This window comes from Hesperophylax consimilis, chromosome 6 (genome assembly GCF_061612785.1).
Source record: "Hesperophylax consimilis isolate HC1 chromosome 6, BYU_Hcon_1.0, whole genome shotgun sequence".
Lineage (NCBI taxonomy): Eukaryota > Metazoa > Arthropoda > Insecta > Trichoptera > Limnephilidae > Hesperophylax > Hesperophylax consimilis.
In genome coordinates, this window is record NC_142841.1 from 9,069,171 (window position 1) to 9,357,528 (window position 288,358).

General features: G+C 33.9%; 2 protein-coding genes across 3 annotated transcripts; both read right to left on the bottom strand.

Moving 5' to 3' along the window:
* Positions 1-6,326: 6,326 nt before the first annotated feature.
* Amph (amphiphysin) lies at positions 6,327-122,067 on the bottom strand. Of its 2 annotated transcripts, XM_089632380.1 has the most exons (9): positions 121,909-122,067; positions 17,505-17,640; positions 16,595-16,785; positions 14,829-14,933; positions 13,877-14,047; positions 12,118-12,316; positions 10,267-10,515; positions 8,275-8,417; positions 6,327-8,014 (listed from the first exon to the last, which is right to left on the bottom strand). In XM_089632380.1, exons 1-9 carry the CDS (start codon positions 121,975-121,977, stop codon positions 7,934-7,936), a joined length of 1,344 nt encoding a protein of 447 aa, XP_089488506.1. In that variant the 5' UTR covers positions 121,978-122,067; the 3' UTR covers positions 6,327-7,933. The 2 variants fall into 2 exon arrangements, with proteins under 2 accessions (XP_089488506.1, XP_089488507.1); XM_089632381.1 differs by lacking the exon at positions 10,267-10,515.
* A 21,845-nt stretch (positions 122,068-143,912) lies between these two features.
* LOC149422930 (uncharacterized) lies at positions 143,913-168,195 on the bottom strand. The gene is made up of 8 exons (XM_089632778.1): positions 168,121-168,195; positions 167,574-167,780; positions 156,062-156,294; positions 154,692-154,856; positions 149,345-149,423; positions 148,194-148,397; positions 145,669-145,853; positions 143,913-144,113 (listed from the first exon to the last, which is right to left on the bottom strand). The coding sequence occupies exons 2-8, from the start codon at positions 167,751-167,753 to the stop codon at positions 144,032-144,034; spliced, it is 1,128 nt and encodes a 375-aa protein (XP_089488904.1). The 5' UTR covers positions 167,754-167,780; positions 168,121-168,195; the 3' UTR covers positions 143,913-144,031.
* Between the last annotated feature and the right edge of the window lie 120,163 nt (positions 168,196-288,358).

The following is a 288,358-nucleotide window of genomic DNA, read 5'->3' on the forward strand; positions in this document are numbered from 1 at the left end:
AAGGCAGCAGTTGGGGTCTGGTTGGTGCTTTGCTTTTGGAAGTAGAAGGAAGTAGAGGGTCGTGCCAAAGGACGAGGCGCAACTAAGAGAGTGTACTAGCCAAGGGCGAGCTGCAGACGAACTGGCTGAATTGAGGTCCGCAGCTCTTTATATAGGCCATTCCTTGTGGCGGGGCGTGGTTTATGTGGCGACTCGAGAGTGGGAAATGCGCAGAGGGCGTCTGCGCAGCCTGGTTCGCCTAGGTATTGGTGAGCAGGATGGCGCTGTACGGGGAAAAGAGATGGTGTAGTGGCAAGCGTAAAAACGGTGCGCTACAATCTATTATAACTTTAAAACCATTATTGCTTATGAATACAAAAATAATTTAAAAAAAATTGTTTTTATCACATTTGATTTTAAAATTTAACATTGATAAATCTTAAAGACATAATAAAAAAATGTAGTAAAAATTTGCATACAAACAACTAAGAATTTATTTAAGTACTAGCCATACCTTTAGTGGCTCAGTCTGTCTGTGCAAACAGAGAAACAATAGCGCGTGTTGCTTTTACGTCCAACAAATGGCACTTTTTTTGTGAAAAAACATGCTTTTACATGCTAACATGTTATGTCAAAATTTCAAAGCAATTGGTGAAGAACTTATGGAAATTTAAGATTTTGAACAAACGAACATTTACATTTTTATTTATGTAGATAAAGCACTAAGGGAGGTGAAGGACCACTTCGCATTCCCAGCACCGCACCATTTTGAAGAAATTCTGGCCACTTGCAAAACTTTGAATGTAAATATGAGGGAAAAAAACATTACAAACATTATTATTGCTAATACTACGAAATGAAAGAGCAGAGCAGAGGTTGACATTTAATGTTTAAAATATATATTTGCGCAAAATACCCTTTTTACAAAAAATGAAAACCGATTTAGTAATAGGTACAATGTTTTTAAAGTTCCATTGTGTAAAACCAGACTTGCGCAAAGATATGCGTATTTTATAACACCAAAAATGTATAATGCATAAATGTAAAAATGTATAATTTATCTACAGAAATTGAATGTAAAAATAAATCCTCCTACAAAAAATATAAAAATGTAATAAAGTCTTGGATAAATACAATTGATACAAACATTTACTTGCTGTAACATCTGACCTGCTGTAACATTATGAACTGATGTATCTAAACATTTTTCTTTTCTTTTTTTATATTCTTCTAATCTTCTTAATGTGTGTATGTGAGAAAATTTTTATTTAACTTTAACAGATGGTTGGTTTTTTTTTTTGATTTTTTGTTAAATGAGTTTTACTTTACTTTTTAACTATTTGAGTCTTGAATAAATACCATTGGTACAAACATTTACTTGCCATAACATCTGACCTGCTGTAACATCTGACCTGCTGTAACATCTGACCTGATTTTTATATTTTAAATCATGTCTTTTGAATTGTAATTCAGTAAACACTGATTTTTTATTTTTTTCAATTTTATTTTCTAATCTCCTACAAAGATAATGTATGTATGTGAGTAAAATTTTAACTGTTAATAAACACAAGTACATATACCCACGAATTGGCGATGCCTATGTGGGATTTTTTTGGTTAATCTGCTAAATGTAATATTCTTTACTAAAAATTCTGTAATAAAAAAAAGTGTTTCCTTTATTGTAAAATTATACCAATGTATGTACCAGAAAGGTTATTAATTAAAAAAAAAAAAAAAAAAAAAAATTATTCTCAGATCCCTGGTGTGTCTGTTTTTAGGCCGACCTACTTCTAGGCCGCTACAGAGTTTGGGTTAGGGGTTACATACTTGAGACGGACACTGCCTCGTGGGTGTGTTTTGGGGTCAATTGGATGAGTATCCTTGTACATATTGGTTCTTGTGAAAGGTCTAATGGTAGAATAAATTGGAAGTTTAGTAATAAATTTGCATATTTTGTACAAGGAAACCATAAAAATATTTCAGATGACTTATTTAAGGTTCAGGAAGGTATTTTTAAATCAATTGGTCCATGATTATCAGGAAGACACATCCAACACTCAAGAACAGCTGATGACTAATGATTAGGAACAGATTCTAAATGGTCGACAATACATTCTAAAAAATAAACACTCCCAAAGAATGTTACTGCAAAAAGTGTACAGGGTGACCGGAGGCAGGCCAAATATGTATGTGAAATTCATGATCACATTCCAGAAATATAATATTATTATCATGAAAACATTTACTCATTTAGAAACCCAGATATATAGTATTTTTTGACCCATAATGTTGAACAATTTACAAACGAAAAAAGTTATTTGTTTAAATCCACTTTATTCAGCGTGTATAAATCAAATAAAGTGGATTTAACGGCCCTCGCTACTAAATGTTTCTAGCGCGAATTCGAATATCTAACTCGCTGCACCTGGCAGCTGGCCGGTGCGTTCCATTCAATACAAGACACGCACAGAGCAAAACAAATTATTATTAATTAAAGATATTGTGATTATGAAAATTATGTTAAAATATATTTTAGAATGTAATGCAATATTACAATAGCTTGATTCATGGAGGATGTTCTCAGTAACAACATTTAATATAACTTTTTATTTGGATTTTTTTTGTTGATAAATACAATTATAAAGAGTTACAAAAGGCTTCCCTTTGTTCCAGCCTGGTTTCTCAGTGCGGCGGGGCACTGTTAATACTAAATTGTAAAGTTTAATTTGAGGTCACGGGTTCAAAAGCCGGCGAGGACAAAACAAATTTAATTTAATTTATATAAGTATGTCATATTATAGAATTAAAATAAATTTTATATAGTTACATATAATGAATCTGTACCTCGTTCAAAAGTGGAAGATACGTTCAGTATCACCCTGGTGAGAGACCATAATTCAGGATTGAAAGTTGCTTGAGAACGGCGTAGATATGTTTAGTGACTAGATCTGAATAGCCTGGAACTTTCCAACCCCCCATCTTCCCTATCTCTAAAAATGTAGACCACATACATAAGGAATATAAATGAAATTTCTTTTGAGGACACTTCAATGAAAATGTTATTGATCTTCTTAAAAATTCTTACATGTTTTGGTTTTAGCTGAAACCAATTTTACTTTACTTCTTTTCGGTATTATGCACTTTGAATTACTCAGGATTTATAATAGGCATGCAGCGATTATGTCCAGGACCAATTAATTCGGGTAGCATGCAAAAATTGTAAAAGCGATTCAGCTGTTCAACCATATTAGTCTGCCGAAATTCGTCATCCCGTAAAATTTTTTCGATTTTTATCCGAGTTCAGTCCATACAACAAATATACAAATAGCTTTTTTTGTTACATGTAATTGGCCCTGAACCTGGTAAAACCAATCGTGAGATGTATTTACCAGAATTTCTCCATTTTTGCTAACATAATTTTTTTGGATTTTACTGCTTCTTATATGAGCATGCTGCGTGCTGCGAAAGGACATTTAATTTCAATCACGGTGTATTCAGAAGAAATTCCATCTGGTGTCGCACCCATATACGGATACTCTTCATGTATGAAAAGACCACACTTTTCTATGGTAATGCTTTCTAGTTCTGCAAGCTCCTTCAGGACATTGTATTCATGTTTGACTTTGACTTTGGACGATACCCTCAACACTACATCACTTGTTCCTGTATTCTCTCTGAAACCAAACTGATTGCTAGAGAGTATATTATATGTTTCTAAGAATGATACCAATCTCGACATAGCTAATCTCTCTATTACTTTTGAAAGAGTATTGAGTAAGAATATAGGTCTGTAATTATTAACATCTAGACGATCTCCATATTTAAAAAGGGGAATTACTTTAGCTTTCTTACAATGAGAAGGGAACATCCCACTCTCGAAGCTAATACAGTGTTTTCCAATAAGAGGTGTTATTTTGAATAGCCCGCTATTTCGGTAGATGTTACTTTTGAAGCTGTCATTTTTTTACATTTGACAAGTAGAAACAACGCCATTAATAAAATGGAACGATACACGCTTCAACAACGCATTGAACTTATTAAAATTCACTTGAGTGAATCAAATGCAAATCATTTTGAGTGATGAGGCCCATTTCCACCTCGGTGGCTTCGTCAACACGCAAAATCGTCGCATCTGAGGCTCGAAAAACCCAAGAGTTATTGTTAAAAAGCCTCTTTACACTCAACGTGTGACTGTTTGGTGCGGTTTATGGTCCGGCGGAGTCATTGGACCTTACTTTTTTGAAAATGAGGCTGGAGCAACAGAATGGACAACAGTGAATGGACTGCGCTACCGAAAAAAAATGAATGATGTTTTATGGCCGGAATCGGATGATATTAATCTGGACAACGTTTACTTTCAACAAGACGGCGCTACGTGCCACACAAGCAACGAAACCATTGATATTTTACGATTAAATATCAAAATTACACCTCTTATTGGAAAACTCCTGTATTTACAAGGTGAGATATGAGACAAGCTAATTCGGATACATGCATTTTATACACCATAACACTTAAAGAATCAATACCGCACGAGAAAGACATTTTTAAATCATTTATCACATTTGTGACTTCAGAAATGCTACTTGGTTTAAAATAAAAATTGTCCCCTGTAACGTGAAGTTCAGATTTAAAATCATTCACCAGACACATCTCAATAGTTTTATTAGCACTGCACAAATTACTAGCGAAGCTTGGACCAATGTCACTGAAGAAGTAATTTATATGATTAGTAATTATATTTGGACTCTCTTCTATTGAAGTAATAATACTATTAATTTTCAATTTTTTAAGGTAGTTTGTTTCTTTAGTTGTTTAGTGACTAGATCTGAATAGCCAGGAACTTTCTAACCCTCCTTTTCCCTATTTCTAAAAATGTGGACTACATACATTAGGAATATAAATGAAATTTCTTCTGAAGACACTTCAATGAAATAAAATGTTATTGATTTCTTCGAAACAATTCCTTTTTACATGTTTTGGTTTTAGCTGAAACCAATTTTACTTTGTTTCTTTTCGCTATTATGCACTTTTCTAAATACTCAGGATATCTAATAGGCATGCAGCGATTGTGTCGAGGATCAATTAATTCGGGTAGCATGCAAAAATTGTAAAAGCGTTTCTTGACATTATCAAGCTCGAAGTCATATTGGGTACGTAATTAGTGTCGCCAGTATCCCGTTTGCAAAAGTATGCCCGTTCCTTGCATAGTGAGTGGTCTCCAAATACATGTTTTGGACCATTCAATATATCCAAATAAAACTGTTTTATTTTTCCTAATTCAAAGTCTTCCGGTACGTTATTGCACAACGTACAGCCGTTCTCAGGCGTAAAATACGGCTTGACACAATCTTCCTCAATGCTAAGGGATACTTCTAACAGTGATTTAAGTTTTTTGCAATAATTTCGAAGTAAGTGATTTCGGCATTCGATCTTTTCGACTGAAACATTTTTATACGATGTGCTTCTTTTATTTTATTGTAAGTGCTGGAATATTTTATATACTTTTATATTTTAAAAACATCAAATTGTTTATTACTATATTTATTAGAAACCCGAAAAAAAGTTAACAATAAATTAATTCTTAATAATATGAAATTGTTTATTACCTAGAAACCCGAAAAAATGTTAACAATATATTAATTCTTAATAATATTAAATTGTTTATTACCTAGAAACCCAAAAAAATGTTAACAATAAATTGATTCTTAATAATACTATTTGACACTACACAGCTTCGACGGAAACGCACAGATGAAACATAAAAAAAGGCGACACACTATTATAGTCCCTACGCGCAACGCATAGAGTGGAATATTGTTGAAACGTCTCATGGAAGTGTAATAATTACGCGGAATTTCGAACTTTGAAAAAATATTGACACGACGGACCGTAGGAAGCGTGCATTCACGGCCACCTCATAGAGCCGAATGAGTAGGAGAATTCTTTGATGTTCATTATATAGTATTTAACGAAAATAAATTGTTAGTAAAAACATATATCTCGACAGAAAAATGTATTTATGATAGCCTAGCGTGGCTACATTATCGATATTTTGACGATTAATAACTTAGATTGTCGTTTGAATCTGACAATTCATGATTCTTCATACAACGATTGAGATCGCTAGTAAGGAAGGCCCTTAAACAAAGAACTTTTTTCATTTGCATAATGTCAAGCCACAAAGTATTTGCTGTCTATGACAATTTAAACAAATTAGCCCCAAAAAACTTTTTTTCTTTCAATAGTGTTCAATTTCAGTGGGTAATATTTTTCTTTTGGTTTATTTTCTTCCATTTCTTTATCAGCCGGGGATGAGAAACATGGGATAATGAAAAGCCAATAAATTGAATAACAATTTTTATTCATAGTAAAAACTGTACATTGCATGACAGACTTATGTAATATGGACCACTCGCAAATGGCACAATAGTTATCTAATTTTTGACATTTATCAACAAGAAATAATGTAAAATACAAGATTTTGTGACTTAAAAAATTGAAATACGATAATATTATTTGTTTCGGTCAACATTTTAAATATGGTGATCAATATTGTACTGTACATTTTCCTTATAATGTAAATAATGCAAAAAAAGAAAGGTTTATCCAATTTGTCGAATGAATATTCGTCTACAAGATGATCCTCGATCTCCCAATCATTATTAACAAACGATTTGGTTAATTCATATATGACCTTATTGTCGCCCACATACATGCACAATTTAATATCATTATGTAAATAAATTAATAATTTGACCATTTTCATTTGTTCGGAAGTGGTCCCTAACCTACAATACTCATTCATTAAAAAACTTCCATCATTCTGTTCAGTAATAAGGGGGGAGATTCATTAAACGTTGTGGAAACTAAACCTGATTCTGTTTGTTAGGTAAAACTAAACGTAAACATATAACTATTGACGATTTGTAAAAACAAATCAAATTAATAATTAGTGTCCGCCTACGACACTGTCTGGATATTAATATTTCTTGTCAAGGAGGATTAAAACAAACAATTTAACATGATAATGATAATAATTTAAATCAAATTAGTCATTATATAAACTAAAATAAAAGGTAAAAGCAAAGTATAAATATACAACTAACATAAAGATGCGGAAAATGTCTAAAATAAATGAAATAAAATGCAATGCTGTGAAGCACCATGTATGAGAAAATATTTAACAAATACAAATCAACACTCACAATTATTATCAATTGGAAGATATGTATGTAATTGCAAGACGTAAGGCCACTTTCATGATTCTAATACAAAGTAAATATGATCCTTAATTATGTAGAAATTAACTTCTAACTAAGAGTGCTTCTCTGAGAGAATGATTACTGTTGGCCATTTTTACCAAAAATTATTACTTTTTATTTAAAAGGATCTTTCAAGATGGAAGACAATTTTCAGTTAATTTTCCAAATACAAATGGAAAATTTACGATACATATTATAATATTGTACCCCTAAATAAAACAAAATAGCAGTTTGAATTGAAAAGAGAACCAGAAAAGAAAAACAAGAATTTGATAAAACGTTCTGTAGATTTATTTGCTTTACAAAGTTTGTAATCGTATTAGTAGATTACCCATAGAAAATTAATAAGATCTTTGTTACCCATAGCCATTAAATATCATTAATATATGTACAGAGATAGTTAAATAGATTTTAGTTTATACAAATACAGTTTGACACATTTCTCAGACATATATTTCCATAGATAGATTAAGTTCGAGTTAGACATTTTAGTAAAAAATACATTGGAAAATTTTCCTTATACAATATTTAAAATTGCCAACATTTTGGTGATAATTTCTGGGTCATTTATAAAATGTTTTAATGTATGGGAATCGAATAGTTCAATAGATGCGGATCTGCTCCGATGATTTAAATGACACAATGGTATGAGAATAACAAGTGCAATTGTGTGAACAATCAGTAGCCAATCACATGGGGCGGGTGAAGTTGGCGGGGAACATTCCCTTCTCGTTGGTGCCCTCCTTGGTTCCCATCAGCCACCCCTCCTCCTGGAAATACACAAATTACAATACACATTACATACACATTAGATAATACAGAAAACAAGGTTTCTATTTAATAAACCTACAGGATAGAAGAGCGATGTGAAGCCTAAGCCAAGTATAAGCGGCTGAATGGTGTGGAGGCAAACACCGTGCTCTCGCACGAGACCAGCAGGAGTGGATGCTTTTTCTGCAGGTGGCAAAACTCTTTTATCCATTCTTAACCGTCTAGTGTGGACAATATCAAAACATTGAGACTATCTGACCTGCTCCTCGGGATCCTCATACTCTATGACCCGGATGGTGTCTCCGACCTCAAAGGACAGTTCGTCAGCGTCTTCTCGTGTGTAGCGATACGTGGCTCTCACTCTGTACAGCACTCCAGGCGGCAGGTTCGTCAGGGTGGCTCCTAAACAAGAGAGTAACATGTTACACAATGAGGGAAAAAACTAATACACAATTGGCAGCCTCCATGGTCGAGGGGTGAGGCTCTCGCAACTAGCAATCTGAAGATCGCGAGTTCAAATCCCGGCATGAGCAAGCAAATTTTATTCAAATGGTTTGTGTTATTCCACAATTTAACCATATAAAATAATATAAGGCATATTTGTAGCACGTTCCAGAGTGGAAGATAGTTTCAGTATTGTGCTGGTGTAAGACCACCTTCCAGAATTAAAACATTACTTGAAATAGATTTGGCCATGGTTGGTGACGAGATTTGAATAGTCAGGTATTCCTCACCTTCCTCTTCCCCATCTCCTTCCCCTCCTCATACCTTCAGCCTCACAACATACCCCAAATGGGGAGGTGTCAAATACTAATACTATGGATGTGAGAAATACTAATACACAATGAGTTTTGCAAATAAAAATACATATGTAAAAATGGATGAAATATAACATAACATAATCGGTTGATTGCATTCATTTTCAAGTGTCTTTTTGGTGACATTAATATCTGTCAACAGTACATAAGTAATTATCCAGGAAGATAGCAAAGCTCATACGATGTAAATAGTACAAGAACAGTATCAAATAAAAGGAAGTAGTCAACAAAGGATAAATATTATTGATTACTTTTTATCACACATGCTTTATTAAATCAAGATGAGTAAAATTATTGTAGAATTAATTTAAAAAGATTTAAACATTATTTTACAATGTTGGTGAGTCATTATTAATAAAGGATGTTTGAACCAGTTAAATTGAAAAATCACCCGTTATTAAAGTTAGCCTGTAAAGTTTATACAAAATGGAAATATTTGATTTTATTGACCTTTTCACCGGATTCCCAGTATGTTTAGAATAACGGGAGTGGGCGGAATTTTATTTGACAGTCATACATTTTCATTTAAAACAAACGCATCCGTGTATGCACACAGCGGTGACTCAAGCACTTCTTCAATGGGGACCTACATTTTTTTACATGCACTGTACTAAAACCCAGAGAACATATAAAACTTATCAAACAAAAATGTTTGTGGACAAGAAATTCATTCCCACAGGAAGAATTGCCAGTAAAATAAGCACATAAACCATCAGAATAAAGATATGAAGTGAAGGAAACGAATTTTGGAAAAATTTGGATATTATTTTCATAATTATTCATATTATTTTCATTTCCAGTGAAGTCAATTATCGTAAACAATTATTTTTTGCATTTTTCTCATTTATTTACATATGTATTTGTTTCATGTTAACTGTATTGTAAAATAATTTCGTTTTTTAAATCACCCTCTAAGTAAATTACCACCCGCTAAAAATAAAATATTAATCATCATCATTGTGTACTGCGAAATTTATTTTTGGACCAAAAGAAGTTTGTTCACTTCTTGATTGATATTATGCACACTGTGTGTGTCAAACATATCAATTAAGTGACTTAACGAAACCCATTCATACTGTGCAAATTCAGTCTGTCGATGAAATCTGAGAAAACTTGTGTAAACAGACTTCCTCAGTAAGATCTTCATCACATCAAAAATGTTAATGAGTCATAAAATCGCAGATGAAAAATATCAGAATTGAAACATTTTTGTAGTAGAAACACACGGAGCGTTCATTTTTCATAATTTTTTTCTTGCAGGATGCCTTTACTTCTGAAAATAAGCCATCAATCAAGCAAATAATGAAACCCAACCTAGAACATTCAAGAACCTGATAGATGATAGAGAACACAGTGCAGGTATTTACATGATTGAAAGTATGTACATACTTTTTTATAAAAGTATGTCAGAACGGACATCAGGGAGTACTTACCAACAGGGATATCATAAAGTTCCTCTACATTTTTGTTATTATTTTCCTGCGGTGGAGGTTTGTGAGTTCCGTTTCCGTTGACAATAGGTGTAGTGGAAGTGACGGGCGTGGGGACGGGGCTGGGCGGGGCCACCTCCTCTGGCTCCAGTGTCTTGGGCTCCAGAGACAGAGGGGAGTCAGGCGGAGAGTGTTTCTCGGCCACGGGGGAAGATTTTTCCGGAGTGGAGGGTGAGTTGTCACCCCATGCGGCTGCGGAAAGGGAACAATAAAGCCATTCCACAAACAAAAGAACACGACACTCATGGCACACGAGTACAGATGGTATTATGAGGTTAGACGACTGCCGAAACTTGCTGAGCACAAGGACAAATCATTTGTATGAAATCTGAAGGATTTCACAATCTTTAGAGCACTGATATACAATTAAGTCCCAGTGCTACACAAAAACCTATTTAAATTATTTAAAAAATCCACAGTATACAATATCATCACCTTACTAACAAGACCACGAAAATACTGTTTGAATAAAGATTTTAAGGGGAAAAAACATGTTCAAAAACTTATGTTAAACTAAGTATTACATTTTTAAATAAAATTTACAGGGCCTTTTAATGGTAAGGAGGCATTTTTGATATTTTAATGTAATGTTTTCGGAGATGACGGAGAGCACGGGAGATCCAAGTAAGGATATCATTATCTCTATTTGATACAAAAGAAAGGACGATAATAAAGCATTTATTATTATTATTTTGTCATTCTCCCATCTCTTACCACATGCAGCACTCTAATAATAAAAAAATCAGTAGTCATTTTTGCTATTCTAATTGATATAGCTGTAGTGCAATTAATATGAAATTGAAACTTTAAAAAAAAATGCACCGCTTTCTAAAAATAATTATTATATTGGGGCGACCACTATTTGCTTGAACCTTCATTAGTTTCAACTATTAATTTAAACTTTTGTATAAGTCTTATTTTACATAATCCTTTTTTATATGTGAAAAATTCACAGTATAATCTGTACATGAGTAGAAATAATTTATCCAATTGTATAAGAATTCTCTACTAAAACTCAGACTTAGAAGTGTTTTTTCACAGAATAAATAAAGGAAAATATGCTGGCAATCTAGAACCAAGAGAACTCGAATTGTAATCCGATACATATTAAGATATGCCAAATAATCAAAATTATACTTGGAAAGAGGCACGATTCCTTTTTTATGATCAGAAAGTTTTGGCAGTCCATGGGAAAGTTCTCTTTGTTAAATTTTTAATTTAAGATACAAAAGCAAGTTTTTAATTGAAGTCGGTGTTGTGTGTCGTTTGTTTATCCCAATGAACCCAACAAAATGATATATGAAAAAGCTAATAAATATAAGACTGTATATTTTTACCATAATCTGCAACACGAAAACAGTAAATGAAAGAGAAAACGGAATGTAGAGAAAAATCACTCTGCAACCATCCCAATATGAATTTAATAAAAGTAAAATAAGGAATGAATGAAGTGTTTAGGAATGATGAATTTTTAAAAGGAGCTTATTTGTGCTAAATAGGAATGTAGGGAGTGTAATTGAATAATTCTACACTAATAAGCAATTCATTACTTAGAGTACTTTGGAAACATAAACTAGCAGCAGATAACACCAGTTCAAAATTTTAATTAGATTAGGAAGAATTTAAAATGACAGATTCACAACATTATTTGAAGGATGTCTCGAAATCCTTTTTACAAATTTGGTTATTTAATGTTTTGTTATGGACTAGTAAGAGGAGAAGGATAATATTATAAATACATAAATAGAAATGAAATAATTAGCGACATATTTGTTGGTTGAATTTGAGACTTACGTTGTATGGTGTTTGTGGGCGTGGCGTTTCCGTTTCCGTTTAGCGAGTTGAGGGTGTTGGACTTGTTGGGGGAGGAGGGGGGAGATATGTTGTTGATCTGCTTGGGGAGTGTGCCGAGGATGGGCTTCTTGATGGAGTAGGATCCTCGCTGGCTGTCAGTGGCCAGCTTGTCCACAATGGCTTCCAGTTCCGAATATACCTGCAAACAGACATGATGAACGGTAGGAATACACTTTGGTATTTTATTACAGGAAAGACGGGAAAAAGAATTAAAATAATTTAATCTGAACAAAACTCTAGAAATTCTAGAAAGATCTCTTTTTTAAATCTATTTATATAAAGAAGAGTGTCTGTGGCGGGAGGGTAGAGTGGATTTGATTTTTATTCAAAACTACAGTTTTATTCGGAGATTGATGAAATTTCGCAAACTTGACCTTCAAAACAAGAGGAAGGTCAGTGTCTACATGAGATTTCCAAAAAACCATCCCCATCACCTTTTCTACCCCTTAAATCTTTGTGTGCCGGCACTAAATTATATTCTATTTTCGTAATAACTTGTTATTTTGCAAAATGATGTTTTTGTAAATTGTGTCGTCTTACCAGATGATGTATTTATATATTTATAAAAATAATATATAATCTATCTTAAGTAGTTTCCCCAGAATAGCTAGATATATTCAGAGAAATGATTTATTGAAAATTTCCTTAAGGATATGTTGTAACACAAAGGGAGAAGTTAAAGCAGAATTTTTATACTTTTGATGAAATTTTGCACACCGATGATGCTCGAAGTATGAGGAAAATTTCTGTGTGCATCTGATTTGGAAAAACTCAGTGTAAAGCCTGGGAAATGGCGGGGACTCCAGCTAGTGATTTTACTTAGAAATGTGTTAATATATACGGCATTATGATAATTTCTTTTGTTTGTAAACAGAACATTTAAAAATGTCGTAAGTTTATATTATTATAAGTATCTACTTAAGTAGATTCTAAAAAAACCCATACATCAGCTCTAGGGCATTGTAAGGATTAAAACAGATTGTCTCCATATTGTTATCATTTAAGATACAAGTCAATAAGTAACAAGCAAGATAGTTTATAATGAGTGTTGAGTAATTTCAAATACATCTATTTGACTTTCACTTTTGTTTTCGGTAATGAATGAATGCAAATCTTGAAAGCGGAAATTAACCCACTTCCCAACATTCAATCGACCTGACACTCGGCAGATTTACTTGTTGTCGATGACAATGTCTTCTATCAACTTTTGGTGGGAATTACGTACACGGGTAGATGGACATATAGGCATAAATCAAATGACATTACAGCAGTTAATATACCCGATCGGCATTTGGCGAGGGTGGTAGATTTGTCGACTATAGTTCCTGCGTAGGAAGGTTCAATCCTTAGTCAAACTAATTTTATTTTTTTTGTTTTTGGGTCCTTTTAATAAGATGTATTGTAGTAAAAAAGTTTGTTTTACATGGATTGATTTTTTTTATTCTATAAGAACAATAAGTGATTTGTGTCCAAGTTCTTAGCATATTAGCTTAGTTCTTAGTCAGTGCACTTGACTTTCGACCCAGAAGAGTGTATTTGAATAGTCAATAAGTTAATTTATTTTGCATGGACAAATGATAAGTATTGTATCTTAGGACTAGACTCAAGGTTCATACACAAGTCTTTTCAGCCAGAATTTGAGGATCTCCAAGTGATAGTTATGTTCTATAGGTATATAGGACTAATGATCTAATTCTACCTTTCCAGTCTCGGAATGGAAGAGCTGTTCAGCGGCGAAGAGTGTCTGCAGATTTGTGACAAGGAACAGAACACGGGAGTCATACAGCGCCGGCAGTTCATCGTGCAGTTCCGAGTTGAGGATCTCGTAGGTTCGTTTGGCTTCCTCCAGTTGCTCTCGGCCACGGGTTATCTGGAAAAGTGGTTGCGATATTAAAAGAAGTTCACAATGACATCGAAATATACAAATATTGTGGTATTTATAACCTTTGAGGTAAAATGATTAAATAAATATTATTTCATAATGCTGAGGTTATGAGTCAAATTCCCAAGGAAATGCATAAAATGTATTAAATTATACATGTTTATTTGTGTCATGTATTATGAATATAATGTAATTGTAAAAATCTAATTCTGATATTTCTACCGAATTACATACAAGTTGAAATGAAATAATTTAACATTGTGAATCAAAACACCACTCTAATTCAGATAACTGATAACTTTTTTATTTTATTTGTTTTATTATCAATATATATATCAATATATTTTTACAGGTGTGTTTTTCTTCGATGTCTGTCTCACTAGGATATACCTGTGTCGAGACAGACGTATTGGATGACTAAGTTATTGAACTCAAAATATACAAAATTTTGCACAAAAGTGACGAAAATTATTTTTGATCATTGCAATAAAACGGTGAATTATATAATTCTGTAACAGTATGGTTGCAATATGGACATTTTTGGTTAGACCTATGAAAAATGCCTCACAACTCACAACTATAAATTATTTATTAAAACCTGCACTTTCTAATAGGTAGACAGGTTGTGTACCTATTAGAGATGGGTACAATACGTGTTATATATTTTTTCTCAAAATTGTTTTTATTTTTTTCCTGAATTCTTTCCCAAGAAGTAAGAAAATATTCTACACTCTAATTGATTGACTTTGAAAGTATAAATGAAGTTTACCTTAACATCATCCCTTCTTTTGGCTGCATTTGCCTGGAGTCCTTGGAAGCTGTGTCTCTGTCCATCATAGTCCACTAATTTGCGTCCTCGTTTGTCAATCTTTTTCTGTAATCATAAAAATGATAATTCAACACACATAGGTTCGTTTAAAACACTGAAACAAAAAATTGAACAAAGTTCTTTGGTAGATAGAGAAAGTACACCCACATCGTTGACATTCATGTCAAGGATAATGAACTGATGACACCGTAATAAAATAAACTGTGGGCATGCAATTGATTGTGGTTGAATGGGAAAATTGCAACAATCGAAAGGTAGCAGGCCTTAAAAATTATGATTTACAAATTAGTTGCAAAAAATTATCTCTACGATCTTTGGCACGTCCATGTAGATGGGATCGTTGTGGTTACATCTTTAGGAAAGAAGTCATTTATAGCCTGAAAGTAAGTTAATATTTATTTATTTAGACAAACACATGGTTCTTAATCTTAACTAATAAATGTAGGCATGAGTAATATGTAATAATAATAAAAAGGAAGGAAATGTGTGGAGATGAAGAGAAATTTTGAAACAGGGCTCAAATTACTTATAATGAAAAATTAAGTGTAAGTTTTTTTAAATTAATTTACACCATGCCATTTTTTTTTATAAAATAAATTTGTATGTTAGCAAAGAATCATGAAAAATTTGTGGTAATTTCTAAATATGGGTATATGTTATGATCGCGCGAGAGTATGTAATTGGTGAGTTATTTGCTGCATTAGTGTTGTTGCCTTCTACGTGAAGAATCGTGGTGTGCCTTCTGTTCTAATGTCTAACCGATTACCACCCGTAATTAATTCCATCCATTTCAACACCCTTGTAGTGGACCGATAAAGGTATTGAGTGTCACCTAGCACGATCGAGAGTCTCAGATGCTGTATGAGATCTATTTACCACTCTTATATACCTCCATGTACATTTACATAAAATTCTTAATGTAACGGACGTTGTTGGCCACATTTTTTCATTTTGTCAAAATATGTTTACATTTATAAAATGTGCCAACTCCACGCCACTGTTAAATTCCTCACTCCCCGCCACTGCTCATTTGCATCCCGTTTCGGCCAAAATTGCCCAAAAATTCTGACCCCGAAAGGTATCGGTACAGTATCGCGCACGTACCTCTGCCGAGCGGTACGATGTTCAGATTTTTCTGTAGGTATACAAATTTTACTAACAAATTATAATTTACTAAATGTTACTAATACCTATTTTTAACTTGTACATCTCCTCGGCGGTAGTTAAATAAAAACTATTTGCGATATGCTACCACTGAGGAGATATTTAAAATGCCGTTTTTTAACGAATTTATGTAATCATTTTTGTATAGTTATTTTTACATACAAAAATCCAGGAACCTCATAGCATAGTGAATCTTTCCTCTTTCGGAGCGCTATGTCACGGGGGACATGCGAAAAATACTGCCTTAACCATTTTACAAATTTGATCGCTTCAAGATCAGTTTTACACTTTTATTTTACAAACATTTCTTATTTTTTGTCGTATCTTGACAAACTAAAAATCTAGTCGTCAAGATACACATTGTTATAACTGCTATGTAATAATCCAACAATAATAATAATAATTATTGAAAATGGAGCTGATCCTGGATTCGGTGATCATCAAACATGTTGGAGTTTCTTCAATTATCACAAGGAAGTATTTTTGTTGACACTACACGAATTAATTGATGTAAGTTGGTTGGGAGGCAAGAATGAACTAACCCTAGTCTCAGGGAACTGTCCCTGGTAGGTGTTGAGGGGGATGAGGACCTGGTCCCCGAGCTTGTGTGAGAAGTCCTGCCACAGCATCTCCATGTTCTGGGCCTGCGCGTACAGCATCTCGTGGCCGGTCCAGCTGCTCTCGTACACCTCTGTGATGGCCTCCATCAAGGACTTGGATGCTGTCTGGACGGCTGGAACATTTTAAATTATGTGTTTCGTTAATTATTTCACATTGGTAAAACAAATTAAATTTTCTTAACCTCCCCCAAACGAGAGTTTTGTCCTATATTTACTTTTTTTTTTACATCACATACTCTATAAATAAGGTAATGCTATAAAAAGTATTGGGTAAATGATCTGCATTTAAAAAAAATCAATTTCATTAACTAATTTTACGGTATTGCAATTCTTAATGATTAGGCTGCCAGGCGATAATAATATTATTATTAATAATAATAATAATCTGGATGATTTGTATAGCACCGTTTTTGTGCAAAATCACCTCAAGGGCGCTGTGAAGATGAGCGATGTCCTGTTAAAACGGTAGGTAGTACCTATCTAGCTAATATTCGAGTGTTACTGGAAAGGGCAAAAATAATTTTAAGTGACACAATATGTCATTTTTACCATAAGGTACGTAAAGGTTAATTTAATTGTGACAAAGGCAACTAAAGATATAGGTGACAAAAAGAAACTGATTTTAACTCTCTTAAACGTAATTGTAGAAATGTATCATATATTTGTGTTGCGCTCTTGTTATAGAACTACTTCACAAACTAAACATTTAGGCTTTTGTTAATTTTAGTCCTCGAGCACAATAAAATCCCAAGACACTGCTATTCGGGAAGTTGACTACCTTCAATGGAATAAAGCTCTCTAAGTAGAACAGGAAGAAGTGATAGTAGGTTACCTCTGATGCATCTTATGTAGTTATTGAACTCCTTCTGCAGTCTGGTGGCGGTATTTTGCTGCCGGGTGAAGTTCTGCAGGTGCTCGTCGAATATGTCGTCAGCTGTTCGGTCTACCTTCCCCAGGTTTTGTAGGATCTGGAAAATAAAGAAAACACTCCATTAGAACCAGTGAAATAATATTGTATTATCGAAGGTTGAACATCATCATGGCTGGTCTAACTTCAGAGGCAGAATAGCTAGACTTCAAAAGGTGTGCAGCAAGAGAAAGGACGTGATTTATTTGTAGTTCGCTAGCGTTCGTTGGTGGCTTGTCACGCCTCATTTCATTCCAGACAACGTTAGGGAACAGTCTTTTGTTTTTGGTGAAACTATTACTTATTTATTTTTATTTCAGTACATAAAACAGGCATGGTGCCCAAGAATTTACATACATGGATGTTTAAATACATAATAATAACAAAATGATAATAACAAAAATAGTAACAACATGAATAAGATAAATATGTAGAAGTAAATAACAAATAAGAATGAGTAAAAGGTAAATACAAATACATCTGTTCATAAACGATTTGTTATTGTCACACCTGTACTGGTGAGACACTGATTAGGTAGGTACAATGTAGCTTCTCTTTAAATAAATGGCTTCATCACAATATCAGCTTGATGAATAGTTGTAATTCTTTGTAGTTACAGATTTGTCAGCAATCGGGGGCATTGCTACCCTAGATATTATTGTTAGATGTGGAAAATAAATAATCTAGTTCAGTCATTCGCTAGTAGGTACCATTTTGGCCGTTATCACAGATAATTTTGATTAATTACAAAAATATAACCATTAAAAAAATATATATTAAAACTTTAAGAAGGTGACATCTGACATAACAATACTAGTTTTAATTGACAGTCTTTGCTAAAAAAGTAACAAACACGCCCTTTACATATATTACGTAAACATTATACAGATTTTGATTTGAGAAAAAAAAAACTTTTTAAAAATCTACTTACTAAGTACAAAACCGTAAAGCAGAATGTAAAAATAAAAACTATGTTTAAATATCGTGCCTGGAAAGGTAATGCCATTACTGTCATGTGGTAAACAATAGAGTAATTAAAAACAAGTAGGTAGCGTTGCAAAAATGTTGCATTCATGCTAATTAATGCCACATTAAACTAATGGCCCAGGTACCTACTTATCTAATTATTATTGTCACTGAGGACCGATACTTTTCGAGAGCAAAAATAAAAATATCGGTAAGAATTTTGTGTGGGATAAGGATGAGTCAGAAAGCAAAAGCAGATTAAATTCTTAGCAAATGTAGCAAACATAATCGAAAAAGGAAGTGAAAACCTCGAGATTTTAAAAAGGGAAACGAAAATTACGATTAAATTCTGCAACATCGTATGCACGAAAATAATAAACATAGAAGCAATAAAAAAAATATTTTATATTATATTTTTATATTTAATAAATGATATGAAAATAGCTATATATTGATCAAACTAACATAAACTGGTAAAACCTTTCAAGCCACATTTATGGTAATGTTACCTTTCAGTGGTTTCATATTATAGAATAGTCTTATAATATGGAAATGTATTTTTGCTGATTTAGGCATTTTTAAAACATAAAGTAAATTTATGCGTATATTTTTTTTGGTTATTTCGAAAAAAACCTAGATAAAATTACTTAACCTTCAATTCTTTCAAAATTATGAATGGAATTGCAATACGTTACATCGAAATTTTGAAACATAAGTAATCAATTTCGTATTAATTTGTAAATAATTCGTCTTTATCGTCTCCTGTAAAGTTTTCATTTTGTGGCTTGAAGGGTTTTACCAAACCAGAGTCGATACATTTATAGAATATAGACAGAATATATCATAAGTAATATAGTTATTTTATGGCATACCTAAAAATTAAAATGTAGAGAATTAAAAATAAATTATTATTAAATTTTTTAACCATTCATTGAAGGTTGATTTCTATAATCGAAGTGTCTGTAAGGAGTTAGTAATGTATATTTGTCTGATCAATAAATTATTTACTCTAAACCAGAATGATAAGCATTCGATTATGACCATACAAGTAAGTAATCAGTAGGCGCCAGCCCAGTTGAATGATATTAGTCGTCTGACCCAATGAGCTACCTCTACCGGTCTTCAACTCAAATAATCTCCATAGAAATAATATGTAATATATTCCGTCGACATCTCAAAATGAGCGCTGGAACGAGGTCGCCGAGCCGTCGAACCTGGAAGGTTTAAATGTGAAAACTTAACGGTGGGCGGCAGGTTTAGTGGCATCCTTATAAGGATGGTCTCGACAGCCGCCCAAGTTGGGCGGTGACGCCATCTTTGTTCGCTTCGAGATTCGCAGCGCGGCGGGAAATACTTTGTTTTGAATGCAGCCGAATAATAAATTTAATTTAAAAAATCGAACGTCCCATGGAATCATTTCGTTTTTTAACGTCATCACGAATAAATAATTCTAATACGGGTAGGTACTTTAAAAAATAATTAAAACTAATGGAAGAATTAGGAGACGTTCGATTATCAAATTTTAATGAATTGATGGGAGACATTAGATTTTCAAATTTTAATACACGGGTAGGAGCATTTGATTTTGAAATTCGAATGTACGGGTGGGAGAAGTTCGGTTTTAAACTTTAGCTCCTACGAATAGTTCTGATTTTGAAATAAGAACGCGCGGGTGGATGTTGCCTGTGTGTGAAGTGTAGTGTAGGTCGTGTAGGTTGGGTCGGTCGGATGGCACGAAGAATTTAAGCGCGGAAGCCTTTGACTGCCTACGTCATATACGAACAGCACTGTAAATCAGCAATTAAATTCATGCTAGTTAATATAATAGATATCTACTGTGATCAACGAAAGCGGAAAACATACGTAGGTAGTACAGAGAAAATACATGGCAGGTTATCAAAATTTAAAAAAATAAAAACAATCATGTATTTTTGATACGCGTCCAAATGTTGAGTTATCAATAAAGTAGCGATGTTTAGAAGATTCATCAAAACAAACATTAATAATCATAAAATTTATATACATGTTCACACGAAGCAGAAATAGGTAGACAGGTACTGAGAACAGATAAAAATATTCCAACAGTTCTAAGCATTTACTAAGCGCGAGTCAATAATCCAAAGTTGGACACACACGGCAGAGCCATGTGGCCCCGAACCATTTGGACATGGTGCAAATAAGGGGCTCACACACGCTGAGGGACCGAGCCGAGGAGCCGAGCAAGTTTGATCTATGTCCAGTGATGCCATGCCGCAAAAATGAAAATTGGTAGGTTGTCAAATTACTATTGCTAACAAAAATATTCAAAAAAGAATGTTTATTTAAAGTTAAACATTAATATGCACATAAATTTGGGGAGAAAAGTGATCTTTCTTCCGAAATTGGGCAATCACATCCACCCATTCTTAAGCGACCAATACTCTTTGCCGAGAAAGATAATTTTAAAATCAACGAAAACATTAAAGCATTATATAAAACATCATTTTAGCACTGTCCCGGAAAGACAAGGGTCCTGGGTTCGAGTCCCAGATGTGACCGTTTCCTTTTCTGATTTTTCTGTTTCAGATTTTTGTTTAGAAATCATTAATATTGTCTTCAATATTTAAATTAAAAAATAACTAAATATGTGGGATTGTTGCAACCAGGGGTAGGCGAACATCGATCTGGGTGTAGTTATTGTAATCATCTTCATTGTGACAGCGTTTCTATTTCGAGGTTCCCAATATAACTAGGTAGGTACCTATGACTTAGTACTAGGTTTTCGTCATTAACACAATCAACCGTCGAAAGTCTGCGATTGATCACGTCTATAACCATCTATAACCTAGAACCTTTTTGGGAAAAGGAATTAAAATAATTAGACATAATATCGTGAAACCATATATTTATCAATCAATGAAGAATAAGATAATACTAATAAATCTAAACAAAACATGAAACAGAACAAGACACAGAAAAAAAGGTAACGGTTACAACTGAGAACCGAATCCAGGATTTATGTATTACCGAGGCGACACCTCAACCAACTCGGCCATTGGGACCTAATTATCTTTTCGTCACTTTTGTCGATCAGAATTCATAAAATCATCTTCAAATATATTCTTATCTTTATTTCGGCAATTTTAAAAGCAGAATGGAATACTATCTTCGGTTTAGAATGGCAGGAATTACACTGTAGTATGTGTAATAATTTATTGTAGGCCAATTATCTGCACAACAATTCAACCTGACTACATCTGGTACTGTCAAAGGGTAAATTCCTTGGGTGATCACTGATACAGAGTGTCGGTACCTACAACACATACTGCATAGTTATGTGTGTCACAACTTGTTGGGCTTCTGATCGTCGGGAAATAGGCCTACTTGCTGTGGAATAAGGTCGCGCTAGATAAACGTGATGTTTTTTTAACGATAACCCCGATTAAAATGACAAAGTAACGTTGGGAAAAAAAGTTTTGTTATGCAGATCTTCAGATTTGTAATAAGACTGGTCTACATACACCCTTCAAGAAAAGAGGACCAGAGAGCGAGAATAGCTTCGTCCAGACTCCGAGATGCGTGCGATGCATGAGCTACTAGGCACAAGTATCAAGCAACAGATGAACATTAACCGAAATGTTAAGTGTCAGCTACACTACTCGCTTCGACGCTTCGACGAAGTCCTCGACGAAGTTAGCCGAAGTTCGAAGTGCGTGCCCACACACTCGTGCAACTTCGCGAGTAACGCTTCGAGTCCTTTGACTCGGGCGCATTTACCGACAACAATCGGAAGTCGGGCGAAGCGAAGCGAAGTTGCCCGAAGCGAAGTGAAGTTCGTGCCCACACTATCGTATTCGGTCAACTTCGATCAACTTCGCGAGTAGTGTAGCTGGGCTTTTAGAGTATATTATTATACAGGGTTTTATAATAACCCGCTATTTCGGTAGATGTTACTTTTGAAGCTGTCATTTTTTGACATTTGACAAGTAGAAACTACGCCATTAATAAAAATGGAACGATACACACTTCAACAACGCATTGAAATTATTAAAATTCACTTGAGTGAATCAAATGCAAATCATCTTGAGTGATGAGGCCCATTTCCACCTCGGTGGCTTCGTCAACAAGCAAAATTGTCGCATCTGGGGCTCGGAAAACCCAAGAGTTATTGTTGAAAAGCCTCTCTATCCTCAACGTGTGAATGTTTGGTGCGGTTTATGGTCCAGCGGAGTCATTGGACCTTACTTTTTCGAAAATGAGGCTGGAGCAACAGTTACGGTGAAGGATTGCGCTATCGATAGATGATTAATGATTTTTTTATGGCCGGAATTGGATGGTATTGATCTGGACAACGTTTACTGCTACGTGCCACACAAGCAACGAAACCATTGATCTTTTACGATTGAATGTCAAAATAACACCTATTATTGGAAAACCCTGTAGTTACAAATGTTTTCATACACTTTACATGGCATTACATTACTTTATATATTATTTATTTGCTAGTTGAGAGTGGCTCACGTGCGTTGTATACTGGACGAAGCTAATCTAGTAGACGCGCTCGCCTGAGTCGACAGCAAGTACAACAATAAATAATAAGCCAAGCAACAACCGCGCGATACTTCAATGAAGAGGTAGCACTCAGGGTCCCTCAGGCTACAGTATACAGATATTACACAATTTTCATTTATGTAAAAATTACTGTTTGATTAGGTAGGAATATTTTTAAATCATTAAAGCACGGAGAAAAATTAGAAATGCTGATTTATTATAAAACTCTTCAAATCAAAGTTATCATGTTAAAAACAGGACTGCAAGTCGAGTGTTAGCAAATTCATAATAATATCGGAACACGTGTTAACCCATTTGCGTTTGTCGTAATAATATATCATGACGAAATGCAAAAATGTTAGGATTTTTACAGACGTTTTTCGGACATCGTGACAAAACATTGGTATTTTACTAAAAGTTTATCAGGATACCTATCAATTCATTCGTTAATGGCTTACAATCCCATTTTTAACAGGAATACGAATAATTTGGAGAGATTCTTAACAAATTAGCAATATTTTTATCGGTAAGTTTTCTCAATGAAATAATCAATAATAAGCCAATCAACAACTGCGCGATACTTGAGTGAAGAGGTAGCACTCGAGGTTCCTCGGGAGTTCCTTATACAAAGCAGACATTACACAATTTTTATTTTTGTAAAAATGAATGTTAGATTAGGTAGGAATATATTCAAATTATGTGTGTACTTACTTACATTCGTTACGTTAATTGAGAATTAATAGGTTCGCTCGCCATAAAATTAATCTTCCAATTAAATCCCGTTTAAGATTACTCAACACAAGAAGCTATTTTAAATTTTAAATGGCTTAAAGGTTGCCGGTAAAAAGATGAGATGTAAAATATCATCATTGAAGAACCATGACCAAAACCATGAAATAATAACGGATTAAAATTTCTCCAAGAAAACTACGTTATTCACACGAGAAAACAACGATTATATCTTCAATTTAAAATAGAGGCCACAGAGTACCAGCAATAGATTTCGAATTGCGTACTTTCAAAAAGCCCTCTCGTCAGTAACACATTAAAACTAAATAATTAAATATATCCTAATGGGTAGCCGGATAACTCATCAAAAAGACAAGTCATGAGAAGTGATGAAACAAAACTAGGTTAAATAGGAAACGTAGGTAAGGTTTAGATGTTAGCTTTTTCATCTCTTTTAATAACTTAGGAGGGGTTGTTCCGGAGAATTTGACCAATTCATCAAACTTTAAAGTTCATATTCGGGTTCTGTGAAAGACCTATTCAAGTTCTGTTATTTATATCATTATAGGCTAGTTTCTTGAAAGAATTGAAATAATAACAGAACTTGATAATTAACTTTGAATTTTGAAGAATTGTTCAAATTCTCCGAAACAAGCCGTCCTTAATATCTCTTTTCAGAGGTGAGTTGAATTTTCATTTTGATGAGTTATCATGGAACAATTTTTATGCATCAATGTTCTTTGTAAATATATAACCATTTGTAAATGATCCATAAAATAGAATAGTAAAAATGTTCAGGGTTTTCACGGCATATGCGTGAAACCAAAACCTCCTATTTCACAAGGCCGGGATCAAATCAAATCAGTCTCTTAACTTGTATGGGAACCTCCAAAAAATGTATTTTCATATATTTTTTTAAATTAAGATGTTTTAATAAATGGGATAAATGAAAAAAAAAAATTAAAACGAAGTTAGGAGGCTGATTTGAATGAGTGTCCCGGGGCCTTGTAATCTAGTAGGTTTTGGTAAAACACGGTGAATTTTGAGCTGGACGAATACCAAAACAAATAATATCGCTTTTATCCAAAAGGTATTGCAAATATCTAGTATGGATGTGAGCTATTTTACTAATTTGTCTTTTAAATCATAAAATATAGGCCATTAAAGAATCAGATTATACATGATTTCAGAGACAATTATTTGTGAGTTAATGATAATTATTAAAACAAAAATACTTTGCTCTACCAACTATGTAAACACGATGAAAAATATATGATTAAAAAAAGCATTTCGATGAGCTTAAATTTAAATTACAAACGACGGATTTACTCTGGCACACAAATTTGTGGTATTTAAATTAAAATTTCAACCCCAAAAACGCTTCTTTTACGATGCTTTATTTTCAAATTTATATTTACATAGTAGGCTGGGTTTGATTTTTTTTTTATAATTACCACTCACAAAAAATTGCCCAAAGTTGCACATAAAACAATAAATAGCATTTTTTTTGTTCCCCATAAGTTACAATAAAAAAGCTTATATCCGTAATAGATATTTGCCGTACCTTTTGATTAAAAAAAATAATTAAAATTGGCTGGTTATTTTGGCCTCAAATGCAAATTTAAGGTTTGTAAGAAAAAGGCCGCGCAGACGTTTCTCGCAAGTATGACACACTGTACACGAATATGTACACCATTACTCTATGGATGCCGCATCATGCAATCTTTCCTAGTCAATCATACGCTCATCAAATCACTGTAGAATGCTGCGTCTCATATTGAGAGACTCACACTGAACTTCACTGGAAATGGTATTTGTCAAAGGCACGACTTCGTGAGCCAAGTGCCTCAGTTAAGATCCATTGTGACTCAATTGGGACCTATTATAAGGCTATTCAGGCACACCGTGACCCCTTCGCTGGCACCAAGTAACTTCGTGTGCACCTATATCACATTCATTTGATTGAAGGTCTAGATTTGATGAAAAGAGATACATATTATGCATACGGTCAAACAGATATGCATGAGGTCAAACAGAAGAATTTGATGAGATATGTAAACAAGTCTATGTTTGCGGAATCATAAAATGCCGCTATTATGAGTGAGCATAAAAATAAACGGATCAATTCTGTCAGCAACATTGACATTAATTTTGTTTTATAAATGCAATGACTAAGAAACGTTTTCGTTCCCAAAACGACAGCAAAGATTTATAAAGAATAATGCTCCACACAGGAGGCCATGAGGGAAAAAAAATGCCTACGGGCCTATGTCTTCTGTGTGTGGACGGTCTTTTTAGGGAAACGAAGGAGAGAGAGAGAGAGAGAGAGAGAGAGAGAGAGAGAGAGAGAGAGAGAGAGAGAGAGAGAGAGAGAGAGAGAGAGAGAGAGAGAGAGAGAGAGAGAGAGAGAGAGAGAGAGAGAGAGAGAGAGAGAGAGAGAGAGAGAGAGAGAGAGAGAGAGAGAGAGAGAGAGAGAGAGAGAGAGAGAGAGAGAGAGAGAGAGAGAGAGAGAGAGAGAGAGAGAGAGAGAGAGAGAGAGAGAGAGAGAGAGAGAGAGAGTTCTGGGAAGGAAAAAGGTATGAGTGGTGTCAATGTTTCCAGGAGTGACGGACGTATCAATCCATCCCTCCCACTGTGGTTCAAGGCGATTGGTCGAGAGAGAGTCCGGTTGGAGAATTCAAAAGATCTCACTCAACCAGTCTTTCCCGATCCGACTCGCCACGCAGTAGGTGGGCAAACACATTCGCCACCAAGACCTAAACAAATCTTACCCCATGAACACGGGCACCCCAGCTAAGTCACCAAATGCAGCGAACCACTTGGGTTTACCTATGGCAAGGGTAAGTATGCTCTTTATGACGCTTTACAAACAAAATAGCAAAATAGAATACAAAACAGCTTTATAATTTTTCCAGTTTTACTACCCCTGGCTTCGAGTTTGAAAACTCATTTTTCCGCCTTCCGATTATAGTTAAACAATATACAAAAGTTCTTAAAGAACGTTATTTTCAATTTATTATGCTTTTCTTAAGCTGCACAGAAGTCTTAACTGCTCCCAACCATCAGAGAGACCATGACATTCCCAATTGGTGTATGTTGTGAGTGTGAGGAAGTGGAGGGGAGGAGATAGGGAAAGGGAAGGTGTGGAAGTTCCTGACTATTCAGATCTGGTCACCAAACACGGCCAAAGCCATTTCAAGCAACGTTTCAATTCTGAATGGTGTTCTTACACCAGGGTGATACTGAGAGTATCTTCCACTCTGGGAATGCGTCAAAATCTTATGAATCATGACTTAGTGGGATATCTATAGTGTATATATTGTCCGATTGATAAAGCATAAAATAATGTTCTTATTCGTTCGAAAAACGTGCTAAAACCACTTCTACCTAGGTTCGCCATTACGGTTATGAGGTTTATCATTCGTTATTCATCGGCGAATCGATGACTATAATAATCTTTCACCGACAGAGGTGCAGTACTGCAGTAGCTTTGTATGTACATATTATATATTATTATGTCTCCAGGCAGCGAGAAGTCACACTGCCGCAGTGCTTATGGAAAGTATAAGTACATCAAGAGTAAGTAATCCATTCACGGAAAAACGCAAATTAAATGCAAGAAAATCAAACAGACTGCAGGTGATAAAACGAATAACAAATAAGTGATTTAAAGGTTTCGCTTGGGTGGATGTATAAACAGCATAATAAAAGGAATCATAAATTGGTACCTACATAATTTATTCGAAAGCGATAGAAAGCTTTTGATTAGAGATGCATGTGATGGACCACGCTATATTTTAGTGGCTTGGCCTATTTCAGAAAATCGCTCGCCATACATTCTCATTGGCAGTGTATGGCGAGTGATATGCTGAAATAGGTCAAGCCATGATGCGTACAGCGTAATGTGTCGCCTACCTAAACATGTAAATTACATCTTAAAGTAACGGCGATAACTTATTTGACAAACCGTTATGTTGCGATGTAGGCATCATGGCCAAAGTTCAAAATCATAATGCGGAATATTACTTATGAATATAAATTATTATCACTTCTAAGAATTTATCACAGGTTGGCCCAAAGGTCACGAGGTACATCTTGATTAATAAATTTACATCATCACCTGTATATTCAGGAATTATAAACCATATAAGAACTCACGAAGATTTTAGTTGGTAAGCGACTATTGAATAGAATGGATCCATGATAACTCAACACAGTGACAATTCAACACACTTTTAAATAGTTGTATAAAGTCTTTAGAAACGATGAAATTTTTTTTTTTTAACCTAACCTAACCTACTTAACCCAGTTAATAAATTTTTTGTTTCATCACTTTCCATGACTTTATATAACTTTTTAAAGATGTGATGAATTATCACTGTGATGATTTATCCAGTCACCGAATAGAATACATTTCGAAAAATACTATATATTTTTACGGAATTAACCTATAAGCTCATCCAAGTTCCCGATTTAAAAAAATATATTTTTTACATCGCCTATGCCGTCTTTCGGGATGTGTGTGGAGGGTCTTATAAAGGAAAGGAAGGAGAGGAAGTTCTGGGAAGGAAAAAGGTATGAAGGGTGGATAGGAATCTAGGGATCAGTGTGTTCATGAGTGACGGACGAATGCTTTAACCCTCCCGCTGCGGCGCAAAGCGATGGGTCAAGAGAGACCAGTTTGAGAGGTCTAAGGGTCTCCCCAAACCAGCCTTTCCCGATCTGGCACGCCACACAGCCGTTGGGCAGGCGCATCCTGAACACACGTCACTCGATGAACCCGGGCACCCCTGCTAAATCACCAAATGTAACGAACCACTTTGGGTGACCTATGGCAGAGGTTTTGGTTATCCAATGGTTAATGGGTATGTAATGACTAATGACTGAAAACGTTATTTTGTTGATTGGACGAATAAAAAGCCGCAATTTTATTTGGTAAAAAAAGCCGCCTGCGCAACAACGTGAAGTACTTCTGGGGAACACTTCTGGCCGAGGCCACACAGAGGGCTATAAAGACTTAATGAAATTTGGCGCTGTGGCCAAAAGTTCTCTGCAGTGGGAAAAGGAGACTCGCAAATAGAGTCGCATAAACAACGAAACATGAAAATGTAGACACGGTGCACCGACGAAATAACTATGTACGAGGAGTTTGTTACAACAACTGTTGTATTTTTAATTGGCAATAACGCAAAATACTAGTGGAAAATCATGGAGAGTGGTATATAAAAAAAACAACAAATGGGATATAAAAAAGTACTTTTAAAAATAAATATAAAAAATTGTCACGGTCGAGAATCGAACCCCAATCAACTGCATTGACCATTTACACCACCAACTATTGTAAGAACGGCATATTACGTATACACAACCGAAATTACACATATTGTTTAGTAATGTTTGCAAAAATGGACGCATAAAAGATAAATTAAGGAGCAATTTGATTTCATTATGTAGTAGGTTTAGATACAACGGTAGCTTTAGTTATGAGATGTTTCAAATGCAGACGTTTTGGGGCACTAGTTTAGGTCGTCCGTTTCTTCAATTCTATAATCTCAAGACCAGAGCAACCGACCATTGCATTCAATGAGATTTCCAAACAGAATGAAAGCCAATAAATTATCTTCTCTAACATCTATCTTTCCTACGAAAAACCTATGTAAAATATTCATTGATTCATTCATGGAAATAAAGGAGGTTGGAAACTGGAAACATTAATGGAAATATAAACGATATTAAAAAATATATACTACGCTTTGTATCAATCACAAATAAAATAGTACGGGTTAACTGTATGGGGTCTGCTTTGAGCACTAACACAGAGCCGCTCAACTCAGCCCAAAAAGGAGTACTAAAAACAATTTTTAAAGTTCCTATTAAAACACCGACATAATTTTTTTTAAACAGTTTACAATGCACAAAAACTTTATTAAAAAAGTGTTTTACTTAAACTAAAAAAAACATATATGAATACTCCACTGTCAAACATAAATGCTACTTACTGGCGATAAGCCAAAATATACTGGTAACTCTCAGTTTGAGTACATCTTTTGGACAGAGAAATATTAACATTATATTTACATACACCACGTTCAAAATTTACCATAGAAACAAATTTACTAAAATAAAAAATAAAACTGTTCTCTGTAAGTAGTAAGAAATGCTTATTCGTAAGCGCAGTAAGTAATCCGGTGACAAGATTGATAATCTTTATCGTTCAACGACATACAATCTAATAGAAGATATATTTACACGTGTGTCAAGGACTTTATCAGGAAATTATTGCTATCAGTATTTGAGCACTCTGACACTTGAGTAGACGTTAAAAGACCAAAACAGATCTTATCAAAATAAATATATCGTAAACAAACTTGATGTTTATTTACTTTTTTATTTACTATAGATACAAATTTCAACATTATTTTGCACTAATTTTTGTGGTTTTAAAAATATTCACTCAAAGTGAAAACTGACAAGAATGTAGTATTTTGTGTTGGAGAAATATTATTTTTGGTGACCTCCAAAGGAGAGCGATTAGAATTTATAATAACTTTCGAGCAAGGGCGACCTTGTAAAGTATTATGTGTTCTTGGTGAGATTTAGTCTAGCCATTGCTATTACAATTACTGTAAGACCTTCTTCCTGTCCTTCCAATAATCTTTATTTTGGCATAGGCCACCCATGTCAAACCTACAGTGGCGTGCGAATTAATTATCTAATAAATTACCGAAGGCCTAAAAGTATTATTAGAGTTAATAAAAAAAGCAAGGAAAGTAGATGTATTCAAAAATTTTCAAGTACTACAAATTTGTTCGACAAATTTATACAAAAACAATTTTAACTCACTTAAGGCGATGCCATACGTAGTAATGCAAAATTATGTGTTTTTGGTTTGAAAATTTGGTCGCCTAGAAATCTTTCAGATGCTTTAATTAAATACTGCAAGTAGAATACATCTTGGCCTTTGAAATAATGGAGTATTTTTTAGATAAGTCTTTTTATAAGCCCAGAAAAAAATAATGTAAAGGCATACGAAAACTGCTTTAAAGTTCAAAATCTCCTACTTACGAACTCATTTTCGGTTATGATTTTATTGTATAATGTGGCAAATTAAGTTATTTATAAAATTATCGAAAAAAAATTAAATATTTGTGCCTGAACATCCACAAATAAAATAAAAGGCACTTTTTGGCCATGTTTTTTTCTTGCATAAATCAAAACAGGCGGATGGTGTTAAGCGGGAATTTAAACCTTATCGCCATCTCTACGTAAGGGTTGTTATTGATAGCGGCTCAATTTAAAATACTAAAAGCACGCGGCACAAAAACAAAAATTCTTACAAATACCTTAAACAATAAACTACATTTGGACAAAAAAAATTATACATTGCGACTAAAATATTTAATTACCTCCCTGACAAAACAAGACAATTACGAAAACCTAAACAAATTAAAAAATATTGAGTACATACTGGATTATCAACAAAGATCGTGCATTAACTAGTCAACTAAATAAGCCTTTTAAAGCATACTCGTACCTTCCACTTATTTCCTCTGCACTTTGATTCTAATTATCTCAATTTAACACATTTATTGTGTCAGATAATTCGGATCTGTTTGAGTGCATTTATCAAATGTTGTACAGGCAAACATTTTCAAAATCTCTTCAATTTATTCGTAATCCGGTTATAAACGGGATTATAGGCAGTTTTCTGATAAACTTTTGATAAAATCCTAATATATCGGAACACTTGCTCATGCACCTGCATTTGCCTTGATATATGAATATATAATGACGAAATGCGAAAATATTTTGATTTGTGTTCCAACATCGTGATAATACATTCCTGTTTTATTAAAAGTTTAATAGGAAACCCATCAATTCGTTAAGGGCCTACAATCCAGTTTTCAATCGGATTACAAATAATTTGAAGAGATTCATAATAAATTAGCAATACTCAATTTTCTCAGTGTTTAAGAAAGAATGTGCAGAGGTTGTCAACGTACTATTACTACAAAATAACGTACTAGGTTTAACTCAAAATTGTGAAAATTAGTAAGGTATCTAGCTACTCGTATTTTATCAATAAAAGATGCAAAAAAAAATTAATTCTAGTGTATATTTATGTAGACTATTTAAAGACAAATTAACAAATTACTACTATTTAAATAAATTAAACGATTAAAATACCATTCAATCTCGTGCTCTTCTTGGTGGCCTTTTATTAACTGGTTTAAACATTCTTTTTTGTTTTCCCTGGCTATCCGCACGTGTACATGTTAGTAATTAATTTGTTGTTGTGACAAGTTATTAGTATAAAAAAACGTTGTTAGAAATAATACATCTCTCTATGAGCTGTCAAGAACTTTCCGATATGAATTTATAATATGATTCACAATAATTTTTTCACGTTACAATGTTCATTCTCGATTACATGTTGCAGAAAAAAAAAGTTTTTAGCTGTCGCGTGACGGTCATATATGTAAGAAGTAGAAACAACAAAAAGTACGTATGAAAAGCAACACAAAAAGATAACAATACAAGATTCGCTGAGCTGAATAAATATAAAGAAATCTCGACTTTTGGCAACGTCTTGGGAAGTATTACAAAATATTTACCAACAGCTACTCCTCTTTAAAATTGTCATAAATCTGACTGCAAATTAGATACATAGAATACAATTAAAGTTGGACTGGGGCTCTTAATATTACGGACTGTTCACATTGGTGGAAATCAGTCAAATCAGGTTGATCGCATCCGCATTCATTGACACCCACGTAGCAGTAAACAAAAATATAGTGGGTAAATATTAATAATTGTGGATGTCATTGTCATTACGTATTATAAAACACACCATAAAATAACTTGGCTCACAAGGAAGTACTCAAGAACATGTCAAGAATGTTGTCTAATTTCTGAGACATTATAAACAAGTAGTTTGAGATTGAAGTGACAGACTTAATGATATTGTTAAAGACAGATGACACAGATATCAAGCGTAATTTTTTGTTAGTGGCAATGCATAGGTAATATCTATTATAGTCAGCGCCAGATTCACCTTCAATTTGGTCTGCAAGCTACACATAGTAGGGGCGCTATTGTTCGTTGGCAGACTAACGAGTGTAAGTTGGGTCTCAGTGGTTGAGCCTAAAGGCTTATCGGTAAATCCGGCACTGTTTGTGTTTGGAGTGAGATATTGGCTGCGCAAACCCTAAAATATCTGACATCATTGACCTCTCTAGGAAACTGAAGGTAAAGCATGTTACGATTTGTGATAAGGGTCGTATGGAGAACGGCGCATTTTTCTATCCATTTATTCTAGCTTCTAATAGCCTCTCCTTGATTCTTCCTAGACTTTCTTGCCTTTTATAGTCTCTTATTGCTAATTTGTGTACACCACTTTACTATATTTTACAAAATTTAAATAAAATCTATACATATAATATTTATAACTAGTTTCGATATATTACACATCTACCAGGACATGTTTTCTGGTTCCACAATGTGACTCCCAGATATCAGAGCCATGTTCCTATCAATGCAATATAATACAATAAATTTATAGATGCTTCTTAAGAGGAAGCTAAAAGCCAAAAATGTGTATATTCTTGGTATACCTTATATTGTAGGTACTATGCATTAAAATCGCTTGACAAATGGAGTCTAGAAACTTTCGATTTCAAGCAAAAAAATTGTTTTTTATTTATTTTGTAAATAATTTTATAAGAAAGCAAAAAGTTAATCAAGTGAAACTGTCACAAATAATCTAAGTCTTAATCTTAGAAACTTTCGATTTCAAGCAAAAAAATTGTTTTTTATTTATTTTGTAAATAATTTTATAAGAAAGCAAAAAGTTAATCAAGTGAAACTGTCACAAATAATCTTAGCTATAATACTGTATTTTTTTTAAAGTTGTTTGCTTTACGCGTTCATACATTTCTATTGAAGAACTGTTTTTTGTTAAAATCACATTTATATTTTTTATTGAGTAATTTATTTTTTTATTTGTATTCTATTCAAGCGAAACGATAGGAAAACCTTCAATTTATCTAAAGCATATTTTTTGGTATTCATAATGTACACCAATTCGTTGTAAAGATTAATCAAAATAGTGATTTAGCATTAAGCTTCGCCTTCATCTTCATCACCTTTGTACTGCTTTCAGTATTTTTGACTTCCAATAGCTGCTTGTGCCTCCTAAAGTGTTTAGTATCCAATTGATAGTTTCACTATCTCTCTGAATAAGTTTCCATACATATTATTTAGAAATTGTCTGGCACGTTGGTATTTTGTACTGTCTATTCATACTTTCGATTGTCTAATTTCGTCAAACATTAAATCTAGATGGGTATATAATTAACAGTAGGTAGACACTCCTGTTTGGCCAAAAGACGTCTTTTCATTTTCGCTATAACCATATTATTTAATTGCATCATTATTCCCTTGTGCTTGGTTAAGTGGAAAATCAAATTATTAAGCAAACACGAGACACCACAACAGAATTAATTATGAATGGGAAAAATGAAAACGATTAGTTCCGCTAGAAAATATACGACTGTGGTTAAGTTATTAGTATTAGCTTTGACACTGACGACTCGCAGTATTCTAAGATCATAGCCAACAAGTTTTCCAGAAGGTTGATAATAATAATTTTTTCAGATGATAGTCATTTTTTCAAATAATATCAAGGTTGTGTTTAGTTCAAAATAAGAACTAAAATCAGAGGGCATGGTAGAGTGGCTAGAGTTATAAATAAACATATCAGAAAATGTTAACTTTTCTCGAAGTGTTCTTTCAAAATACGTTAGGTACCTTTCGTATTAATCATTTTACTAATTTGATTTAACAGTGGGCGATTAGGTATCCTCTACTGGCTGTACTGGATACGGGCATATTCGAATACAATTTTCGCGTTGCCGCCAGTAAATACGCTTGTACTATAATATTTGTATAAGTTTTCTGCGGGTTCATTAAGAGGAAGCTACAAGCCAAAATGTGTATATTCTTGGTATACCTACCTTATATCGTAGGTAATAGGCATTAAAATCGCTTGACAAACGGAGTCTAGAAACGTTCGATTTCAAGCAAAAAATTTTCTTCTAGCTTTCATACATTTCTATTGAAAACATATTTTTTGTAGTAGTTTGCATTTATATTTATGATTTTATTTGTATTCTACTCAAGCGAAGCGATAGGAAAATCTTCAATTTAACTGAAGCATATTTTTTGGTTTTCATAATGTCCACCAATTCGTTATAAAGATTAATCAAAATAGTGATTTGGCATTAAGCTTCGCCTTAAGCCAAGTTTTAATGCTTTTCTTGTACTAAATCGTCCTTTTAAAAATTCTTTTGAAATTCTTTACAAAAATTTTGTGCAGTTTCTTTGTATTTGAAAAATACATATCCAATATCTTGTATTGTGATTAATTTAAGTGAAATGTCGAAGATGTATTAGTGTTCTTTCTGCAGCAAAACCAGTCGATCGCGGACATTTATGGTCGCAATTTACGCGAATATTAAAAACAAGTTTCCCTAGCAGCAAACCAATAACCAACGCCAACGGCAGGACCATCTCACCTTAGCGTCTATTATTATAAAAGACCACTGATAAATCGTTTCCTTATCTGATGTTCGAGATCCATATTAGATTATACCGCAGACAATCAGTACAGAATAAATAATATTTTTAAAACATTATCATGATTAGTTTCATCGAAAAAGAAAATTGGAGGGTTATTATTTTAGCTAAGTTCCACATTTTCCATGAAACGTTTAAAAACCGAGGTTTCAGCAATTAAAATATTATTAAGGGTAATTGCTAGTTTACAGATGAAGCTAATTTAATTTAATAAAAAACATGTTTGCAAGTTGTGTGCCTTACGTTAAAGAATTGAGTTTTTATACGGACAAAATGATGTATTCACATTTATATATTGTATGTACAGGCGCAAACAAACAAGTCCTCTTAATATTTTGGAGCACAACTATCAAAAAGTATGATTTTCCTAGAGTAATTAAACTAGCGCCATCTACAAACGGGCAGTTTATGGATAATTTTAAGTTTGCCCTTAATGCTAAAGGAAATTGGGAAGCAGTTAATTATTGGCTTATAATACTCATCGTCCAAGATGATAACAATGTAAATAGAGGCCTCTTAATTTCCATCTAAGAATGCCTACACTATACGTCATACATATTAAAAGCGAAATCCAATAGCACCTTATCAAAAGATAAATAACTGATTGTCCGAAATTTTCACTGTAAATTAGGTGCCATGCGACCTGAAAACGAAGTGTGCCAACGTTAAACGTGTGTACAATTGAACAGCGTACGTAGGTATAACGTTATGTTAACATCATTTGAAGGTCGGCAAAGATACACTACATATTGCCGATTGCTACTGAATCGATGATGAAGAACCCTTAGAAGATGTGTTTTGGGATTTTGGAAATAATTGTTTTAATTCATCAATGAAATTAATTTGGCTATGGTTTTATCAGTTCATTAATCGGAATAGTTTTTTAAGTAACACCCCAGCCAGAAACATTGCTGTCCCGTTGTGGCAGGTACCTACACCAAGTACCACTGAATCTTTAGGACTTGGAAAATATGCTCTCATGATGGGAAGGAGGTTGGGGTTTCTTCACACGGTATATTATACAGTAACCTAAATCCAATAAAGGAATATAATATTATTACGATTGAAAGGAGACAGAGGATAAATAAGAAGGACGATAAACCTTCTTCCTTCCTATTCATTCTAATAATTCATTTCATCATCCTCGTATTTATCATGACTAGTCACTGATTTCAAAGAGAATGAGAACAAAATACATTAAAAAATGTGTTTATTCAGTGTGAGGTATATACTCGTACACCTTTACATTTCAGCAGAAAGTGAAAATCAGAACACTTTTGAAAAGTGACAAATTCATTAAAAGTTGAGAAAAAAAACTATCACAAACACCTAACCTAACCTAGTTAACGTTTGATGCAACGGGCTACGTTACTTAAAACATTTGTTACGTTTGGTTGAATAGCCTCTACTCTTCTGTAATCTATGTAAGTACCGGGCACCAGGCACCGGGTTGACAATGGCATTGGTCACTGAGAAGAAGTAGGGATGCTAATTATTCATTAGCATGGGGCCATGATTACCTATGTACATTTATCTATCTGTGTGTACATTTCTACTACACGTACTGGGACTGGGTGTTTACGTTTATACTGATTGCCGGTGCAAACGTCACCACACTCTGATTACATCACAGAACACACATCACAACGTGAATGTGAAAATGAAATGTTATGTACAAGTGCGCAGTGCGGAACTGCAAAGTGCACGGCGCACACCGAAGATGCAGTGTGAATGCGGTCGTTGAAGTGAAATATGATATTATTATGCACGTGCTAAAGATCATCAAGAAAATTCAGAAGCTAAAATGATAATATTCTGTTTTCATGGAGGTAATGAATCACAGACATTTTGTCCTTTTCTCCTGCAGTAAAACACAGATAGCAAATAATTCAAAATAGAGGCATGCGAGCAGTATTGAATTGTAGTTGGTATTTTAAGATATTTAATATGCAGAAAAAAACTAGGCATGTTAAGTTCGAGACAACGTATAATTTACAATACCTTAATATTTATATTTAAGCTCAAAAATAAGATGGTCCCGAAATTTACAGAATGTAAATTTGAATTTTGAAATACACGGCTACCCCACGAGATACTGTGGAGATTTTAGACTTTCGAAAACAAATTTGTCGGGAACTAAATATAATTTCTATTTCAAAAGATTTAAGATTTTCAATGAACTACCGAGAGATGTTAAAGAAGCTTAAAGCCATGCTGCTTTTCGTGGGTTATGCCTATGGGTATGCCTGTGGGTTTTTTTCTTATTAGTGCCAGGATATCATTAATTTTCAGCGACATCGGTCGATTACTTTCCAGTTTTGCGAGCCCAAACATACGCAGGCTAAATTTGTTATGAATAAACATTATTATTATGATGATACCTACATGAACAGGCAAGGTTTAAACATAACGCTTCCTTACACTTTACAATTACACCTTCATAGTAATTAATATTAATAGCTAACTAAACGTAAATAGATAACAGGAAATCTAACACCTGAAAACGATTAAAATGATGGCGGAAAAACAAGTGAGAGTAACAAGAACGCATGTTGAACAACCAACATTAAATAACCATAATAAATTTGAATAATAATCCAATAGAAGAATTACTTTCTGGCACATAAGTGATATATAGTACATTTATATTCATTCACCATATCTAAGTACCATTCCTTTTTCATTTATAAGTATTTTCTCCATCATTTTAGAAATAAGATATTGCTGCTGAAATCTTCGTCGTAATAGAGGAAGAGATTACAATGGAGTACTGGTAATGCTTTCCAGTAGGTTAGCTATAAAATTTATGTAAAAGGGTCCGGATTTTCACTATAAATAGCAACCCTTCAAAATACAGGGTGTCCGGGAGTAAAGTGCGCTAACTTCGGGGTGTCAGTTTGTACATGATTTTAGAAGTAAAAAAGATTACTAATATTTTCGAAATTCCAATGTTTTAAGGTATTGGTTAAAAAGTTGAATTGTTTGTATGTGAAAACTCTGTATATGTTGAAGTAGGCAGCATATTTCTCAATGCTAAATTATAAAATGTTATTAAACATGATTTATGTTCACATCTGTTATACATAAAATAGTATTGCTGTTTACAAATTCAACAGAGGGAGCCCTCGGATGTATCGGACGGGAAATATTCAAATCCTATTCATGCGATGCAAACTAAATTTGCAGGAGAAGCTATGCACACGAACGCACGGTGACTTAAGATGGAAATCGTGTACCAGTGGTCGACGTAAAATAAGTACCACACATTTTTTAATTAGGCTTTTTGTAGATTATCACGATTTCAGGAGGGAGAGCTGTTTCTAGTAGTATTTCAATGATAAGTGCCCCGGAGAACCAGCGGAATTTGAAAAAAATACAACAGCTCCACACAGGAGGCCCCGAGGAAAATAATTTCCCTCGGGGCCGATGTCATTTTTGGGGATGCTGTGTGGAGGGTCTTTTCAAGGAAAGGAAGGAGATGAAGTTCAGGGAACGTAAAATATATGGGGGGTGCGCAGGAATTTAGGGGTCAGTGCGGTGCAACGCGAGTCTTGCTGGAGAGGTAAAATGGCCTCCTTCAACCAGCCTCTCCCGATCTAGCCCGCCACGCAATATGTGGGCAGACGCATCCGCTGCCAGGATCTAAAAAACCTCACCCCATTAACCCTGGTACCCCTGCTAAGTCACCAAACGTAGCGAATTACTAAGGGCGAACTATGGCAGAGGTGTCGGTTATCCAATATTTTTTTCCGGGGCGGCGGTACCCATACCCGCCTCCCAAATTACTCCGCATCGACCCCTCAGGTACCGCTGTTCTGTACAGATGAGAAACATGCCAAACACGTACCTAAAATTTGTACACGATTAAAAATCATAAGAACGGAACGTTTCACAACTCGCGCTCGGATCAACAGCTCAGCTGTGGAAACCTGCGTTTCATCCCTCCCACAACATGGGTCTCTTCAAAATCCAGGACAAATCTTTCCTCTTTTGTCACCCAATATCCCATAAGATGACTTAGGCCCTGAGAGAAATATCACAAAACCCTGAATGGAATTTTATAATAATGGAACCATTTAAGTAATGGAACCATAAACACTCGAAGTATCGAGTAAATCACACTGCATATTTGCCATAACATTTTCCAAAGGTGGTAAAATATTATTTGTCTTATAATAAAACCTACACCTCAATCTCGACAGCGCATGGCTCGAGGTCAACTACCATAGAATTTATTGCGCCATCATTCAAACAGTCTATTTCTATTAGCACTGACAGTCCAGCGCTTTAAATCATCTTAAGCATCTCTGAATGCGAACGAACCTCCGGCAACCAAACGAGAAAAGCTAGAAGCTAAGATGTTGCATGTTACTTTTTGACAAACTTGAACAAATTACAGTTTGATTAATGATGGAACATTACTTTTTTATCAGTTTAACATTTATCCACACTAGGAAATAGAACCTTAATTATTATAAGCAATAATTAGTCACCTGAAATATCAATACAAATTGAAAATATCTCCCGAGTAAAAATAAATGTCGCTGACGGGAATTGAACCCACACTTTCTGATGTCCGGTCAGATTCTCTGCCAAATAATTCAATATGTACTAGTACTTCAATCAACAATTACTTCTTATTACATTTATTCCTGTAAACCTCATAAGGATAATCCGCAGCAACACCGGGTATACGTTCAGGTAGTATACGTATAACGTATTCAACATCATTGAAGTTTGATAATTTAATGAAAACACAGGTTTGGGCATTAAGGTTCTGTTATTTTTTAATGATAAACTAATGTTTATAAGACAAGGTTTTATTCATAGCACAAAGGATAAAAAAGTATAATAAGCAATTTTGCGCCCTTGAGGTGATTTTGCACAAAAACGGCGCTATGCAAATCAACTTTTCTGTAGACCTTTTTAAGATATACAATTCCGTAGTAGATTGTTTTGATGTATCTCTTAAGGTTTAGCCAGCGTTAGCAATGTGAGCGCCAGAAAATATATTTTTTACGACTTGATTACAAAAAATCGACTTTTCTCTATTTTATACAAATAATATCCATCTTTTATATACAACAACCTTCCGGGAGAAATTCTCTAAATGATAGTGAAAACCCTATCAAAATCCGTTGCGTAGTTTAGAAGAAATAAGCGCACAAACAGACAAACGCGGATAGCAACTTTGTTTTATAATATTTAGAAATTACTGGATTGTCCACATTTTTATAACAGAAAAAGCAGGGATTAAGTTGCCGTTAAAAGAGAGAGTTTTGGCGGCTGGGCAGAAAGAGCCGAGTCACGTTCCATGCAAGAGTGTCGGTTTTACCCCCCTAGATGCGCCAAAAGATGTTTAGTATCAACAATTGTCCAAGTTAGCCCGTCGTCTTACTGGTATCGGTACCGAATCGACAAAAACCGAGGACAATGCGCTGAAAAGCTCTGCGCGGGGAAAGCCCATCGAAAAGTAAACTTTGTGGGATGTTTTGTTGTTCTGGAGCTAACCTCAAATATTTTTCTTCAATCCTAAGTAAAATTTGATGTGCAGTACAACTTTCTTAAATATCAATATTTTAACTAAAATCATCAATATTTTCTTTATGATTCGTTTTTTAAATAATAATAATTGTTAAATACTTGCTTACTTTTATTTTCACTTCCTTCAATAAAAATCAATTTTCACATCCGCTGTCTGCTTTTTTTTATTGGTAGGTAGGTAAAACTGAGATTTCATGTTCATAACATTTAACATGTTTAATGAATTTTATCTGCAAATTTAAGTTCTAATTATACTTGATATGCCAATTCTTACTTATATAGGTACTTAACGAAAATAAGTAGCCGTCGCATGAGTGTTGTATAATAATACATTTTAATTAGGTATTGGTGGTTACCTTTGGAATAATCACGTATTCACATGGCATTCATTCAGCCGCATCCGACGGCGCGTAAGCGATGTCGAAACTTGGTTTATGACGTCTGAATTCATAAAATACGCTAGACTCATAATTCATAACATTATGATGATGGACAATCATTATAAGGGATATGCAATACGATGGCATAAACTAGGGATCGATTCCCATATCTCATTATGATGATGGACGATCATTATAAGGGATATGCAATACGATGGCATAAACTAGGGATCGATTCCCATATCTCATTATGATGATGGACGATCATTATAAGGGATATGCAATACGATGGCATAAACTAGGGATCGATTCCCATATCTCATTATGATGATGGACGATCATTATAAGGGATATGCAATACGATGGCATAAACTAGGGATCGATTCCCATATCTCGTTATGATGATGGACGATCATTATAAGGGATATGCAATACGATGGCATAAACTAGGGATCGATTCCCATATCTCATTATGATGATGGACGATCATTATAAGGGATATGCAATACGATGGCATAAACTAGGGATCGATTCCCATATCTCATTATGATGATGGACGATCATCATAAGGGATATGCAATACGATGGCATAAACTAGGGATCGATTCCCATATCTCATTATGATGATGGACGATCATTATAAGGGATATGCAATACGATGGCATAAACTAGGGATCGATTCCCATATCTCATTATGATGATGGACGATAATTATAAAGGATATGCAATACGATGGCAAAAACTAGGGATCGATTCCCATATCTCATTTTAGAAGTATTATTATAAGTCATTAGTGAAAAAAAAAAACTTTTATATGAAAACTTACTAGTCACAGATGAGGGATGTAAACTTTTTACGGCCTCCGTGGTCGAGTGGTAAGGCCCTCGATAGTATACTTGCTGCAAGTTTCAGAGTGGAAGATACTCTCAGTATTGCCCTGGTGTAAGACGACCATTCAAAATTGAAACGCTGCTTGAGATGGCTTTAGCCGTGTTTTTGACGAGATCTGAATAGCCAGGTACTACCTTCAGCCTCACAACATACGCCAATTGGGGATGTCATAGTCGGTTAAGAGCAGTTAAGAGTCTTGTGCGGCATTCACATAAAACACAAAATAATAATAATATATTCCGTTTGGATATGTATCGCGAGCGAAATGGTGATATATATGGCCCACACATATTATGAGGTTATATCTCTCGTATGTGACTAGCTTCAAAAGACAGAGTGTTAAAAAAAGTCAGTTTTTTCTTTTTTTCTTTCAGTGCTATAATAATCATTGTCACAAGCGTACTTAAAAGGACGCATTAAAAAAAGTTCCGATTAAATGGTTACGCAACTCTGCAAATAGAGGGGAGACAATGCATTCGTAAATTCAATCATCGTTGTTGCAATTCGTTTCAAGCGGTCGGAAAATCAATCTTGTATGTGGAGGTACTGTCTGTCGCTCAACACATCTAAACTCGTAATAATATACAGATATATAATACACCATACTATAAACAAAAAAGTTCACGATACTCTCAGTATCGCCCTGGTGAAAGACCACCATTCAGAATGGAAACGTTGTTTGAAATGGCTTTATTCATATTAAAAAAAAATTGATTGTTTTTTAGAGGTGAATCGAATAAAGTAGGCACTATCAGCTTAATTCTCAACTCAGCCAGATTAAGTTTTTGTAAGACAATTTATCTCGGTTTACAACTATAAAAATATATATAGTTAGAGTCAGTGGAATCAGGTCGTCCCCATTGGGGAATGTTGTAAAGCTGAAATAAGGTGGGAAGACAAAACAGTAGGGTTGTTAACAATTCAGGCTTTTAAATATCTTTACCCACAGCCTCAACGATGGTGAAATTTCTCATGGAATTTCAAAATGCTTCCGAGGTATTTTAAACGAGCTAAGTACATATTTCTTATTTTTTAAGTTGTCGTAAAAACAAAAACCATTTTAGAAACAAGATAAAATTGTCTTTCATATATGTATTTTTGAAATACACAGCGTTGTTTCTAAATGATAATTTTTTTTATATCAAACAAGAAAATGTTAACAAAAAAAATTGATATTTATAAAACACATTCCATTTCATTTATGTAGGGAATTAGTAAGAAGACTGTCTCTTCAGTTTACGCCGTTCATATAATTTTAATTGTTTAACAAATATATTATTTAATTTGAAACAAACTGAGAAGAATAATCATTTCTCTTTCCAACGACGAACAAATCACACATCTCCGCATTATAGATTTTTTTTTATAATGTGTAGATGCCCCGGTCAGATCTTAATACTAAGAGGCTCCAATCTTTTTTTTTTTCTTTTTTAATGTGAAACTGCACCAATGTCCCAACTGCTCCCAACCGTCTGGAGCCAGTGAGACTATGGCACCCACAATACGTTAGTATGAAGGATAATAAATGAAGGAGATGGGAAAGATGGAGGTGGGGAAGTATCTGGCTATTCAGATCTGGTCATGAAACACGGCCTAGGCCATTTCAAGCAACGTTTAAATTCTGAATGATGGTCTTACACCAGGGCGATATCGGGCGGTATCTATCGCAAATATACGGGATATTATTTTAAATGAGTAAATTGTGAAATAACACAAATTGATCAAACAAAATTTACTTGCGCACGCCGGAATTTGAACCCGCCACTCAAGTTTGCTAATCGAGAGCCTTATCCTTAACCACGAAGGCCGGAGATGTAAATGGAATATTACGTTTGTGGCTAGTAATGTCCTTCCGAGACTGGAAAGGTTTGTTAACTGACTGTTCAGTTGATATTAACATAGCTAAATATTTCGAAACGGTCTTCTATTCCACTATGGAGGTCGTATAACGATAGATATGTAAGTGCATGTTGGGTGGTTTGATGCACGCTAGATGCATTCTACAATGGTTACCAGGTAAACACACAACGCAAGCCAATAATAATAATATCAATGCTATCAATAAGTACGCTACACACGTGCGCTGAGTGCTCATCGACCCCGCTAATTTAATAAGCCAACCTGCACGAGCATGAAGCGTTAGATAAAGCGTAATTGGAGCAAATTGATTTGCCAGTGCGTTGAGTGCTTAACACTGTGACAATAGTTCGTATTAATCTGGCGATAGTTTGATTAAATAAGCTATAATCAAATTAGAGTCAAAAATAAATTTCAGCCACTATCATCACACTGCGAGGTTTGAGGAAACCCAAAGTAATTATCCTTTATCCTCTGTATCGTGGAACATTATATCGTGAACTTCATCAAACTACATTAAATCCAACGGTAACACTTTTAGGAATGCTTTCACCGATCATAACTGAGCAAGCGTAAGATAAATAAAAGATGAACATTTACGCAAAATATTACTTTGATATATAAATCCTTGCTAGAGATTTATTTATTTTATATATATATATACATATATTACAAACAATACAAAACAAAATGAACCTTTGTCTGTCCAACTGGGAAGGATTCCCGTTTCAGGACAGCCAAATTGTGTATTTAGTACATAATATTCTTACAATGGAATGGCGATGCTGTTAAAACAATTTTTGAGAACGTTGTTGGTTGCATTCGAAGTGACAGGATGGTTTCTTTATCCTTGAAAGAATCGCAAAGATGTAATTTATTACCAGGGTCAGTTTGGATAACATTAGTAATTGCATTCAGAACAGATGAATGGTTTCTTTCGGGACATCACAAGTCTGAGATTCTTTCCAGGGCATTTTGGAGAACATTTACAATTGTATAGTTAGAATTTCCACATTAATTAATCCAATCAATCAATTTCCATAGATAAATCTGGTTATATGGGTTGCTTCGGAAAACTATTATTAACACTTTTTATTTTTTGAATACCTTAATGAGTAAAACATTAAACTATAATATTTAATCATTGAAGGCAACATTAACTACTCTCAAACGGAAAAGAAATGAAAATAATGTTGGTACCTCTTAATCGAAAATGATACAGTTAAATATGACTGAAAGGGATATGGTCGAATTAGCTCAGTGGTAGAGCAAAGCCCCGGCAAGGCTGAGGTTCTAAAATCAATTTATAGATGCGACTGAATCTTTTTCCAATTTTTCTGTTTCACATCTTTCGTTTGAGAGTAGTTAATATTGTCTCCAGTGATTAAATTTTCTAAATTCGATAGTGAGTACAAATAAGCTTACGAATTGGAATTATTTAAAAATCTTCGTAAGACTAATGCAAATGACTTAACGGATCCTATCAAAAACGTATCTTTCGCCCTTGAATTCGTGATGTCCAGTCATTACGCAATCACGATATTCTAGGAGTTAATTAAGGCAAAACAACCGAAAGTTAAATTTATAAATTTCGACTGGTCAGTGGCTGAGTCGGCATCGCGTTTGGGTCCCACCCAGGCGTAGTGTGTTCAATTCCTCGGCTGGCTAAGTCCTCCAACTCAAAACAAGCAGCGTTTTCCGCTTACTGTGGTGGTAGTATGAGATTTTCAAATATTGTCAGGTTATTCGTAAAACGGAAATGTTTGTATTTCTTTAAAAAAATTAAAAAAAAGATCTTCGATCCTACATAGGACACTAAATAAATACATACTAACATAGATATAAGATTATTCATTACGGTATGGGAATATAAACTACTTATAGAGCGTTATAACTAATAATTAATAATAAGTTAAAGATGTGTAACTCCATTTTCCTACGCTGCTTTATAATTACAATCACTGTACGATTGGTGGGAGGAAATGCACTTCAATAATTGGGACCGTATTTACAATACTAATTAATTATTATTGCGAGGATTGGGTTTCGACAGTATTTGTGTTGGTTTGAAAATTGCTCAAACATCACTAACGACAAACGACGTAGGCGAGAGCGTAAGGTAAAATAATGTTTTGTAACTAATTTCCCAACGAAACTGAAGGTGGAATAATCGACGACTTACGGCAGCAAATCAATGCGTCGTGATCGGGTGATCCGCTTCTCTCAGTGGTTTCCAATCAAAACAGAAACCATAACATTTTTGTTAAATATGCGAGATGCACAAGCCTTTATGTTATCTTTTAGACTCAGGAAGAGATCTCTTCAGCTATCGGTAGGTTGAAAAATCCAAAATACAGATCAGAAAATAATTTCAGAGATTCGTAGGGTTTCGAAGCTTGGAGAAAGATCCCATTCACTACGGCAAGGTCTGGTTTTTTCATACATTAGCTATGGTTCATCCAAATTTACGAGTATAAAAAAAGCTTATTATTTTTAACACCGTTCTAAATTTACAATATACTATGCACTTATATAGTAGGGCAACGAACTTCTCGTGGCAAATAATACCTATCTTCAGTCTCTGTTAAGGCGATGACTTATGAGAAATCGAACAAACATGTGCGCCATAAATACTAAGGTCGAAGCAGGCTCACCCACGGCCGATGTCAAACGCCTCAGTGCATAAGTTGAAAGTTTAGTAACATATTGTTGCGGAGGTGTGATGTCGTTGGCTGATGACGAATCACAGCAGTGCGCAGTCGTTTGAACTTGGAGAATTCGGTGCTAAGTGGCAAGGATGTTGAAATACGAACAAAAAGATGATGTTCATGGTGAAAGGAAAAGAAAAATTAAAATGGGAGAGTTGAATAGTGTAGGGTTGTGAGGGAGGAAAATGACCTTTTATACTTACAAGGACCTCAAACCTGAGAAATTCTCCGTATTATGGTTGTTTAATATTGAAACAGTTTTGTGATTATTCTAAATCCCAAATTGTTTACAAATTGTCATTTTCCTTGTTCATTAATTACCCTTTCTAAAAGTCTTACATTGGAAGAAACAAGAACCGAAGAAAGAAGACCTGACGCCAGTGTTATTCATTTGTTATTAACGCACATATTATGTCATAATAATAATAATAATAATAATAATAATTGGATAATTTGTAGAGCGCCGTTTTTGTGAAAAATCACCTCAAGGGCGCTGTACAATTTATTTCCTATGATCTACATTTGTTATTTAGAAAAGATACCAAAACATACTTACCTGGCAAGTCATTTCCAACAAACACACTTATATTAAAAAGTTTATGCTTATAAAAGATAGAACTGCACGCAGAGGACACTATATCAAAAAAACACTGGTCGTCGCATGATCTTAAGTCTGCTATAGTTTTAATTTTAATTTATTTTAACTGTCTTAAAAGCCTACAAATTGTTAGTTGTTATCATTTTTATTTATTTATTTTTAATTATTATTTTTATTTATTTTATTTTATTTTTAGTATTTTTTACATTTTGTTAATTTAAATTTAAATTTAAATTGCCGTCAACTGTGAAAATGGAGGTCATGTGTTTTATGATTCGAATTCTCGTCGTAGTGAAAAGTTCATTAAATAGTGCAATTTTCATCACCAAGTTTAATATTGTCGTATGGGGAGTGTAAACAGAGACGTGTTGTGAAAATATAACATTTATGGTGAATGTGTAAGGTGTACCACCTGTTAACTGTAAGTGACCCATGGAATCTTCAAGAAACCAGCAGGACTCAAAAGAAATAAACATCATCACCATGTAAAGGCTTCATTTCCTCTCCCCTCAATTTTCCTTGTGATAATAACACGATCGATTGAGCTTACCTTTTCATTTAAATACAGTCCATTTTAAATGCCAGTCAAGCATCAAACAATGGTGCATAATATTTGTATCAAGAAAATGAGTAAATAAATGAAAGAAAGGTGGTCAATATTACCGTAATAATGTCCACATTGCCTTAATGCCCAGGACCTAGCGCGACTAACAGAGAACTGATGGAATTCGGATGGCGTCCTTTTTAGGGAAAATGATGAGAGGGGTTGATGACATATGACATAAGCCTTAGCACTTTTCGTAGGACATGTGCTTTATATGTAAAAAATAATTTTTGATTGTTGAACTCACCCATATTATTTTAGTCACCTAGATATCTTATATACTATAATTTTGTGTATTTATCTTTTTCTTTTAAAATGTAATTGTTATTTCTTGTATTTTTTTATATTTTCCTACTAGATGTATGAAAAAATTTGCATACATCTAAATAAAGATTCAAAAACAAACAAAACAAACAAACAAATAGGGGTGAGAGCCAATACGAACTGGCAAAAGGAGGCATTTGAGGGAGGTTACATAGGTACAGAGCCGAATGTCGATATTGCTAAAAAGTACAATATAAATGTTTTTAATAAAGTATGTGCACTCGATAAAACGGTAACTTCAAGGCTGAGTGTAGTAATGAAAACTGATAAAATGATAGACATGTCGTATAAGAGAATTAATAATATATAATAAGGTTTTTAACATAATTATATGATATGGGAAACTTGGCGATTTTATGCATAGAAGAGCATGCCAACAGTCCATTTTATTTGCGTTTTTACAGTAAGACGGTCACGGCCATGCATGAACAACGTAGGCTTAAACGGACACGTAACTGGCTTTGGAAACGGAAATAAAGGCACTGATGAGGCATTAGTTGGTGAACACGAATAAAACAAATACCGAGACAACAACGGAGATTTGATACGCCTCGTAGAATGCGGCCTTCAATTTGGAGATCGAAATTGCATAACAAAATGTCGAACGATTGAAAGCGAAAATATCCCAGATGGATGGATCACTGTTTACCGTTTATTTTCTGGAATAAATCACGCCTCGGATGCCACAGTTCATTGCTTCTGTTGGGCTGCAGACCGACAAAAATATAAAAAAATAATTTTAATTATTTTACGAGTACTATAAAATGAGCACATTGCAAATTAAACCGGCAATATTAACACGCTTTTACGAGGTTTTTATTCTTGAGACTGATGAATATGTAACACTTAATTTTATTTTTCACGAACTGTACCCCGCCACGCATTGCTGTGGTGCGGTCTGTTCGTGCAGATACAGAAACAATAGAGCGTGTTGACTTTACGTCAACAGATGGCGCCGTTTTTTAAAAAAAGCATACTTGTTCAACAGATAGCGATGCTTTTTTAAGTTTATTTTTACCTGTCACAGGTGACATCTATATAATATAGGTATTTAAAAACACAGGAGTATTTGAATGCAACGTTGTGTCAAAATTTCGAACAAAGTTAAAATTATGAACAAAGGAACATAAACATTTAAATTTATATAGAAGATAGACAGACCTTCTTGGAAATCTTGGGTGTGGTTTTGCCATTGTAACTTGTTCTGTGCTGTTGTAACTTGTAACCCGTTATATATTAATTTACTAAAAAAATTAACAATTTGTTGATATTATCTTAGAATGATAAAATTTTTGAACAATTCTAAAATTTTTTGGGTGTTCAGCAAAAAGTAAGATAAAATCATGAAATATTTTTGCAATATCATTTATAAACAATATTGGACCGAGGTGTGAACCCTGTGGTACTCCACATGTGGCATTAATTTTTTCTGACTAGGAGGATTTTATTTTAACAATTTGTTATCTACCAGTAAGATAGCTCTTAAACCAAACTTGACCGGTCGGTGGCCGAGTTGACATCGCGTTTGGGTCCCACCCAGGCATAGTGTGTTCAATTCCTCGGCTGGCTAAGTCCTCCATCACAACACAAGCAACATTTTCAGCTTACTGTGGTGGTAGTAGGAGATTTTCAAATATTGTCAGGTTATTCGTAACCTGGGAATGTTTGACTTTCTTGAAAAAAAAAAAAAAACTAATATGTTCCCCCGTGTACTAAGCTTTTTAAATTTCCAAATAAGAATTTTATGGGAAACTGTATCAAAAGCTTTTTTAAAATCAGTATAAACTAAGTCCACTTATTTTTTTTTCTTTAAAGACATTAGTTATAAATTTTTCAAAGATAATAAGATTGGAAAGAGTACTTCAAACTTCAACCTGACATAAATCCAAACTGGTGAGGTGATATTACAGGTTTTATTTGTGTAATTAGTTTGTCCAGTATAAGGCTTTCACAGAGTTTAGGTATGGTGGATTGAATACATATCGGTCTGTAATTACAAACATCACCTTTGTCACCCTTTTTGAAAATCGAAGTCAAGTAACTGATTTTCCACTTGTCAGGAAAAAATCCACAGTTGAGAAACTGTCTGTAGGTGACGTTGAAAATTACGATGGTCAATGCAGAATCGTTAAGCAGTTGAGACGCTCTGTTGATTGGCACGTTCTCGTCCTCGTTTTAGAAGTATGAAAAAGTGCACAGGATCTCCCACGAGTATACTTGCTAGGTTCATATTAACCTCTTTCAATGTGAGTGGATTAAGTATAGTTCTTATTTAGGAGGGAGAAGTTAGAGCTTCCAACGGAGATTTCAACGGTCTTAGTATAACAAAGTAAACCTTGAAATTAATATTGTTCAAACATCACGGCTGTTAGTCTCGATCTCAAAGGGAATTGAATGAATGAAAGAGCGTATAAACGGTGCATTTCTGCCCACGCCACTGATTTAACAGGCCAGAGGTTATAGCCGGCACAGATTGGATTAATAGCTTCGTAAATTAAAGCCACATTTATGGCTTGTAAGACAATCCATTAGAGGAAATAGCAATACTATTTCATTACGTAGTAATAAAAGAAAGAAATACAAATAATAAAGGTATTTTGAAATTGATAGGTACTGTTGGTGGCGATGGGATTTTCCAACGGTATTTACCCAGGGCAGACTCCAATGCCGAAATATCGAAAAACTGATGACCTTCATAGCGGAGTGGTCCACGAATGTGACTTACGTGCCTGGTACTGCACCAGAATCCCACTGGCAGTTCGGCCCCTTAGGGTCAAAAAAACGTATCTCATTTTTTCTCTACTTTACAGGAGAGCAAGAAAACATAGTTCTCAATTAATCAGTGTTGTATACTTTTAAACAAACGAAACATATTAATAATTTCTTCTCATTTAGTTAAAGGATGGTATTTTGTGCTTCTGAACCATCTTTTAAATATAAAATAGTAATTCATTTTACCATCCGTAACTCAAAATCGATAAAAATTGAGTTACATTTTTTTGACTCTAAGGGGCCGAGTTGGGACTAGTAATGGGTAAATTCCTGGAATTTTAATTTTTTTAAACGTGGAATATTGCGGGAATTTTCATCTGAATTAATAAATCTAAAATTTAAATGGTGAAATCCCCAGACTAACCCAACGAGGTTGTCTCCTACAATGAATTTTCATGCTATTTACAAAAGTTTCATAATAATTAGAGCACGCTGCATTCAACTTTTCGAATTTTTGGAAAATACCGAAGATATAAGCCGTTAAAATGTCGATATTTGCGGCCGGCCGATAAGCGCGTGATGTCAGAGTACATACAATGACTGAACGTTGCAGTACTGCAGCATTCTGATTGTACTGAGTTGTGTCTGGTGTGACGTCACGAGACACGGTTGCATACGTTTTACCCAAGTTCGATTTGAAAGCTCATAAGTTATTCATTTTTGGAGATATAGAAAGACCAATATTTTACTGTAGTTATTAACTCTTAAAATATAATATATTTTCATAAAAATAAAATAGGAGGCAACCTCATTTAGAATATCTTGCTAGCTGAAAAAAAATCCAGACTTTGGGGAATTTATTAGATCGGGGAATATTTTCGGGTTGGGACGACACATGGCATTACTCAATTTGAGGAATGTTGTGAGGTAGTTTGGAGAGAAGTATTTGCCTATCAGGATCAGGTCTCTAAACACAGCTAAAGCCATTTAAAATAACGTTTCTATTCTGAATTCACTCACGGCGCAAATGAGAGTATCTTCCACCATGTGTAAACTTAACAAATAGGTGCGGTCAGTGGGTATGCACGCTGTGATATGGAATGTTCATTTCCATAGCGGTTAGAAAGATATCATTTCAGTATAAGGAATATTCATCAAAAAAAATATTAAATAAAGTGTTGGAGTAGACGTGGTGCCAGAATAAAGATGCTTTAACAAGTCTAAAAAAATAGAAGGCTTGAAATATAAATTTGATTATTGAAACACATTTATACTAAGAATACTTATATTATGTAACAAAAGAGAAGTAGGACCCGAGGCATCTGGAGTTCAGCATTTCGTAACAGATCTGCCTCCGTGGGAAATGTCAAACCATAATGGCAAAGGTCCAGCGGCAGGTAACGAACGGACGAGAATTGAAACTGACTTAGTACATGAAGGCTGCATTGAGATAAAATTATATAAAATACACAAGATTGGTAACTGCACTACTAAAAAAGCTTTACATCGAAAGTCTAGTTTGGTAAAGGTAAAAAAACGTCATTTACTGAAAACAAGTGAACAAAGGTGTTCATTTTTCTATATGTGGATCTTCGAAATTTACTGCGAGCACAAAAATGGTTGACGCGAATAACCGTACAGCAGTTACATTTTTTAGTATTATTTCACCCGCCATGCTAGGGATATATGTCCCTGTTTTATAAGCGGGTGAAGTTTACAGAGTGAAATTTTCATAGTATGCATATAATGATTGTTAATATATTACACAATTTAGATTTTGTTATGACAATATTTTATATGATAAGGAATGTGAGAGATGTATGAAGGGAGGTTAGGTGGTTAGAGGATAGAATGTATGGATGTTATGATTGAAATGTATTGCAGATGTAACGATCCATAGGGTTATTTGTGTTTTGAAAGTATGGAGTTGGGTTTCAGTTTCAGCTGACAGAGAAGGTTGAAGATTTTAGGAGCTAGGTAGGTAAATTATCTTTGTGCTAATTAGTATGTAGTTTAATTACATTGCAGTGTCGGTTGGTTATAATTCTGATGGTGTAATTGTGTCATAACAGTGTTTTTTGTTGTATTTGTACAAGAAATGTTTTTTAGATGGTATAAATTTTAGATGGATTTGACGTATATTTAAGACATTATACTCGATGAAGAGTCGAATGGAGGAATATCTTGTCAGTCGCTTGTTGATAATACCGATTACCATTTTTGGTGCTTTTTGTTTAGGATCGTTTGAGCACGGCCACCCCAAATGATGATGCCGTATGATAATTGGCATAAAGCATAGTATACTGTTTAAAGTGTTGTAGGAATAAGGATATTTCTAAGTGTTCGAAAAACAGAAGCTTAACAGCTATCTGTTTTTAACGATGAGTTTTTATACTGAGATGAGTATAGGGCTCACCTAGTATATTACATAACATTGGTTGCATTGTAAAATATTTAAATTAAATTAAATGTGTGCTGTTCAATTCTTCAGAAGTTTCAAATATCTTGTTGAAAGCAAACAGTTGTAACCCATAAAAAATTAGTTGGAAACTTTTGGAATGCCACCAGAAGACTTCACACGGCTGTTCTGTTGACTTGATCCGTTTCAACCACATTGCTGACACAGTTTTTTAAACTATTGGCACCTGAGCACATGGAGACATTGGCATTTTTATTTGGGTCAAGTTTGATGAGCTAAAAAGTAATTATTCCATATGTTATTAATACCACTTCTTAGTCAGCTTTATGTACTTACTATATAACCCGATTATATGGTGAAATACATGTTGTATTTGAATTTAGATTTTGTTTACGAGAATGAATTAATGTAAATCTTGGAAGTGGAAACTAGCCCACTCCCCGGCATTAGATCGAGCCGAAACTCGGCAGATAGACTCGTTGTCGATGACAATACATTCTATAAACTTTTGGTGGCATTCATGCACACACGCATTTTTCTGAAAAAGGATAACCTTATATTTAAAAATTTACAGCAGTTAATATGCGACATAAACTTTGGCATTATCCAATTAGGATTTGGCTTAGGTGTTGAGTCCAGTTCCTGGAGAGGAAGGTTCAAAACTCAGTCAAACAAATCTGTGAAATTGGATACTAGCCGGCCCAAGAGATAGCGCAACTAGGTCGAAAATTAAAAATAGATGTATGAGTAAAAAAAATAGATTATTTTATTGCAAACATTTGCCAGTTATAACGTTTAAAAAAACATACTGGAAACCTACCGCGCTGCACTTGAGGAAAAATTACTGGGATATTTTAGCAGTGTCCTTCCAATTATATGTATGCAGTCGTTGTGAGAGCCTTACCTGGAACAAGGAAAAAACAAAAGTCAGTAATTTTAAGATATTTTGATTAACTTATAAAAATTGTTAACATTAATGCAGGCTTAGTCAAAGGTTAAAAATTAAACAACCATCCAAGTAGCTCAGCTCTCAAACTTAACGAGCGATGGATGCAAATAATAAGGATACCTCCCCGATGGACGCTCATTTAATTTAAATTTGACTTATTTATATTATGTTATCATTTTTACTTTTCTCTGTAAATGTAATAGATGTCTATATATTCATGAAATATGATAGACTGGGGTTATCCTCTCAATGCCGCTGGATTAAATAAAAAAAATTAAACTATAAAAAGGAATACCTATATCACACTGATTAAAAATACAGGAATTTGAAATGCGGGTAATATATCAATTACTGCAAACAATAATAGGACTGTATAGAAACGTATGCTGCAGTCTACATATGAAGAATTCAAGCGGAATACGATGCAATTTAAACCTCTTAACCTTAAAGAATAGATAGTGAAATTGAAGAGTATTCATCAATTTATGTTCATTTATCTCCGTGACGTGCCCAATGTTTAGTTATAGGATGTAGGACAGTCTCACGCTACCACACGTGCTTGTATTGCGGCGAGCAATTAAGGTTTGGGAAAGGTGGCCAAGATACCCAAGCCAAGTTCAATTTAGCGAATTGAATAAAAAAAAATCCACAGGTGAATGTTCGCCCGCAATTACAATATGTTACGCACACTCATACGGTACTTTGAATACAAGTTTCACGAAAAAACAAGGAAGATTCACACATTACAACACAATTATTTAACAATAAAGATATTAAAAGTGATTGATGCCTAGATTTACATACATTTTAACACATGTAATACGGTAATTAAACTCATTTATCACAGAATCAATGATTTCATCGTATTGTTTTCATGTTTTTACTGGACTTGTCTCGTGAAATATATTATTTAGGAATGGCACATAAATCGACGAATAATTGGTAAAAATTGCATATTCGTTGAATAGCAATAGGAACATCGCTTCGGATTCCAACACAAAATTAAATAAAATTATGTGCAATGGAAGTTTACCACAAATTAATGGTTTCATAAATAGAAATATTGGGTGGCAGTTCTGATTCACAGATTATTAGCAATTCGTTACAGGGAGGAAGAGCAACATGAGCATTCAAGAATAGATTGGCGTAGGAAGAACGGATGAAAACGGTGACAGAATGAAAAAGAATTTATTTACGGTGAACGAGACGAAGAGTCGACATTTTGGATTATTTGAAGGTTTCATCGACGAGATATATAATGACTATGCATTAACTGCAGTTGCCTGCGACCTTTGTATGCAGGTGAGGCAAGTGTTTTTGCGATGTACGGAAGTGCACGTACCACAGTGCACATGTTTTCTCCTCACTTTCTCTCGCGTCCTATAATTTAAGCCCTTTTAAAGCCAATTTGAAAAAACTTTACGGGCTGCATACAGAGAGAGAGAGAGGGATTTCCGCTGAAACATTACTGCATTTGAAATTAATATAATAGTGTAAGTTTTAATCAAGAAGATAATTAATACTCCATAAATGTAGAGGAATTTATTATATTTAATTACAAGAGGTAGAGCATTTAGTCAACGAATAAAACTCAAAACTAAATAAATTGAAATTTTATTTACTTTAAATTTTATTTAAAGAGATCTACGAATTAAACACAATAACATCGAATAAATCAGATTCAATCCTTGAAATACGAGTCTGACGACAAAATCTGTGATAAAGGTTTGCACGTAAGGGATTATCTACTAAGATAATACAGGCAATGATGTTTTTAGTATGGTCACTGTCAACATTATTGAATATGGTCATTCAGAGAGTTGTTGTACATCATAGCTAATATTATAATAATGATTTTATGAACTGGCACGGACCTTGTTGGAACTATCAATTACCTACAATTGTAGTTTGCGCACAAGGGAGTATGAACATCCCTCCTTGAGCTAATTGTTCGCGGCAAACTGCTATTTTTCATACAAAATAGAAGCAAATAAAGTTGTTGAAATTTTACTTATTCCGTAATACGAGTACAAAAGTTCATTGAAGTTAAAGCCGTGCGAAAATTTCAATTAGATTTTTCTTGAGAAAACAAAAGCACAATTAATTGGAGGGAGATTTTTTTTGTAATAATTTGTCCTATCCTAGAGAATATTAATTTATGCTATCTTAAGATGAAAATATCTTCGGGTAAGTTCACTTTCATGGTAAATATTTGAGATGTCGATGTAGGAAACTGCGAATCGGTTCTCCCGGAATCGTTTGGCCCGAAAATAACAGGTTCTGGAGTCACGATACAAAACGATTATATAAATAAATCAAACGAAGTGCCAAGATACTATTTTTATACGCTTTCTCTTATCACCGTATAGTACGTAGTAGGTATATGAGTTGAGAGGAGTGTCACATGAACACACGGGCATATCACACGATGTACACATTCCATATTGTTTTCTCTGCCAATGGACATCGTTGAGGTGGTTGTTTATTGATATTCTAAAACTTGTCTGACCTCTTTATAATTTTCGATAGAAATTCCGACAATTTGGACACATGGAATTCATTAAGTGGCATTTTCGACGCAGTAGGTCGCTGCCGAGTTGTCAGCTGCATTTTAACCATACTGAGAAGCATGAGTAGATACGTAGGTGCTAAAGGAATTGTGGAAATTCGTATGCTGATGTTACTCGAACATATATATGTGATTTGGAATCATTTTAGAATGTTTTATCCAATCAATATCGAATTCTAAGTAAGCTGCTGTATTTTCTGGATGTTTACATGCATGTAGTTCCTTCGCTTTCAATTCAATTAGCTGAAATCGAATTGCCGATTCTATTGATCCAAGAAAGGCGCGTTTACTTAACAAGTAGACAGACATACATACACTATAAGGCACCGTTTGCGATGTCTGAAGATCGCAGATAAGACTAAGAGGGGAAGAGGGGATGAAAAAGCGGAGAGAAACCATCGAGAAGGGTTCAGAATTTCTGGTCGAAGAAAACGAGACAAGCGTGAGAATATACAAAATTGTTTCATTCACTAACAACCGAGCAATCATAATTTCTGCGAGGAATGAGCCAATTTGTCTGGCATAGATTTGATAATAAGTGTAGCTAATATCGGTTAAATATCGCCGAAACGCGCGTGACCCGATGAGGTCGTGTTTCCCCCTCTCGTGAAACCGGCCCTACTAGTTCCCGGCGGAACTTTCATTCACTGACCAACTTAATAACTTCTCAGTCCACTCGCGATCTGATCGACCAGACAAGTCGAGAGAACAAACATCGTGCGCGCCCATTCCGCCACAGGTGGAGTGAAATCCGCAGAGACAGGGTAAAGGTACCGAGGAGACCGGGAAGAATAGGGCACGGGGGTGTTTTACTTCGTATGCAAACATAGATTCAAAAGTTCAATGACTAAACATATAACGGTGAAGAGGTCGTACAGGTACATAACGCTAATCTACCTAATGTAAAACCAGTTCTGGCTAGTGAGGTCTTGGTGCCAAATTCAAGTGCCGGATGCTTAATGTTGCTAAACAGATGTGTTGGCATAACTAAGAGGTCCTCCTAACATACTTAGAGCGATGGAAAACACAACCAAACAAATTTAAGATTAGAATACAACAAAAAAGAAAAAAGACATGGATCGAATTGTAATAACCGTATTCATATTTGTACGAGCAAAATTCTTTCAAAACTCTTTTGCAAGAAAACAAAAACAAAGAGAAGAGTTAGTGGGCCAAGCGTTTTGAAAAAAAAACGATAGAAGATTCGTTTCAATTTATGTAAATTAGAATGAGTATCACTGGTTGAAAAACTCTTTTTGTATTTTTTTTCAGATAAATCGATACCTACAGCATTATTTCATTTATCAACGACATTAACCTAGAAACGCTAAGAGCAAGCTTGCAACACACATTCATACAAATAACACCTCTTGAATGGTGAATGTGAATGTCGTGTCCATTAAACGATAAATCAACATTTAAACCTACGAGTTTTTTGGCTCTGTCGGAACATCAAAAGACAAACAAAGTAGAGGTTGCTAAGTCCAGTGTTAATCGATGGAGATACGTTTCTTCCGAGAACAATAAGTGATGACACTGATGAAGAAGAACACGATACTGGTTACCAAGATATAATAAATCGCTATGGGCAAACACACTAGTGAAATATTATATGAAAAACAAACAAAACCTTATAAACATTGCTATGCTCTTCATTTGAAGAGCGATTCTTGACCTAATATGGTATAAATCTATATCATTTTTACACTAGTGTTCCCATTTGAATGTTTACAATAATATTGTTAGTTGATTTACTTCACCAATATCAATAAATAGACAAGTCTTGTTTAGGTTCTTTTTGGATTCTGTAGGATTATCAATTTTCACGTTCGTTTCTCATAAAATGAAAGAGATTTAGCAGTCTTCTTCTTTACATGGCTAATACAAGTTTTTTGGTCATTACACGAACAACTTCTCGATTCAACAGCTTCTATATTCTATCTAACTTCCAATACATTTTTGATTTTATCTGAAGATACCAATAGTATTTTAGTATATTATTTTAGTTAGTAGTGAAGATACCTATAGTATTTCAGTTTTTAAATGAACCATTCCTAAAGGCTGGAATTATTTAAATATTAGGACTGAATAGAAAAAAATGCGTTCGTAAATATTGAGTTTATTATCACGGTGTTTAAGTAGGTAAAGAGCTATGAATCACACAAACAAGTTGCATTAATAATGAACTCCATCGATCCGTTCCACTTCTGCCGAATACCTGTATGGGTCTTTCACCTCGGCGGGTTACGATTTGGCACCAGTCGAGGTTTGACCATTGATATTGAATAATAAGAGAAATGTACGCTCAATTGAGCCGAGCGAGGGACCTCACATAGCCACCAGCCATCAGCGGCAACCACTTTCCGATTGACTCCGTGTTATTGGTACGGGGCTTGAATGCGGTGTAAAGTGGGTCGCTGGAGATAAGTACCGAGGTGAAGAATGCGGCCCGCAACTTCTACAAAGCTTCCTCTCTGTGTATTTAGTATGGTCCCGAGGAACTGAACACCTGACGCTGGACTTGGATAAATCGAGTGAAAAACTAAAAATCAGTTTTTTAAATGTTCTCTTTTACTGTCTGAGTTTCAGCACTACTTTTAATTCTTTAATAATTGAAAAATATGCCCCAAAACGATATATTTATTTATTTATTTATTTATTTTATTTATTTGCAAAAACAGTACAAAAACCAATACATTGCAAAAGCGGTAAACAAATTATTGAAGAAAATTTTATACATAAGTATACAGTTAAAACATATGCAAAAGCGGTAAACAAAATATGGAAAAAAAATTATACATAAGTATACAGTTAAAACAAATACAATATTTCGCGCTTAAAGTCGTTGTAGGACATATGGAAAATATCCAAGTTAGCTGGAAGGAATTATCTTAGGATATAGCGAATTGTCTTAGGATATTTCACATCTTCAAAGCTCATGATGGAAATGGCGTTGCAAGCTGAAAAAAGTTTCGTTGACCTATAAATTTTAGTCTGAAGAAGATGTTTCAAACCTGACGGTACGAGATTTTTTAACGGAATATACAGTTTTGTTCTATAAACGTAAGATATTTTAAATAAATTTGCATAAACCACTATTTAATCAAAAGCATCGACGTATTTCAAAGGAAGTGGTTTCTTCGTAAGGATAAACGTTTGTCATGACGAATAAATCATTTGTTTTGAAATATGTCTATAAATATGTATGATTCTTTTTGAAATAGTGGTTTATACAAAGTTATTCATTTTGTCTCGACACAGGTGTAGGTACCCTAGTGAGACAGATGTCGAAAAATTTATGTAATAAAACTTTATATTGATAAATAAATAAAAAGGACGCCACAAAGTGAATTTACAATTATTGAAGAAGTAAGATATTTTAGTTTGAATCTCCAGAGTTCCAGTTCCAGTTATGGAAATGACGCTGCAAATTGAAAAATTGCCTTACCTAGAAAATCAACAAAAAAAAGTCACGCAAATTTTGCGACACTAGAACAACAGATTAAAACGGCCGTTGTTCCCAACTTTTAGATGGATCAATCTGAGGCTCCAATAAGCTAAGCCATTTATTCAGTTCGATTAGCCTGTTTCCCACATTCATAGATATTAAAATTATCAAAGTAAAAACTTTCAATGTTAAATTAATATTGATGAGTTAATATTTTACTTATTATTTTTTATTTTTTATTTTTTTTTAAATTTATTAACGAGGCTTCTGACTCACATAATGCTGTCATTTTTTGCCTCATCTGTTTTTAAAATTACAATATTAAAATATGTTAATTATAATTTATAAGTTCTTTAAAAGGTGCCTTTTGTCCAAGATTACACTTTCAAATATTTTCCAATTTACATGATCGAATAAATTTCATGATTCTTGATATGGCATAGAACTCTGTTGAGGCTATTAAATTCTGAACTTCCGATGGGTCCGAGGTCATCAATATTGTCACTCTCTGTTGTTCATACTTAATGCACTTTGTTAATGTATGTTGGACATCTTCAATTTCTTCACATATTGAGCACATTGGAGAATCAGAGAGGCCTATCAAACACAATACTCTTCCCATTAGTGCATGTCCGGATCTTAATCTAAAAATTATTCTCATTTCTGATCTTTTCAGATTAACCTCAGTGAACCAGGGTTCTTTAAACGGTTCCTTTTGGAGTTTTCTATACCATATACCCTTATTGGTAGATAAAGTCTCAAAATGTTGATTCCACATCATATTACATGTTAAATTAATTTTTTGGCAGTAATCTTCGGCATCTGGTTTCCAGTCATACATGTGTCCATTCACACATGCTTTTTTACTTATTATTAATACAGATAATTTGTTTTAAGTGGCGTAACCAAATGACGTTCGGCATTACGCTGTCATTTTTCGCTCTGTTGACACTTTTTATAACTAACCCTTTTACTGAGCAAGAGGTTAATCCAGCTGGTTCCTCTGGCTCGATAGGAGAGTTGCATTGGGAAGAGTGTAATTGTGCAATAAACGGCAATACTTTTAAATTGTTTATTAGGTATTATATTGCATGCAATATCTAAGAAATATTGGCGTAATAATGTGTGGTTTAATGCATGAAAAGTCAATCAATTGACTTAATCTGACTACGATTAAAATATTGTAAGTTGCAGTAATAATTGGTAGTTACCAGAAAAATTTACCACTTGAGTGACATCGACGTTGTATTGTCTTCCAGTTAACAAACAGCATCATAAAGTTTCAACAGATTATGAGATTATGTCACATAATTTCTATTTTAATATATGTCTTTGTCGCAAGACAAAACGACTAAAAGGAAAAAAAATGCATTTTTTAGTAAAAGTAAAATCACCCCGCAGTTCACAGCATCATCAACTAACATCAAAATACAATGTGTTTATTTATACCTTTCCAGAAAATGTTCGTATTGAATTTCGTTGTAGTTGTATTACAACAATAAAAAGATAGTGGTGCTATCAAACAATAAAAATGCATGTGATTTTTTTTACCGCAATTTATATTTGTTTGCGGTTTCCAACGCAAAGGCAATATAAGAACTTTGCACGATTTGAGAAACAAACGGGATTCTGCGTGACCCAGCCATAAGGAAATGTCAACACCCTCAAAATAACATTGAATTCCGTGGAAATTTTGTCACGTTCACACAAAAAAAAACAATTGGATAAATACGCTGAAGTAAAGTGATAAACCTCAAGACGAACTAAGCTAAGGGAAGATTCTTAAACTCTGCAAATTATTTAACACTTCAGGAATTAAAATATGTTTACCTACCAGAGTAAATTGAATCATGTCATTCCCATTTGGGGAATTTCGTGATGCCGAAAGAAGATGGGAGAAAAAATCCCCATTTGAAAGATTGTTTGACGGAGTAATGTTTGGGTCACACATTTAAATGAGACTTACAGATATATATCAGAAAAAGAGATCCTCGAATGTCTAGTGGTTTAAAGTGCCGTAGGAATATTGCGGGATAAGCGAGGTGTTCCAAACTAGATTGAACCATTTTGAACCAATTAGAACACGTTCAAAAATTAATAATGCTAATTTATTAAGAATCTCTTAAAATTATTAGAAATCCGGTTAAAGCGGGATGGCAGGCGTATAACGAATGAATTGATAGGTTTTCTGTTAAAATGTATTATCATGATGTCGGAACAAATGTTCATAAAAATCATAATATTTTCGCATTTCATTATATTATATTAGCACGGCAAATGCAAGTGCAAGAACACGTGTTCCGATATATTGGCAATTTACTAAAAGTTTATCATGAAACAGCCTGCAATCCCGTTTTTAGCCGGATTACGAATAAATTGAAGATATTTTGAAAATGATTTGCCTATACAAAATTTGATAAATGCACTCAAACAGAGTCGAATTATCTGACAAAATAGATGTGTTAAACTGAGATAATTAGAATCAAATTGCAGAGGAAATCAATGGAGAGTACGAGTATGCTTTAAAACGCATATTTTATTTACATAGTTAAAATAAATTTTGAAGAGCAACGGCTGCGAATCTTTTTCTTTCACGCAAAACTTTAATTTGATTTGGGGCCAAAATACTTGACCAAACTGAATAATTGCGAAACTTGCCTCTTAAAGACCTATATTTTATAAATTGAAACACAAATACATAAAGGAGCATATACCCGTGCAATAATTTCGCTAAATCTTTCGATGAAAAAATTATTATTTAGTTTGGTAAAGTATTTTGGCCTAAAATCCAAATTTAAGTTTTGTATGAAAAAGGCCATGTACACAGAGAAAACTTACTGATATAAAATACAGCTAATTTATTAAAAATCTCTTCAAATTATTCGTATTCCTGTTGAAAACGGGATTTCAGGCCTTATAGAATGAATTGACGGATTTTCAAACGTCAATCAGTAAAACGAGAATGTGTTATGAGGACGGCGCAACACAAATTCTAATATTTTTAAATTTTATTTATTAATTTAAACGCCCTGATGGGCTTCTACATGCTACATATTTTACATGATTTACTGCATAATACAGTGCCAACAGAAGGTTTTTATTTTTAAAACAAACAAAAAATAACAGCACATATATAAATCAAGTATGTTCATACATGTATACAGTAATTAACATGTGGGTTAAAAAATAAAAAAAAACTAAAAAGGAGTATGCGATGGAAAAGATTTAAAAAAAAACAAGAAGAAATGATAAAAGTTATAATTATATTTATCAGGAAAAGTACCTCTGCATGAACACGTGTTTCGATATATTCTGAAAGGACTGGATTCAGGAAGTGAATAGCAATCACGTTTTTAACAGGATTTCAATAAACAGCCATATTCATTTTTCTCAGTGTAGCCGCTCCTCTTAACATGTTGGAATGTAATATGTATTTAGAATTGTGGATCTGAATCATAGAATTAAATTTAAACACATTTCATATTTTGATGATCAAAGTTCAGAGATAATGTCGAACACATGTTTTATTTAAATTACATATTTAAAATACATTATTCTTGTGATAAGCGCAACGTGAAGGCTAGTACTGATATAGAACTTAATAAAAAACAATGAGGTTGAAATAATATCGAATAGCGGTAAAAGAATCCCATATAATAACGTGATTTATAAGATATTAAAGATCGGTTGGATGTTGCAAATCTCAGCTAGAACGAGTACTTGGGTTTTCAGTATGAATTAATATTCAGGCCGCAATTGCAGTGCGGAAAGCGCTTCACTCGGCATAATTACGCGATGTTTTTAAGACACCGGGAAGCTGGCCGTCCGGAAATAGCCCGAACGCTGGGCGGTTTGTGGGTTCGTGCATGCATCGCAGTGATGCTTTTACTGCCCTGTGACCACCGACTGAAAATACAGGATCGGTTACATCGGTCAGAAGGTAACTATAGGTGTACCGCTGATATTTGTTTTTGGGGTGTTATGCCGTGTTGCGCTAACTCCTTCTTTAGCCAACGTTTCGGACAGCATTGCAGTGTCCATCATCCCGGCAGATGTGTTATTTGAGGTTGTGGTGAAATGTGAGCTTATGTATGAGGATGTGATACCGTGTTGCCAGCTCCAACCCTCTGAGCTAACATTAACGTATAATTTTAAAGGGGTTTTCTTCGTTTAGCTCTGGTGTAGCCGTCAATTACCGGATAGCAAGAACTACTGAGCTTAGCTCCATCGTCTCTATTAATATTTACGGGATTTTTGTGAATTTCAATGGCCTCCGCAATCAGCCGTGCTCTATAAGTTTTGGGTCTCCCCAGGACTTCAGGAACAAATCCAAAGTAATGCCCGGTGTCAATCAAATGTTCGGCATTTGCCGATTTGTCAGGTTGGCCGAGTTTACAAGCTCTGAAGTGTTCTGAAATCCTTTTGGAAATAGTCCTAGCATTAGTCATACCATTCCAACTACTCTCTGATCACCCCTGGCACCAATACGAACAAACTTAGAAATTTTCATCGATATCGGTCGAATGGTTTTCGAGTTTTGCGAGCACTAACCTGGGCAGGCTGAATTTTTGTATATTAAGGTTGGTGTTCGTTGTTCTACAAAAAAAAATCGCTTCATGACGTAGAGTGCTTTCTCGGTCCGTCCTACCTACTACACCTTCGCATAAATTAATATACTCCATTCATAATAGATAAGTGTGTACATGTACAGTGCACAAGAACTTCGATAAGTGTGTACATGTACTGCACAAGAAAGAAGTCTAGGGTGGAGGTACCTGCTCAAAAACGAAACACACAACATTTTATGCAAAAATGTGCAGTGTGACGGAAATACTCGTACGAAATTTGGTTATAATTTTGTCGTATTTTTATAGGTACCTAGTTCTAGCCGAAGTTGCCCCATCTCGGCTGTCAGGCTTAGTGTGTGGCATAGACATATGAATATTAGTAGACCTGCCCTAAGTGATTAAAAGCGTATTATCCCCACTCCCCATACCGGTTCCATTGGAGCCGGCTGGGCTCGCGTATGGCCTCAAGTGAAATTTGAAAACGTGACGTCATCATTCTTGTGCGAACTATGGTCGAGGCATCATCGGTTCATTTTACGAAATAACACGGCAAAATGTTGACTTGTACTATGAAAACTTGTAAAAATAGATGTGAAAAAGAGAATAAACCCAATTGTCGTATTACATTCCATATATAAGCATTATTTTACTTTATTTTAAGCATATTCACATCGTATAATATAGATCAGTTTTAGAAACATATACTATCACATCGAGAAACGTGCGGACGCGAAACACAAAGCTGGTTGGTTGCTGGGAAGTAAATTATGAACATTTATAAAAGTGTCTTAACTAAATACTTAAACGAAATATTCGACTCTGAAAATAGAACCGAATTTTTTTGCCGAATTTGGACTTCGCAAATTTGTTCATAACGTGGCGAGTAATTTGCGCTCCCAAGTAAAAATGTCTATTCATTCAAAAGCAGATTTTACTTTTAAGAAGTAAATGGTGATATTATAATGCGAGATGCCTATTTACTGTCAGATTGATTTATTGACGAATCACAGTCAGCCTTACGCCCTTCGTTCTTCAACAGTTGATTTTACCCTTCGCCATTATCTTCTCGTCTATTAATTCATATGTCTGTGGTGTGTGGGTTGACCGCACCTGATAGGTAGAATTGCCATGACTTGCCAACCTAAAATTCTCTCACGCAACTGTGGAAATGGTGCGGCCGCCCGCTCACTCAGTGATCGGGCGCCGAGGCAGATCTCTAGCCACTCGTCAGGTGAACCTACAAAGGTTGTAAACCTACTTAGTCTATTATTAAATATTCACAGGTATAGGAGTCAATGCACTTGGATATTATACTTTCATATGTGTGAAATATACATTTGGATATTTAATTATATGTACGAATCGATACGAAAAGTTATATAACGGTCAATATCAGATGTACTTAGAGGAAAAAAATCTCGGTTCCATGATAACCCAACACAGTGACAATTGAACACATATTTAAAAAGTGATATAAAGTCATTAAGAGCGATGAAAAGTAATCTACGTAACCTATTTTTTGTTTCATGACTTTATATCACTTTTTAAATGTGTTGAATTGTTATTGAGTGAAATGTGAAAAAAACCTGTGAAATAACCAAGACAACGCGTCATACTGATATATCTTCATATGTGGTTTGTTGCTATACTTTTAAACGTTTAATTAAAAAAAAAATTGAAAAACTGGGGCCAATTTGGTAATAATTATTATAATATGTACATAATTACGAAACTCAATTATAATATAACAGAAAATAGTTTTGTTAGTCGATAAATATGACCGCAAGATAGATGAAAAATAAGAAAGAAATAACAAAAACAAAAAACCGCAATGTTAATACGTATTAGTATTAATACGTATAGTAGGTCCATAAATAAGGTCGGTGGCCGAGTTGACATTGCGCTTGGGTCCCACTCATGCGTAGTGTGTTCAATTCCTCGGCTGGCTAAGCTAAGTCCTCCATCACAACACAAGCAACATTTTCAGCTTACTGTGGTGGTAGTAGGAGATTTTCAAATATTGTCAGGTTATTCGTAACCCGGGAATGTTTGTCTTTCTTTTAAAAAAAAATTATCACTTTATGTCGTATTACAATGATAAATAAGCAAAACTGTCGAATTGATTTCGTAACTCTGATACATCCAATTCAAGGTAGCTAAATCCAATGACATCTCGAGCCCGTAAACAATCCACCTCCTTTTAAGGAGTTTATCATTGATGATGTCCTTTTCAAGATATCAATAATGAACTTGTATAATGGAGGACTTGAGACAAACAGTATCTTTTATACAACTCCCACGTTCAGGTATTGAGTGTCACTTCCTCCGTAAAAGAGCCTAACATTTCAAGGGATATAATATAATATATGAACAACAAGAACATTACAATAATAAGATGTTGTCGATAATAATTACAACCCATACAATAAAGAAAAACAATAAATATTGGGTTCGACTCATAATCTTTACCAAAGATTGCATGTTCGTGAATATGGCGTTGCAGACGTCACCCGGCCAGAGTCGGTGACAGCAGTCTTACCAGCCACACGGAGAAACATGAGTATTGCTGATTTATTAAAATCCGGTTAAAAACGTGGACAGGCCATTTCCTAATAAAATATTAGTACATTCACAATACATCGGAACACGTGTTCATGCCACTGCGCTTATACTGATAAATATAACGACGAAATGCGAAAATATTGGAATTTTTATGAACACGCGTTCCGACATCCTCATAAAACATTCGTGTTTTACTGATAGTTGGTTAAGAAAATGATCAGTCACCCGTTAAAGGCTTGTAGTCCCATTTTTAACAGAAATACGTATAATTTGACAATATTTTTATTTAATTAGCAATATTTTATGTGAATAAGTTTTCTGCGACCAGTAGCGTTTACTGCGTAAGTTCGAACCGCTTAGGAATGTACGACGTCAGATCGTTTTTGTAATCTACAACTATGAATGAAAATATTAAAATTACAAATTTTTAGAACGATGATCAAAATTAAACAATTGACAATTGAACAATTTACGGTATCTGTAGTTTGTGAAACTACCACTTTTAACTGAACCGAGGCCTAAGATTATGTAGAATTACGTTTAGAGAAAAGCTGCAAAATCTACCAATATCAATCATACCGTTCATTAACATTAACAACACAACAAGTAAATAGGGGGTGCCTTATCTAAAACATTATTGCAGCGCTTCGAAGAACTTCTTTGAAAGCTACATCCACAACTTTGCCACCCTTCTGATTGAAACGGGAGACAATCACAAGTGAAACCACTCCAGCATCAGTTAGCCCAAAATGATTATTACCAAGAAATGGCAGCGAATGCATAAAATATAGAAAGCACTCTACCATTATTTTAGACGGTTTTTAGGGGAATTTTCCACGACATAAAATCAACATTACTTTGTAAAATTGCTGTTCGATCTTATATCATCCAATTCTGAGGTTAGACTGTGGCTCATTGTATTGAAGGTAGGTACCCGCAGTGAATTCTGTAAGGCAGAATACTAATATTTGTATGTAAGTAACAATAATGTCCACGACGGAAATATTACTTACCTTTATTCTATAGTGTTTTGTGTTTTTTTAAGCATGGTAATGGATGGCGTGCCTAGATATTGGGTAATATAACCATGACGATTGGAAAGCGTTTAACATTACGTATTAGTATATAACTAAACAAATTAATATGAAGATATCAAGCTAATAATAAAAGGCCGTTCCTTCCCAACAAGTGTCGCACTTAGCTTTCTGAATAATAAGGTAATTTTCCGGTTGTTTGTGGTACAGAAGAAAGTGAGCGCACGGATCGAATTGAAGACAAATTAATTTACTACAATGGTTATAATCACACAAAGCGGAGAAATTTCATATTTTATTTGCCACTATCTGTTAGAGATACTTACACACTCAACACAAAAGAGTAAGGATAATGCTAAGGAAAGAGTCTGATTGAAAATGTTACCAATTGTCTGAGATTAGCCAATTATTAACGACCTCTGACCAAGAGCTAATCAAAAATATAGGTGGAAATCTACCATGTATCTATTCCTGGCGCGTAATTGTTTTGCCCATGACTCGCGACTTTTATAAATCGGTAGGAACTATTACATGCAAAGTAAAATTAAAATCTGTATAAATACATCTATTCAACAGGTATAAATATGATATCAACAATATTGGATGTATGCATCGCACAATAATGATCGACGTCATCGATAATAACATCGACGCGAATTAAACATGCAAATCCAGACAAAGTAAACAAATCATACGTCACGATATTGCGCATACTGTCAAAAATTACACAGCAAAAATATTGTTTTAACAATTTCTTTGCCGCATTCTCTTTACAGGCACCTGACTTCTAAATTTGGTTTCAGGTCTTCAAAGTATTAAATTTAAATGTTGACATTGAAAAAACAAAAGTGTAGATTAAATGTGTACCCAACTAATATATATAATATAATATATTATATTAGATGAGAAAAATAGGAGTGTGCGAAAGAAGGTAGAAACGATTGACAGGCGAATAAAAAAGAGAAAGACTTTTAAAAGAAAAAAAACTAAATAAATGAATAAAATTACATTTTCCATAGCTTATGGACCATAAAGAGAATATGAAATATTTTTTTCTTGAGACGATCAAATAAATTTTAATTGATCATGTCAAAAACACATTTATGTCAGCTAATGTAAAACAATCTCCAAAATATTTCAGAAACAAAAATTTTCAACCGGTTTATTAAAATAAACAGAAAACTGGTTTTAATTAAAAACAACACTATAAGGGACAGCCTTCCATAAAAAAAGATGATTTCACTGTAAACACGTAAAATGAATCAACAGATAATTAAGATATATAGAAAAAAAATAGAAAGCCATTGAGTATACGTGACGATATACTAAACAGAATATCATCGTTTCTGCCGAATTTATTGATTCGGTATTACCTTCATAAAGTGGTCCAGAATTCAACCCACAAACAACCTGCTTACGCGATTCAAAAGGCGAAGCTTAGTGCAAAATCACTATTTTGATAAATAACGAATTGGTGGACATTATGAATACCAAAAAACATGATTTAGATAAATTGATGGTTTTCCTATCGCTTCGCTTGAGTAGAATACAAATAAAATAATAAATTACTTAATGAAAAATACAAATGTAAACTACTAAAAAAAATATTTTTCCAATAGAAATGTATGAACGCGTAAAGGAAACAACTTTTTAAAAATACAGTATTATAGCTAAGATTATCTGTGACAGTTTCGCTTGATTAACTTTTTTGCTTTCTTATAAAATTATTTACAAAATAAATAAAAACCAGTTTTGTGCTTGAAATTGAACGATTCTAGACTCCCTTTGTCAAGCAATTTTAATGCCTATTACCTAAAATATAAGGTATACCAAGAATATACACATTTTTGGCTTGTAGCTTCCTCTTAAGTAATTCTGAAAGTAATTGACGGAATACGACAAAAAAATTGTAAGCATAATATTTTGCTAAGCAAACTGGGTAGAAAAATTCTGCACAGATTTGAAGACTGTTAAGAAACAGTTTTCTGGGTCAAATCAACGTTGATGCCGAGCGATGAAGAGCAAACAAAACAAGAAAAATCGGTGCGGAAGAGAATAAAAAAACAACGGCGCAATGCAGTTGCATGAGAAAGTAGTGGTAATCAATGTGGCACCAAGGCCCTGCTGTCTGCATTGACACCCAATTCCCACGGCCGGTACTCTATTCATAAAATTATTGTGTTACGTGATATGTAGTTCGCAGGTTCAACGGCACACGTCAAGGTGGATTATAAAGAAAATGTCTATACATAAATACAATCAAGTGAGACTAAAGGATAAAAATGTCAACCATCAAAACCATCCAACTACTGTAAAAATAATGGAAACTTTATATGGAGGACACGATAAAAGACCTAACCTAGAAAAATAGCGTCTAAACTAGGACATTAGTGGTTAAATAAAAACCCTCCAACATAAAAGCTTACATACCGACATAATTTCTGAAGTAGAGGAGGTATATTTATTTAATAAAAATAAATAACTTTGTATACACCACCATTTAATCAAAATAATCTACATGTTTCCTCCTGTTTAATCAATGGTTTCTTCGTCTGGATAAACGCATATTATTCCTGAAAGTTGCGATCGTTGAAGAAGTTAATATTTATTTCTTCATTATAAGCTTAATTTCAACAAGTGCCTAAAACAGCATCCGTGTGGCATTCATATAAAAAGGTTTTGGTTGAGTCAATGCTTAAAAGTAGCTTAACACATTTTAAAATCTAATACCTAATATTTACAAGATCAATCAAAATTATGAAGAGATCTAAATGACTTGCCTTACAGTTTCCAGTATTAAAGAAGTCCGTGCCATAAATAACTGAAGTGATTAATAACTCGTGTTGGAAATTGATAAAGTTGTGTTATGTGTATTTACATAGCAATGGTTTCCAACAGCCTCGCGATGTAGAAGGCACCATTTTCATCAATCTATGTACGAAGGCAATTTGCAGATGTGTGTTAATTGGAGGCTGCAGAGATTAAAGCGAGAGCACTCGATTAAAGGTCAAAGTTAAAGATTATAAAATTTACGTGCAAAATACTGCGATGGGAAAACATTCATATTGTATCATAAATCCAATTCACACGAATCTAAACCAAAATCACGGCTAACACACTGAATATAATATGGGCCATATTTCAGTATTTTTTGCGTTGTTGTTTAAATTTTGAATCATTAGTAAATCGTTAGTCGAAATTGGCACCAATTTTAACCCGACAAAAAACTTAAACGGTAGGTTACAGCTGTATTAAAAAGCAGATGTAGCTAGTTTATTCAACCATTTTTGTTTTCTTTTCAGTTGAACACATTTAGTCAATTAATGTATGCTTGATGCGGCACGTGCATTATGCGAAAACGTGATTCGGTAATAACTGACAAATTTGATTGAATCTACCGTGAGTTATTGGATATAAAATTGTTTTTCTTAGAAATCAAAGTGATGCGCATTGAATTAAAACGAGGAAGGACGATTTGTGTTGGTATCTTAAATATCTGCCACGGATAGCTCCGTTGTAACCTTTCCCCATTTCTCATAAACGACAACTTTAGCAATGGAGCTCTCAACGCCAGGGGTATAACATAACCCATGCGTATCAAAACGTAAATGATTTCCAGGTAACTAAAATACATAATTCGTCATTAAGTTTGAGAATATCTAAAATTCCACGAGAAAGTGCAAGCAATAAAATTTCACGAATCAATGAATGGTGGGACAATTGTTATTAGGGCCACAAGCAAAACAATCATTCATTGCTTTACAACCATAAATTATCACGAAAAACTGTTTAAACGTTATAAACAACGCCAAAAGAAAGAGAGAAAAGAAAAATAAACAACTTTAAAATGTAGATAACTTTGAAACCAAAATTTTATGAACTAAATGGACATAATTAAATGAGTTTGATAACGTGACCGCATGCGTGCTTAGAAAAAATAATTACACAAAATCCGTGAAAAATAATACTCGTAGTATCCGGAGAAAATCTTTGTATACAATGAAAATTTGAATATTTATACAATTAGGTAACTGTTCATAGACATTTGTGATAAAATTAATTAAGCTCAGTAAATATATATATGTCAAGCGCAATCATCACCGCACCACAACTATTCTATAAAGATTCATTATTCTTTGAAACAATTAGTAATAATTAACGTGAACGTTTTTTGGTGGGTAATTTACGATCAGCGTTTTCTGACCATTATCTCCCGTATGCAATTAATGAATAAAAAGGTGAGAATGACAACCTAGAAAAACAATTTACTGCACCCGGAAAGTCACCGTTGGACACAAACCTCGACTTCAATAATTATTATTCGATTCTAGGAAAAATTGGGTTTCTCGGATGGACGCCATTGCATCACCGGCAGCGAATCGATATAGAAACACTTAGGGCGGAATTACAAAATCTCGCTTGGTTTTCACTTCAAATTAATAAAAATAAAAACTAAGCCATACACACCCAAAACAAAACAATCATTGTTACGAATTCTGTTTCATATGCACATTTCTTATTAAAAAAGTTGGATTAAAAATCGTCGTGTCTTATTTTTAGATAGTTAGATGACGATTTCAAAGCACCATAGATCATGTTAGAAATGAAGATGCGTTAACCTAGAATATCTTGACATAAAACAGTTTTTAGTGACGCATAAATCAGACAAACTGATATTCTACTTTAATCAATCAATGGTTTCTTTATGTTTTAGAAAACAAGAACATTTTGGGCTACTATAACCAAAATAGGTTTTTCTTGGTAACTGGTATTTTGTAGCGAGTTTATAACACATATTCATCTCGCAACTAGCCCAGGAGATGCCTAACAATAATAACTCTCAATAGATCAGACATATCGAGAGATTAGACTATTAGACAATAGGTTTCCTTCTATTTTCAGCCGCAGTTTGGATCAGTCCGCCAACGAGCTGTCGCTGCGGTCAAATTCCTATGTATTATCATCAACATATTATTACACTTCACTACACTGGGACTGGGACTGGCTCTGGCATCACTTAACTACTCGGTGACCATCGGAGGCGTTGGAATAGATCACGTAAAGGTTATTTAGGAACTTAATACTGCAGCGTAATATCAGCATTGTCCTGCAGTTATAGTATAAACAATCCCACAAATCCCGCAAATGAAAATGGGATCCCGGGATGAAATATTGCTGAAATCCCGCGGGATTACGGGATTGAAAACCCTAATGGCGTAAGATAATGTAGTGTAGAGGCAAGAATGAAATTATTCTAGCAAACTGCATTGAACGTAGTTCAAAAATGCATATGGATAAAAAAATGCACAAATAATGTCTCTGAAGACATAAACAATCGGCGCTACATCTCTTTGAGTAGGTAAAGCCTCAACTCCTGCCAATCTACTGTTGTTCCAAGTTCTTTTACATATCTACTAGTGTTTGCCTCCACATCACCTTGTTACACCAACCAAAGTTTTCAGGTCTCGCGACACCCTTCTGCGCATGGTTCCGATGACAGTGTATCAAATTCAGTCATTGGCCACTTACTGTATTCCGAGAATATACTAGTCATATCACAAACATAACGCGGTACACAATCATTAAACTGATTAGTTTCCCTACTGAGAAAAAATGATTGAGGTAGACTTGATTGTGCTGCAAGAAGTTTGATTGTAGATGTAAATGAAAATTAGGTAAACAATCTATGCTGGATTTCAGTCTTATTCATAAACAGACATTTACATTATTCCGTAGGCGTGTGCAACTACAGAGATCAAAGGCGAAGAGCTTTTAAGCACTATTGGATGGACCGATAAGTCATAAAAGTACGAGAAAACCAAATTAATTTACCACTCCAATAATAATAATAAATCAGCGGCTCGTGTGGGGTTAAAACAACGCAACACACACAGTATAACAGGAAATACTTGATGGAAAATTTGTTGAATTGGTACACAACACACTGAGTAAAATAACAATTAATATGATCCTCGGTATTTAGGCTAGGTAAACAGTTTTGCAAAATGTCCGTGTGAAACCCGTGTAAATTATACACGGAGAAAAATATCGAATATTGCTAATATATTAAGAATCTCTTCAAATTATTCGGAATCCGGTTAAAAACGGAATTGTAGGTCCTTAATGAATGAATTGATAGGTTTCCTAATAAACTTTCAGTAAAATACGAAAGTGTTATCACAATGTCGGAACACGTGTTCATAAAATTTCTAATATTTTTGCGTTTCGTTATTGTTTCCCAATTGTGGCGGTTATGGGTACCGCCGCTCCGGAAACCATTTATTGGATAACCAACACATCTTCCATAGTTCACCCCAATTGGTTCGCTACGTTTGGGGTGACCCCTGCCCGGTTCATGGGGTGAGATTTGTCTAGAAGAGACTGGTTGAGAGAGACCCTTTGACTTATCCAGCCGGACTCTCTCGACCCAGCGAATTGCACAGCAGTGGGAGGGATGGATTCATACGTCCGTCACTCCTAGACACTTTGACCCCCAGATTCCTAACCACCATTCCTTTGTCCTTACTTTCTTTTCCTAAAAAGACCCTCCACAAAGCATTCTCAAAGATGACAGGCCCTGAGGGAATTTTTTTCCTCAGGTTCTCCTGTGTTTAGCTAAATATATTATCAAGGCAAATGCGGATGCATGAACATGTGTTCCGATATAGTACGAATTTATTAAAAGTTTATCAGGAAACGGCCCGAAATCCCGTTTTTAACCGGATTACCAATAATTTGAAGAGACTTATAATAAATAAGCTACATTTATTTTTCTCCGTGTACTAGTCTGCAAACGAGGTGTTATAAGATTTAGCCAGAAATGTATTAAACTAAGCCTTGAGTCTGCGTCGAGATTGCTGTGAGAACATATTATCGCCAATGACTACAATGATTGCAGAAACGCTCTTTAAAGGTAAGTTTGAAGAGAGAATGATTACAAAGTTGCACCACAATGCGTACAAAATCTACAAATCTCTTCACGAAAAGCTTGGAAATTACGATTGAAAGACGTGGTAAATCCACATTATTGTCGTCGATTACATGTAAATTACGACGAAGTGTCGGTGAAGACTGAGTACAACCAGGCATTGTGATTTCGCTGAGAGCAGTGGGTGTAACAGAGGTTAGCAAATCTCGAAGGTTATCCGATGGAAGCGGAGAGACAATAATCGACTACAGCGTGGGTGACAGTTTTTTCATTGGAATAGACAAGGCCGGACAGATTTCTCTCCGAGGAGTTCAGAGCTGATTATAATTTTCTAGTTTTTACACCTGTCACAAGCGGTAGGCGTATTTAAATACTGTTTGATTTATTTTAAATTCTAGAGCAAACGAATACTTAAGGAAAACTAGCGACTACTGGATGAGGCGTGGAAGGAAATATAAATTAATTCTATGTAGGGAAATCAAGCATACCAATTACCTAAAACATTTATCAAGGACTATGCAATGCGGTTTTTTGTTGAGGTTAATAATTCAGAATAAATTCGTGTGTGCGTTCTAGAGTTGAATAATTCAGAATAAATTCTATCTCAAATTGCAGAGAAACTGTGAATTGCTGGGAGCACAAGCACAGGGACACAGGACGACTTATTTCATATTATTTCTGGATGTGATTCCGTTCAACATGTGTGTGTCTCCCGAGCCGAAATGACCCTGGCTAACGTCCAACTGTTTTAATAATACTGAGATTACGATCTGAGAGGAAAAAGCGAAATACACATATTATACGTTTCTGGTCAACGCGTCAAATATTCACGTATGTCTGTGATATGAAGTCTGGTCGACGCAATGATTTAACATTCCTTTCGTCGTAAAATGAGTCAGCACTTAAAAAATACAATGCTCCGTAGGATAATCTTGCATAAAGAATTCAAAGACTGCAATATGCATCAAAGTGAGGTAGTAAAGAAGCCAAATTTCGAATGTTTATTTCCCACTTGACTTCAAATGGATACATGCAAATATAAAAAGGTTAATGCTTATGTCAGTCGACGCGATACGCTCAAAGCGTTTTCAGATATATGTTGTGGTGTCATAAGAAACTTATAATTCATCTGACCGAATCTCAGCAACATTTTCTAATTACGCTCGGCTAGCAGATCGCATTCGACAGCCGTATACACCAGGCTAGGCTTGCATTCAATAAAAGGTCGAAAATAATAGAATCGAATAATATAGACCTAAAACTGAGAATACTCCTCATCAAGACCTATGTATGGAGTATCTTGATGTACGGCTGCGAAACATGGTGCCTATCCGAAAGAGATAAACGGAGACTAGAGGCTTTTGAGATGTGGTCCTATAGAAGACTGTTTCGGACGGAAGACGGAATTTCCTGGAGAGACCATATTACAAATGAAGAGGTCCTCCAAAGAATCGAAGGAGGAAGGCACCTGCTCAGGACCTTGTCCGAAAGGCATGCAAGATGGATCGGCCATGTTATACGACAAGAAGGCCTCTTGCATGTCATAATGGAGGGTATGACCGAGGGGACCAACTCTAGGGGACGACCACGCCGAGAGTACCTGGAGGACCTGCTGGTGGACGTGCGCTGCTCATCATATGCAGAAGTCAAAAGAGCCGCACAAAACAGGGAAGAGTGGAAGAGGAGATTAAATGAAATTGCTGCAAACCAATCCCAGGATTGAAACCAGAGAGAGAGCAGATCGCGGACATCATCTACACCACGCCCACATGTATAATATTATATGTCTCGTGGGACATCTGATTGTATGGGGAGCGATATGGTGAAATAGACCCGCCCAAAAAACGCTTTGAGAGTATAGCGTTGTCTGACACAACCATAATTGACAACACAAGACGACGCCGTGAAAATCTATGTAAATGTTCGTTTGTTCAAAATCTTAAATATCTGCTTTACACAGCGCCATCTGTTGGATGCAAAAGCAAAACACGATATTGTTCCTCTATCTGCACACACAGACTGAGCCACATCAACGCGTGGCGGGGTATAGCTAGTATTTTCAATAATAATGTACATCATAGGTACTCTAGTTTCATCTTATTGCGATATATATTATCTTTTCATTTTATTATGATTTTCATATTATCATTGTATCATTATGTGTATATATGTACCTACATAGTACTTTTATATTAGAATGCTACCCAAGCAGCAGTTAATCTTATGTTTAATTGGATATTTTATTTTATTCTAGTTCTTCTCTTTGTTATTCATATTTATACAAAAGATGTCAGCAGGCTAAGGCACCAGTTAAAAGTACATAAATAACTATTATTTCATTGTTATTTTAATACTATACTTATCAAAATGTTAATACTCATCCTAATTTGACTGTCCTAAAACGGGAATCCTCCTAGTTGGGCAGTCAAAACATTTCTTAAATAATGTATATAAATGTATAATCTTTTACTAAAAAAAAATAGTAAAATCTTATTTAGTTATAGGTCGCGGGTCAAACCCCGGCGTGCGCACGTAAAATTTATCTGATTAATTTGTGTTATTTCACAACTTACTAATATATAGTATATTTGCGGCGCGTTTCAGAGTGAACGATACTCTCAGTATCGCCCTGGTGTACGACCACCATTCAGGATGTGTTTGGTGGCCAGATCTGAATAGCCAGGTACTTCCCCATCTCCTTCCCCTTCCCACTACCTTCGGCTTCACAACATACTCCAATTATTGGTGATGCCATAATCTCACTGGCTCCAGACGATTGGGAGAAGTTGGGACTCTTGTTCGGTTTCACATTTTAAAAAAAATCGAAGGGTTAAAGTCAAACAATATTATCTACATAATTCTAGTAGTTAAAGTTAAATAAGTCTTAAAATAAAAACATACCAATACTAATTACTGGTATGTATTTTTGTAGATAACGTTGGTTAACTTTAACCCCTTAATAAATAATTGGTAAGTTTTTTGTAGATATCGTTATTTGACTTTAAGCCCTCGATATGAACTTGTATTTAGTGTTGTACTTTATTTGTGACTCATTGGAAACGATCGATTGCGGAAAAAACTAATTCAAAGATGTTTAACAACTATACAAAGATTAAAATTGCATTACCAAGGTAATAGCATGCAATCAAAAATGGAAATTCCATGCTATTATCCGAGCGATACGGTAACAGATTTTTCAATATCAAATCATAGATCTGCTTCAGTTGAACCATGCCACATAGCTATTATTTTATATCAGATATTCATACAAATAAAAGTATTTTTTTATCGAATAACATATCGAAATTATTAAGTATATTAATAAGAGTTCTGTATAGTTCTTTGAGTTATGCAAAAAACAGCTTTTGGATATCGATAAAAAATATACACTATATACTATAGAAAATAAATTATTAAATTAGAAGACGAAATATCTGGCACACAAAAAAATAAGAAAATAATACTGAGAAACAATAATACTGACACATAACAATTGCTCAGTGTGATTATATATGTAAATAAACAATTATATTGACACATAACAATTGCTCAGTGTGATTATATACGTAAATAAACAATAATACTGACACATAACATTTGCTCAGTGTGATTATATACGTAAATAAACAATAATACTGACACCTATCAATTGATCAGTGTGATTATATACGTAAATAAACAATAATACTGACACATAACAATTGATCAGTGTGATTATACACGTAAATACACAATAATACTGACATAACAATTGCTCAGTGTGATTATATACGTAAATAAACAATAATACTGACACATAATAATTGCTCTGTGTGATTATATACGTAAATAAACAACAATACTGACACATAACAATTGCTCAGTGTGATTATATACGTAAATAAACAATAATACTGACACATAATAATTGCTCTGTGTGATTATATACGTAAATAAACAATATTACTGACACATAACAGTTTAATTTCTTTTCAGAAACAGAGAGAGCTCTTTTAATAAATATAGTATGAAAAATATGAAATGGGCAAGACAGAAAATTTATAATGCTTAAACGTTTGTTAAACATTATAAACTTAAAGCTTAATGTTTTTCATTCTTTAATAAATCCCTTCCCACAGCCCCTACCTTAACTCGCCTCACAACGCTGCCCAATCGGGTGGCGATATAAATAGTTCCCGTCTTTACATCGTACATAGAGGGGCGCTCTTGTGAAGTTTAACACAAAAACAAATTCAAGTAAGTGAAAATAAGAGTAAAAAGTCTTTGAATTTTTGATTAGGTACAAAATAATTATTTTATTAAATTTTTATTGGAACAACTTTTCGTTTAATAACTTTTGAAGGTTATACCCATTAATGTTATATAGCATTGAATAATAAGAAGATAATACTAATAAATCTAAAAGAAATATGAAACAGAACAAGACACGGAAAAAATTAAAAAAGGGTAACGGTTTCAAAAAATCTCGGTAAGCCAGAGAGATCCTGGGTTCAATTCCCAGTTGAGACCGTTACCTTTTTATTTTTCTTTGTCTTGTTCTATTTCTTGTTTCGTTTAGATTATTATATTATTTTATTATTATTAAAATATACACAAGGAAGTATATTACAAATTAAAAATCCATACATGTATATAATGCTGTTGCTGTAATAAAGAGACAATTGACTGATGATAACTGAAATATGTGACGAAAGACTTAAACGTAATGTTATAAAGGTAATTCGAGAATATTGCATCAATTTTAGTTCCATATCTAGTAGTAGATTCCCTTGGATCGTTATTGGTGTGCAACTGAACTTCTTTGAATTTTAACATTTGTCATTCCTTGAACTTCTACAATGAATGTAATTAATGGTATTGATCAAATGAAAAAATCAACACTGAAGTCCTACTAAAATTAATGGAAGATCGGATTGAATTTTCTTGTAGAATATCTGAATCCCCGCGACTGTGTAGCAGTAATCGCCGGTGTAAAAATGAAATGAACAGAGTTATTAGTTATTACAGAGGCCAGTCACGAGGCTGGCCGAATGACGCGTCGTTCCGTGCAAGAGCGTCGTCCCGTCTTGCCACGCAAGAGTCGGTTTTACCCCCGCGGCGCGCCAAAAGATGTCTCACATAAAGTATATAATGGTGGACACACTGAACAGGAGGAGGGTAGAAGTCCAATAAACAATGAATAATAACGTATTTTAAGTATCTTCGTATGATTTGTGAATATTTATTTCTATATCAAGTTACAGAGCATAACGTTACAGCAAATCATGACAACGTGGGAAATGAAATCATTGGAAAATGTCGCCGCGGCAAACAAGAGCTTCTGCTTGGTTTTGCGTTGCACATTTTCTGTCGAATCGACACAACTCTTTGTTTACCGAACTGAATACGCTAGAAGATAATAATTAATGTGTATCGTTTTCGCTGATGGCGTCAGATTTTATGTGACAAAACACATATATAAAAACAACGCATTATTCATGTTTATTCAATTATCATACTTTGCTAAGGACTGATCAAATATTTTAACAATTGCGTATGAATATTCATAAAATTTAAACAAGGGCCAAATGATATTGTTAGTTTAGCTAGCACGGACAATCGATGTAGCCCTATGTCGAGATGATATTGACTAAATTCGTGATCTATGGTCAGTTATCAATATTCCCTAGCACGATTGATAAAATATTCCGACATAAAAGCACGCCAAATCTTCTGCTGTTCGTTAAATTTCAGTTTATTGTTGATATACGCAATTTAAAAAATAATGTCATTCTTTATGCAAAATTACTGGTTTATTAATGGACGGAGGCATATTAGCGAAGCTCGTAGTATTGAAAGACGTTATTTGCGCGATCAATTAAATCCGTTCGAACTTGGAGAGACGGAATTCAGACACTTGTTTCGTGTATCTCGTATTATGGCTAAAGATTTCATTGATCAATTAGCTCCTTTTTTAGTTTCGAAAAATACATGCGGACTTCCAATATATATTATAGTAAGTGTATTTAATTATTTATTATATCTTAGTAAAAAAAACACGATTAAAATACGATTTCTTTCAACTTAAAGACTTAGTTCAACTCCATTCATGAATCAGCCAGTAATTTTGCATAACGAACGACATTATCCAAAAAGTCGTGCATATTGACAGCTTATCTGACACCTTAGAGGCCTCGCTAAAAGCAGCGGCTTTTGTCTACCGACTGTCGGAATCATCGGACGGTGTTCGCTAACTGACTGATCATAGATGAAGGATTTCATCAATATCGTATTTAATATAGGGCTTTATGGATCGGTAAAAAAAAATCATCGGTAGTTATGTATATCCATCCGACATTGTAAAGCTATCGATTTCACTGTGACGTTCAAAAATGTGTGGTAAAACCACGTAGGTTTGTATTTAAACTAGGCACGTCAGAATTTACTCAAAAATGGTAACTAAAACTATTTATTTATATAATTAGGGATAATATTATCCACTATCAAAAATAGCATACTTCTATCTACTGGGTTCAAAGAATTGAACTTGTATAGAAATACGACCGAATCTTTGTCTGATTTTTCTGTTCGAGATTTTTCAAATAATACATTTTGACGTTTTACTCAATAAGTAATTCCACAATAAAAATATTGTATATTCATCCTTTCATCCTGTATAGATGTCGCATATTAAAAAATAAAAATGGATATATTCATCCAAGACACTATCTAAATTGCAATTAAATTCGGGTAGAATCTTGCAATCGTGTACAGCGAAAAAAAAACACGTGTTAAGAAAATGTTGGTAGTTCTTAATTGAAGTATGATGCAGTTAAACATGACCGAATGGGATAGGGCCGAATTAGCTCAGTGGTAGAGCAAAGCCCCGGCAAGGCTGAGGTCCTAGATGCGACCAAATCTTTTTTGATTTTTCTGTTTTGCGTTTGATAGTTTTTAATATTATCTTCAATGATTAAATACTACAATTTGAGGTTTTACTCAACACTATAAAAATATATTGAATACTTTATTTAAACCATTGGGTATAAGGTCATAGCGGGCGTAGGTACATTATAAAATAAAAGTTTCTTCTCATTCTTGTTTTCAACAACGTTCATCATTACATGTTTGCAGCCTTACAAATGTCGTTCTGAAGATTTAAAAAATGTCACTGTTCAAGTAATTTTTAAGAAAGTGACTCCAAGATAGCCATTAGAACAAATCCCGTATAATGTAAAACCATACATGGTAAAAATACTTTTGCATTATGTATTACAGTAACGGCGTACTTTCTCTTTTTACAAGTTTAGTCAAGATGCAAGACATGGACGGCAGTTGTGCAAATGAAATCAGCTGCGAGCGCAGAGTACTACGAGGTGTACACGTAGAAACACGGGCGAAGTCGGAAGAATGAAAGTGCATTCATGACATTGAACAAGCAACAGGCGAACATTGATCTGCATTAATTCAAGTATCAGTTATTAGAGTAATACGAGAGGAGATCTACGGAACAGGCGCACGCCTGCTGTTAATATTGAGATAACACAGAATTCGAACGAACAAATATTTATTTTTATTTTATATTATTGGACGTCAGTGGGAAGTAAACACTGTATTACCGTGAGCTAAGTGGAAGAATAAAAATTAGTCATAATATAAATGTATCAACATTTGATAAAACTAATGAATTATACCTTTTCGGCATTAATTATTAAGCAGAGAAAAAATTTTCGGCTTCCAATATAGGTATTCAAATCTCGCGAAGCTTATGTAGTTTTTTTTTTCTTTTTAGTGAGCTTTCATTTCAAGAAAAGTGATTTTCTAGTGTAACATTGGCCCACTGAAAATCTAAAAAACTTTTCTCGAGATCGAAAGGTTCTTTTAAAATTCCGAAGATAATCCAATTTTGAAGCGAAATCGCAAAACGCATAAGTCGAAAAACTGACAGTGGCCCTTTTAGAAGCAAGTCGTAGAACTAAATTCTCGTTAGTTGGTTTCATATTAATTCAATCTGTATTTCAAAGGAAATAGAAACTTAACCTCAATGCCGCTTCATGTCATTTTCAAATTCTCTTCAACAGAAGTTCTCATTACAAACATTCTTCCACAGAAATTCTTATTATATTCTCATTACAATTAATTATTTTACAAATTCTCTTCCACGGGAAATATCATTACAATTATTATTACAAATTCCATTTCACAAGAATTCTCATTACATTCCCATTATAACTAGTTTTACAAATTCTCTTCTACAGAAAGGTGTGATTTCAAAAAAAATATATATATACATCAGTTCCATGATAACTCAACACAGTGACTATTCAACACATCACGTGACTATTCAAGTGATATAAAGTCATTAAAAACGATGAATTTTTTTTTAAAACCTAACCTACTTAATAAAAGTTTTTGTTTCATCACTTTACATGACTTTTTATAAATCTTTTTAAAGATGTGATGAATTATCATTTTGATGATTTATCCGGTCACCATATACATCATTAATAGCTTCATTCAAATAATTAACTTCCACAGTTAATAATTATCGATCGTTATTAATAATAAATTGCCAGTGGTTAGGAATACATAAACAATACAAATTCAATTCTGATTTGTGCTGGTTGCAAATGGCTTCTCATTCAAAGAAAATAAGAAAAGGGAAAAGAAATCCTCCTTGAAAAAGTGGCAAATTAGTATTTTATTAGCTCCAGATCACTTTTAACTATAGGAAGCCTTTAAAGCGATGATTACCCTGATGATTGTTGAACTTCGAAAGGAGAACACACTAAAGGAACATGAAGATTGGAACGAATTAAATGAATTGCTTCATTGTAGGTAACACATTTTATTCGGTTGCCTAATAAACACGTGTTGAATCAAATAACAATAAAATAGCGTGAGCTTGTTATATTCACCGTACACTGAATGTAATTGAAAACAATACAAATAGGGCTTACCATGTAAGCCTTACATGAAGAATATCACACAGATAATGGTTTAGTGACCCAAACAAATTGAAATAGTCGTTATAGATAAAAGGATTTTGAAGGGCCTGCGTGTATTGCTACACAAAGTCATTCCAAACAATTAAATTACGAACCATGATACAGACTGTAGCCAATCAGCGAACAAACTATATAGTTGATTACAGTGGCGACTGGTAACTTTTAATTGCATGGGTGCTAACATTAAAAAAATATATTTATTTTAAAATTATATAAGCTGTAGTCGAAAGCATAATTTTCATTTTTGTTATGAAGATTTTCAGATAATTGGAGCGGCGTTCAGAAACGACAAATGTACAACAAAGCAATGTTTAATCTTAGCACAAAAAGTCACTGGCCGCCACTGAGCTGAAATACAGGGTTTTCCGATAAGAGGTTTTTTTTTTAATAGCCCGCTATTTCGGTAGATGTTACTTTTGAAGCTGTCATTTTGACATTTGACAAGTAGAAACTACGCCATTAATAAAAATGGAACGATACACGATTCAACAACGCATTGAAATTATTAAAATTCACTTGAGTGAATCAAATGTAAATCATCTTGAGTGATGAGGCCCATTTCCACCTCGGTGGCTTCGTCAACAAGCAAAATTGTCGCATCTGGGGCTCGGAAAACCCAAGAGTTATTGTTGAAAAGCCTCTATCCTCAACGTGTGACTGTTTGGTGCGGTTTATGGTCCGGCGGAGTCATTGGACCTTACTTTTTAGAAAATGAGGCTGGAGCAACAGTTACGGTGAATGGATTGCGCTATCGAGAGATGATTAATGATTTTTATGGCCGGAATTGGATGGTATTGATCTGGACAATGTTTACTTTCAACAAGACGGCGGTACGTGCCACACAAGCAACGAAACCATTGCTCTCTTACGATTGAATATCAAAATAACACACCTTATTGGAAAACGCTGTACATATCGCAGACAGTTGAAAGGCTTCTACTGACGACTAATAATACGGTATGCTTTGTCAACGTCCCATAATGAATATTGAACAAGTGGAAAGAAAATGCCAGAAAAGAATGCAAACTTTTGAATTTAATTTTCAGGAGTAAATTACAAGAAAACGCTAAAACGAGAGGAAAAAGATTAGGTTTTAAAAGATAAGCAGGTCTAGATATCCAATTAACTTACACCGATCTCCCTCAAATAAAGGTGTCACAACAAATATTCCTAATATAATATTTACTACCAAATTATACGAACACAGAACACGAATCAGACGATGATAGGATGTAAATGTGATGTGGATGTGATGTGGACGTGGATGTCGTGGCATTCACACCGAATAGGATAATATTTATAATGAATTTGAAAATATGAAAATATAAGATTGAAGGGTAAGCTAGGTGTAACATTTCGCTAAATAAAAAACTAATCTCAGCAGTAGCAATCAGAATTTTGTTGTATTATGAGGACGGATTGTGTAAAACAGGCAGTGACGTAAATAATGACGGAATATTTGATGATTGTACTTAATTTATTTATATTTATTTACTATTCATTAGCGCCCTGTCGGGCTTTTACAAGGAAAATTGACAATTTATGTATGTAAGTGTAACAGGATACATGAATAATTACAAAACTATATACAAAAAAAAATCAAATGCTGATACTAAGATTAACATCAAATCCAAATAATAACACCTGATATTGTAGATAAAGCAAACCTTCAAATGTAAAGTAAGTATGTACATTGTACATTCGTATATGCATACAATTATTCATGTTTGTTGCAAACCAGTAAAACTGAAAACAGAAAAATAATTTATTCATAAGGTACCTATTTAAAAAAAAACACAAACATATATATGTATATAATATAATAATATGTATTATAAAAGGGAAGAAATAAAAATAGAAGAAAATAAATTGTCAACAAACAGTTGTATCTATAGAAAATACTAATTAATAAGTAATGGCAACAGAGTGTCAGTATTGTATAAAGTCTCTATAACAGAATAGAGGTTTATTGTTTTGACAATGAAAGACAACAACCTACATGCATTGAAATCTGATGTAACCAGGATTTTATATGCTAAATATGAATTTAAAAGATCTAATGATATTGGATAAAGTGTTAAATATCTTTAATATTATTGTGGGAAAATAAACGAAGAATAACATTTGAGGTTGAATAACAAAAGGGGCTGTAGAAGAAAAAAGTTAGAGTTTTAAATAAATGCAAGTGACAAAGAAAAAACATATTTGCCCCATTGCTATTTTAAAGGGGATATAGTAATCCACTAACGTATACATAATTAATCAAATAGAACTAGAACAAAATGTGAACAGATCGTTCACAGTTCTGTAAATAAAAATATATAAATTCTTGAATACCACAAGCTTCAAAAATGCATGTTATTTCTGTGGAGACAATAAAAAACTAACATTTAAAGTAATTCTTAAATACGAGTGACACAATGACAAAAACCTATGTGACATAATTGTTTATAAATCCCACAATAAAGAAGTTCGGGCGGGAGCAAGTAGTAGGGAATTAGATCGTTCTGCGCATGCGCCGAGCCGCTACCGAAATACGGAAATGATTCACAGCGCCTCGACGCCGCGCCGACTTCGCCTTCACGGCGTCGCAGTGTTATTTCGCGTTCAACGCACGTCGGATACCAAATCCACCGTGCAACTGACCTATATATACAATTGATGGATTTAGTGTGGACCCAAGGATGCGAGAGGTATTGGGTGCAGCGGATTTTCAGACATGCCGATTTCTTGGCTAGCGTCCTATCGGAACCGAACAACAGTTATGAATAAATATAAATGATTTACAGATTTAGTTTTCACAAGTTTATTTGAAACTATGTCAACGTTTTCAATCAAATAATGAAGCAGGACGAAGCTAAATAACATTATTAGCATAGTTTATACACTTTAAAAGTTAACTCGATGATTAACTCGGTCGGTGGCCGAGTTGACATCGCGCTTGGGTCCCACTCAGGCGTAGTGTGTTCAATTCCTCGGCTGGCTAAGTCCTCCATCACAACACAAGCAACATTTTCAGCTTACTGTATTGGTAGTAGTAGATTTTAAAATATTGTCAGGTTATTCGTAACCCGGGAATGTTTGTCTTTCTTGTTTAAAAAATTTAAAAAAAAATAAGTTACTTTTCAAGTTCTGTTGTTATTTCAGTTTTGTCAACAACTAGCCTATAATGATATAATAACAGAACTTGAATAGGACTTTCACAGAAACCGAAAATAATCGTTCAAATTTGATGAATTGTTCAAATTCTCCGAAACAAACCGTCCTAACTGTAAACGGCCATGAACAATGTCACAGCGCGTAAAAAAGAAGAAAATAGATCTCGAATAAGACATTTCATACTTCAAAAATGAATGAACAAGGTGATTAATGGGAGCAATACAATGAACATGTTATTATCTATATAAAAATAAATATTGGGATTTAAAATTAGGTTAACTAGAAATTTCAAAAATATTAAGTGCATTATGAAATTAAATGTTATATTTTTATTTTGTCTGGAGTTAACTTGAGTGCAATTCTTCAGTTTGGAACCTACAGTATAATATTCAGGTCTAACCTATTTGAAAGAATACAAAACAATATTCTTACGTTTTCTAAGTTTTAAAATGTGTATTTCAGCAAATTTACTGAACTACAGCGCTCTTTTCACAGAAGGTTTTCACTGACTTGGTATTTCTAGATAAAATTCTAAATAATGCATTTGATAGCCCAGAATGACTTGCATCGATGAGCTTTCGGATTCCACTATGTAATACTAGAAGTCGGGATTTATTTGAGAGTAGAAATTCTGGGACTAACTACCATATGTATTCCTCTCTGCACAGAATGATCACGGAGGGAAATAATTAAACTGAGTCGGTGAAGATTTTCAATTATCACTAAACAAATACAAAATGTTATTACTGAGGCAGTCAGTTATGTATAGTACCTATGTAAAATTATTAACCATGTAAAAGTATCTATTATTCAAAAATATATTTCAAAAACCCCTAAAAAGGAAGGTAGTAATTAAAAAAAATGTATTTAGATTAGAAGATAAGCAATAGTATGGAGTAACCTACCTGGTATTATGTACTGACCACTTTTAGCAATTACACAGTTTGATTTTCTAACCTTACTTTTTCTCGTCGCGTGAAAAATGCTTGAAAAACAGGAAAAGTAAATTAAAATTCAGGGCACGCCATTTCCCAACCGAGTCCTCCGCTCGACGGTTAAAAATATTCACTGGTCTCAAAACAAATATCTGTTATACGAAAGTAAATAATAGTTTAATAATAATAATACATTTTCGAGAAATATCACCTTATGCTACGTATACATACGCGAGCCGAACTGAAATGGGGAACGAACAAAGCAACCGCAAATGGTGCGAAACGCCGCTTGCAGTTGCTTCGTTCCTTTCCCGTAATTCGTGGCTCGGTTCGCAAATTTATACGCACCATTAATAAGAACGACTGCGCGGCTTTTATTTTAAGTATAAATTTATTTTTTATTTGAGGACCCAACCGAATTATTATTTATTCAAAAGGTACCTTACCTGTAGCAAATATCTAGTTATTTCCTAGGTGAGGCTATCTTGTTAATTAGTTTTTAAATTTAAAAAAAAATATTTCAGGAATTCCATTTGTATAATTTTAAGAGGCACCTTTGCTATTTTTTTTCGCAATTCAATGGTAATTATTAAAAAAAAACATCGTAAAAAAGCTTTTTTTGTGTCGAAATTAAATTTTTAAACGACCATCTTGAGTTACAACGTAAATATGTCGTTCGTACTTTAAATTTAATTTATATAATATTAGGTAGGTATTCTGTTTTTAAATATTATTATTAACCATGAAAAATAAAGTTATTTTAAGGGCTATATTTTATAATTTAAAACACAAATAATATTTTAAAAAAATAGCTCACAACCGTATTAGATATTTGCTATACTTTTTGATTAAAAGAAGAATTATTCAGTTCGGTTAGGTATTTTGGCTTCCATTCCAATTTTTTTTATAATGTGAATACTGCACAATAGTCTGAACTGCTCCCAACCATCTGGAGCCAGTAAGACACGAGTGTCCCACTCTTTTGGGAGTCCCAATTGGGGTATGTTGTGAGGATGAAGGTCGTGGGGAAGAGAAGGAGATGGAGAAGAGAAAGGTGGGGGAGTACCTGGCTATTCAGATACAGTCATTTCAAGCAACGTTTCAATTCCGAATGGCAAGACCACCAGGGCGATACTGAGAATATCTTTCACTCTCAGAATTACAAAATTGATTGTTGCATGAAAAATATTATATTATAGCCGCTCCGCAGCGGTTCCTGTGTAATAAGTAATAACTTTATTGATCTGAATAATCTGAAGTATCACATACTTACTACATCGTCATAAATATACAGTTAATTGCCCGTGGTACCAAATACTATAGTTTCATTCAGTCATACCTTTGGTACTAAACTATAATAATATGTTACATTTTGCCTGTGGAAATAAATGAGTAATTTGCAACTATGAAACTGAAGATATAGTACCCATTTTTATTTGATTTAAAAGTCAGCTCGTACAGACACTAACAAGGTATTTTATTACCTACGTATGATATAAGGCTAATCTCAACCATTTATTATAATTTATAGTATTACATCAATTTATACGCATCGCCTGCAAGCGACATCTCAAACAATGTATGAGCAGGGGAATGTAAACAATAACTACCGAGTATTGTGTGCGACATATGAATGAGACTTTCAAAATTCTAAAGGAAGCAGTTACCTACTATTAATTTCTCATTTTAAATGGCTTTGAATGGAATGCTCTGGTATGAGAAATCCTAATTACAATGGAGAAATAACGGGTCATGTCGGGAACCGGAAAAAAATGAGGCACTGTGCGATTAAACAGATAATAAAGCGACATTAATTTCTATTGTAATAACCGCTGTTACCTACTGTGTTTATGGAATGGTTTAAATGATATTACGGCAAACAAAAAATATGGTAGTCATATGTGTATTTTGTGTAACAATGAATGGGGAAGATATAGATACATTCATGTTGGCCACAGTAAACAGATTTTAAAAAATCCTGAAAATTTCAGGTTCTCCGGAGGTTTTTATCCTTAGGTATATGATCCAATGTCTGAAATAATCTTGAAATTGTTTCATCGCGTCATAAAAGTTTTTTTTGTCGAAAAGGTGATTTTTTGGCCATGTTATTGTTTGTTTATACTATCGATTCTTCAACAAGAAACGAGTTTGAATATTTAATATTATTTTATTTTGACAAAAGATGTTAATAGGAGCGAGGCAGATAGCAACTACTATAGACACGTGAATAAAATAAATATATGGCTCTTTTATTTTGTATTTTCCATCCTGTTAAAGTTTTATCACTTCCATTTATCTTGCCTTTAGTCTACTTCTGCGTAACAACTGTTGTTTATATAACTCGTTATGCAAATGGCTAGGTTAGTGTCGCTAATAAGTTCACATAGCTAAAATCAGTTAAAACTGTACCTCTCATCCAAAATTCAAAATTAAAAAAAATATTTATTGCACAAAAAGAGTACAAAGGGTATGGCTTACAGGTTACATCCTATTTCTTCCAGCTAACCCAACAAATACACATTATATTACATAACCCAACAATTACATGTTAACAAATGGATGTAAAATAAAAAATAAAAAAATGTTTTCAATGTCACCGGAAAATAAGTCACACGCAGTGACGTGGATTGCTCTATGACCAAAGGAAGGCTGTGTGCAGTCCGGACAAGGATGTGCATTGATTATAGCCATTTTAATATCGTATTTCGCTGATTGTTAGGGCTAACTGAATAAATGAACGTTCTTAATTTTGTATAGAAATTTGATTCATATAATTTTTTTAAACTTTTTATTATATTTCATTTTTTAGGGTGGCACAGCCTTTAAGCCTTTATGGCCCGCACGCCACTTATCGCACATTAGTTAGTACATATTCAGTTATGAATACAGGATAATAGTAATACACACCTATTCCATGTAACTATTAAAGAACCTGACGGCTTACATAAATACATTTCATAGCTCATAGAGCCCGTCGAAGCCTCTTTGCCTGATTCTAATACAAAATTGACAACATTATTATCCATAAAATGAAGTCATCGTCGTGAATACAACACATAATTTTTTTTATTATTTAAACGTGCGGTTTGTACACTATAAGGAAAATCGTCGTATATACGAACAGAAAATTCGTAAAGGTGTGGTCTATGCCAATTTTAGAGAAAACTGTCGCGATAATTTTATACAAGATCTTTCTACTCCTAGGCACCAGACAGGTAAATTAATTGTTATTTAAATGTGGTTATTTAAATGTGGATATTTAAAAATGTTTGAAAAATGGGCTATTTTCACAAACTGTGAATACCGTTAAAAAGTGTGTGGAAGTTTTCAAGTTTATTTTTCTGATTATGATTATCGTACTAAATATACATAATTTTAATATTTTCATGAATAATTATTGATTTAAAAAACGATCTTAAAAACAATTCCAACTGGCTACAACGTCATTATGACATAGCCAATGTCTGGTAGGACGGCTACCACCAACGTCGCCCGGCGTGACGTCAGCGCCGCCGAATTCACGAATAAAAAAGCACATATCGTTTTGACGGCAAATCGATAACGGCACATATATTAAATAGTTAGAGAAAATTTTTCGTTAACATAAAAATATCTTCAACATCGAAACTTTTTTATTAATTTAAAAATTTTCTATTTCAACCGTAGTGACGTAAAATTGCCATACTTCTTTCGGTTTATCCCGTCAGTCTTCAGTGGTTGTGGTAAATGGTTTAACAGGTGTTTTCTGGCATGGTACACCCTCCAAACACGTCATCTGCGAGTTTAGGTTATAATATTATGATTGTTCCTTCTGGAACGCAAAGTACCGAATCAGAGTAGATAGCAACAATAACAATACAAATAAGAGGAAGTCAGGTAGATTTACAAGGTTGGTAAAAAGTAACAAGGTTTGTCCAGATGGATAATTAGACCCGAATTTCGAATATTTTTTAATAAGCCACATTTTAATCGAGTTTATACTAAAAGTTTTCGCATAAAACATCCATGTGTTAAGAGGAACGGCTACGCGACCTTTTTCATACAAAACTTTAATTTTAATTCAAGGCCAAAATACCCAACCAAATTGAAAAATATTTTTATTTTTGGAATAACTTAAGGAGTAAAACCTTAAATTGTAATATGTGTATTATAAAATTTGAGGTTTTACTCCTTAAGTTAGACAAAAATAAAAAAAATATTCATCTTAGACTTACAGAAAAGGTCAATAGATGTCGCACATTAAAATTAAAATAAGATATATATTTATCCAAAACGCTGTCTAGATTTCATTTAGTTTGAGTTGAATCTTGGGATCATGCATAAAGATAGAAGCCGATAAAAAATGTGCGGTAAGAAAAAGATTATGTTAGCAGTTCTTATTCGAAGTATGATATTTCTAAAAGCTCAGATAGGGTCCCATTAGCTCAGTTGGTAGAGCGGTGCCCCGGCAAGACAAGGGTTGTAGGTTCAAGTCCTAGATGTGACCGTATCCTTTTCTGATTTTTCTGTTTCAAAATCGTTGATATTGTATTCAATAATGAAAAATATTTATTTTATTTAAAAGGTGTAGCAAATTCAATTCAAAAGCAATTCACCCGCAATAACACAGGGTCATCCCTCGCATGGAGGGTGAAATATCACAAAAAACGTACTCTCTAAATCATGTGTATCAATAAAAAAAAAAATAACATATCTAGGACCTCGTTTTCTAATATCTTTGTATAGGAGGAATATGTGCTACTTTATTTATCTACGTTCTAAATTATAAAATAATTCAATTTAATTAAAGAATTCCAATTTTCAATATTTTAGAGGCAGCTTTGGCAATTATTTATGAGTTGTAGATAATTATTTAAAAATATATATATATTGTTCTATTTACTATATGAATATGAACAAATATTTTTAAAAAAGTGTTTGATGGGCGTAAATTTAAATTATAAATTTAACTTGAACACTGGAACACAACTTTGTCACACATAAATTATAATTTCTACCCAAAAATACTTTTTTTGCGATGTTTTATGTATTTCTTTCTTCATTATAATAACACAGTAGGTAGAATAATTTTTTTTTTTACATTTCCACCAAAATTTAATTTATACTTTTCACGCCAAATAATGCCACGAATCACTGGTTAAAGTAAGTCAAGTGCTTTCCCTTAAACCCTGTGCATAACAATTTAAAACGAAAAAAATAGCACATACCCGTACTAGATATTTGCTATACTTTGATTAAAGTTTAGTTCGGTAGAGATATTGAGTAAAATAAACAGAAGTTAGCGATTGCAGAATGGGCCATGTAACCAACGTTAAAATTATTAGCAATAGAACTGTTGGGTCGAAATTGACGATAAAAAACGTTGTGTTAAGTTTCAGGACACTTGAGCCCATCTTTCGAGAATTTTACTGCTACTATATCTTATGATCTCTGTAAAAAAATATCAGTTCTCTTGTATTGTTCTTACCGTTCTGTTGTTACAATCAAAATGTGAAACAAAGTTCATCACTGAAGATTCGGGAATCACTGAATTTTCACATTATTATACCTCATTATGTTAATTTTTACCATGGCTGAGTCATTAACGAGCTCCCAAAAAAGCCCGGCGAACTAATACAGCTAGTTGTCAATAATGCATGCATGCGAAAAAGCTAGTTTATACCTAGTCCGGTTCACCAGAGCGAAAAGTCACCGTTATATTTGTCTGAAGTATAATAATACACTGTGAGGCACGTCGGGTAATTGAATTAATAAGGCATAGGAATTTTGTGGTACCCACAGAATAAAATTTTAGGAGCCACTCTAAGCCAAGCTCTAGTATGGAATGAAATTAATTTCCATGAAATTTGAACAGGGTTTTCTGTACAGAGTTTATAGTTCAATAGAGGTATTAAGTAATTTCTATCATTATATACGGATCTTTTAAATTTACGTTTAAACGTAGAAACTTAGGACGGGTTGTTACACAGAAATTCAAATGTGACATTGTTATCAAAGGTCCATTGGGCGTCATTTTTTATAGGTGAAAGGTCCCCGTTAAATTCCGATTCTAAGGGCCAGTTATACCACAGAATTTGAACAATTCATCAACTTTCAAAGTTAATTTTCAAGTTCTGTGAAACGACTGGAAAATAATGATCCAATAACAGAAGTTGAATATTTTGAAATTTGATGAATTGTTAAAATTCTGTGAAACAACAAAGAATTTGCCACCAGCAGAAGGGATCACATTGTTAATCTTAACAGCTTATTACAATTTGATAGAAAGCTGAAACGCATCCAGAATTGGTGTTTAACGGGGACCTTTCAATTATTGTCAAAAAAAACGGAGTTGAGTGGCTATTTGATGACTTAGTCACACGGAATTTCTGCGTAACAACTGGGCCTTAGAGTTTATATTGATAATTCAATAAATATGAAAACAATCAAGCCTAAAAGATAAAACTAGTAGTTCCACAAGCTGCGTCATAAAATAAATAAAAATGAAATCGCTGTTAGCTCACACATTATACAATTTTTTTCAGTAACTCTTGGTCACGTTGGAAAAAAACAGGATTTAACCAATAGAAACCAACCAATCTCACAACTAACTCCAATTGTAGATGCCATAGTCGCACTGGCTCCGTGCAGTTGTAACTTTCGCGCGGTATTCACATTTAAACATAATACATATATTTAAATAAAAATCATTATTGATTTGAATGTGATACAAGATAAAACGTTCTCATAAAATGCACGCGAGCAACAAAAAAAAACAAATTGTAGAAAATGAAGAATTAAAAAGACAGAAAAGAAAAACAAATAATGCACTAGGTACAAGAGTATCTAATACTATTAGTGAAGAATAAGTATTACATTACAAAGTATATTGAAAAATATTATTGTCATTTTTTTAATAGATACTACTTTTGAATTTTCAATCATTTATTTCTAATTCGTGTCAATTGGTTAAACGATTTAATTTGAGATTTCACAGCCAAGTATTAGCATGATTAATTTTTGTGTTATTATGCCGTGTTGCGTTTCCTGTTGTATTAGCCAAAATTTCGAACAGCGTTACAGTGTCCATCATCTGGGCAGATAAAACAACGTTGCTTACTAAACAATATGAACAGGTACCTACGTAAAATGTTACGGTACATGTTGTGACTTATTAGTGACCAATCTAAGGCATTTTATATCAAACGCGATAGCTGGCTGTTCACTGTTCAGCTAGTTCGTGATTATTTTCCATTGTTGGGCCGCGATTGGCAAGGTCAATGTCGCTGGTATCAGGTGCTACGGTCCCCGTTATCCGGCACCTACCTGCTATCGGCTACTCGCTACTACCCAGTTACCTGCTACTTAGTTACCTGTTACAAGTTCACCACCACTCAAGGATCGGACGTGTGTCGCTTTCTCTTTCGGACAAATAGGCCGTAAATGGCTGAAAACAGGACGGAGATAATGTTGTGAACACACTAAACTTGGTGTATTTCTAGTGAAACGGGGCTGTCGAGTTTTTTTATAGTTAGTTTTAAAAGAGTTAGTGAAATATAATATGTACACATAAAATAAAAGTACGTATAGTCATTTGATTGAGTAACTTTCTGAATTTGTATTTTTGTTCTGCTGTGCAAATACTTTACCAAAATAAAATAAAGCGTGTAGTTTTCAGGTAGTCAACATTAAAGATTTTTAAAAACACACCCATTAAATCTTTTTTTTTTTTTTTTTTTTTTTAAAGAAAGACAAACATTCCCAGGTTACGAATAACCCAACAATGTTTGAAAATCTCCTACTACCACCACAGAAAGCCGAAAATGTTGCTTGTGTTGTGATGGAGGACTTAGCCAGCCGAGGAATCAAACACGCGACGCTCGGGTGAGACCCAAGCGCTATGCCCACTCAACCACTGACCGGTCAATGTTTTATATATTTTCTTTTCTATTGTCATTTGATTGAGTAACTTTCTGAATTTGTATTTTTGTTCTGCTGTGCAAATACTTTACCAAAATAAAATAAAGCGTGTAGTTTTCAGGTAGTCAACATTAAAGATTTTTAAAAACACACGCATTTAAATCAATGTTTTATATATTTTCTTTTAATGCTTAATATTCGAAGATTTCAAATGACTGTATAATTAGGATAATAGTAATATTAATTGGATAACTTGTACGGCGCCCTTTTTGTGAAAAATCACCTGAAGGGAGCTAGTCGCAAGAAGACATCGAACAAATAATATCTAGACAGGGCGTGTGAACCTTAAAATGAACACCGAAACTAAACATATTGATTTTAGAAAACAATTATCAAAAATAAAATATATGTCTCGCAGTCGAAAGGAGTTGCCTTTTGTTGGTCTGCACGGAGCAACCGAAAAGTTGACCAAGAACAAGACACCAAACACGGATCAATACCCTGAAATTCAAATGAAATAAAATAATAATAAAATCTTCCATTAAGTTCGTTCCAATAGCTCAATAGACTAGCATCCGTTTCAAACACAAATTTAAGGCAATAAGAAATTATTTTAGGTAGGTGCTCTCGAGGACTTAATCATTAACAATTTAATGAGCTATATGAATTTTAAAAAATTATATACATACCTTATTGAAAGCTTTTATGCGGCGCATCGATTAAAGTAACATTTATTTCTAGTAAAACAACTACGCCAGGCAACAAATTACGACAACATTTTTGCCAAAAATATGAATGAACTTCGCAGTTTTGTCTAAGATTTTAGAAGCTTTAGAAGCTACAACAAGTTTAGATCACGATGGGGAGTTGTATAATGAAATTACTCTTAGGTAGTATTATTTGATTGAAATTAGATATGAGAGGACTATTCTATTGTTATTATATAAGGAATACAAAGTCCTAGTTGTGTTGGTACGTATTTAATTTTTGCATGATATTTTTGTATTAATTTACGAAACATTGTTATGCTTTAATATTGCAATAATTATAAAGAGCGGGTAAAACTGGCGTCATAATTACTAAGAATATTTAGGCACTTCATTCCCAAGAACATAGCGTTAACTACTGGATAAAAACAATGTAAGCAATACAGTGTTAACTGAACAGACAAATTAGATTTTTAATTTTCAGTTACGGGCACGTCTAAAAAAGTTACATATTTTTGTAAAATGTACAATAAATTAAGAATATTAAATTATTGCACTATCGGAAGGGATTCGTAATGACGTAGGTATAGAAACGATGAACAATGTAATTACATAGAATTTGAAAAAAAAAACAAAAGGTTCCAAACCACGTGCAACAACAGTGGGATTACAATTATTTTTGGTTTATTTATAGTACAAAACTTTACCGTTAGAAAATGTACGTTAGTACGATAAGTCAACATTTATCATGAAAAACACTAATATTGTTGGTGTCTGTTCTGCGTAACCCTGGTTCAATGAAAACTTGATTTGAATTTAAGTGTCATTATCACAATTGGAACTGTTTGTTTGAAGAATTCAGACAAGCGATAAATTACTATCATATTATATTTTTGACAGACATGTATGATCATATTAATGAACCTTTTTAAAATTAGAATTATAATCCTTGATTTTTCACGGGTCTGCGCTAGTAACAATATTAGTATAACTGTGACAGTTAGGTTCAAAGTGCATAATTGATTGTGTTAACGTACGTACTTAAAGTAATTCAACCATTAAATTATACTTGTTATCCGTACAGACCACTGTCCGTAGGCAGTGGAACTACGGCAACTCAACCTCATTTTATTTAAATTCTGTATGCCAAATAATCCAAATACTTGTGCAGTACGATCAATTTGACAAACCTGCGACCCCTGCGTCCACAGTTCCAGAGCCAAGAAACTTATTGCTCCGCCCAGAATATCAACTAAAACTAATAACAAAGCTACGAAGTTGAAATCCCACTTTCATTATGTCTGCCTATCATTATTGGAACTGATCGCGATGTTGACGAAACAGTATGGCGTATTTACCTACGTGCAAACATTCAGATAGGTGTTTCTAAGCTCATATTTTGTTTAATAAAACGGGTTTACAAGAAGGTCTCAGCTGACAAACGACATTCCTGCGCTGTCATTAAAATACAAATTTTTGTTTATACAAAACATTGGAAATTCTTTTAAATATTGACAAATTCATGTAAAAAAGAAAATGCGCGTGTTAGTTTCTGCTATTTTTATAGAAAATACATTCGAAAAGCTTACCATAAATCAATGATTTTGGCCTGTTAGCTACATGATATTTTGCAAGTGTGGTAGACAACTAAACAGTGGATAAGAATTAACTTTTCCACGGGTGATAAAAATACTTATTATCGTTTATCTTTTGTTTAATGAACTGGCACTGCTCTAGCAGAAAAGAAGAAATACATTTAGTTTAAATTAGGTTGACGGCCTCCGTAGTAAAGGGGTAAGGCAATCAAGTAGCAAACTAAAGGTCGCGGATTCAAATACCGGCGTGCGCAAGTAGATTTTATTTGATTAATTTGTGTTATTTGACAAATTACTATATTTGCGGCACGTTCCAGAGTGGAAGATAGTCTCAGTTTTCAGTACTCTCCCCTGTTGCAAAACCACCATTCAGAATTGAAACGTTGCATGAAATGGCTGTGGCCATGTTTGGCGACCAGATCTGAAAAGCCAGGTACTTCCCCACTTTCCCCACCTTCCTCACCCCCATCTCCTTCTCCACCCCACTAGCTTCAGTTTCACAACCTACCCCAATTGGGGATGCCATACTCTCACTGGTTCCAGACGGTTAGGAGCAGTTAGAACATAAAGCATATTTGGAGCATAGTTGGGTTTCACTCCAAAAAAGTTTTTCTCAGAGTACAGTGAACAACTCTGGTTACGTTAAATAAACACTTAGCGTAACCACGTGCGTAATAATGGATATTTTGATCAGATAACACTTTCAATTAGTATTTATTAGCTATTAATTAAATAAAGTGTGCAAGAGATGAACACGAGACAGTCGTAGATGAAAAAACCAACAGTGTCAACACGACATATTTCCCGGAAACATTTAAAACAGTTACTAAACGCTACGCACAAAATCGTTAATACTGCCAGAATCTACATTCTACATTTCTTGCTTTAACCGTAAGCATTCAGAATGGTAAGTTGAAAGCCGGCCATTTGGAAGAGATTCAACTCTGGGTTTTGAAAACAACCAGATGGTAATATGGACGTCAGGAAAATACCATTAGCACCAGACGATGATAATGAAAAGATTCGACATTAAATGGCACCAGAAGTACCCAAACCAAAATTATCACCCGATATATATTACTCACAGTAACAGTGTGTTTATCAATCATTAAAACAGCGGTGTCGGTATCGATTCTGGATCGTGTGATTTTATACATACGCTAATGTTAAATGTAACAAGTTGGCACAGAAACATAGCACATGTTGTTCTTGCATAACACTGTAATAGTCAAAATTAGTTCTTTAGGCGGTTACACCAAAATTACGGCCGCTTTCCTATCATCAGTATTATTACAGTGGATTACAAATTACGAATAACGTTACAATGCACGTTAAATTCAGGCGTGGCCTTTCTGTGATCGATTTAGATTGAACAAAATCAATTTAAATTTGTAATTCGATTATAACACCAGTGTTATATCAAACTGTTGAATGTGAAGATATTGCATGTATAAAAATTAATACAGCCTTTTGAATTTCTTTCATCAAAGCCGAGAAAAAAAAAACACTTAAATCTGAAATGAATTTAGTAAAGCGAAATAAACATTCTACGAAATAGAAGAAGGTCAAATAATATATGATGCTTTTATAGAAAGTTTTATCTCAGCAAGATACTTGACATTCATTTGGAAGAATGTTTAGACGTCATTGACACTGGCGGCTTAGAAAAGAAAAACTATACTTAGAAAATGTATGTTATTCGTGCATGGGGTTCCTACGTAGGTACCTACTACGTTTAACATAGTGGGTTTGGATTACAATGTTGCATTAAATTATATAATAAATAAATTTAAAGAAAAACAATGATTTGAGGTCATATTTTAGGTACCTACTCATAGAATTGATGATTTTAATAATTTTAAAACTATTCTTCAATGTTTATTTTCGAACTAACCGGTTTCAACCTGCCAAACGCACGTCCAGACGGAAGTGAAGATTAACATCAGGTAAATAAATACAAAAAAACCCTAGATGTCTTAAAGGTGAAATAGTACAATTTTTAGAATAGCAGTTAGCCGGATTCTCAAAAGGTCCGGGTTCAAACTCATTGCACGGATCCGCCAAATTATTCTTTCAGGAAATCGAATTACTGAATTTGATTGAAAAAATATATAATAGATGGTGGAAAATGGTAACATGAGAAAAAACGGTATTGAAGGCGCGTGTACGTAAAAGGGCAATGGACAAGAGAACATGTTAACGGAAATATAACATGTCCGAAGAATTAGCGAAGTGTGCCAATGGAATGTATTTATTTAGCCGTACGCGCGCACCGAACAGTGAGCTTTATATACAGTTAGGACAAGGTGATCAAAATTGTAATTTTATTATGACCAAATAGAAAAATAATCTTTGATAAAGTGACCAAGGGCCGGTATTTCATTAGCTTGTTGCAGTTGGTATTAAAGTTTGTCAAGTTGCTCTCGTAGGAACCCTGACAAGATAAGCCGATTGATAACATTCCTGAGTATACTGAAATATCGGCCCTAGATGATTATTTAAATATGGGATAATTTGTAAGTAATAGAATAGAACACTATAGAATAAAGTTTGCTAGGCTTACTTACTTACAACTGATCTCGAAAGAATATTGAAGTTCTTACCTGAAACAAAACAAAATAGGTTAATATATAAGTTTACAAGAGAATGTACACAACGTATAATCATATCTACCGTCGAGGTTACAATCCTCGACTTGTTACATTAACCATGGAATTATCTCCGAAGGTTGAAAAAAACATAATGCAAAGAGATTTTGAAATCCATACAAATGACAATGCATATAGTTTCAAACTATACAAATAGAAAATAATTATATTAAACATCAACGTCAGCAGGTAGACGACGAATAAAAGTCATGCAATAACAATAATTAAAAATAAATAAATACTCATACACGACCTTGAGATATACTTAAAATAATATTATAGTAAATCATAATAATAGTGTGTTCTTATCAATCTGGATTTCCCAATTACCCACCTACTTTAAAAATCAACATGCTGTTATTACTTTATTGTAATTATAATATATATATACAGATAGACAAGCAAGCGAGCGTCTCGTTATCTACTATAAAGTAGACATGAATTATTAATACATCTACAAACGAATTATTAATGCACGTTGAACAGTGGTGTGAAGTGATTTTTAAAACAATTAAAATACTAACTTAAATGGCGCATGACTTGAAGACAAGTCAAGTCGCACTTTTAAGGTCGATAAACTGCATTGCCTACTGCATAAAAAATGTATTACGTTCTTGATACCCGTTGACGCACTGTTTTGGCTGAGTCACGGTCATTGGCTATGGACCGCTGACCAAGTAAAGGGACTAAAATAGGTTTTATTTGGATTATTTTTCTAATTGTTCATATGTATGCATAGATTATTTTTAAAATGTTTTGATTTATACATTAAACTAAGGTGTACATTTCATATTTGTTATAAGTGATTTGTACGCTGTTACCACTTTTATGTTAAGGTTCTGGGATTATTCATACAACGAAACTCCGAGATTGAATACTTAGTTTATTGGTAACCGAGTACAGATAATACGGATGGGTGTTTACTAATTGCGAGCTGGGATTTAAGAGAGATCAAACTAATACAGGGTCTTTTATATAACTATAAAATATATCTGTCTCGCTCTACACAATATTATTCAGAGTGTTCACTTTAGTTCCTTTAGTTTCCTTTCTCTACTCTACACTAGATATTATTCAGATTATTCAGAGTAACATTGCACGGGGTTCCAAGGAATTTCTTTTAGGAAAAAGGGTTATTTTCGATCGCATTACATAGTATTGTGGTAGTACTCAGAATCTAAGGAAATTCTTTAGGAGATTTTGCTTTTCTGATATTGACAATTTGACAAAAGGGTATGTGATAAACAACAACAAAAAACACGGTTTCTTTTCTTTGATTTTAAATATCTTACAAAAGTTGTTATTTTTATTATTTGGTCGATCACAATATTTTTATAATAAACTCTATACGATGTAAATGTCTGTGCTTCGTTGTGTATTTGAATCTCGTTAAATATTTCCCAAATATGTTGGTTTCTAGCTAAACGCCCAGAAGAATATTATCATTAAGATTATCTTAATTTGCTACATTATAATTATGGCAAAGTCACTCAAAATGGAAACTTGTTAAGTTGTATGGTTAATCTCTTTTCATACGGAGAAATCCAGTAGATTCGAGTTAAATCTGAAAAGTATTCAGATGATGAGGTGATGTTTTCAAAAGTCGCATGATTGACAGCAACAGCTGAGCTTTTACTTTAAAAGGATTTATTTTTATATAACGTTTAAATATGCTTTGCGGTTTCAATATTACAAAATGAAGAATAACAAAAACAAAAATTTATATAAATTATATATTGAAATGTAAATTTGATTTGTTTATTGAAAATGAAAGTTATTCGAAACATTGACTAAAGATCTGTGTTTCATGTTGAAAAGTTGAAGGTTATTCTGTGCCCACGCTGGTTTTAGCATAAATAAATGAACAACTGTTGTGGGCTGGTGTATGTACTATCGTCTGTACTAATGAACTTTTTAATTACGATTGTATTTCGGTGACCGCCGTTCGCCATCAAAACGAAATGGAAAGGGAAAACTGAACTAAATCTTGAAGATTAAAAAAAAATGTGTGTAGTTGACGGCTTTGAGTTTGGCTGCTCTACTACACCCAAACAATTTCAAACCTTAAAACCTGTACCTCAGAAGTCAGAGGTCGGTTGTCACATTTTTGAAATCGTTCAGGAGAGAGGAAATAGTAAAACTTTTCCTTTGAACATTGTGGGGATACCAGTCCTTTTATATTGACCTAACTTAGTTTCACATTGTCGTAGGACAACCGTCTTTATACCTCTGTGTAGATACTGAAAAAAACTAAAAAGGTCTCATACATAACTCATGTTCACAAAAAACTGGACAACCGACCTTTTGACTTCTGAGGTACAGAAACATAATCGTAGAACTAGTTTGCGCGCTTAATTCTTCTAAACTCCGCAACGGATTTTTACCATCATTTAGAGAATTTCTTCCGGAAGGTTTACATATATGATACATGCATATTATATTTATAGAAAGAAGGGAAAAGTCAATATTTTATAATCAAGTCGTTAAAATATATTTTCTGGCACTACATTGCTAAAGCTGGCTAAACCTTACGAGATACATCAAAATAATGTACTACGGAATTGTATATCTTAAAAAGACCTAGAGAAAAGTCAGCGATGGTATATGTCTATCTCCCAAGGATAACCCCTAGCAACGCCGGGTACACGTCAGCTAATAATTTATAATGTTCAGAAGAAAACTCGATGAACTCGACAGCATAGCATCATCGAAAGACAAAATAACTGCCATTTAGAAATTGATGAATTCTTTTAAAACAGGAATGATGAAGATTGCAGCTTCAAAAAAATGGTAAAATAATATTATTAATTCTATCAACGGAGGAAGACATAAATCAATTATCTAATTCTGTTATCCTTTTCCATCTAAGAAGTCTCCGCAGAGTTGCGAAGCTTTCTTCGAAGCAAAGAAAATTAAATTAAATTACAAAGTTCAGTTTATCTAGAGCGAACATCGTTCGGAGGATACGGCTACTCGTAAAAAATCTTTAACCGTAGATCATACAGCTGCAGAGAACTACAGAAGGGATGATAGTATAATTTTAAGCAGATCTCTGCCATAGCTCTTTGATTAAAAACAGTCAAACGGGTTAGTAAGAATTTGTAATCTCAACAACTAGTTAACTTAATTTTTATATCTAAATAATCTTAATATACACTAACTAGTATATCGATGGCTAAAAGTCAAGATATTGAATCTCCATTAATCATCATTTCGAGATAAACGAAGTCAAAACATTGAATTGCTTGGAAAATCTGATTTTGATGGGTTGAAATATGTTTCTAGTTAAATTTGGTTCTCCTTAGTTAGAGTCTAGTTCATATCTCATTTTCATTAAAAAGTGGAGATTTAAAATTTCTTGGTTTTAAGCAATTTATATTGTTTCATTCTTGTACGCAAGATTTTCTCCAGCATTATGTATTTTTTTAATGTGTATAACGAGCCAAGTAACACATTTTCTGTAGATATTTCAATCAATATCACTGTACGGAAGCTGGTGTTCATTCGCTCGGCTGCGTTTTGATGCGGACACAAATAAACTACCAGGACAGTTGGATAAAGGTCAGTATGAAATCTCCGATAGTCGTATCAGCCAGTCTAGTAGTCGCTACTGTTTGAGAACTAGATCTGGTGGAGTTACAGAACGATACCAAATCTAGAATATGGCTGTAAAGGAAATTGCTGAAGCCTTTGTATTATAGTGCTGCTATTTTTAGCCCCGTGCTAAAAGCACACTGCTTACAGATCCGTTGTAACCTCTCCTGGTTTATCACACCAGGACCTAACAGAAACAGTCATTTCAACGGAGCCCTAGAGGCAGGACCATAACCATGAAGACATATGGACAGCATGGCATGTGGCAAAAACGAGGCGGAAAGTAATAAGGGAGCACCACAAGCAAAAGAAACCATAATAAAATTAGAATATTTAAAAAAAATTGTACGAATATTTTTTTATCACCAACGGACCCGGCAATGCTCTTGCTTAGTTTTTCCTCGGGCGTCCGCGATTTCTTCTACCATTCAAACTACTCTCTAAATACTCCTGGAACTAACAAGAACAAACTTTGACATTTTCAGTGAAATCAGTCAACGTGTTTTTGAGACTTCATGGCACACATGCAAACATTACATAACATGGGGTAAAAAAATAATACAAATAATTAATACCAATCGACAAATAATAGTGTACAACAATATGTAAGAAAATAACAATAAACAAGTGAAACAACAAGAACAACAACAAACGACAATAGAATTTGGATCAAGTGAAAAAAGAAAAATTTTGGAGAAAAGATCTGGGGGCTATCAACAAATATGTCCGGAATCTTGCCAGTACTATATGTTACTACTGTTTTTCGAATTATTATTAAAAAATTCGAATATTATTGATTTCCACTATATAAATGAGTTCAACAATCGCTTTGAGTTAGTACACACAAATGTTAGATTATTAAGTAGTTTTACCACTAGATTAGATTAAAAAAAAGTGAACAGCTAAATATGTCTGCAATATAAAACATATAAATTGATGGGAAACCAAACATAACTTTAAAAATATTGAGAGAGAGATCATTGGTTAATAATTTATTATGGCTATTAATACTAGAAGAATGTGGTCACGATAAATTACTACGTGTCCTATGAAATTGGATGGGATCCAACACGAGACAGCAATGGAGCATTTAATGACGATTACAAGCCCTCCAGGAGCTAAATAAAACATAATTAGACGACCTAGATTAAAATCATTTGAATAAATATTTTGGTTTCAGGGGATATCTGTACAATAATATAGATAGGTTAGTGCACAGATATCATATGTCCATTAATAAAATTGACATACGACACCTATGCATTAATTCATCGTATGTAATAGTTTCGTATACTTTGTAAAGGTGCTTTTACAATTCCACCCTAGGAATTTTCCGAAGGCCTTGAAATTCCGTCAAAGACTCTGAGACAGGTTTATTAAATGCGTGAAAGTAAATGCGGTATAGAGAAATCATAAACATTTGGACACTAAAGGCATCTGTTATAAATAGAAGTGGAAACTGTTGATAATGAATGGTGTTCGAGTCAACGACGTAGTTCAAATTAGATAAGAAATCTAGAAATGTAGATACAATGTCACCTGTACCTGTCAATCGAGGTATTTATTACAAAGTATTTAACTAAAAAAATCACCGCAAAAATTATAGAGATCAGGTGTTTTGATATAACATGGGATGTGCCTACATTGAAATGCACGCAGAAAAGAAAACTGACAAATTGTCCATCTAAATAATTACGTATTCAAGGTGCGCTAGCTATGGGGATCACTGACCTTGGCAAAAACAAGTAGTCGAAAAAAGTAGAGGTTCAATAGTAACAAATACCGTAACAGGGAAGTGAGATTCTAGGTATTTCACCAATCAAAAATAAGTAAGAATTTACCCTTAGCGGAAGGCTTGGCGAAGGGTCAAACTCTTATTTATTTATTTCTGTGCTTATAAAAAACCACTCGATTATTTTTACTCATATATGTTCCTACTCGCAGTATTTAATGAAATCATCTAAAATATGGAACAAAATTTCAAACAAAAAACATGATTTTGCATTACTTTGTTGTGCTTCACCTTAATCTCACAGAAAACTTGGAAATGGAAATTGGAAATGGAGCATGGAAAACAGCTCTGTACCCTTTTACCTGTGATACTTCACACTCCCAACACATTTTCCTTGTGAAGGAAGGGTTCTTATAAAACGGGTCTGCAGTGAAAATCAATTAAAACAAATAACGTGTTAAATAAATTAATTGAATAAATCTCCGAATGTTGGGATGGTCATGGTTCCAAACAAGCCACAAAAAACCCGGAGCACGTGCTATCGATATCGTTCGTTTCGCTCCAACTGCACTTACCGATGCAAATTCACCATGTCTGGCAATGATTCTTATATCACATTAATAATATCGGCTGGTGAAGAAGCCGCTATGAAATGTCACGGGTAATAAACTCACTAATGATACAATTCAGTTTTCGCAATCGGCTACGAAAGCGAAAAGCAAAACAAACGAGAAATTCCAAACCGTAACACCGAGAGCCGAGCCGTACGACTTGTAGGTAACAATCACCGTTATCAGCGGATCTGCTACACTCAGAATTACAAATATTACAAAGGGATTATTATGGAATGCGTGGAAAAAATTGATTCATTATCATTTTCACTGTGATATTCTTGAACCGGATTCGATAGTTCCATTTATTTAGCGTTATGAACGATTTCGATTTTGAAACTTCGGGGATCGGAAATTGAACGCAAAAAATGTCGCTGAAGGCAAAATTGTAATACGATCCTGCTATTGAGAGCTTCACTGTAACCCCTCTTCCTGTTACATGCGTCATTTATGAGAAAGAGGGAGAGGTCATAATGGAGGTATCTGCGGTGTTCCGATAAAAATGACAGTGGTATAATGTTGAAGGTAGGTAGCAAGTTAAACCTTAGTCTAATTTGTTTGGTTTCGGGAACAAACGGCTGTTACAAGTAGAGTCTAGTATCTAAGTATCTCCCTTACTGTAAGGGTGAGAAATATGACCTAAAGCTATAAGAAAGAGAAAAAACCACGCTTTATAATCAAATCAATAAGTTAACCACACAATAATTAAAATGTACACTTTCAAGAAACCGAAGGTTACGACCGTAATTTGAAAAAAAAAAATTGTAAAATTTTGTGAATTTTTTATGAATTAATTTTATAGGAAACGCTAAAAAGTGAGTTGAAAGTAATGTTTCTAATACATTTGTCTAATAAAAGTGTAGGTACTTCTTTTTCGTTATCAGTAATTTTAGTTCAGAGTTTAGACGAAAAACCGTAAACGTTTATGTTTACATTCAATAATAATATTAACATTCAATAATAATATTAACATTCAATAATATAACATTTCTATTATTTACATTTATTTTTTGTTTTTAATGAGTTTTTATTATTCACAATGTACATTTGTTACGTATAAATTTTTTTATAAAATTAACGACCGGTTTCGACACGTCCGTGTCATTAACTAGCTATTTTAAAACTTTACTGTAAGGGTGAGTTTTAAAATAGCTAGTTAATGACACGGACGTGTCGAAACCGGTCGCTAATTTTATAAAAAAATTTATACGTAACAAATGTACATTGTGAATAATAAAAACTCATTAAAAACAAAAAATGTCTAGAAATTGTTACATAGTGAATGCCAAAGAAATACAAAAAATACATTTATTTTACCTATTGTTTATATATTACTTTCCGTTGACAAAATTATATACTCATCTAATTTATAAACCAATGTACACAAAACAGTCTTTCATGTATTTCTATAGTTATAGTTTGAAAAATTGTCACAATAAAGATATTATATTATTATTATTATATATAATAAATAATTATTTATAATAATATTTCAAAAACAGTGTTTTGTTTTCGGATACATTCAGATATATTCCGTTTATTTAGTTTTTATTGAAACGTGGAAATACGCATAAATTCTTTAAAACCTTCTGATAGCGTCTTTACGAAATATAACGGTCAATATAAGAGAACTGAGAGGTTAAAAAAGAAAATGGAATTTTCAATGCAGAAAATGACAGTTTTAACATTCTTGGGCATTATGAATCTCACCATTGGTGTTGTCGTCTCGTATTTCATTTGAATCCTATTATGCTTGGTTCTTAAGAATGAATGTTCGTACTTTTTACAACTTTAGTAATAGGTAGTCTTAACTCAATCCAGGAAATAACCACTTTACTACTTTTAGCACTTCTAGGCACATATTATATAGCTACCTACAAAGTAGGATAAAGTAAAGGATATTGCGCTTCTTGTCTGTTATTTCGCTAAAATTCAAACAAAGCATAGGCTCGTATTATAGTAATTTCAAATCTTGTTACGCTATCAAAAGGTATTAAATAGGTATAATTTTGAGTACACCTGTTCGTGTTGTGCTCGAAGGTCTTCGGAAGCGTGATAGGACAATAAAACTAACAATACTCTCATGGAGCAAGTAGAAGACGTAAGGCCATGCCATATTGCGTAAGGTGTTGAACATATTATTTCCTCAGAGGGAAGGCACCACAACACATTTCACTTTCCAAACATTAGCGGAGCCACACCGTATCGTGAGATATGGGAAATGGAAGGCAACAAACTACCAAGTTTCTTTCCAAAAGTACGGAACTTTCATACGTACATACCGCGAGGTAAGGCATATTATCCCACACATGTGAGAGTGCTCGTACGAGATTTGTATCTCGCTTGTCGACATGCTCCGAGGGGTATTTGAAGTGTGCCATTTTCAACTCGACCGAATATACAATCGATTCCGATATGTTGAGTACCGTTCTCCGATACATCTGGATCTGACAATAGATAGTTGGGTACTACATTCTAAATCTCCTCTCAACGAAGCAGAAATAAAAGGGAATCTGATAAAACCACACAAACATGAGGAAAATATTAGACATGTAATATGTAAGAAGTTAGTACTTGATAAATCTTTTTCGAACAAGAAGAAGCAAAAGAGGATCTCATGCAACGCAACGCTTATTATTATATTATAAACAAATATAGTGTCGGACTAATTAACTCAAACTGATCATAAAATACGACGTCTTCGCGCAAATAACGTGTTACAAAAACCAAAAGTTATTTTTTTACACTTGATACTCATAAAATTTCAATGTTCTGTGAAGGTTCTATTCAAGTTCTGTTATTATATCATTATGGCCAGATGTTTCACTAAACTGAAATAATGACAGAACTTGAATATAACCTTCACAGAACTTGAAATACAACTTTGAAATTTGATGAATTGTTCAAATTCTGTGAAACAACCTGTCATTAATCTCTTACCGGCCAAGTCGAAGTAAAAGCGAATCTGATGCAACTGCCAAGACTTGCACAAGTAAAATATCGGTTAAAAGTAAAACTTAACATAAAATAAGACTTCTCATTTAAGCAAATAACGTGCTCGGAAAATAAAACGAAAAATTATTCAGTAAAATAAGAGGTTACTATTTTCCGCAACTAATTTGTTGATGAGCTGGTAGAGTTTTTCTCAATTCGAAATTCCACACGTACTGGCTGTTATTTCTGCAAACGTTATTATTGAGGTTGCATATGAATGACTCCTTTGGCAAGTGTTCTCCTTTCACAAACTAACATATACATTCAATGTGGTAACTTTTGGAAAACCTCTAGGCTTTACGAGCGTGTTGACAGTGCTGTGAGTAGCTATTAGCTACCTAGTTTGGTATGGAATAAAAAAGGCAATTACAGAAAATGGGTTTTATTGAATTTATCTAACTTGACGACAAATACCAGGCGCCAAGGCAAGTCGCCATCGGGTCTACGAATTTGTTCAGTTTCCAAAACCTTGAAGCGGTTGCTACTGGAATATATTTGTCGCAATCCAGGAAAATTAGAGCTCAACGACATTTTAATGATTATTTTATAACAATTCAGCACTTTTTGATAGGTAGATACGTTTCTTTAGATGTAAATGAAATATTTAATAGTGAAGTTAGTCGTTGCTCATAATGTTAACCCTAGATAGCTAACGTTCGTCAAAATAACAAGCATCAAATACAAATCTACCAGTCTCTTTTGAATGCTTCTACCGAGACTATAATTATTATAATAGGTACACACATATATATATTTTTTTAAATATTTATTAAATAATTAATCAATTTACAGAGTATAATCAATAATCTTAACTAAAATAATTCATTCAATTAGTTTTGACTGTTTTTGATTTTTTAATGTTCCTCTTCTATAGAAGCTAGCGCTTGTGTCTAGAAGAGTGGTGAGCATCAAGATGAAGAATATTTAGGACGGGTTGTTTCGGAGAATTTGAACAATCCATCAAATTTCAACGTTCTTTTTCGGGTTCTGTGAAAGTCCTATTCAAGTTCTGTTATTTTATTTTTGTTTATTGCAGAAACAAACAGTACATAATTACATAGATGACAATAGTTACAAAATTATAAAAGTAAGTACAATAATTGGTACCAATGACATGTTGCTGACATATATGCATATGATGTATATTATACATTTTACGGTTAAGTTACATTTTTAAGTTAAGTTAAATTAGTGTGCTGGGGAAGGTGAGAGGTGTGTGTGAGTGTTTGTGTGTGTGTGTTTGTTATTATATCATTGTAGGCTAGTTGCTTGACAAAACTGAAATAAAAACAGAAATTGAAAAATCTTTAACAGAACTTGAAAATGAACGTTGAAATTTATGAATTGTTCAAATTCTCCGAAACAACCCATCCTTAGTGTTTGTAATTAAGAATATTAAAATTTATAATTAATTAAAAAGATAGTTTCATCATTTTGGTATTTTTACATTGAACTTCTTTTTAATTGCTTTTAGTAGGTGTTTATCGTTTTCTATTGTTCTGATTTTCGGGTAGGCTGATTTATATAATGATGTTGAGCAAAAGTGGTGTTACATTTTTGTGTTGGAAATATATGTTTTTGACGAGTGCGACTTTCAGTTAAAAAGCTGTGATTTTGTTTTTCTTTTATTATTTGAGTTATTATATTTTTTAGGACAAATATAATAGTCGTCACGTGTCAACTTAGTGGCTGTTAGACTCGTGCGCATGGCAGTTGTGTTAAGTCGGTAAGTTATGTTGTTTTGGAGATACCTATTGATGGTTCCATTGGCAATTCAAACACACACTTGAAAAGTGATATCAAACAATTAAAAGTGAAAATAATACCCCGATATCTAAACTAACCTATGTCAAAGAAAGGGTTAAAAATTACAGTTCTGTGTTTAGAATTGAAAGGTGAAATTTATCTCAAAAAGAGTAGAGCCATTTGGAATATGTGATTTAATGCTTGAAAATTAAATAAATATATGTTTTTGTTATTATGCTGTTTACAACCTCACAATTCCATAGTTTACTCGTAGACAATATTTTAATGCATCAAATAAAAATACGACTTCAAAAGTATTCGTCAAAAAGTCGAACGGTTTAAAGCTTATTAAGGTACAATAACAACGTTAGTTTTCCATCTTTAAGGTTAAACGCGACGTTAGTTATAATCTATGTGTCATAGATGGCGTTCGTGTAATTATTTTATTAAAATACGTTTTTTGCAAGTTATGCTTAACAATATTAAGACGAATTATTTGTTTGCGCCCGTACATATGCAATTTGAATATGAATGAGCTTAGCGTCATGGAAATTGCACAGCTTTTCTGTACGGGATTAGTAATCAAACTACGTAATTATTTTCTACGAAAATAGCTAACGAAAATGTTCGCTTATTTGTTAATCTTTTGTGTGTTTTGTACGTTTCAATTATTTTTTTAATTGGTTGAACTGAGTAATAGCTACTACTAACACAAAGTACTATGACAAATATTTGTCTACAGAATAAATTTTAAAATCATCCTAATCCTATTTTCTATAAATTTTGCTAAGTTGACAGATCAGCAAAATTTAAAGAGATTGCGAAATTTGAGATGAGATTACATTTAAATAATGCGAAAATTATACACCCTAAATTTATACGCCTGTTAAAGATTTACCGGAGTATGTGCTCACGATTTAGCGGCTTACAACTATTTCTTGAGAGTAAATAAGCATATCGATGACGCCGAATGCCTTTTCAGAAGGTCAAGGTTAGAAAGCTGTGCCGAAGTTTTGGAACCAGAAGATAACGTAATCTCACAATCACCGTTTTTAGAGTATTTATCCAAAATACTATGCGGATATAAATACTATTATTATCTCCCTCGAGCTCGGGCCAAACCAATGAGGAAGCGGTATCTACGTAATTATTTAACATCTTCAAGAATACGCCAAAACTCACGACCTTGAAGTTTTAAGAATTGCAGTAACCAGTTAGTTCCGTGGGGAATTTCACAACGCTTTGTAGACAAACTATACTGAAATCTGAATATAACTAGGCGGCATTTCGGTTAGCGATACTGCTGTATTTTTTTTTATCAATGAAATGCAAATGATAAGCTGGTATATCCGGGAACTTTGCTATCTATTTTCCGGTAGTAGAAATCATGTGTTGTGAAAAATTGTAAGAAATTTCCAAAAAAAATATTAAAACTTTTTTTTTTTAAATAATTTAATAATCAACACGTGACTTAATTCTTTGGCCATCAATGCATTATCACCGACGAGTCTATCTGCCGACTTTCAGCTCGATCTAATGTCAGGAAAGGGGTTGATTTCCGCTTCCAAGATTTGCATTCAAATATCAAACTTTTTTAAAAAAGGTTAAAAAAAATAGACTGGCAGTCCTATACATACAATTGCACAGATTTTTTTTTCTAACGCATATAAAAAATTAATCGGTACCTACTTAAAAACGTATTGATAAGAACCAATAAAAATCTGATTGGTGATAACCCATTAAACCTTATCAGTCATATCATGATTTGATTAACAACGAAACGCGTACATATAAGATAATATTATATATAAAATATGACGCCTATGGAAGAATTCACTTGGATGGACGTGTTTATAAACAAATTTGTATAATAATTAGAAAATGAAGGTTGAGAAAACGACAAGCATTAAAAACAAGATTACTTCATTCAATAAAATTGAGCAAACGCATAGAGAAAGTATCAAGAAGAAAGTAGTGAACATTAATAATATCACAACATATTCTTTTCACACAAAGTATGAATGAAGTCATACCGCTTCTTAACATGTATTTATGTGAAGTTAGTCCATTCTTTGATTACCGTTTCTAAAATACATATTCTTGTGTTTTTTAATGTATTACTCTAGGTAAGTACACTGCGTTGAAACAAATGGCTTTAATTGTAAACACGCTGAAAGTTGGGAAAACTATCACAACGAAGGAACAAAGTAATTTCTTTTGAGCTAATATACAACTTATTTTCCTCAAAGAAAGCAAATTATTCGATTAAGGGTAATTACATTATTACAAAAAACTTATGTTTTGGGGTTACTTGTCACACCTTATATACCATATTCTAATATTAATTATGTACCTATTGAATATTAAATTATGGGTGTTGAAATTTTCATTAAACATTAGATACAAATTGTGTTGTTTAATTTCGTTTTAATAATATGATGATATTGATTATGCAGATAATAATAATATATTATTAAAAACATATAAAAAAACAACATCAATTATCTACAACATAGCATATTTTATTTTATTTTGTAGGTTGTTAAGTCTTTTTAAATGTATACACGATTAGCAGAGATAGTATGTTATAAGATTCTCACGGCTAATAGTGTTAGGTTGGCTAAAGACGGATGGGGAATCATTAAATGATTGAATACCCCAGAATCAAACAAAATAATCGATTAGCAAAGTTTAATCGGCTGGTACGTTTTCGATTTCGTTACTATTTGATCTTGAAGTGACAGCGAAGCGCCAACCGGATTGATAGATGTCCTCACCAAATCGATTAAGATGTCAATACCTCGGCGGGAAATTGGACGAGGCGCATCGGACATTTCACGGATGAACGCAAGAAAAAAAGATGACGGCGGCCTTGACAAAATACTAAATAAAACAAACCGAGGCAAAGGCAACAACCACCGTTAGTAACGGCAATCCGAGAATAGTCATATCTCAACTATTTCTGGAGAAATCCGGAGTAAGACGTTATCGATCAAAGTATCTGGAGTAAAGAAGGAACCAATACAGATTTATTTATCCTGGAGCCGACCCCTGGAGATATGCGGTGTATCTGCCGATTTATGAGCCTTCCTGTAACTCTGTATAAATATTTGAAACGAATGCGTGCTATTTGACATTGTGTATAAACAAATATCATCTCTGGGGTGAAGCAATCGTCTAAAGTAGAATCGACGCGGAACTATTGAAGTCATACAAAATATAATCGAAATATTTTATCAAATTTGGATGTTTCGTTTGTACCAAAATAGCATATCGATTGTACTGTTATAAACGAAACCGTTTTTTTATTGGGTGTATTGACGTATAAGTTTTCATTTACAAAAAAGCATTCTTACAATTTGAAGTCCCAATGAATTGAACGTTCGGTAGAATCTGATTTGAATGTTCGGTTCTGATTGAGAACCATTTAGTAAAATCGGAAAACGAATTAAGAGGAAGCTACAAGTCAAAAATGTGTATATTCTTGGTATACCTTATATTGTAGGTAATAGGCATTAAAATCGCTTGACAAACGGAGTCTAGAAACGTTCGATTTCAAGCACAAAACTGGTTTTTATTTATTTTGTAAATAATTTTATAAGAAAGAAAAAAAGTTAATCAAGTGAAACTGTCACAGATAATCTTAGCTACAATACAGTATTTTTTTAGTAGTTTACAATTATATTTTTTATTGGGTTATTTTTTTTTTTTTAATTTGTATTTTACTCAAGCGAAACGATAGGAAAACCTTCAATGTATCTAAATCATATTTTTGGTATCATAATGTACACCAATTAGTTATAAAGATTAATCAAAATAGTGATTTGGCACTAAGCTTCGCCTTAAGAATATAGACACATCATCAGTTCTGTTATGGACAAAGTTGCAGACATTAGTTGTAGAAGATGAGTTTCTCTAGGTTGGATGTGTTGTGTGTTGGTTGCTGTAGGTTCTGTTGGTCGCGTCTGTTTGCTGCGGAGATACAGAACATAAACAACAACAGCGGCAGCACAGATATCATTGAGCCTTGTACCGCACCTACTCCTATTAAAAACCGCTTTCAAAATGGTAAGACGGCATTAATAAATTACCGAGTATGGCTAAGGAGCAAACCACTCTTAAGTACGAATCAAGTCATTGATGCTATAAGCCTGCCAACGAGAAATAAGTAGACTTATTAGATAAATAATATTCAGTGAAGTAAAATAATTGAGAATTACTAACCTGACCCCCATAGATTGTTCAAAAAGTCATAATAAAAATAATACTAAAAAAACCTCCAGACTTCCCCACTGAACACGTATTCGAAGAATTCAAAGTTCCTACATTTAAACACTTATTTATGAAAAATTCAATTATTCAAATTATAAAAGAAAAAGATAAATATTCATTCATAGCTGAAAATCGAACCAGACTTAAATATATATGTGCATGCCCTAAACTACACACTTCTTTTGCCCAGCACCATTATAATCACCAAGGAAAACATTTCTTTAATAAATTACCAGAATAAATCAGAAGCATAAAAAACAAATATTGAACTATATAAAAAAATATTTTAGGGAAATCGTTAACAAAAAAACTGATTCCCCTAGTTTCACATGAAAATCTCACAAATTATCCTACTATACTCTAGTTATCCTCCATAATATATATTTTTTCTTCCTTCCAAATACAATAATTTGTACGGATTTTAATTTTGTAATTTTTTTTACTTTGTAACCTAGTTATATTATTTTTTCGCAAATGTACACTCCTCTTCCATCCACAAGCAAATGCTTTTAATGGAAGTGTAGTATAAATTAAAACAGTATGACTTGTAAACATTTTATATTTATTGTAAAACACAAATAATAAACAAATATAAAAAAAGAAATATGTTCTTTAACATCATCAAATTAGTTAATTGAGACGTCATTGTCAATAATATATATATATATATATTTTCTTACCTTTTTTACTATTATTTACACTTTATACTACAAAACTTTATATTTATATTAATGGCACATGTTGCGCGGTTTATATTTAAAACTCCATCTACTTGATAACAAATTAGTATACTTGGCTATGTTTTATAGTGCTAAGTTCCCGAAATATCACCTCAAAGGAGCCTTACAAACGAGAAAAAATATTTAAAAAAATATATTTGAGCCAAAATAATACGAACCCATGATCCTTAAATAGGTTCGTAGTTTGGGTTTAATTAAAAAATAATAAGTCGCAAATTATCCGTTTTTAAACGAAATGGCTATTAAAATACATTATTTTTATTTACGGAAACTGAAATATTTCTCAATGTTATATATCTGATACAGAGTGTTTTTTGTTCTATTAACCGTGTCCCTATTTTTAGTATATTTACCGAATATTTACCCTCGGTTATCACAAGTGATGAAATACTGCAGGGAAAGGTATATTACGCTACCTTTACAACTTTACATAATATGTGCAAGAAATTCGAAAGATTATCGAAGGGCTATTTGTAAAAAAAAAGCAAAACGCATTGGGTAATAATATACAGTATATACGGTGCGATTAAAACAGGAAACCAATAATAATACGAATAATTATGCAGAGTAAAATAATATATAATATAAATAAAAATCAACAACTAACGTTCAAGGCTGACGGAAAGTGTCGCAGAAAAAACATATTGAATTGTGGTTTATTTATCAAAATAGATAAGATAATTTAAAATTAAAGAATGCTTCAAGAAGAAATTGAGAATAATCTAGGTTTATAACAAAATGATAAACAATTAAGCCAGATTAAAGAAAACCACTTTTAAATTGGGATTTACTTTAATTCGTAAACCATAAGAATTTCTTGACTTTGGAATAATAATAATATAGAAGTACATACTTCAAATAAAACTAAAAAACAATCTGGCATTATCGGTTTCGAGGTTAACATCTTAAAAATGCTTTGTATCGTGACATTGAACACAGGAACAAATAATAAAGCAAGGTGGCACATCTTAGAGTGAGGACTAACGAATAAATTACCTACGACAACAAATTAATACACACGGGAAATATTTCTCTCGGGCAACAGAATACTTAGTGTATTTATTAGATGTTCTTTCTTGTTTAAACTGTTACCGTCTTACTCATAATAGATAATACAAATGGATAAGAACAGGTTAGTAGAAAACGTTACTCATAATTACGCAAATGCGTACTGCGTATACCGGTCGTAATACCGCAGAACTAGTTGCTGACAGATTTTTGCGACGCGCGGCTCTGGTGTATTGGAGAGACCTGCGGTTGAATTTGCCCTTTCAAAACTCTAAAATAAAAGTAAGAATCTTAACGTCATAAGTGATGAAGTCGTGTAGAAACAATATTCGGCGCGCGGCCCGGCGTAATGGACGGACCTACGGTCGACTTTGCCCCAGCAGGCTTAGAAAATCGATCTTTCCGTGGGGTTTATTTTAATTTAACTACAATCTCAAATTTTAGAGGGATCCCTGGGTAAATTACTAATTCACCGTCTAGAAAATTAAAATCTGCTGCTTACCGATAACTCAGCATTGGAGACTTTTTTGGAGTAAAACAAACAGAATTTTTGCTTCATTATACAAGAAAAAATGTTTTTACAGCTTTTACTTTTTGTAAAAAAAACATTTTTTTTGCTTTCTTGGGGTCGAATGGGCAGTTAAATTACATCGGTCTAGATTCCCGTACGTAAAAAAGACTTGTTTCTGTACAAAATTATTTAGTGCTGGTTTAAAAAATTTTATCGAGCAAGTATGCAGAAGTGTTTACAAAAGACAACTTAACGAAATCCGTGCGCAGAAAGTGATGTAAGAACCAAAAGTGTATTTTTTAACGTAGTCAAATTATCACGTTATATTATTACAAAGACAAGCAACCGAATCGCCGGGAAAAAACTTACTAAAGCACCCTAAATAGCTTTATATAGGCAATATATCGCAGTAATCACGCACTACTTTTGATGATAGATATATGGTTTAAATTGTCTGGTAATAAATATGCAAAAAAGACAAAAAGGTGTTTTATTTTATTTTTGAAGCATAAGCTTAAATAATGATAAAACATTTAAATTTTCTACAACAGTAAAAAAAAACGTAAATTGGAAATCCGACACTGCAATGAGAATTCTAGATTTATGAAAAAATATGATGACCAAAATTTTGACCTACTCTTTGCTTTTTTTAAAGATCTATACTAAATACTAGGTATTACTTGAGACAGTTAAAAAAATGTTTTAAGATGAAAATTGGGGTAGTGTTGGAAGAGCCATAAATTATTATAGCTTCCATCTTTCAGTTAAGTCCTGGTATTGGGATTCGATCAAATAATGATCAAGAAACAAAACAAACGTCTGTAGAAATCTGTGCCAGTGGGTGGGGGCGTTTATTCTACTACTTGTTTGGGACCGGTCCGGTGGAAACTGGAAACCAGTATTTGTAATAGAAAGGCGAAGGCATTATGCTATAAAGGCGAATTCCATCCTTGGAAATTAAAATCAATAACACAGGAATGTTCCGTCTTTTTACAATCGGAGTTTAAATTCTTGCACAATGTGCTGCATTAGTGAATCGGTGAAAAGATGAACAGATACTTAAAAAATAATATGATACCGCTTATGACTTCCAACTGCTTGGAGCAAGTGAACCTATGACAAACCCATTTAAGGAAAATTGCTAGGAATCTCCACACAGCTTCCCAAAGGATGATATAGGCACTGAGGGAAAACCCAAGGCCTCCTGTGCGGCGTTAAACAAGGCGAAGAAGGGTAAGGTTGAGGAAGTATCTGAATTTTCAGACCTGCACTAAACACAGATAAAGTCAATTCGAGCAACATTATAAATTGAATAATTTCCGGACCAACTTTTAAAGATTTGGAGGGAAGGGTTTTTACACCCGAAAAATTTCTTTCGAAAGATGTTTTCCATACATTATATTTTGTAAAAATATCAACATCGAAAGAGCGTAATTTAATCAATCGAAGCAGTAGATAATCTGATTTGTAATAAAGCCAATAAGGTAGGGTTGTGGGATGAGAATCGGTATACTGCGTTAAATGAGCTCTTACCCTCCATAACCGGTTTTTAGGGTAAATGTGTGGGAACTCTATGGTCAAGGTTCAAAGACGTAGATATTAGCCATAGATTGTATTTGAAAATATTCTTTTCTACAAAAATTGTAACTAATATAGGTACAATTTGATAAACTATTACAATTGTTGGAGGTTTCTCTGGAGTACATTCTCAATAAATTATTGAGTATTTGTGGAAGTTGAATTAGATAAATAAATGAGACTAAATGAACCAAAAATACTTAAACAATATTAATTAATTAATTTTATTTTTCCCATACATAATAATATACGATACTAATATTAAGTAAATAACTTTCTAGCAGAAGTTTAGTTTGAAAACGATTTATTATTGCAAATATGTATAAACATAATTAATTCATGAAAGACATCAGGTTTTTAGTATAATTTTATACAAAAACAGTTAAAATAATAAACAAAAAAAATAATTAGGAATTCTGAAAAGTTTACGTAGTAAATCGAATACATAATTGAGTTGGAAAATTATACAAATTCACTTATTCGACATATTGTAAACTTTCCGTTTTCAACATACAGATTTCTATAAAAATGTTTTTGATTTCTGACAGCAGATGTTTGCGTAAACTCTTTTATCTTTAATATTGGTTTTGGTCTTGATAGTATCGTACCGATTTATCATCAAACATTGTTTCTTTTGAATATTGAGGTACAACAGATGAAGAGTAAGTAGGTACTTGAATGTTTGACTCTGACCGTGGCCCGTCTACTCAGCTGAGAACCCAAACACAAGAACAGCCCAATTTGTGTTATCCATAGAGGAACAAATATTATGCGTGTTTTTTTTTCCAAGGAAAGGTTTTTTTGAAGGATCGCTGTTTTCTATTTAAAAATTATGCACCATCAGCCAATAATAATGACGTAAGTTAAATCTCGTAAAATAGTATCTGACTAATGTCGAATATTGTAATAATAACAATAATGCAGGAGACTAGTAATTTAGAGACGGGTGAATAATTAATTAGTTACAATATCATTAGCAGGCAGTTTTAACACACAATTATGTAATTATTATCGGGTGCAGCAACACGTAACTAATATTTGTTAATTGGAAATAATACAATAGTGATTTTTGAAAGTAAGCCGAACGTTAGATGATCGGATTTAGAGCAAAGGAGTCGACTAATTTGTCATTCCGAAAATTGAGTTTATTCCGGGAGCAGATTACAGCATGGCTCTGGCGACACTAATTTTAGAATGGAGTATTGCCCTGGAAAAGCCGAATATATATGCCACTGCTCAATCAGGCGCCGGGATTTAGCGAACTCTCGCAGATTCTCTTCTCTTCCTTCTTTCGGGGGGGTGGACCTTCTCCTTTCTCCTCTCTACTTCAACTCTCGAACTTATATCAGCTGTCTCGCTTTGTAAACAAGAACCCGTCAACTTTTGTACAATATCGCTCCGACCACAAAACTAAACTTCTCGAGTAACGCAACAGGTGGAATAAACACTTCGCTCCAGGGTTCATTTTAAGAACAAACCCTATAACATAGCCACGAAACATAATAAACAAATCGGATAAACATTCTAACCCACTTTTTAGCGCACAAGTAAAATGTAAATAAAGACACTTAAAACAACACGAACAACTTTGGTTAAAATGCCAACGAATACCGTAGTTCATTTACACACTAATTACATTGAAAAGATTGAGTTTACCTTTTCTTTCGCCCTTCCTGCGTGTTTTTGCATTGTTTTCGCGATTAAGGCACCTTTACTTTCTGCCATTTTTGCCACTTTTCATTGCCGACTGTCCGACTTTTACGAGCCCCGTGCGATCCGCGAGTTGACTGACATACAGCGCCTCTACCGGCACGTCACCAGGCTTCCATTTGTCAACTCTCTCAGGCCTCCTGGCGGGAGACTTGCGCGGCTCCGAGCTTACCGAGGGGCACAGAAGGGGCAGCACCTGACGGGCTCTCCGGCTCCTCGAATACCGCGGGAATTTCAAACTGCATTATTGAAAGGGCAGACATGGCCCTTACACACCTCCCTGCAATCGGTGGAGATACAGGGAGTAAAATGATGGGGGGTGAAATTGGCGTCTTCTCTACACACGCCCCTGCCGCAATAGGAAGCTGATTAAGATGGCTTTCAAAATAAAAAAAAAGTTTCCAAACATCAAAAAATAGGAATGGCTCTGGCAATTTGTTGTGTGCAATTATGTAAACAAGGGAAACGTTGGATTTGGGTGAAGAATTGGTTGATAACGCTGTAATTTGAGCCGAATCTGGAACCATTAAACCCGAAGAGCTTTTTAAGAATGGAAATGGAGTGTTTTGAAGAGTTACTCAAAATGATGGTAATCCAAAAACAGGACACCATACTGCGAGAATCAAAAAAAGCAAAATGACGCCAAAATCAACACTATTTCACTACACAATGGGTGGCTCATGTTCTCCGACCTCATATATTTTTTTCGTCTGTCCCGATTTCAGAGTTAGAGGGGGTATAGTTTTATAAATATTTATTTTTTTGTGTTTCTTTATTCATAAAAATTTAAATGATTACAGTTATTTTTGTTGTCTACAGCCACCATACTAGGCACTTGCCCGTACTATGGTAGCCATAATTCTTTAGATTACAATGTTACGATATACAGAAATAAGAGAGAAAAAAAAAGAAAAGAGAGATAAAAATAAAAAGAAAACATATGAATAGAATGGAATAAAAGAGCAGTTAAATTAATTTAATGACACGAGACATTCTTTGAAATAGTTCCATCCCTTTACCAATAGCCAATTCTGAATATTTTTTTATATAAAGATGTTCAGTTTCCGATTTTCTGGTATTGAGTGAATTGAATATCTTAGAAGCAATATAATAGAATTGTCGCTGGGCGTAACTGCACCGATTTGTCTACTCCAGTCATGGAGGAAAGATTGCTCTATGACTCATGCGGTGATCAAGGAAGTGATATAGGCCGCTCCCCACCACCCCATCATACATGTGCCATGATATTTCCACCGATTACAGGGAGGTGTGTAGGGATTTTTACGTCGCGTTCTGACTTGTCAGATTTAATTGAAGAAGATTTCAAACTAAAAACTTGATCAACTTTGGTGAAAGAGGGTTCACACTTGTTAATATGCTTACAAATATCGAATTGATCAACTAAAACAGAAATGTCTGAATGAGGCATTAATAAACATACTCATTTCGGTTGCCGGTGCATGGGTGAAAACGTGAAGTGATTTGAAATTGTATTCCTGCGTAGTGTGTAAAATTATTCAATTTCAATGAACTTCTTATTTTTTAAATTGGAACTGATAAGTATAAATCAGAAAACCGATAAAGTAGGTTTCTAAATATGATTATTATTTTATTTTAATAATTAAAAAAAAATACATTTGAAATGTGAATTTGATTTGTTCAAATATTTGATAGATTTACCTTGCAGCAGGGGTTCGATCGAAAATTGGAACCAAAGTATTGTGACGTCTTGAAAAACTCTGAAAGTATATGGAATAAACTTTCACAGATTTTCATTGGTGTGAAAGTCCATTCTGAGCTTCTCAGAATGAGAATTGTACAAATATTGGCAAATCTATGGTTTTTTAGGACAAAGCCAGAAGATATATATTTATTTATGCTTGCAGGTCAATGCAGATAAACCAAATAGCCTAGGCCCTAGAGCAACTATTCTACAGTATTTGGATAAACAAACTTTTATTAGAAATAAGCTTGGAAAAGATGTGACTTTTTTTTTTATTTTTTATGTGACACCTCACAAGAGTGTCCCTGCCTGTGCAGTGCACAGACAGGGGAACTATGTCACCACCCGGTTGGGCGGCGTTGTGAGGCGGAGTAAGGTAGGGGCTGTAGGAAGGGATTTGTTAATGCGGGCCTTGAAGAGGCTCGGATTATAGGAGGGAGGAAAAACAGATGCCGGTAGCTCGTTCCACATACGAGCCGACTTACACAAAAACGAGTCGTAAAAACGGCCCGTTCTCATGAAGCCAACATCAACCGTGAACGGGTGTTCAGTTCGTGTCCGTCGAGTTTCGCGCACGTGCACCGGTGCATCAGGAATCAATGCTGCTAGCTCCTTGAATGCAGTAGACACTATACTAAAAACACTGCATATTTCATGATTTACCATTGCTATTTTGGTAAAGTTATCGAATTCTGCTTAATGCAAAGGCTATTTAAAAACCTGACACATGATTTCAACTTAAATATCCAATGGAGACAACATTTTAAATCGGGGATTTATGTAAACATGCCAAAAATAGGTTCAGTTGTTAGTTAGGGTTATTTTAATAATTTATGTGTATTTCCTAATATTCTAACTTAACTTTGATTGAGAAAAGAATGAGCTTTATTGCATCTTTTACCATCCCTCTTGACATCAAAAGTTGTTTTTTGTGGAAATTAAGTTTGAAACCAATTGCTATTTATACATTATCTGTGTAATAAGTGTGAAGCGGAATTCAAGTTTATCGTTATTATACTATTACTATCATTGAGGTATATAGATAGAGGTAACATTGGAATTCAGAGTATGGGCCACAACATCGGTTAATTGTCCGTTGTGCAATACCACAGTTTTCAATCGGTTACAAGCGCTCGCCAGGCCTAGGTATCACAATCAGTAGTAATGTGAATTGACTTTTTAAAGTTAAAAACTCAAGGAGTACTTGAATTGGCGTGCCGGTAACCCAAATGTTCCGGGCCATGATGCGGTAGTGAGCGGTCGCCGATCACAGGTTACTCCGTTTGTTCGCCGTCGGAAGGATTCGGATGACATCGACAGCCGCCACACCCCCCTTCCTACTTCACGCATGAGAACAACTGATTTTTCAAGGAATGTAGACTCTATTTATATGTGATATCTATATATATATATATATATATATTTATGTATCAACAAAAAAATATAATTATGTTATGAAGAAAATTGACAATATGTATTTGTTTTTGAAAGGCAATGGTATTCACAAATCCTACAAAAATATAATATTCGGTGATTTTTCACAAGTTTTTGGTAATATTTTTTAACAATGACAATTACATTTCATTACTGTATTTCCAAAATCATAAATAATACATTAATGTAGGTTGAGGCGTAAGATGAAGTTACCATTATATTTTTACACTGTTTCTCTGTAATAGTCGACAAATTTACTTATACAGGGTGTATCGGCACGTACCCGACAAACTTTAACCAGCTATTCCTTAGCACATTTGGAGTAAAAAATGTTATGGGCACTTTGCTGTCCGGTAACATTTTTTTTTAATAAAAAATTTACTATTCATATTTTCACCACATGTCACCACTGTTTTATCCTTTGTCAAAGTTTGAAAACCCACCTGGCAATATTTTATTCGAGTTTCGTTGAATAATATACGTACGTACCTACATTAGCGCGCTTTTACGATCACAAAGAAATAGCATGGCACCATTCGTCTCATTTTTAGCTATTATTATTTAGTGTGTATGAAAGAGTGAACACGCTTTTTGACACACTTGCTAATAACAGCTGTTGAACATGAGAAACAATGCCAATGACAGTGACGGAGTGTGGATTTTTTTATCATTTTTTGTTTTTAATTGAAAAAAAATGTTACCGGACAGCGAAGTGCCCATAACATTTTTTTACTCCAAATGTGCTAAAGAAAAGCTGGTTAAAGTTTGTCGGGTACGTGCCGATACACCCTGTATTTAAACAGATGGTTAGGTGTGCCGGGTGGATTTGTCAGGGTAAAAGTTTTGCAGAGATGTGCTTTATTTCAAATAAATCCATTTCAAATGGAAATGCAAAATGCAAAATGGGTATTTTCCATTTTGCATTTTAAATGCTTTTCTAAAAACCATTTTGCATTTTAAATGCTTTTTTCAGTGCATTTTCCATTTTAAACATTCTTTTTTGCAACATTCTTCCTACTTTCTCCACTCATCTTTTTTTCATAAGCCCCAAATATCAGTCGGTCCTCAACCTCGCTATGAGAGATACTTTAGATTTGTCAAGTTGCTCCCCGGTAGGAGCCCTGGCAATTGAGTGATACCATTACAAAAAATACTGATTCAAATACTGAACATGGCCATGACGCTGTAATATTAAATGTTAGATGGCAGTTTCTATGTTTTTACGGGTGACCGGATTAATCATCACAATGATAATTCATCACATCTTTAAAAAGTTATATAAAGTGATGAAACAAAAACTTTATTAACTGGGTTAAGTAGGATAGGTTAGATTAGGTTAGGTAAGGTTGAAAAATTTTTTTTTCATCGTTTCTAATGACTTTACATCACTTTTTAAAAGTGTGTTGAATTGTCACTGTGTTGAGTTATCATGGAACCGTTTTTACGTTGGCAACATTAGTCCCGCGCAAATTTTTTGTGGTTTCATAATCTGTAGTTGTGGTGTTTTTGGATTTACCATCATGTAATATGTTTGTTCTACATTGATGTCCATTATTAAATGACAAAATTGTTTAAAAATTCTATAATTATTTTAATTGTTTGACCTGAGAAACCATTTTGCATTTTCAATGCATTTTGAAAATAGGTATTTTGCATTTTGCATTTGAAATGCTTTTCTAAAAACCATTTTGCATTTTGCATTTTCAAATGGAAAAGTTTTGACCCATTTCCATTTTGCATTTCAAATGGTTTTGGGTACCCATTTTGCACATCTCTGAAGTTTTGTCACTGTTTCAAAAACTGTAAAGTCACATCGCAACATGAGACCAGCTTCATTTGCTGCAATGGATTTTTTTTTTTTTTTTTTCGTTATTTTTTCAAATCAATTTATTTATTTATTTATTTACTAACGCCGATTATAGCGGCTTTTACAAAATAATAACAATTGTTTTACATATGAATACAGAATATACATACATAAAAAAATATAAATGTAAAATATATAAAAGAGAACAATAGAAATAGTTATTATACAACAATATATATATACCGATCCATATAGAGAAAGGCAAAATTGTAGATGGGGACGAGAGATGATGGCAATTAAACTTTGTTAGCGTAGTTCTAATTAATCTTTCTAAGTTATCTAAATCTGTATTAGACCATTTAATTATGCCAAATGAGTACGTTAATAGAGGTATTGCCCAAGTATTTATTGCTTTTACTAAATTTTTAGCAGATAGATTGCATTTTAAAATTTTCCTGATCCTAGTTTGAAATTTAATCCTAATATCATTTTTAATACTACTATGGTCTAATCTATTTGATTGTGGGTATCCTAAATACTTATAAACCTCATCCCTTTTCATACTAGTAATTTGGAAATTTCTAAATATACTCTCGTCCCCATCTACAATTTTGCCTTTCTCTATATGGATCGGTATATATATATATATATATATATACCGATATTATGAGTATATTTAGAAATTTCCAAATTACTAGTATGAAAAGGGATGAGGTTTATAAGTATTTAGGATACCCACAATCAAATAGATTAGACCATAGTAGTATTAAAAATGATATTAGGATTAAATTTCAAACTAGGATCAGGAAAATTTTAAAATGCAATCTATCTGCTAAAAATTTAGTAAAAGCAATAAATACTTGGGCAATACCTCTATTAACGTACTCATTTGGCATAATTAAATGGTCTAATACAGATTTAGATAACTTAGAAAGATTAATTAGAACTATGCTAACAAAGTTTAATTGCCATCATCCAAATTCAGCTATAGAACGAGTTAATTTACCTAGAAATTTAGGAGGTAGAGGTATAGTCAAAATAACTTCTTTGAAACATAATCAGGTAGAAATGCTAAGAACTTTTTTCCATAGGAAAGCTCATAGCTCAGAAATGCACAAAATAATTTGCAAGGCAGATAGAAATATTACACCTTTAAATTTATACGATGAGAATGCCAACATTTTTATAAATCCCAACCAGGAATTATTAGATTCCTGGTCAAATAAAATTTTACACGCAAAACACTTCAATTATCTCAACCAAACGTATGTTGACAAAATTTCGTCAAACAAATGGTTGAGTATTGGAGAGTTGAGCGCAGAAATAGAAGGATTTATGCTTGCCATTCAGGATAGAGTCATTAATACTAAAAATTATAGAAAGCATATAATCAAAGATACAAATCAAATTGATGATTTGTGTAGAAAATGTTTGGCTTTTCCGGAAACTATAGAACATATTATATCGGGATGTTCTATATTAGCACCGTCCGAGTATACATTTAGGCACAATGAAGTTTTAAAAATAATTCACCAAAATTTGGTAATTAAACATAACTTGATTGACTGCCGTAATGTAGTACCATATTATGAATACGAACCAAATTCATTTTTAGAAAACGAATTTTATAAAATATATTATGATAAAACTATACTAACAGACCGAGCGATTAGTCATAATTAGAGACCGGATTATATGCATTTGCATATTTGCATATGCAAATGCATATTTAGACCCTTTTCAGCGGTAGTTGCATATTTTCATATATCGAAGCGGGATTAAAAGCAACCATTGCCCCAAATCGCCTCCCTCGCATCGCCATCCACAACCTCCCTCAAGACATTTCGGCAGAGGAAATTATAAGTGCCGTTCATCTTCAATCTTCCATCGACACTGGTCTATCTTTGGAGAACTTAAAATTGATCATGTCTTTTTCCCATAAATCTGGCCCTCGCACTGGAAACTGCATCCACATTTTTAGAGTCCCTCCATCTGTGCGTCACTCTTTAATATCGCGAACTAAACTTGCCATAGACTGGCAACTACACCGAGTAAGAGACTGGGTAGATAGTTTAAAGTGTGGCCACTGTCAATTATATGGTCACACAGCTTCAAAGTGCCAAACTGACTTACCTACCTGTCCCCACTGTGCCAAAGTTGGCCACAACCGTGATGCCTGCCCCAATAAGGTGAAATCACCAGTATGCGCCACCTGCACCTTCTTCAGGAAACCGGCTTCTCACAATACTGGAGCTCAGGACTGCCCCGCCCGCCAGGCTGCTGAAAGACGTGAACTCTCTCGGATTAATTTTTTAGGTTGAACCTGATCAATCGTTCTGTGAATAATTCCTACTCAATGTACTACCAAAATGTTCGTGGCCTAAACACAAAACTGAACACCATTCGCTGTAACGTCAGTGTGTGTCAATATGACTTTATATTTTTTACTGAAACATGGCTCTCCGATAATATCTCATCTGCTGAGTTGGGATTTTTTGACTATAACATTTTTCGTAGTGACCGTTCTACTTCTTCTGCGAAATGTAAAGGTGGTGGAGTGATGATATGTGTAAACAAGAAATACCATTGCTATATTCTAGAGTCATCTAACACTGTGTCTGATCAATTGTTTCTATGTGTTCTATTAGGTAACAAAAAACTTGTACTCGGTTGTATTTACATTCCTCCATCCTCTTCGATAGAAGTCTATAAGTCACATACTGCTTTAACTGAACATGTTTCTAGAAACGCTGATTCCTTATTTATTTGTGGCGATTATAATTTACCTAAAATATTGTGGCTGAACGACAACCAAGGTGTCAAAACTCCTACTAGTAATCTTTCCCCACAAGCTACTGAAATTGTAAATTTTTTTGCCTACTTGAATCTGTTTCAAATAAATCCAGTCACTAACTATCTAGGTTCTTGCCTAGATTTAATTTTTTCTAGCATACCAAATATCATAGTAAGTGAAGCTGATGTCTCTTTGTTACCTATAGATAAATATCATCCACCTCTCTCTATTAACATCACTAATTTCTTCCAATTAGATTCTTTGAAACCAAGTGCCTCTTATCACTACAAATATCTTAATGGTGACTACTCTAATATGAACAAATTTCTTTCCCAGATTAATTGGTCAGTACTATTTTTAAAATCTGATATTAATGACGCTGTATTTAAATTTAATGAATGCGTCTCACGCGCTATAGATTTGTTTGTTCCTAAGGGATGTTACTATCAACCCAAGTTTCCAAATTGGTTTAGCTCAAAACTCAAACAGTTAATAATTGAAAAAAAGAAAACTCATAAGCTATTTAAAGACACTGGCAACTTAAACTTGTATCGAAAATTTTCTCATTTAAGGGAACTGTCCAAAATCGAATCAGCCAAATGCTATAAATCTTATGTAGAAGTTACTGAGTCAAAATTACTGCAAAACCCTAAACAATTTTGGCAATTTGTTGCGCAAAAGCGTACTGATAATGATCTTCCTTCTAGTATGCACTATAATGAAACTCATGCTACTAACGGTCTTGACATCGCAAACCTTTTTGCTAAACACTTCTCCTCTGTATATTCTGGTGCCTCATGCAACATCCCTCCACTCAACTATGACTACAACATTGACTTGAATGATTGCCAAATCTCACTTGTAGAGGTTTACCAATCTTTAAGTAAACTTTCTAACAAAAAAAGTACGGGACCTGATGGCATTCCAGAAATCTTGCTAAAAGAATGTAAATATTCATTATCTAACCCAATTTGTATGTTGTACAACTTATCACTCTCATCTGGAACATTTGCTGATTCATGGAAAATTTCATATATTCGACCCATTTTTAAGTCCGGCAACAAGTCAAACATTGAAAATTACAGACCAATATCAATTATATCTTGTATTCCAAAAATATTTGAGTCGATAATTACAAAGAAAATCACTCCTATATTCAAAAATGTTCTGATTGATGAACAGCATGGATTTAGATCGGCGAAATCTACAACAACTAATTTATTGTCCTTTACAAATACCATTGTTAAAGCCTTGGAAGACAACACTCAGGTTGACGTACTCTATACTGATTTCTCCAAAGCCTTTGATAAAGTAAATCACTCGATTCTCATGGCCAAACTTTATGCTATAGGCATTAGAAACCCGTTGTTATCATTCTTTCGCTCTTACTTGAGCGATAGAAAACAAAGGGTTAAAATAAACAACTTTGAATCCTTTAACATTGACGTAACGTCCGGCGTTCCCCAAGGAGCTCATTTGGCCCCGCTTCTCTTCAACCTTTTTATTAACGATATCACCAAAGTTTTTTCTCATACACGCTTCTGGCTTTTTGCGGATGATAATAAGATTCTTCAGACAATTAAATCCTACCTTGACTGCTTACATTTTCAACGTGATATTGACTCGTTTAATAATTGGTGCAAAATAAACTGCATGGAACTTAATGTTGATAAATGTAAAATTTTGTCCTTTTATAGAACCAAAAAACCTATTCAGTTTGATTATAAATTAAACAATGTTTGTTTATCTACTGTAACATCTATCAAGGATCTTGGGGTCACTCTAGACTGCAAACTTTCTTTCCGTGAGCACATTAACAACATTGTTAACAAATCACTTAAACTACTTGGCTTCGTTCATAGAATAACCTCTGACTTTAAACATATAAGTACCCTTAAAACTCTTTACTGCTCGTTAGTTCGCCCTCACCTTGAATACGCTAGTGTTATTTGGTCTCCTTTCTATGCTGTCCACATCTGTCACATAGAATCCGTACAACATCGCTTCCTACGAGGAATCGCTTGGAGGTTGGGTCTTGAAAGAGGAGAGTACTCATATGATGAAGTTGAACAAACTTTAAACATTTCTTCTTTGGAGAAACGTAGAAGGGACACTGATCTGATTTGCATATTAAAGATTATCAATGGTATTACAGACTCACCTGCTTTGTTGCAACTTATCCAATTCAACATCCCTTACCGTAGACTCCGAAATAATGAATTGCTGTTCGTCAATCAACATTCTACCAATTATGGATACCATTCTCCTTTGTCCAGAATGTCGAGACTTGTCAACTCACTGTCAAGTCAAAGCATTGAATTTTGTGGTATATGCCTAAATGACTTTCGACAGTCAATACGCAATGTCTAATTTCTAATGCCCTTTGAACCATCTTCATGCTTTGACTTATTATTATCTCCCATTCTTACTTTTATATTATTATTGTCATTGTTATTGTCTTCGCTCCTCATTTATATATGCTCTCCTTTCACTGTCATCTCTGTTTATAAAACTTATTCGTGTAATTAATATGTTGTTAATGGACTATTTGTCCGTAAATAAATAAATAAATAAATTTTAGCAAATAATTTGAGATCTTGCATATTTACGCTTGCTGACGGCCTGCAGAGAACTTGAAAAGGCAAATCATTCTACGATCGCCAGATTTGTGAATGAGGGTATAAAAAAAATATTTCCTGAATCTTCTGTGGATGAAAATGTGTATGTGTTGCTCTCAGATGCTGCCCCCTATATGATCAAAGCAGAAAAAGCCCTCCAAGTATTTTATCCCAATTTGATTCATGTGACGTGTTTTGCTCACGGAATTCACAGACTCACCGAAGAAGTGAGATCCACGTTTGCGAATGTAAATAAGCTGATTTCATCAGCAAAGAAAGTGTTTCTTAAGGCGCCTGCTCGTATAAAGGCCTACAAAGAAAAACTGCCAAATATCCCTTTACCTCCTGAGCCAGTAATAACACGTTGGGGTACATGGATCGAAGCTGCAATGTTTTACCATGAACATTTTCAAGCCATCAAGGGTGTTATCAATGACTTCGATAGTGCAGAGGCTTTGGCAGTTTTCCAGTGCCAAGAATCGTTTGACGACGCCAGTATTAAAAAAACCTAGCTATGATTACCACTCATTTCGCCTACATACCTGCAAGTATAAAAACGCTTGAAACTCATGGATTGGCATTGAATGCATCTATTCAGGTTATGAAGGAAATTCGCCTTATGAATTCCTCGTTGCCACAGCTATTCCCGAGTAAACTCAAAGAAAAAATTGAAAACATACTGAATAATAACCTAGGGTTTGAACCTTTGTGCCAAATTGATAACTTCATCAACGGGGCAGGTGAAATTTCGCACGGAACAATAAGTTCAAAAATCGCACCCAAATTTAAATTCTGTCCAGCCACATCAGTAGACGTAGAACGTTCCTTTTCCGCTTACAAAAATATATTTAGCGATCGTAGACACAATTTGTCTACAGAACATTTAGAACAGTACTTAGTCATATACGTTTTTAAAGGTAAATTCTAAATTTTATTGTTAAATACATTTTATAATTGATATTTTCGAAAATATAATTGTTATCCTTGAGAACTAATAGCTTACTAAAATAAAAAAAAATATGTAAAAATACGACTTCCTGTATTATTTCATGTTGCATATTTTGACCCTTTTTATGGATTTTCGTGCATATTTTAGCTATTTTTATTGCATATTTGCATGCATATTTTGGGCTATTTTTGTTGCATATAATCCGGTCTCTAGTCATAATAGACCCGATATAGTTTTACATGACAAAATTAAAAAAATAACTTATATCATTGATGTCGCTATTCCAAATTCCTGTAATATTCAAAAATCTGTTAGTGAAAAAATAAGAAAATACACAGATTTAGGAAATGAAATAAAAAGAATTTGGCATTCTCCGACTATAAAAATATTACCATTCGTTATTTCGGCTACTGGCATTATACCTAGTTCTCTAATTAAAAATTTAGGCGTATTAGATCTATCAAAAAAATTATATATAAAGATGCAAAAGTCGGTCATTTTGAATACATGTAGGATAACAAAAGATTTTTTAAAATATTTATGTTGAGGGATCAGTAGGATTTATAGGCCCTGTTAGAAGTTCTACCGAGCCGAACCCTCTGATATGAAAATATGTGGAGTCGGTGAATTATTTTCCCATTTGATCTCTGGTGAGTTGACGTGTTGTTCTTGTATTGTTTTGTATTTATTTTGCTTATATAATGCACTTACATAATGTTGATTGACTAGATCAGAGATGGGGAAACTTTTTAAGGAAAGGGCCAGAAAAAAAATTTAATAAACTAATTTTTTATAAGTGATATAAGTACTTTATTTTTCAATTTTTACATCATGCATAATATTGAGTACATTATATGCTAAAATGGTAAAAAAGTAACAAAAATTGATTATTCTTTAGAAGAGTATGAAGGCGTATGTGACAGATGAAACTGTGGCTGAGCTTCTAAAAGTTTATCATAATCTGGTAAAAACTGGGATGAGCTGATTCGCAGTAGTGAAGCTAAATGGTGGCCAGTCAATCGGTTTCTAACACTGTTTTTGCGAAGCTTCATAGTAGAAAACACCTGTTCACAGATTTAGGAAGATGCAAACATCGCAATTATCTTCTGAGCGTGAGATTTCAGGTTTGGGAAACTTAATATTAACAGGGCCTTGTAGAACTCAATTTTGGAAATGTTGAGAAAAGTGTTACATTGCAACTCAATCAATTCGAGCTGCAATTCTGGTTTGACTGATTCACAATCCATATTAAATGGCATGCTAAAAATGTTCAGGTCCTGTTCTATAACTTTGAAGTCTTGGAATCTTCGTTCAAATTATTCATAAAGATATGTCACGCTTTTTTCATAGTTCTTAAGTTGGTCCTCCCTAACAGCAATAGTTTTTAGTCTTGGAAAATGGGTAAAGTCTTTCTTGACTAGTTGTTTAGAAAATAGATTCAATTGCATTTTGAAACTCCTGATATGACCCCAAATATTATTGATTAATTGATTTCTTCCCTGGAGTTTAAGGTTCAATTTATTGATGTGACTGAGAAGATCTGTAAAAAATGCAAAGTCTGAAAGCCATACAATATCTTTCATATGTTCACATTTGTCCATTCCTTTTTCTTCCATGAAAGAGATTATTTCGTCTTTTAAATCCCAAACTCGTTCGAAAACTCGTCCTGCACTGAGCCACCTTACTTTAGTGTAGTAAAGTACATCAGAATACTCAGACTGCAATGAGTCAAGAAACTCTCGAAATTGTCTATGATTGAGTGCTCGTGAACGAATGCTATTAACAAGCTTAATAACAACATCAAGCACATGTTTCATGTCTAGAGCAGATTTACACAGAGCTTCTTGATGTATGATACAATGAAGAAACACAGCTTCATTCCCAGGAAATGATTCCTTAAACATGCCTACGAAACCAGATTTCGTCCCTGTCATATTCGGTGCTCCATCAGTAGTGATGTTACAAATTTTGGTCAAAGGTACTTTCAAAGACGTGATAGTTTCTTGAAATTCTTGAAAAATGTTTGACCCTTTGGTCGTTCCCTTTAATGAACGCATGCAAGCTAATTCTTCAGTAACACAAAAGTTGTCATCAACACCTCTTATAAATATCAGTAACTGAGCTGTGTCAATTATGTCCGTACTTTCATCCAACGCAAAAGAACAGAATTTAAACTCACTTATCTTTGACTCTAGTTTTGAGACAAACTGCTTATCAATTACTTCAATTCTAGAAGAAATTGTTTTTCGAGACAAACTTACTGTCTCAAAATCCTTTGTTTTGTCAGGACACAAAATGTCACATACTTGGATCATACAAGTTTTTAGAAATTCACCATCAGAAAATGCTTTGTTATTTTTTGCAATATTGTATGCTACAACGTAACTGGCATGTGTAGCTAGCTTTTGAGAACAGCTTTGTTTTTTAAAAATATTTTGCTGACCTGACAGTTTCTTACGTAGAGCTTCTGCTTTTTGCTGACCTGACAGTTTCTTACGTAGAGCTTCTGCTTTTTGCTTCCGTTCCTCTTCGGTCATAGTTTCATAAGTGGCGTTGTTATGTTTTGTCATGAAGTGTCGTGAGAGGTTGAATTCTTTAAATACCGCTACAGCTTCATTGCATATGAGGCACACAGGTTTATCCTTAATATATGTAAAAAAGTATTTCCAAGTCCACTCATCTTTAAAAATACGACATTCTGAATCAAATTTACGTTTTTTACTTGCCATTGTAACGATCAAAAATGTCAAAAACACTACCAAAAAAGCACAACCATAGAAACACAAGCCAGGCATACAGCCGCAGAGGTGACTTGACACTGACTTCGCACGCGACGTCGCGTCGTGACTGTCCGAACTACACTAATGAACATTGAACGATTGAACACTGACCTTGACAACAGAGGAAACGAAAATGGTAGCGTCCGATTCGTCCCGAACTTAGCCGAGCAACACACGCATTGCACTTCACATCGCCATGCATTCGCCATGCTACCGATCTGCAAAGCGCGAGGTTGTGTGCAAACTAATATTAGATGCAATAATACCGTATTTAAAACACAATGAGAAGGAAACCGGTAAGTATTCTATTCTATCTACGTAGAAAATACATTTTGTTCAATTGGTAAATTGTGGTAGGGTTATTCAAAACAATGTCGCGGGCCGGATTGACTAGCCTGGCGGGCCGGACTTGGCCCGCGGGCCGTACTTTGCCCATCACTGGACTAGATGATCATTTGTGGAAAAGTGAGTGGAAGGGTTAAGTTTTTCCTTTGGGGAAGATTTAACCCGGACAACTAAATCGGAAGTTAAAAAAAAGAAATAAACAATTCATATACAATAAATCCCGGATAAATTAATACTTTAAAACTGTATTAGATTATAGTCAATCTGAGAAGCGCTGACAGACAGTTTTAATTAAGTAGTGTTTGTATGAGGTTAAACTAGCAATGTTTATAGATTCATCCAAAACATATTTATTACCAAGTACATGTAGGCGATTCATTATGGAATTGAGTTCAGCGTTAGATCCTGTATTGTTGGAATGATAGGGTAATTTGAAACGAACTGATCGACTAGGTACATGGAAACATATTAACGAAAGAAGTTCAGGGGAGTTCAACAGGTTGGTAACGATTTTAAATAAATAAAATAGGTCAAAACAAATTCTTCTTTCTTTTAATGTATCGAGTCCCAATAATTGTAACAGAGAAGGGTAATTAATGTTTTCGATGAATATTCCCAATTTAAAATTAATATAACGTATAAATTTATGTTGGACTCGCTCAAGGGAATTCTCATGTACACTGTAGTAAGGACTCCAAATAGTGGTGTTAAATTCTAGTTGTCTTCTAACAAGTGAAGTGTAAAGTAATTTGAGAGTTTTTAAATTTTTTAAATCCTTTGAAATCCGTAAGACAAATCCTAACATTTGCATTGCTTTACTGGTTATATTATTAATATGTTTAATGAATGTTAATTTAGTGTCAAAGGTTATACCAAGGTCTCTTATTTCATCAACAGATAATAAGGTGTGATTATTGAGAAAGTAGGTGAACAACAATGGGTTTTTTTTTCTGTGGAATCTCATAAGTTGACATTTTTTTACATTAAGAGTTAATTTGTTTTTAAGACACCAATCGTAAAAGCTATTAATATTAGATTGAAGTGTTAGACAGTTCTCGATGTTGTCAATAATTCTATATATCTTCATATCATCAGCGAACATTAGAATGAGAACACGGGTGAATATGTTTGTTACGTCGTTAATGAATAAATTAAAAAGTAAAGGACCAAGATGCGAACCCTGGGGTACACCACTGGTAGCTTCGAACATGTAGGATAAGTGATCATTAATACAGACAGTTACCTGACGCCTAAGTAAGTAACTCTTAAACCAAGATAAAAGGTTTCCATGCCGAGTTTCAAAAGTTTATTAATGAGGATTTTATGACAGACCTTATCAAACGCCTTACTGAAGTCGGTATATATAGAATCAACTTGTTGTTTGTTGGCAAGTGCATTGGAAATAAAATTTTCATATAATGTTAGGTTAGTCAAAGTTGATCTGCCGGAGATAAAGCCGTGTTGACAAGTTGCGATACAAGAGTTTACAAAGAAGCTGATTTTCTTAAGAATCAATTTCTCAAAAAGTTTAGGTATAGACGATTGAATACAGATAGGCCGATAATTTTCAACAAAGGATTTATCACCACTTTTAAATACAGGTGTTAGGTAGCTAAGTTTCCATATTTGTGGAAAGTGTCCTGTGGAGAGTGACTTATTAAACAGTATATTAAGCGGAACAGATAAACTTTGGACACAATTCTTAAGTAAGATGGAAGGAATCTTATCAGGTCCCGAGCTTGTTTTGGGTTCAAGTGATTTAATACAGACTATAATGTCTTCAATATCAATGTGTATTTGCGATAAGTGTAAATTTATATCAGAATCGAAGTAAGGAATTAAGTCATCTGGAATATCAGGTTCATACATGTCCTTAAAGTAATCAGCAAACATGTTTACAAATTTTATAAATTTTACTGGAGCTATTTTGTCTGTAACGTATATTACCAGAAATACCAGCATCATTGTTTTTCATTGATTTTGTGTATTTCCAAAAGTATTTTACATCATGAAGTATCGTGTTCTCAACCGAATTAATGTAATTTTTATAACATCTTTTTGTCATTTTTTTACAATCTCTTCTAATATTGTTGAATGCCATATAGTTGGGAATTGTTCTGTGTTCTTTATATTTTTTGTGTTTCTTTTTTAATAACAATTAACTGAATTAATTCTTTGCTGAACCATATCGGATACTTTCGTACTTGAATTATGAATTAGAGGAATTTTGTCGGAAATGATACTATTCAGTTGAGAGTAAAATAGTTCTACGCTATAGTTGAGATCACCTTCCTTGAGAACAGACCAATTTACTTTGTTAAGTGCATGATTAATGTCCTGGTAATTAGCATTAATGAAATTACGACTACAATTTTTAATTAGGGGGTCACACTCTATTGTAATAGGTACTAGTATTGTAAGTGGAGGGTGGTGATTATCAATTGGGTCAAAGGATTCGGCTGACTCATAGACTTTTATATCCTCATCAGTAGAAAAAATTAAATCAAGTGTCCGATTACTACAATTCGGCACATTGTTACATTGAAATAGACCTAAATAGTTCGACATGTCTAAGATTTCTCTCTCGCACGCCGTTAATGGTAAGTAATCCAAATCATTAAATTTACAATTAGGTAGGTTATAATCACCGCAAATTATAATATTGTGATAAGGGTGGTTAGATTTGAGTAGCTCGACATCTTCACAGTGATTTTTATACATTATTATATTAGAATTTGGTGGAATATATACACATCCGATGATAGTTTTTTTGGATTTATCGTTTAACATTACAAAAATTTGCTCAACATCATTGTTATTGTTTTTTAATAATTTCGAAGAAAATTTTTTATTTACTGCTATCAGGACGCCTCCTCCTCTTGATTTGGAGCTGGTGTTCCGATTTCGGTCAACTCGGTAGATACTGTGGTTAGGTAGACCGAGCTCCGCTGAGTATATCGATGGTTCCAGCCAGGTCTCAGAGAGTATGATGATGTCCTGTGTGATGGTGGGTGCATTAGTTCTAAAGTCACTGAGTTTAGTCCGAAGTCCCCTGACGTTCTGGTAGAAGATGTAACGTGGCGCGGTTATAAGTTTTTTGGTATATTTGTTATAATTTTGGGTCTGTTGTTGATATATTTGATAGTTAAATTATTTTCTCCCTTGTTTTTTCGATCCTCCAGCTCCTTCCACAAGTTTTGTACTTCTTGCCGTTGAAGCATTGTTAAGTCGTTCTTGGTCTTGATAATTACATTTCCATACGGTATTCCTTTTTTCTGTAGAACAGTTCTGGCTTGATATTTATCGGTCAGTTCGACCTTGATGGGGCGTGTTTTATTAGTGTCCTTCTTACCCAATCGATACACTTTAATTAGCGAGGTATCTACATTATCAACATTGTTAAGAATATTCTTGACATTATTCAGATCTTCACTCATTGTTGCAGTTTGAGAATTACCCGAGCTTTCAGGAACATCGAACATTATTACATTTTTAGATCGCGATTTTCTCTCGTCCATTTCATTCAAAGTTTCGCAAATTCCTGTTAGTTGTTCCGTTTCGATGTTGCAGGTTGACAAAGTTTTGGAATGATTAGGTGAAATGTTCCTGTAGGCATTCAATTCACCTTCAAGAAAACCAACTTTTGTGGAAACCAAACTAATATTGCCTAGTAGCACTGAGAGTTGAGGCGTTAATTTACTCATTTGTTCTTTAGTAAATTTATTAGTGGGATGCATGATGGTCGTATTTAAATCACGTATAATATTGTTTGCTAATGTGATGAATGCATATGTATCGCAGGAGTCCATGATAAATTAGCTGACGAGATGGGTTTAGCTGCCCTGACTTGTGTCGGCGGGAAGGAGTGAGTACTTGCGCTGAGCGGCTAGTACGGACACGCACAGAGTCACACTAGAGTAGTAAGTCGCGCTCGGTGGAATTAGGTACCTAATAGCGGTAATGGCGGATTATTTTTAATAAACTTAGGTTTTGAGTTAACACAACACGTATGTGGAGTAATGCACTACTTTCACTGCACTGTTACTAAATTAGCACTAGAGTAACGTATTACTTATGATCAGGATCTATTTAAATTAGTTATTTTTTTAATATTTTAGCAGGAGCTGATTCAAACACGTTAGTAATGTGTATATTCGTATTGTTGTATTTTGAAACTATTGTTGTGACAAGTCATCCAAATGCACATGACCCTACGTTTGCCAACTATAAAACCATGATGTATGTATGTTTGGGGATCAATGGTGGAGGCACGAAATAAAAAGCGTGTGGTGAAGGTCACAGTGTTTATTGATGAGTCAGTTGCCGTGACGAGGAGATGATGTAGGACAGATGTAGAATATTCCGGTTGCTGCGATGATGTGCTGGTCAGGCGCGGGTCAGTGAGTCGACGCCGGGCGCTGGTGACCGGGACTCGATGAAGGTCAGGCACTGGCGAAGAACGTAGGTCTTCAGGAACTCCAGTGCTGACGAGACGGCCGAAGGTGCGGCGGACCTTGTAGGCGGTTGAACGGGAACGGCGTGACCAGTGAGGATGCTGCGTGTCCTCGTGATAGTCATGATGGCGTGGAAGAAGCGCTGGTCAGAGACACTGGAACCAGGGCGCTTGTAATCCGGGTAGCGCTTGCCAGGAACGGCGATCTGGACAAGGCACTATGATGATGTCCCGATAGAGTCCATGATGGTACGGGCGAAGCCGGGTATGTGTCCTTCGCGGAGGGGCGCGGGGCGCACCAGTTGTCACTCGTGAGATAAGTAAATCGTTGGCGGCAGAATGATGACTGACTGACTGTCTCGCTGCGTCGGGCTTATTTATACTACACGGCCGACGGTAACAGTAGGTAGATAAACGGCAACTAAATCGAGACCACTCGCTCGGACTGGCCCTTTCCCGAAGTTTCGACGGCGTGGCAATTATGCCTAGGCCGTAGACTCGAACCTTCTGGCGAGTTCTCGTGATGTGTAAGACCGACTTGCGATATTATTGTTGTCGTTAGACAAGTAGGTCTTGTAGTACGTAGATTACTTTGTTTACGATGCGACTTGGACTGCAGGTACATAATTCGGGAGTAGATACTAAGTAGGTCGAGCAGTTTATTATTAATTAGTTAATCTAGATTTTTCTCGACGCTACATATGTAAAACTATTTACATGTATACTTTTAAAGTAATAAATATTCATATCCACTATTGCCCTCTTGATAATGGTTGTGACTCTCTATTATCCCCTTGCCAACATTTACCAGCTTCATGTGATGAATGCAGATAAGTACCATCTATCTATTGTTATTATGTTTAATTCCTAAATGTCCATTTAATTTTCCTCCCTACAGGAGAATCAGTGTCGATTCACTAACTAGTTTGCAAATATGGAACAACAGTTCCATGATATTTTATCAAAAACACACCTTTAAAAAGTAATATAGTCATTAAAAATGATGAAACAAAAACTATGTTAAATAGTTACCTTTGTAATCTAGTTTTTGTTTCATTACTTTTCATTTATTTTACAAGCAATAATTATTCGCCTGAAACACTCATCCACATTGAAAAATCTCCTGATAAAAGATACATGACGCCAACGGGACATTGTCATGTATCTTTTATCAGGAGATTTTTCAATGTGGATGAGTGTTTCAGGCGAATAATTATTACTTGTAAAACAATTGTTACCCTTTGTGCTATGCATAAAAAATCTTGTCTTAAACATTAGTTTACCAAAAAAAAAATAATAATTACTTTTCATGACTTTTTGTAGGTGTGGAACTGTCTTTTTGATGGGATACCCGGTCACCATGAAAAAACATACTCGGAGAAATTAGTTCAATTTTTACTAATTGAATTTGCTTCATTACCTATATTTCACAATTTAATAAAAATTGGTTATGCATGACGTAGAACCTATCATACATTCTAGTAGTTTTGTGAACAGTAGATCTCGTTTTCAAAAAAGTATGTTTCCAATTTTCTCATTTAATAAATCAAAACCAAAATTTCCTCTGAAATCATAGCATTACAATGTATTGCATTTATGCAAAGCTCAAAGGATAAAAAATTATTATAGGCAATAATTAAACACAATAAAAATTTTAAAAAAGTCTTCCGAGAAAAAATAAATGCCGCCGAGGGGAATTGAACACGCACCTTCTGATTGCCGGTCAGGTGCACGGAATCACTGTGCTAAGTCAGTTACAGCTTATTTTTAACTGCCAAATAATTCAATAAGTATTAGTATTTTATTCAACAATTATTGCACTTAGATTTTTTCACTTGAAAACTACCAACTTTATGTTTGTGGGAAAGATATTGTTAAATGCTAAATTTCTTAATAGGTGTTTTCTTACTAAATATTGTTTATAATAATTATGTTATTATTAAGTGATATCTAAGTCCCACTGTCCAGGTTAGGGTATAACAATTTTCAGTCAATATATTGCTTTCCACAATGATATAAAATTTCACCCCATAAATAGCTAGTTGTTGGTTTTGTCTTTAGAGATATCCAATTTTCTCTATAGTTTACAAAGAACCTCTCGGCTACTTTTGGTAGTCAATGGCTTCTAAAGACATGTGTTGTAGGAAGTTTATTTTTAATAGAATAATAATACTGCAGTGCAGAGGCATTCTGGGGAGCTAAATATCTTTAAATAATATATGTAAAGAAATGAAAATAAACACAGTAAAAAAAAAAAAAAAAAGTAGCTTCGCTCTAGTATTTCAATCTTGGAGGAAATATATATGTACAAGGAGAGGGTCCTATTGCAAAAACGGAAGACATTTTAAATGTAATATTTCACCATTGGCGGGCTTGGGCGTGGATTCTGTTTCAACATAGATTATATTTAGTAGGTAGCTCTATCTGAAGAGTCAGATACTTCCCAAGCCCCCTCTCTTTCGTTTTGGAGGGCCAAAAGCTACTAAATGCCAGAGCCGATTTAAAGTCCAAGTCTGCACCTGAGCCATAGCCACATACTATATTCCCTGTATGTAACAAGCCACAGGTTGAAGTTTCATGTCACTGTGTAAGTTCAATACAGGGTATGAGCCAATAATTTCAAAATACGTTTTTTTGTCGCTTTCAGTTGAACAGCACAAGCTGTATTGATTATTGCTTTTAAATTGACCTACAGACTGCTTGTACTCAGTTAAAGTAAATACTGCAAATGAAGCATCCTCAGTACATAAGCCAGGAAGAGCATATATTCCTAGATAAGGTTTTGCTCCTTCTGAACATTTTTACAAATGGCTTTTCGGCGGTGTTGGACTGATACTGATGATATTTAAATACACCTGAGAGAAATAAAAACCTCATTATTACAAAGGTAATATATCTGATACCACTGAACCCATTGAGTTTCTAAATCAGTAATAAAACATATTTTTATCTCAATTTTTCATTTACATATTATTATAAAAAAATAAAAGATTTGAGTAGAATTGAGGTGTTTAATTAAAAATTACATATGTAAATAAATTTTCCACTATAAAAAAAAAAATATTTTTTTAAATACAAATTTTAAAAAGTAATTGTTAAAAGAAGTACACATATCAATTTGGACAGAAATAAACAGGCAGTCATAGGAATAAATTTATGAAATTATTCAAGTATAGTGCAACGATTTTGTAACTTTGAGATTGTGTTCTTTGATCATGAGTTCCTTTTCTTCGTCAATCTGTCTTCTCCTGAAAGATACAACAATCATATTAAATAAATTATAAAACATAATTTGTATAGCAAAAACTATGTGGGAACTAACTTTCTTGTTCAATTGAGTGTAATTTCCACCTTCAAAGAATGTATATAAATGTAACCACATTACACTAGAGAACAAAAAGACAATCAATTTCTACAATGGCGCCAACGGAAGTTCATTTCTATTCTGTTAAGAAATAGAGAGCAGAAAAATAAGATGTTTTAACCCTCTTAGTGTCAGAGTGCTAAATTACCGATGCACCTAGACTGTGCTTAGGGCCGGCTCTGTATAGGCGCAATTGGAGCAAGTCTGACATGCTAAGGCGCCGAGAAGCTAAGGCATTGATAATACCTGATGCCTAATACAGCGCCCTTGAGGTTTATACTAGTGTCAGGCGCGGTTTAGCTCAGGGCTGGTCCTGACTGCTAAATAATGCTTCACATTAGCTATCTGTCACTTTGTGTATCATATAACATACATGTACATAAAAGACAATGTTAAAGAAAAGTGTGTATGCCTCCAATGCGCCGGTGGTGCCTTGGTGGGACCGCAACATTCATACCCGTCATGTGCCGGCGTTCCCATGGTGGTACCAGCATATAGTACTATCGATTCACGGGTTTTAAAACTTTAAAACATATTCATATTAATCACTTTCGCTTGTCATCAAAATAACCTTTTCAAACTTTTCATTTTGAATTTGTTGAAGTGGGGCGCAAGCCATATAAAAAATCCTCAGTACGGATCGCGCCTTTGAGTGGTCAGGTTATTTCGTTCTTTACATTATTGTGTGCATTATTTATAGGAGAATCTCATACGATTTTATTTTTATTTTGAAGGACATTTTTCAGCCGTTCGAAAATACAATAAAACGATAAAAAATCGTCACATTTCTTTGTTAAACTTCTTCTACTAACATGAGAAAAACATTAATTCTACAAATTTTCATAAATACGTAAATACTCATTCGTGCGGAATTTTTTTTCAGCGAAGTTCTGATTTTTGTGGGGAATAATGTTTTTCAGAAATTCTGTAACAACCCCCCCCCCCCACGGATTTCGAATAATAAAACGGGGAATCAAGCTCCCGTAGAATATTTGTGGGGAATATGTGGGCAGAATTTGATGCGAGTTCATTAGAATTACTTATTCAGAATCAATACTTTTGAGTATTTTGTCACCGGTATTTTTTTGTACCTGCACTCATTGTACCCAGTAACGAAAAGTACTCATGGGACCCACCTCTAATAATAACCCAATAATTAATCATGCTAAAAAAATAATGTTTTGAAAAACACATGTGAGTACTTAATTATTGCGAAATTACAGTCAGCAAGCGCATGCACGGCATACAGAATGCTTTTTATGCCCGGTAGATAACATAAATTCAAATTCACAGGAATCTGGCATTCCATAGGTTAAAAAAGGAAAGTCCGTTAGAGGAACCATTTATCATAGAAATTAATTCATTTGGGAAACATTAGTCTTGGGCCATAGACTAAAAGAGAAAAGATTTAAATATGTAGGTACTATTAAATAACTTACTTTTCTTCATTGTACGTTTTGATATATTCATTTGTCATCATAATCGTTTCATGTTGAAGCCTTTGCTTTTCTAAATTGTCAGCAATTTGTTTCTTTATTCCCATCGTGTATTCCTGTTTTCGAAGAGTGGCGACTTTTCGTTCACTTTCTTCAATTTCATTTTGGTTCTGTATTTGACGGTTAAGCTGAAAAATAAATTAAAATTAGCTAAATGTATTGCATTTGTTTGCGATTTGTAAGATCTTCCAACAACTTAATTTTTATTGAGATTAAAAAAATATATCACAACAATCGTCACACATTTAACGGTCTAATACAACTGGCAATCATCCAAGGCCATTTGCACCAGCCAAATGGATAATTGATTTAACTGAAGAAGAAATAACATCTCGGTCACTTTAATTTCTTATCCAAACAAACAAATAGATTTAGGACGGGTTGTTTCGGAGAATTTGAACAATTCATCAAATTTCAAAGTCCTTTTTCGGGTTCTGTGAAAGTCCTATTCAAGTTCTGTTATTATATAATTATAGGCTAGTTGCTTGACAAAACTGAAATAAAAACAGAACTTGAAAAAATCTTTCACAGGACTTGAAAATGAACGTTGAAATTTGATGAATTGTTCAAATTCTCCGAAACAACCCGTCCTTAGAGATGTTGTTTCTAAAGAAATGATTCAGGGATTTTTATAGATAAATAAAATTCAGCCCTGAAACATTTGCATAAAAATGGAATACAAGAAATGGAAAGGACTTAAAACTACAAATTTCTGAAGCCAGCTAAGGCGATAGAGGCCCGTAGTCATATAGTCAATCCCAGCAAAGAAATGTCTGGATTCATCGACAAAGAATGTTTATCATGCTAAATTCTCCGATACTTATCTTCCTTCTCACACGTCTTGCATGAAAACGAGAATGATAGATAATAACAGAATGCTGATAGTTTCCAATAAACACTAATTGAGGAATGCATGTTCATTATTGCCCAAGTTCGATTTTTGAATGTTCACTCTTAAAAGCATAACTTTGTTAAACGAATCACGCTGCACACATTGTCTTATGACAATCCTTTCAACGGTTCTACAATAATGAATTTAATTGTTTTCCACAGCCAAGGGATGAAGATGAAGCAGGGTAATTCTAGCAGTGAAAATCAGAGAATTTGCTAGTGTCAAAAATACAAATTATGAACACATTTCTTTTTTAAATTTTTTTATTTCATGCGGGCAAAAACAAGGGTCCCCAAGGAATTTCTTTGAAACAGTTATATCTTTGAAAATAATACATATATTTTAATGATTTTTTTTTACATAGTACTCACCACACACCAACTATAAAATTATTGTTTAAAATTAAAAAAAAGCCTACTTTTGTAATACTACTCCGTAAACTGAAGTTAAAGTCAGTGGTGGGCCATTTAGTGATGTTTTATTTGGAAAAAATGTACGTATTTTATCACATTACAAAAAAAAAATCATTTTTGCACAAATCATTACAAAAAAACAAAAAACTTCTGCATCTCTGGTGCGATAACTGTAAGGATGTATTTACCTGTTCTACAGGTTTAAATATAGTTTCTTTTTAATAAAATATTCTTCCACACAAAATACAAGAATTAGAAGATGGGGAAAACTTGGTTCACATTTTTAAATACGTATACATATAGTTGGGACCCTTACAAAGAGATTGATATAAAATTATTGGACAGCGATGCCTTTTCCGCCATTCAAGTAGGACGGGCGTAAAGGTAGAACTACCCTTCCCACCCGAAGTGCGTTAAGTGCAAATGACTAAGGAACAGAGATGTGCAAAATGGGTACCCAAAAGCATTTGAAATGCAAAATGGAAATGGGTCAAAACTTTTCCATTTGAAAATGCAAAATGCAAAATGGTTTTTAGAAAAGCATTTCAAATGCAAAATGCAAAATACCTATTTTCAAAATGCATTGAAAATGCAAAATGGTTTCTCAGGTCAAACAATAAAAATAATTATAGAATTTTTAAACAATTTTGTCATTTAATAAAATGGACATCAATGTAGAACAAACATTATACATGATGGTAAATCCAAAAACACCACGACTACAGATTATGAAACCACAAATAATTTGCGCGGGACTAATGTTGCCAACGTAAAAACATAGAAACTATACCTAACATTCAATATAACAGCGTCATGGCCCCATGTTCAGTATTTGAATCAGTATTTTTTGTAATGGTTTCACTCAATTGCCAGGGCTCCTACCAGGGAGCAACTTGACAAATGGAAATTATCTCTCATAGCGAGGTTGAGGACCGACTGATATTTGGGGCTTATGAAAAAAAAATGAGTAGAGATAGTAGGAAGAATGTTGCAAAAAGCATTTAAAATGGAAAATGCATTGAGAAAAGCATTTAAAATGCAAAATGCAAAATGGTTTTTAGAAAAGCATTTAAATTTGGAAAATACCCATTTTGCATTTCCATTTGAAATGGATTTATTTGAAATAAAGCACATCTCTGCTAATGAAGCATTTTTACAGATACCTGCTGAGTGAATTCTGCTTCTTGGTTTTTCAACATATATGCACGGTCAATATTTGCTTGTATCTGGGCTTTGAGCATAGCATGTACAGTTTTTCTTTGGTTATAAGTATAGCTAGATTGGCTGTCGTCAGTGCGTTTGCTATTTTCAAGATATTCGTGCTCTTCCAGTTCTCGAAAAAGCTGTGCTCTTTCTTCTTTTGCAACCTGAAAATGTTTATAGAACAAAATTAATAAATGCTATACAAATCAAGCAATATTAGTCGCCTGAAATATCAATACAAATTGAAAATATCTCCTGAGTAAAAATAAATGACGCCAACGGGAATTGAACCCGTACCTTCTTCACCAACAAATGTTATACATTGAAAAATATTTGTAATATGTTAAGTCAGACTCAGGCAATAGATTCATTGTCCTATCTGCCGTGTCGCAACTTATTGTTTACAAGTAGTCCAGTCCTTTTAATGTTGTGCAAAATACAAAAAAAAATTATTAAGAATCTTCTTTTTCTTTAGTCGTTATCTCATTGCTGCGTATCGTGCCCCCTACTCTAATTTCCCTGGCGAACAAAGCTCGTTCACGCTTCACTCATCATAAATTATTATTGCTATGTAGCAATTTTTAAAAGAATGTCTAAGACAATAATTACTATAGGAACTGAACTACATTGACATTAATTTAATTGGTCGAGGGAGAAAATTAGTACCGTGAAACCTGCATAAGAAGTTTCCATACTCAAGAAGTTTTGTTTCTCGGTCTCTTGAAAACTGAATGAACAAAATGGCATACTTTCGAACACACATAATAGTATAAAATATGTATGTATAAGATTTTCTAGCACAAAGTTTTTATTTAACGGTTCCTTGAATGACCTTACAAGAGAGTTTAACAATAAATCTAAATATCAACACTTTAGTGGTACGCAAACAAATATAAAAAATTAATAATATACATGTTTAGTACAATCTTCTATATGTCATACAGCAGAAGGAGTTGAGTAACTACCTAACTAACCGCCGTTACCTTACGTTTCACGGCTGTTGAGTAATGTTTCAGCGAGGAATATTCTATAATAATAATAATGCTATACCATATTTGAGTGTAGTAAACATTGGTAAAATTGAAATGACCAGAGTGAGTCGAATTTGTACCTGTTGAGCAAGTAGGTTTGCTGCAATTTGACCTTTCAATGCTTCTCTCAACTCGAATTTTCTATTCTTTTCCTCTGTTCTGTAATGTAAAAAAAGTTCACGCTTCAATGATAAAGGGATACAAATTTGTGTTTAGCTTCAGATAACATTCTGTGCACAGGGAACATATTGTAAAGGGCGCAATTTCCCTGTGAGAGGTCCATTGCAAAAAGGGTGCCTTAGTACATATCGGCGTTAGCTCAGGTGGTAGAGGTTGAGATCATGATCATCAGGCGTCAGGTCAGCTACGGCTTTTACACGGGGAACGGATTGCCAAACAAACCACTTCGAATTCGTCAAAGGAAACGCATTAATGGGGTATGATAGTATATTCACAAAGCACAATTACAAACAGATACACAAATGAGATGGGTCATTTACATCCTAAATATTCCTAGCGTTTCGTTAGGAACAATCTCTCTTGATAATTTAGGTTCTGGCTGGCAAGCGTGTGTGTAGGCATAATTCAAGTCACAAAAGGCACATAAAAGGTAAAGATAGTTAATCCGCTTACATGAATTTGTAGTAGGTTTCGCGTACATGTTGAACCACAAAAGGAGGGTTATCTTCCGTACTGTACGCGCTATTACGCGTACATTTCTCCATGGTGAGTAGGCACAGCAATTAGGTACAGGCTTCGAAAATACTTGTACAAAGCGGCCGTTAATTTAGGCGCGCAATCATGGCGTCCTGGTTGATAGCAAAACAGACATGTTGACAGGGCCAAGGCTAGATTGTGAGTGTGGGCGGCCGTTGGTGATTTGAGTGCCGGCGTGTCGAGCGTAGAGCAGTTTTACCAACTTGGCCGTGCACAAGGCAGGCGCGCGCGCACAGCGACAATGGTAACAACTCACCGCTGACTAATTTGAATTCGCGGGAGTTTTGAACGTGTCCGATTCGTTACGTGACAATATATAAGTCACAAAATAGTGTTTTTTTTTAAATAAGTCAATATTTTAGTACAAATTGAACACCACAAGTGTTCGTCATCAAATAATCCTTAAACAGTTAATTCTGAGACTATTCAATAATAGGTTTTGCATTTGATAAAGGGGAAATAAATACATAAGTCAGACTTGTATTTATGTTTTCAGGGACTATGTATGACTAATGTGTATGTTTCCCCTGTGAACAAAACATAATATGTGGTTCCTAAGAGATAGGATGGGAGCAATATAACGTTCATATTATACTAAGAACTGCTCTGAAATCAAGTTCAGAAAGTCTCGAAACATGTTGTTGTTAATATTGAACCTCAAATATTTGTTTTTGGGTTTCATGCAACACAGAGGAATGAAGCATAACGTAAACTATTCCGTTCCATTGAAGACTAACCAAAAACCTCTTTCAAACTAAATTTGTATGCATCTTATGAAAGCAACAAAAAGTAAAATACAAAATAACTAATCTAAAGGAATAAAAAAGTAAATGTTCAAAATTATATAGATGTCACCGGTGACAGGTAAAAACATGCTTTATTTGAAAAAACAGCGCCATCTGTTGTACAAACACGCTTCTTTTGAAAAACAGAGCCATCTGTTGTACAAACACGCTTCTTTTGAAAAACAGAGCCATCTGGCCAGTAAAAGCAACACACGCCATTTCTCTATCTGCACAGACAGACTGAGCCACAGCAACACGTACCGGGCCGCGGCTAGTATGACATAAAAAAAACGAAATATTTTATAACATGTGGCTAAAAAGAATTCAACTCCTTAACCACTCGAGCGATGAAGATTTCCAAGCACTCTGTTTTGGATTCGACCGCGCTCATTAAAAAAATCATATATTCCAAAATTAATATGGAAACATACCAACTGCTTAGTGTAGTATAAATCCAATGAATCCACTTATATTTCATCGTTTGATTGAGCGAGAATTTCGAAATTAATTGAAATAATTAAAAAAAAAAATCGTCTACCTAAATTTAGGCAGCCATAGATCCAGACCTAGACCGATGAGACCTAAATATGGTTAGGGTTATTACAAAATCATATGACAGATTAGAAATATTACAGATGCTTTAAAATACTAACAGCCTTACTAATAAATTTGGCAAATTTTTATTCAATTGATAAGCGACCGTGTATGTGAAAATCTTACTAATAGAAACTTAAAATAAAAACTGACATTTTGCTGGGAAATTCACGCGTATGGCGGATGCGTCAAGTGTGCCAAAATGCATTTTTGCCAGTTCCTTCGCAGCACAGTTAAAGACATTTTTTATTAGTAAAAATTCGAAATAGAAATTATACAGCATTATTCAATGTGTAACGAAAACACTGTTTAACGGTTGGGAAGTGTTTTTTTTATTAGTAAGGTTATGAGTGTAAAACTTAGCCTTCGAAAAAATCAAGCGGTTTTTATTTTTCTATTTAGTCTTTTAAGAAGCCAAGAAAAAATAAGTAAAAAGTATCAGGGCTACAAAAAGTGCAAAATCACCTACTTACAAACCGCTTTTCGAATATGTTTTTATAATTTGTGGCAAAATTATGTTTTTTAGACAATTATTGAAAAATATTTCAATATTATTTGTTCCTGAATTTCACAAAATAATATAAAAAATGACACTGCTTTTCATTTGCATTAATCAACACAGGAGGTTGGTGTTAAATAATGATAATATTTGGATGATTTGTATAGCGCCGTTTTTGTGAAACATCACCTCAAAGGGTTAAGCAGGAATTTCAATATTATCCCATCTATGTAAGGAATGAGAAGTTTTTGATGTGAAATTATTATTGCATTATCTTCCATTTATGAAAAACTTACATAATGATATTATAAATATTCCCCCTTACTAAAAATGACTATTTTATTTTTGATTTATATTTTAATTTTATGTTTAGGTACCTGCCTAATATTTTTTTTCTCTTTGTTTTATCTTATTTCCATTTTTATAATTTTTTACTTTATTTTATTGTTTCCCTGTTTTACTGCATTTCATGTAATATGGCAGACTGGGATTGCACTATCCTCCCAGTCCTGCTGGATTAAAACTTAAATAAAAAATAAATAAAAATAATAATAATAATAAACGTGTTTTAAATTTTACACAACTGATAAACAACCATTCATGCAGGCAACCATGGAAGTGAAGATGGTATCCTTCGATTGACATAGTCTGCGCTATAAGCATCCATTGAGGTGGTTGGGAAGTGCCCTGAAAGAGTGCAACTCGTTTCTCCAGAAACATTTCCGCGGTGATGCAGTATCTCGGTAGGCAGAATAGTTGGTTATAAACATTATTGTAAGCGACTTTTAGCTTATTAATAATCATAATCAGTCTTACTAAAAAACATGATGAAAAATGTATATAATTGATAAACGCCCGTGTTTGTGACAACTTTACTAATCGAAACTCACATAAAATAGTTCATGGAAAGATACATAAGATGTTTACATTGCTTATTCAGCCACAGGAAGTTGTTTACCTGTTTATAAACTTGAAATGATAATAATTTCACATCGGATTTCTGAATTTTTCCAAGTTATTTTATATGTTCTATATGTTCACTCAAAAATTATTTTTCCATAATGTAACTTTATATACGCAATATGGACATGTTGAAATGAAATGATGATATTTCTCATTGTTCTTTTTTTGTTATTTTTGGTTGTGATACACAAAATAATTGTATGTTATTTTAAAGTTTAAAACCACTATTATGTAATGATATTATTTTTATTACTTTTGTACTCTATAATATGTTTATTTATAAAAGGCAGTATAGCCGTTTATGTATTTAAAATAAAAATAAAAATAAAAATAAATAAAATAAAATATTTCTTAATTTTGAAGATGTCGTAAAACGAATACTATTTAGAAACTGGATAAAAATTACCAATTAGATTTTTGTATTCGAAATATACTTTGATACTTAAAGGTGCAATATTTTAATTTTAAAAAAGTTGAAAAAAAAAACTTAAGGCGATGCACTAGGTCGTGTAATATTTTGAATTGAGCCGCTATCAATAACACACCTTACGTAGATGGCGATATGGCTTAAATTCCCGCTTAAAACCATCCACCTGTTGTTATTTATGCGAGAAAAAAACATGGCCAAAAAGTGCCTTTTATTTTATTTTGTGGATGTTCAGGCACAAATTTTTAAATGTTTTTCGATCATTTTATGAATAACTTAATTTGCCACATTATACAATAAAACCATAACCGAAAATGGGTTCGTAAGTAGGAGATTTTGAAATTTAAAGCAGTTTTCATAGGCCTTATACATTATTTTTTCTGGGCTTATAAAAAGACTTATGTAAAAAATACTCGATTATTTCAGAGGCCAGGATGTATTCTACTAGCAGTATTTAATTAAAGTATCTGAAACATTTCTAGGTGACCAAATTTTCAAACCAATAACACATGATTTAGCATTACTACGTAGTGCATCGCCATAACTCAAACATTTTTTATCAAAATCTTCACAGAAATTGAAATTCAAAAAACACAGTCGTTTTATTTAGGGAGTTTGCAAGAAAACTGTCACCTTACCTTTCATCTCGTTCGTACAAAAAAATATATTTATAAAAAAATTTTAAACTTGCTTTTAATTTCCTGGAAACAACATAAAAAAGCTGAAATGTTTAACACACATTTTAAAACGTTAATTTCTTCGATACATGGTTAACAAGACGTCCATTAGGCATTTACGTTATAAAAAAACACTTTAAAGAAGTTCTTGTAAAATATAGATCATAAAATACAATTTGAATACTGGAAACTAACTAAACATCACACCGTTTTCCGCAGGGGTAGGCAGAGAGGACTGAGGCATAACTGTTACTGACTTTACCGAATACTGGCATAACTGTTTTAACCTATCTTTATGACATAACATGAAAGTAGATTTTAAATGCTATCATTGTATAATTACTTATCTAAAACTGACGAAAAATAACACAAATAAGTTGTAAATATGTTGAATTACACGAAAATAACAGTAAATTGATAACTTTATGAACAAAACGCGATCTGTGAAGATATTTCAAGAAGACATAAAAACAGATGTCAACCGCGGCTTCCGCGCATGAAGAATATTATAATGCGCATGCGTGAAGTCGCAAAAAGCATTGTTGCCGAATTTAAAAAACAGAGTTGAAGATATTTTTTTATTGGTACCAATTTGAATCTTAACTTTCACATTCTTTATATAATTTGTAACAAGAACACCGTTTAACGAATGTGAAGTGGTTTTTCTTTAGTAAGGCTGTATGTCTTGAATCCTAATTAAACTAAGTTTAGAGGTGATTAAATTAATATTGTTTGTTCTTAAATTGCATTAAAATCTTCACTTACATCATTTTTAATCTCTCGTCAAGTTCTCTATTTGTTTTTTCAATCATTTGACTCTCTTCGGCAGACATCAGACGTTTTTTTATGTCTCCAATTTCTTTGGACTTTTGGAATAGTTTCATTTCATGCTGGGTTGCTTCAACTGCAAATATCTTTTCTCCAAGTTTCCTGAAATATACAAAACAAAAGGAAATTAAAAATGAAGTAAGCATAAATGGGGAACCTTGTTTGTAGTCGTAGTGAGAAATATTTTTAAAAAGACCCATGAATTTATAATTGTTCCAGGCATTAGAATGAACGCAGGATAGAAATCAGATAGGTAGGTATGTACAAAGAGTAAATAGAAGAAGTTGAAATCTGCCGAGGCTATATTAAATGAATTTTGAAAGAAGACAACACCAGAAAGCTGAACAGCAGCTGACAATTTTTTAAAACTCTCTTGAAAAAACTTTGATGTACGTGATATTGACAATTATAAAAAAAAAACATTATAAAATATTTTGAGACTTTTCGTTATTGAAATACACATGATATGAATTTTATTTTTAAATATTTAGGTTGAGTGACAAATAACTAAAATATGAAATAAAGTGTAAATGTGTTGAGTGAATATGGAAGAAACAAAAAATAAAAATATGAAAAAATGAGTCGAAGAGTAATAATGCTTTCTATATACATAATACTTAGAGTGATGATATAATTTTCTTTTATTAATTGTATTTTATTAACTCCATTTAATTTAAAAAAAAAATATATATATATATAAATCGAATTTGATAATATTATTATCAGGTTCTGCAAGAATTTTGGTTTTATTATTGTTACAGCCGTTTCGGCATTCAAGGCCATTTTCAAACTGTGAACAGTTTTTTTATTGGTACCAACTCGAATCTTAACTTTCACATTCTTTATACAATGTGTAACTAAAAACACCATTTAACTTTTGGAACACTAGACCCTTTTTGAAGGAAATAAAACTGCGCACAGTTTGAAAACATGTTTGGCCTCGACAGCCGAAACAGCTGTAAAAATAATAAAAACCAAAATACGTGCAGAACTTAATAATTATGTGGAAGAGTGGAAGATACTACCAGTATCGCCCTGGTGTAAGACCACCATTCAGAATTGAAACGTTGCTCCAAATGGCTTTAGCCGTGTTTAGTGACTAGATCTGAATAGCCAGGTACTTCCCCACCTTCCTCTTTCCCTTCCCCACTTACCTTCAGCCTCACAACATCCCCCAATTGGGGATGCCATAGTCTCACTGGCTCCAGACGGGAGCAGTTGGGACTCTTGTGAGGTATTCACTATAAAAAAAAAAAAAATTATATTATTAAATTTGATTTATATTACATTTAAAAGAAAAAAATTACTTTGCAATATCTTCTTTAATTTGATCTGCTAATTTATTCAATTCCTCTCTTCTTTCTTGAACATCAAGTTCTTTTTCAAGGATGAGAACCTTTTCATGGGCATTAGCTTGGGCCAGTAAATCTTTACCATATAGATTCTTCTGATTGTATTTTTTCTTCTTCTCCTGTTCTTGAATCTCTAAATACTTCATTTCTTTTTCAAGTGAGAATTGCTCTCGTCGCCTTTTTTCAACCTGAAAAGAGTTAAACATTGGAGTTTTGAAAATGAATTTGTGGTATTAGGAAACGAATTTAAATGAAATAATAACATAACATTTATTTGTGATACGTGATAAGTCAACATAAAGCTCAAAAAAGTACTATTCAAGGAGAAAGTATGACCTAGATTATTCTTTAAAATGAGGAAAGGATTAACCCGTCCATCCTCTGGCATATTGGCCATTACATTTCTTAAAGACGCCATCAGTTGGTCGTAGAATTTGTTAGTATTTCCGCTTTGCATAAAATCCAAATACATGGAATATTTCTGAATGTATCCGAAAACTAAACACTTATTTTGAAAGGTGATGAAATACCCTATCAAATTTTATTGTTAGAAATAAACATATAATTTTTGATACTTAAATTTTTTTTAATACAAACATAAAAAGTTTTTAAAATGGCCTAATATATTTTCAGGTATGATTTGAGATTTTCACGGCCAAAAGTATTATAGTAATTTTTTTGGGGTATTATGCCGTGTTGCACTAGCTCCTTCTTTAGCCAACGTTTCGGACAGCATTGCAGTGCCAATCATCAGGGCAGATGTGTAAATGATAGATGGCTAAAGAAGGAGGTAGCGCAACACGGCATAATACCCCAAAAACAAATCACTATAATATGTTTTCATCTGAACAATGAACTAAATTTACTAACAAAAAACAAACACAATAGACAAATGTATCATAAACGTTAATGTAACCTCAGTTCTTTTTCATTTCATATAGAAATAATTAATAAAAAAATCACAATTTAGACGTGTAGCAGTAGGTATTTCCTAATCTCCTGACTTCTATCACATAATATAATGTTTATACATCTATTTATATAATATTTCATAATATTCATGGAAGTAAGTTTATTCTTTATTCTTCCATAGGTATAAATCAACATAAAAACAGTCATACACACACAAACACCTTACAATGCAGGACATCATATAATGATGATACTGAAGGCCGTCCTGTTTCATGTTGACAAACGGCCGCTTCTCCTGATTAAGGTTTTCTATGGTTTCCCTTAATACAACAAGCAGATGCGGAGGAATTCCTAAGAATAGGCCATAGCCGACTCCTTCCTACTCCCAATACAACACAAACAGACATACATGTAATACACGGCCACGGTTGGCTACTGTTGCTGATGATGATGCAAGAACATGCAATTTTAGTAGGGTTTTTTAGGAAACAATTTTTTCCCTACTGAGAAAATACTGAGAAATTACAAGGCCTCTAAGTCTATAATAGCCAGGTAACATTTTAAACACCCATATGAGGTAAAAATTATGAAGCGCATACGACGCCGTTCTATTTGTATGAAGAACATTAACTTTAAATTCAGTAAATTTAAATGATTCACCAGAAAATAAGAATGTAGAAAATGATTTTTTTTTTATCTCAAACTGCGGTTGGAATCTTTGGTTTATTAATATGCGTATATGCGTCTTGTGCTTATTTTTTAGTTATTCACAATTATTTATTTAAACGCCCATTGCCTTTTACATTCATAAAATAGATATAATTTTTTTTATAAAGAACACAAGCATAAAGTTACAATAATCTTGTAATCATAATAATAAAGTGACAAAGTTAAGGATTATTGCATATCTGCATGTATATTTGCTTTTTGAAGTAAGCAATGTTCTTAAAGGTTAAATATGTCAACAGAACAAGTTTCATTCCCCACACGATGTGACCACCTCTGAGAACACTAACTATACATAGAATTAGTGCGAGAAGCAACTACATTAAATGGTGGAGTCTAGTGCTGTATTTAAGTGGTATGTGATAGTTAATCATACTCACCAGGCCAGGGATGTCTAAATGTAAATTGATTTTAAATGATAATAAAACATCTCAAATTTTTCTTCCCTGTGACAATTCGGGTAGTAATTACATTAAATCACTATAATTTATAGTAAGAATTGTAGTATATAATTTATGTGCCTTAAAAATGTATGCTGTTATTTCAATTTTGTGTGAATGTATGTTGTATAAGGTGACCAGAGAGAGGAATTATATTCAAGAATGCTTCTGACTAGTGTTATGTACACCGTTTTGTGTATATTAACCCCTATAGTGCGGCTGTCTACATTTGCAGTCCAGTGAAATTACTACTACCTTCACTGTACATCTATGTTTTAGATGATTTGATTGTATTTCGTTACTGTCAATGAATTTTCAAAAACTAAAAAAGTTTATACTGTAGAAGTGTGCCTATAATTTTGAATATAATTTTCAATATCATATTTATTATATTTATACTAAATTTCACACGTGTTAAGGTGAACAAGAACTATTGAACACATTTGTGATCGTTCACGCTATATCAAATATTCACATGCCAATTGATAAATGAATGGTAGCACGTCGCAACATGCTGGGCGATTCACACAACTTACAGGTCAACAATGGAAATCTAATATCATCGGATAGTGTTCATGCTTGAGAAAGACATATTACAGATGAGATAGGCTGACAATCTAAAGAGAACCGTCGGCTTCAGATGGGATGTTAACATTGATGTATGGACTACCCTGGTTAATGGGTAAAAATGGAGAAATTTGAGGGAGGGCTGTGTCCAAAGCTGGACGCCAAAAGGCTTGAAGAAGAATAAGGGACAGAAGTTGATAATATCTAAGGTCAGTATACAAAATATATGTATATTATATATACATCCCGCTACATTTGTTACGTCCGACCCCTAAAAACTCCATAGCATTCAGCGTCCACCGACTTACAGCGTCCGATATACGGACGCCATAATGTTTTGTAGTCAAAATTGGCCAGAACGATGCTTACCCATGTAGAATCGTATGGCAAAAATTTTTGTGGAAGCAAAAAATCTCTCAGAACGTCTGGAAACGAATATTGAACGTTTGACATTTTGCCGACAGGTTCGCTACACGATGTATATATCGAGCAGTGTATGTTTTTATTCATTTCTACGATCTTGCAGCGTCCACGAAGTAATATAATTTTCGATACATAACGACGATCGTGCTGCGTCTACGCATTACGTCGATAGTATTGCGTCCTCGAGACCGATTACGAGTAGATATTATTTTATGTACATAATGAGGGTTGTGCTGCATCTACACATTACGTCGATAGTACTGCGTCCCCATGGCCGTTCGCGAGTAGATATTATTTTGAATACATTACGACAGTCGTGCTGCGTCCACGCATTACGTCGATAGTATTGCGTCCCCGTGGCCGTTCACGAGTATATTTTTATATATTATTTGAGCGTTTGGTTGAGTAAATCATCAGATTTGGCAACATTGGGTTAATTTACAACGATGCCGCTTGACACTCAGATCTAAGAAGCCTCCTGCGTGGTTTTTAATGCATAGCGACGATCGTGCTACGTTAACGCATTACATTGGTAGTATTGCGTCTGTTCACGAATAGATATTTTTTTTAATACATATGGATGGTAGTCCTGTATCCACTCATTACATAAATAGTATTGTGAAACAGAAAAATCTGAAGAAGGCACTGTCACATCTGGGACTCGAACCCAGGACCTTCGGTTTTCCGGGCCGTGATGATATGCTGGTGAGTGGGGTTGTACCTACTTTGTGAGGCTTGGGGTAGTAGCCGGTCAACACCTCTTGTTAAATGGGTGCATATAAGGATTGGTCATCATCACAGTGGTCGGCTTTGGTTCCGATGTGGAACCTTTGGACGCCAAATCTTGCCGGGGGCAAGATATGCCGAGCTCTGCGGTGAGACATAAGAACCCTTCTCAGGGTGGTGGGCATATGGGCTTATTCACAAGTAAATCAGAGTAAAAGACAAGTTTCTGTACATATAAGTTGAACTCTATTTCATGATAACAGGGTAAACATTAAGCAAGGGATTTTAAAGGACTTACCCCCTATCAGACCGATTCTATCCTATCTAACTATCTAAACGCGGATGAGTGGAGATGCCTTCCTCCCAGGGGAACGTCTGCTTCGGCGCGGGCGACCGGCCCACCAGCTCCGCCTCTCGTCCAGTCTCCAGCCAGGAAACCAGTCTCCGGTGTCCATCCACCCGATTATTACGGATCCTTTCAAGGCGCGCGTGTGAATGGCGGTAGGCGGCGTTCACGCACCCAAATACAATACTCATCCGAACGATCTAGTATTCCTCAGCGTACTCAAGGTTTGCATGTACGAAGCGAGAGAGGATTGTCTCTTTAAACGTGGATTACATCCCAAACGGAACACGCGGCCCGGTGCACTTTGGCACTCGTTTAATTCACGCGGGTTTTAAAATTGTCGACCGACATTGCGCGTATTTCGGCGCGGGTTTTTTTTACATTTAACCATTACTCCGCGTATCTCAGGATCGGATGCCTGATTTTACTTTTAAGATTCGTCGCGTACTTGCTCCGAACGGTTTTTTTAAATTGCTCCATATAAACTTGGCACCTGTCGTTTCAACTGAGTCCTCGCCCAACTGGGCTCCGTTGGAAAGTGTGGAACCTTGCAAGAATAATCCTTTCCCGTTATTTTGCGCCGATTTTATGGCTGTCAAAATAACCATAGACAAAAATCAAAATAATAATTAGTACCTAATTATAATTGTTATGTTTCTAAATATTTTCATAACAGTGACTACCAACTGAGATAATGTGTCACTATCCGATTCGGTCATATTTACTGTAATATACTGTGATTGAGAATTGCCAACAGAGTGCAAGATACTCCCAGTATCGCCCTGGTGTAAGACCACCATTCAGAATTGAAAGGTTGCTCCAAATGGCTTTAGCCGTGTTTAGTGACAAGATCTGAATAGCCAGGTACTTCCCCACCTTTCTCTTCCCCATCTCTTTCCTTTCCCCACTTACCTACAGCCTCACAATATACCCCAATTGGGGATGACATAGTCTCACTGGCTCCAGAAGGGAGTAGTTGGGACTCTTGTGAGGTATTCACTATAAAAAAAAACTAAATCTTAATTTTCTTAACGCATATTTTGATGGGCTGCTATCTTTATGTATGATTGCAGGATTCAACTCGAACTAAATGCTATCTAGATAGTGTCTTAGATAAATTTATCCATTTTTATTTAATATGCAACACCTATTGACTTTTCTTCAAGTCTAAGATGATTATTATTTTGTATTATATCTCCACACTATGTTTTCAAAACTTGTATTAGCGGAGTTTACACAAGCACACTATTCTACACGATTCCTTTCGATTTCACCTTCTTTTGTGCCATTCTTTGACTGGACTATTATTTATAGAAGAAATTTAAAAAAATCTCCGTAACAAGAACAATTTAAATTGCATCATTATAGGTGATTCAAATAGAATATAAGAAAGAGGTCGAAGTGTCGGCTAATAATGCAATAAATACCGTAAAACTATGGTTCGACGAAAACTTATTGTCAGTAAATGCTGAAAAGACGCATTTCCTACCTAATAGCCAAACAGGGAATATCTCAAATATAAATGTAAACATAAAAATTCACGAAAGAAATTGCGTGCTTATAATCATACCCTGTAACTCAAACTGCTTACACATTAGTAAGAAAAAAAAAATAAAACATCTTGGAATAATTATAGAAAATAACATCAAATGGAAAAGTCAAATAAACTCCACAGTAGACAGAATGAGAAAACTCATCTATATATTTTTTAGACTTAGAAATACTGTATCATTAAAAATACTAAAAGATATTTATTTTGCACTTGCTCATTCTGTACTACAATATGGAATCGTGGCTTGAGGGGGGGAGGGCATATATATAAATCGTGCCTACTTCCACTTGTGACAATTCAAAAAATATTAATAAAAATCATCTTAAAAAAGCCATATTACTATCCAACAATAAATGTTTTCCAAGATTTCCCGGTTCCCCCTCTCACAAAAATACATTAAGTTCTTCAATTACATGAAGATTTCTTTGTTAAAAATAATACCAAAAATTAAATTTAAGCAAAATAATTATTTATGAGGGTGTACCAACCGTACCACCAGTTCGAACTACAACAGGACAACATCGGAATTTATTTAACGGTATAAAATTATTTAATAAATTACCCCTCGATATATCTGAGGAAAATTATGACAATTACAAAATAAAAATCAAATTAAAATTCTCTAATACCTACCACCTCATAACTTTTCTTATTGTTTGATCTTATTTATTTTATTTTAGGGAAATAAACAGTTTACGTGGTTCATTTATATATGTGAAATTTACCTAACTGAGAAACCAATTACAGATTTCCTCAATATACTATTTTATTATGTACATATCTACAAATTACACTATACTTACAACAACTAAAAAACATTAAATTTATCGAAGAAAGCAAACACTTTGTGGCTTGACATTATACAAAATGAAACAAATACATACTTTGTTTTAAACCACTTTAATTTAATTTATATTTCGTCGACCGGTTTCGACTGAACCCAAAGATTGTGTTAAATAAATATAAAGTAGTTTAAAACAAAGTATTGTTTCATTTTGTAAAAAGTATAACGTTAATGTCAAGAGGGAGATTATTATAACTGGAGATTATTATAACAGGAGATTATTATAGCAGGAGATTATTACAACAGAATATTATTATAACATAATACTACATAATATATGTCTTCATATACATAATATATAATTGCATTTTATGCAGTTCGGTACACGTTTAATACAGTTTAAATACATTTTTAATTGAGTTTTTATATTTATTTTGGTTACAATGAGATATAAAGATATCTACATCAGAGAGCATGTTATTATACATATGTTGAACATATTCTTCTAAGACAAGCATTTTTATTTCAATTGATTTTACAGTGTTTTTCTTTAAATATATTACAAGAGCGTGTGTGCCATGTAGGTACTTTTAAATCAATTCTGTTTTAAACTCCACATATTATGTTTCTGCTTATCATTCCTTTGAATTATTTATAAATAACCTATATTTTTACTACTTTTATTGTATTTTCTTGTAAGGTTACTAATAGTTTTTGTAATAATATTTGAAATATAAATATATGTAAAATATGTATTGTCCTCTCCTAAGCACAAGCATCTGATTTATTAGAAAAGTGATTGAAATATTGTATAATATTATGTTGTAAATATTGTAACACTAAAGATTTTTCAACTAAAAATAAAAATAAATATTTTTATTATTGTAGAAAGCAATCACTTAGTGGGTTGACATATTTAATAAAATAAAATAAAATATTTTTTGTTTTAAAACCACGAGTTTTTAATAATTTTTAGAACCGACCGGTTTCGCTTTACTCAAGCATCTTCAGGGTACAAATTATTACTAGACAAGAAGTACAAAGTGTTAGCTTATTTATATAAAAAAAAAATTTGAGGGAGACAACATGATATAAATATAACAAACACAGAGAAATCCTACAATCAATCAACATGTATTGTATGATTTCTATTGATTGATTGATTACAATTTGAGGTTTAACTTCTTCTTTATGTGCCGTAGCAGGTCCCCCCGACGTTGGCGATCACTCTAGAAAATGTCTCTTTGTCTTGCGCTGCTCGGAATAGCTCCTCCACACTTCTAATGCCGGTCCACTCTCGTATATTTCCCAGCCAAGACATTTGTCTCCTACCAGGCCCTCTGCAACCCTCTATCTTGCCTTTCAATATTAACTGGAGCAAGTGATACTTCTCCCCTCGAAGTACATGACCCAGATATGAAATTTTCCTGATTCTTATTAATCTAAGCAGTTCTCTCTCTGCTCTAGCCCACCTGAGAATTTCTGTGTTGGTGATCATGTCGGTCCATGGGACTTTGAGTATTCTCCGGTGAAGCCACATTTCAAAAGCCTCTAACCTGTTCATGGTATTTACTTTCAAGGTCCATGTTTCACATCCATACAACAAGACCGACCACACATAACATTTTAGCATTCTCTGCCTTAGTTTTAAGCTGATATTATCATTGCAGAAGAAGGATTTCATTTTAATGAACGCAGTTCTTGCTGCTTCAATTCTGCACCTAACCTCTACATCTGGGTCAAGAGTCTCCGTGAGAATACTGCCGAGGTATCTAAATCTTTCGACCTTTTCGACATTGCAACCATTTAACTGTATCACTGATTCAGAGTGATCTAGTTGTCCAAATGTCATCCATTTTGTTTTATTGACGTTGATTGTTAGGCCCAGTTGCTCACCAGCATTATTAACAAGATTTAATTGGTCTTGGAGGTCATCGATACAGTCAGCTAGTAATACAGTATCATCTGCGTATCTTATGTTATTAATGACAACTCCGTTGATCTTAAGACCCTTCTCAGTATTACTTAGGGCTCTTTTAAAGACATAGTTGGAATAGAGATTAAACAATAGTGGCGACAGGATACAGCCTTGTCGTACTCCACGCTGAATGGTAATTGCATTAGATCTCTCATTCCCATGTCTTATTTCTGCTGTTTGGAATCAATACAGGTTTTTTATGAAATTCTGGTGTTTGGTGTCAACATTACAATCCGCAAGCATTTTCATTAGGTCAGCATGTTTTACCCTGTCAAATGCCTTTTCGTAGTCAATAAAACAGGTAAAAACTTCCTTTCTTTGGTCACGACACTTTTGCAATAGTACATCGATAGACAATAATGCCTCACGCGTCCCAAACGCATTTCTGAAGCCAAACTGAGTGTCATCCAAGTCCTGCTCGCACTTATTGCATATCCTGGCATGTATTATTTTAAGGAATAATTTAAGGACATGACTCATCAGGCTTATTAATCGATAGTCACTGTACTTCTTAGGGTATTGTTTTTTAGGCAATGTCACGAAGGTGGATTTTAGCCAATCTTGGGGTATATTCCCTGTGTCGTATATAGAATTAAATAACCTCAACAGGTAGTCAACATTTTCATCATTAAAGAGCTTCAACACCTCAACTGGAATATCGTCTGGTCCGCACGCTTTTCTATTGTCTGAAGTCTTTATCGCATGAAGAATTTCTGATTTTAAAATCGATGGTCCATGCAATTGATCATTGGGAATATTAATGTCAGGTCTAATATCTTTGAATGTATCATGAATATACTTTTCCCATGTTTGTAAAATATCTTTTTCATGCAATATTAATTTATTGGAATCGTCAACTAAACATGATAGAGTAATTCTTCTTCTTGGACGTTTAACTAATTTAGTTAAAAATAAAAACAGATATTATTATATTGAATACGTAACGACGGTCATGCTGCGTCGATGGTATTGCGTCCCCGTGACCGATCACAATTAGATATTATTTTGAATACATAACGACGGTCGTGCTGCGTCCACGCATTACGTCAATAGTATTGCGTCCCTGTGGCCATTCGCGAATATATACATTGTTATGTATTGTTTGAGCCCTTGGTGAAGCAAATCGCCAGATTTGGCAACATTCAGTTCATTTACAACGATGCCACGTGGGACTCAGAACTAAAAAGCGCCCTGCGCGGGTGGACATTTTTGTAAGATGGTTTACAGCAGACGGTAAATTGATGTTCCGACCTAAAAATGTCCGACGGCCCTCTGCAATGGAGCGAACTGGCGCGTTATGAAACGATACATTTTCATTAAGGACATCGTTGTAAAAAAATTAGGTACGTTTGTATACATTCAAATAATATACACTCTGACGCCAAAATAAATTATTCAGTATGGACGTGAAACATAGACTAAATAAGACTAGACACGGCATAATCATTTAAAAATAACCCCAACACAATTTTGGTTTGGTTCACATGAACATTTATGAAAAGGCCCACGCAGTGTGTCGCAATGCAAAATGGGCACTGTGCATTGCGTTTTACCTTTTATTGGTCTAGAGCAAGGCTGCCCAACCTTTTTAACAGTTGGGCGAAATTGACGATTTTGAATCACTGGCAGGCCACTGAATACCTGACGGTTCCCATTTCCATGGGGGGGGGGGATTGTTAGAGAATTTCTATAAAATATAATTCCCCACAAAAAAAATTCAAAATGAGTGCTCCCCACCATATTTGAAACCATGGGGGGGGGGGGGGGTTGTTACGGAACTTCGCTGAGAAAAACTTCCGCTCACCCAAAAACATCATATGTGATTCCCCCCACAACAATTTTTCGAATTCCATGGGGGGGGGGGGTGGGGGTGGCTACAAGATTCCCATTTCGGACGCAAAAAATATTATATCAAAAACCGGAGTATTTTTGTTTAAAAAGTAAGTTAAACAGGTTAGATGTTTAGGTCGCTGATTCACGTTCTGAATAGCGATAAATCGATATAATAGTATAATAATCGATATAAATAGCGATAAATCGTCTTCGTTGGCAACACTGGTGACCGCGCGCAAGCTGCATTGTTTGTTTTACCGCGGGCCCGCGACACTTTTTCAAATTGGCGGATTGGCGGGTTTTTTGAAAATGGTTCACGCGAGCCACTTATAATTCGTTCACATTGTGGCCCGCGGGCCTGGGGTTGGGCAGCCTTGGTCTAGAGTAAGCTATTTTGCTTCTCAGCTATGCTGGGCAAGTTCATTTTTTCAATCACAAAAATCACCCAGTTCCAAATATTTAAATTTGAATTATGTCCATATTAAAACACCTCTGACAACAAATTCTTGGTTTCGCTGACGAGTTTGAACGCTTGTACAAGGAGTTTAAACAGAGTTGGGTTGTTAAGTTCATATCCATATTTTTGACGTACGCTACGTGGTGTTATTTTTAAAATGAATTTTACTAGACAGGGCTAATCTAGTATAATACATCAATGACGTGAAACCTTTATTAGAAGAGTTAGCAATATACAGAAGACGTAAAAATTAAATTAGAGTGATAGGACGTGAAACCTATATTAAAAGGAACCTTCAATATACAAAAAATATACACCCGGACGTGAGTATGTACGTGACGCAAGAAATGTATGAAAGTATAATAAATATCAAAACCTGCATTATTATGAATATTAAAAAAATATAATATTAGCGATTATTGTGAGCAATGGTGCAATATTCACAAAAAAATCTAAAAAAAAAAACTAGAAGTGCTGGACGCCCAAAGACGGATTTACGCATGGACGCAATAAATCTAGCGGGACCTATATGTATATACATTAACCCCACACATTAGCACCTGAGGAAAGGTCAAAGGGTCTTCCTAAGCCGGCCCGCCAAGACCTGAATACACCTCACTCGATAAACTCGGGCACTTCTGCTAAGCCACCAAACGTAGCAAACCATTTGGGGTGATCTATGGCAGCGGTGTTGGTTATCCATTATATGTTATACAAACAAACCTGTTCTTGTAGGGCTCTGTATTCTTTTTCTTTAATTTGACAGGCTTGATTCTTTCTAATGTAATCATTTTCCAGTTTCTGCTTCAATTCCCTTAACTCTGGTTCATTTGTCCTCAAAGCTATTCGACACATTTCTTTGACAAGACATTTCCGTTCTTCTTCATTGTATTCACGATCCATTGTTGGTGTAGACGTTCAATAGATTGTCTGCAATCAATAAATAAGTATAACTTTTAGTCAAGATATAGACCTGCAATGCGGAAGAAATTATTCGATATTTTTGTGCACATCCCGTTTTTCATCAAATTACAGGATTGCTTAGTGCTTAATTCTCCTTTATTTGATGCCCTTGAATGTAAAATAGTTAAAATAAATTATCAATACAATGTAGCTGTTAAAACAACACGAGGCAAATAGACAGGGAGAGAAAATCTTGCCTAAAATTAGGCGCCGGCCAACAAAAAAATACACAAGAATCAAAATATTTTTTCGTCGGTTTATAGAATATTATTGTGGTTTCCAACGAACGAGAGCTGATTATACCTACTTTGTTTCGTTCCAATATCGATTGTAAACAGAAATACAAACATGTAAACAAAATAGAACTGTCAACGGTGTCAACCATAAATAAACCAATCAACGGTTAGCACCATAGATATACCACTCAGATTGCTAGTGATGGACAAGATCGAAACATTTACATGATAGAAATATTTTAATCGAAACATTAAACGAATCGAATGATTAATCGATTTAATCGCTTGTTGGCGGCACATAGACAAAATATGATACTTAGGTATGGCAACATTTTGGTATGCAAGTACTTATTTTGTAATAAATGGGCAAAGCCAATGTTTTCATACCGGCAATGATTCACAATAAACAGACAAATACATCAACCTTAGATTAATACAGCGCCCTTGAGGTGCTTTTTCGCAAAAGCAACGCAACGATATTAAATAATTTATTATTATTAATAACTTTCCCAATTAATTATAAGTAAGAACGCCTTTTTTACATACACTAAATGGACTGGCGTCGTAAATCGTAACCTAAAAAAATAATGAATTGTTCACATACTAGTAGCTTCTTCGATTGGTGGATAATATCGTAATTTATTTTTATTTTTTTTATTTTTTATTCTAGATAAAAGAAAATTACATTTTCACTTATTTAACTAGAAATAACATATATATTACACACCGATATTATTCAATGGTTTTGTTGATTGAGCATAAAACTGAACAATTTTTTTTTAAATGTACCTATACTTTTTTCATTTTTAATTTCGTCTGGGAGGCAATTATATATGTTGCTTTCCTCGTAACCAATGGATTGCTTGCCATAATGAGTATAGTATATGGTGTTTAAATGTATTTTATCGTGTTGCCGTGTAAAGTGTGTGTGTACTTGGGACGTTTTAATGAGTTCTGTATTTGTATGTATGAGTTTATTATTTATTTTGTAAATAAGGAGACATGTATTATATTCATATATTTTTTTTAATTTTAGTAGTTTTGTTTCAATATATATTTTTTTTGTTGATGTTCTAGGTTTGAAGTGAAATAGCTTTTTGATTACTTTGTTTTGTGTTACCTGTAGTTCGTTTATATATGTTTCACGTGTATTTCCCCAGATTTCAACCAAGTAGTTTAAATGTGAGTGTACGAGGCCTTAATATAGACCTTTTTAAATTTTATTTGGTAACAGATATGATATCCGGCTGAATACGCTAATTAAGGGGGTGATTTTATCTTTAATATCTTGAATATGCTGTTTAAAAGTTAGGTGTTTATCAATGTACAGCCCAAGATATTTCTCCTGTATCAGGATTTGCAGGTTGTTATTTTCAATTTTTAAGGGTATATGAGGAGGAATTATTTTACGAGTTGAGCTTAAAATCATGTATCCTGTTTTTTTAACATTCATTGTTAATATATTTGATTGGAGCCAACTGTTAATTTTGTCTAAGTCACTCTGTGCATTTTCTAATTAAACAGCTAATATCTAATACCTAACATTCCCATCAGCGCCATCTGTTGAACGTAAAAGCAACACGCGTTATTGTTTTTCTAACTGCACAGACATACTGAGCCAGAAAAAAGCGTGGCGGGTTACACCTAGTATATTAATAAAATGGGCGACTATCGCACTGCACGTAGACCGGATTTTGTAGTTTCCTGTCGGTCGGCGAGCAGTCGGTCAGTGAAGCGTTGGATATACCGGAACTGTCACCGTTATCGAGCCCTCTGTCCCGACGTCCGTGTGGATCCGGAACAAGGAGGTTCGTTTTTAACGAGTTGAAAATTGATAAAGCCAGCGGGCCAGACGGAATACCTGCCCTGAGGTGTTGTGCAGAATAAACCCCGGTGCTATCAAAATTATTTAAGCTCTCATTCAAAAGTGGAAAGGTGCCGGATCTTTGGAAAAGGGCGATCCTCTACCTACACAATCCCTGAGAAGGGGTCCGCTCCGATCCTTCCAATAACAGCCCCATAGCCTTCACCTCCATACTTCAAAGGTATTGGAAAATGTGGTTAATAACAAGTTGCTCACATAACTCGAGAGTAACAACATCCTAAGCGATCGGCAATATGGATCTCGTCCGAACCGGTCGTGTGGCGATCTGCTCGGGTATGTAACGCATATTTGGGGGCGGTACTTGGAATGTTTTGGAGCATCGGGTTGGATATCTCCAAAGCCTTTGATAGGGTCTGGCACCGGGCGCTTGTGGGAAAGTTGTCGAAAACCATCGTATGGGATCCATTCAAACCTGCATAGTTGGATTTACGACTTTCTCAAAGGAAGAACAATTACTTGACGGCTCTTTTTCCTCTCCGCACCAAATCAATTCTGGGGTGCCACAAGGATCTGTGCTTTCGCCGACTCTGTTTTTGTTGCACATCAACGATCTCGTTGAATGTGCACCAATTCATTGTTACGCTGACGACAGCATCGTTCGCGAGGGTTATCTTTTTGACAAGCCCCCGTCCACTCTTGATGTCTGTACAGCTCGGGATGTTTTGAGACAGATAGATGACTTCGGGAAGGTTCGTGCCTGGGGTATGGCCAAACTGGTCAGTTTCAACGTCTCAAAAACCCAAGCGTGTCTGATTTCGGCAAAAAGGGAGATCGATGACTGTATGGCCAAATTTGATGGAAGCACCCTCTCAAATAAAGACTCAATTGAAATGCTTGGAGTAAGTACCCATTGACAGTTGATGTTGGCTTTATGAGAGCGGGCCGCTTCTTTGATTCGTTTTCATGTAAGACGGCTCGAATGTGGAACGAGTAACTGGCATCTGTTTTTCCTCCTTAGTATAATCGAAGCCTCTTCAAGACCCGCATTAATATATCCCTCCCTAGAGCCTCTATCTTAACCCGCCTCACAACGCTGCCCAACCGGGTGGCGACATAGCTCCCATGCATTTACATTGTAGAGTCAGGAACGCTCTTGTGAGGTGTCACATACAAAAAATAGTAAAAAACGCTGTTTACTGACGAAAATTTTCGTCAGTAAATCGGTCGTATTATTTCATACTACAGCTTTATTAATTAAAACAATAACCTATTATCATTTTCTGAACTTCTTCGTCATGGACCATCCGTTGTTCCAAAAAGAACCATATATTACGGAATAAACTTAAAACGAATGTCGTTATTAACACTACGGTGGACCATCGATGAATGGAGTTTTTATTTAAATATCTTTCTCTCTGTGGTCTCAAAATATTGTTAAACACTTTATACTATAACCTCAATAAAAGTTTTCAGATTGAAAAGGGGTTTCAGGTTTTTAGTTTCATGGATAGTGGTAGTTTATTTGCAAATAATTATTCATTTTGTAGAATTCTTTTTAAGAATTTCATTGTAAGATGTACTGAACCTCATGGTTTGGCCTATCTCAGCCTATCGCTCGCCATATATTCCCATTGGGAATTGGCTGAAATAGGCCAAGCCAAGAGAATATATTGCGCTCATAGTGTGGTTTGTCACAGACATAATGGCAAACAATTGAATGAGGGTATTAGACATTTTTTTAGAGTTACTGTTTTTGCATGTGTCAACCTGTCAACTAGCTACCGGATCACCCGAAAACAAATTTGAAAAACTTGAGCGGAGAGAAGGTACTTTCAATATCGCCCTGAGAGACTACCATTCAGAATCGAAAAGTTAGATAGTTTAGAAAATAGCTTTAGCTCAGTTTAGTTTCTAGATCATGGTAACCAGATACTTTCTGAACTTCCTTTTCTCCGTATCTTTTTTTGCCTCAATTAGCCTCACTACATACCTTCAATAGGATGCCATAGACATAGACCTACTGATTCCGAGCAGGATGGACCCAATGCTTCGATAAACAATTGTAGATATGCAGTGCCCGACACTGCCTCAGCTATTTTCGTAAAAACGTCAATCGTGTGTAGCGTGTGTAGTGTATAGTAGGCATAGTATATTGAAATACATTATAGCATGTTAGACATGTAACGAATCCGTAAAGTCGAAAACCGTGGGTTTACTTTGCACGTGCGCAGTTTGAAACGTCATGACTTGAATGACGCAGTCGTACTGACACAACTTTTCATCCCTCCTCTTGAAAATGAGACTAATATGGCGGGGCTATGTCTACTTTTAGCTGAGTTATTGAAGTTTGAAATTTAAAACTCCAACAGGAATTGTCGCTCATTAGGGCGCGATTGCCTCCCCATACCCTGCATTGATGTTAAAGAAGTGTTCACATCATAAAGTACAATTTACTAATCTTATAACATCGATATTCTAATATAACCATTTTATCATGTCCTCCGTTGCTTGTAAAAAGGAGTAAAACCAGGAAACTGCATAACGCCGTAGGGCTGAAAACACAAGGAGATGAAAATGTCAAGTGACAGATGAAAAGGCGCGAAGGGGCGCCGCCTGTCGGCCGTCTCGCGAGGCGCTGGTCTCGCGGAGTCTGTTACTTTATCGCACGCATTAGCATATTTAGAGCGCGATTCGCGAACGTTTATTGCTGTCGTTGGGGGTGGAGGTTACACCCTGCCCCTGCCTCTTCCACTCCCATCCCTGCTTCTCTCTGTCCCCGGCACCGCCGAAACACAATGAATTACATTAATGGGCGGCAATAACGCCCCGCTAGCTGCGCCCTCGCCCCGCGTCCTCGTTGGGGGGCGATAGAGTGGCGGATTCGAGAATTAAATAATACTTACATATTTTCATTGCATTCTGCGTTTTATGAATTATTGGAGTCGAATTTATTGCAAAAGAAGCACATTTAATTCCTCGACCCTGTTACTAACTAGCAGTTCTATGAACAGTAGACCTGAGTAGACCTCACGTCCATAAAAATGTTTCTAATTTTCTTATTTGTTAAATCAAAACCATTTTTTGTTGTTGAAATTTGTAAGTAGGTACCTAATTACATACCTACTTATTTAATTATTAACCGTGTGTTTTATGCAAGTTGTTTTTATTTCAAAAAAATAATTTTGAAACTTGAACAACGAAACGTCACTAATAATTTTCTTCATATACCCTTCTTCATAATTACATATTTAAATCATATACCCAAAGTTAGGCATCATTGGTGTTTGTAATTTTATGTTCCTATTTGTACATTAACTAAGTTTTTATAACTGGATGGATCTCACATAGGAACCAAGTATAAATAAACAAATAAATAGTCAGTATTTGCTCGAATGCATCAAATTTTCGTGAAAGCTTTGCTTGAATTCATCGGTAGATGCGTCAGATTTTCGTAAACGGAAACAAACTAATTTACAGACAGATTAAAACGAGTCGAGTAAAACAAGACGCTCAGTCAATAATAATATTTGTCAAAATTATCAAAACCAATAGGGAGGAATGAATCCACCCCTGGCCATATATATCTCCTCTCCTGAAAGAGGCATTAAGAACAAGAAATGAGACAAGATACCTAATATATGAGCCAGTTAAGAGAATTTAAAGAAAAGCCCCGGCAAAATATATTTATGACTCACTTTATTTTATGCTGTGTAAAACTTTGTACTCGACTTAATTTTGAATGCCCCTCCTTTATGTGTAAAATGAGTTACGGCTCCTACTTTCTGCGGCGGAGGCGAATAATTCACTCGGCACTTTTGGCGCGAATAAAACTTGAAAAATGGCCGCCCGCGTGATATATCGATGTTATTTTGCATATTTGCGTAGTTGGCCTAACCCAAATTCCGCGTAAGATCGGGGATATTTCATTACGCCCGATGCCCGCGATGCCTGGGCGGGAAACATGGGTATGGGAGATGGGAGCACACTATTTCACCAAGTAAAGTCAAGCCCAAAGATAATCGTCATTCGTCATCCGTTTCTTATGTTCGTCAATATCTATTTATTTATTACCATCATTAACGCCTTTCGGCTTTTTCATAATATAACTTATAGTATAAGACATAAACTATAACTTAAGAAATTAGAATAAATTAGGTCGTTCCTTATCTATTTCTTATCTATGTTCGTCATTTATTTCTTCATATATTGGGGATATATCATTACGTCCGATCCTCGCAATGCCTGGGCGCGAGATATGGGTATGATGACAGCACACTAATTAGCCAAGTAAAGTCAAGCTCAAAGGTAATATTGTCTTTCGTTATTGAGGGTTTTAATAACATGTAATGACTGACTAAACAATAACCCCGACAAAAAATATTTACTGGGTAGTGTGGGGTATAAAATATATATTGAATTCGTCGGGAATGCTCGATCCAATTATTATTATTATTTTATTTAAATTTTAAAGTACCACACAAGAGTCCCAACTGCTCCCAACCGTCTGGAGCCAGTGAGACCACGTCATAGAGGTACATGTGAAGACTGGGGAGGGGAAGGAGATGGGGAAGAGGAAGGTGGGAATTAAATACCCAATGACGGTAAAACAATACATATACATATAAATAATATTTAGTAAAATAATGTTTGAAGACTATATTTCACAAAACGCTTCACGATGACACTAGGTATATCGCATTGAAAAGTTACATTACCTATTAAAAACAGTAGTAATAATTAAATGTTCAAATACGTGACGTACTCGTATATTATATAATGGAGGACCTCAGCTGGTATGCAGGGTGCTGCAATAGCTCAGTGGTTAGAGCACTCACAATAGCTCGGTTACCTGAGTTCAAATCATGTTTGCGACAGTCACCCTTTTCACGTGTTTTTTTAGGTACACGTGATTTAATAACTAGATATCAAATATTCTTTTGTTAATATTTAATTGAATAACGCGAATCGCGTTCGAATCAATTCAGATTATGAGATAACTGCAGTGAAATATTTCCATAAATTGTGATGATTTTTTAAAAGTTGCAAAGTGAAAGCGCAGTAGCAGTTGCAAGGAGTAACTAAAATACATTAAGTTGTCGTAATAGAGCTCGGGTATTATGCTCAGCTAGCCATTTTGCAAATTAAAAACATCCCAGAAGAGTTAGGGGCCATGAATTAAAAAGAAAATCCGCGAAGCCATAACGACCGGCGTTAATTACTTAAATTAAAATTCATCCAAAACATTTTACTGTGCCGTGCGACTACCACTGCAAAATATTGTGTACGAGCAAGCTTCGGTTATGAAGTTGCTTGATATTCAATTGTTATCTTGACATTGAAGAAGGCAGCTATCCTTTCGATCGCACATAATAAAAAGAGCAGACAATAAAATTGTAAGAAGAATAACTAATTATGTCTACATTTATTCCCCTTAGTGAGTGCGATGTACGTAATAGAGACGGGTGACAGACCGGCGCACGCGCGAAAAGAAATTGAACAGTGATTGTTTTAATAAACACACTAAAAGGCGCTGTACTGGTAGTTCTGTGAACAGTAGACCTCGCGTCCAAAATAGTTGTATGTTTCTAATTTTCCCTTATTTAATAAAGCAAAACCAAATTTCCTCTGAAATTATTAGATCTGTGAGTAGGTACTTAAATACCTTTCTACTTAATTATAAATTGCTACATTAAAACAAAATCGAATAAGGAATTATAAGATTTATTAAAAAAATGGAACGTTCTCAATGGCAATTCTTTTTTTCAAACTTTCGTCAGGCATGTATAGATTTCATAATATTTATTAAATGGGAATAAGAGCGTCCAACAGTTTTCACACATGAAAAAATATTCTTCAATGTACCGTCAAAACGGCCACCATCTTGAAACGAAAACGAAACGTACAGACAAATTTAAAGTCAGACGAAATGACAAACGGTTTATTAAACTGCCCAGTGATAACAAAACGATGAACGATAGTAATTTCGAAGGTACTGTCTCCTTAAACAGTAAACTCCGTAAGGAAATTTAAAACTAATAAGAATATGTTTTCACCCAGAGCGCATTTTGTAATGATCTGTCATTTTGTTATGATGATTATGTCATTGATGGATAAGTCAAATATTTATCTCTTTAATTCACTTGACATATTTAGTAACTATATGTTGATATAAATATATTTACAATAACGTCCAGGCATCTTTAGCACTTGCCGGTTAATTGGCGCGCTGCGACATATACAGGGTGTATCGGCACGTACCCGACAAACTTTAACCAGCTATTCCTTAGCATATTTGGAGTAAAAAATCTTATGTGCACTTTGCTATCCGGTAACGTTTTTTTTAATAAAAAAATTATTATTCATATTTTCACCACATGTCACCACTGTTTTATCCTTTGTCAAAGTTTGAAAACCCATCTGGCAATATTTTATTCGAATTCCGTTGAATAATGCACGTGTGTACCTATATTGGCGAACTTTTACAATCACAACGAAATGGCACGGCACCATTCGTCTCATTTTTAACTATTATTATTTAGTGTGTGCGAAAGAGCGAAGACGCTTTTCGACATACTTGCTTATAACAGCTGTTGAACCCGAAAAGCAATGCCAATGACAGTGATGTAGTGTGGAAATTTTTAATTTTTTTGTTTTTAATTGAAAAAAAATGCTACCGGACAGCAAAGTGCCAATAACATTTTTTACTCCAAATGTGCTAAGGAATAGCTGGTTAAAGTTTGTCGGGTTAGTGCCGATACACTCTGTATAACGGACAAACATCTCGCATTCCGCATCAAAGCGTCTACCTTATTGACTTATTTTTTTGAGAGATTGGGATCAAGTTTTTTCCCTCAGTTTAAATTAAACGAGGTAAGCATACTTTTAGCCTTCTTAGGAATGCAAATAACATAAAATTAATGCCACTTTTGTACGAAATGCCAATAAAATGCGTTCTCTAAAGTTCTTACTTCATTTTTGTAGAAGGTTAGTTTTCCTTTAAATGATTAATTGAATAAGGTACGGAACAAGATTATAAGTGGGACTGAAAACCGCACTAATGCAGAAGGCGTTGGTAATCAAAGGTGAACCTTTTGTTAATAAACATGTAAACGTATTTTAAAAACTTGCAAACACACAAACAATTGTTTTGTGTTTATTTTTCGGAATGACTTTATTGAGTAAAACCTCAAATTGTAATATTTAAATATTGAAGACAATATTAGTGATTTCTAAACGAAAATCTGAAACAGAAAAATCAGAAAAGGAAACGGTCACATCTGGGACTCGAACCCAGGACCCTTGTCTTTCCGTGACAGTGCTCTACCAACTGAGCTAATGGGACCCTATTCCCCTCGGTCATTTTTAACTGTATCATACTTCGAATAAGAACTACTAACATTGTCTTCATTTTTTCACCGCACATTTTTATTGGCAACTATCTTTATGTATGATCGCAAGATTCAACCCGAAGTAAATGCAATCCAGACATTGTTTTGTGTTTGCAAGTTGTTGTGTGTTGTCAAATAAGTGTCAATAAACCATTTTCAATGATTGTACCTAATAAAAAAGCTAATAAATAATATACGTTTTTACATTTTTTTAAAGTTTTAATATGACAAAATGTAAGCCTTCTGATTTTAACCCATTTAATAGTAACATAAACGTATTTTTAGCAACCACCAATAAATTCTAACAATAATCATTTACGTGGAATGCAATCACACGGGTCAGTTGTTTGACAGAATTTAAACAATTCATAAAATTTGAAAGTTAATTTTCAAATTCTGAATTAGTTCTATTATTATATCATTATAGGCCTAAAAAAACTGAATTAATAACAGAACCTTATTAGAACTTTCACAGAACTTGAAAATCAACCTTTAAATTTTATAAATTGTTCAAATATTTTGAAACAACCCGTCGAAAACGACAAATATTTGAAAATGAAAATCTATTTGCAGCTTTTGTTTCTCACAATTGTTTTTATTTGTTTATTTCAAATTAAAATAATAAATTAAAAATGAACAGTGAGGGATATTTGTTTATCCTTGAATTTACAATAATTTTACATACAGTTTTAGAAAGATTTCATTGAAGGCCACCAAAACTGTCAAACTGCAAAAAATACAAAAACATATAACTATCTATCTGTTCATTAAAATTAAAAAGCAACATACCGATTTCAAATCCTAATAATGAAAATGCACATAACTGCATTACTGCAGCGTAAGTAATGTCTCTAAACAATCCTACAGGCACTTGAAATATCCCATTTTTAGATAAAAATCGAAGCGTTTTACATTTAATGTAAGTAGAAGAGGCCAACATCACCATTGTCTAACTGGATATGAGGCAAGGGAGAGCAGGTCGCAGAATTAGCCCAGTGTTGCAAATTTTTCCACTTTCGTTGTTTGCACGACACTTCCCGATATGAAACTTTACCTTGCGCTAGGGGGAAATGGAAGAGCTGCGAATTTTTTGAAAAATGACCAACTTTTTGTGGACCAGTTTTACGGAATGGTAAAAAGGTTGGAGTGATAACAATGTAGGTAATGTGCGGGAGAAATAACAAAGTAAGATTATCTATTATTATATAGACGGAATAAGGAGAAAAAATAGTCCTCGGCTTCGCCAGAATTTCAATTTTATTTTATCATTGAACATTTGAAACACATGGAACAAAGATTATTGCGCTTACCCATAGACATATGAATATTAGTAGACCTGCCCTAAGTGATTAAAAGCGTATTGTTCCCCACTCCCCATACCGGTTCCATTGGAGCCGGCTGGGCTCGCGTATGGCTTCCCGTGAATCTTGAGAATGTGACGTCATCATTCTTGTTCGAACTAGCGTCGAGCTATGGTCGAGGCATTTTATGAAATAACACGACAAAATAGTGGCTTGTGATATGAAAACTTGTAAAAATAGATGTGAAAAAGAGAATAAACCCAATTGTCGTATTACATTCCATATGTAAGCATCATTTTAAGCTTATTCACATCGTATAATATGAATCAGTTGTAGAAACATATACTATTACATCGAGATACATCTGGTCGAATGTAGCGATTCTCAAGTGTGCGCATCGTTGTTACTGGGAAGTAAATTATGAAAACTTATAAAAGTGTCTTAACTAAATACGTAAACAAAATATTCGACTCTGAAAATAGAAGAAATTTTTTTGCCGTATTTGGACTTAACAAATTTGTTCATAACGTGGCGAGTAATTTGCGCTCCCATGTAAAAATGTCTATTCATTCAAAAGCAGATTTTACTTTTAAGAACTAAATGGTGATATTAAAATGCGAGATGCCTATATACTGTCAGATTGATTTATTGACGAATCACAGTCAGCTTTACCCCCTTCGTTCTTCAACAGTTGATTTTACCCCTCACCTTTAATTTCTAGTCTATAAATTCTTATGTCTGTGCGCTTACCTTATTTTTAAATAAATTTATTTGTATTTAGATTATTGTTTTCGTGAGTGAATTAATGCAAACCTTGGAAGTGGAAAATAACCCACTTCCCGATATACGATCAAGCTGAAACTCGACAGTTAGGCTCACACAATCCATTCTTTCAAGTTTTTGTAGTAATAACGCATACACACGCGAACATATACGCATTTATCTGAAATTAAATGATATTACAGAAGTTAATAACAAAATAAATGTCGATCCTACCCAATCGGGATTTGGATCAGTTGTTAGCGCTTTTGACTCCAGTCCCTGGGTCACCTCAGTCAAACCAATTTTTTAAAGTGTTGAATTTTTACAGCAGTTAAAAGTCGGTCCCTGGGTAGGAAGGTTCAATCCTGAGTCAAATATAAATAACACTCAGTAAATACATGTATTAACAAAAATAAATGTATTATATGTAGTAAAAAAACTATCATAGTATAGTATAGTAAGTATCATTATCCCAATAAAATGCGATTTCGAGGTAAAATTAGTTCAGTTACCCAGAAATTTTACACGGTAACATAAAACCTATTTTAGAGCTCAATGTTCTTTTGTTTTTTGGAGATTTTCTTTAGCCTTGGATTATGTTACATTATTCCACTACCTACTGCAACCGGGGTTATTGTTTTCAGTAGTTTGCACTATGAAAATTTTAATTATATTTAAACATAGTCAGTTAGGGTTAGGTATCTTTTAGAATATTTAGGTTGCAGCTAGGATCTATCCTTATTAAAGGTCGTTTAGCGCTTTCGCGGACCTGTGTTTGTCTATGCAAAACAGTTTACACCGGCCGCAGGAGAGAGAGCATTAGGAACCTCTGCGGTGGCAAGTTTTATTTCTTTATTGCGAAAAAATGTAAAGTCCTCCCATACTCCGGAGCGGAGAGGCACGGATGCCTCCACTTAATATTCAAAACCGTATTTGGAATCCATTTGGCGGCTTAAATACTTTTTATATTAACTCATGCACACCCTTGGAGTAGCAGCGGTGGGTAAACATTGGCGGGAAGGAGGAGCGGCAGCCATGTTGGAAGAGGACCACAGACAATCAAACTGACCGAGAATAGAGGAGAGCGGGGAACACGTCATCGCTTTTGAAAATGGCCGCGCTAACCACCGTTTAAATGTAAAAGCGGTTAAAGTGTAATGAAATAAAATCTGCATAATCAAATGGGGAGCATCCTATTTTTATCAGAACTCTTGTTTGCTTAATTTCAAATATAATTATTTTTTTCAACCGATCCCTGTTATGACAAATCACTCAAAGAATAACTGTAAATTTAAATGAACATGTTTACATTGATTATTGCTGTAATCTACTTTATGGTTTCAGAATAATTAGACAATTATTTGATTTATCATTAATCATAAGTCGGATGTAAATATGTTTTAAAGTGCCAAAATATTTTCATTCTTTCTCCTAAAGATTTCTTCTCATAACCATTAAATTAAAAATCTTGTCAAACCAGCAATAATAAGTTTGGATTGTTTGAACTTCCTTTACGATTGATTGACGATAAGTACCATTGGCATTTGAACAAAGGATTACATATTTTTTCAGTACAAAATCAACAAATTAAAAGTTTGAATGAATACAATTTAGCATTATTAATATCCTCGTCATTTCTAAAAGCATGACAGTAACGAAGATTTACTGCCTCGCAAATCAGGATTGAAATTAAATCAAATTTCGGATTTTTTAGCTTCAGAGTGTTCGGGCATAATAAAGGCGGTACAACAGGGGTGGCCGTGCGAATTTGTTCGGGCCTAAGTATGTTTTTTAAAGTCGTTTCGTATTAAAATCTACTTGTCGCCAGGCGCTAATAACCGTAAATAACGGGCGCCCTCCTGCGGCCGGGCGGATAAGCCAAAAAATACTATTACATTAAAGCTTATCAGTTGCTTCTGGAACGGGGTGTATTAGCCAGCACTGGCTCACGGAGTGGCCGAAGAAATAATGTGATTTATTTAAATCATTTATTTCCCACAGGTTGTGTTTTTTTTTACGAATTGTCAGTTTGACCACGACGTGTATGGCAACCACCACATTTAAGTTATTGGTACGTTGATTTAAGCGATTTCATGTTAGTTTATGTATTTGATTTTTATTACTAAGCAGAATCCAGACGTACATAAAGTCCACGACTTTTGGGTGTTACCATCACCTTTAAATTTATAAATTAACAATCCTCACCTACGCGAATTAAATGAAAAACATTACCGTTTTCCAGTTACAGGGATTTTTGTAATGGATAGGAGCAGCTTAGCTGCCCAATCTAAAATGAACAATACATCATTGGAATTTATTAAATTTTATTTAAATTTGTAATTCTGAAAATTGATGAAACTTTATTAAAATTTATTATATGCGGAAAAACTCAGTATAAAACATTAAAACTTTTAATAATGTGTAGATATAAATAAAATTAACATCTAATTAACTTAAATAACCTTTATCTACCTGATAAAAATCAGGCACTACCCGAAGCGGGTAACTAGGGCCTCCCGTGTATGTTAAGAAACATAATATTTCCTTTGCACTGTCCGTAACAATCACATTTTAGTAACTACCTCCTGTTTTGTTTGGACATGACCTGACATGTAGACTTCTCATTTTTTTAGGAATATATTATATATATGAACAACGGGATATTTTTTTAATGCAGTTCAAACACCGACTAGTTTTTTTAGGATAACCTAAATTATAGAGTATGTGATGTAAAAAAATTATATATCGTACAAAACTCTTGTTTGGGGGAAGTATATTACCCCCTCCCAGAGCGGGAGTGTTAAATAGATTAAAATATAAATTATCTTATAATGTTTTGACAATTTTATTAGATTGTATTCTAGGTTTGGTAAATTGTAAATATTATTTGGATACGTATCTACATAAAATCTCCAACTCCCAATAATATTATTAAAAATGCGAAAATCAGTCATTTTAAATACATGTAGGATAACGATTTTTTTTAAATATTTATGTTGAGGGATCAGTAGGATTTATAGGCCCTGTTAGGAGTTCTACCGAGCCGAACCCTCTGATATATCTGGAGTATATCTGGAGTCGGTGTATTATTTTCCCATTTGATCTCTGGTGAGTTTACGTGTTGTTCTTGTATTGTTTTGTATTTATTTTAATTTTATAATGCACTTGCATAATGTTGATTGACTAGATGATCATTTGTGGAAAAGTGTGTGGAAGGGTTTAGTTTTTCCTATGGGGAAGATTTAACCCGGACATAAAATCGGAAAAGATTATGTAGCCAAATTTTTAATTTAAAAATGTTAAATTTTTGATTGTAAAAAAATTCAATTTTAATTTAATTCTCCTCCTTTGGTACCCCGCGAGCAGTTGCAAAGGCCCGCAGCATCCGCAAAATTAGCAATAAAGGAAAACGGTTGTTTAAAATACCCCACATGCAGTCTCAGCTAACTTACGATACTTTTTATTTTATCTCGGGCAGTTAGACGCTACTCGGTAAACTCATAATGTGCCGTCTACCTTTTTTCAAAACTCGATTACAGATACGCCGAGAATTACAGCAGTTACCTCCTCTCACATTGGTCCTATTTTATCTTAATGCTCCCAAATATACACAACAGATAAAATGGAGTTATGCTTTTTTAAATATTTATTTTGTATATTATAATTTTAAGCAATTTTTGAAGATATTCATACGTAATGCCCTTTTAAATTCTTGTATATACGAAATTTGAATTGATTCGTAGATTTTTTTTCATTAACCCTACAAAGGTGGCCCTGAGTAAAATAATTTCTCTCAGGCCCTATGTCATCTTTGGGGATGCTGTGTGGACCCTGTAATTTTTATGAAAATGAAGGAGAGGTATTTCTGGTAAGTAAGAGAGGGGTGGGTAGGAATCTTGGGATCTGTATGTCCAGGAGTGACGGACATTTTAACCTATCCCTCCCGCTGCGGCGCAAGACGACGGGTCAAGAGAGATCCGTCGGAGAGGTCAAAGGGTTTTCCCAGCCGGCTTCTCTCGACGTAGCTGGTGGGCAGGCGAATCCTCACCTCACCCGATAAACCCGGGCACCCCTGCCAAATCATCAAACGTGGTATAACCATATTCTATGGCAGAGGTGTTGGCTATCCAATAAATGGTTTCCGGGCGGCGGTACCCCAACCCTCCTCCCAAATTGTAGATTAAGCTAAGAATATTTTTTCCCGTTATTTTATGACAAAAAAGCTCTACAAAACATTTATTTAAAATTCAACATTGCTTTTTGTATTTCTATTTTTAAATGATAGAAATATTATATACACACAGGATTTTAACCAGTGATTCCTGTGTATATATTTGGAGTTAATAAACGAAAATGTAATTTTGCGGTCCGATGATATATTTTGGCGAATCGAGAGTCCAAATTTAAACGGAATTGATAAACCTCGCTATGCACTCAGTATCATTTGTGCATTTTCGGTGTAAGAGGGGACTGTTGGCGTGACTATTTCCAAACTTTTGGAAAGTTCAAACAACCTTTTTGAAACTTTCTTTGCCATAGGTGTGCACAAATATATTCCAACGTGTCCTCTTTAAAGTATTGAAAAACTCGATAAATAAATATATTTGCACATAATTTTCACCGCCTCGGGAAATAGTATATCGCAAGGGGTGGCACCTGACTGGTTTGGTCGGCAAGGTGGGGTTGTGGGAGGGGGGTGCAGGAAGGGTAGGCTCTTTTTTGATCAACAAATTAAAGGCTTTGATCACGGCGGCTGTCATCTACACGTCCCGACCAGAGAACTCTACAACTGGTGAAAAACCGTTTTAGGGGATTTAAAAAAGCATGGTTAACGAACAATATACTTTATGGTGAATAAGAAATTATGATTTCAGATCAAAATAATGTCTAAGAATAAATCTCTCTATTATGTTAATTTAAAAAATTAACTACCCGTTTATAAATTATTTATAGTATAGAATGTGAAGAGTTATTTTATCAACGAAAGTGAAGAATTGCAAATTTCTTGGATTTTATTAAGAATGTTTATTACATAACCCTTTCTCAACTAGTGATCAGTGCCGATTTAAATCAAAAAGAAATATATACGTTTCCATTATTTTATTAACTTGCCTACACAAGATACGAGATTGTTTGTTATAATAATAATATATTTATTTAGGAAAGTTTACACATTACAACTATACATACATATTATGGTGTACATTGATTTGTAACTTTTATATTTAAGGTTATAAAATTAACAGAAAAATACAATAATAATATTGTGAAGGTAAAAAGAAAATAAAAGTACAGTTGACGTTTCTCAAATATCGCCTCACTACCCTGTTATATCGACATTCTCTCTTGAAAAGTGATTGATTTAGTTATGCTTTCTCTACCGCGTATATGTTCCAGACGCCAAATCAACGAAAATCGGCGACCGGATAAATAATCAAAATGATAATTCATCACATCTTTAAAAAGTTATATAAAGTCATGGAAAGTGATGAAAAAAAACTTTATTAACTGGGTTAAGTAGGTTAGGTAAGGTTAAGTTAAATTTTTTTTCATCGTTTCTAATGACTTTATATCACTTTTTAAAGGTGTGTTGAATTGTCACTGTGTTGAGTTAGCATAACGGTGATTTATACGTATATGGAACCCTCTTAATATTAATATTTAATATTGTATTAGATCTGGCAAAGAATTTATACATAAAATTGCAAAAATCAGTCATTTTATATACATGTGATCAGTAGGATTTATAGGTCCAATTAGAAGTACTACCGAGCCGAACCCTCTGATATGAAAATAATTGAGGTCGGTGAATTATTTTCCCATTTGATCTCTGGTGTTTTGACGTGTTGTTTTTGTATTTATTATACTTATATAATGCACTTGCATAGTGTGGATTGACTAGATGATCATTTGTGGAAAAGTGTATGGAAGGGTTTAGTTTTTCCTGTGGGGAAAATTTAACCCGGACATAAAGTTGGAATTTTTTTTTCGATTAAATTGTATCTACTGAAGCCAATTAAAATATGTTTATTGATTACCTAATGTTGTTAAAAAATAGTGGTAATTTCAATATTCTTCTAGAAGAATTATTTTTTGTGAAAATGGGAATAATATTACTATGTTACGCGACTGCCTACTGCAGTCACTGTGCCCATTCGTTTCTTAATTAAGCTTTAATTCTGTTACCTACGTGTAATTAAATCCTAAACCAGTCACGAAAAATTTCCCATCTGAAATCGTGCCTTTAATATTTCCCCGATACATTTGTTTCGACATTATTTAACAAAAGCCTTTGAACTCTGCATTTCGGATCAAACTGTCAATTTTTCACAAGGCGTACGATGGAATTCTCTTTTATTTTGCGCATAGCGTGTGGTACGGCGAGGCATCAAAGGGGGCGGTTTAATATTTAACATTTTCCATCAAAGAATTTTCCCCTGTTGTGAAAATCAAAGGCTTTACCACCTACCTGACGGAGCCGTAATAAAAATAGTAGCCGGGATGTCATTTCAAATGAGATTGCCAATTTGAATATCAAAAGGTGTTTAGGTTGTTGGCTCATAGATGGGATTTGTTTGGCAAGATTCCTTTTCTTACGTTACATTCTTCCAGCAGTTGAGATCAACTCGGAAATAGAAAGAAAAGACAGCGGACGAATGAAGTTTCGAAAAACGAAAACAAAAATAAACAAGGGAAATCATTATTGACTCAGTACTCGAAGTACGTGCGTACTTACGCAAACGAACACAAAACTGGTGTCAAAAGTGAGTGGGTGAAAGGAATATTTCTCTAAATCCACCATCCACCGTCAAAGAGCTTATTATTTACCTTGAGAGGTACACAGTAAGCTACGTACCTAATATGTTCATTTTTTTTAATAAACCCATTCATCATCCGTGTACAAGTTGATACTTCAGTTTATGTCATTCAATATCCGGGACAAAGTCTTACGTGGGATCAAAACGCCAATCCTGAAAACTTATTTGTCCACATAATAAGTCACATTTTTCAGGAATGTTTTTGCTTTAAAAGCCACATTTTATTTATTTATAATATTATTTTTTCGATGGAAGCACATACTTTGGGGTGTGACATTTTATATTATCAGGCACAAGAGTTCCCGTTTTCTGATATGGTATAAATGACCAACAATACTTGCAATACCTTATAATATTTTATAAAACTTATATATTCACAGAGCAAATCATATTTTTTATTTTACAATGAAAAAAAACACTTTGTAATACAATCACTTTTTTATTCTTTGTAATAAATTACTTTTATTGAATTAATAAATAACAGCCGACTAGGTTTAACCATATCAAGCTTCATCAAGGATTGATATAGCGAAATTATAATTATTCAAATAATGAGCCCCGATAAAACTTCAGATATCGAAACCTGATTGGCAGTTATTTATTAATTTAAAAAAGTGGTGTATCACAGGGTGTATTTTTTCACATATTTTATAACATAATCTCCTTCCTTACCTCTTTACCTTGACTGGATAACTAACTCTACATAATATTTTACATAAATATTTTTATACACCTACTTCTTATCACGTATTCGAAAATAATATGCTACTACAGTTTAGCGTCTATACTTTTAACATTAGTATTTCGTATTCAGTACATATTTTATCGTTATTTTCCAGAAATAAGTAACACCTTCTTATGATTATGATATACTCGTATATAGACTTATGATTATGTTATACTCGTACGTAGAATTATGATTATGACATACTCGTACATAGACTTATGATTGTGATATACTCGAATATAGACTTATGATTATAATATACTCGTATGTAGACTTATCATTATGACATACTCTTACATAGACTTATGAATATGATATACTCGTACGTAGACTTATGATTATGACATACTCGTATATAGACTTATGAAAATGATATGCTCGTATATAGACTAGTGATTATGATATACTCGTACATAGACTTATGATTATGATATACTCGTACATAGACATATGATTATTATGTACTCGTACTTAGACTTATGATTGTGATTTACTCGTACATAGACTTATTATTATGATAAAAACGAAAACTTTCACTGAAACAGACTTTTTTAACAATAGGTATAATTGGCGTAGTTCCCCTTTCAGAAGGGAAATAATAATGCCATTGAAAATGCCACCTCACGCCACAGAGTCTTTACTTCGAGAAATCACATCCACTTGTTATTCTCGAACATATGCGGGCGATGTCAATTTAAAATACATTGAAAGTGCATAGGAGAACGTTCTCTCCTTTGAAGTGTTGCAAAATGAATAAAAACACGTAGAAAACTGGAATCATCTCACGGCATCCTATATCGGGCGGGAAATGAGAGGATAAGGGAAGGAAGAAGGGTGATGGGGGATTGGAGAAAAATTGAAAATCTTCAGAGAGTTTCTGGGATGCTTATTGGAGATTTGTTCGGCTTGTCTCGGCGCCATGAAACTGGAAAGTTCCCACCTACAGGAGAATCAGTGTCGATTCACTCGCCAGTTCGCAAATATCGAATAACTACTGGCTTTTTTATGCGCTCATTTCCCCCCAGGATAGGACTTAGTTAGCAGGTGTTTAAATCATCCTTTTCAGTTTTTAAGAATTCTGATACGAAAACAAAGCATATATCCAGAGAAACTAGTTCAATTTATATTGATTGAATTCACTTCATTCACACTTTGACTAAAAAAAAATGGAAAGTGGCGATGCGTGACGTAGAATCTTTCATACAAATAGTTCTGTGAACAAGTACACTTCGCATCCAAAAAACATGTTTCCAATTTTCACTTGTTTAATAAAGTGAAAATAATATTTCATTTCAAATTCTTAAGATTTTGTGAGTAGGTACTAAAATAAGTACCTACTTAATTATGAACCATAAATTATTATTCAAAACATGTTTTTTTAAATCTATTTAAATGTTGGATGGTTCAAAATCTTCAATCTCAGAAAGTTCGTAACCGATTGCTTTGAAATTTTGACAGAACGTTGCATTTGAATACGCGTGTATTTTTATGTATCTATATTATATAGATATACTTGAAAAAGGGGCAATTTGTTGGACGTAAAAGCAACACGCGCTATTGTTTCTCTATCTGCACCGACAGAATGAGCACACATACTCGTAGCGGGGTACAGCTAGTTTCAAATAAAATTTGATTCAAACAAATTGCAAATTACAAACTCCTTATATAATTTGTCTAAAGAAATGTGACAATTATTACTTTTTTCAGGAAGGTAGGTACTGATATTATTCCGACTTGACAGCTCGTAGTAGGGATCACGATCATTTATTTATTATTTTTAGTGTGAAAAACAATGAAACCAATTAAATTTCACAAAATTTACAATTAATAATATAGATAAATTAATTAATTACATCACCATTTTGAACTGGAAATGCAACGTACCTCCAAATATACAGTCCGATGAAATCCAAAACAGTCGAGTGAAAACGGAACTCCACTATTCTCAGGCAAGGTAAATCATTATTCATCTGTTTACATGTAGAGAAGGGTAGTATTAGTCAGTAAAAATAGTCATAGTTTTAAAAAAAAACCACCTTAAAATTTTAGCCCAGTTCTGCAATTCAAGCTCCCAAACTAAGTGTTCCAAAGTTTGGTGTCAGCAGCAGACAAGCGACAGCCGATTGGTTTGGGTCCGACACTAACAAACACACGTGATCCGTCAAACTAAATAAACGGATTAGGGTCCGGACCGGCAGTCGGGTGACGCGTGACACGGAACGATACCAATATCTCCGCCGCGGAGAGGAACCGCTGATACATGGACGGCAAGACCGAAAGACGGATTCATATTTGTCAACATTGTTATCCGAATATGTGAAACAATCAATAGCACAGCGGTAATACATTTGAAGGTCCGTTTCGTCTTATTTTTATTTGCAAAAAATGTTGAAGAAACTATTTGGTTTTTGCGAACGTTTGAAAACAAATTTCAGACAACAAGAGGCTATTTGAGAAACTGTGATAATGAGCACTATGAGCAGGCTCTCCAAATTATTTTCAAACCAAATCGTTAATTGTGCCACAGTGTACATAATATTTGTTCTTGGAATGCTATGGCTTATATACGTGCCTGAAATCTTCAGCCGTAGTGCATAACAAATGTTCTAGCACAGCAAAGCATGGCAAGAGGAATGATACTATTGAAAGAACATTCTAAAACTGTAGATGAATAATATTTTTTAAATACCGAATGTTAAAATAAGACATTTTGAATTGTAAATGGATAATTAATCTGTCGTTCAATATTTAAAATGCCTTTGGTTTTCCGACTTTAACTCGTAAATTTTTGTAAACCCAACATAATACTTGGTACGAATAATACCACCAACTTTCCAATCCTCTACGCCGACGGAAAAATTCTTATTACTTCATTCTTATTTAGGTAAAAAACTAAACAAAATTATTACCCTAAATATACTGTCAAAATAATAAAAAACTAGAATAAATTAAAAACTTGGGCATTATAATAGATGATAAAAAACTTAGCGCTATCTTTGAAAATTTAATTAAAAAAATGCATTTTTCTTTAGTAGGATAAAGGGAAAATTAGACATCAAAACAAGGAAATTGATCTACAACACCACTGTAGTATCCCACCTGAATACTGAAAAAGTGTAATTTTTTGAGCAGTAAAACACAACTTTAAAGATTGATAATATTTCAGAACAGAGGCATGAGGTTTACGAGTATATTGCCAATTCAATCTTCTAGGTGTGTGGTAACGTTTAGTCCATAATACTCTAGTATTTATATATAAGTTAAAAATAAAATGTTACCAGATTACATGTTTAAAAGGGTTAGTATAAATAGTTATAGTCCATCGCTATCATACGAGAAGCTGCAACGAATTAAGGCTTCCTAAGATAAATTTATCGGCAGCACAAAACAATTTATTATAAAGGTTTTAAAATGTTTAATGAACTCCCCGTAAGTGTTAAGGAAGCTAAAAGTTTTGCAGCTTTTCGTGGGTTATGTATTAATGTTGTGAAGTCTAAATATTAGGATGTAGGTAATAGTATATTATTATAATAATTTTAGAATAGGTTTGTAGTAGATATAAAATGAAAAATTTTGTAGCTGAATATTCTTCGATAAATCGTAATTAAATTAATTCAATTAATCTTCATTCAATTCTTATTACCTTATTTGGAATTTAAAGAATCAATCGAGCTATGAATCGCAAGAAAATTGTAATTCTAATTCTGCTGTCCTAAAAGATATGACATATTCCAATGTTTTCAATTTTAATTTCAATGATGGGTTTTGAATTAACATGATTACAGGTATTCTTCACGATTGCAGAATATTGGCATAAGATTTGGTAATGCACACAAGAATAACTGCCTCTAAAAATTCTAGTAGATATACCTACCACTAAAAGTAGATATGGGAGTATCTCATCGCAAAGTTTCTGAAATCGGAGAACTATTTAATTATGTTAAAAACACCCTGCAAATTGATTCAAATCCCCGATCTTCCGCGGTACTTATCGAGACTTGACTTTAATTCAGTTTCCTCGGGGTGTTTTGGCGGGGGTAGTTTTTCAGTGTCGAATTACACCCCCTGACTTGTAATGGATGATTCGAAAAGTTTACGCGTGACACGTACTATACAGAGGAAATCAGACGGTTTAATATATTGGGCAATTTGTACTGGGAACCCATCGCCTCCGACAATAAATTGATTGGACATTATGTCCGGAGAGATTGATTTTTCTAATTCCGATGGTACTCTTTAGTTAAGAAACGGTACCTAAACAGAAGTTTTATTGCTTTGATGTAGGTACAACGACGAGTTTACCGTTTGTATGTTGTGATGTGGAAGAAACAATAACGTTTTCGTGTTGTGATTTTGAAAACTTTATCTATTGGATTCGATATTTCCCTCACTAACCAAACTAAAACATCCATTGTAGTCCAATAAATTGAATAAGCCTGTATTGTGTCTTGATCGCAAAATTATTTTTTTGATTTTGACAACACTAATATTTTTAAATTTAGTAATACAATATTCCATCATCAGATAATATATAAGTACTCAGGTTCAGGACTCACTTCAGTTGCGAAGGGACGATAATAGAAATAATCTAATATTATTTGTTTAAAACTGATAGGCGTAGGCAGGATCTTCCCTCTAGGGAGATTTTTCAAATTAATTTAAATACGTCAATAGAAAATGGAAATGGTGAAGACCATTTGTGGTTGGGAATTGACATTACGTAATTTAAAAAAAATATAAGATACAGGAATCAAAATGGAGTAATGAAAATCAACCAGTAAAAATAATAAGTTTTTTTTTGCTATAATATACAGGGTGTATCGGCACTAACCCGACAAACTTTAACCAGCTATTCCTTGGCACATTTGGAGTAAAAAATGTTATGGGCACTTTGCTGTCTGGTAGCATTTTTTTTTCAATTAAAAACAAAAATTTAAAATTTCCACACTACATCACTGTCATTGGCATTGCTTTTCGTGTTCAACAGCTGTTAATAATAATAATAATTGGATGACTTGTATAGCGCCGTTTTTGTGCAAAATCACCTCAAGGGCGCTGTTATAAGCAAGTATGTCGAAAAGCGTCTTCGCTCTTTCGCACACACTAAATAATAATAGTTAAAAATGAGACGAATGGTGCCGTGGCATTTCGTTGTGATTGTAAAAGTGCGCCAATATAGGTGCACACGTACATTATTCAACGGAATTTGAATAAAATATTGCCAGATGGGTTTTCAAACTTTGACAAAGGATAAAACAGTGGTGACATGTGGTGAAAATATGAATAGTAAATTTTTTATTAAAAAAAAACGTTACCGGACAGCAAAGTGCACATAAGATTTTTCACTCCAAATATGCTAAGGAATAGCTGGTTAAAGTTTGTCGGGTACGTGCCGATACACCCTGTAAATAAAACATAAAATATATTTTAAAACCTTTTTTTTGGTTTGCCTGACGATTGAACCTTCCTACCCAACAACTGGAGTAGATTTTGTACATTAAGCATACATGTCGGCGTGTGTGTATATGGTTTCCACTTAAAGTTGATAGAATGCATTGTCATCGACAAAAGTCTATCTGCCGATTTTCAGCTCGACCGGATGTCGAAAAGTGGGTTAATTTCCGTTTCAAAGATTTGCATTCATTAATTGCCGAAAATAAAAGTGAACCGAAATAAAAAGTTATAATATCAAATATTGTTAAGTTTACATCACATAATTTTTCTTAGAAAAAATGAAGTGTATGTGCCCTAATACTTTAAACAACTATAAAATGTATTGCAAAATAAAGCTCCCGCGAGCTTCCGCGCTGCGAAAGCTTTTTGATATTTGATTTGAAATATCGAACTTTATTAAGCCCGAGGGACTTGTATACAAGACACCAGAGTGGAGATAGGTTCCGCATTATAGCCGGGGGTACCAATGCTCTAGCCGGGTGTAGCAGGTAGCAAGTATAAGATCAGCGTTGTAGCCGGGGAGGCATGTATTGGTATGTTTTACCTTATACCAGAGTGTAGTATTTCACGGTAAAAAGTTGAAAATGCCATCAGAAGTTGTGTAAGTTTGCCATCACTTACGGAAGGCACGACTCCCTTATCACGAACAGTTTCCGCGGCGGTGTGTGAGATGGGAGCATGGTGTCATTGAAAGGTTTTCGATAAACTTGCATTACGCATTACCAGCGAAATGGCACACCGTTGAGTGTACTCGAACGCTTTATAGACTAGAACAGGGTAGGAGAACATTTTTGACTATTTGGAATTTATTAAATACACCAGTTTCGATACAACTACAATAAACTTGTCTCATACTTACTTTTTACTTTAAGAAGGCACGTGAAATGTCGATATATTACTTTTTTAAAACACTGCTTTTATCGAACAGACAGTTGACATTTAATTTAATTGCATTGTTATATTATAATAAAAAAACACGTATGTTGCACATATCTTAAGGCGAGGCACTACGAAGTATTTATTCATTTATTGATTGGACAATTTGTATAGCGCCGCTTTTGTGAGATGTCACCTCAGGGGCGCTTTATAGTTGATGCAGGTATTACAAAAAATATAAATATTACAAAAATAAAGTGAAATTAAGTTAAATAAAATGAAGTACAGGAACAGGTGACACGAAGATAGAAGATGGAGATTCTGCAGCGAGAATCCTAGGTGGTGAGGAAACTGGACCAGCTGCTGCAGCGAAAGAGTGCACCGCGTCCACCAACAGTGCCAGCACTAGGTTTGTCATCCGTCCGGGTAAGCTTCTGCTGCTAATTAAGCGCTGATACAGTATCCTCACATAGATAACAGAACTTGGCAGCACCGCTGTGACTTTCGGCAAGTCCATCATTCATCTCCATGTAATCCTGTTCCTGGTGATTGTGTTAGTGGTGCATTGTGCCTGCAATAAAAGGCGACGGTCGGGATAATAAATTACCCTGGGCTTAGCGAAACACTTGTTAGGGCCTTCAGAGTGTCTAAGAATTCCGTTGAAAACATCTGGCGTACCTAAAATAGTTACTGGTCCCAAGTTCAACTTCAGCGAATTTCGAAATTTTTTTAGCAGAATTTTCGATTATTCATTTACATACTGCACTCTAATCACATTACTATAAAGTTCTAATTACTAATTGTTAAGTGAATTTAAAATGTTGACTAACTGATTTTAAAAATAATTCCAAAGGGATGTTGCCTCATTTCCCTTGAAAATACTAAAAAAAAACACAAAGCGCTTGAAAATTTGATCGCTTAGAAATATAGTGATTTGAAATAATGGAGCGTTTTTGGTAAGTCTTTTATAAGCCCAGAAAAATATGTATTAACGGCCAATAAAAGCTGCTTCAAAGTTCAAAATTTCCTACTTACGAACCCCTTTTTGGTTGTGGTTTTATTGCATAATGTGGAAAATTAAGTTATTTCGAAAATTATCGTACAAATTTTAATATTTTTGCCTGAACTTCACCAAATAAAATAAAAATATTTTTCAGCTAAGTTTTTTTAATTTTTTTAAATTTTAAATTAAATAAATATACAAACTTCACTTTCAGAAAACTTTTACAGAAAAAAATGTAAATATTATTGTTGACTTACATAAGCACATTTTAATGTTGGTCCCTAATCTTAAGAGCATACTTCTTAAATATATTCATTCTTTTTACTGTTTTCAAGCTATCGGGAAGGAGATTGTATGTGTGCACACCCTCATGGCCTATTTTTCTTTTGCCACTACTGAATGTATGTACAGTTTAATATGTTGTCTCGTATAGTGTTCAAGTACGTGTGATGTTTTCATAAATATTGTATTCGCGTGTATAAATCCATTTTGGATATTTTTTTATTGTGAAAAACAATGAATCCAATTACATTTCACAAAAATTCCATTTTTCTAATTCATTTCCATTCGTATATTTTTCTGATCTTAAGTAAGTTTGTTTCATGGTATACTTTTTGGTGGGGGTATCTGGGTTATAGTGAAAAAGTTTTTATGACTTTATTCTGTATTATTTGATCTGAAGTTTGAAGGTTTTTTCATTCTATTTGCAATGGTTAGTGAGACTGCGTTTTTATTTTTGGTGAGCTTAAGATCCTTGAACTTGTTTTTAAAAATATTCATTGTTAGTATATATTTTTAACCAACCAGTTTTTTAATGTGTTAAGATCCAGTTGTGATTTTTCTAGAAAGTATAATAAAACAGTATCATCTCCGTATAAGAAAATTTCACCTTTTAGATTTAATTGACATGTATAATTTATATATATATTTAAAAAAGGAGTGGTCCTAATATGAATCCTTGAGGAACTCCGTAGTTTATGTTATTGTTTTACTGTTTTTGCTATCTAAGCTTTAACGATTTAATAAGTAAGACAGCAGGACCAGTTACACCTATTTTTTCTATTTTTTTAGACTCATGACTCACGGTATGGCACGCGTTTTCAGGAGGTCTACGAGTATTGCTATAGTATAATTTCCATTGTCTATGCTGTTTCTATGTATATTTATGAGGTTTTTTTTTTTGCGAAAAGAGTATTTGATTTTTTTAAATAGATTTAAGTTGACTTTAATAGCCTTTCAAAAATAATATGTTCAAAATTTTAGATAAAATTTGTAAAGTGGAAATGGGCTAGTAATTTGAGGTATTCGTTTTAGATCCAGATTTGTAGGTTGGCAATGGAATTGCCTTCGCAATTTTAAAGCAACCAGGAAAAGATCCCTTTGTAAGACAGTAGATTAATTAATTTTAGAGAAGTCAATAGTTCGGACAGACTAAGTATTGTCTTACATTTTATTGTGTCGTAGCCTCGCATTTGGTTTAAGAGATTTAATAATTCTTTTTATTTCGAGATCCGTGGTTGGGTTGAAGATAAAATGATTCAATGATATTGTGCTCTAATGTTGTTTCGTTAGCTGGATTGTGTGTGAGTTTATTTTTTATTTTGTCAGCTAAAGAGGACCCAATTTTGCAAAAGTAGTTGTTGAAATGTTTACACATATCGTTTTTATTTGAGATTATTTCATAATTAATTATAAGTTCATCGGTTGTTTTTTAATTTATGGTGTAATTTTTAATTTTTTTTATTAGTTTTAAAAAGCCTTTGGTTATCCAACCTGGGTGAGGTTTTTGTGTACTATTGGAGTTTGTTTTATTTATAAGGTAGTTTACAAAGATGTAGAAATCTGATACCGAATCGCCATTTAAGTAAATATAAAAGAGATTCTGGAGGATATCAATTTTTTAAATGATTATGTTGGTATTCGTACGAAGATGTAATGTATGAAGTATTAATATATGTGTGAAAGACATCTAGGAGTAGTATGATGTGATCGGATATTGCATCATCGCAGTTCGTTAGTGAGCACGATAGTGTGATATCGGAGAGTATGTGATCTATGATTGTGTTAGTATTTTCTGTGATGCATGTCGCTTTGTTTGTTCGCGTCGGTTTTTATTTTGTTCAAAATGCTACAATTATTTCGGTGTATTTACGTGTTTGTGTATTGTTTGTTGAGTCACTTAGATTTATGTTAGAATCTCTAAAAATTATAGACCTTTTGTGTGCTTCTAATTGAGGGTGTTTATCCAAGAAGTCTCGATAGTTAGCACTAGATTTTTTATAAACTACGCCTGCGTTTAAGTAAAGTTTATTTACTCGTATTCACAGGAAGTTGTTGTCGGAGTCGTGCATGTTGTTGATCACATTATAGTCCATGGTATCTCTGATGAGTACGGAGGCACCACCATCGGCTCCTTGTGGGCGGCAGGATGCTTCATGTCGGTAGCCTTCTAGATTAGCGTACTTTACTTCCCCTTTTTTAAGCCAGGCCTCACTCATCAGAATGATATTGAAATTGGAATTTGTACATTTGAGTAGGCATTCGATGTCTTTAAGTTTACCCTTTAGACTTCTCTTACATTCAGGTACATAAACGAGAGCAAAGTTTGTCATCTTGATGTACTGGTAATAACGGTATCCACTTTGGTTAGATTTTTGCTTTCTTGTAGTACGTTTGACATATAATTATCAAGCGTAGCATTCGGGTAAATGTGACTACAGCATTTTGCACGAATCGGCAGAATTTTTTTTTCTTCATTTTTTGTCCTCAATCGTTTCCACTGTGCGTCACCAAACATGATAATATTTAATTTTTCTACCTCCATAGGCGGACCTTTCAATATTATTTTCATTCCCTTGGAAACCATCCCTTGATTTAGTGTTTGTTGTAGTGAAGTTATATTTTCCAGTAAAATGGTGGCTATCAGAAAACGCAGCTATGGCCTTTAGGGATTGCTGGTTGATTTTCACGGTTTCGAGTATAGTTTGTGGAAGAATTCTCCAATAATTTAATTTCATTAATGTTTTTTTCTATGTTTGTAATTCGAGTTATGATTTCACGTTGAAAATTTTCAAGTCGATTGTATATATTGAGCGACATCTCTTGGAAAGTTCTGAAGTTTTAATTAAGTTGTTTCATTACTGATTTCAATATATCATCTCTTGACGATTCATACTGTTGTTGAGTTTCGTTCAAAAATGTCTTTGTGGCTTCTTTTGTTTGTGCTGAATATATTTTTTGTTTGCAGGTAATGCCTGTGAAGGCCTGTTTACATTGTTTATTCATGTTGTTCAAGTCGTTCTCTTCAAAGTTTCGTAGAATTATTTGTTTCTCAATTAGTATGTGTGCTCCAATGTTTTGGGTGGGATTTTTTCATCTTAATTTCCGCTTTTGTTCACGATAGACTGCACTCAAAAATGTTTTTAATTTATACACTTTTCGTTAAATGGCAAAGGATTATGTTGTTTAATTCCTTTTCACAGCACAACAGTTAGTTCAAAGTAAGATTACGAAAAAAACAAAAACAAGTTTGTCGTTTTACGTACGTATTTCACATTCACGATATTTTTCAATTTAATGGGTGATGTGTAAAATGTTTGTTAAAAGTGCCAATGGGCAATGTTGTTTAATTTCTTTTCACTATAGTTCACTGGATAAAAAGGTTACGTAATCTAAAGTTTAAAAAAAATTTAGGCGGAGCAAAATAAACACACCTAGCGGTTGTGCAAAAAAATGCGTAAATCAAAGCCGGTGGCTGGTGTTGTGGGAAATTTAAGCCTTATCGCCATCTACGTAAGGAGTGTAATTGTTAGCGGCCCGTTTCCCAATGTTACTCGACGTGGTGCATCGCCTTAAAAATACTCGTTTGAAGATGCTTGACGCAGGGTGAATTATAAAACATCACTTTCCAATCATAACAATGACAATGTTTAGACTTTTCGGTGCATAAAATAATAATTAACATTTAAAATTTTGTAAAGGAAATAATAGAAAAAAAAACGTTATTATATAACATACTAATATCTAATATCATCTAAAAGCCCACAAGCGCGTAAAAAATAAATATATCATAAATTATGACCTCATCTATTGTCTTTCCTTTCTTCTCCGGATCGCTTGCAATCGCCGTCGAAAGTAAATAAAATTGGTCGACGTTCTTATTCTTGAGTCTACTCGAAGGTAAATACGCCAGACGTCAAAAGTCATTCGAATCGAATAACGAGTGGATCGAACCACTCGTACGAGTGGAATGAATTCGTCGAGAATCGAGTCCCTGGTCTGTTAGTTTTAGTTCTCATAATTATTGGTTCTGTGGGATAACAAAGTTGTCAGTTTGACTTCTGCAGTGTTAGAGTGAGACGGTAACGCTCAAATGTTTATATATACAGTAATGAGTGCTCGCTATACCTCTATCGAACCCAGAGCTCCGTTAGTATAAACGTTAGTCCCTGCAATATCCATTGTTACTTGTATCGTGTCTATAAACAAATCACTGTCGTTTTTAAAAACTGCGACTTAATTCCATCCCTTAAATAACAGGTTCGAAAACCACGATTTTAGTACCTACCTAATGTACCTACCTTAGAATCGAAATTTATACATAATATATATTTGCTTTCCCTGGCTTAGCATAAAGCAGAAATGGATGTTGTTAATGTAAAGATAGGAAAAACTTTTAGGTGGCAACATCCGACTATTAGGTTCACGGAGGATACCTTTATAACTTATTTATTTACGCCATTAAAGTTTATAGGCCGTATTTCAAACATGCGACAAAGACGTTTTATGTTGTTTTTTGGAAAAAGGAGAACTCTCATACTCTCCCATGTGCTACGAATTATATACCTTCCTTAAATGTGATAACAATATTATTCCACTACGAAAAGAAAAATATTCCTACCACATAATGCAAGATTCTTGTAATTATTATTTTTCAATGAGTGTTGGGACTGCTAGGAGATGTTACATTGAAAGAGCAGTAAACAAAGTAATACATAATTTCTAGGTAATGAAAATTTTAAATACATGAATTCTCCCGGCTACTATTATTAAGCTCAACACAAGTGATTTGGCGTAGCGAAGTTCTGTTTTAACTCGACCATTTGACTATGTTTGGTAAAGATTTTTTTGCAAATGTCCAAATGTTTATTTGGACTTTCTTGAAGATAGTTTGAGATAAGAATTGTCATTGGGATAATGATGTTTCTTTGGACAAATTATATAACTCTGTATTTGAAATAATAAAAAACTTTACAAAAAATATTATCACATAAGAAAAAATTACAAACCTAATTTTTTGGAAGCGAGTTCTACTGTGCACAGAACCGGTAGTACTAAAGTGAAGAGGGACTTAACTTGCAGACGATTGAACCCGTGACACCTGGGTGCGAGCTCTAGGTTTTGAACCACTCGGCCACAAACACCTTATGCTGAAGTCCTGTATAATTTATGCATCAGGTATGTATGATTTGAGAGCATGGTTTGTCAAAATTACCTGATTACGGTAACAGTAGATTGAATGGTAGATTCTCTCAGTATCGTCCCGGTGAAAGACCAAGAATCAGAATCGAAACGTTGCTTAACATGACTTTAGCCGTGTTTGGTGAACAGAACTAAATAGTGAAGTACCTTTCTTCCCCACCTCCATCACTTCACCACTCCCTTCAGCATAACAAAATACCCCAATTGGAGATTTGTATATAGATACCAGAGGGCACGGGGAGACGTTGTCCTGCCACAGACCGCCTTCTATGTGGGGAAGTTAAAATTTGTAGTTGTTTGTATTTTTGGATGAGAAATCTAAAAACACATAAACAATTAAAAAAATATACTTATGAAAAGTACCGACATAGATTAAGAATAATGTTATCTTTCAAGTGAATTTGTGTATTTATTCCATTTAATCCTTTCGGACCGTATGTATTTTGCAAATACTTGAATTTGAGAATTACTTCTCCCTATCTAGAGAGAACAAAAATTTTCCGATTGCTAGTATAACTGGCTTTGCGCACTATTTTTTGTTATTGGATTTTAGCTACTTGTTAAGGCGGTAACAATTTTTATAAATGAAATGTTATTTTTGTATTCAATCTCAAACATTTTATTTCCGATTTAAAAAAAATAGTGAAGGTGTTTTTAGTATGTATTCTTTAAAATTTTTATAAAATTGATTATTTTTGTAAACACTGTACAATTTGTCATTGTACGGGAAACACGACCTAATGTTCTTTCAAATGAAATTATCAATAACTTCTAACTAACTAATCATTACGCTGTTTCCCCGCAGAGGACGGACCGCCAAACAACTCGGTCTTGGCACGCACTCCTTACCTCATTCACATTCATACATCGTCTCATACATATTTTTATTTTATTCTACTCTTGACATGGCCTGACTCAAGTATCTGGTTCACTTGATCGTGCCATGTCCTCCTCAGGCGTCCACGACTTCTTCTACTATAAGTATTGAAAAAACTAACACCAACATTTTTTCAAATAACTCAATTATACCAATTGTTATCCAGCGTCAAAGTCGTTCTACTACTGCCAATTTTATGCTTTCAAATAATATTCTTCATTATTTGAGAGCACCTGCGTACCTATCGATACGTTTTACTTTTTTTCTTTTCGATAAACACATCACTGAAAATATACGACGTAAAGAAGTGTATTTCTGAGAAGAGATTACGCGAGTTAACAGCATTCCGATTCTCTAGTGGGAGCATAAAACACAATATCGTTGCACCATTTTGATCCGGAAACTTCCGCGGAAAACGTACCTAGAGGATGACAAAGAAAACTACTCGTGTCTAATACCTAACACAAAGGCATTGTTGGTGGCGCATAAAGTTTTAAAGAGTCCTAAGGGTGAACAAGAGCCAAGCCACCCCCGGTAGCAATAATGGAATAGTACCTACTGGAATAAGTAGCAGTACCCGATCGTATAATACGATACTGTCTGTAACGGTAACGGTTACGGGGATATCTCGATGGAAATTGAGTGTCAAGTTACCCCCGGTCGCTATAAAAAACGCACTTTGAAGTGTCCAATTTTATTAGGGATATTCCTCCAGCGGGCCCTACAGTCTAAAGTGTAAAGAACAAAATTGTTCGGATGGACTGTGTTCTCCGGCAAAAAGCAGTGCTCTACTTCAAAACCACGTAAATTTTAAGAATATGAAATCATCACAGACATAGGAATTAACAGACGAGAAGATAATGGCGAGGGGTAAAATCAACTGTTGAAGAACGAAGGGGGTGAAGCTGACTGTGATTCGTCAATAAATCAATCTGACAGTAAATAGGCATCTCGCATTATAATATCACCATTTAGTTCTTAAAAGTAAAATCTGCTTTTGAATGAATAGACATTTTACATGGGAGCGCAAATTACTCGCCACGTTATGAACAAATTTGCGAAGTCCAAATTCGGCAAAAAAATTTGGTTCTATTTTCAGACTCGAATATTTCGTTTAAGTATTTAGTTAAGACACTTTTATAAATGTTCATAATTTACTTCCCAGCAACCAACCAGCTTTGTGTTTCGCGTCCAGACATGTTTCTACAACTGATTCATATTATACGATGTGAATATGCTTAAAATAAAGTAAAATAATGCTTATATATGGAATGTAATACGACAATTGGGTTTATTCTCTTTTTCACATCTATTTTTACAAGTTTTCATAGCATTAGGTCAACATTTTGCCGTGTTATTTCGTAAAATGAACCGATGATGCCTCGACCATAGTTCGCACAAGAATGATGACGTCACGTTTTCAAATTTCACTTGAGGCCATACGCGAGCACAGCCGGCTCCAATGGAACCGGTATGGGGAGTGGGGATAATACGCTTTTAATCACTTAGGGCAGGTCTACTAATATTCATATGTCTATGGAAATCATCGAAGAATAGATGAGTTTATCAAATTAAAGAAACAAATTTGAACAATGTGCAGTCACGAAAACAAAGATACCTTTTATTTTTTTTTTGCTTTCAGCTATATACAGATTAAATCACATATATCCTTTTTGTTCAAGTTAAAAATGAATAACAAAATGGATAAAGTATTAATATTTTGCCACTTAACCCCTTCGGACCGTGTGTACATTTGAAAATACAAAGATTTAAGAATTTTTTCATCCTTATATAGAGTGAATAAAAATTGGCAGTTCTCGTTTTTCAATAGCTAGCTTAACGTGCATTTTTAAAAATTGAATTTAAGCTACTACTTTATGCGATAGCCATTTTTATGTTTTAAGATGTGATTTTTATGTTCAATCTCGACCGAATTTTTTTAAATGTATGATTGAAAGTATTTTTCCAATATTTAATTTTTATGATTTTTTTTAAAATTAATAAAATGTAATAATTTTTGTACATGTAAGATTTGAAATTTTATATAAAATACGCCCTCCAAGCCCAAATGTTCTTGTAAATGAAATCAGAAATAACTTCTAAACTATCATTATTTCAATTGTTATCAAGCATTAAATATGTTCTGTCACTGCAAATTTTAATTCAGGTGTGAAATGGTTAGTTACGACGGTAATGAAAATGACGCATTTTCTTTGTTACATTTTGTATATAATCAATTAATAAAACAGATCCAAATCATTGATGTATTATATTTAGACATGAAGTGACAAAATAGGTTCGGCTTTTTTACCTCCAACTGACCTCCAACTCTCGCAACGCTCTAACTAAAACTATCAAATCTAGCACCTGTCTAATCACCGCTTATCTCGTTCTTAGTGGAACAAGTTTAGACGAGATATTAGAACACAATAGCGCCTCTAATTGTAACTCTATGATCTTAAATACAATTGTTAAGGTGTATAAAAAAATGCTTACTATTATTTGCGTTTTAAAGTGAAAATAAATAGGATTTATCGATGTAAAACAAAAGCAAATTTTGCAAGCACTTGGACTGTAATCGCACCATCGGATAGGCCATGAGATAAAAGTCCTTTTATATTGGAATATGATACCCAAATTTCTTTTACAGTTTCATACAATAACATTTTCGTGTATTAGGTTTTCATTATAAATAAAATATATTTTGTCAGTGCTTACTCCAATATCCAGGCCCGTCTTGTCCACTTTAAATAAATTATGGAGGTTATGAATTGGAGCTTTTTATATCCGGGAGCTATTGACAAAGCTTTTTGCCTCGTGTTCCTGTGATCACATAAGAACCTTAAGAGGAACGGCTCTCTAGCAAATATGTTTTACGGATATAAAATATATTATTTGTTTGTGTTTCAAATTATGAAATACACTATTAGAGTTATCGATTTTCCCGATTTCAGAGATTTTTTAACTTTGGTAATTATTATAAAGGTAATAACAAACATAACACGGCCTCCGCGGTAGTGGGATAAAGCTCGACTAGCAAGCTAGAGCTCGCGGGTTCAAATCCCGGCGTGTTCCAGAGTGGAAAATACTCTCAGTATCGCCCTGGTGTAAGACCACTATTCCGAAGTGAAACCTTGCTTGAAATGGCTTTGGCCGTGATTGGTGACCATATTTGAATACCCAGATATTTCCCCATCTTCTCTTACTCATCTTCTTCCCCTCTCCTTGACATTCAGCTTCACAACATGCCACAATTAGTGATGCCATACTCTCAATGTCTCCAGACGGTTGGGGGCAGGTGGGACTTTTGTGTGGTTTCTCATAAAAAATTCACTGCGCCGCTACAGGATACGGACCTACTTAACTACACCAAGCTCTACATGAATGTATGGAAGAGGCTACGGATTACCATGGACTCCTCGGGATTACATCAGCGCCCAGGCCTCGGATATCATCACTGGCCTGCGCTCCTCACCCGCCCAGACCCTGCGACACCTTCGCCGGTCTGCGCCTCGGCCCCGCGGCATCGTCGCCATCCTGCATCTCCCGCACATCTGCTGACCAGGTCCATCACATCTTCGGCTACCCTGTTTCACACTGCAGTATCCGGAAGATGCCACGTCATCCCCAGTGCTGAATACATCCTCGAGTCCGGTCTCCACCAACGCGATGTCTACGCACTGACTTGACCACCGCCTCGACCTCTCCACCCCGTCATCGCAGGTTACACCTGCTATCATCGTCATCGGTCCGGAGTCATTTCACAACTGAGAAACTGATTCAAATAAACGGTGTGACGTCACAACCACATATTTCATCGTCTCACTAACAAATCCCCAAATGTTCAATAATATTATTATTCAATTTATGAATTTTTAAATTTTTTATTTATTGAAACGTTCTGCTGTGTTAAAAGTTGTATAAAAGTCTAGATAGGTATAGACAGTTCGGTGAAGACGCTGAGTTAGGTATGTGAATAGTTATTGCTATTATTGTCGCAGTGGAATGATAGTGTTAAGTAAATTTTGACATGGACACAGATATTTATGGACATTGAAGTTATTCGGTCAGTTAAAAGTTTCAATCTTTAAAAGGTAAATTAATCGTTCTCCGGCAATGTGAAAAAATGTATCTTCTTGGCGAGTTTCTGAACCTACATGACGGATAATGTTTATCTCTGGGAAATCTGGGAAATTTATTACTTTTTTAAAAATTTTTTTTATAGTGAATACCTCACAAGAGTCCCAACTGCTCCCGTCTGGAGCCAGTGAGACTATGGCATCCCCAATTGGGGGATGTTGTGAGGCTGAAGGTAAGTGGGGAAGGGAAAGAGGAAGGTGGGGAAGTACCTGGCTATTCAGATCTAGTCACTAAACACGGCTAAAGCCATTTGGAGCAACGTTTCAATTTTGAATGGTGGTCTTACACCAGGGCGATACTGGTAGTATCTTCCACTCTGGAACGTGCCGCAAATATACTATATATTATTTTAATAATTAATTAATTGTGAAATAATAATTAATTAATTGTGAAATAACACAAATTAATCAAATAAAATTTATTTGCGCACGCCGGGTTCGAACCCGCGACCTTCGGAATGGCAGTCCAATGCGTTACCACTGGACTATGCCGGCCGTCGACTTATGCAAGAATCAAAAGATAATTAACTAAGCATAAATTATTGTTGACATTATCGTTACTTTGATAATTAATAATCATTTATGTTTGGCATAGTCGAAAAATAATTCTTCTAAGTCATTACAAACAATTTTTTTTTCTTCTTATCTTTTATACTCGTTTTTTTATAATTTATTCTTTATAATTAACTTTTTATATTTAAACTTACACTTAACACCGTAAATTACACCGTTAATTTAACTTTATACTTTACATTTTATACTTAACTTTATATTTAACCTTTACACTTTATAGCGTATATTATACTTTAAATTTTATGCTGTATACTTTATACCTAGTACTTTTAACTATATTTTTTATATTTATATTAATGGCACACGTCGTGCCGTTTGTATTGAAATATATTCACTATTACTTATTTAAAACCATGTTTGATCTCTTAAAACAATTTGTCGACACATATAATTACAGATTCCAAACAAATTTATTAGTAAATATAAATTCAAGCTTAGTATTAATAATTCTAAAATAAATTTGTCAACGATGGCTGACCATAATATAAATCTTATTATTTTTAAGCTTTATGTCTTGTGCGATAGTAAATTATGAGATGTGATAAACCATAAAATAATGTAAACGCTATATTTTTCATTTTTTCATTGTCTGGTCAATTCTTTCCGCCACATTAATTGTGAAAAATGAAAACGCGGGCTCTTAATTTATGAGTCAATTAATCTTAAAATATCATGAATATCTCTCTTTGCGGAAAGCACTTCGTTATGAAATTTATTTACATCATTTTAAAAATAAGTTGTAAATAAGCCGCGTCTTCGAAAATAAAATATGAATACGAATCTTAATAAAATGATTTCGAGTAATTCTACGAAAGTCGTTATTAAATTATAAAAATATACACACATGAAATAGGTTGTTTTCAATAATGTAGGGTCTCTTCCTAACAAAACGTTTTTTTTTTTCATATAGTTAAAAATACTGATTTTAGTGGTGTCTCTATGTAACTGTTGTTCAATGACCTACAGAAATGGGATTTGCTTTGATTTTAAAAATTCGAACTGATTGTTGGAACGATTCAGAGAATCGATAAAGTAAGTACCTGCCAAAATTATTTTCTTAATTTATAATTTCATACATGGAATACGTATTTCTTTCGTTAAATTTTTTAGCAGATGTAGTTTTTTTACCAACGGTGTTCATTCGGAAGGTAAATTTCTGATCGGCTTTTGAAATTAAATGATCCTGAGTCATTCTTTTAAAAATAAATACTTTCAGCTTAACAAATTATAATTTCCCGTATTTTTTGACGGGTTCACGCTGATAGAACACATTAATTAAGAAGGTGCCTCTTTAAAATTTATAAAGAGTGTTACTGGTAAGTGGCAATATGGAAAATATTGCCAGTGAATAAAATATGTGTAAAATAACTGTACGGGACGTGTTTGCCAGTAAAAGAAAAGACTGTAAATAATAAGCACCAGCATATATCAGCCCTCAACCAGGGTAATAATTTAAGTAAAACACCGTGAGGTGTTCTATCCAAACCATCGTAAAAGAAAGACGATTCAAATCAGAATTCACATTTTAATTAGATACTGGTATACAGAACGTACAAAGGGGTGTAGCTTATAGGTACTTCCTATTTCTTACAGCCACCCCAATTCACAAGAAATAGTTATATGTATTCTTTCAGAGATAATTTCAGATTGGAGCACATTGTGCATCATCGCGTCATACGATATAGCAAATGGCCCAGGCAACTGCTGCAGCAGTGGACAGTTCAATTGGTAGCCAGCAGGAATTGGCCAGCCTTTAGGTGATCAACAGCGGTGGCAAGCAGCAGGAATTGGCCAGCCTTTTGGTTGTCAGCATCGGTGGCTAATTCAGTCGGTAGCCAGGAGGAATTGGACATCGTTTAGGTTGTCAGCATCAGTGGCTAATTCAGTCGGTGGCCAGGAGGAATTGGCCAGTCTCTAAGTTATCAGCATCAGTGGCTAATTCAGTCGGTAGCCAGGAGGAATTGGCCAGCCTCTAGGCGATCAACAGCGGTGGCCCGTTCAGTCGGTAGCCTGCAGGAATTCAGCGGCTGCATGGTCATTTGATTATAAGGGCCGGCACACGGAGACGCCCCATTATTGTATTGATGACAGATGCGTCTGTCTCAGCTGATAGAGAGCCGGCAGTAAACAGCTCGTTGCACATAGTTGTAATCTTTAAAATGATTGTGCCGTGATGGAGGATGGTTTCAGTTAACAGATCGCGTTGTTCTCCAATCTCCAATATTTTGTTTTAATGGGCTATTTATAATATCTCATATAAGCGTTTGTGTGACGTCAGCTTGCAAAAACATGTTTTCGTTTTCAAAATGCAGGTATTGTGGTGCGAATAATATTTAGCCCAGTAACAGCTTTTTGGCTTTGTCAATATTTTAATTTCGTTTTAGAAAATAGGGTTATTGAACTGATTCATTTTATATCCAGTAGTTTTGCCAGCTGGTAACAGATTGATACATTTTTAAACTGGTAAATATTACGATTTGGAAAAAGGGGTCATCAAACTTGCAGGTGTGCAACTTTAGCCGCAATTGATATTAAATGCCAAAAAATCATTTTTCATGTTCTATACAATAACATTATTGATAACTACCGTTTCCTTCCCAGCGACTTCACAATTTCACAAGATTCTCAAATTCCCAAGAGCCAGTTGTGACTCTTGCGCAGTATTCGGTATTCCATAAAAAAGAAAGTTTTTTCACTATAACACATTTATTTTTATTAATTTAGGTTTGACTCAGGATTGAATTGTCCTCCCCAGCGATTGGCTCATAACTACTGTGAACTTTTAAAACATACAAAAATTGGTTGGACCAAGGGTTGAACCTTCCTCCCAGGGGGAGTCAACCGCGCTAACGACTGATCTAAATCCTGTTTTGGTAGGACCGACATTTTTTTCGTCTGCTGTAATGAAAAACAATTTCAGAGATATGCGTGTATGTCCGCATGTGTATGTGGACATACACACATTTCTCCCATTCGTGATTGCCATAAATCATTGATATCAATCAATGCTGATTGGTCTATCTTGTAAGTAGCAAAGACCATCAGGGAATATTTTAATTCCCTATGAAAAAAATGGATTGATCATTGAATTCACTCTGCAGGAGAAGCAAAACTTATAAACCAGCCATCAAAATACATATAAACAGAAAAACTCACCAGAAAATAGCACTCGCAATTGAGTTCCACTCCTTGATCTTCAAATTCGGCAGCAGACGGCAGATCAACACAATAATATATTTTTGCATTCGCACTATGATATTATAATATGTCAACCAGCTCTCAAGAGAGTAGAATTATTAATAAAGATGAATTAGCACATTTTTAATTCCAACATACTGCCACATTATTGTGACAAAAATATTTTAATCATTTTAGTCTTAAATAGACAAATGACACAATCCGGATGAATCCAACTGATCAATGCAAAGGTGACTGGAATTCGTCATCACTCACCTGCAGAGCAAAATCTATCCAAAACTGACCAGAGATGTCTCTTTCGTCCATTATTTTTAATTTATATTTTAAAAATTAATTCACACTAATTTTAAATCGTTTGCTTCTGAATGCATTGTCATCGATAACGAGTATATCTGCCGTGTTTCAGCTCGATCGGATGTCGGGAAGTGGGTTAATTTCCGCTTCCTAGATTTGCATTCATTCATTCCCGAAAAAAAATCCAAATTCAAATACCTAGATGTGTTTAAAAAAGAGTTCCTAAAGTGGTTCCTATTAAATCCAAAAAACTCATGTAGCTAGATAGATTTAGAATGTAAGAAAGTCAAACAACCTCGAGACTCTTTGAGAGAGCTTACAGAATAAAGTACGAGGTGTTTCAATTAAACAACGGACATTGCCAACATTTTTTACTAGCTTGGTATAATCCTCATAGCATGGAAAATATCTGAGTTTGACAAGTGGAAAACAAATTAATTGATGAGTGACATCACTACAACACCAGAACTAAACCCCTGAATAATGGATGCGACCTTTTCGCGGGAACTTGTGTACATATCTTCACAATGAAACTGTAGAGCATGTTTCACAGCGATGAAATAATGGATGTCCAAGATGGCCGCCAGTTACATGAATTTAAAAAAATTGTTATTACCTTTGTTTTCTTGTTACTTTTACAATGCGCTCTGATTATTTTTGGAAATGTTAACATATTGGTGATTTCAAAATTAATTTGGAATTTTTGTTGTTAATGTTAATACCTATCCCTCAGTTCCTTGGAGCAACTTTCATTGAAATATCGATAGAATAGAGTATTCCCATCTGATGGCTGTGCTCTTAATAATGCAATCCGTTTATTCAAAAAGGAGAATCCATAAAACAGACTGCCTGTTTCTGAGTCAAGGGTTTTTCATTTATTTTGGGGCTCCAGACTAGAGGCGGTTGTCGAATTCAACAGTGGTTAAAAGTAAGTGATCGTTATGTATTCAAAGTATGCAGTGGTATGTACAAACTTACATAAGTGCATATAAAAATATACCAATAATTATATTTAATAGCTGATGTGTACCCGGGGTTTTTCGGGGATATGAATGGTTTAGAGTAATGTTATGGTATTGTAAATTCTAGTGTACCTTAAAACTGAATGTAGTATGTAGTTAAATGCGCTAACTTCGGGAGGTGATTCTCCATGATGGTGGAAGTAAAAAAATCGAAATTCAAATTTTTATTTTTACATACAAAACATATTTTTAATGGATTAATTTATTTCCCCAGTAACAATTAAAATTTTATATATAAAAACTACCTTCAAACGATGGAATTTCGAAAAAAGTTACGTATCTTTTTTACTTGTACTATTGTGTAGAATCACCCCGAAGTATATTATTAAGAATTGAAAAAGTTTTTATTTAGTATTTGTTTCAGATGATTCATTTCTAAAAATCGCCTTACACCCCTTTCTTCGGTCATTACATACGCCTAATTTTACCATACGCAAGTATTTGCTTCGCTTGATCGTGCCATGTTTTCATCAGGCGTTCCCGAATTCTACCATTCACTACTCTAGATTATATTTTTAATGTTAGAGAAATCTTCCTCGGGCGTCCTCGAATATTTCTAACATTCATTCCTAATTACCATATATTCACTGTTAAAAACGACATTTAATTTACATTAATTCGAATGTATAGTGCGAGGAATTAACTTAGATTTACCAAAAAATAATATTATATAGGTACCTAGTGTGAAGTGAAAGAGATTCTCGTTCTCTTCGGACTCCAACCGGACTTCTAGCTACGTCACGAGCTTGCGAACGGCCCGAAGCGTCTTTTCGGAAAAGTGCTTGTATGATTCAACCTTATTAAATACATTTTCTAAAAGGTAAAGAACAAAGTAAATTTTTTTTAATTATTTTTATTTCTTGCTAGAGAAATCCCAATGAGTTACAAAACTCATTGTAGGACGAGAGAAACTTAAAATATGTACATAGATTGGAGTTAATGGGTATAATTTTACTTTGGTATTTTGATATCAAAATTATAAGTTTAACATACGAAACAGTACAAAAATAGAAAAAATATCATAACTGTAAGTTTTATATACAAAACAGTACACAAATAGTAAAAGGGAGGTTAAGTAAAACAAACAAGAAACATAAAAAAAACAGGGATTTAGGAGCCAAGGAAGGAATTTAGAAGAAGGTGATAAATTGGTAAAAATAGAATATGCTTGATTACAAACGCATCAGATAGAAAAGGAAAGAGAAATAAACAAAAAAAGTACAACTCGGTAAGAATTACGTATTTTCGTTTTTATATGTTTAAAAATATATTCTTTTAATGCCTTCCTTACTTTGAATTTTTGGATTATGCTGGCTGTTTTTATGTAAGTTTTTTTTATTTATTTAGATTTTGTGCAGGCAATATAGTTAGGAGATTTTATTCCATATTTCATATAGTGTGTTAGAGAAATGCGGATTTTATTGTTATTCCGAGTATTGTGATTGTGGATGTCTTGATTGTAAAGTAGTCTGATATGTGGGTTGATTGTTGGGTAATTTGTAGGATGGTGGCCGTGATTTCATGATTGGGAAGGACTGTGATTGAATTTTTTACATAAAGTATTTTCAAAATTGCATAATTCGTTATTTAAAATAATATTTTTTTTAGGTAAAATATTTATCGTGTATTATAAAATTAATAGGTATTTTAGAACCTACTTACGAATTTTACTATTTTAAATGAAATTTTGGTTTATTACATAAGAGAAAATTATAAGCATACTTATTTGGATGCGAGGTCTATTGTTCACAGAACTACTAGTAGTAATATCGCAAGTGAAGTGGGGTAATAAAACGAATAATTTACAAAGTGAAAGAGATGACAATATCCTCTATTATATTTAACCATTGTTTACACTAACCCGTTAATTCCCACATTTTTTTTCCAAAGCGAAACAAGCATTCGTGTTTCAGCTGAACGCCACAAGCAAGCCACGTCACATCCGGTTACGAACATGGCTGGACTTTGTTCGTTAAATAATGCCGTCAGTTTATCCCTTTTCCGCCTAAACTCTTTTCCCGCCCAAACTATTTCCCGCCCAATGTCTGGACTCGGAAAACAACCTTCCCGGAAAAGGAAGCGGTGATTTGGTAGCTGGGAATGTCATGTGACATTCTTGGAATTTAGAGAGCTTATGTCAACGGATTTGAATCAGGTTTTTCAAAATTAATATGAACTAAGCGAACTAATACATTGAATTTCAGACCCATACCGGGAAACTTTAAGTGATTGTTTGTGATTATCTATGAAGAATTAAATTATTAAAAACTAATGTTGACCATATTGTTTAACTATATTATATTACATACCTATAAGATTTGATATTTTCGCAGCCTTAAGTATAATAATGATTAATTTAATCATCTGCCGTGATGATGGACCATGGACACTGTAAAGCTCTACCAAACGAAGGCTAAAGAAGGAGGAAGGCAACACGTTATAATACCCCAAAAATTAATCACGATTATAAGAACCTACTTATAAATATCAGGGTATAAACTTTATTTAAAAATATTTCCTGCGACAAAAAGAATTTCTACCAATATCTTTACAAGACGAAGTTTTAATCCGTTGAGATAAAAATAATTTGATGGTTAAGTATTAAATTCAAGCCTATAAGTCAAATAAACTGCACAGTGCCCCTCCTCAAAAAGTAGTAATTGCTATCACCATCCACAAATATCACGAAGTAAAAGCTGATGGACTTTTGGGTCTGTTTTTATTTTAGTGCGTTGAATTCTAGCGGCTCAGACGTCCATACTGGGTCTAAGTAAGACGTTAGCAGTTAACAGCTTGCGGAAGCCATTTACGACTTCCGTCTGAAGATGGCCGGCCCCTCGGTACACGGGAAGCGGAAACCCTAAAGCCCCAACATGGCGGCGATAGCGGCAACAGCGCCCCTATCGGATCGAGCGCGAAACAGAAAACGGCGGACCGCCACTGCCTTTAGGCCACAGCGCAGGCCTGTCAAATGCCAGACTTGGCAGGGTATAGAAATTAAGCACTGAGGATACTAGGGTTAGTTTGACTTATTAAAAACGAGTTTAAATGTGAAAACATAATATTTCTTTAATCTCAATGTAAACTGTTTTTCGGTATAAGCTTTGAACAATTGCTTTTCATTTGACATATTGTTTTCAATTTTTTAAAATGATACATCCGAATTACGAATTATGATAATAATACATAGAAATCTTCTTCTATCATCTCACTAACCGGAAAACGTTGCTTGCGTCGTGATGGATGACTCAGCCGAGGAACAGGGTGTTATCACTGTTTTTTGTCAATTCTCAAAAAAAAATTACGATAGTGATAGTATTTATATTTTATTTAAACGAATAAATTTTTCATATCAATTTTAAATGTGCCATTTTGAATTTGCCGCCAAAATGACATTTTAGGTTTTATCCGTGTATTTCGCGGCGTTGACGTCACGCCGGTCAACTTTGGTGATCAGATATTAGCGGTTTCTATTGTCATAATGACATTGTAGCCAGTTGGAACCGCTTCAGAGTGTGCTATAAAATAAACACTAAAATTTCGTACTTTTAGTACGCTGATCGTGATCAGAAAAATAAACTTTAAATCTTCCACATATTTTAAACAGTTTTCATAGTGTGTGAAATACTCCATTAAACTTACGACGCGCGGGGAACCATATGCAATGCCAACACAACCGGTCAATGTTTAGTTTTAATATTATGCAAAGTGCTGGACTTCTGATTTCTGAAAGCAGCAAATTATTCGACGCATTTTCCGATGTAAAAACACAGTTTTACAAAACAAGAATATTAATGGAACAACTATTCATGTTACAGTTTGACTAAAAAAATCGTTATTCTAATCGGTAAACTGTCTAAAAAAAAACAATCGTTATTTTAACCTGTAAGCTGTCTCGAATGAAAAACAATTTTTATCTCAACCTCTAAACTGTTTCGAATTAAAACAATCGTTATCCTAACCTGTAAACTGTCTCGAACAAGAAAATCGTAATCTTAACCTGTAAACTCTCTCGAATAAAAAACAATCGTTATCTTAACCTGTAAACTGTCTCGATTAAAAAACAATCATTTTCTTAACCTGTATACTGTTTCGAATAAAAAAGATTTTTATGCCATTCAAATATCGTATAGGAAGATAAGCTCAAAATTAAACATCATATATTATCATTTTGTTCAGGTATTAGAATAAATAGTTTTGTCCGTATAAAAACTCATTTCCTTAAAATAGTCATACATATACAATATTGTGTCTGTGATTCACTCCAATTTGTATTTGTATGCCTCTCTTGAAAGACTTGAGTTTTTTGTACGGACAAAACTATTTATTTAATATACCTAAATTGCGTGTGTACGGACGCAAACAAATAATTCGTCTTAATATTGTAAAGCATAGCATGCGAAAAGCGTATTTTAATAAAACAATTAAAGTAATGCCACCAATGAACAAGTAGAATATTAAAAGAAACGTTGCGTTTAACCTTTAAAAGTTGGTTAGTTTCTCTTTTAACCGCCTGCATAGATCAGTTTGTAGATCTGCAAGTACCATGAGCTCATTCATCGTTGTGGGGTTGGATTGGGGTTGGGGAGGATGGCAGCTCAGGAAATGTTGCCATTTTGGGGCGCGTCCGCTGACAGCTTGTGATCGAGTGCTACTATCATCAGAACGAGATGTGAATGGATAAAGGTGTCGGAGGCGACTGTTAATTCCACCAATATAGAGTACTAAAAATAAATCCAATGTCCCAATGTAATACCACAAAAAATGGAATATAATATATTTTTTTGGTGCCCTTTAACATTGGCTTTTATCAATTTTGGTTATTATAAAAACTAATTAGTTTTATCGCTATATTTTTAATACCGTATGGTTCTACGCACCATGTACATTAATAACAATAAACACATCAAAATTTACGACGAAATGGTATTTCACAATTCTTTGTTTTAAATTTATGATGACATTAGTAATACCCGTGTACACTGTACAGTACATACACGCAATTAGAATATTTCAGTATTAAATAAACCTGAAAAAAACTGTTGAAATGTGCTAGTCGTATTTTAACCGCTGAATTTAACTTTGAAAGCATGGAAAATGGTCATAAATATATTACACGTGTGCCATATATCAAATAGAGCAAATTTAAAAAAAAAAATATTTTCTTTGATTTCTTAAAAGATTTTTACCAACATTGTTGTTAATGACATTAATAATAATAACATGGTAATTATATAGCGCAGGATTATATGAAACAGGAGGCAGTTTGTGCTTAGAAATGAGAATCTTCTGACCAGACATTTTAAAAAGGTACAATAAGGAGTCAACCGAAACCAAACAATTACTGGAAGTTTTAGAATATGGCTTATTATAGAATATTGAAGATAAGTAAAGATTTGTAAATGGTAAGATTTTATTGTTGTATTTTCTTTATTTTACTTAACCTGGGTATCGATTCTCCAATCCAGGCCGCTCGCAATCGCCTTCGAAAGTACATACATTGGTCGACATTTTTATTGTTGAGTCTCGTCGAAGATACGCACTTACATAATGCCAAACGTCAAAAGTCTTTCCACTGAGTGGAATGACTTCGTCGAGAATCGAGGCCTCGGGCTATTATACGCAAACCCGTCTGTCACTCTCCTTATTTAAATTATAGGCGAATAACTTATTGAAGCTTATAAACCTCATTGTAATATTAAATCAATATCAACAACTATCAAAGAACATGAAACAGACAGACACAGAAAATAAAATTAACCGCTAACGGTCGAAACTGGGACTCGAATCTAAAGTCCTCCAGTCTTATGGCACGAAAAAATTATCCTGTTGAAAAAGTAGTCCTGATTAGTCATTCAGAATATATCGACAACAAGTGTTCCGCCGTCCTCATAAAACATTTGCTTTTAACTGATACTTTGTTAAGAACTCTGTCAATTCATTCGTTAAAGGCCTGCAGTCCCATTTTTAACAGGAAAACGAATAATTATTTCCAGATATTTAATAAATTAACAGTATTTTATCGTTATAGTATCCGAAGGCTTTCTCCGTGGGGAAAGTTTTTTGAAAGTTTTTGTGCAAGTTTTTCTTTTATGTATTAAAACATTATAGTAGGAATTATTAAAAAAATAGTTTGTTTGTAAACAAGTTCTGCTATTTAATTATTATTATTAAGCGTGACGGCCGTTTCGCCTTCGTATTTTGAAGGCGTCACCAAACTCAGTTTATTAAGCAGTTTGATAACGTCTTCAGAAGGCGTATTTATAAATAAACTGTCTATGAATAGTAATATAATTGAATATACAAAAAAATTGAGTTATAGAAATTATCTTCGTCAGTAACTATTTTTAGGTGAAGAGGTCATTTCCATAGTGGATTATGGAGTTTTGATATATCCACTAGACTAATTTATTGCCTGGTAATAGGTAACTACTATAGTTTTTCATAAAACATCTAATATAGAATCCATAACAATTTGGGGTTATAGTAATTTAACTCTCAAAAGTAGGTAGTATTATTGTTTTTATGTTATAAATATATGTGAATAAAACACTGTGGAAATAAGCAAATAGGTACCTACTTAGATTGTTTTTTAAAGGAGCTAAAATATTTTATATATAAGACAATAAGAAAGAATCTTTATGGACTTTTAGCATGCAGTAATTCCACATTACGTTATTTCAACTAAAAGGTTGTTTTTTAACCCATTAAGCTCGCGCAAGGTATACGAGCCCCTGTAAGTGACGCGCGGCAAGGGATATTTATTGCGGCCCGTGAAGGGGTTAAGGGGGATAATTAACACCCCGCGTTTCGGGTGGCTGGAATAGAGTTGTTAACCCTCTAACCTTCCCTCTAATGCTCTCCCTTTTTGTTAATCCCTCCAAACTTCATGGCGGCATAAATCTGTTAATACTGTATAATATTATAGTTTGATTATGGAAATATTATTAAGTCGAGGTTTAACTATATAACATTTAAAGAAGAAAACTATCGTCTGTGGCATTTGATTAAATTTATAGTACACATAAAATGACTCGAACGAGCTGAAACTCTGCAGGTAGACTCGTTGTCGATGACAATGTATTATATCAAATTTTGGTGGCAATCAAGATCACACACTCGGACACACGCATTTCTCTGAAATCGGATGAAATTTACTGCGATTAATCTACCAAATAAATGTTGTTCCCACCCGATCATCATTTGGCGAGGTCGTTAAGGCGGTTGACTCCAGTTACAGTTTGCTTAATTAAATTTGTTAATTAATTAATTAATTAATTCTACTAAGAGTCGTTTATATTTAGTTTAATTTTTTTTAAATTTACATTTTTAATAAAATAGGCGGAAAAAAGTTTTAAATTATTTCAATTTATCATGGTTAAGTAGTAATTTTTTGTGAACGCCTCGCTAATATTATGAGTGAGATTACGTTTGAAGTCAATCCTCTCCGCTTACCCCTGCGGAGAAATGGAATAAAGGTGTTTATATTTGCATTACAGTTATCAAGTAGAGGTTTTAATTCCTGCACGAATCTTTAAAAAATATTTTTAATCCGGTTAAAAACGGGAATGCAGGTCTTTAACGAATGAATTAATAGGTTTCCTAGTAAACTGTAAGTAAAAAAGGAATGTATTATCATGAAGTCGGAACACGTGTTCGTAAAAATCATAATATTTTTGCATTTCGTAAATAAATTCAAAATGCATTCAATAAATATTTTCAAGGCGAATGCAACACGTATTCCGATATATAAGGAATTTACTAAAAGTTTATCAAGAAACGGCCTGCAATCCTTTGGTTTTTAATTAATCAGCAATAATCATTTCTATTCGTGTGCTTTGTTGTGTGGCGTGTGTGATTACCAATATATTTTCAGTAAATACGCATATAAGTATACAATACAAATAAACACATACGTAATAATACCACTATTACAAAAAGAGAGAATGAGTGATTTGGAACAGTTGAAACTTGGTAATCTTGTAATTCGATTATTCAATCCTCTTTGACTTTTCCAGAATAAATTTATAAATCTTTAGATATTCTCGAGAAAGACATGATTTTTTTTTCTTAAATATATACAACATTATTTTAGTAATTTATATTGTTTTCCATTTTCCAGAGAGGGGTAGCTCGAGGCCACGGATGAGGTTAATAAGGTAACCCTTTTAAATTCAGAACAGTGCCGCGTTCCCCTCGCGGTCACTTTCCGAAGCTGCTCTCAAAAAGCGCGGGACGGCGCGAACACTTTATTGCCGCATAAATCCTGTTTATCTTTATGTATATTCCAAAATATGGCGACTTGTGTCAAAGAACGCGGCAGCCGGTGAGTTATGTTCCCAGGCGCCTACCCAGTTGGCGTTGCGTGTGAACACGGCTTAAGGATTCCAAAATCCTACCATTGAAATGACCAGGCACGAATAAAAAAGGGTAAGAAATCAATATGGCGGTTTCACATTCACAAATGAAATAGCATTTACATTTTTACTCATCGCCTTGCGACCGTTGTGAGTAGAGTTTGAAAATTAGAATTCGATGTAAAGAAACGTTTACACAATTTTAGAAGCGTTTCCAGTAGAAGAACATTTATAAAAGAGTTGCTTTTTATATTATGTATTCGAACAACTTATTTCAAATGTTAAGGTTCACTTTTGATGCGGGATTTCATTTTAGCTTTCCTTCGTACGTGAAACTGAAAATTCTGGGTATAAGTTAAATAATTACAAATCGTGCTCATAGATGGCGGTAGCTGTCACATTTTCCCTGTTAGCTTTCATCGGAAAATAATTTAGTGGTTCGTGAAATACTGCTGTTAAAGTCAGGGATAATGAAAATGTTATTCGACTAAGAGGAATGTTGGAAAATGTTTATTGTGGTCTTAGGTCACCCGCAAGAATTATATCTAATATAAATTAAACAAAATAATAATACGTGTTTAATAATAGTACGTGAGATGATGATTTATTTTAGATCATTAATAATCATTGGAATGTAATTATGTGATGGGAAAGGCAGAATAGAAAAGTATACAATTAAAGAATATTGATTTAGTTAAAACCAATGAAATTATATAATATACTAATTGATCTAGTAGTATTCCTCGGGCATTCCCGACTTTTCCTACCATTTAAACATCTCTAACACTCCTGGCACTAATAACAACGGACTTTAGCGATATCGGTAGACTACTTTTCGAGTTTTGCGAGCACAAACATACGCAGGCTGATTTTTTATATATTAAGATTAGAAAGTAGTTAGAATTTAACTCAACCATTTCAAGACGTTGTCCTGCAACAGGCAAGAAATATGTTCGTATTTATGTCATACTTTGATTATCGGCTTCAGGAGTTCAATTAAAAAAAAGTTTAATAAGAATAGATGATCTAGTTTTATTTTTGTAAATTTAAATGGATTGGAATTATGGGGAGAAATAAACAGGTAGAAAAAAGTAATAAAAGTTTTTAATAAACAAAAGATTACAATAGCGTATTATCCAAGGTTGGTATTTTCAGTTGCGAACTTACCAAATACAAGAGGTCCATAAAAGAATATGTGCAATTTTTATAAAGCCAGCTTAATGTGGGCGGGACTCAAAGACCAAACCTAGTACGTGAAATTAATTGAAGGGAAATTGTACTATCGCACAGGTTTCAAAAACAAAAAAAAATGGGTGTACTATCAATTTGTTACTTAGTGTAATATATTACAAAAAAGGGATTCAATACAAAATATTTAAAAGCCTGCATCAATTACCCAGTCATGACATGAAATAAATGGCATGTTAAAAATACCTGAAAGATACGAAACACGCACCAAAAATAACTAAATTATATCCCACCAATTCACCAATTCTGACAACATTAGGCAACTTATGATATTTCCCTAGGAGGCATTTCATCATGGCCACCCACCCCTCGCACACTGGGTCATAATCATCGAAACCTGCTTAAAGTCAAATTTAAAAATATGCTCCTATTTTCCAATGTTTAATTTTACATTTTTATAAAGAAGAAATCACTTTACATGACTTTATATAACTTTTTAAAGATGTGATGAATTATCATTTTGATGAGTTATCCAGTCACCCAATTTCACATTATTTAAAGAGAATTCATAAATTATGTGACTTGAATTTTACAAAATAACTAAAGATTAATATTAAAAAATAAAGAGTTAATGATGCACCAACGATTTAGTCTATCTATATTAAATTGCAAGATATAACAATCATCTTTAGCAAGTATCGTTTTGGATATTTTCAATTCATCTTTAAATACACCAACAATGTCATTTATAAATAATGAAAAAAGAATTGGCCCAAGGTGAGACCCTCGTAGAACCCCAGTTTTGTAATCATTTTTTTTTGTAAGAAACAAACAGCTTTTATATAATATACAATGATAAATATAAATATAAAAGTTAACTGAAGTCAAGCCACAGAAGTTTCTTATGTTAAAGTTCATTAGAAACGATGAAATTAAAAACAAAAATTAAATTAATTAATTATTAATTATAACCATGATAAATATAGATGTAGTACACAAAGAATAACATGCATAACTTCCTTTAATAAAACTAATATAAATTAGCAAAACATGATTGAAAATTATTTTAAAACAAACAAAATTTTAATACAAAAGCAAAACAACTTTTCGCTTTAATTAATGCCGTACACGGAGAAAAATTAGTATTGCTGATTTATTAAAATTCTGTTAAAAACGGGACAGACCACCGTTTTCTAATAAAATGTCAGTACTTTCCGAATATATACATATTTCGTGAAACGTGTTCATGCACCTGCGTTTGCCCAGTTAATATATAAAATGACGAAATGCGAAAATATTATGATTTTTATGAACACGTTTGCCGAAGTAGCGTTTATATTAAAAGTTTAATATGAAACCTATCAATTCATTTGTTTAGGGCATACAGCCCCGTTTTAACAGGAAAACGAATATTTTGAAGAGATTTTTAATAAATTATCAATATTTTATATAAGTAAGTTTTCTCCGTATAAGTGATTTTTATTTTTAAACTGTAAATTTGAGTTTGTACTTTTAATTCATTTTACACAGGGTATCTAAAATTACTTTTATAAAATTAATAATAATATTTTAATTACCTTAATATTTTGAATACCTTACACGAAGTTTACTTCCAGGATTAGGTTTTAACATAACTTTACCCGTTAGGTTGTCACAATTTGAAAGCAAATAAAATTCAGAGATATGCGAGAGTTAATTAATTGAGGACATTCAAAATAATATATATTAAAATAAAAGCTTTTTAAAATTCCGTTTTTCGTTCGACTCTCGAGCTTTTCTAAAAACAAGAAAATATTTTTGTCACTTAGATTTTGGTCATATTTTAACGATTATGCCCCAGTGTGCGGCGCCGGCCAAACCCCCGTTTGGAAAAATAACGACTTAATTATTGCGCCCAATAAATTTAACCCTGTTTAACAGCCGGCTTTTGATAAGTAAGGGCAGAGTTATGTGTCGCGTGGGAAATACAAAACTGGGTTACTCATACAAAAAATGACGATTTTATTCCACGTTTGTTTGCATGTTCGTACTACATATATATGTTAAATGTTAATTTTATTTGTTCAATAACCCCCGTTCCCAAAGTTTGCTTGGGGTATTTTGTTCCATTCTTTTGTTCAAGAAGTGGTATGAACAACAAAGGCAGTTTACTCTTATTCATCTTCACTGTGTTTTTTTCTATTTACGAATATTATATGCTCAGTTATCGCTAGGAAGCTAGTAATTAAACTATTTTAATTTTTCTATGTGATTAAAATTGATCTTAAGATAAATGAGGTATATAACTATGAAACAACATGTAAAATAAAATAAATACTCAATATATTCTGATAATCGTAAAGATGTAGTTATTAGTGAATTATGCGAATTTTATATTCTAGAACTTTTGCTTGTTCGTTTTAAAATAATATTATTAATTTTTTTTAAATTTGTAGTTGTATTAGTTAACAACGATATTAACTAATATAATCACGAACTTCAAAAAATTATTACGACAGACCGGATTCGCTTATCACAAGCATAATCAGGGTACAAAATTAAACTTATATAAAGATAAATAGTTTGTGCTTATAAAAATAGAGCGAGACAACATATAACAGATAATAAATGAACAGAGAGATAGCGTGAAATTACAAACATAACATGAACAGAGAAAAATGAGAACAGCTTTTTTTTATCAAGATACTATTAAAACTGTGACCTTCATAACCATTTTCTAATACTATATTAGTCATTCAGAATATATCGAAGAGACGCGACAGTATTATTATTTTGAAGAACACGTGTTTTGTCTTCCTCATAATATATTATTTTATTTATAGTTTGCTACGCTTTAATGATAGTTTGTTATGAAATTTGTCAAAACATTCGTTATAGGCCTCCGGTCCCGTTTTTCACAGAAAAACTAATAATTATTATTCATGTTAGTCTAGACGTTTCACATTGTCGTTTTCATAATTATTTGAATGACATTTTGAAAATTATAGTAATTAATTTAATTACACTTGGCCTATTTCAACCCTAGAAAGTTTAAGAATGCTAATTATATTTCTAAGTGGTCGCTGAAAATCCTTGACTAATATAAATAATAAAGCAATGAATTTTAAATGCACCCCACTCATAAAATATTACAATAACAAAACACGCAATATGATTTCAATAATAAGGAATGACGTTATTAATGTAATTCTTGTAATTGAAGCAATTCTTTGTAAATGGATTTTTCTTCCTGCTAAATGTGTTGTATATGCAAATATCGTAAACATTTTACTTAATTTCAGCCAACCTAACTTCATTTCCAACCAAACATTCCCACCCTAATTACCTACCCCACCAGATAACCTATTTAAGCTAATCGTGCAATAGAACCTTTATTTTGTTTTAACGCCACAATACAGTTAGCGTGATAACTTTTTGAATCCATAATCTGCGGCAGAACGTATTAGCAGACCAAGAAATTAAAACTGTCCTATGATTGTTTTAAAACATATTTTTTTTAACACTCCAGGGAAATTTTTAGTGTTTTAAGGGCTAAACCATCGTATAGATACATCTATAGAAGTGTGGTGTGAACGTAGTAAGCTCAAGTTTTTATTATTCTTAGTGAAATAATTGATCGTACATTTAAAAAAATCTAAATTCTTTTATAAACAAATAATTTTACTTCATTCCATGGGACCGAGCCCCGAGAAGTTTTATAAAAATAAACCACCACACTTTTAAGAATTATCCTCTGATTATTGGAGAAAAATAGATTTATTAATTTTAAGATGGGTTGTTTTAAAGAATTTGAACAATTCATCAAATTTAAACGTTCATTTGCGAGTTTTGTGAATATCTTATTCAAGTTCTGTGATATATGATTATAGGTCGAACTTACTTGACAGAACTAAAATAATGACATAACTTTCACAAAACTTGAAAATTAACTTGAAATTTGAAGCATTGTTCAAATTCTCTGAAACAACCCGTCCTTAATAATTTATATTCTCTTACACATATTTTACAAATGATTACAGTTAATATTTCAAAACAGTTTTTAAAAAATACATACCTTAGCTATTATTAAATAAATATTAATAACGTACTGCAAGTTATTATGTTATTCAAACGAACCCTGTCCATTTACACGTGATTCATTTTATAAACATTTGTTTAGTTTAGTTGTAGGTATTTACATATATAAGTGATTGGTGTTGTCAGTGGGGATAAAATTAATATACTGTCATTTATTTGTGTTCTTATATCCTATGTTATTTTTATTTCATTTAATATTTACAATTTTGTTTTTTATTGGAAAAATATTTTTAGCCCATTTATGTTTTAACCTGTCATTAGATATTATTTGTATTGTTAATAGTTTATTATTAGATGTAAAAAATCTGTTGGTTTTCCTAAATAAATAAAATAAAATAATGATAGATAATAAGTTCCAGTATAACAAAACAAATATCTAATCTTATACCAAGCCATATCAAAAATGAAGTCTGAACTCGACTCCAATCTTCAATATAATTATAAAAAAATAATATATAAATTCGCCTTATCTCTGATCATAATTTGAAATGGTGGCCTATAACAACACCCCTGAAGGGTGAAAGCCAGAAACATACAGAAAAAAGTGAAAGACGTTTCACACAGTGAAGTGGCGAGTATACACAGACAACAATGGATGTGAGCTTACAGGACGCGGGGTCGTTGAATAAGTGAACACAGAGATGGTGATCACGAATTGTTTTCCAATTTGTTTTATTCATATTCTTCTCCTTAACCCAAGGGCGGAAGATGTACAGAGAGTAGGTTACTTGGGGTTACAAGTGATGCAGTTACTGAACTGAACATTGAACTGTTTCATGCACTCAGGACCACCGTCGACAACTATGTGGTAGTGCGGAGGTGAAAACTGTGAGAACAGTGAACAAAATGGAATTAAAAACGTTCATCAAAATAATTTGGATTTTAGAATACATAATTTCATTTAATACGGAATACTGAAAAAAAGGCATATAATTTTTAAGCGTAAAACTGTTGAAAAGAGGCATGTTATTTTTAAGCGTACAAATGTTGAAAAAAAAGCTTATAATTTTTAAACCTACAAATGTTGAATACGAATAAAGCTTTAAATCAAAATGTTTAGGTACTCATAAAACTAAATTCTTATATATTATTAAAAAATTTCATCTGATAATTTATTACAAGCGCCAAGTTGTATCTTCTCTTTTATCTCTTTTCTCTATAAATAAATATATATATTTTTTTCCATATTTTTCCTTCTATTCACCTTTAACACATAACTCATACAAATAAGTTAATATAGTATAATTTTTTTATTTACTTTTTGATATTACGTATAAAACAACAAACATCAATGTCATGATTAGTTTCTTAGAACATGGACTGCTATAGTTATAAACTAATGTTGACTGGACCATAATGCACGAGTATTCCTGTATTTCAGCTTATACTCGACGTACATTGTATTTGTCATATTATCACATGTTATTGTACACCTATCCATTATCCATGTATTCATTATTTGGCCTAATATGTTACTTATTATTTTTCTTTATGAAATGTACAATTTTAAATAAAGCATATAAATAAGAAATACTTAATTCATTTAATTTTTTTATTATTTGAGTTTCGCGTAGTTTTCATGTTATTACTTTTTTGTAATTTTCTGCTGGATCTACGCTCGGAAAAATAGGAATCAGCTTTTATGCTTATTTTCAAACGTTTTAGAAAACATGTTAAATATCAAGAGCAAAGCCCCAGCGAGGTTGAAGTCCTGGGTTCAATTCCTAAATGCAACTGAATATTTATCTGATTTTCTGTTTCAAATTTTCGTTTGAGAGTCTTCGTTGTCTCGAATGACTAAATATTACAAATCGAGATTTTGGTAATTAAAATATTCCAAAACAAATAGGTGTCATTTTAGCAGAAAGCAATTGCGTAGTTAATTGCGGCTCGATTACTCTAAAATATGAATTACATTGCACTACACCTCTTTATTCTGGAATAAATTATTTTTATTACACATATGGAATATATGTAAAGTACATATATAATATATGCTCGTTAGAATATTTAACCTCACTAGGTTGTTCACAGCTCACTCATTCTATGTCGAGGTTAAAATATAACAATTTGTGGTTGTGATATAAAATATGACCACCTGCAGGTACCGCTTACAGCCATCTAAGCAGATCAGAATAATAAGTAAATTATTGATTTTTGATTGAAGCCACTAGAAAGTTACGTTGCAATCAAACATTGATCTCCAGTCTATATTTTCGCTTCCTTATCGTTATTGAAAACATTAATTCAAAGTCCATTACAGCATCCTCCACAATTTAAAAATCCTCGCCTTTACCCTACTAACAATGCCAGGCCACACTCGAAGAATCTCGCCCTAACAGAATGACTTGCAGTGATTTCGAAAAACAAAATGAAAACGTGATGTTATGAAAAATTTAAGCAGATTTCGGCGCGCGAAGAAGGAATCTCCGAACAAGAAGCTAAATTATTTCGTTCGCACGTTCATCCATGTCGAACGAGACTGGATTGAATATAAACATTTATAATGCATGACAGAAACGTGTTGAGTTTTTTGTCACTTACCGAGAAACAGTAGTCGTGTGACGTTTTTGAGACGGAGACGGAGAAATAATAATACCCGTGACGGTATTATAGAAATAACTCCATCCGTCAATGTCCGCCCCTTAGTTAGACTACATAAATATCGCTTTTAAATCATGCTGTAAACATCGATTGATTTTAAATCTGTTAACTTGTTTTTCACATGCTTATCGTCTAACAGATTGAATTAATTTGTTGTCGCAGTGAAAAAAATCATAATTCATCCGATTGATATGTTGTATTATAACATTTATAACCCCCATAGCCAAATTATTATACCACCTATGAAAAAAAAGTCTAGTTATAAAACGCGTTCCTTCGCGCCAAAAATACAATAGTGACTGTAGCTTACTTGTATACTACCTTCCTGTGATATATAGTAGTAATATTTTTATATCCAGTAAAAATGCGATTTAAAAAAAATGATAATCTCACTTTTTTACGTAAAATGGAAAGATACGGATGCATTTTAAATCTGATAAAAGGTTAGAACCAGCAAAAAATCCCAAAGAACGTGGTGCCTACCTAAACATGAATTTTCTCGCAAAGCTTTTAGTAAAAAGCACCTAATTCCAGACTCCTGCTTTTCAGTTCACCCACACACACATACCATATGAAGTAGCTTCTCTCTTCACTTCAGAACGTATGTGTGCATATGCAATAGATGCATTTGAAATGCGCTTTTGAGGACGCTGTTCCTTATCTAACAGCCAGTAGCACGAACTACTTGCTTTACAAGTACGCTATTGCAGTTGATGATGCACTTGAGATCACATTTGAATGCACTCAGCAACCGAATGGGATAAAACAGCGAACATATCTATGAAAATTGAGGGTGTTCATTTGGCTTCAAGAGAGTTGCTCCAGATTGTTATTTGGCATACCTTTCAAATGGTATATTTATTTATTTGTATTATCACGTGATTTTCTCAAAATTATTGCAGTCAAAATTTTCCAATTAGTTAAATAAGACAAATTCACTGTATGAAATGTTAAAAATGAATGTATTTTGTTTAGAGTTGGTGTTGCATTGAGGGATGTTTAATGTATGGTATTGTCTGGTTTGTATGATGGTAATATTTCTCGTAATTGAATTATTTCAAGTAATTCCGGGAGATCTATCATGGACGTGGCTAATTTTACAAGAATTTCCACGACTTTTCAGTGACTAATTCCTGAAAAGCGCAGCTGACTCCTTTGACTCAGATGAGGACGATAGCCCCGAAAATCAAGGTATTGTAGAGAACGATTTTGCACTATCATTACTAGCACTATCTTTATGTAGACATGCTGATAGACCTTCGGCGTACCATTATATTTTTTTACTTGTATGTTAATAAATATTAAAATTATTTAAACATCATCAAATCATACGGTAATAAAAAAACACACGCAGAAATAAGTTATCAGATAGACCGAGATTTAAATCCTGGAACAGCTTTCCGGGGGTATACTCTTTTATCATTAAGCCAAACGTACAAACCGCACTACCTTCCCACTTTATACAGAATAATTGAATTGCCTGATTTATTTATTTTTATAGCCTAGCTGCCGATAAAAATATATGCACGGCCTCCACTCAATTAGAAATTTAATTAGCACCGGGCAATCTGTTTGATATAAATGCATTGAATTATTACAGCGCCTTATTGACTATTTATGGTCGCAGTCCACAGATACGCGTATTTGACTTAACGATATAATACGAAACGTGCCATAAAGTTCTGTGTAATTGCAAATTGAATGCAATTTACACACATTACGTTGTGCAAGACGTTCAATAAAATAACTTAAGGCGTCAATAGTCGAGGATTATAAGTCAGAAGTGGGTCACGTGAGAGATGGGCCACACGGTGCATTATTCATCTGGTGTCGCATTTGTTATGCTAATACACAGCATGCAACATACAGTACCTTACCCACTTCAATACAGTACTACGATAAGTAGTACTGCTCAATTTAATGTAAAGGGTGTTGTACAGGAAAACGCAACCTATTTTATTATGTGGGTTTGGTAGGTTACATTAGGACAATTTGTCAAAGAAACATACCCACTTAAATACAATTTTTGCTGATAAAAATGAAGCCAAACAATTTGATGCCCGAATTGTGATTAAATGGAATGCAGTTAAAAAAAATAGCAGATCAGTCGATCGGGTTAAAAACACTGGGAATACAAGGAAAGATGAAGGAAGCTTTACTTTATGATACTTGTTTCAGGAAAATTCCATCGCATGGATCATTTAAAGTTTATAAGTGTACACCTTATATAATCAAAATGTATGTTATATTTCCACAACACGACTCATTCTCACCATAAGACGATATTGAATTCGGGGATTCAATTTATACAATTTAATGGCCCTTTCACGATTTAATAATGATTTGGGAAGCAAGACAAGATGCACCATTAACGACGACAATATATGCAACCAAAAGACATGTGCGTTACAATAACAACAATATCACTGGCCTACGTAGGTAGTTTTGTTTTCTTTCTTCCTTTCTTTTTTCTTCCCAGGTAAGACTTAAGGAAGATTTGGAGGAACAAGGGAGATGACAATATTTTGAACAGGAACTTAGGATATGGAATAGTCACAAACTAGTTTCAATATTGAACGCTATCATTCGAATATATTTTTGAAACTAAGAGTTAAAAGTTAACCCATTATTCTAAACTCACAACATCATTTAAATAACCAACTATGGAACTTCGAAATATCTATAAAACCTTTAAAAAAATAGTCAAGACGTCATTGCTGTTTTTTCTTTCTATATGAAAAATCGATTTCCCTTAAAAACCTACCAGGTACGAGGGAAGCCGGGTATTACCTAATAATTACATTGCAAGTCCCTTTATTGCAGAACAAGCCTTACTGTTATCATTTTTTAATGATCCGATCATCCTAAAATGAGAAGTTGCATTAACGCAAAATTTAAATGAGAAATTTGAAATGTTCCAACCTGTATACGTGCAAAATTAAGTAGGTAACATAAACTGTATTCATAAAAGGTTAAGTGTTTGCAAATTTGTTATTGAATTCGTTCGAGGAAGATGGGGAGTGATAACGTATTAGTTATCTTGTCACGTTCCCACGAAAAACGTTGCGGGCCGTAATGGCGGACTTTTGCAAAAAAATGAAACCGTCTTCAGCGGCGTGTCGTCGAGGCGTCGCATTTGCACACAATGGCGTATAAAAATGCACAAAAGCTAGTTGGTAACATAAATGGAGTACGGCTGGTGTCTAGAATTCAGATTGGCCTCGGCCCAGAGAGGAATTCTTCACATACAATGATAGTTCGGTGAGGTCCGCAGCTCTAACGAGAAGTCTATGAGAAGAGAAACTGTTTGACTCGACTGTTTAGTCTAGAAAGATCGGCGAGGTTTGTGAGATTTCACGAGAAATATGAGAAAGAGCACTTTTTGAATTGGGAAATGGAATTGATTTTCTAGAACAATCAGTGCAGTCTGAGGGTGCGAATGAGAAGTTTAAAATTGGAATAGGAATTGACTATCTACTGTAAAAATATCGGTGAAGTCAGCATGAGAACGAGAATCTTTTGAAATAGGAATTAGAATTGACTGTCTAGAATATAGAAAATTCGGTGAAGTCAGCGGTCTAGTAGTCTATGAGAAATTTGATTTGCGAATAGAAATGGAATCTAGAAAAATCAGTGAGGTCCGTGGGTTCTAACTAGAAGTATGAGAACGAGAACCACATATTTGAATTTAGAATAGCAATTATGTGTATTCCATAATTATTATGCTATAGTTAGTTGGTTCTCACTATAAGTCTATAAGAAGGAGAAACAATTTGCAATGGGAATAGAAATTAGTTGTATAGTCTAAAAAGTTTGGCGTTGCCGGCGGGTTCTAAAGGGAAGTCTACGAGAACGGGAACTGACGAGAAAACATATTCTCACCTGAAATGCTTAGTTCTAAGATGTTTTTTTATTTGGTCCAGGCTCCCTAGAGAGCACTGGATTTTAAATGTAGGACGGGTGTAGTGAGAAACTATCTTCAAATGATGTCAAGTTCAATGGGATAATAAACCTTTAAGGTTTTTATGGGCATTTGGTATTGCTGTTGACATTATCAGAACACTCGCTGTCAGAGATATTGCTGAATGTCTCAATTTGCGCTTGTGCTGATGAAGTACGCTTGTTTGAAATAAAGAGACATGAAATTTGTTCTAGGTAGTAGTAATTATCCCCCCTTAAATAATACACGTAGTAATCGAAGGAATTATACAAAAGTAAATAAAAATTATTACAGACATGGTTCATTCAATTATAAAACATTTCAACGAGTATCAGAAAAAGGCTCCAGAAAACTAGTAAATAAATAACGAATAATACAGTTTTAAGTAGAGATCGTTAGTGTAGTTATAAATTAGTGATAAATTATTTCAACAACTGTACCCAATGATTCCTTGTTTGTTTCATAGATTTTCAATGAATAACCAAGTTATTTCTCTACCAAATAAAATATCGAATTGGAATTTCGTGAGAACATTCATTAAAAATCCACATTACACATACATAAAACACACTTTGCAATATACTACTTTTATTGAATTAATAACTGACAGCTAACCAGTTTTTGTCTATCTCAAACTTCATCAGGGCTTATATATTAACTATATACCTGCTAACAATTCGTGTGAGAAATATGGAGATTCGCAAAGAGTGCAAGGCTGATGTAAGCGTAATGAATAAGATCAAGAAAGGGACGCTAAGATGATTTGGGCATGTAGCAGAAGTCGGGGACGCCCGAGGAAGGTATGGCTCGACCAAGTGAATCAGATACTTGAGTCGGGCCATGTCTAGAGGCAGAATAATAGAAGAGTATGTATGAGACGATGTATGAATGTGAATGAGGCAAGGAGTGTGTCGCAAGACCGAGTTGTTTGGCTGTCCGTCCTCTCTGCCTGCGGGGAAATGGCGTGATGGTTAGTTAGTCAGTTACATACAATGAGATGACCGAAAGAGATACAAAAAGGAAAGAGGGAGACAAATTACTATAGGAGGGGTAGGTAAGGGGAGGAGCTAACGGAAGAGTTAACGGAACATGGGACTATGAATTAAATTTATTTGATTATTAATTGTATCGGAGTTATTCGTGATCTTTATATTTCTAGGGCTTCGAAATTATTTAACCTAATTCCAATTAACTTTTTATGTAATATTTAAGTTCCAAGCGTTTTATCGAAGGCATTTTAGTGATTAGTTTCTATTAAATGATTCGCAAATTCAGAAAATGCATTATTATTTAAGCAACTAATTATTCAAAAAGGTTTTTATGATTTTCTCAGAAACGAGAATGTGACATGGCAGAAATAGGTATTGATCGCCACAATTCAAACATCTCTTGTCGTAAAACAGCAAAGAACTACCCATGTACAGCCTTATCATCTGATTGAAGAATTGCGGAAAAGTTCAATAGCTTCTAAGAGCTACTATAAAACTACCCTTTTACACGTCTCGTGGAAATACTTGGAATATTCCTTCTTACATACCCATCTCTTCCACGAGCTCCTCAAGAGATCGCAATGAAGATAACTTCATTCGCCGGACCGAGTTGCTGCTCCACGTCAACTCCTTTAGTGTCAAACGCCATATAAGAGAAATGGTATGAAAGTATCACACTCTAAATGGCAACTTGTAAATATCGTAACGAGATGTATGTGAGTAATTAAAACCCAGTGCCGGTTGAGATGCCTAGCGAGATATATACAAGCGGAGACATTTATCAGTGGTGGCACAAATATTTTTTTTTTCCTTTGTGCGATAGCGTGACAGATTAACATGTAGAATGTAGATACAGCTAAACAAGTCCATGCGTAAAATAGCTATTTTTGTATGATAACTAGAATTGAATGAGCTCCTTAGTGTAGCGATTTAAGAATTTATTATGGATTAAGGAGGTTTGATTCTCGGGCAGCAAATACAATATTGATATTTCTTTTAAAAAATCAGTGCTAGCGGTTCTAATTGCTATGATGTTTGAAAAATATTGTTTACTTTGCAAAGATGGCTCTTAATTTTGTAACAAACTTTGTGAAAACCTATCTGCCAGGAGTCGCCAACGGTGGCGTAGATGATAATTAAATAACATTGTTTGTTTTTTTTTTTAAAAACATTTTTCTCCTATGGAATATTGAGATCGATAAGGGGAGAGGGGTGGGGGGTTGATCCTCCTCAATCCACCCTTTGTATTCACCCTTAGTCACCAATTAGAAGTATTTACGGGAAAATTTTTCGAGCAGAAATTGAATTGTCAAAATAGATAATATTAAAAGGTTACGAGAATTTGATCACTATGAATTTGTCAGTATACAATATATGTTCTTACCAATAATAATTTCTGAAGAGCAAAAAAATATTTTATCACATTATTACTGAATTTAAATAAATGTATGATTTTAAAAAAATATTGTTTTTCTCTACCGTTTCCCAACGTCAATTATTATGATCAGTAATACAAATATACCAAATATAATATTTTGTAATAACTAAAAGTTAAAAAAAATATATTAAAAATAATAAGGATAAGGATGACATTTAAAAAAAATCGGGAGTCTATAAAATAATTAGTAACTTTTTAATATAAGAAAATAAAATAAGGATGCCTTCATTGCATTTTTTTTACATTGAAACCATATTGTGTTTTATCCACAGACATAGCAATTAATAGAGGAGAAGATAATGGCGAGGGGTAAAATCAACTGTTGAAGAACGAAGGGAGTGAAGCTGACTGTGATTCGTCAATAAATCAATCTGACAGTAAATAGGCATCTCGCATTATAATATCACCATTTACTTCTTAAAAGTAAAATCTGCTTTTGAATGAATAGACATTTTTACATGGGAGCCCAAATTACTCGCCACGTTATGAACAAATTTGCGAAGTCCAAATTCGGCAAAAAATTTCTTCTATTTTCAGAGTCGAATATTTCGTTTAAGTATTTAGTTAAGACACTTTTATAAATGTTCATAATTTACTTCCCAGCAACCAACCAGCTTTGTGTTTCGCGTCCAGACGTTTCTCGATGTGATAGTAACAACTGATTCATATTATACGATGTGAATATGCTTAAAATAAAGTAAAATAATGCTTAAAAATGGAATGTAATACGACAATTGGGTTTATTCTCTTTTTCACATCTATTTTTACAAGTTTTCATAGTACAAGTCAACATTTTGCCGTGTTATTTCGTAAAATGAACCGATGATGCCTCGACCATAGTTCGCACAAGAATGATGACGTCACGTTTTCAAATTTCACTTGAGGCCATACGCGAGCACAGCCGGCTCCAATGGAACCGGTATGGGGAGTGGGGATAATACGCTTTTAATCACTTAGGGCAGGTCTACTAATATTCATATGTCTATGGTTTTATCTAAGGACGGGTTGCTGCACGGAACTTGAACAATTCATCAAATTACAAAGTTGATTTTTTAAGTTCTGTGAAGGTTCTATTCAAGTTCTATTATTATATCATTATTGGCTAAGGGCTTCATAAAACTGTAGTAATTACAGAACTTGAATAGAACTTGTTAATCGACTTTGAAATATGATGAATTGTTCAAATTCTGTAAAACAACCCGTCTGCTTACCCGTCCTTTTGGACCAATGAATGAATTTATCAAATAGTTTTTCTTATGCTGAAAATAATAGCGTACACAAAATTTTTAAATTAGAGCTGTTATTTTGAAACATCAAAAGCTTACCATTCTAGAGTGTATGCTAACGCAAACATGAAGATTTTATTCAAACAGGGCGCACGTTCTAATATTTTTATAAGAGTAATTAACGTCTTTTTAACTAATATTAAACATTTAAAAAAAATCAAATCAAATAAATATATATATAATCTGTTTTTTTTTTTTAATTAGTAAAACCTCAAATTGTAATGTCTAATTATTGAAGACAATATTAGCTATTCCTAAACAAAAAATTGAAAAAATCAGAAAAAGATAGGACATGAACGCAGTCTTAGATATGAACCTAAATATTGTCTTCAGTAATTAATTATATATGTATAATACCGATAAATTATATTTTAAGCAACCTGTAGAAAATTTTTATTTTTTTAAGCTTTGTTTGCAATCTTGTCATTAATTCAATAAAGCAAGCCCATCACTGCCCAAATCAGAGCAATTGATCTGAAACACGACTGGGTATTGTATTAAGGCAACCAACTATTGCAAGAGTGTCCTTATAAAATTTTAGGAGCCGCCATTGATGACCGTCATTGAGATAATAACATCTACCAGCTGCAGCAGCTGGATACGCTACGTTACTATTAGCATGATATGCCAATAAAGCTTTTTACTTAGCTGTATAACATGCCTCCGTGGTCGAGGGGTAAGGTTGTCCACTTTGAATCCGGAGGTTGCGGGTTCAAATTAATTTCTGTTTTTTACAATTAATATGAAGAATGTTTGCTGCACGTTCCAGAGAAGATACTCTTAGTATCGGCCTGGTGTAAGACAACCATTAAGAATTAAAACTTTACTAGAAATGGGTTTGTTCCAGTTCTGAATAGACAAGTACTTGGTTCTTCCACAAATTCCTCTTCCCCATTTCCTTTCCCTCCCCACGACTTTCAGCTTCAAAACATGCCCCATATAGGGGATGCTATAGTCTCACAGGTTTCAGACGGTTGGTAGCAGTTGTGACTTATGTGAAGTATTCACATAAAAAAAAAATAAACAGAGGATTTTTTAAGTGAAAACCTTACAAAAGTTCCTAAAATATGTTACTAAAATGAAAATCTCTCTCTGTGATGTTCATGTCGATAATGTATTTATTTTATTTTATATTGCATGGAACAATACAAAATAACTCCTGTTGCGAAGACACAATCGATTAAATATTAAAAAAATATTTAAGTGCTGCAAATAACCTTCCAAAATGCAAAAATAAAATAATCCATCAGGTAGAGACACTAACTATTTCTAGGCGCTTTAATCTCTTTTTTCTTATTTTATGTTTTATTTCCTTCTAATAATGTTTATGTATTTTTTGTTTTTAATGAGTTTTTATTATTCACAATGTACATTTGTTACGTATAAATTTTTTTTATAAAATTAGCTAATTTTATAAAAAAAATTTATACGTAACAAATGTACATTGTGAATAATAAAAACTCATTAAAAACAAAAAATGTCTAGAAATTGTTACATAGTGAATGCCAAAGAAATACAAAAAATGTTTATGTAATTTATATAATTATTATAATAATAATATAGTTTATGTAATTTGTATAGTTATTATAATAATAATATTGTTTATGTAATTTATATAATTATTTATTTAATTTACTTACTAACGTCACTTTATTTTATATTAATCAGTTAAACACGTCATAACATTTCGAATTTACCAACATATTATAACTTTCATAGAGACCTACAACAAGCGTGTTCAGAGGGTTGTTTGTTGTTCCTCGTAAGAAATTTAATAATAATTCATAATCAATTTAATAAATCAAAGGAAAATAATCTAATAGGAAATCGATAGGTAAAAGAAATATTAACGAAAATTCCGCTAATTGTTTAACTGGCAGATTGTCAAGATTGATCGGTTGTAAACCGGACTAACGTGATTTAACTCACCTTATAGGATTCTAGTTATCCATGGAAACAAGAAGAATCTTATAAGAATCATTGTAACATAAACAGTCACATTCGGACAAACAATTTTATTTTATTATCAACATTTTCTAAACGAAAGAAAAAGATTTAAAGTTCACTGCAAATGATGTGTTGGAATGGCAAAGTATAGTACAAGAATCTTCTTCTATGGCGGGAGTTATGTCCGCTGACGCCTTATCAAGAAGTTAACGCAGGATAGAGATCTCGTTAGCGCTCGGCTTGAGTCCAATAAAGCTGGCTTTAAAAAACACACAGCCTCGTGCGTGACATGGCGTAATATCCTGAGTATTCTCGAGTATTCCCGAGCATTCATTGGCTCGGGGCAAGGCTTGAAAGTCATTAGCGATGGACGCCGACTAGCGGCAGATATGCACTTTCAATGGCTATTAATACGGCTTCAAAGAAGACGTGATTGCGGAAACATTCAATAACTACTACTGTCTAGCGAGAAAGCTCATTTGACAGGTAAACGCTAAGCTATTTATTGTTTTTGTGTTTAATTCGTAGAACTCCATTTAATTTTTTTAATAAATTTAATTTTAGATTAAATTTGATAATATTATTATTAAGTTCTGCAAGTGTTTTAGTTTTTTATTATTGTGACAGCTGTTTCGGCTTACAAGGCCATTTTCAAACTGTGGTTAGTCCACATTGAGACGACGTTTTTATACTATTTCAAATGTAAATTTTGAAGGTGCATACATTGATTTATTACTGGTTACACCGATGACATGATCTATTGTTGGTTAAACCAATCTATGTTTTCCCCTCAGTAAATGGTAATGGGTTCTTAATTATTTACTAATGACTTTATTGCTATGAATTATTTGGGTGCATTATACTGCTTGGGTTTTGTGAAAATACTAAGAAGTGGTGAGTAAATTATTTTCCGTACTTTATTAATTAGTGTTAAATTTGGGTCATTCGTTCGTTTATTGATTTCTAATTGTTCAAGTAAATTTAATCTAATGCCCTTTTTTTCTATATGCAATGGTTTAGGACCCTTGTTGTTAAGTGGGTTATGATTATTCACCAAGAGATGTTCTGCGAATTTTGAGGATGTGTTTTTATTATTATAACATCGTATATGTTCTTGGAATCTAGTTGAGAATGCCCTCCCCGTTTGTCCGATGTAAGTGGCGTTACAATCGGCGTGGTCACATTTTAATTCATATATGCCACTGTTATTGAGTATAGGGATTTTACTTTTAGAGTTTTTAAGGCTTGTTCCTAAATTATTGTTTGTTCGAAAAGCTATATTTAAACCACATTTTTTAATTTCTTTTGCAATTTTTTCAGATATTGGGCCGAGGAATTCGAGACATGCAAATTTTTCTATATTTTTGTTATTTACCGGATATATTAAATTGATTTTATTTTTATATTTCTTATTTTTTATTATTTTTTCAATGTTATTTGCCTCATAGCCGTTATTAATCGCGATCGTTTTTATCGTTTCCTTTTCTTTTACATAAGCTTTATTGTCTAAGGGAATGTTAATGAGTCTATGTACCATTGAATGGTACGCTGATAATTTATGAGACCAAGGATGATTTGAATTTGAATTTATTGTTGTATCTGTAAAAGTTGGTTTTCTAAATATTTCAAAGGTATGTTTATTATTACTTTTACCAATTGTCAGATCTAAAAAGTTTATTTTACCTTCAATCTCATGTTCAACTGTGAAGCAGATTTTATTATTAACGGTGTTGGCCCAATTAGTAAAGATATCTAACTGTCGGTTGGTACCATTCCAACATATAAGGATGTCGTCTACGTATCGGACATAATATACTATATGTTTAGCTAAGGGAGATTTAAGAATTATATTTTCAATATAATCCATAAATATCTCCGCTAGAAGTGGACTTAATGGTGACCCCATGGGGAGACCATCATGTTGTTGGTAATATATATCATTGAAAAGGAAATAATTTGTATCTACGCAGATTTTTATGAGCTGGAATAACTCTTTTCTTATTACCGGATTGATATTGCATTTTTCCAAGATATTTTCAATTATTATTAGGCATTCTTCAATGGGGATGTTGGTAAACAGGGATTTTACGTCTAGAGAAATGAATTTACAGTTATGCGGGAGATTAAAATTTTTTATTTTATTAACTAGTTCTATCGAGTTTTTGACACTGTAACGTGGTGAAAAATTTGTTAATTTTTTGAAGATGAAGTTAAGTCTTTTAGCCAGGTTTGATGTAGGGGCGTTAATAAAAGATACTACGGGCCTTATTGGATTATTCGCTTTATGGAGCTTAGGTTGGCCATACAGTAATAAAAATAAAAAACTAAAACCAATAATAAAAAACTAAAACACTTGCAGAACTTAATAATAATATTATCAAATTTAATCTAAAATTAAATTTATTAAAAAAACGCTAAGCTGTTTAACGGGCTAATGAAGCAAAACGCGGTGCGAAGTATTCATTCAAAGACTAACATAATAATTTATTGTCTTGCTTAAACATAAAAACCTTACAATAGGGCTTTTAGCACATGTTTTAACATTTTATCGAACTAAAACATTTTAAATATAAACATTTAACAACCCGAACTAACCCGACATGTAAATAATTATAATTATTTATTGAAGATAATGCTAGTAATTACTAAACGAATTTTTGAAACAAAAAAATTAGGAACTTCGCCTTGCCGGGGCGCTGCTCTACAAACTGAGCTAATGGGAAGCTAAATCTTTCGGTCATTTTTAACTGTATCATACTTCTAATAAGAATTATCAAAATTATCTTCATTTTCTCACTGCACATTTTTATTGGCTGCTATATTTATGTATGATAAGTTGGTAGAGCAGCACTTTGGCAAGGCAAAGGTTCTGTGTTCAAACTTTCATTTAAGAATTGCTAATATTATCTTCAATAAATAAATTTTACAATTTGAGGTTTTAGTCATTGAGTTATTCCAAAAATTCAAAAGTTTCAGTTTCGTTGACACTAACTACTGAATTGTTATCATAATTTCAACTGTTAGTTTGAATGCCAAAACATCAAGAACATGTAACATGACAAATAATTGATAAGCTAATATTTATTGAGAATTATATTTACAAGAGACGTATTAATTTATGGATAACCTGTTTGTTTATGAGACCGATGCATGCAAGTATAAATTTTTCCCTGAATTATAAAACGACTGCGAGCAATTTACAGCCATCTACACGTTTGAAATATTGTACAGCCGTTTAAGGTCAGTCCTAGTAACAAGCTATTCATTTATAAAATGGTCCAATAAAAATGTCTCATTTTGAAAAAGCCAACTTCCATGTTTGGTAGGCCATTCTAGTACCCACGTTATGACTCAATACAGCGCACACGCAGCTCGGCAAAAACTGAAGTTATGGCTCGGTTATTACCAGAGTCCGCACTGTGGCAATATGTTGGAGACCATATTTTTTAAGCAAATAATTTTATAGTTTTATTCCGTGTTGAAATGACATTCACAGCGCGTCTGATTCCAGAGGATTGGGGCGGAATTATAATTTGTTGCTTGTGGTAAACGAAAGTTCTTTTGTTACAGGCGCTATTGTTGAAACTGCACGTTTACCATTTTGACATAATAATATATCTACAGTCTACTGTTTCATAGTTTTACTATCTAAGAGAGGGTTTTTGATGACAGAGGATGTTGCGCATTTATAATCAAATGCCTACCATTTCATATGTTCTGGTGGTTGTGAAAGACCAATAAAATAATGTGATTTTCACTGTCGATTTGTTTTGTGTTGTAGGCAATATTCAACACGCAATTTAAAATAATAAAAATTTAACATAAAATTTAACATTTTTCGAAAGTGCATCGCCAAAAGCAGAAATCAAAACCAAAGCCCAGTTGTTTCGCAGAAATTTATATGTGAAAAGGTCATCAAATGACCATTCTGAAACAGACTTAGAACCAATTGTTTCACAGAATTTGAAAAATTCATCAAATCATTTCAAAATTAATTTAATTAAGTTCTGTAAAGGTTCTATTCAAGTTCTATTATTATATCATTATTAGCCTTTTGTTTCACGTAACTGATAGTCCTCTTCTGCTAATCACAATTTGTTCAACTGCGATTAAAACAGATTTTTGTTTAATGAATCAAAAAAAAAAGATGCCTAACGTAATATCCGAAAACCACATAAAATTCACTTATTATTTTGCTGAAATATCGGTCCTAAGAGTAACACGGTATTACTTATACATACATAAACACACACTTCACAAAAATCCACACATCTGCCTTGATAATGGACATTGTAACGCTCTCCGAAACGTTTGCAAAGAAGGATGAAGCGCAACACGACATAACAACCCGAAACTAAAGCACGATAATATTTTCACACTGGTATGAAAATAATTATTACAATAAATTATAAAAATAGTAACTATGGGAAAAGAAAGATTGGTCCTAGGAGAATGTTTTTAACATTACTTGTTCCAGGACTAAATTGGATCATGTTATGCATAAACCATCCAACTAACGAATTGAAAAGCTGATATAATCGCATTTGAATGTTTTCAGAATTAAAATAAATAAATATATTTCATCTTTTTACTAGACATTAGACGTTAGATTTTTAATATTACAACAAAGAAGCATTGTTTATTTTGCCGTATTCAAAATATTAAATATGTTGTCAATAAGGTGAAATTTTTTGGATTTTTTGTTTTGACACACCAAATGTAAAACAATTATATGTTTGAATGGTTTTAATAGTTTTGACACACCAAATGTACAACAAATATATGTGTGAACGGTTTCAATAGTTTTACCACACCAAAAGTAGAACAAATATATGTTTGAACGATTTTTATAGTTTTAACAAACCAAATGTACAACAAATATATGTTCGAACGGTTTCAATAGTTTTGACACACCAAATGTACAACAAATATATGTTTGAACGGTTTTAATAGTTTTGACAAATCAAAAGTACAACAAATATATATTTGAACGGCTTCAATAGTTTTGACACACCAAATGTACAACAAATATATGTTTGAACGGCTTTAATAGTTTTGACACCCCAAATGTACAGCAAATATATGTTCGAACGGTTTCAATAGTTTTGACACACCAAATGTACAACAAATATATGTTTGAAAGGTTTTAATAGTTTTGACATATCAAAAGTACAACAAATATATGTTGGAACGGTTTCAATAGTTTTGACACACCAAATGTACAACAAATATATGTTTGAACGGTTTTAATAGTTTTGACATATCAAAAGTACAACAAATATATGTTTGAAAGGTTTTAATAATTTTGACATATAAAAAGTACAGCAAATATATGTTGGAACGGTTTCAATAGTTTCGACACACCAAATGTACAGCAAATATATGTTTAAACGGTTTCAGCGAAATCCTTATCTTCTATTTTGTGCAATATTTTAAGCATGAAAATATTTTTTATTACAAAATTTTGAACGCTGGGTGACTTCAGTAAACTAAAATATCAGTATTAATGAAGCAGGATACATAAAAAGTTAATATTTGCATGTTGTGGTATTGTTCCGCGTTAAGCCCCCCTCATCTCTCTTTCAACGACAGCATACAATGTTATGATGCAGGGCTAGACTCCTTTTGTTTTAATATTTTATTCATTAATTTATTCTGGATCATCACATTTATCCTCGCCGATTCTCTAACCTAGTTAGGAACTGGGCGATTGTCGCGGGTATTGGTTTTGGTAAAATTTCGAATCATAATTTAAAATTTAAAATCTGTACCGGGCGGAAACAGAAAAAAACAAAAACACTTCCTTGCCTGCAGAGAAACCAGGGGGTGGGCCTGATCTCTCGGCAGACGACAGTCACAGTTTTCCGGAGTGAAATTGTTTGGGAATGGTTTCCCTTTAATCGGAGTGGCGAAGTCTAATTTTATACGCGGAGATTGCATAATAAAATCGTATAAATGTTTTAAAATACGAAGTTCCATAGTGGAATTAGTTCCGTGGCTCGTTCGAATATTGTAATCACGCGGCATCATGAATCGCAAACGGAGTCAGACGTGTGATCTGCTTGAATCCGACCCATCCTTTATGGGATGAAGCAGCCAGTGGCTTAAAATATTGTGCCAGGTTCCCGGAAACCTAAGGATAGTATTCTTTCTCGCGGTTTGGCACTACGCCGACCGCATTTTCACCAGGGCCGTAGGGAGGCCTATTTTTCCTTACATAAAGAGAATCCTCGCCAGGATACACGGATGCGACCGCGGGCACCAGATACCTCTTCCTCAGTCGCCAGATTACCAGTTTCCTGCCACGGACAGTCGCCAGGAGGCGGAACTGACTCTTCCTCTTGCTCCGTCTGGAGCCCCCTGGAGCTCAGCCTGATGAGGTGCTGCTCCAGCTCGAGTAGGATGTTACTTAATTAGCTAGATAGATAAAGCGTGGTCGGAACCTTGGGGGTAAGCTTATATCTAACTTTTATTATATTGTTTTCGTTATAACTCACACGGTAGAGTGTATAGACTTATATTGTATTCGAAATAATAAACATTAATGTTACTCTAAACCTTCTTTCCTTGACTCTAAATTACACATTGTAACCTGACACATTTCTGGTTTCGAACCCAACCCCCTGAGAACCCTGGGATCACAAACATTCTTGTGGGTATCTAACCCTCAAGAATTGGCGCTTCCAGTACTGGATAAAGTTTGTGATTCCACATTCATTATTATAACCTAAAATGTCTGGTGAGTATTGTAGGATGCACGTAGCAAGTAACCATAGCAACTACTCTACGTAGCAATTGGCGACCCACTTAAAACAAGGCTATAAATGTGTCAGGATTGTGTTTTTTTTTGGATGGTTTAGGGTTATTTTGTTCTCTTGGAGCTCTGATACATAACCTAAAATGTTAACCTTGTTTGTTAAATGTTAACCCGATAACTGTAAAAGTGACAAAAGTGAAATTGTTATCGCATGATTGTATGAATTTCTTATGTGCGTTGTTTTAAGGAATTGTGTGAATGTTAGGGATCATTCCTCCTTTATGGTGCCGTTAAATAATAAATTGAAACATGTTTATTCATTAATGCAGTTGACAACTGAATATTATTATACACAAATAACAACGCATATCGAAGTAACGGGAGTCGGTTCATTGCCATTAGTTCATAGCATGGGTTAATAGCAAATAATTTCAAATAAAAAATGTATATTCTAATTAGGTAATTGTTTTCATTTTGAAAAGTGATTCTTTTTTTTTATTCTCGTGTGGATTTAATACGAGAATAAATAATATTCTACGGAAAAATATAATAATATAAATATAATAATAGTACGGAAAAACCAGGGCTGGCAAAAGAAATAAAGGTAATTATTCGGAATCGCTGGACAAGGATTATATGAAATATTTTTAAATAAAACCTTCTGATTTACCTTAATTACTATAAAAGGAATCTGACTGCATTTGGGATATTTTTAATTTTAGCATTTTAATTTTTAATTACGTAAATCGAAAATTCACTCTCGTTGTATGGGATGACAGCTGGAATGGTTTCTGTTGATAAAATTTTCTTTTGTTTGTATTCCTGATACGAGTGGCTATATTTTTTACCATGTGCAAATACTAGGTAGGTACTATTTTAGCCAAACTCGAAAAATAAAATAAAGATATTTAGGTATGTTTTATAAAATAGACAAATTAAAAAAGGTGATGTTATTATAGGTTAGGTTGGATTATTATAGGTTAGGTTGGTTTATTATTAGGATTTAGGTTAGGATAGATTGGATATTATAGGTTAGGTATGATTATTATTAGGATATAGGTTAGGTTGGATTATTATAGGTTAGGTTAGGTTATGTTGGATTATTGTAGGTTAGGTTCGATTATTAAAGGTTAGGTTGGATTATTATTAGGATATAGGTTAGGTTAGGTTAGGTTGGATTAGGTAGAATTAAATCACAAACCAGTCTATTCAAACCTAGCGTAGCCCACAAACTACTTGAAAACTGGGATATAATTCTAAAGGGGACGCGAGCAGACGTTATTAAAGGTTCCCCAAAATTTATAGGTTAAGTTAGGTTGGATTATTAAAGGTTAGGTTAGGTTGGATTATTATAGGTTAAGTAGGGTTGGATTATTATAGGTTAGGTTACGTTAGGTTGGATTATTATAGGTTAGGTTAGGTTAGGTTGGATTATTATAGATTAGGTTAGGTTGGATTATTATTGGGACATAGGTTAGGTTAGTTTAGGTTGGATTATTATATGTTAGGTTAGGTTGGATTATTATAGGTTAGGTTGGTTTATTATTAGGATTTAGGTTAGGTTGGATAATTGTAGGTTAGGTTCGATTATTATAGGTTAGGTTCGATTATTATTAGGATATAGGTTAGGTTAGGTAAGGTTGGATTATTATAGGTTAGGTTAGGTTGGATTATTATGGGTTAGGTTAGGATGTAGGTTAGTTTAGTTTAGGTTTGATTATTATAGGTTAGGTTACTATAGTTTAGGTTAAATAAAACAATAATTATAATAATACCTAAATACAAATAATTTAATTTTTTTAAGTAACATAAAAATATTTTATTTTTCGAGTTTGGCCAAAACAGTACCTAACTAGAATTTGCATTCTGAAATGATTCAAATTCTAGCTACTCGTATCAGGAATACCAACCAGAGAAAAATGTCATCAACAGAAATCATTCCAGCTGTCATCCCATACAACGAAAGTGAATTTTCGATTTACGTAATTAAAAATTAAAATTCTAAAATTAAAAATATCCCAAATGCAGTCAGATTCTTTTTATAGTAATTAAGGTAAATCAGAAGGTTTTATTTTAAAATATTTCATATAATCCTTGTCCAGCGATTCCGAATATTTACCGAAATAAATATTTTATCAAGGTTGCCACAAATTTTTTCAAGGTTGCCACAAAATATATATTTTTTTTACCTTATTTATCAAGGTTGCCACAAATATTTTTCAGGGTTGCGAATTTTTTTTTATTAATTTTTAATTGGAAAAAGGTACGCACTATACTGATGTGTTTCTACTTAATGTACTTCTTTTGAGTTTTTGCTTTCTAGTATTGTCATAATATGTTATAGACAAGTTCTTTCGGATTTCGGAAACTAACGGTCATCTTCTTTTTCTATTTTATATCAAGTATAACTTCTGACGTCATCATGTCTACTCCAATTCCGAATGTGAACAACGCTTCCAAGGAGGAGCTAATTAAGGAACTAACGGCGCGGTCAATCAGACCAGATAATACATTCCAAGTGTTACGCGCACAAGCGCGCGCTTTTAATAAAAAACAAAAACAAATTTCTAATGCAGATTCAGAGAATAATGATTCAGAATGTGACTCCGAAGTTGAAACGACGGGTAATAATTCGGACGGGGAAATAAATAGTGAAGTTAAGGGGAAGGTTACCCTAATTAAAGAAACCAAAATAATTTATAAGGAATCTTCGTCGCGTGGGCTTGGTAACTGGGATTACAAGTTCGATGGTAAAACCTGTGTGCGGGACTTTTTGAGTTTGTTAGATGAACGTTGCAGATCACGGGGCATTACGCACAAAGAAATAGTGAAATCTTTTAATGAAATTCTAGATGGTCTTGCCTTACTGTGGTATAGGTCTATTTACACCCCAGATTTAAAGTGGGATGACCTATCCAAGCTATTAATCAAACAATTCGAGGGAGAGGGTAAACAGCTAGAATTAAAAACAGAACTTTTTAATTTGAAACAGCCTGAGGGTATGTCTGTTTTCGAGTTTACTTTGAGAATGAAGGCCCTCAATAATAAACTAGATGCCAAACTGCCAGAGGCAGAAATGCTGCAATTAGCAATGAAGGCACTACTACCATCATATGCAAACTTACTAGCAGCAAGAGATTTTATCTCTTTCGAAGATCTCTCTAAGGCAGCAACAAAATTAGAATCACTAACTGAAGCTTCAACGTCTTCTTCTTCTAATCAAAAAGTGGATGAACTACCAGAAAAATCAAGTAACTTTAGAAAGTTTTCGTCTTTCAATAACAAGACTAGCTTCAATAATAGCCACAACACTTCGACTTTTCATCAAAAACAACAAAGTCCTCAGAATACGTACAAGAATGATGTTTTCACGCGTAAGACGTCTTCTCTTCAAAATAATAAGATTATTTGTGACTTTTGTAAGAAAAGTGGGCATAAGGTAACGGAATGCTGGAAGAAAGCCTCCAATTCTAAAAATGCTAACGTTGGTACCGTACATACTGGTACCAAGAATCACACTCAAAAAAACTAGCTTGGAGTCAATCTGGACACGCCCCTCCCTGTGCGCAAAGGGAACGGGAGTGGCAGAGTTGGCTCCGACTGGTTCGTCAGTTTTTGTCAACACCGTCTTCTGGGGTGGTGGGCCCGCTACCACAGAAGCCGGAGGTTGTGGGAGATAATCGTCCATTCGTTAATATATATATATATATTAGATAATACGTTTTCTGCTCTCTTAGACAGTGGAGCAACAGTCTCTTGTTTAGGGGGAGATAGTTTTAAGCAATTTGTAGATTTAGGCGTAGAATTAGAAAAAGTTGATTTTAAAGTTAAAACAGCTGACGGTTCGAGTCAGTCTGTTCTGGGTACTTTAACCTTGCCGGTGACGTACAGGACAATCACGAAGGAGGTTGTCTTTTACGTCATCCCATCATTATCACCTGATTTTATCTTAGGAGTCAACTTTTGGAGGCAGTTTCGAATCGCACCGGAACTGTTTCCAGAAGTTCACGAACCTGACCATGAAGGTCACCTTAATGAATTAAGAGCAATACGGCCGGCTTCTTCATTATCTGTTTCTGAGAGTAAAGCTCTTTCGAAAATGATTAATAAATTCGAATCTATTTCTTACGAAAGGAAAGGTCTGGGTTTAACTCATTTAGTAAAACATAAAATCGTTACCAATGGTCCGCCGATTAAGCAGCGCTACTATCCTCTGTCTCCGGCAAGACAAAGGCAACTTGACGCGGAAGTGGACGAGATGCTAAATTTGGGAGTAATCCGTCCCTCTCGTTCACCGTGGTCTAGCCCAGTTGTTATTGTACAGAAGAAGGATGGGACAGGGAGATTTTGCCTGGATTCCAGGAAAATTAATAATGTCACGGTCAGAGATAGTTATCCACTACCTCATATCGCACGTATCTTGGACAAACTTGGCGGCGCAAGATATGTGTCTTCGATAGACTTGAGTAAGGCCTTTTGGCAGGTAGCGCTGGATAAAGACTCTTGCGAGAAAACGGCATTCGTCGTCCCAGGTCGGGGACTCTTCCAATTTACTCGTATGCCGTTTGGGTTAAAAAATGCACCCTCTGAACTCCAAAGACTGGCTGATGCTCTTTTTGGACCTGAATTTGATGATAACGCTTTCTGTTATCTGGACGATTTAATTTTAATCTCGGAAGATTTTAATTCACATATGAGACTACTTAATAAAGTTTTCGAAAGACTGAGAGACGCGGGTCTCACAATAAATCAAAAAAAATCAGAGTTCTGTAAATCGGAGCTTAAGTACTTGGGGTACATAGTAGATTCACAAGGGCTTCGCACGGACCCGGTAAAAATTGAAAGCATTAAGGATTTCCCTATTCCAAAAAACGCGAAAGGAATTCGAGCTTTTATTGGCCTTTCAGGGTATTTTAGACGTTTTATAAAAGGCTTCTCCAGTATAGCCGCTCCGTTAACAAAGCTTACTGGATCAAAGAATGGAGTCAGTAAATTTAAGTGGACTCCAGAAGCTGATAAAGCGTTTAATGATCTAAAACAAGCTCTTATTAGTGCTCCAGTTCTAAGCTGCCCAAATTTTTCTGAACCGTTCGCGATTCATTGCGATGCAAGCTCCGTTGGAATTGGTGGTGTTCTAATTCAAAATATAGACGGTGCCGAACACCCGATCGCGTACTATTCACGTTGTCTTAATACCCACGAACGTAACTATGGCATCACGGAAAGAGAGCTTTTAGCGGTATTAGATTCTGTCACCCATTTTAGACCCTACATAGAAGGGGCTCATTTCACGGTAATTACAGACCATTCGAGCCTGAAATGGCTTGGATCCTTGTCAAACCCAAGTGGTCGTCTGGCGCGTTGGAGCACTCGTCTTTGTCAGTTTTCCTTTGACGTCATCCATCGTAAAGGTACGCAGCATATTGTACCAGACGTACTTTCTCGCATGGATCTCGCGCTAATTTCGGGTCTTGACTCTCAACCTACGTCGGACAAATGGTACCAAAATGCATGGCAAGGTTGCCAGGATTTTCTTCAAAGATTTTCTAACTTCCAAATTAAAGATAACGAATTGTATCGCCATACGAAAACTCAATTAGCCTTACGGGAGGACACTGCTTGGAAGAAGGTGATTCCTCAGGAAAATAGGAAAGCTATTATTTCAGACTCCCATGAGTCGACTCGTTCATGTCATCCAGGAGTTTTTAAAACATATAAAAAGTTACAATTTCGCTATTTTTGGCCTAACATGTACAAAGATGTCAAAGAATTTATTAGTCATTGTGCTGTTTGCAAAGCGTATAAAATCAGCACGGCACCACCGAACGGTTTATCTTCTAACCCGAAAAAAGTAACAAGGCCTATGCAGATGCTATCTTTAGATTTGGTAGGACCTTTGCCTCGTAGTTATTCAGGACATACGGTAATTTTAACTTGCGTTGATGTTTTCTATTCACGTGGTTATTTCCGCTGCGCAAAGGCACCGCGGGAAGCATAGTAAAGAATTTAGAGGAAAATATTTTCCTAGTACACGGTGTACCGAAAACTATTATTTGTGACAACGGGCCCCAATTCATCTCAAAGGAATTTAAGGACCTCCTTAAGAGTTATAATGTTCCACCCCCATTTTATAACTCGTATTATACTCCACAGAATGATGTCGTCGAAAGATACAACCAAACTCTTGGCACCGCGTTGTCAATCCTGGTGGAATCAGACCACCGTAACTGGGCTAAATTTCTGCCACAGGTTCAGTCCGCAATGAACAACACTGTTAATTGCGCGACAAATTATACACCGTGCACTTATGCACGGCAGGGAGCAAATTCTCGACGGAGATTTGCACCGTAAACCTATAGATAATGGGGAAATTAACTCGGAAAGAGGAGCTTCGCCCTCCGCTTATGCTCAAAGGCTACAGGGTCTAGCAAACATATACAAGCAGGTTTCAGACGCTTTGTTCAAAGCCTACAAGACGGGAGCGAATCGTTATAACTTACGCAGAAGAAAAGTAACATTTAAAGTAGGGGACGTCGTGTGGAGACGAAACTTTGTTCAGTCAAACGCATTAAATTACTTCTCTCAAAAATTGTCCCCACGCTTCGTGCAAAATGTTATAATAAAGAAGAAATCGGATTTAGTGTATACCCTGGCAGACCTTACAGGAAAAGTATCTGGCGATTTCCATGTAAAGGATATCGTCAAGACGGACAATGTTCCGGTATAAATTCTTTTCGAACATCAGTGCCTCCGAAGGTCTGGCCAACTTTCGTGAGGATTGATATTATTAATAATTAAGAACTTCGGTTCCTTATTAGAATTTCTAAGCACGGAAAACTTCACCGGCCTGATCAACCGAGTTGAAGAATTCCCATGCCATCTGACAGACTTTGGTCCTGTCATAATTTCATTTCGGAAGAAATGTTTAAATACCTCGCGAGGGCGTTTTTTTTATATATCTGTTATTGTTAATTATAAGCTACTTGCTTAAAACAATTAACCATCAACTCCGGTATGAATGCTCGAATTGAATGGACTAGAAATAAACCTTATTAGAATGAGTAATAATTAATGTAGTATTTATTTATTAGCAATAATTTATTTATTTACTTAAACTTAAGTACACAACAGACTCCAAGTGAACAAATGAACACTCATTTAAAAATATTATGAATTTTGTATAATGAAATTGGTTAATATACCTTAACATGTAGTATGTGTTAGGATATAACATCTTGAAATGTAAGGAGTTACATTCCCACTGTCTCTTTCGTTTCACGATGGTGAAAACAAAGAAGCATTGTCTACAAATTACGTACTTGAACACTGGTTGTTCTCGTTTCATCATTAATATGTAAACGGATATTTTTGTTATTGTTTTACAGTAAATGTCTTGATGGGTCATGAAAATATATTAAAGACTGCACCAAGCGGTGCACTGAACATTTAATCTCATAGTGATAAAATGGAGCTGTTCGCTTTATTGCTGATGAAACGAGACATAACTTACTTGTTTTCCTTTATAAGTACGGTTCTGACTTATAATGTGGAACGATATCCCACCACCGATCCTTCCACATTTTAAGCCACTTCTTTCATATTATGATTCTTGAACCTGATTTTTCTGTATTTTGTCAAGATCAGAACATACGAAGATGTATTGAAACCTTCCGTAGGTTCTGACCTAGGTTTAATCTATAAATGTTAATTTTATTTGTTGCTGATTCTTTGACTTCTCAACAGTCATTTCTGTGTACACACTTGTTGTACTTGTTACAAATAATTTTTTTTTTAATTTTAAAAATTGCATTGCATTAAATCTTGCTACCATGTAAGTAACCTGGGATGTTCCTTTCCTATTGTTTTAGAATTTTTATTATAAACTCTAAGTTTATTATACATAATTGTTGTTACAGTCCTGCGAGACTTATTATTAACAATTTTTTTTTGAACAACTGTTTACAGAGAAAACCATAAGTTGTTTCATAAAAATATCGATTACGCCTTCGTTACTGTTGGACGTATACCTAGATCACTGCACTAATAATAGTTGCATATCACTTAACCCGATTGCACCTTCTATATTGATGGCTGTATACTGTATTAATTTGGCTCCATTCTTATGCGATGGTTGTTGACTGCTTAACACTCTTGTTGAATTAAGATTGTGTATTTTCATTAACTGCTCTGTTCTCTTATGGATACCCCCATACGACCTAGTTAGGTAGATTAGGTATAAACATCGACAAAGTGTTTTCTTATCTCCTATGGAGAAGTAGAGTCAGTGATAAGTGAGGGTTGCTATGCTCCCTAAAAAGTGTTGCCTGACGGGCTTATAACCCTATTTTGGGTCAGTGATGCATTATCGCATTTGGTTGTATAAAATGAATGTGATAGACAGTCAGTTATTTGGTTAGTTATAAATGTGGCGTCTGTATTAATTAAGTCTTACTTTTATTAATTATGTACTAATTATTTTTATAAATGTAACGTCAACGGTTGTCCATGACGCTAAGTCAATTAGTCTTTACCCAGCATATTCAAGCTGTGGGTGTTGGCGGATCCCGTTCACGTAACATTGGTTGTTATGTTTAGATTAAGTTTTTAAGTTTAGTTCCTACAATATTATAGTTATTTAAGTAAGAATGGCTGCACCGCAATCCTGTTCATCCTGCCTTACGTTCGATGAAGTGCGACCGGATTTGCGGCACGCCCATTCGCTATTCTCACTTTGGTTTAATTTTGTTATATGAATACTTCCTATTGATGGTTATTATTATCTACTGGTATTTAATTGATCACTTTGTTTTTTTTTCTGTTGTAGTAGACCCTTGGACCGACCTAGAAAAAATAGGGTTAGGTTATTTCGACAATTTTATATGTTTGAGGGCAAACATTTGGTGGCGAGGGGGGTAATGTTATGATGCAGGGCTAGACTCCTTTTGTTTTAATATTTTATTCATTAATTTATTCTGCATCATCACATTTATCCTCGCCGATTCTCTAACCTAGTTAGGAACTGGGCGATTGTCGCGGGTATTGGTTTTGGTAAAATTTCGAATCATAATTTAAAATTTAAAATCTGTACCGGGCGGAAACAGAAAAAAACAAAAACACTTCCTTGCCTGCAGAGAAACCAGGGGGTGGGCCTGATCTCTCGGCAGACGACAGTCACAGTTTTCCGGAGTGAAATTGTTTGGGAATGGTTTCCCTTTAATCGGAGTGGCGAAGTCTAATTTTATACGCGGAGATTGCATAATAAAATCGTATAAATGTTGTAAAATACGAAGTTCCATAGTGGAATTAGTTCCGTGGCTCGTTCGAATATTGTAATCACGCGGCATCATGAATCGCAAACGGAGTCAGACGTGTGATCTGCTTGAATCCGACCCATCCTTTATGGGATGAAGAAGCCAGTGGCTTAAAATATTGTGCCAGGTTCCCGGAAACCTAAGGATAGTATTCTTTCTCGCGGTTTGGCACTACGCCGACCGCATTTTCACCAGGGCCGTAGGGAGGCCTATTTTTCCTTACATAAAGGGAATCCTCGCCAGGATACACGGATGCGACCGCGGGCACCAGATACCTCTTCCTCAGTCGCCAGATTACCAGTTTCCTGCCACGGACAGTCGCCAGGAGGCGGAACTGACTCTTCCTCTTGCTCCGTCTGGAGTCCCCTGGAGCTCAGCCTGATGAGGTGCTGCTCCAGCTCGAGTAGGATGTTACTTAATTAGCTAGATAGATAAAGCGTGGTCGGAACCTTGGGGGTAAGCTTATATCTAACTTTTATTATATTGTTTTCGTTATAACTCACACGGTAGAGTGTATAGACTTATATTGTATTCGAAATAATATACATTAATGTTACTCTAAACCTTCTTTCCTTGACTCTAAATTACACATTGTAACCTGACACATTTCTGGTTTCGAACCCAACCCCCTGAGAACCCTGGGATCACAAACATTCTTGTGGGTATCTAACCCTCAAGAATTGGCGCTTCCAGTACTGGATAAAGTTTGTGATTCCACATTCATTATTATAACCTAAAATGTCTGGTGAGTATTGTAGGATGCACGTAGCAAGTAACCATAGCAACTACTCTACGTAGCAACATATTTAACCAACACTTTTAAAATATAGAGATAGATTACAGATTAAAGATAATGCATACATGAACATACTTTGTTCTAGTCATTATTTATTATTTTAACCCCGTGTCTAGTTTCCATTAATCTATTTTATAGTCGCATCTTTCAATTACAGGCGCCGTAATCGCCACTATTTTTCCATTAATGGGTTTCTGCCCCCGATGTCTCAGTCCGCCATTTAATCTGCCTTCCTCAACATGCGATACAATTTATTGGTGTTCCCTCCGACAGGAAATCTACGGCGTCGGGAGCCGCACAATAGACAAATACAGCCACGGTCATCCAAAGGGCGGGCATTCGAGTCAGCTTTTATACTGCTTATAGATTCTATCTGATAGAATACGAGATATAAATAAACATGAAACAGAAAGAGTATATTTGAATTTAGAATGACAACCTACGTGGGGTTTCACGAAATCGAAAACCCTTGACAAATTTGCTAAGAATGTATATTAAATATATATATTATATAGAGCGATCGGTGGCCGAGTTGATATCGCGTTTGGGTCCCACCCAGGCATAATGTGTTCAATTCCTCGGCTGGCTAAGTCCTCCATCACAATACAAGCAACATTTTCAGCTTACTGTGGTGGCAGTAGGAGATTTTCAAATATTGTAAGGTTATTAGTAACCCGATAATGTTTGTCTTTATTTAAAAAAATATATATATATATAAATACCCTGTCAATAGTTTGACTTCAAATGTTCATGTTGTTATATGGTTATTGACCTTTTATGGAGACTCACATAAATGGGTGGTTAATATTTATTACGCTTCTTCATATTCATAAAAGAAAAAACTCCTAGATCACAAGACCGGGACAATAATTCAAAGCAGCCTCCTAACTTGTATGGGATTTTTCAAAAAAAATCATTTTAATTTTTTTTTCAACCTCTTTTTATTTATCGAAACATGTTTTACTTTATTTAAAAAATTTAAAAATCTTGGATGTTCCAATACCAGTTAGAAGGTTGATTTGATTCAGAGTCCCAGCCTTATGATCTAGGAGGTTTTGATAGAAGCCAACATCACTAATGTAGCATATATCTAACTCACCAATTACTCCTGCTATCACAAAATATACTCACTAAGAATGGGTTTTTCACAAAATTTTAACAATTCATCAAATTTCAAAGTCATAATCATTTCAATGGGCCAGTTGCTTCACTTTCTTTCAAAGCTTTCACAGTCGAATTTTGAATTTGAAATTTGATGAATTTTTCAAATTCTTTGAAACAACCCTTCCTGAGAAATTTACCTCACTCAGAATTTTTTTATGAAACTTTACTAACATACAAAACAAATTAATTAAATTCACTAGCGTATTGATAATTAATTTAAAACTAATTAGACTTAATTTTTCATTAAGCTTTAATTAATGGTCAATTACAATTCGTGAGCGTGAAATTCTTGGTTTCAAAATTTCTAAATTAATTATCAAAATAATAAAATAAATGTGTTTTTAAATACATGTTAATATGATATTCCATTGTTAAAACATAAGTACTAAAAATATTTAGTAATACATGCAATTCTAATAATACAGAAAAAATATTTTTTAAATCAAAGGGTATAGTAAATATCTAGTGATATGTGCTATTTTATTTATTTGTGTTTTAAATTATGATGTAAAGAGCATTAAAGAATTCAATTTCACGTGATTTTCGAAGCAATTTTATAATTTTTTGTGAGTTAATTATAAGTATTAAAAAAAATCTTCCCCTACCTAACGTTCAATTATATTGAAAAAATAGCACATGGGTGGAAATTTTAAATTATATACTTCAAATATGTGTTCCAAATTAAACCAGTTTTTTGGTGTTTAAGTTTTCACCCTTCAAAATGCTTTTTTAATCATATTAATTTTTTGGTTTATATTTCATCATATTTGTATAGTAAATAAAGCAAAATATATATATTTTTTAATAATTATCATTAACTTACAAATATTGAAAAAGTTGTCTCTAAAATCAGAAGTATATTTTATAATTTAGAACACAAATAAATAATGTAGCATATATCCGTACTAGACATTTACATTAGCTATATCTTTTAGTTAAAAAAAGTAATTTTTCCTTTTGGTTAAGTACTTAGGCTACAAATCCCAATTTAAGTTTTGTATGAAAAGGGCCGCGTGACCGTACCTCTTAAGTGCTAAACACTATACACAGGTTCGAAATAAATTATGGACTGTTTTTACAAATAATTTTAATACGGAAGCATATAAACTTCTTACTGTGGTAATTCCCCTATATTTCACAGTTTATGCCACATTTTTATGTTTTATAAACATAAAAAAATCGTTAAATTTATAAAGCTAGAAGTCATTATTTTAGTCACCGAAATTAACCTACCACGCACTTTTTTGGGGGAATAACTAATAATATCTACTATTACTGTATGTTGTCTATGGTCGACTTGAAATGTATATTATGGAAAAACTAATAAAGTTTGTTAGCAATAAAAAATGTATGGACTTAAGTCCAATGTCCATAAAATAGAATCGCATATTAGAGCACACTTTTACGTACATTAACTCATGTTGCTTGGATGGAAAATCGTATCGAATAAACCAAAGCTTTATGTACCCATAAAAAAGCTTGAGAAATTTTCTTTTCTCGGTTCAAAAAATTGCTCCTGAAATTCGTTCTTGAAACTATATGCTTTTTCTGCGGCCCATAAATATGCGAAAGGCCATTATTTTTCAGTTGTAATCGATTACATCCAATTCCTATGTGTGAATGGGGAGAGACACAGCGTTTTACATTCCTTCCACAGTTTTCTCGGCGAGTTTTCCAATGGATAAATTCATTCCAGTCTTATTGGAATACACGCTAGAGACATTTCCATTGTTCCGCTGTTGTCGGGATTATTGCCGTGTTTATGCCTTTCCCGTTTATCTGTCAGATAAATCGAACCTTCTTCCATATTATTGAGGGCGTAACTTCATGGGGTCGATTGGACAATTCAACGATATTTATTCAGTGACAGGTAGCTTCGTGTATTTCTTACCTACCCTGTTAATATGATGTTTGTTCATGTGAACCACTTGTGGTTAGTTGATGATGACTTCTTTAGGTTGGCAGATACTCTCAGTATCGCCTAGGTGATAGACCATCATTCAGAATCGAAACGTTTATTGAAATGGGAATCTGATCAAAACAGTACCTTCCTCCGCCCCATCTTCATCCCCTCTCGCTTCATGCAGTCTGTTCGTGAATTGTACGGAGATGCCATCGTCCCACTGGCACCGGGCATTTGGGATATAACAAACATCAAATCACACGTTTTCGTAAAACAGATTTATACACCTTGTGCTATCCATGTGACATATGTACAATGTCTATTGTCTAATCACTGAGCTATCGCTGCATCCTTCAGAGCTGCCGTGCTCTTACAATGCACATACTAATTATTAAAATTTTATGTCAAGTTTTATGTGCTTGAGGCGTCCATCTTTATTTATTACGACCGATGTGGTTTAATCATTAAATCGCCGTTGGGCAGTGGAGAGAAATTCTTCCCGCTTTGTTTGCAGATGCGAATGGTACGATTTATAGTTTTTGAAATATTTTGTAGCAGAATAAATTGCTTTGAAAATATTTACTGGACGGAATATAGTTGCATGAAGGCTATATTAACGTACCTCCATAATAATAACAATTAAGGTTTGCATAATACTATTCTTCTATATAATTATAATTAAAAATTTTACTTTTGATTCCTGTTTCACTGAATCATCATGCACATTTTATCACATCTTTGTAAAAGCCCATATGGAAGTATAAAATATAAATAAATATCATCACAAAAATCTATATATATAATTACCCAATCACATGATTTTTTAAATATTGATATAGTATATGTACAGTGATTACATAAGCTTATAAACAAATATTAAAAATGACACTTCAGTATTTCGTCAATTGTTTTTTAAAATTTGAATACTTTTTCCTCTTATTTTATACTCGGTAAATATTAGGAGATCTTCGCCGCTCTATACAGAATGGAAAAACACCCGAAATTCTGGTCCCGAACTAGTTTTAACTGTCCCCTAAGCTGTCAATTTTTCATTAAATTTGTTTCGAAAATACGAGAATTCGTTCAGTGAGCATATTTTCTTATACATGCTTATATTTAAGTTAACTGTCATTGTACAAAAATGGGATAAAGATTTGCAAAAAATATTGTTTATTTTAGAAACGAAAAGATAAATAACACTTGTTCGAATTGCTAAAATTCCACTTTACTCTGTAATTCCTCAACGTCAGACCGAAAATCTATCATAATCGGAAATCGTATACTCCAACAATATGCAGAAAATTTATCAGACGTCTTACAACGGGGGTGGAACAAGAATCTGGGGGGAAATAGGGGGAAAAGGGGGGATTTGGGGGAAAGTGTGGGTTATTGGGGGGGGTTTCCGTGATTTATGTCCCCCCTCGGGGGTCGTGCCCCGCCATGCCCCCGGTCTCGCCCCCCATATTTTACCATGGACAGATTTAAAGAAATTCACACAGTGGCGGCAGATTTATGGCTAGTTGAGATACTACCCCCGTTTTTTTCGCAGGACGGTTTGTAGGACGCTCCGTGGTGGGAGGGGGGAGGAGGAGTGGTGAGGATGGTGGGGGAAGGGGGGAGGAGAAACGGTTTTGTGAAGATTTATTGATAATGGTCATCGTGTTCGTTTCAATTTTTATAAAGATCTGTATATTTTACATCCTATTGGTGATAGAATTTATGAAATTATACAAATTGTTTTGAAACGTAACTCGTATCTAAAAGTTGTTTTATATTTGAGTTTTTCATAAAATGGCAAACATACATTTATTTCAATAAACATTTAAAAGAACTTTTTAGAGTCTTAATTTCTTCCCGAAAACCTGTGTAATATAGTTGTGAATGATGAATACTTGCAGCAGGTTGAGCAGGTACTCGAGTTTGTGTATTTTTAGAGATGGAAAGACTGATGAAGTTATTATAAGAAGGGAAAATGCAGCAAACTCCGTTAGTGTTAAATGCTACGTTCGTTATAATCTACGTATTCACAGATGGCGTTATTTACATTATTTTATTAAAATACGCTTTTTGCAAGTTATGGTTAACAATATTTAGTATACAATATTGGATTTAATCATCGGATAAAATATTTTATTTTATGCCTTTATTGAAAGAGTTTAGTATTTATACAGACAAAAATATTTATTCTTATTCATATTGTGTATGTACGGGCGCAAACAAATAATTCATCTTAGTATTGGAAAGCATAACTTACAAAAAGCGTATTTAATAAAATAATTCAATTAACGCCATCTATGCACACGTAGATTATAACGACCGTCGCGTTTAACCTCTAGGTTAAACGTAAAGTACGTTATAATCTACGCGTTCATGCACGGAGTAAAATTAGTATTGCCGATTTATTGCAATCCTGTTAAAAGTGCGACTGTAATCCGTTTCCTAACAAAATTAGTCTATTCAGAATATATTGGAACACGTTTTTATGCAAGTGTCCTTTTCCTGATAAATATAATGACGAAATGTTCCAATATTAGAATTTTTATGAACACGTGTTCTGACATCCTAATAACGTATTCGGGAAACCTGTCAATTGAGTCGTTCAAGGCCTCCAGTTCCGTTTTTAACAAGAATACGAATAATTTGACAAAGCATTTACTAAGGTATCAATATTTCAGGTCAGTGAGTTTCCTCCGTGTGCTTTAAAATACTAAGACAAATTGTTTGTTTGCGCCCGTACGTAGGCAATATGAATACGAATAAATAGTTTTGTCCAAACTCAATTCATTCAAAAAAGGCATACAAATACAATATCAGAGACGTGCATTATTTCAAATGAATTCATTTCAAATGGAAATGCAAAATGGATATTTTCCATTTTGCACTTTAAATGCTTTTCTAAAAACCATTTTGCATTTTGCATTTTAAATGCTTTTCTCAATGCATTTTCCATTTTAAATGCTTTTTTGCAACATTCTTCCTACTATCTCCACTCATCTTTTTCTCATAAGCCCCAAATATCAGTCGGTCCTCAACCTCTCTATGAGAGATAATTTACATTTGTCAAGTTGCTCCCTGGTAGGAGACCTGACAATTGAGTGATACCATTACAAAAAATACTGATTCAAATACTGAACATGGGGCCATGACGCTGTAATATTAAATGTTAGATAGCAGTTTCTATGTTTTTACGTTAGCAACATTAGTCCCGCGCAAATTTTTTGTGGTTTCATAATCTGTAGTCGTGGTGTTTTTGGATTTACCATCATGTAATATGTTTGTTCTAGATTGATGTGCATTATTAAATGACAAAATTGTTTAAAAATTCTATAATTACTTTAATTTTTTCACCTGAGAAACCATTTTGCATTTTGAAAATAGGTATTTTGCATTTTGCATTTGAAATGCTTTTCTAAAAACCATTTTGCATTTTTCATTTTCAAATGGAAAACTTTTGACCCATTTCCATTTTGCATTTCAAATGGTTTTGGGTACCCATTTTGCACATCTCTGTACAATATTATATGAGTGATTCAATCCGATATTGTTTTGTATGCCTTTCTTGAAAAAATTGAGTTTTTATATATATTGCACAACAAATAATTCGTGTTAGGGGTAAATTTAAAATAAATCATTATCTGTTCTTTCACTGATGGCGCTAATATATTTTTTTATGAATAAACTCTTCTTGCAAGTTATGTTTTAAAATATTAAGATGTAATAAATAAAAATAATCTTTTCTGAACGTTTGCATAATTTAATAATTTGCATGTTGCTGACCATAAACAGCTAAATACTATTTCTACATCGCGTTGCAAACACATTATTATTCATTCTACACGCTCAATATAAACGTGTTCGATACAATGTAGTGCGGATTGCGGCAAATAGGCGCGGGCCTAAAATGGCTTATTTTATGCTTTAATTGACTGTAATAATTTGATCACAGAGATATGAAAGCATTTGATGGGCTCGAATCACGTTAGTTAGTGCAGTTTGTTGTAGATTTGTAATTTATTCGTAAGTAACCATTAATTATATTTCCACACATTAAGGTTAAAGTATGGTAAGTTAGTAGCGATAATTGTTTGCTCATAATAGGGTAATGCGAACGTTATACGATTTGAATTGATAAAATGCTGAAAAATCTACCTACCGTCACGCTATTTTACCGCACAGAAAAGGGGTATCAAGCTTATATTTATTTTTTGCTGGTTGTTTAAATCTCTCCCGTTTTGCGATGCACTACCCCTGTATACTTTCTATAGAAAAAAAAACCTTTAACACGCTTCCAAAAAAGTTATCTAGTAGTCGCGATGGAAGCTATGTTTCATTTCAAAAAATGATTATTGCTAATTTATTAAGAATCTCTTCAAATTATTCGTAATCCGGTTAAAAACAGAAATGCAGACCCTCAAGGAATGAATTGATAGGTTCCTGTTAAACTTTCAGTAAAAGAGGAATGTATACATTGAACACATGATCATAAAAATAATAATATATTGAAATTTCACCATTATAGGCAAATGCAGGAGCATGAACACGTGTTCCGATATATTAGGAATTGAACAAAAGTTAATAATAAAATAATAATTTGAATAGATTTTTTAATAAATCAACTCATTTTTCTCAGTGTATTACCTTTATCTAAACATTTTTTTCCTTTCTGTACAACGAGTATGCGGAATAAACCATTATTGCAAGCACACAATGCAGTTTTCATTATTAATTCATTCAAACTTCATTAACGCAGACACCTATCCAAGTACAGCACTGCAAGCAACAAAACAACATGCATAATTAATTTCTGTTGATGTGATTAATGGGAAGATGAAATGAGAACATTCATTGCACACAAATAGAACATAGATAATATCTTTGTGTTAGGAAAAGTTTTTTCAAATTCAAAAATTGTATACCAACTTCACTACTCGACTTCGTTTTGGAGAATATTTGGAAATTGGTATATTTTAGCACTCTTTATTCTCTTCGCACTTAAGATGAAATATTGATCCCAACCATACAATAAAATGCCTCTCATGCAATATTGGCTCAACTCCTTCAAATGTTTTTATTTGACGCACTCTAAAAAGAATATATATGCAAATCGGATCCAGTATATATATTTATATTGCTATGTACATGTTACAGCCAATGTTATAATTCCGGATATCATATATACAATCGAGCCATTATTTATAATGTCTACCCAATTTAGACAAAGTGATAATTGACACAGAATTAATCACATTAACTAGCTATTTTACATAATGTAATGTATGGTAAAAAGTTGGATATTCAAACGATAGATGGCACCAGCCATAAAGCTTACTCCAGAGTCCGACAGATGTCGCTAGTGTGTATCAATTGCCTGTGGAGTATCCTTGTCAGACTTCAAGCTAGTAGAATCAGAGAATTACCAACCCTCGGGTAGTGAACAGTATAGCTAAATCCAGACTTAATTTATTGTAACGTAAATACACGAAATAATTGTAAAGAACCTTTTAATTAATCAAGAGTTCCCAACGCACACTAAATCTGCTAGTAAGCAGAGATATAACACATAATATCTTCGAAGACTTGGATAAAGTAATAAAACCTTACCTAACCTAACCTAACCTCAACAAGTCAGTTGGACCATATTTATTACTTTAGCTAACTTTGACCCGATATTATGAATAATATCCCGATAAAGTGATTAATTTATCACATTGTCTAAACAATTTTGTTATTATGTATAATGACCACTTATTATGTATAATAATCTATGACTGTAACATATATATATATATATACGTGAATATATATATATATATATATATAAATGAATGTTTCTTTTCTTTATTTATACCATGCATCTTTTCTTAATTCATCTTTTGTTCTTATTAGTGTTAGAAGTTTTAAGAGAGCGGTTATTTCCAACATAAAAATGCACCCAGTTGTCAGATACTCCAGAATTCACAATCTCAAAACTTTACCCCAAAAAATCCCCGAGCAACACCGGGTACACGTCAGGTAGTACCTTATAAATTAATCGCAGGTACTTATTGCATTACTTGCTCCCTTATTACCCGATAATGAACCGCAGTGTTCCCGCTTCCGGTCGTTTTGCGTAACGATCCAGTTCACACCTGCTTACAACTTCAAGCGGAAGAAAAAACTTTACGTAAACAAGTGTTACTTCTGCTTGTATTGTTTCTCACAATGTACTGCTTCTTCCGCCAATTTTAATTGCTGGCAATTCTGTCCTCTAAAAAATGTATTTATATTGCTATTAATATTAATAGTATTTCTTGAAATTGCCATTGTGCGCCCTGCCTTATACAACATGTATTGTATAATTTTTTTTACAATTTACTGGAATTTTACTAATCATTCGATTAGGTAATAAAAACACATTGAAGCGATGTTAACACCTTTAAAGCCAGATATCTTAGTACATAACAGGAAATTATTTATCGAATCATGTGAGATGTTTGTTAAAAGAATATATCGCGAGAATTTCTAACAACTTAATAACAACAACAAACTAATAACCAAGTTTGTTTTTTTTTATCGATAGTTGCTGTTTATGTCTCTTCTACGTTTCACATGTCTTCGTTTCTGTTATTTTGGGAGAAATGATATTTATGTATTTTAAATAAATTAACTCACTTTGCGTAAAATTTTTTATTTAATTTATTTACGCCCTAATATAAATATATAAATTGCTAATATTGTCTTCAATAATTGATCAAAATTAATTAATGTAATTCACTTATGTACAGCATATATAAAGTAAAGAGAAGAGAAAAAAGGTATTGATACCTGCCTAAGCAAAAATCAACATTAAAAAAGAAAAAGTACGTACGTAAGGTATATGGTTGAAATTTAAAATAAAAGTTAATTTCATATTATAATATTAAATATCAACTAAAAAAATGTTTGTACCTAATAAATTAGTGAAAATATCGCCGAAACTAACTTTATTTCCAAGACTATATAGCCTTTGAACTGGAGAATGAACGAAATGGTTTGTTATCAACTAAATATTAAAGTGTTATATTTTTATGCACACATATGGTGCACAAACTTCGGCAGGAAATTCTACATGCAAACGTTAAAAATAAAAATAACTATTTTAGAAAATTTCAGCGTTTGAATGTAGTTTTCAGTTACAAAAGTTGAGTTATTTGTATGTACAAAATAATATTTCTCTGTGGAAAAATAAGTTTGTATGAAAAAAAAAGCAACTTAATTTCGAAAAAAATAGTTTATTTATCTTTTTACTTCTACCATCAAGTATAATCACCTCCCGAAGTTTGTGCACTATAAAAAAGCAATTTAATTTCGAAAAAAATAGTTTATTTATCTTTTTACTTCTACCATAAAGTATAATCACCTCCCGAAGTTTGTGCACTATCCCCCCGGACACCCTGTATAACAATAGGCACAGTTTAGGAATCACTCCACAAATTAAAGCTATTATTATTTTGCTATCCTACATATTACTTCTAATATTAGATTAGTATATTTTTAGTTATTGTTTTTGATTTAATTCGTAGAACTCCATTTTTTTAATAAAAATATAATTAAAATCAAATTTAATAATATAATTATTAAATTCTGCAAGAATTTTTTTGGTTTTTGTTATTGTTAAAGCTGTTTCGGCTTTCAAGGCCATTTTCAAACTGTGGTTATAACCACGTTTAGACGACTTATTTATATGATTCTATTTAACCCCCTTCCAATTTCCCATGACGAGTGATATATATTTTAAGTTTTTATTGATTATTTTTCAATTGCGTTTATTATATTTTTCTAACATTGTTTTAATTTTTAAGAATTTACAATAGTTAAGATATACGAACAACATGCAAACATATATTGCCAAAACCCACTAGGGCCTGTAATGAATTAATAAAATAAAATAAAAAAACATTACTTCAGAATTTTGAAGAATATCATCAACATCTTATAATAATATTCTATTCAAGTGGATACAGTGATGGTAAATAACGTATAAACCCTCTTAATATATTTAAGTTATTACTAATATATTTAAGAATAAAAAAATGTAATTATATTAAAACATATTAACAAATATAACGTTAGGTACGCAGAAAAACATTCGGTTATACTCATACAATATTTATCGACTACTAATGGTGGTGTGGGCCTGTAAGGGTTAAAGCGCATTATTACCTCAGTATTATTATTTTTTTTATTAAGAAACGTCGTTTGGATTCCTCCTCTGTAACGAGATGTTACATAGTCTTTCAACTAATCAATTTTTTACTGTCTCATTCTTCTCCAAGACAGCGGTGTAAATACTGTAAATGATGTCGGACCTTATACGATGCGAGACGTTGAGTGGAGAAAATGCGCCAGTCTTTCAAGCTATTTTCCGCAGGAATGTTTTAATAGTGCCTGGATCCGCTGTTATTTATGTGCGCAATTATTAATAGATAGGTACATTCATCATAGTTCTTATGCAAAACCAAGAAGTTTTAAACAATGGCGGTTGAATTCCGACGAATATACAAACACGACAATAAAAACAAGTGCAAAGTTCAATTAGAATTTTCTTGGGATTGAATTGTGAAAAATATTTTCATGTTCTGTTATTATTTCAGTTTTATCAAGCTAGCTTATAGTGATATATTAACAGAACTTGAATAGGACTTTTACAGAACCTGAAAATGATCGTTGGAATTCAATGAATTGTTCAAATTCTGCGAAACAACCCATCCTTATGGTCTGAATTCTTCAGTTACAATATTGGAAAATGCAAGGCCATTTGCCTTGAAATTCGGATTTTCATGGACACGTATTCCAACATTATGATAATATATTCGTACTACAAGTTTATCAGGAAACCTGTTAATTCATTCGTAAGGCCTGCTACCCCGCTTTTAACCGGAATTAACAATAATTTGAAGAGGTACTTAATAGTCATTTTTCTTCGTTTAAATTATGTAGATATGCATAAAATAAATATTTTTTTATTGTTTTCAAAAAACCAAGCTTGCCCTATAAATTTAAATCTAATAATAATAATTACTATGTAAGCAACTTGCGGCTAGGTATGATTTCAGATTTTCACGGCCAAATGTAATATAGTGATTTGTTTTTGTGGTATAATGCCGTGCTGCGCTACCTGCTTCTTTTATCAACGTTGTTGTAAGCATTGCAGTGTCCATCATCATTACACATCTGTCCTGATGATGGTCACTGCAATGCTGTCCAAAACGTTGGATAAAGAAGCAGGTAGTGCAATAAGTCATAATATCCCAAAAACAAATCACTATAACTTGCGGCTAGGTTAAAAGAAAAGCTTCAATCGTCGAAGAAATAAAGAATTTATTTTTAGAAATCCTTATAGACTAAAACCTCAAATTGTAATATTTAATTATTAAAGACAATATAACCGATTTTTAAACGAACATTTGAAACAGAAAACTCCGAAAAAGATACGGTGGCGTCTAAGACTTGATTTCAGGACCTTCGTCTTGCCAGTGCGCTCCTTTACCAACTAAGCTAATGGAACCCTATTTCTTTCAGTAACTGAATCATACTTCGAATAAGAACAACCAACATTATCTTGATTTTCTTATTGGGTGATGGCCAGACTCTTATCGGACTAAATGCAATCTAGATAGTATATCTATCTTATATTGTATGACCTCTTTGGTTATTGATTGAGCTTAGCGAAGTTATGTTTTAACATTTATAATTTATCAATCATTTGGCATTTCATTGGTCTGTAATTTTTTTTTGTTACGTTCCGGTTCCGATTCAAGATGGTGGCCTTGTTGAAAGCTTCCTTTCTATTCCGTCGAGTTTGCGTGATCGTGGTTCATACTCCCAAGATATTTTGGTACCTACCGGACAAAGAAAAGTTTTTAAAAAAGAATTTTCACTGAGATTCAATGTCAATGAAACATGTATTTCTTTGGACAAATTGTATAATTTCTTATTAGAAGTAAATTTTAAAAAATACGTGAAATTTTTATGTTTTATAATTAATTTGGCAAGTATTTAAGTATCTACTTGCGTATTTTATGATTTCAGGGGAAGTTTTGGTGTTGATTTATTAATTTTATTAACTAAGAGAAAATTTAAAACATCTTACTACTACTGTAACTTTTCCATAACCACTAATAATATTTTTTTCAGTGAGCGAAAGTACAACGCAGAAACTATTTTAATTGTATTTATTTTATTAGTGGCAAGACTTATTGAAGTACATAAAATTTTAACCTGGTATAATGCGTACATTTAATGTAAGTACAAGAAAATGCTCAGCGGGGTTCACTACAATGAGGATCATGCGAGGCGACGTGAGATGTTTGTATAATATTTAAGTTGAATAATTATATCACTGTCATCGGGTAGAAACGACATGGGTAGCAAAACTGTGGAACGCGTACTAACATTTATAGTCTCGAGCAATTTTATTTTTGGGTTTTTTTTTGACGGAATTTTGTCAAATTATTCAAGTCATTGCATTTTCGATAAACCACTGCGTATTGCCCCCTGTTTCACAACATCACGAAACAAAATAACCGAAATTGTTCTCGAATGCAAACAAGAGATTAACATTCCATTAGAATATGCGTTGCACGATTGGTGACCAGTCTATGAAAAAGACACTAATTATGGATTTTTGAAATTCTGCTTATAGTTGGAGCCATATATTTCTCGGAAGGATAGCGAGGAGCTCCTAGAACATTCCAGTAATAATAATAAAAATAATTTTAAGGTAGACGATTAAAAACTCCTGTATGTCGTTAAGTTCGTAGAATCTTGTTGTTGTCCTGAAAATGTGTGCTCCCAACCGTCTGGAGCCAGTGAGACTATGGCATCCCATATTGGGGGTATGTTGAATATATAGAAGTTGGTGGCAGGGCGATACTGATAGAATGTTTCACTCCAGAATGTGCCGCAAGTATACTATATAACAAAAAAAGGTCTGAAAAACTTAGCCTTTAAAACCTTTCGACGACCCCAACATTTAAAAGACTCATTAGCACTCCACAAGTCCACAAACTATCAACATTAGAAGATAGAACGCTGTTGACAAAATCTACTTTTTGGAAAAAGTTATTACCACTGTTCAGTTTGAAAAACACGGTCAAACAAACTATTCCACATCCCACAATCAAAAACTAACTACACACAACATTCATTTTTCAGAAAGACACGCATAATAATATTTTTTCACACGCTGATATTTGCCATTTGTCAATTCAGTTTACTAGAAGCATATTGGAGAAATTACATCAAATTTTTAATTACGTACTCTCTACCCCTGCTGTGTGTAAGATATCTAACTTATTTTCATTTAGTTGTTTTTTTATGTTTTCACTTAGTTTTTATTTTTATATATGTTTTTTTTCTGTATGTAACAAGAATTTTAAGGGGAATTTTACTGGTTCATGAAAACATGTAAAATGTAATTATTTGTATAAAATATGTGTAACTATTTGTTTACCTACCTTAGCTGTTGTAATTTAGGGTTTCTCACAAACTTTTTAAATAAAACTCCGGGGTCAACAAAACATTTGGACATTATTTAGTGATATATTACAATAAGCACAGGTGACTTTATTAGTAGGCGGTGGCAATGATTCTGGGCCGATGGGATTGAACTCATACTGAAACTATTATCTAGGATATCACAGAAACGCGTATACACAGAGATTTTTATATAATTGTGTCTTAATTTGTAAAACAATTAAATTGCTTATTTTTCATCTCAATTTGATCCCATATTTTATTTCTTCAAAACATGTTCCATAATTATTACTTATTGACTTCTACGTATTTTTATCTGCTAATATTTTCAATGTCAAAGTGCCATGGTTATGGTATGATTGTTTAGTTGGTCGAGCGTTGCCGAGACCGACTTCATTGCGAAAAAAAACTTTTTCATCAATTTTGAAGTTAGAAGAAGAAATTAAAATATTGTCTGGTTATTCGCAACCTGGGAGTGTTTGTATTTCATTAAAAATAACATATTTGTTGGTCTTTTATTAAACATAAATAAAATGGCTTTGAATTGGTACCCCTGGACTATACTGGACGGAACTGCACGTGCGTGCACATTCACTGCACACTGTACACAGTGTACGCCGTGCACATGTCCCGTGCACAACCTATCATTTGTATTCAGACCACAGGCGACATCAGCCAACATTAACTGGAGTGGCATAAGATAAGATTTATATCAGAAAGGACTGCTTTTAACAAGGATAATTAAACGGAGAAGTAATTAATTGAATGACCGTCAGTTTTGATCAGTTGTAATAAACCTTAAGGAAGAATGAGTTTTTGCGGTTGATTTTAAAATAACACGCTCCAAAACTAAAGTATCGCTCGTATTCGGTTGTAAATATATTACTGTCATTATTGTAGGTACTTTATAACAACAGCTTTCAATCTTTCAAGGTATTTATTGTTATTGTTGTCTTGATTTACGACAACAACTTTAGTATGGAATAGGGTTGATCATGCACCATTTACAATTAATTATTACTGAATCGTATTTTACCTGATTGGAATTTTTATCAGAAATATGTAATTAATGTAATTACTGTCAGTTTAGAACAGTTGTTGCATTTCAAGTTATGGATTGAAGCATTATTTTTCCAATAATAAATTTCCAATGCATTTTAATCGACATATTGTGTGTGCAACGTATATCTTTATTTTTTACGGTGGCTAGTCACATTCGTGTGCAAGAGGAATACAAAATAACGGTTTTAACTTTTTTTATTTTCGTAGCCGAAAAAATTTTTGACAAGTCATTATTATGCCTGGAGATTTTCCAGAGCGTCGTACCCGATACATATGTACTTGTATTAAAAAAAAAATCCCACCAGCTATCTCTTTTTAGTGTAACATTTTTCTAATGTTTTTTTCCCTTGTAAATTGGAGTATTTCTGTTATTTCCTTTTACAGTTATTAGCTTACCATGTACAATTTTTCTCTGACTCCTGTGAAATATAATAATAAAAAATAACCACGAATTATTTATTGACATATTTTTGGTCTTTTCTATCTGTAACTCCAATGAACTCTTTCGAAGTTTGAATTTGCTTTTTATTTTAAGTGTCATTTTCAAAATTGGAACTGATTATGGGAACAATTCAGATAAGTGATAAAGTAGGTAGGTACATAAAATATTTTATTTTAATAAATAATTCTTTATTTTAAATGTGTATATCTCTGTTTAAATTTTTGACAGGTATCGTAATTTTGAAAAGGCTAATGTTTTTTTGATAACTACCTAATTTTCACAAACTATTTTCATTACACTCAAAATCGTTTCTTTGTACAGTCTACAAATTTTTTCTAAAACTGTTTTTAATTTAGGTAATTATTCAGCACCGATGGCCACGCTTAATAAGATTTATTTAAAATAAATCCTTTTAATTTAATTTCATTACTGCAAAAGGAAACTGACTGCGTTTGGGAAATTTTCAATCTTTGCATTTTTAATTTTTCATTACGTAAAATGAAAATTCGTTTTCGTTGTATGGGATGGCCGCCAAAAATATTTCTGCTGGTGACATTTTCTTGTGTTGGTATTCCTGATAACATACGAGTAGATAGAGTTACCATTTACTCTAGCAAATTAGGTAGGTACTATTTTGGATGAACTCTGAAAATAAAATAAAGGTATTTATGAATGTTTCATAAACAAATAAATATTATTATGAAAGATTAGGTTAGGTAAGGTAAGGTTAGCTTATGAAAGGTTAGGTTATGTTAGGTTAGGTTAGGTTAGGGTAGGTTAGGTTAGATTAGGTTAGGTTAGGATAGGTAAGGTTACGTTAAGTTAGGATAAGTTAGTTTTGGTTAGGATAGTTTAGGTTAGGTTAGGTTAGGTTAGGTAAGATTAGGTTAGGATAGGTAAGGTTAGGTAAGGTTAAGTTACGATAAGTTAGTTTTGGTTAGGATAGTTTAGGTTAGGTTAGGTTAGGTTAGGTTAGGTTAGGTTAGGATAGGCTGGCATAGGTTAGGTTACGGTAGGTTTGATTAGGTTAGGATAGGTTAGGTTAGGTTAGGTTAGGTCAAATAAAATAAAAATAATATTAACCAAAAAATTAATTTATGCTTTTTAGGTAGGCACTATTTCGCCGGAATATTAAATTAAATTTTATTTTTATTAACGTTATTCAATTGCCTTAGTTTTCTAGACACTTGCGTAGAATCAGGAATACCAATTGACAGAAATTATTTGAATTGGCTTTTATCCCATACAACGAAAGCGAATTTTTATTTTACGTAATTAAAAATTAAAATGGTAAATTTGAAACTTTCCCAAATGCAGTCAGTTTCCTTTTATATTACCTAATTAAGGTGAATCATAAGGTTATTAAAAAATCATAATAAACGCGGCCAGCGATCCCGAATAATTACCTTAATTTATTCAATGTGCATCTAAGCATCAAAATATTAAAAAAATATATTCAGTCTTTTTTACACGCACAATAAACAGCAAAATGAACATTTAAAACAAGCTTCGTGATGTAATAAGTATCCACTCCTAGTCATAAAGAAGATTCCCCGTCAGTCACTCCCGAGTCCCGCGGTGACCGGCCGATGACACTTAGCGTGCCGGCGAGCCGTTACTCTGAAATTTCTTTCGCAATCTTCCGACTCCTGTCATCGGGCATCGGCTGAGCAATCAACTGCTGATGGCTGCAGACTGCATACAGTCAAACGTCGGCAGTCAGATACTAACATTGCCAAGAGGCAAGTTGGTGCTGGTGGACAGATTATAATTATATATTAGGGTAGGTAGAAACCTTTTGAAAAATATCTTTCAAATCTTTTAAGAACAACTTCCCGGAGGCAGCAAAACTTATGGCAACCCAATTTGAATAGAAGGTTTTATTTTAAAGTGAAACCGCACAAGATTCCCAATTGATCCTAACCATCTGGAGCCAGTGAGACTATGGCATCTCTAATTGGGGTATGTTGTGAGGCTGAAGGTAGTGGGGAGGGAACTTGATGGGGAAGAGAAAGGTGGGGAAGTAGCTATTTAGATCTGGTGACTAAACACGGCCAAAGCTATTTCAAGCAACTTTTCAATTTGAATGGTGGTCTTACAATAGGGCGATTTTGAGAGTATCTTACACTCCGGAACGTGTCGCAAAAATGTCATATGTTTTATTATAAATTAGTAATTTGCGAAATAAAACAAATTAATGAAGTAACATTTATTTGCTAACGCCGTGATTGAAACCGCGACCTCCAGCTTCCCCTTAGAGATCCTTACCCCTCGACTACGGAAGTCAGTGAAGGCTGTACTGCTGAAATATTTTATTTTTTTATTTTTGTTATTTGATTATATCCACATATCTCCCACAGCTAGTGAGACTCTGGCGTCCCCGTATAATAAATAAGAAAACAAAAAATGTCTTGAGGGCGTCCTCAATGATCCGAGGATGTCCTGATCCAAATATACGCCCATTGAGTTTTAAATTTTAATACAAAACTGTGAGACAGAGCATTTTTGGGCTAAATTAAACATCATTTGTTTCCATTCAAATTTATCTTAGCGTCTTCCATTGGGGTATGTTGTAAGGTTGAAGGGAGTTAAATGGGAAAGAAGTTGAATAGCCCGGTACTTCTCAACCTTCCTTGCCACCCCTTCCAAACTCACAGCATATCCCAATTATTAGAGATGTCAGAGTCCCATTGACTCGGGACAGATGGAGAAAAATCCATTTTCAGCTCAGAATGTAATTTATATAAAAAGCTTCATATGGAGTTTAAAAAATTATCTATTTTTTTATATTTTTTAATTGTTCAATTTAATTTTGTCATAATAATAATATAATGGTCAACTTTTTATAGTGTCGTTAAAATCAGCTAAAGGGTACTAAACTCGGGTAACGCAACCGTCACACTAACTGCTAGCTACTAGTTTTAAATTTTATTTTTATTAAGTTTGAATCATAAATTAGTTGACAGCGTGAATGTGAAATTGCATTTTCTTAGAAAAACTGCTGACCTCTCTCTATGAATTCCCTTGAAGTGAGCCTGAGAACTTCTTTCTATAAAATGTTTTCCTGTATAAATTAGTTAATCTAAATTCGTGATTATTCGTCCTAATGAGTTATTTCTAATGAAGAGACTAAAGGAATTCATTAGAAAATGGAATGGGCGTTGAATTTGGGTATCTTAACCACAAGAGATATGCTTTCGTTATTGACAAATGATTTACAACACAATAAACTGATATTTATATTTTGGTACTCATCTCATCTAAAACCGTTATTTAATAAAATATTATAATGCCGTGAAGTTTATAATTGTGTTAGCCTTATAAAGGTTAAAAATGCTATTCATGATATTTTGGGTGGTTTTTACGTGAGTCGGTCATATCGGGAGAATGTATGAGACAATGGCGATGTATGAATGTGAATGAAACAAGAAATGTGTCAAGACATAGTTATGTGGCGGTCCATCCTCTCTGACTACCCCATCAGGAAAACAATGTGATGGTTATAGAGATTTATATGTTTTAAATTTATTTTACAGTTAAATTATTTCAAATATAATAGTAATATAAAGATTTAATTACATTTTTTTTGTATATTTGGGTCTATAGAGACCACTTTTGACCAACTTTTTTTTTCAAATTTTCCAAAATTTTTTTTCGGTACATTCTATTTACTACCCATTAAATAAATGTTTCTTGATTTTTGTGAAATTTCATCCTCAATTGAGCTGCTCAAGTGTAGACCATGTTAAATGATAAAAATAGGGTCGAAATATGACATTTTGAATGTTTGGGTTTAAAAAAATAACAGAATATATGGAAAAGGAACGGTTTTTTTTTGCTTTCAATATCAGACAATTTAAATAAATTTTCTTTATAGTAATGGGATTTTAACCGAAATAATAAAAACATATAACTGAACTTAAAAATGGAAAAAAAAGAAAGTTACCATCCTTTACATGAACATATGTAATAACAAATTTACGGTACATAACATATTTATATGTTCCGATTCTAAGAAGTGCAAAAAAGGAAAATTTCTAGGGCAAATTTTTATTTTTTATTTTGTACAGGTTATTATATAAATTTGAAAAACGTTTTGTTCGTCCAACTAGGAAAAATTCCCGTTTTAGAACAGGAAAAATATACGATAAGTGTCTTTATTGAAAATTAACGTACTAATTATATCGCTTTTGAAATATCAAAAGCGATATAACTATAATTAGATATAATCTGGATCCTCATGAAACACAGAAGATATAGTCGAGTGATAACATGACATGTTAAATAACAACAATCGTAGTTTTAGTGTGTAAAAAATGTTAAATGCATGCTTTAGATGAAATAGATTGGAAATGCATCAAAATCTTATCGTGATCATATTACTTGAAGAGTTTGAGTCATTTTTTGGACAAAACATGATCTCCAGCGAAAAAAGACTTCGGAAAATACTATTTACATCATGGACATGTTAAACCATAGACAATAGACATGCCTATAATGGTGAGGGGAACAAACCATGTTGCAAGGAGCGCGGAAGATGCGTGGGCGTCACATTTTCAATGACTGGTCAATAAATGAACCGACAGCTAACAGGCAACTCACATTCTACTATCACCATTAGAAATTCGAAAAAAAACTGCTAACGAATTACTAATCCCTTTTACAATAGGTCGCGAATTGCTAGCAGCAGTAATAAACGTTACTGCGAATACCAAATCCCGCAAAAATTCAGCTTGTTTCCAAAATCGAATATTTTTTACAGTATTTAGGTAGTTAGACACATTACATATAAGCTCCAATTATAAAATAATACAATCATCTCTTTTAATTTGAATTGATTTATGTTATTTTTTCATCCATTAAATAATTTAATTAAAATAATATAAAAAATAATTCAAAAAACACTGTACTATATAGGCTTTAACGATTACTACCCATTCATATAAAATAAGGAAACTGTAAAATTCACCCGCGATAACACAGGGTGATCCCTAGCATGGAGGGTGAAATATCACACAAAACCACATGTAATCTCTAAATCGTGTATCAATAAAATAAATAAATATACTAACTTCTGTGTATTATGCCATGGTACATTCACACCTATCCTATCTCTGCTGTATCTGGGGCTTTGCCTCAAAGAAACTGATAGCTGACCTGCAGGTGGTCCAAACCCGAGCTCTCAGAAATGTTCTTGGTCTTCCATGGGACACACACATCAAGAACATCTATTTAATTTCCGGTATCCTTCCAATCACAGTCCTTCTCAAACATGAAATCACGACCACCATTTTACAAATTACCCAACAATCAACACACACTAACATCAAGCTACTTTACAATCAAGACATCCACGACCACAATTCTCGGGTTAACAATAAAATCCACATTCTTCTACCCCACACAACGAAATATGGAATAAAATTTCTTAAATATATTGCCTACACACTCTATAAATCTCTTGTACGTTTTATAAAAACAGCCAGCATAATCCAAAAATTCAAAGTACAGCTTTAAAATAATGTTTTTTAAAACATTTTATGGCAAAAATATGTAATTCTTGTCGTGTTGTAACTTTGTTTTGTTTCTTTCTCTCTCCTTTTCTATCCCCTGTATTTTCAATCCAGCAAAATCTATTTTTAACGATGTATTAGTAAATATTAGTAAATTCTTCTAAATTCCTACTTTGGATCTGTGCCTATATGTATACCCCTGTCTGTTTTCTCTTTGTTTCATCTTTTTTGTTCTACTTATCCTCCCTTTTTACGGTTGTATGGTGTTTTGTACGTGAAACTTATAATAATAATATTTTTCTATTTTTGCACTGTTTCTTATGTGAAATTTATAATTTGATATGAAAATACCAAAGCAAACTTGTACCTATTAACTCTCATCTATGTATTGTAAGTTCCTCTCGTCCTACAATGAGTTTTGTAACTCATAGGAATTGCTCTAGCAAGAAATAAAAGTAATAATAAAAAAAAATCTGTGTATTTTATTAACGTGCGCAAAGCACATCCCCGATTCTCTGGAATATATTTGTATTTTTATATTGCTATGCAACCCGATGTGGCAGTTTTAGTCGGCTCGGTTACAAACGTGCATCCCGACCTTGCAGGAAAGTGCTCCTGGTGCCAAAATAAGTGTTGCGTGGTTTGCCTTCAGTTCATTGAAATGATACTTAGATGTTGTGTTATGGCATGTCTACTGTTTCTCATGTCTATGATTTATACGAAAAAAAATCAGTTTTGCAAAAATGTCAGTTAAAATGGTTTACACCCGAGCAGCTCAATTCTTAATTTAGATGATATACTTCATTGCTGTCACAGAATGACCCAATTTCCGGTTTCTGATGACTAATTTGTTCCCCTATTCATTTAACAGAGTTGCTGAGTCTATCTGTAATTTCCCCTCAGCAGCAATAACAATAATAATTATTATTTCACTGAACGAATGTGGGTGCAGTTCTGGAGTGAGGGTATTAGATACGTACTGGTTGTGGTGTCGGGAGAAACATGTTTAGAATCGCATGACGTGCAATTATGTGTGCCGCATGTCTTCTATAGTAAATACCCTCCACAATGGCTCTCAAACTTTGCACGAAAATCAATGTGTAAATGTGTAACGCTGATAGATTCGTTGTTATCTTTCCCTCAACTTTTTGCAGTACAACCGTCAAAATGATACTGTTCAATGCTTTCTGCACATCGCCATATACGTCATACCTGTAGGTAGATTACACTGCATCACAATGGAATAAATAAGAACAAATTAGCTAAAAGTCGCTCACAATACAGCTAATCGCTAACTATGCCGCTTACCGAGATACTGCAGCGCCACGGACATGTTCCTGGAGGGACGAGTGCACACTTTCAGAGTACTTTTCCGCCACCGCATGGGAAGCTTATGGCGCAGACTACTTGGTAGCGTTGGAGATCAATTGGAGGTAAAAAAGGAGAACCTATTTTTTGCCTCGTGTCTAATCTAAATATAATAAAACTAGCATAACATAATTTTAAGCGTTCTTGAAGAGACATTGGTGAACAGTGAAGACAATAGAAATATTTTATAAAATTGCTTCTTGGAGTGTCATTTCGTATTTTGGTAGGGATTGGGAAAGAAACGCGGTGAGTTGATCTGATATACAAGCCGGCTTTGGTGAGAGTCGTCAAGAAACGGCAATTCTTGTCCAAAGCTGGAAGCCAGAAGGCTCACGAAGAAGAAAAAGCAAAAACCTCCTTATGTTATCTTCTCATTCCTCCAAACGTTTGTAACATTCTTGCAGTGTTCATTATCAGGACAGGTGAACACTTCAACGCTCTTCGAATCTTTGGCTAAAGTAAGATTTTAATTTGGGAAGCGGTTATGGGTACCGCCGCCCCGGGAACTATAAATTGGTTATAACGATGGTTGATAGCGAACACCTCTGCCTTAGGTCACCCCAAGTGGTTCGCTAAGTTTGGTGACTTAGCAGGAGTGTCCGGGTTTATGGGTGAGGATTGTCTAGGTCTTGGCAGCAGCTGACCTACAGTGTGGCGAGCTGGATTTGGAGACTTGTTGAGGGAATTTTTTTAGTACTCCAGCAGGACTCTCTCGACCCATCACCTTGCTACGCAGTGGAAGGGATGCATTCAAACGTCCACCACTTCTGGACACACGAACTCCCGCAGATTCTTACCCACCCCTCATACCTTTAGATTTTATTTATATTCCCAGATATTTCTCTCCTTACTCTCCTTCCATTCGCTAAAAAACCCTCCACACAGCATCCCAAAGATGACATAGGCCCTGAGGGAACTTATTTTCCTCAGGGCATCCTGTGTGGAGTAAATAAAAAAAATAAGCTAACAAACATATTTTAGCATCTAAAAAAATCACCACTGTTTCACACTTTTAGTCATGAACTAAACTCAATAATGTGTAGTTTTGAAATAATGAAAACCCGTTTAGTTCGTTGCAATGGTTGCATTAATAAAAATGGAAAATATTGTGTTGTATCATGCATTATATTGTATAGCTAAATGACTAGTAGATAAATATGGAAAAATAGAATTCCTGCATAAACATCAACGGTCAGTTATCGTATGTGAAGTAATCAATACCATACAATATTTAAAATACACCTATGATGAAGACGTTAATTGAATAGGTACGTTTAACATACTCGTAAATCACACTTTGAAAGTCACTGAGAACACTGTCGCGTATCACGGAGACTTCGGGCGATTGTGAGCCTTATTGCGCAGACTCTAATTGAAGGTTTGATGTGTTTTAATTGCACGTAATTGCAGTGTTCACACAGGGCTCATAATTGCATGTCCGCATCACGGCTTATTAAAACATTAACATTTCATTCAAGTGTTAGTAGTTTTTTTGCTCATATTGCCTTTCTCGGCGCGCCGTAAGGATTTTATAGCACTTTATAGGCGATGTAAACAGTATTTATGGGTTTAGATTTATCGATAGCGTTTGCGGTATAGTGGCTGTGCGCTGACTACTGATTGGCAATGATGAAATAAATAATTACGCATTAAACACTTTACTAAATAAATTCTGATGATTTTATTACTGACTTGACTATTGGAAAAGGCAGACCTCAAGAATTTGAGTCAGAGTGAATTTCTTCAATATACACTAGCGATGGGTCGTGACTCATTTTATTAAGTGCGTGAGTCACGTATCAGCTCAATATTTTTGTACGTCTCAAAAAGTCGACTCAATTGATTGACGGCTCAATTGAACGGCAGCCGTGAGCTCAGAGCGAATGAGCCATGAGAATACTACAGACTGTGCTAGCACTATACGACTCCCCAGCTCCTAGCTCCCAACTCTCAGCTTCCAGCTTATGATCCTACGACTCTTGGTACCGTTATGCCGCTTCGCAACCCGAGACAAACAAGATGCTATGTAGTTAGTAGTAGGTAAGTACGTCCAAGTACAGATGTCGGACTGTCAGACGCCGATCAAGTCTCTGACTGTGTAATAACATTTAATACTAGATAATTTTACTGGCGCTATTTTATTCTTTTTATTTTCTGATAAAAAAAGGGTGACCGTTCAATCGAGCCGTGGTACGGTTTACCGGGAGTCGTACGGCTCATCAAAAGAGCTAGCTCAATTGTGAGCTCGCTCATGAATGACTCATTCCTAGTTTACACCGTGTTTTACACCTATTCCGCAAAGCGTCACTGGGGAATTATTATTCTTATGAGAAATTAAAAAAATATAAGCTACAGAGTTTTTTTTTAATTGTAGAAGTAGGTAGGTACCCACAAAACACAGTGTGGGATTTGATTTATTTTATACTTCTATACTAATAAAATTTACCATAAATATAATATCCACTGAATTTTACCTATAGGGGCGTCAAACAGGATGTAGATGTGCAAGTATGACAGAATCTCCCTTTTCCTACACCCGCACATTATTATTTTCGTACGAAGAAGGGTAGATATTTTGGGGCAAAGATTGACCATAGTTTTTTTATATGTATTTTATTTTAACTGACTTTAATTAGATTATGACTATTAGTGGAAAAAGATCGTTAAGGCTTTTGACTAACGATGTTTGCTCGTTTGGTACGAAAACAAACAAATTATTACCCAGACTACGCGTTCCTTTCGTAAAATTCGCAAAAGAAAAATATCTCCGAAACTTAACTAAGTTAAAACATAAAGCCCAAAGCACAAAGCGCCGTAACAGAAGCCTTGCAAAGAGAACGGCAGAGAAACACTTTGAATTATTGCGAGTCGGGACAAATTCGCATTAAGTTATGCATTGCGGGAGCGCATACATTATTATTTCAGCGGGAATATCTGGCTGACTTATGTGTGTCTCGACGCACGCCAAGGTGGCAAGTCGGTTGTGTTTTTAAAAAGTTAAAGAAGATAAATAACGGGCGTGCTCCGTACCTCGGGTCGCCTTGTAGAGATAAATCACGCGGGCATTTTTCACGGGAGTAATATACGTGTCTTGGAAAAGTTTATCTTCATACGTAAGCGGCGTGCCGGGTTTGCGCGGGATTTATGGGCCCGCAAGGAAAAATGCCACTTTTGGGCGGGAAACTCGCCACCTTGCCAGCCACCTCGTTGCCACCTCGTTTCCAGCGCTGTGCCACCTCGCTGCCAGCGCTCGCCGCTACCGCTCACCGCCCGCGCTATGCGCCTGTCATTTCGCCTATTTTTACGAGGTTTAAGCTGCATTCTTTACGCTGCTAAATAAATGCAGCAATTATTAACATTCTTTGAAAAATTATTTTGAAATCGCCACAAGTATAATTAATGTACATAATAAGTTGTATCCTGCTCAAGAAAAAAAAATCTATCAAGAAAAACGCAATCACGATAGAAGAATAACACTTTTTTGATTTAACAAATTAACCATCACGCTGTTTCCCCGCAATGGTATGTAGATAGGATAGACTGCCAAACATCTCTGTCTTTCCACACACTACTTGTTTCATTCACATTCATACGATGTATATGTACATTTTTGTAATTCTTCATTTATTTGTGTTGTTATATCTTGTTTCATTATTTATTTAATATTTACAGTTTTGAATTTTTGTAAATATTTGAGCCTACGGGTACTGAACCGTTAGTTTTTTGTAATAATTTGATGTTTATTTGAAAATCTTTCATTAGATTTTATTTGTGTTATTTATAAGATTAATATTTATAAATTTAAAAAAAACCTGTTGCTTTTCCTAAATAAATAAATGTATTATTGACTCTTTAGATGGTTCCATGTCTTTCTCGTGCGTCCCCGACTTCTTTCACCATTCACGTTTGCGTCATACACGCAGAATACAAATTGTACACATATGTTCGTTAATTTACTCTACATGTCCAAACCATCTAAGCCTCTCTTTCTTATGTAATATTACTCACTACGCTACAAACCATCTAAGCGTCACTCTCTTAATATTACTCATTACGCTTATGCCTTGATTTTTTTGCTATCTCCATATTTCTCACATGATCATACATGGTTTATCCACTCATATATCTCAGGGATCTCATTTGTACAGTATTGGGTCAATTTTCATTCTTCCTTGCTTCACTGTCATATATCAGGGTAGGTAATAGCACTCCACTGAGGACTGCTGGCTTCGCTTCTTTGAACAATTTTTTTAGCCCCATCCGCGTTCAGTCAGTTCTCCTTTGAGTTTCATGTTTTTTCAATATTAATGTGATTTACTTTATGCTTTTATTTAACCGGTTTCACAGCACACACGTCTCAGAGATCTCATTTCTACAGCATTTGGTCTACTATCATTCTTCCTCTGCCAGTTACATGCCTCACTACCATACATGTACCACCGTGGACTGCTACCTTCGCTCATTTAAACAAATTTTTGCTACTGCCAACCGCGTTCAATCCTTCATGGGGTTTCCTACTATTCTCAATATTGATCTGATTTACTCTATGTATTAATTTAATTACACAGGGACCAAAGTTGACCGGTTCGATATAAATTTGATTTATCTTTAGGTGTTTAGAGTTGTCTATGACTCTATGTGATGATCTCGACTACATCAATTTGTGGTGGACTGGTTCAAGTTTGTAGTACATCTGGTAGAGATTTAGTGGATTATCTATGAGTAATATTCAGGATGGATTCTTAATGATAACATGATTCATAGTGTTTGTTTTTTTTAGCGATAACATGATTCATAGTGTTGTCATGAGTCATAGTGTTGGTATACCATTTACACTGTTTATTGTCGCACCAAGTCTACGAGCTACTTGAAGGAAGCTTACAGGTTAAAGACATAATACGAAAGCAGACATACCCATTTATACATGTCGGCATAATCATGTTATCTCTTTCATACAGGAATGTCTCTTTCATTCATACATATAGAAATTATAATTTCATATAAAAATAAAGACTCTTCTAGCTTCAATTATAATTTTTGTTCATTTTTGAGGCATTGCTCAATTACGGACAATATTTTATTATCTTTTCGCAATAGGAGAAATAACATAACTCTTATGTTGTAATACATAACATTTAGGTAATATCACTACCTACAAAATGTATTCACCACCTGGAATCTGACAGTTATATTTCTAATAATTTATAATTTTTTAAATCATAAATCATGTCGGTTTTAATTTTCCTGGAATAACTGAGAGAGACCTAATGAATTTATTGCAAAAAAGTTGTTTTGAAAAAGTATTGAAAATGTGACCAAATATGTGTAGACAGGTTTTCACCCCACCTTCCTCTCCCCCATCTCTTTTCCCATCCTTATCCCCAACCACTTCCCTCACCAATGTTTTAAGCCTCACAATATACCCCACGTGGGGATGCCATAGCCTCACTTGCTCCAACGGTTGGGTGCAGAAGTTTTATCTCTAAGTATTACGTAGGTCGTAGGCACTATATTTACGTTTCTAACTACTTCCTAGCGCCAGCCCTGACGTATTTAGAACTCACATAAGCAGGCAGGCGGTAGGTAGAGGCGAGTACATCTGTGTGGGTACCAGGGCCGCAGCAGTGATTTATTTGCCGCCCGCGTCGGCCGGGGGCGCTACACACAATGGGCGCCACTTTTTCAGCTAATTTGTGAAGTAGAGTTTAAAAGCCGCAGTAAAAGTCAGCTCTGGGAAGATTAACATCGCCGTTAGGTCCGCGGCGGTTGCGGAATGGTCTGCCAGTGATGTTGGTAATTGATATGGCAAAATAAATTTGGTGAGACGAAAAAAATACTTGCTTAATAAAAGAAAAAATTTTAAATCATCAATCCTTTGCTGACAAACTGCTTTGGCAGTTTAGCGGGTATAAATTATAAAAAAAAATAAAAAAATAAAAAAAATCTATGTACATTTTAAATCGAATATCTTTCGGCCAAAGGTATTAGGTATCAATATCTATTTCTAACATGAAATGGTGGAAGATGGTGAGTGATCAGTATAGGAGATACGACGAGTTATTTTCAAATATCTTGAAGAGAGTGTCAAGATATAAGGTACATAAGACAAAAGGTACATAAGACAAAAGGTACATAAGACATAAGGTACATAAGACATAACGTACATAGGACAAAAGATACATAATACAAAAGGTACATAAGACATAAGGTACATAAGACATAAAGTCCATAGGACAAAAGATACATAAGACAAAAGGTACATAAGACATAAGGTACATAAGAAATAACGTACATAGGACAAAAGATACATAAGACAAAAGGTACATAAGACATAAGGTACATAAGACATAAGCGTAACGAATGCTTTTTGGTTTGTCCCGGTACTGCAGTGCCACTGAGATGATCAAAGAAGGAAGCTTTGCCTGATTCTTAGCCTTAAGCTACGGAACGCAGTAGCCACTTTTTTCTGTGTAGTCATATATTTTTTTGTATGTGTATAATATATTTTAAATTTTTACTTACTTATATTCTATGTATTATATGGAACTTGTGGAACTTTACCACCTTTCCCAGAATCTGGATTAACAGGATAAAAAATATGGTTTTTATTTTTTCACCTAACATAACATTTTTTTCATCTTAACTAAATTTATGACGCCAGTGCCCGATTTGCGGTCGATCACATAATGGAACAGATTTAATTTTTAATTTTAGAACATTGGGGAAACACACAGTTAAACATATTTTATTTAAATAATTACATTTTACATGTTAACCAGTAAAGTTTCTTTATAAAATTTATGGGTGGTTTATAATAAAATATATAATATGAGTAGTTTGATTATTTAAAATTAAAATGTTTTTGACTTTACTTGGTTTATAAAGTGACCTGTTTTGAAACTAGAGCGAACCAAATTTATATACTTATTTAAAAAAAAAAAACCCAGAGAAGCAAACCATTCATTCATATTCCTTGGTATTCATACTGGGTTGGCGAGAGAACTGCAAACAGCCCGGCCCACAATTAGCGTCCAAGATTGATGGGGCAATCTGCTCTCCTTCCCACCCTTAAATCCCCCCTCTCCTACCCCCCTGCACCCCTTCCCGTCCATTACAACTACCGCCCCCACAACCATCCCCACCCACCTCCACTGCTGACGCCCTAATAGTTATTTATGCGGGAGAAAAAAAGCTAAGAGTTGAGAGCTACTTGTGGACTGTAACTTACACGTTTTTACTTAATAAGAAGTAAACGTTTATTTTTGTAGCGAAACAGAATTTTTCTAAGTGCCTTTGGAAGGAATAGCAAAATTCACGCAGAATCTTACAATTTACAATTTTTGTGGTTTAGAAAGTGTAATTTTTTATATTGTGTTATGGATTTCACAAACCAGAAAATTTTCAAGGTTTTATCGAAAAGATTGAAAATAAAATTAGAAGGATTTATATATGTTTCATCCCACAAACTATTTTGAATAACTTTATTAAACGCATTTCTGTTGTTACCCGTTTAAAAAAAACTTGTGGAGATTGCTAGTAATAAACCTTTACCATTTTTAATTTGACAATCCGGCGCTAAGTATAATAAATTTACCACTTTACGACAAGAAAACTTTAAGGCTTACTCGCGGCACCCTCTCCTATCGGATGTTAGTTCTTATCAGAGATATCTTCACCCTGTAGACGGAAGTACTATATTACCAATTAAACCTCAAACGAATTTGATATTTTCAAAAACGTACTAATTAATTTTACTTAAAGTAAGTTAATAACTTATTATTTACACATATTAGAAATTTAGACTTTTAAGAAATTAACATCATAATTAATGCATAATTCTCGATTTTTTTCATACCTACCAGAAAAATAAGCAACAACTATGATATTGGCGAATCTAACACTGCGGTAAAAAGCAAATATAAATCTTATGTTTGCACTTAAATGTAAATATTGCGAAATGACTCCTAAAACATTTCGTGAATTGCACTCTGTGTGCACAGTTGATTTTAAAATTTTATTTTGTTATTAGGTGTTTAAAGCTAATATATTATAAAAACGTCGACATTTTGAGATATTTATTGCTTCTGTAGGAGAATGATCTATGTCCGAATTAGTATGACACAAAATGCTCAAAGGATGAAATAATTATAAAAGATGTGTTAGATTAAAAAAAGTGGCAAAGTGCAGCAAAATGGTCGACTTTTTGTTTTCTTTACTTTATCCCAATACTTTCGTCTTACGATGTTCCCAAACATAATAGATTTTTTTTTAGCTTATAGGGAAATTGCGTAGAAAAAAATGAGAACAGTACTCTTAGATTACATTCTCATTACTTTAATACGCCCCTGGAATTGAACATTAATCATAGACTCTACATAGATACGTTCACTATTATTCTATAGTCACGTACGTTCATTACACCCCTATACTTATTTATTTTATTTCATCTTTGTTCTGATTTATATATAAAAACATAACTTTTAAAATTTATTAAAAAAAGATCTCTATACAGTAATAATCCCAATTTATGAAAGCTTGAATAATAACATTGTTCTCAATTTATTAATAATAATCTTCATGTTTGTAATTAAACTGAGTTAGTTCGATTACAGGTATAAATCTACCAGTGTAGATAATGAAAAACGAATGAAAATTTTGTGTTAAAGCGATGCACTACGTCGTGTAATATTTGAAATTGAGCCGCTATCAATAACAACCCTAAAATAGATGGCGATAAGGTTTAAATTCCCGCTTAACACCATCCGCCTGTTTTGATTTATGCAAGAAAAAAACATGGCCAAAAAGTGCCTTTTATTTTATTTTGTGGATTTTAAGGCAAAAATATTTTTTTTTTTTTGATCATTTTATAAATAACTAAATTTTCCACATTATACAATAAAACCATAACCGAAAAATGGGTTCGTAAGTAGGAGATTTTGAACTTTAAAGCAATTTTCATAGGCCTTTACATAATTTTTTTCTGGGCTTATAAAAAGACTTATCTAAAAAATACTCGAATATTTCAAAGGCCAAGATGTATTCTACTCGCAGTATTTAATTAAAGCATCTGAAACATTTCTGGGCGACCAAATTTTCAAACCAAAAACACATGATTTTGCATTACTACGTATGGCATCGCCTTTGTACTTATTTAATTGTTCGCCACGGCAATCATCAGACTAGCACATTTTTTTCTTAAAGTAGGGAACATAAATAAACGCAATATTTGGGAGGGGGTATCAGGGGTTGAAAAAAATGATTTAAATTACATTAATCAGTACCGTTTTATCTTGATTTCACATATTGTTGGGTTTAAATATTATTGATATTGTCAGAAATATTTCATTTACAAGGTTTCCAACAGTTTTGCACAGAGCCTGGCTCGATCACAAAATGATTAATTACGCATTGAAAGTATATTTTGGTATTCAAAGCTAAAACAATTAACATAAATTTATATTCAGACTTCAATTGATTAATTTTCCAAATATTGATTCAGCCTTTTTTCAAAAATATGTGAATCAGCATGAAACTATCGACAATAATAGCTTTCAGTCTGTTCTTTGGCAGTTTGAATGTCATATACATTAATACATATCAAGGGTGGGTAACAACTTTTCCCGTGATATACATTTTATGGTAAAATAAGATACCTATAAACGAAATTTTTTGTTTAATAATAATAATATTTGACTAATTTATATAGCGCCGTTTTCGTGAGAAAGCACCTCAAGGGCGCTGTTCAAATATATTTCTTAAATAGTTAACACTAGAACTACTGACTTAAAACTAGTAACTTACGTCTGAGACTTATCTTTAACGCATTTAAATGATTCATCTGCCAACAATTAAACCGATTGACGTGTTATGTTCCCGCTGATATTGTCCATTGTCCATTGGTAGGCAAGTCAATAGCATTTTGACTTTATCATAAGTAGTTGAACGCAATCGTTAGAGAATGTATGTGTGTGAATCATCAATTACGGTATAACAAAAGGAAAAAAATGCAATATTTGGACAGAATGACGGATTTATGGAAATGAGTGTCTGAAAAAGTGAGTTTTAACAAAAGGAAAAGATGTAATATTTGGATAGAATGACGGATTTATGGAAATGAGTGTCTGCAAAAGTGAGTTTTTAATTTGGATCTAAATTCTGTTGGGCTTGTAACACATCTCAATTTTATAGGAAGTTTATTCCAAGCCTTGGGGCCGGATATACCGAAATCACGATCACCAAACTTAGTGTTCGGATTTCGCTTAGGCTCTCTCAACTTTCCAATTGCAGATGATGATCGCTGATCTGAGAGTTTACTGCCTTAGACCAGTATTTTCCGGAATGCATAGCTCAGAAATATACTGTGGCGCCATTTCGTTGACAGCTTTAAACACCATCCAGCATAGCTTGTACTGGATCCTTTCCGGACACTTCGGCCAGTGAAGATTGCGGAGGTGTTCCGAAATGTGCGAAAACTTGGGTACTACCGTGATTAGCCTTGCTGCAGCGTTGAACACTTATTGTAGTTTATCAGTTTCGCATTTAGTTGTCGTTCATTTTAGTTGCCTCTGTTGAAAGGTTCCTACGAACTGACTTAAGACGTAACCGGGCGTTGATTTTTCCATACAAACGTAGTCCCCATTTATCTTTCTGGATTTTAACCCTAGAGCAAATATTTTTTCAACATAAAATAGATATTGGCGATTTGCGTGTCGGTACGTTTTGTTTTTTTTGATAAATTGCTTCTTATAGAAGTTATGACCTTCCAAAAATCAATAAAATTGCCTGATTTAAACGCAGTCAAAAGACGTTCAGTCTACAAACTAGATAATATATTTTGAAAAAAAGCAAAACGGTCCAACATAGAATAGTTTCTTCTTATGTAGTTGGTAAAAAAAAATTGAAAAGCGGTTAACTTTTAGAGGAGAAAAATGGGGAATACAAAACCTCGATTTTGAAGATTTCATTTAGGTATTTGTAGCCCGAGCTGCATGTGTCCCTTTCGCTCAGTATTCGGGAGGTAAGGGTCGGGGGACATGGTTTAGATAAATACGTATGTATTTGTGCGAAGTGCTTTCACGTAGTCATAAATCGATATTCGATATTCTAGTGTTGTGTTGTCCCGAGTAATCGATGTTTTTTATTACTTTTTCCGTTTGGTCACTTTTGTGTTTGTTTGGTGCAGTATTCCGATATTCTTACTTTAATTTCATATGTTTACGTAAAATAATATCTGTAAAAAAAACATCCGTTACGGCCAGACCGACTCCGAGGTGATTTCGTTCCGTATTGCCAATATGGATACAAAACACTCAAATGAATATTTTTTTTAAAAATAACTTTTGGGTAACTAGCATAATATTATAATTCTTCAATAACCTATAATGTATATTGTTATTTTATTTATTTAACTTCTATTTCGACAAATAAATATACAGCAAAGTGATGTAGCGTAGTATATCGAATTGTGTCGGTGCACTAGTGTTGTCTTTTCCCGAGTTATTGATATATTTTATTAGTTTTTTTTTGGTTTAGTGACTTATTTCGAGTATACCATACTTGCCGATCTTACTAAAATTGGACCAAATTCAATTTGTATACGTCAAGTACTATAATAATTTTCAATTTGGGAGGTGGTTATGGGTACCGCCGCCCCAGGAACCATTTATTGGATAACCTCTGTCATAGGTCACCCCAAGTGGTTCGCTACGTTTGGTGACTTGAGCAGGGGTGCCCGGGTTCATGGGGGTGAGGATTGTCCGGGTCTTGGCGATATATGCATCGGTCCGCCAGTTGCGTGGCAGGCCAGATCGGGAGAGACTGGATGAGGGAGACTTTTTGATCTCTCCAGCCGGACTATTCCGGAACATCGCCTTGCACCGCAGTGGGAGGTATGGATTCATATGATGGTCATTCATGAAGACATTCACACCCAGATTCCTACCCACCCCTGATGCCTTTTTCCTTCCCAGGACTTCCTTTCCTTTCTTTCCTCAAAATACCCTCCACACAGTATCCCCAAGGATGACATAGGCCCTGAGGGGATTTTTTTTCCCTCAGGGTCGGCCGTATATCCTCTCTCCCTTTGAGAACACTAAGCTATATTATCTATAAGTAGATATAGCGTATTCCATCCCTACCATTGTGGTGCAAGGCGATGGTTCGAGAGGCAGGCTGGAGTGATCAAAAGGTCTCCCTCAATCAGTCTCTCCTGATCTGGCCAGCCACGCATTAGGTGGGCAAAGGCATCCCTCGCCAAGACCTATACAAAATAATAATAATTACACAATAATAAGATTCGTTCCGGCGTGGTCGAGTGGTAAGACTCGACTCCCAATCCGAAATTCGCGAGTTCGAACCCGGCGTGCGCAAATAAATTTTATTTGATTAATTGGTCTTATTTCACAATTAATTAATTAAAAAATGTTTCAAATGAGATTCGCTTATATTGTCTTCAGTGATTAAATGAGATTTTTTGTTTGTTAAAGGTTTTATTGTACAAAATTTTAAATGTTTTGCAAAGAGATAATGAAATTAAAACAATTTATGGTTTAGATCTTTCTCTCGCCGGTAAATTTCTTGGAATGGGACCGTCAATTATTTCTGGTAAAAGGCATTGGTGGTAGAAGTCGTCCAACAGTGGTTCGATTTTTTTCCAGATTGAATCATCCCTCTCAATTTTTTCATACAGTAAACCTTTAGGACTCCCCACAACAAAATAACAGTAATTACGACGAGTAATATGTAACTGGCCTTGTACTTGGTAGAAGTAATTGTGATTCCGTTTTAATTTTAAAGGATTCTTTTCAACTTTACAGTAATCCTTTTGTTCAATTCCCTCTTCTGGTGACATATGTGCTATATTATAAGGGCATTTAACTTCAATTATAGAATCCTCACCGATGAAGCCATCCGGACTTGCCGCTAAAAAGTTTT

Excerpts from the sequence above, each read along its gene's own strand:
- LOC149422930 (XM_089632778.1), bottom strand. The coding sequence starts at position 167,753 with ATGGATCGTGAATACAATGAAGAAGAACGGAAATGTCTTGTCAAAGAA. Across the intron at positions 149,424-154,691 it reads GACGAGAGATTAAAAATGAT|AACAGAGGAAAAGAATAGAA; the intron begins GTAAGTGAAGAT and ends TTTACATTACAG. Across the intron at positions 144,114-145,668 it reads AAAACGTACAATGAAGAAAA|GAGAAGACAGATTGACGAAG; the intron begins GTAAGTTATTTA and ends TGTATCTTTCAG.
- Amph (XM_089632380.1), bottom strand. The coding sequence starts at position 121,977 with ATGGCAGAAAGTAAAGGTGCCTTAATCGCGAAAACAATGCAAAAACAC. Across the intron at positions 14,934-16,594 it reads GACAGTTCCCTGAGACTAGG|AAAAAGATTGACAAACGAGG; the intron begins GTTAGTTCATTC and ends TTATGATTACAG. Across the intron at positions 14,048-14,828 it reads AAAGAAGGGATGATGTTAAG|ATAACCCGTGGCCGAGAGCA; the intron begins GTAAACTTCATT and ends CCACTTTTCCAG.